Genomic DNA, 263,964 nt, shown 5'->3' on the forward strand with positions numbered 1-263,964 from the left:
TATAATAGAGAAATATTGACAAATGGCTGAAAGCATGAGAGCCCTAGCATCGAAGTGTGCCATCAAGAGACGGAATCTTCATGAAGGAGGCAGCATTTCAAGTGAAGCTTGTAAGATTTGTTGGAGTCCCAGAAAATAAATACTCCAGAAAAGGGCAATAGCATTGGAAGATTAATATAAGTAAATAAGCAGACATCAGATTCTGAAGAGTCTTGTATTTTTTGCGGAAGTGTTCAGAATTTATTTTATATACTCCATTTTGAAAATGCAAGCAGGAGAAAGATAAGCAGATGTTCATGCCATGAATGAAGTTACACATTAGCAGTACAGATGTTAGGTTGAAGTGATGTGGACCATGGGATGAAATTAGAAGCAGACAGGAAAATCAGTAAAGAGACACTTGTGATAGTTTAGGTGATAATTAATAGGTAACAGTGATTTGATTGGTTGGGTAGTATGTGTGTGCACACATGTGCACACATGACACATGTGTTTGATGGGTAGATGGCCAAAGGAGCAGAAATTACTTTTTTTCCCTTAAATGAGAGGATAATGGCGTTATTCACCATAATAGGAAATACATGATTAAGAGACTGATGAGAAACTATGATGAATTTAAGGTACATGTGGGATCTTCAAATGGAAAATTTTAGTAGGCAGATGTGTATATGAATATAGACCTCATGAAAGAGATAAAGAGGTAAAAAGTCAGTAAGATTCAATGATTGCTTATATGCAATTGGAGGGGATGGTTGTGAGATACTCAAATACAAGATAAAGAATGAGGAAAAGTTTCTTTCTCCCCCCACCCCCAAGAAAGAGGAAAAGTTTAAAAGAGGAGTGAAATACTGAGTTTGACCTTGGACATGTTATAAATTATTGTGTGATTATTCAAATGTAAACTCTCATGATGCTCCAGACTGTCTGGGTTCAAATCCCAGCTCTAGCACATGTTGAGCATCTCCCCACGAGCAAATTATATAACTTTCATGAGGCTCAGTTTCCTCATCTATATAATAGAATTAATATTAGTCTTAACCCATAGAATAATTGCAAGAATTAAATGAGATAGCTTGTGGAAGGCACGAGAAGTAATATCTGGAGCATAATAAGTGTTAGTTATTATTTGGATTACTTGGAAAAATGAAAGAATTTGGGTCTTAAGTGGTGAAAAATGTAGCTATGTGAAACTCTCCTTGTGTGAAGAAAATGTTCTTTGTTGTGTAGTTACCATAGAGAAGATAACCTCTCTATCTTTATTTTGGTCCACGTATCAAAATGGTGCAAAACAAGTAGTTTTCAATAGAAAGAATAACTGACAAGCAGTCAAGTTTTTGAAATTCAGTTTGCAGTTGTTCAGAAATAGATGATAAGAAAACAAACTTGTGATTGTTTCTCAAGACAGGACTTTGTTGTATCCATCATGACCATGAGGCTCTCTTGCTGTTTTCCAGGCATGGTAGATTATTTTGATCTCCGGGCAGGGTAGTTGGAAGACACCTTTTTCATTTAATGTCCTTAATCATCATTTCCTTTTTCTTACGAGTAAGTATTGCAGATCCAGAAGTGAGCCACCAAAGGGAAGAGAAAGCCTGGAATATGATGTTTAGTCATATCCTCTGAATTACTGAGTCATATTGTTATATCTTTTTGTTTCTTAGAAGAAACTGCAAAGAAATGAGTATTTAGGCTTTCAAGGTTTTCTTGATCTTCTTAAATGCAAAAAATAAGTGGATTTTAAGAGAGGTGGATAAATTTTGAAGGTTTTTTTTTCTGAAAGAATAAATGAATCATATGGTCTGATTATTTAAATATCTACCTCTGGTGATAATAAAATTACCAGCCTATTCACATATCTCTTCAGATCTTTATTCTTAGAAGAACTAATACTTGTGTCTATTACATCATTGTTCTAGGTACTCTGCATATTTTAATGAATTTAATGTGCACAACAGCTCTGAGGGTGAGGTAGGAGCTATTGTTACATACAATTTTAGAGATCAAGAAATTAATTTGCCCTAGTAAGTGGCAGTTTGACTCAAAAGTTTATGAGTTTAATCCTCATACTCTAATGTATATTATTTTAAAAGAATTGATGAAAAATCATGATGAGGGTTATAGATATGTATTTTGAGTTATAGATGTATTTTTAAAGAGTTTGAAAATATATATATAAATATATTAGGAGCCTCATTACATATCTTTAGTAAAGGTTGTACAAAATCATTACAATTTGTAAAAGTATTTTACATGTCTTTTGGTGTTCACAACAACTCTATGGGTAAAGCAGAAAATAATACTTTTGTCCCCATTTTCAAATAAGAAAATGAGATTCAACAAGTTTGCATGGCATATGGTAGAGTTGGGACAAGAATATAGATTTGTCCAGTGTCTTTCCCATCAGGCCATCTTCCTACTTTCATAAACAGTAATCCCATGCACCTTTGCAGAGTAGAGAAATCATAGGGCAAAATGTGACATTTTTTGAAATAGATGTTTTGCTGAACCATAGGGCAAAATGTGACATTTTTTGAAATACATGTTTTGCAGAACCACAAAATAAGGTAAACATTTACTATTGGTACTGAATTTAATACCAAATCTAAATTTCAAGTGAAGAGTAGCTAAATCATTTTATTCATTTACGTATATATCTATCATCTATCTATCTATTGGAACTATAAGATCCAATCTTATCAATTCAGTTTTAGAAATGACAGTTTTTCAAAAGGAACATTTTGGAAATTAGACTATCTTCATTGCCTGTTGCTCTTTTAAATATTTTTTCTTAAATAAATTTAAAGTGTTTCTAAGAAGAATCAAAAATTATATTTGATCTCATTTAAAGCCATTCTAAAAACCAATCTCTCCATGTTATTATTCACTGAGAGTAGTTTTGAAATAATTACTTATGATTGGATCATAGATTAGTACAGTTTATCCCTTTTTGTTCGTTTGTTTTTAAAATTCACGATACTCTTGGGAGGTTAATCACGTTGCTCTGCTACACATTGTGCATTAATAAAATAATAGTGTTTAGAACATTCTAGAGCTATCTTTTCCAAGTTGCTACTTCAATTCAGTAAACCAGGTTTCCTTCCAGTCATAGTGATTTTCTGGAACCTACTCTGAAAGCAAGAACAATAGATATCCCCTGAGTTTGTTACAAATCTGAGGCATAACTATTGGAGAAAATTGATAAATGAGATATATAGAAAGGCAAATAAATTAAGGAAATGGATGAGGGTGGAGAGGGAAGTGGTAGCAATGGCTAAAAAATTAGGACAACTTTTTTCTTGCTAGTTTACTCTTCCTGCAGAAAAAGTCTAATCAAAAGTCTAATCAGTCTATGCTCTCAAAGGACTTAAGAACCTGCCTTCTGGCTAGCAGCTTCATCCTTGAGTTAAATTTTTTCTACAGTGAAGCAGACCAGATAATGAAGGAAAGGCTAGCTAATGAAGTCACGTAAAGTTGATCTATTTATTTTTTGTTTGTTTTGTTTTTTTGTTTGTTCATTTGTTTTTTATTTTTATTTTTTTATTTTTTGTTTTAAGAATGTCAAAGTTATTCCAAGTTTATTGAGAATCCGAATGGTCTTATAGAAAATAAAGCCTTAGGCCCTGAGTTTGGAGCCACATTCAGTCAAGTAGACTGATGCAATGATAAGCATTGCACCACATAGAAATAAAAGGTGACAGTGGCTTTTTTTTTTAAGATTTTATTTATTTATTTGAGAAAGAATGTGCATGTGCACACACACTAGCCTAGTTTTTGAGGAGGTGGAGGACAGAGGGGGAGGGAGGGAAAGGGACAAGCAGACTTAAGCTGAATCCTATGAGGGTCCCATCTCAAGACCCTGAGATCAGGACCTGAACCTAAATTAAGAGTCGGACACTTAACCAACTGAGCCACCCAGGTGCCCTGTGTCAGTCGATTTTTAAGTTGGTGCTGTAGTGTCCATGTATATAATCACTCCATAAATTCCCTCACTCTGTATTATGCATGAGACAATCCTCTTTTTTACATATACTTCTCAGCATACAATCTTTCTTATTCTGACGGATATTTTTTAAATTTACCATATCTCCCATACCAAAATTATGGTGAAGGTGAAGTAGTATAGCTGAGGGTAATGGAGTATCCACCCTTCCTTGTCCATGTCCTCCTATAGACAGTCTTATATGTGTCTTCCTAAAAATCAAATAAATTCTCTGTTTGCCTATATTTTATTTAATTTTCTCTTTCTCCTCTATGTTCTTACAGCATTTAAGTCATGCTTCTGCTATGGAATCTGTTATCTAATATATATGCTTTATATTTGTCTCTACTGCTTGATAATAGCCATCATATTATATTCATCTTCATATTGTTCTCTTACACCCAGCAAAATTACTCCTTGTGCATAGTAGACATTTAATAATTGTGAGATTAATCCATGAGAACACTATTTCCCTATATTTTCTTTACCTCTATTTTTTTGTGAAGCATATTTTCTTCTATTTTCCTTTTTAAGAAACAAAATTAGATTTTGTTATTTGAAGAATGTGCTAAATCCTAGATCATTCCTTTCTTGATGATTAGTATAACAGTCCACCAACAGGAAGCCCCCAAGAGATTTTTATAACCATACCTGAAACAGATACCAGAAGCAGATATCAATGAGTCTAGATATATGTCAGAAAGAAAAGTCATCATTAGTTGATTATCACTTTCTGTGCAAAATTTGTCCTAGTCCTGTTCTTGTAAGGTCCTGCAAGTCCTGTTCTTGACTGGCATGTTGATTAGCCTTAATGCTGTGGCTAGAGAACAGGGATGGTTAGTGGTAGCTATGGACATACTAGGCACTGTACTTTCCACATGCATTATTTCATTTAATCCTATGTGGTAGGCACAAAGAATGTAAGTGATTATCCCAGTATCACACATTAGCACGTGAAGGAGCCTGGCATCCAAACCCACATAGTTTGCTTCTAGCCTTTACACTTAACCACAACATATTCTGTTCCTGTCAAGTTTCCCTTTCTGGAGAAAGAATGAATTGAAATGATAAAAGGCAAATTGAATTTTCTCATGGAAATAAAATTAGTATGGAGCGTTATTTGCTAGGTATGTTTAATGGCCCTTTTCCTTATATTTTTTTAAAAGATTTTATTGATTTATTCATGAGAGACACAGAGAGACAGGCAGAGACAGGCAGAGAGAGAAGCAGGTTCCATGCAGGGAGCCCGATGTGGGATTCCATTCTGAGACTCCAAGATCACGCCCTGGGCCAAAGGCAGACGCTCAACTGCTGAGCCACTCAGGCGTCCCCCTTTACCTAATTTTTAATAAAAGTGACTATGAATATATTTAACGTATTGAACATATTTAACCTATTGAGCGCATGACACGTACCAGTATGTGTATGTGAATTAGGGCAACTAAGTAATGAAACATCTTAAATTATAATAAATGTACACTATTTCATTATACTGTTTGGAAGGGTTCTTATCTTCTTAATCTGTGCCTTATTTTCTACAAAGCAGAAGAGGAACTAATAGTTTTTACTATAACTATGATATTCAGAAAGCCTTCTCTGATGGGATATTTATAGACATTCTCAAGGAGGATATTGTGAATACTGGGCCACTTCATAGATTTTTGCAGTTTTTCTTTTCATTCAACAAAGCTTCCCATAGAAAGAACAAATAGAGAAGATCAAATTTTTAATTATTATATTTTATACATCTTTCAAAATGAAGATCTATTCTTCTTTTATTACTTTTTTAGATCTTTCTATCCTTGACTTGTTATTTCATTGTCATTCATAACTTTATCTTAGCTTAATTTTTAACTATTTAATTTTTTACCACAATTTCACTATACAGTTGATCTTCAAATAACATGGGAGTTAGGGGTACCAATACCCAGCTGTTGAAAACTTCTGTATAATTTTTGTCTCCCCTGGAACTAAATCGTTAATAGCCTATTGTTGACCAGAAGCCTTACCAATAACATAAATAGCCAATACATATTTTTTATGTTACATGCATTAGATGCTTGTATTCTTAAAGTAAGCTAGAGAAAGGAGTTATTAGAAAATCATAAGGAGGGGATCCCTGGGTGGCTCAGTGGTTTAGTACCTGCCTTTGGCCTAGGGCATGGTCCTGGAGTCCCGGGATCGAGTCTCACATTGGGCTCCCTGCATGGAGCCTGCATCTCCCTCTGCCTGTGTCTCTGCCTCCCTCTCTTTCTGTGTCTCTCATGTATAAATAAATAAAATATTTTTTTTAAAAAAAAGAAAATTATAAGGAAAAGAAAATACATTTATACCACTGTACTATAAAAAAATCTGCATATAAGTAGACCAATGCAGTCCAAACCTTTGTTGTTCAAGGGTCAGCTGTACAATATATTTTAACCCTGAAAGCATTAATGGTGTTCAAACTGAAACATGACTCAGATTGATTCTGAATCCAGAAACATAAAACTTTTAATCTTGCTTTCGAATCCTGCATTTTGTTTTCTGATTGTGTATAATGCTAATTTTCAAATGGGTAATTTTGCCCCCTGGGGTCGGTCATTTGACAATGTCTGCAGATATTTAGGTGTCAGGACTTGGGGTATTACTGGCATTTAGTGAGTAGAGGTCAGAGATGCAGCTAATCATCCTTTACTCCACAGGAACTCCCCCACCCAACTCCCCCAGTTATCCCATCCAAAATATCAAGAGTGTTGAAGATAAAAATCTTTATTTATTCGCACCCTTATTGAGAACATTGCTTTGCTACCTCTTCAGCTACTCTGAAGGATTTTTAGACATTGTACAGAAAAGTTAATAGGTCTGATTTGTGAGGGAATTTTTACATTCAAACGAAAGTCATGCTTCAAAGTCAAAGAGACAGGGGATCCCTGGGTGGCTCAGCGGTTTGCACCTGCCTTTGGCTCAGGGTGTGATCCTGGAGTCCCGGGATCGAGTCCCACGTCAGGCTCCTGGCATGGAGCCTGCTTCTCCCTCCTCCTGTGTCTCTGCCTCTCTCTCTCTCTCTCTCTCTCTCTCTGCCTCTCTCTCTCTCTCTCTCTCTCTGTCTATCATAAATAAATAAATAAATCTTAAAAAAAAAAAAAAGTCAAAGAGACAGAAGGCAAGAATGAAAACTAGACCCTAGCTTGAGGAGCTTGGTTTTTTTCCCAGGAGAACCAAGTTTTTCCATAATGAAAGCAGGAAAAAAGGAAACAATGGGTGAAGGTGCAGATAATGTTGAAGATGTGCAGATATAAATTTCCAGATATTTGTATCAAATGTCTTCTGTTCACTCTTGGGATAGGAGGTTAGATTATCTGTTGGGAGACTGAAAGGTAGCAGTGGTAAACTAGGTTTAAGAATAATAGAAGTTGAGGGGATCCCTAGGTGGCGCAGCGGTTTGGCGCCTGCCTTTGGCCCAGGGCGCGATCCTGGAGACCCGGGATCGAATCCCACGTCGGGCTCCCGGTGCATGGAGCCTGCTTCTCCCTCTGCCTGTGTCTCTGCCTCTCTGTGTGTGTGTGTGTGTGACTATCATTAAAAAAATATATAAAAGAATAATAGAAGTTGAAATAGCTTCTGTAGAGAATGGGCAGTGGCTGGGTTTGAAGCTAAAGGGACAGGTGCATCTTGATTCAGAGAGCTCATAAACTTTGTGCTGGAAATAAACAAGGGCTCATTTCTTGCTGAGTAGACTAGAATGCAGGGCAGAGTTCTAGCTATAGCAAGGCACTTGGGAAACCAATAGAAAACTAAGGAGAAGCACAACTGGACAAAAACAATGATAGTTAAGGGAAGCAATTGTATCTTGATGGACACGGGAGGTCCCAGGTTTATGGTGCAAGATTGATTCTTAGTCCCAGCTGCAGATGGGAAGGGAGGTCTTACTCATGTTTCAAGCATTAGCTCCACACTTACTAGAATAAAGTGTAGCGTGTTGTTGTTGTGGATGCTCAATAAATATTTGTTGAAATGAATAAATGCCACATACTGTACTGGGCACTGAAGATATATACATTGCTAAAGAAAACAGTCTTTTCTTGTATAAGCTGGTTTGATTCATATTTTTGGCCTTTTGAGACTGAAAGAGAAATACATGATATAAGCAAGAAGCACAGTGTTCTCTAGCCAAAGGAGGGCCATTTGATCCAATCTCAAGAGTTCAGATACATATTCCCAGAGGAAGTGAGATTTGTACAGTATGTCAAAGATGGGGCAGTATCACTTTATTCTTGTAAGGATGGGTCCATGTGGGCTAAGGTAGGCAGAAATTCACCCCCTTCCCTGAATTCCTTTACCTTCCTCACCAGAGAAAAGTTGTTCAGGTCTGGAAAATCCAACAGAAGCTTCTAGTCTGGGTAAGCTTTACACACATTAATTGTGAGCCACCTCCCTATTTTAAATACTTTAGCAAGTACCATATGTAGAAATTCCAAAGTTAAATTGCACTAAATTAAGGACAGTTGATTGTAGATGAGATGAAAGTCCTGAATTTGGGGTGGGAGACAAGGATTTTATGTTAAGTATCATCACTTGAGTAATGTTACTAACCATTGCAGGAGAGCTGTTGGATATTCCTACTTCAGTTCCCTTTTAGGCAGCATGAAATTTGTAATTGTCTCTCATGTGATATTAATCAGTACCAAAAAAAGGACTCAGAATGCTTGGAGCAAGGAGTACTAAGAAAATTCATTTTCTTATTCAAGATACATGTTCAGGTACATTTACTGGAAAACACATTTCTCTGTACTAACCCATAATTTAGATATTAGATTATAGAGCAAAAATAGCTGTATTTTTCTAATGAAATAAAAATTTTTTTGCTCCTTCAGTCTTATGTTATAAATTGTTGGACTTAATTCTTGCTAATGTGTCTTTTTTACGTTAGATGTGGTATACATGCTATAAATAACCTGATAGTTATTAGAATATTTCCCAGGGAATCTGATTCATAAAATGAGGCTGAGGAAAAGACAGTCCTTTGTTTGTTTGTATCAGATTCAGAAATCTACTGGTTCTGAGGAAAAAGCTAAAAATGTATTTATTTGTAAGAATTTTATGTTTTTCAAGATACTTTTTAATCATATATTAATTTAATCATTCCTCATAATCATTCTGAGTTAAGTATTATAATTTTACCCATTTTTATACTTTAAGAAAGTAAGGGGGTTAAAGAGCTTGGCCAAAGACCCAGGAGTTACTGGGGTACAATCAAGTTACATGGGTTGCCTCACTCACAAGGATCAAGTCTGTGCTAGCTAGCCTCCTTCTTGTGGAAAACTGCTTCTCTACCTTCACCTCCCATGTATGTTCTGACTAGGAGCTGCCTCATCTTGTGACCTCAATTCCCTGGGCAACACTAACTGACCTTGGAGTGGCCACTTGACCTAAACTGGACTAATAATAACTCTGCTGGCCCAGCTCATAAATACATGAAGGGAGCCTAGACAATTAGAACCTTCCCTCACTTTTTTTTTTTTTTTCAACCTGGACAAAGAGAGGCATGGAGGTAGGTGAGGGAGGTGATGTGGAGAGAGGTTTCTCTTCTCTGTCTTGGATGCTGTCCTCTGGGAGCCAGAAGAAGCCACTGGAAGTTGACCCAGTAGGCTCATCGCGAGTGCTGGTCCAGGAGAAAGAAGCTGACAGAGAGGCACCTGGCAGCACTCATCTCTCTGATCCAGTTTTCCTTCCTGACAACTGTGTTTTTAACCTGCTGCCTGTCTGGTTTCCTGAACCAATAAATACCTCCTCTTCCTTCTGACTAAGCTAGTTCTAGCTGAGTTTTTGCAACTTCTCACAAGGTCCTGACTCACACAACTATGAAGAGGCAGAACCAGAATTCAAATGGATTCTCTTTCCCCCATTTCCATGCTGTTTCCACCAAACTACAATATCCATCGTGCCTCTGTTCTGGGGTTCTTAAGTCCTTCTGGAATTAATGTTCATTTACACTGGGCATAGTAGATGAGTTGTGCCAGGTGCAAGTTTCTGGCTTTCTGTCTTGGCTGTCATGATTTATGCTTCCTGAAAATTCCAGAGTGGTATTTCTGGTAAGAAAAGTTAAACAGCCAGGTGGACTCAGGATAAGCTAAGTTCTGGGCTGAAGGAAGTTGTTCAGATTTTGTACATTTAGAGCTGCCTGGAACTCTTTGTTGTTAGGTATCTGATCCCATTTTCCCCCTTTCAGTGAGAAAAGCCAAAAAAGTGGGAACATGAAGGTTTTTGTCTGTGTCTCTCTCTGCCTCTCTCTCTGTCATGAATAAATAAATAAATAATCTTTAAAAAAAGAACTATACCAGATCATTTGATGTAATTATACCCCTTGCTCATTGTATTCACTAGAGTCAAATGACTGATTCTTCCTGAATGACAGGAGGCAGTTCTTCACTCTTCTGAATTCATTATGTATGTTACCACTGCATATTCCAACACCTTTTATTTATTTATTTTAAAGATTTTATTTATTTATTCATGAGAGACATACAGACAAAGGCAAAGACACAAGCAGAGGGAAGCAGCTCCCTGCAGGGAGCCCGATGTGGGACTCGATTCCAGGACCCCAGGATAACGACCCGAGCCAAAGGCAGACGCTCAACTGCTGAGCCATCCAGGTGTCCCTCCAACATCTTTTAAAATCTTATCTCTAATCCATTCCACTTGTTTTAAGAAAAATCTTGGTTATTCAGATGTCATGGAATCCTTGACCCAGATTCTTATTCTCAAATAACATATAGATTTACACTAAAAAAGCATGTGCATTTATAGACATATAATGCATGCATTATATACATATAATTAATCTAGACTTTATCTTTAATAAATTACAAGATTTTTTGGCATAAAAGTAGGACACTCAATTAAATAATTTTTTTCAACCCTTATAGTTCTTACTATATTCTTCAAATAACTTTGTGATTGATAAATCTTTTTAAATTCATTTCAACTTAGAGGAAAATAAATTCATTTATAAGGACTACATCATGCTCTCTATAGTCACAAATTAATATATTCATAGGATATATCATTTATGACAAGAAAACATCTCTGCTTAGTTCTTGACCATTGGATAGGGCCATTTTCATTGAACTAATTGCATAATAGCAACGACAACAGTAACAGCAACAAATACTGATTCAATATAAAAATTTAATGAAGAATACTAAAGACAAAACCAACCTGAGTTCCATAATTCAATTAAGAGAGTGACCAAGATTACAGTGAAGATTTTTAGAAGGTCAAATCAAATTCTGCTTGTGTTCTCACTGACCTGCAATGCTGTGTGACAGGATTCAGTGCCAAGTCAGTTTTAGCTGTCTCTTTTTTCCTTACTATGCTCGCAGCTTCTACTGCCATAAGTAGAGACAATAAAAGGCAATACAAGTCAGAGGCAAAAACAATTAAAGGGAAGCAGACTCTTGCGTGAGTTTTCGAGTTTCTCTTCATCCTGGTTTATGTACTTTCTGTGAATATGTATGTGATTTCTTTTTCTTTGCCAAGTCACCTGATTTCTCAAGTCCTGGCTTAGGAAATGTGATTAGTAGGGAGGCGTGCCATTGGCTCACAGAAAACTGTGTTACAAGCGCCGTTTGTTTTATTTTTACTGAACTAACTTTAATGTGCCATGTAATTACAAAGCTTGATTATTTATATTCTGAGGTTAAAAAAGGTAAGGATTAGTCTATTTTTTTTAATTCCCATTTCTCCTAGAGCAGTTCTGCTTTGCTAACCTCTTACATTCCAAGATATCATTTGCCAGGACAATGATTGACATTTTGATATCCGATGCACAAATGATCTCTCCAGAATAACTGGAAATTTTAATATTTTGGGGATCTGAAATAATTCATAGAGGTAAGCTATAGAATTTGGTGTAGAATTTGTTTTTCCCCCAAGAGAGACAAAATGCTGGTATTTATCTAAATTTAGTGGATGATTTAGAAGAATTTAAGAAATCACTTCTTCCTAAAGAATTTGTTAAAGGCTCTGAGTAGCTGAAAAGTCAACAACAAAATTACTCTCAATATTACACACGTCCACACTTTCCTCACTTATAAAAACCAAATTTAATTACACATCAGATACTGCACTATTTGCTATATATACATTTATTTTTTATATATACATAATTTTTAGTTTATTTTATTAAAGATTTTATGTATTTATTCATGAGAGACACACAGAGAGAGGCAGAGACATAGGTAGAGGGAGAAGCAGGCTCCAGGCACAGAGCCCAGTGCGGTACTCAATCCCAGACCCCGGGATCACGCCCGAGCCAAAGGAAGACGCTCAACTGCTGAGCCACCCAGGAGTCCCTATATATATAATTTTTATACATATATTTCCTTTGCTTAAACTTCACAGCAATGTGCACGGATTAGGCATAACTACCCCTCTTTTGCAAATGAGAAGGCTGGGACTATGCAATTAAGTATCTTTCCCTCACTCACAGCTAATAAACAACCAGGACTACACACCTAACCCCTATGTTATACTCTTTCCTTTAGGGGGGCTTATTAAAAATAGCAATAAAACAAATTTAAAATTTGACATTCTGCAGTATTATGGGAAGGAGACCTGCCTGGAGCTCTATTTCTTCCTCATCACTAATCTGCATCCTAGTAAGTGAGGGCATTCTTCCTAAACTATAGCTCCAAACTGTTATATTTGGTGAGAATTCTTTAATTATACTAGCAGATTAGGACGTGAATTCATAAATATACTGTAACGGTTCAAAAACAGACACAGGCACACTTATTTCCACCTAGACAAAGAGTCACAGTTTGAAATCCTGTTTGTGTGGACATCATTGAACTCCATCTCTTGAATTAACTATCCCAGTGCCTGTGTTGGAATAGTTCAAAAAAGAACATTTCTGGAGAACATATTTGTAATGTAGTGGTAGAGATACTCTGATAAAGAGTGAATTACTTTTTCTTTACAGATATTTTCCTTTTTTCTTAGTTACCTATTACTGTTAGCTGCTGGTAATTATAAATAAGAAATTGTCTCATATTTTTAGGATTTCTTAGTATTAGATCATTGTTTCTAGATGGAAGGAAGTTGAATGTTTGGAACTTAAGTGACTTACTCAAGATTACAACAAAGTCTGTCAAAAGAGAACAAGAAACTTCCTGCTTGTGTCAGATGTCGGCAGCTCAATTTGCCTTCTTGCCATTGCTTTCCCTTCAAGCCCATGGGCTTTTTCATATGGGGTAAATGGGCTTGTTCTTGAGTATGACCACCACTGCTGCTCTCTGAAATGACATCAACTTGAATCAAAGTTTATTTCTTATGGTTGGCATATAAACCTCATTGTTTTATCATGAGATATCAAATCTAGAAGTGAAGATTCCTTGTCAGTTGCTAATTTCTTTGAACAAACCTAGCCTTAAGAGTTGATTGTTCCTGGCAAAGGTTTTGAACTTCAGGCAGTCTTGAGTCAACCATAAGTAAGCCTAAGGAATAAGACAGTGTGACCCATTGCCCTCTTATTTCAAAACATAGTTTGCACCCACTAGGTATCTACCTGGTATGACATAATATATCAGGTAGGGCACTGTTAGCTCTGACTCACACAGGTATCACTGTTGTCTGGGCATGAATGATTTCTATAATTCATTTATCGTGAAATAAGATTTAATTCAGAGTTCTTTAGAGCTTAGAAATTAATTCTGCATATGTTCTCATCATTCTTAATTATATAGCTTATTTTTTTTCTGTTGCCAATTCTATAATATCATGTCATTTATCCTGTATAGCAGTTTTCTCATGAGCTTTGATTATATAAAATTTGCTTTGTTGACTTAGACTTTATATCTTTTGCGGGGCAAGCCAGAGATGACACCAATTGAACTGGAAGGACAGGCCTCTTTGTTGGTTTCTCTGAGTACACCAGACATTGATAGACAGTTTCACTTTCCTTAAATATCACTTCTTACTTCCGCTTTCATAGAATCCTGTGGGGTCCCCATGGAATGACAATATTGTTGATTAAATAAAATTAAAACTTTGAATAATGTTTCTAAAACTCATCTGATTGCTTCCTAACTTATATATGTAATAACATTCACTGCACACCAGAATACATGTCCCCTTTGACCCCTGTGTCCAGGTCATACGGTGTTTCTTCTGCCATTGCACCATCCACACCAGTCATTCTTAAAGTGTATGCCCCCCTCCCTAATTTCTGCTCCTTTAAAAATGCTGTAAAATGTCCTTCTGTAGATTTATTATTTGCCCACAATACTTACTGAACTTGTCTTCAACAAGTTGAGCACAGAAATAAGAGGGTAAATGTGCTTACTGTGTGGCGCTACTCACCACTTTCCATCAGTGATCAGAAAAAACACGAATATTCCCCTAACCATATATACCAACTTACTGTTTCTGCAATGTTATATTTTATCTTCTATCCTATTATAAAAGATTTTTTGTCCACACTCTTATGTAAAGTCAAGCCCTCCACCTGTGCATGGGATCCCATCCTGACAGCCTCACTTAATTCAGGTTCTTTGCCTGTTGTCATTAGAAAGATTTTCTCTAACAGCCTAAAATAGCAGCTCCTCTGCACCATTGCCTTCTATCCTCTCAACCTGTTTTACTTTTCTTCAAGGCATTTATAATGACCTGAAATGATATTGTACATTTATCTGTCTCCTTCTACTTAGAACAGAGGTTGGCAAACTATGGCTGGAGGGCCAAATCAGCCTGCCATCTCTTTTAACAAATAAAATTTCATTGGAACACAGCCATGGCCACTTGCATGTCCTTCAATGACAGCTTTCCCACATACAATGACAGAGTTAAGTAGTTGTGACAGGGACTATGAGGCCCACAAAGCCTAAAATATTTATTATCTGGAACTTTATAGAAAATGTTGGCCAACCTGTGCTTGAGAATATAAACTCCACAAAGGAAAGTATTTTGTTTTGTTCCCTCCCTTAAGCCCAGTGCCTAGAAGAATAGCTGGCACTTAACAGAGGCTCAATAAATATTTGTTGAAGAGAGAATGAATGGACAGGTCCTCTATGGCACCATCTTATCCTTTACCCTCTCTGATTCAGTCTTCTGTTTTTATTATCCTTCCTCCATTTTCCATAAACTCTGGCCTCTGATTTGTTTCTTCTATTAACCTTTTTCTTCATATTCATCAGCTTTTCCATTTGGAGGAAAAGTCCTAAAAATAGCTCAACAAAATTTGGAAATAAAGGTTAGCTTAAAGGAATTTTTTTCTTTGGCAATAGTATTAAAAATGTGTCCACTGTTTCCATGCTAGCATCTGTATCATTGTGTTCATTCTGGAGCAGAAACTCTGTCAGGAAGAAATAGTATTTGTTTTAATAGTTATTCTTCACAAATAGTTACCTAGCATATTGCTCAATGCTTTTGGTAATGTTTGCTAACAATGTTGTCATTCTTTACCATTTTATTTACTCCATGTTTTGTGGAGTAAATTCTCTTTATATTTTGTTGACTGAGCATTTTACTTGTTATTATTAATGTGTTTAATGCTTACCCTATCTTCAGTTTTTGCTCATGAGACTTTATCCAAAAAGTAAACACTCCTGACACATGCAGTTCTTTTGATTTCACAACTTATCCATGCCGGAGATACTTTCCATACTAACTTTGATTTCTTGCAGATGTGGAATAAAACCAGTACTAAATAAATGAACTTTCTATGCCTATTCTTAAAACAAAAGAAAACAAACAAAAATTTCTGCTGGATCTGATTACTCCTAGGTGACTAAAAATTCTGTGAACCTGTGGAGACTGGAATGTACTGGCAGCAAAGAGCCTGGGTTATCTATTGGAATCTTAGATTGTGTTTTTGAAATAGGAAGTTAAATCGTTAATGTGTCCAAAAATAATCTCAAGTGTAAATTATTATTGCTCCCATAGAGGGAAGTTCACAATTGCATAACATCTTATAAAGGTAAAAATGTGACTCTCATTATACAATTATTCACGTGTTGTGAGTGAATGCATCAAATCTGATCCATCAGAGCTGTGGACATGATCATTTCTGTGATTTGGTTCTAATACCCAAGAGACTTTCATGATTCATCAGTCAAGGTGATTTGCTGCTGTCTTATCATGAGTGGTGATGAGATTACTTGATCCTTCTCTCTGTGTCAACCTCTGACCTCATTTATTTAATTGAGTTCTGAGGTTTACTCCTGGCAAGTCTCCAGATCATGTTCAATCTCCCCTAGTTTCTTAATTATAATTTATATGTGTCTTATAAATTGTGATAATGGCAGAGAAGCCTGATGAAAGATATTTACTTCTAAATATCTAAATACATTTCTAAGTTTATTTCAAAATTTAACATATGTAAGTAATAAAAGTTTGATTTTTAATAATAATAACATCTCTAAGTAACTTTGATATATTCTAGTTTTCTAATTACCAAGCTGGTAAGGACAACTAAAATACCAGAAAATAAAAAGATTAGCCTATGCCATGCAATGGAAAGGTTTTTTAAGCTGTTGTTTTTCATTTTGTTTTTGAGTTCCAGTGGATTGTTTTTGCTTATTTTTCACAAATCTCTGTTATTAGGTACTCAAACTAAAGTAATAAAATCTACTAAGTTTATTGCACACGTTTATCATTTTCTGGTGAACCAGAAACTACATAGTATATGACAGCATGGCAGAGCTGAATCAGTTCCTAGGAATCAGGAGACCCAGTCCCGGAATGGCTTCTATTGTGTGATGTTAAACAGGTCACATAACTTCTCTGGGATTTGGTTTCCTCATCAGTAATGAAAGAGGGTTGAATTAGGTGATCCTCTCTTCCCTTCCAGATTAGTAGTATCACACTCTATTTTAGGGCCTCTGGAAAGGCTTTATGTTGTGGGAAAAAAAAAATTCACAAGCTGGAATCCAGGTATACATTCTATTCATTTTTTATTACTTATTTCAAGATTTCCTTGAAAATGAGGATAAAAATTTAATTTATTTAGCTTATTCATCTTTTGTTATTCCAAAGGCACACCCAACCACGGGGTCAGTAAGAAAATGTTCAAACATTTGTAAACAATCAACTTTCCTAATGTGAAGGCCAACTCAGTGGAATCTTAAACAGGGCAAGGCAATGAAAACAGTCTAAGCCCTGGCTTGGACTCCTTTAAGGGGTCCAAAATTCAGATTCGTTGTTAATCATATCTTCTTCATCTCTGTTTCTTCTACAATAATATTTTATTGCTTAAGGCAAAAAGAGTAGAAAAAGACAATACAACTGACTCACCGAAGTATAATCTCAGCATAAAGATTTAAACACGGTGACTCTGTATTAGGCTGATCACCAAGCAGGATGATCAGGCAATCTGCCTCATATTAGACTGCACAAACTGTGAAGGGCCACCTGGTGTTTTAGGTGCCCAGACTGAGCCTGTTGCTAAAAACAATTTATAACGTTGGTTGCTAAAAATCTCGATTGTATTCACAAGCTGGAATACTCAGGCTGTGAATTATATGAAAGAGGGAATGAATCCAGAGAGGTAAGCAAAGGGCATCATTTGAGAGTTTTTCCTGACCTGGATGAACTTGAGGGTTAATTTTGTATCTTTGCAGTTTTATAGGGATGGGAAAGGAAGCCCAGGGTTTGCCTAACATGGGAAGCTTAGTAAGAGACACACCCCCTCCATAAAACTGGGACACACCAAAGGACTATACTCTAATTAAAAGGGTGAACCAGAAATAAACCTGCATGTACCACACACACTGCCCCTCCCTAGGTATTTCAAGAAAAACTGCCTGTATTCAACCTTGATAATAAGCTGAATTTTTAAAAATCTCCTGAGCATTTCTAACGATCAACTAACCCTCATATATGCTTGAATATATAACTCCTACTGCTAGAGGTGGCCTGAAAAATCTTAAGTCAAGTTACTTTCAAGTGATCCTAGACTGGTAATGCTAAGGCACTTGACAGAAACAAGTGGGAGTCTCTTTCAGACTAAGGGTCCCCATCAATAAAAGCCCAAGAAATAGGAACAACTCATTAAAAACAAAGCACATAAGGAAACAAAATACCAAGAGTGAGAGCCAACAGACAAGAGACAGAGAGGTCTGCAAACATTTTGGAGTTAATAGACACATATGTTAAAAGAAGTAAGAATTACAGATTTTAAGAAACAAAAAAAGAAGAGTTTTTAAATTATGAGTAAAGAGCAAGCACAATTAAAACAGAGCCTACAGAAATAAAACATAGTGAAATGAAGAACTAAATGTATGGGTTCAATAGTGGGTTTATTTTTTATTTTTTTAAAGATTTTATTTATTCATTTATGATAGACATAGAAAGAGAGAGAGAGAGGGGCAGAGACACAGGCGGAAGGAGAAGCAGACTCCATGCTGGGAGCCTGACGCAGGACTCAATCCCGGGGCCCCAGGATCACGCCTGGGCCAAAGGCAAGTGCTAAACAGCTGAGCCACCCAGGGATCCCCTCAATAGTGGGTTTAGACCAGTTCACAAGAGAATTAATACTCTAGACCTGAAGATGTTACCAGTTCAGTGAGTAAATGAGAAGGAAGATTAAAAAGCAGAGGATAAAAGAAAAGCAGCCTTAATCCAAAATAAATCTAGTCACCATCCCAGAAGGAGAAGACAGAGAATGTTCAACTGTCCCAACAGCAGTGTTTTCTGAAAATATAATGATTGAGACCTAATAAGAGATATCAGGAAAACTAAAGAAGCCCAAGTAAGATATATAAAATGATACCTATACCTAAATGTATCACAGTGAAATGCTAAGTTTAAAAAAAGTCTTACACACAGCTCTGGGGACAGGGGATGTTGGAGTGAGAGATGGGGCAGCAGAGAATCACAAATTGCAAATTGCAAAAGGCACAGAAAAATCAAGCGATGAGCATTTTGAGGCTTTTGAGTTTCTGGGGTAGAGTAATAATGGAGTTACCGAAAGCGGTGAATAGAGAGGTTTAATAGGTTTCATATTTACCAAAGCTCTGTCATGAATCAGGAGACCTTAGTTGTATGCCTTAATTCTCTGACAGTCTGACGATGTGGATATAGATATCTTCATCATATAGTAAGAAAAATGAAACTGAAAGACATTAATTTTTCAAGACCATAAAGCTAGTAAGTGGTCAAAGGAGGTTTCAAACCCATGTCCATTTGCCTCCAGAGCATGTAGATAGGGGAGTTTTGCTTTATGGCTAGAAGGGACAAGAGAAAGAAGAAAGTCAGTGAAAAAGGAAATAAATTCATATTGGCATCTTTTATGGATCCCTGTCAGAGTTACTGGGAAGAAGAGAGTTCTGAAGTTAACCATGACCTAAATGAACATTATAAAAGCACAGTTTTCCAACACTTGAGATTGATCACGAAGGCCATGACATGTATTACTTTATAACGAGGATCACTAATACTAAAGTCTATGTTGTTCATTCATTCCTTAATTCAACAAATACAAATTGAGCTCCTAGTTTGGGTCAAGAACTGTGTGGGGTACTGGGGATGCAACAGCCCCAATCCCTGCTTTCACAGAACTTATATTCTACTAGAGGACATGCAAAATAGGAAATTTAAATGAATTATGCTGAGTGATAAGTAAAATCAAGTTGGGGTGCTATTGTAGGAATGTAGGCAGCAGAGTTGTTTGGGCTGTGGAGTTGCAGGGTTGTTGGGGTTGCAGGGAGGTAAGAAAGAATGATCCCAAAAGTTTGAAACTTGAAGGACAATGGTGAAAATTAAGTGCACTTGGCACAACTTTGAGTTGCAAACAGTACGGTTGCTTGGAGGATAAGATGAGAAGAAAATACAACCTGTTATCCAGCATTTTATCTCCAGCAGAGTTATAGCTTGTTGGTGTTTTTAACCCCCACCGTTACCCCCCACCCTCTAAGGAGGGAGGGTACTGGCAATGGAAGGGTGGCGCAACGAGGCCGGTCCCTGTTGGAAGGGACACCTTTGCTAGTAACCTGGCAGGAAAGGGGAATCTGGAGAAGAAAAATAGAAAATTTCTATAAGGAATTTTCAAGTGGTCAGCTGTAGAGTATGTGCTATTAATGACCTCTTCCTTTTTTTTTAATTTTCCATAAAATCTTATAAAAAGTCCACAGTTCTCAGCAATAATTTTTATGAAGTAGATTCATTACTTTTTTTGGTGGAGGCGGAGGTTGGGGAACTCAAAGAGAAGGATGAGGGAACAGATGAAATCCAGGTTATATTACACATGATCTCCTAATTTAAGCCCCCAAGGATAGTTTTTCAACCAGAGCAGAGAGGGTGGGGAAGATAGAATAAGCCTTGAATAAAAACTAAAAAGGCTTTTCCTCTAAAAACTCCGAATGACATTAGGGTAATGTGGCTTAACCCAGATGCCAGAGTACACAAACTGGGGAGAGAATCTCCTTCCCACTTTGGCCAAAGTCTAGGCATGGGCTGTAGAGCAGGCTTGCAGCAGTCTCTCTGAGCCCACCATCTCTGCTCCTGAGCAGCTGCACAAGGTCTGTCATGAGAGTCATGCCAATGACCTAGATATTTCAGGAGATACATTGTGGGCATGTGGACTTGCTATTGTGAACCTGGTTTTAAAGATAGGAGATAGCAGGACAGAGAGGTTAAGAAACTTGCTCAAGGTCACCAAGCAAGAAAGTGACAGAACTGGGATTTGAGCCCAGGACATGTGACTGCAGTCATGTTCCTCACCACCGTTCTAGACTGTGATTAGGAGGTGGGTTCTGGAAACCAGACACCTGTGCTGATCCCGGGCTCCACTGCTATGGAAGTCAACTAAACAATGCAAGGAATTATCTACTTTGCTCATCACTGTACACTCAGCAGCTATTAAATGGTAGGTATCCAGTAAATATTTGTAGAATGAGTAAAATCAGATGTATCACTGCATACACAGGATGTCCTCTTTCATCCAGACCAGAATTCTCTACCCTGTACAAGTCACAAGCCAGAGCAGAAGTATTTTAAATTGTTTTGTCTTGAAAGATTTTAAGAATTCTAATAGATTCTGGAATTAAAGGAACATGACATACCAACCTTACAGATGGGTAACCAGACCCAGAGTGGTAAGGGACTCTCCCAAAGTCACACCATCGGTAGGGACCGGAATGGAGTTAGAATAGGCAAAACCAACACATATGGGGGCGGGGGAGGGAGAAAGTCTGGCTGGACTCAGCATGTCCAGTATGTAAAGATGACAAAATATAGAAAAACAGTTATCATAATTTCAGCATAAGCTATGTGTCATTTAAAAACACTTAAATGTTATATGAATTAAAGAATGAGAGCAGTGGTGACAGGATACTCTTCTCTGTGCTTGGGCCTCGGAATTTGAATCCTGCTCAAGCCACACCAGGAACGGGACTCAGATCCCCCACCCCAACTACCAGTCCATGTATTACTTTTTCTCTCTATTGCCACATGGAGCTATTGTGCCAGGGCCTGACTTGCTTCTGAAGGAAATGCTGAAGGAGGGGTGGGGTTGGGAGAAGGAATGTGTATGATGGGTCCCCGCCCATTATTCCTTTCTCCATGCTCAGGGAAGCCACAAGTGACACAAGGGAGAATGGAACGCATTAGTCATGTTCCTTGCCTTTGTCACATGTTCTTCTCTTTTTCTCTTGCCTCTAACTCCCTCTTCTCCTCACTTCCAACCGCAACAAACATGTTTTACTCTGAAACTGCAGCCATGGCACAGGATCCCTATGAACCTGGTGTCATTGAGTAAGCTGCAGTGATACATTTTCAGTTGGTAGCTCAGAACCATGATATTCTGCTATTCTTTTATTATTTATTTATTTATTCATGAGAGACACAGAGAGAAAGGCAGAGACACAGGCAGAGGGAGAAGCAGGCTCCATGCAGGGAGCCCGATGTGGGACTTGATTGATCACAGAATCCCAGATCACAACCTGAACCAAAGGGTGACGCTCAACCAGTGAGCAACCCAGGTGCCCCAGTATTCTGCTATTCTTGAAGTGTTATCTTTTTCTTTCCTTGTTTTCTAAGTCACTCCTTTTTTAGGGTTCTGGGTGACAGGAGAGGAGGGAGACTATAGGAGACTCTTTCAGAGGCTGATCACCCTCCTGCTTTACTCCAAGGGACTCCCAAGAGGAGGCTTTGAGTCACTCCCATTCAACACTCAGAGCCAGCCCAAGAGGAAACAAACCTGTGCCACCGCCCGTCAACCCTCCCCAATCACTATTGATTTTTCTTTAAGCTTTGTTTACAAAAATTCCTGACCACAGATAATGGTCCAAGTCCTGGAGCCAGGGATGGCCGCAGATTGTGTGGGGCCTGCAATGCATACGATGTGAAGACCCCCTTGAAGAACAAATGACCTGAAATTTAAAAAAATAAAATTAGCGCAGGACTTTAAAAGAGGCCTCTCTAAATCAGGTCCCTTAAACTACATTAAACTAGCTAAAATTCTATTAGCTTCAGGCTAAATTCGGGGAGAGCTTTCAATTCTGAAAGGTTTCATTTTATGACCACAAATAGATCGTGAAGGCAAAAGATTGTTTTATTTGCTTTTTCCACTTCTCTAGCATTTGGCCACAGCACTACTTAGGGTGGATAGTAAGTATTGGTCAAAGAATCGTGTTTGTGCCTAGGAAACCATCCGGCAGACCTTGTGCCGCGCCAATGGGATCACCACGACAAAAGTGCTGTTGAAATGGTCTGCCCTGGAAGCAGTGGGAACGTAAAGAAGGAGAAAGTCAGTTCTATCTGGGGCAGAGGCACAGCTATCACAAAAAGCTTCAGAGACAGGTCAGTCTGTGAATGGAGACTAGAAAGATGAGTAAAGGTGTGGGGATGGTGTTGAAAGGCATTTCAAGTGGAAAGCAGTGTGAGTCAGAGCGTGGAGGTTTGAAACCACATAAGGAGTCCAAGGAACTGTGAGTGGTTTGGTACAGGCGGAGGAGAGAGGGCAAGAAGGGCTGTTAGCAAGACGGAAGCTTTAAAGGCAAGAAAATGGGAAATACCAGAGGGATGCACAGGAGTTTGGACTTTAGCCTGTAAACCACAGGGGCCATTAATGGCTTGAAAGGCAATAACTCCATGTACGTTTTTGTACTATTATTTTGGCACTTGAATGAAAAACAGATTGAGGATGTAGGCAGCAAGACCTTAGGACCTCACTGCAGTCATCTTAGTATAAGGTCATAAGGTGCAAGTATAACCCTCTGAGCAGGCGCAGCAACAGGCCTGCAGGAGGGCGAGGCAGATAATGAGAAACACTACAAAGAGGGGACTCACAGTTTGATGATCTATATGTTGAATGAGGGTTCGGGTGAGGAGAAAAACCAGGGCAATGTGTCCAGTCCTGTCCTTAGCAGTCGGATGGGTGGCTGGTGGCACCAGGGAGTGTGGAGAGGAAGTGGGCACTGAGTGGGAAGAGGGTGAAGTCTCTTCTGCAAGCATTCCATCAGCGGTGTTCTGGAATCACTCAAGTGGTGAAATCTACTGAGTAAATAGACTCAAGGATGGAGCCAATGAGATCATTCAAGTTAGACTTGAATATGGATCATCCATCGCCACAGTGTATGTGGGAATGATTCAGGTGGTTGTCAACTGTATTACCAGGCGAGGACCCTAGAGAGAGAAGAGCAGGTGGCCTGGGACGGAGCACTGATGTTTACAGCAGGCAAAGGCCATTCCTGTATTTGCTGTGTTTGGAAGTTCTGGAAAACTCCTCCCTGTGTCGAATGGCACAAATGCTCCTATGTCATTTCCAAAGTGCTCTGCTAGCTTCTTCTCTTCTCTGGCTAAGAAATTTTGAGCTGCTTTCGGTTTAATCCTCCCTCCCTTTTCAGGTCTATGCTCAAATATAATTTCTCCAGAGGATTGGGTTCTCCTGCCCATATCACAGCTATTTCAATGGGTAGATTGACTGACCGATGAATTTTTTGTCTCCCTCTCTAGTCAGAAGCTCTGTGAAGTGAGTGTGTGTAGTTTAGCACATGCTTATTCCATGTCAGTTACATTATAGATGGTCAGTAAATGGTTTCAGTTGGTCTGACTCATTACAGATGGTCAGTAAACAGTTTCTCAAGCAATAACTGTGGATGTAAGTGGGTGTCTGCCCGCAATTGCCTCCAGGCAAGAGAGCTAGATGGGGAATCCAGTTAATCCCCCTGGGAGAAGTCATTGTTGATCCCTACTTGGTCCTTCTACATGATGCCATTTCTATAAGGGTGTCCACGATAAAAGTTATTTGGCCCCAGCAACAGGACTGTCATTTCTTAAAATCAGTGTTTAGTAAATCTTGCCATGTAGTATGTGGAGAGTTGTGTTTGCTTCCTGTTGGTTTTATTCAGAAATAAGTTGGTTTTATCCAGAAATAATTTATTCAGGAATCCTGGCACTGGGTTCATTAGTTTTTTGGATGCCAAGAATAAAAAGGCCAGGATCTGGAGTCAGACTGCCTGCATTTGAATCCTAATCTTCCACTGACAAATGTGAGATCTCGGGGAGGTAACTTGACCATTCCTCGTCTATAAAATGGAAGTCACAGTAGTAACTTCCTTATAGGGTGATTGTGGAGACTATATAACTTCATATGTAAACCAAATCTGGCACATGTTGGGCAATCCCAATGATTTGTAGCTATTATTATTGTTATCTGGTGGCTCTTTTACTTTATGAACAGTTTTCCACAGTAAAGCTTAAAATGTCCATACTTAATTCAGTAAGTCCAAATATGGACATATTTTTAATTTTCCCTCCTAAATTTCTCACTTGAGTCTTCTTCGTCTCAGTAAAACATAATGCCATCCATGTAATGGTTCAAACCATAAAATCTAAAAATAAACTGTAACACCTCCCTTTTTTTTACTGCCCACATTCAAGAAGTTTCCAAGACCTGGTGAGTCTATCTTCCAAATAGAATTATATTCTGTCTGTGTTTTTTTCCCATCTCTAGTGACTCCACTTTAACCACAGTTTGCCTGCACTTTGTAAGAGCTTGCTGGCTAGCTGGTCTTCCTGCTTTTATCCTTGACCTTCTTCAATCCCTGTCCCTCATTTTTAAATGCACTAGGTATTAGATGAAAAGGTGAAAAAGTCATCATCTCTAACTTTGAGTATAAGGGAAGTATTATGGAAATGCAAGGGAGAGAGAGTGAGTGGTAATTTGGAGAATTAAATGCTTAAGTGAGTGATATCTGAGCTAATTCTTAAAGAATGAACATGTCGATAGGGTAGGAAAGAAGGGTATTTTAGACAAAGGGAAGAACATGCTCAGATACATAAGGAAAAGAATATGAACAGAAGGATTGTGGGAATGAATTGTCTGTCGAGCAGCTGGAGCAGTGGTGGGAAGTGGAATGGAAGGATAGATTGGTGCTTGATAAGACAGGGGGCAGGCCTTCAGGAAGAAGGAAGAGAAAAACATTTTTTAAAAAGATTTTATTTATTCATGAGAGACATGGAGAAAGAAGCGGAGACATAGGCAGAGGGAGAAGCAGGCTCCTGCAGGACTCGACACCCGGACCTGGGATTATGCCCCAAGCTGAAGGCAGGTGCTCAACTGCTGAGCCACCCACATGCCCCGAGAAAAGCATTTTTTGAAGGGTTTAAGTAATTCAACATTAACAGATGTGATTTTTAGAAATATGATTGGGATAGAAAAAAAGATGGAACTGGAGACAGAGAGACATGGTCTGATGCTATTTTAATAGTTCAGGTGACAGGTGATGAGGACCTGGACTTGGTGAGTGGCACAGGAGCCAAGTACTTCCGTACTCCATTGGGTGACCTTGGCCATTTTGTTCTGGGTAGGTCTCAGTTTCCTTTCTATAAACTGAGAGTTTTGACTAGATAATCTCTACAATCCCTTTCAGCATTATGATCCCATATATGCCTTAGAATGTTTCTTTTGTCATAGGTTTATCTGCCTAGTTTCCCAAACATGGAGATACCATGCCATCTACATCTTTTTATCATGTGCATATATAGACAAGCATATACAGAATGGACTGAGGAGGGCTGCCCTGGTGGCTCAGCAATTTGGTGCCGCCTTCAGCCCAGGGCCTGATCCTGGAGACCCAGGATCGAGTCCCACGTCCGTCTCCCTGCGTGGAGCCTCCTTCTTCCTCTGCCTGTGTCTCTGCCTCTCTCTCTCTCTTTCTCTCTCTCTCTGTATCTCTCTCATAAATAAATAAATAAATCTTAAAAAAAAAAGAATGGACTATAGAACAATTCTTTTTTTTTAAAGATTTATTTATTTATTCACGAGAGATAGAGAGAGAGAGGCAGAGACACAGGCAGAGGAAGAAGCAGGCTCCTCACAGGGAGCCAGATGTGGGACAGGATCCCTAATCCCAGGATCACGCCCTGAGCCAAAGGCAGATGCTCAACCACTGAGCCACACAGTCATCCCTGGAATAATTCAATTCACATCCCTGATCTACTACTTTCTAGTGGTGTGACTGTCAGTTATTTATGCATTCTGTGTCTCTGTCTCTTCATCTGTAAAATGGGGATAATAACAATACCAACTGCCAAAAGATAAGATTAAATGAGACAATAAAGTCGAAGTATTTAGTATAGGTTTTGGTACATCGTGAGTGCCTATGAAAAGTGGCTGTCATCACCATCATCACCATCATCATCGTCATCATCATCGTCATCAGCATCATTCTTACGACTAGTAGAATGCTTAATACCAAAAAAGTACATAATACATTCCTGATGAGTGCTTGGATAAGTGCAGTAAATGAGAATAACAATTCAAGTAAATTATTTTAAATAAATCACTACTTAAGTTTTTCCTTGCTTATGTAAATAAGATTTGTGATGATTCTATGAAAGTAGATTAGCAACCATTAGGTCTCCCATGCGGATATTCAGCTTGCCATATTTAGGAAGCTTCATTTAGAGTGACAAATATGATGAAGTCACAGTAGGTGAGAAGATAATGTAGCAGAATTATCTGGTGTTTAATTTTAATTTTTTTAGAATTGTCTGGTTTTTATGACACTCTTAGATATTTTCTGATTTTGAAAATCAACAATCATGAAATTCTTACAAATTTCTGTGTCGTAACTTTTCACATATCATTCTGTTGAAAGATTTTCACATCTTGCTTGAGCTTGAACTATTTGTGTGGGTATAATAGCTTGGCAATTTCCAGATTACATAGCTGCTTTAGTTAGAATGGGTTACTATTGTAGACAACTCTGGCTTTTTCTGTTTTACTCTTTTAGAAGTACACATTATTATACATCTTCCACTACTGTGTTCTTCTTCACTCTATGTTTCTACATTTTGGAAGGATTTCAGAATGGAGATAATGACATAGTGCCACATAAAGCTGTTCCATCAATTCCCAATGACATCATCTCTGTCTGTAAAACAGGAAGGAGGGGGGATGTTGACATGGCCCATGTCTAGAACTACATAACATTTGCTCAGGTCTATAAACATTAAGTGCCTTAAGAGCTTAAAATGAAATTAATAATAGAGCAACATTAATGTTTGGAAATGGCATTATACCAAAAGTAGGTTAACAGTGTCATCTTAAATCTAGCCGATGTTGGGTTAAAAAAGCTCTGTAATCAGTTCTTTGAAGAAAGAACACAACATTGAAGGAAAGAGAACCTGAAGCTTATTTTGGTTTTTTAAAATCCTTCCTGTATTTTATTACACAATCACTAGGTCCTCTTCTAATTTTAATAGTCTGTGAATGACTGATGCCATGTTGGACAAATCTGCCATGATGACTACCTGATGACCTGAAGCCTTGAGCACAGTCCTCCTCTCCTACCAACACACACACCACACACACACACACACACACATTTTTGTTTAACCACACCCTTAAGTATATCCTTGAGGCATAACATCTTCAGTGTGCTCTGGAGATGTGATTATGATACACAATTCTTCTCAGATAACTCCTCCTACATGGTCCACCAGCACAGACTCCCCAGCCTCTGGGGCTCTAAAAGCAGATTTGATGCGAGGTGGGTTTGCTGAGCTCTACCAGGATTATGGAGATCTCTACTGGTCTTGCAGCCACCCAAGGCATACTTTCTCCATAAATGCCCTTCATAAACCATTTCCTGTCAAGTTGGATTTGCCAGTCTTTTTCTTTGGTCCTGTGACTCTTTTGACCTTTGGAGGTTGTTCTGCATATACCTCTCTTTCACAGAACAGTGAATTTTGAAAAACTCCCTAAATTATTCCCATTTTAGTTCTTAATCTCTTGAAAATAATCTTTTGCTTCAAAGCATTTTTGTGGCATGTTTAATTTGAAATGCTTTGAAATCCAGACTATTTAGCAAAAGACAAAGTCTTCAATCATGATACAGGAAAAGAAGCTAATTGGTTTAGTTTTATGATATGGCATCCCTACATCTGTCAAATGCAAAAAGAAAAAGAAAAGAAAAAAACTTATTTCTGTCAATAAGAAAACAACTGTTGCAAAGATTGTGACCACATCTGTAACACATATTGATGGCTTGCAGGAAGGTTGGGTCATTCTAGCACTCGCTCGGCCATCACCATCTTCCCAGAAGTTAGGGAAATGGATTGCTGGGAGTGATTCTTTTGATACAGTTCCCTGTTCTCTGCTCTGTTGGGACAATTTGAAAGAGGAAGCCAGCTGGCAATCACAATGTGTGCTTGGGTTGGGGATAGGAGGAGGCACAGTGACAAAGAGAGGAACAGGTAGTAATGAGGGAAGGAAGGGACACTTTGGGGTGATTTAGGGTTGATGATTTATTACACAGTGTCCTAGAAGGCAAACGGTGCCTGCCTTTTCACACAGGAAGAATGGACAGCTCTGTGTCCTCCTTTCCCCTTGTGCCACCCTCTCAAATCTATCTTCCCCAGTGCTGCCAGAATAAACTTCCTACAATAAGGCTAGATCATGCCAGTTCCTTGTTTAAAATCCTTTAATAGTGCCCCATTGTTGCCCTACAGAAGGAATCAGCAAACTACAGCCAAGGAGCTAAATTTGGCCTAGCACTTATTTTTGTACAGACAGTGAATTTACAAATAGCTTGTCCATTTTTAACTACTCGAAAAAAATATTTTAAGATTTCATGACTTGTGAAAATCATATGAAAGTCCAGTTACAATGTCCATAAATAACATTTTATTAAGCCATGTTCATTTGTTTCATACTGGCCATGGCTGCTTTTGCAGAGCAGAGTTGAAATCATATGGTTCTGTAAGCCTAAGGTATTTACTAAATGGCTTTTTACCAAAAAAAGTTGAACCTTCCCTGTAGGATAAAACTCACTGCTTTCTGATTCTCACCTTATTATCCAGGAATAACACAGAACTGCCTGGAGTACACTCCTCTGTCTGTAACGGCCTCGCTCTTGGCTGTACTCATCTCTACCAGTTACTCCTACTCAGCCTTAAGATTCAACTCTGCCATAAATTCTTCCAGAAAGCCTTTTGTGAGGACCCTCCACACTTAAGGTTGAATTATTTTTGTTCCCTGGCAACAGAGGCCATATTTTATTCATTAATATATCCTGCAGCAAACATTGGGTATGGCACAGTGATAAAAGGTAAAGGACTGCTGATCATTCGATAAATGAAAGAATCCATCTCCTCTTGACAGTAGTTTCTGGAGCTGCCAGTAGAAGGGCCTTGTGAGCCCCTGTCAAAAGTAGTACATTCTAGAAGAATTACTAAAGGTCTGCTGATTGAGACATACCAATATTCTCGGGCTTTATTCTTAAACTGCAGAGAGTCTATAACTATACACTGTGGTGACCCTATTTATATTAGCTTTCTACTTGGGGAGAGGATTTGAGTTTGCTGTCACTTTAAATCTAATTCTAAATATATTCATTGTGCCAAGAAAAAAAGTCCAGGGCAGGAACAGAAATACCATTTAATGTTAATTAAACCTACTGGCTGCTCATGCTGATAAAATTTAATGTTTCCCTTTGTCAGAGAAATTAAAAATCAGAACAAGTATTACATGGGATGCCAGGGTAGCTCAGTGGTTGAGTGTCTGCCTTTGGCTCAGGTCTTGATCCCAGAGTTCTGGGATCAAGTCCCACATCGTGCTCCCCTCAGGGAGCCTGATTCTCCCTCGTCTATGTCTCTGCCTCCTTCTCTGTGTCTCTCATGAATAAATAAATAAAATCTTAAAAAAAAAAAAAGAACAAGTATTACCTGCTAATTCTGATGTCTTCATGAAGGCCCCAATGTTGTCACTGATAACTTCAAATAATAATAACTAAGGGAAAATGGGTAATTTAATGCCTGAAGGGAGGTTTCTCTTAAAAAAAAAAAAGATTTTATTTATTTGAGAGAGAGAGAGAGTGTGAGAGTATGAACAGGTGGAGGGGCAGGGGGAGATGGACAAGCTGACTCCAGGCTGAGTGGGGAGCCAGATGCAGGGCTCAATACCAGGACCCAAAGACCATGACCTGAGCCAGAGTCAGATGATACTTAGCTGACTGACCCACCAGGCGCCCCCTAAAGGGACATTTCTTAAAATGAATGCAATGTACATGTTTTAAATATCAGTGTCTTCATGGTAGTAAAAATATTTATTTTATACTCACGGCTTAAATTCACACATATATCCTTTTTTTGATTTTGGAATGGACCTCTTCTAATGTGCTTTGTTTTAAGAATAATTTTATTTAAAAAAGAATGATTTTATAGCAGGGTACTAGAGAAATAAAAATGTGTAACAAATTCTTTTAAAAGTTCCTCAGGCAAAATATATATAGAATTTGTTCCTATTTCTGATTTTTTTCTACATGATAGCATTTTATTTTATTTTTTTAAAGATTTTATTTATTTTTTCATGATAGACACACACACACACACACACACACACACACACAGAGAGAGGCAGAGACACAGGCAGAGGGAGAAGCAGGCTCCAGGCAGGGAGCCCAACATGGGACTCGATCCTGGGTCTCCAGGATCATGCCCTGGGCTGAAGGTGGCACTAAACCACAGAGCCACCCAGGCTGTCCCATGATAGCATTTCAGACCTTGAACAGTAAATTCTTATTTCCTTTTTAATGTCTTCCTTTTTATGCAATATGAGAAACCCAGATACTTCGCTTATTCAAACATATTGTAGAAGAACCAGTTGAGTCTCCATGAGAAAGGATTTTCAGATAACACCACTGGAGAACACTACAAGACATGAAACATCTACCCTCTTTTTTGGTTATTTTCTTTTTCAAGTTCATGCTAGGGCTTAGCTGAACATTGAAGTTTAGCTGTTCTATCACAAAATCAGTGTTCTTTTTTCCTCTTCTCAGCCCTCTAGTAATTAGCATCTTCAATAAATAATAGGCATTTTGTATTGCTAATGATCAGGGCTGTAGTTATTGTAGACAGGAACCAGAGAGAGATCATCTAAATTCAAGGACAAAGAGGCATTTAACCTCGCATAAAAGCCCAAATAAGTTATGGGAATATATGCAACCCTCTCCCCTTTATTTATTTATTTTTAAAATAGTGTTCTTCTCTGTCCTGTGTACTAGTCTAGCAGATAGCTGTGGTATGAATAACATATAGATCAACAGGAAAAACAACCAAGGCAATCTTTTGAAATGAGCTTAGTCCTGATAGGTCAAGGATTAATCTGCAAAGTTTCTGCTGACTTCTGGTTTGATTTTCTAGACTGCTCTGAAAATGGTTGCTCCATAGAAATGGGAATAGGGGCAGTGCAATGTCCTTTCCTTAGTTTAAGGATGGCTTTTTACTTTCTAACACATGCACTGTATCTTGTGAAAAAATATCCCTGCAGAATACATCTATAGCTCAATTGTCTAAATAAATGATTTTTTCTAGAAAAGGTAGTGTTGAAGAAAGGCTAAGGAGAATCCTATCTCTACATCTGAATTTTCATAGTAATGGAGACAGAGTTCTTCAAGGGCAATGTGGGTTTAAAAACGATTTTGCCTTTATCTACATTATCAGGAGGGAAGAAATTTTCTCTGCCTTTCAAAGTCCTTCTAGTTGCGCTAAGACTCAAAATGACATGAAACATATTTGCAGAAGAAAATCAAATTTAATTCCATTCATATGAAATATCCACACAGGCCTGAAATTCTAAAGACAGGTTAAATGAAGGATTATGTCCTTCTGATTTTAGGAGATAGCCCCAGGGGTTGGGGGATTTTGAAAGGAAGGAATGAAATTCACAGGAAGATGAAAAAGAGTAAATGTTTGGTAAATAAATGTTCACTGGGCCACAAAGAAACAATGGGACATAGAGAGGAGTTTTAACAGATTTTGCTAAATTCCTCCTTGTTTACCACCCCTAGTTCATATTATAATGTAGTTACCTGTGGTGATCGATCTCTTCCTGGAGGGGGTCATCCATCTAAATTCTTTGTAGGCAATCGAGAGGGAAGGTAAATAGCTTTTTCTGAATCTGCTGGGGTTTGATTACTTTTAACTCAAAATAATCTTCATGCCAAAGTGGCCCATCATGGGGGGTGGCCTGCCCTTGGTCCCTACGGTATACTCTATTATAATTTATTTGGTAATTTGGGGGCAAACCTCACACATATTCAAATCATCTTGGTAAGATAGTCATTCTTTATAAAGCTCTTCCAGACTCTCAAGTAAGAAATGCCAATCTTGGGGTGGATGGATGGCTCAGTCGGTTAAGTATCTGCCTTTGGCTCAGGTCTGATGGCAGGGTTCTGGGATGGAGCCCTGCTTCAAGCTCCCTGCTCAGTGGGGAGTCTGCTTCTTTCTCTTCCTCTGTGCCCCCCTCCTCTCTGTCCTGCTCAGTCTCTTTCTCTCAAAGAAAAAAAGAAAAAATATATTTTAAAAAAAAACCCAGAAATATAGGGCAGCCCTGGTGGTGCAGCGGTTTAGCACTGCCTGTAGCCCGGGGTGTGATCCTGGAGATCCAGGATCGAGTCCCATGTCGGGCTCCCTGCATGGAGCCTGCTTCTCCCTCTGCCTGTGTCTCTGCCTCTCTCTTCGCTCTCTCTGAATGAATAAATAAATAAATCTTTTAAAAAAATTAAAAAAATAAAATAAAATAAAATAAAAAAGAAATATAAATGTTGATGTGATGAGTACTGGATGTTATATGCAAGTGACGAATCACTGAAGTCTACCTCTGAAACCACATATTAGCTAACTAGAATTTAAATAAAAACTTAACCAAAAAATATATATATATATAAATTTTGAAATCCTTGAAGAGTTAAATGAAGCTTTTTCCTCTTGGGCAAGATGGGAGCAGAGGACAGAATTCATGAAGACTGGAGATAGAAAAGTCAAGGAGAAAGAAGTTACAATATAGCAAATCTTCACAACTTCAGAGAGAAAAAAATACCACAGCAAGATTTACTGGAGGCATTTCCTCTTTAAATGCCCTTTTTGTAATTACTTGATTTTTGTAAAGAGATTGCCAGATCCTTCCTAGAAATATAAACTGTCACAATTTATTAGGCTGTAAATAATGAAATGCCCCTTCGTGGAAAATACTGTCCTATTACATTTGAGAAGTCACAAATTGTGTTGTTTTCCAGAACCACTGAGGAAAAGGGAGTAGTTGGTACTAAATACTTTTGGTAGTAAATAGACTGGGGAAACTGGCTAGTTTTGAAGCAGCTCAATAAAGAGCCAGGATACTGAACTGCCCTTGCCTCAGGCTGTCTGTTGGCTCTACGTGGAAATGACATTACCTACTTCCTAAGTATGTTTTGAAATTCATGATCTACTAAGCATTAGGCATTCTTCAGAGAAAAGGGGATTTTTCTATGGTATTAGCATCCTAAGACAATATAGTGTTACTACTCTTAGGTCATTTTAATCTTTAAAAGAGTCTTCATTTTTGAAGTATGTTTCCAGTGCTGGCCCTTTAAAAAAATTTTTTTAAGACTTTATTAATTTATTCATGAGACACAGAGAGAGAGAGGCAGAGACATAGGCAGAGCTCTGATCCCAGGACTCTGGGATCACGACATGAGCGGAAGGCAGACGCTCAACCACCCGGTGTCCCTAAAAAATATTTATCAGAATGCCAAAAACAGCCATTCTATTCAGAATTTACAAAAAAAAAAAAAAAAAAAAAAAAGTCAGTAAGCTGTGGTATGATATTGGTATGATACCAATTGACCAGGGAGCTCCTGTTCCAGTTGATAGTTTTAATCTCATCTAGGAAGAGCCAAAGTCATTTCTGGAATGACAAACATGATAGATTCTCTGAGTGAGTCCAGAGCAGCTTCAGAAACCCAACCAACATGTTATCAAGTCATATACCATTGGCTATTCTTATACTTAAGAGTAATCTTCAACATTCTATGAAGGAAAGAATTAATAAAAAATAATATTATGTTTGAACCCCAAACTTTTAACTTACATGTCAAATTGACCCATATTTTTAGGTAAGGTTTTCTAAAGTTTTTAAGTGTTACAGTTAAAATGTTGCAATCAGCATCAAATTCTTTTGATGTATCTCAAAGCTAATATAGAAACTAAAATTCAAAAATATGCAGTAGATAAGATTAACAATGCACTGTATATAAGTAAGAATATAATGTATATCATGATATATATCAACTTTCAGATTTGGAGTATGTCAAATCCCAGTTTTTTGGAGTGAAAATTAATTCAAAATCATGTTTTATAAGGAAAAATTAAAACACTCTTTAAATTTATTTTCAAGTCTTTTTTATTACTAATGTAGTTTTGATATTCAGTATGCATTTCAAATACAGTCTTTTGGGATAAACACAGTTGGAAATGTCAATCTAACTGGCAGGGGAACATAGTCATTTTTAATAGAAAAGTGTGGACAGTGTAGATACTTCTACTTTGAATGGAAATCAAATGTGAAAATCTACTTTCTCTGAAAAAATTAACATTTTTGTAATTCATCTCTAATTATAATAAGTGAGCCTATCTGCTACAATTTTTCATCCAAAGTTTCAATTCATTAATACATATATATGCTTGAGCCCTAATAGGGTGACTCTTTGCAATGTGAGTGATGGTGCCAAAACATAAGAGACATACTCAGAAATAAATGGCCTCAAATCTGTGCATCTATAAAACTAAAAATACTAAACAAAATTTAAATCATTTTAATAGCAGACAATTCATACACATGCAATGATGTGATATTTAAACTCCAGATGTAGGAAAGGTGACAAATTAGTGTCTCTATAATTGGCATACTGTAACATTTTAGGACATGCTTTTTAATCTGTGGTTAAAAAAAAAAAAAAAAGGACCTCTGTCTACCTATGTGATTGCTACGGTAGAAAAATGTCTTAACAAATGTGGTATAAAAAAAAAATGTGGTATATATATTTACAAGCAACAGCTCTTTTAAAAATGCTGTTTTTATCTTATAGATATAAGGTATTCTTACCCACAGGAATTGGATATCAGCGTGGCAGGTCTCCTGTCTCAAACACTAGCTTGAATCCAAGCAATCTAACTTTACTCGTTTTTAAATAAACTGGCGATTCAATTTCCACAATACATTCTGTGATGATTTGACATTGGCATTTCTGCTTCTTCAGAATTCTATCTTCAATATATGACTCCTTAAAATATCAGTTTCTAATAAAAATATCAGATGTTCATTTCTTTGTGAGTGAAACACGTACAACTTTCCTGTCATGTATTGTCTTTCCCTTGACATCTAGAATAAACTCAGATAGCTTCACACAAAGATAATTTTGATCTAGTACATCCGAAGATGGGGATGGCTATTTTATTATAATAATGTTTAAGTTTAAAATGTCTGCGTTTTCATTTTGGGTCCAGTGAAAGTTTTAGTGACTAATACAATAAATGTCAATTTCTGGAGTTGGAGAATATTAAGTCCTCGGAGTAATGGAAACCACTTCTAGCATTTATAAAAGAAAGCAACAAAATAGGATCTGATCCTGTCAGGCAGTCTTCTCTGCTAGATGATCCTTATTTTAAGATGCAGACATCTAGAATGATTCAGCCAATATCATCAAGTTTGAAGCAAATAAGACTTTTATGTAGGGGATTCCTGAGAATTTGCTGACTTACTGATAAATATACCAGGCATTATTTTTGAAGATTTCATAGAAAGTCTTAGGAGTCATCAATAATTATGTTTTATAATTTGAGAGAACTGACAGCATATAAGTTTAAGGGAATTAACAATATAGCTTTAGAAGTATGCATTTTTTTCTTTTCTTTTTAACTAAACAAATCAGTATCTGATTGGGTCCATCAATAATAGAACTTACTATCATCTCTTCAGATTTTTTATATTCTACTTCCAAGATAAGGGATCACTTTGACCGTGGAATTTTTTTCTTTTTAAGCTTTATCCTGTGAAAGACACCATTATAATGATAAATTCAAGAGTTAAAGAGCAAAACAAGGCAAAACAATCACATTTAAAAATCTAAGAAAGTTTTCAGTACCTAAAATTTTTTCTTATTTTAAAATGCTGTCAATTCTATGACAATTAGATGCTTTGAATTTCCTTGTACTGAATACTTTGTGGGTATGGCAGCAAGGAGCAGGTGTTTGATTGTCTCATGGTTGTGCTAACAAGGCATGGGTCATGAAATTGACCAAGCAGCTGTTCAGCTTCCTTTGAACATCCTAATGATGGCTTTGTTTTCTGTAACTAAATAAATGGTCATGACCTACGGTTGCATAATAACAGACACATCCATCTACCACTTCCTTAAATCCATGAAAAGTTTTTTTTTTTCTTCCCATCAACCCTCACTCCACATAACACATAGCACAAAACCTGTCCCCCAACAATTCCTTTTGGACCTTTAATTACATAGGTAGTGACACTGATGATCTAACCCACTCCTAAATTAATCCTATGTTTATATGATGAGCAACAAAAAATGAATAATACACCAAAGTCCATTCTACCAATGAGAGAATCTCAGAATATCAGGGTTATTAAGGATGTAAGAGATTAAATAATCTGATCTTCTCAATTGACAAATGAGAGTACCTGAACCCAGAATCTATTCCTGTCTCAGGCTGCTGGCTTTAAATGGATTAAAAATAAATTCTATACCTAAATCTTTCTATTCCCCATACATGACACAATTTGCCTCAAAAATCCTTCTGAACTGTATAATTATCTTCTGTCAAATATTTCTTTCATTCTGAGAACACCAATATTTCAGTTCTAAAAGACTGAATTTCATTGGTTTTTTGATACTGTTTCAGAGAAATGCTTAAAATAACACCAAGGAAATCCTTTTTTATGTAATTATCATTAATGGCTTGCTCCACTGAAAAATTCTCCAATGTTATATTCCTTGCTGTTACTGCTAATGACAATTAGTACATCATGTTTCATTAATTCCTTCCTGGACTAAGACACTTAGAAGAAAATACTTAATATCACTTTAAATGAGCAGTGTTTAGTTGCCTAGACTACCACATATTAATGGAATAAATGGAATTAATATTATGAATTAGATATAAGTGCCAGCACATCAATGTAGAAAATGAATTTGTTCTTCAAAGAAATTCTCTGTCATGAGCAGACAAGGAAGAGATCACTCACACATGCATATACACACACACACACAGAGAGAGAGAGAGAGAGAAACTCAAATAAATGACTTCTGAGAACAAGCCAAGACCAAAAGTGAATCAAAATCTACTGGAAAAGTGAAGCATTCTACAAAGGAACATTTCAAAAATTACTATTATAGATGGCACATGATCAGTTTTTCTAATATTCATGTCTGGCGTCTCCATCCCCTTGGGTGTGGGTTGTAGTTGCAATCAGCTATTGAAAGACAATAATCAGATCTAGTTTCCATGGACATTATTTCAGAATCATTTCTGGAAGGCTGCCTATAATATACATATGGCAACTGTGAACCATACTGGTAGTTGGTAGACATATTATTATTAAATGAGGATGCAACATTATACTCTTGCCTTGCAAATGAGCTCACATTGGCCTTCTGGGCTTGAGGAACATAGGACAGTCTCTCATTCCAATCCTCTGAGCGCCCTGGAAGTACCTTCCTCTTGGCTGCTGAGACCACATTTGCCACAATGGACTCCTGGATGTTTCTGGGCTTAAAGGCATCATCCACTAGACCAAGAGGAGACTTTGCTGCTGCTTCCCAAGGAGTTAGTCTTTTGTTTGCTTTCTCTAGCTCATCAGTTGATTTGCTGGAGTGGTTATAAGCAGGCTGGTATACCCAAGGAGATGCTGTGGAGATGGTGTGTGGAACTGGTCTTCCAGGAAGAGAAAGGGAGTGTCCAATCTGCTAGAAACAATGAAAATGTTAGTATAACTCATTCATTTTGGTTTGTGCTGATTTACTGTTATTCCAAAGTAATCTTGGCAACATTACTGAACACGAAATCAGACCCCCAAAATACCTAGCCCTAAAGCCAAGACAGGCTGCCTCTGCCTTGTGTATTATTAGCTCTGGCCTGGGACTTGGTTTCTTATTGCTCTCCATCTCTGAACCCATAGTTCTAATCGCTACCATCTCTCTTAAGCACAACCACCACTGCAGGGACTCTGTTATGACTGGGAGCCACCCTTACTTATCTGCCCTCCACATAATCATATCTATATACACAGCCTGTGCTCATTCAGGTCCTGTTTTCCTGGTACAAAATAAACAAAACATATTTGACTACCCCCAGAAACAGACCATGAGCTACTGGACTCTACCTTTCCCAAAAGACTTCCAATCTGTTATCTTATTTTGGTCCACCAAATAAATCAACCCCCACCCCCCACATACACACACAAAAACAAGAGCTACTTAGATGATGTATTTAATGTTACTGATCTGATGGAGTGGATGATTTTTTTTCTTCTCAAAATCTATTTATACTTTGCTGAAGATCCTGTGGTTTTCCATTTCCTAAGCATGGGATATTGCCTATGTCTCAGAGAAATACTGCTGCTACTTGTTTCATTTGTGTTTTGCTTCTTTCTATGTGGGTAACATTCCTTGCTTGAGAGTTTGTGTCCCTGCAACATTAACTTTCCCCTGTGTATGTTAAATGTTTGGTTTGTCAGTGTGCAGAAATATAATTTATTGAAAGCTCTTATATTCTCTCTCTTTTTGCCCCCCTGTGTTTCTAGGAACCCTAAAGACTAGTTATCTACGTTAAGTCCTCCACAGTCCCATCTGCATGAACTCTCTTGGACAAGCTTCTGGCAGAAAGTAGCAAATGTACACCTAAGGGAAATGAGTCAACTTTGAAAGTATTGTAACATTGTGTGTTTCTGGAATAGAAAGCATCCTCATGCTTAAAGATGCATCTAAATTTCATAAACGGTTTCCACAGCTTTTCTTTCTTAACTCAGTCCTTAATTTTTTTAAAGATTTTATTTATTTATTCATGAGAGACACACAGAGAGAGAGAGAGGCAGAGACACAGGCAGAGGGAGAAGTAGGCTCCATGCAGGGAGCCCGACATGGGACTCAATCCTGGGACTCCAGGATCACGCCCTGGACTGAAGGCAGGCGCTAAACCGCTGAGCCACTGGGGCTGCCCAGTCCTTATATTTAAAGTGAATACCAACACCTGAATTTGACAAAACTATATTACATTCAAATGGTATGGTTTGGTTTTTTTTCCATTAGACCTACAAAAAAGGTAGATGGTTCATTCTGGGTTTGCATATCAAAAATAAAGGGGTCAATATACTGAATCTTGCCTCTCTCTTTTTTATCATTAAAATTTCACTAATAATGGTTGGATCCTAACAAATCTTGTTTTCATTAATCTCTTTATCCTAATCTATATCTAATAATAAGTTCTCTGGCCTATATAATCAGGGAGGGGAGAAAAGCCTAATTTGAGTTACCATTTTGGACTTGATTTCCATTTCACATGATTCATGCATTGGTTAATTCATTCAACAAGAATTTTATTGAACACCTAATATTTCCCAGGATTATCTATGAGTCTGGAAATGCAAAGATGATTTAAATGAAGTCCTTGCCCTCCAGAAACATATAAGAGTACTGTTGTTGGCTTTGCAGTGGCAAGTTATTCAATCATGGAAGATCACTTTAGAGACTCTTTACGTATCTTGACAGGATCAATAGGGGATTTTCTAAACTGTGAGAAGTATTAACATTCAATATGATAAAGAAATATTCAGCTCTTGCCTCCCATAGTATATGTCTATGTCTCCCTTTTGTCCTTACTAATGGAAAAGAGAGGACACATTGGCCTATAGAGTCTTTGGACAGTTTTCAAATTCCAATAATATCTGTTTTATGATATCTCTTTGATCAGTTATAGCACCTCAAGGGCCTCTTTTAGTCAGGGCTTTAAAACATCAGAGACTTGAAGAGATGTTAATAAAGGCACCTAAGATTCTACAGAAATACAGGAAGTGATCCAGAATACACACACAGGTGATTAACATCACTGGCTCATAACTGGAAAAAGAAATAATTAGCAATATATTTGGAAGAATTAAGTAGAATGTGGACACATCCACTTCAGTGATAGGGCTTCCAAAACACTGGATGAAAGTGGAAATTTTATTTTCCAATTTTTTCCTCTCCTACTTCTTAGCTTGAAAATCTTTAGAAGAACGGAAACTTAACAGAAATTAGCCAAAAGCACTGTCGAATGATATTCTAATTACAGAGAGATCAGTGATTTTTTTCCACCAAGGCATCAATGTTAATCAGTTGAATATGGGAGCAAAAAAGTAGAACTTTGAAGTATGATATTGCAAGAGTGAGTGAAGGCTCTCTGAGGAACAATTTTAAATAGCATCAAAGTTAAAAAGCATCTCCTGGAGAATACAAATATACCAAATATAGCAGCAGGACTGGTTGTTGGAGGAAGAGAGCAATCACCTGAATGAACAAAATGACTGTTGCTGTCCTCAGACAGCCAAACATGCCTTCATATTCCTTTGAGAGCTAACAATAGAACATAAACTTAGAAACTGCCATAGATGAGAGCTGCAACTGTGGTCTAACTAAATAGTTCTTAGGTACGTTGTTGTTTCTTGTGCCCAAAATATTGCAGGTTTCTAGTCCCTGCCTCCTCCCAAACCCCTAATTTTAACGTATTTCCCCAAAGCAATTTTCTCATCTTGTTCTTTGGTGTGTTTCCTTCTGTTAGTCTCTGTCCCAAGGCTCATGCTGTTCTCTGCCTGGTGGGCTAACAGAAGCCATGTGATATACCCCAAGCCAGAAATGACAAAAGGGATCTGGAAATAACAGAGGTGTTTCTTCTATTTTGGAGCTTGAACGTCTGATGGAAGAACCCTAGCATAACATAGGTTAGATCCTTGGTTTTTGTTTCCACCGTGGGTTGTTATTATCTGAAGAATTTTAATTTTTGATATGTGAGCACTTAACTGTAGCTAGTATGTTAAATTAGCATTATATATGACGCATCATCAAATTGCTTCTTTCTTCTTGTCTCCTGTCACCCTTTAACTTTTTTTAATGAAAGAAGTTTTCCACTGTCACTAGATGAAAACCTAGCAGGTCCTGTGGTACTCTGCTTTCTTTCGGAATAGTCCTGTGGCCACTCTAAGTTACCCAAACTAGTTTATTCCAAAATAGAATATCCCATCCCTTGCAGTAACAAACTCTAATCTCAATTTAGAGTTAAATCTCTTCTCCCTGGGACCTGTTTCAGGAAGATCCTCTTCCTTCACAGAAGGCATTGTGATTGGCCTCTTCATGTTTTCTTTCCTCTCCTCCCTCAGCTTGCTAACTGGGATTTCTTGTTCCCTGGGCTCAGAGTATAAGGATGGAGAAGAGACAAAGAGCTGAAGGGAATTTTTACTTGCTGTGGTAACATTGTATTCCGGCTTTTCACTCTCAGAGCCAAGTAGGCCCAGGTAAAGACACTTTCATGGGATCTTTAAAGATTCCTGTCACAGGGGACATTTTGCTTATAGTCCTCAATTCATGCCAAGCCATCCCTATTCTAACAGGTAACTTGTGACTCGTTCTGCACCCCCTGGGAAGCTGAAGCTATGGGTCCTTTTGAAGAGGCCTTGAGACCTCCAACCCTCCTTTGCTCCTGGTCTGCTGTGGTCCATGGGGAACACACATCATTTGCCTTTGGGAGTACAGAAACAGATTTCCTGTTTTTTTTTTTTTTTGTCCAAACAATGTGTCAGTCCATGTCTCACCTTCCAGATCTCTTGGGAGTGTCAGTCCCCAATCCTCAATGCCCTCCTGTCCATCCTCATGCAGATATCTCATATCAGGCTCTCTAAGAAGTGACTGTTTAAAAATTTTTTTTTTATTTTTTAGAGGGAACAAATGGGGGGAGGGGCAGAAGGAGAGGGAGAGTTAAGCAGATTCTATGCCTAGCACAGAGCCGGACACAAGGCTCAGTCTCACAACCTTGAGATCACAGCCTGAGCCAGTATCAAGAGTTGGATGCTTAACCTACTGAGCCAACCAGGTGCCCCTCTAAAAAGCTACTTTGAAACTCTTCTCTCACAAGAGTGGAGGTGAGGCGGTAGGACTCCCTCTAATCCACCTACTTCAAGCCCACTCCCCATGATCTATGGCTACCAGAATTCTTCCTCAAGAAATCCTCTCTCCTGGGGATCCCCGGGTGGCTCAGTGGTTTAGCGCCTGCCTTCGGCCCAGGGCGTGATCCTAGGGTCCCGGGATCAAGTCCCACATTTGGCTCCCTGCACGGAGCCTGCTTCTCCCTCTGCCTGTGTCTCTGCCTCTCTCTCTCTCTGTGTGTGTCTCTCATGAATAAATAAATAAAATCTTTAAAAAAAGAAAGAAAGAAAGAAAGAAAGAAAGAAAGAAAGAAAGAAAGAAAAGAAAGAGAAGGAAAGAGAAAGAAGAAAGAAAGAAAGAAAGAAAGAAAGAAAGAAAGAAAGAAAGAAAGAAAGAAAGAAATTCTCTCTCCTTGTTGTACTCTGATCCCTTTTAATAATCTGGACCTGACTGAGGGGTTCCAACAGGAATGGCTCCCTGCTGTGTTCTTTGCTGAGGCTGTAGTTTCCCTCTGAAATCAGACTTTCCCATTTAATATCTCTGCTATCTGAGGGTCTCAGGGGAACTTTCACTTTAATATCCTGTCATATAACGTTACCATTTTCAGTAGAACACTAGAATCTTTTTCTTATTTTTCTTTTAAAAATGAAATATAGGTTAAAAATAAAATGAAAAAAAATGTTCTATTGATTAATTTCAAGAAATTGGAATCGTCTTAAGGGTTGAAACCTTACACCTCATTCAGTCCTTGCTCTCTAGAAGAGCCCCATTCTAGAGAAAGGGGTTCACTTATTTTCAGGGCACCTCGGCCAATCCTTGGGCTTTAATTGTTGAGAACTTCCTCTTTACATCGAACCAAATGTTGCCTCTCATAACTTTTACCCCAGTGATCCTAGTAACATAAAATACATCTGCTTCCACTTCCATACAGCCTTTTCTTCACATATTCCCAACTGCTTCTACCCTCTTTGGAAATCTTCACCATGCTGTTTCTATCCTTCATTTTCAAACTAAGGAGAAATAACATCTATGGTGGTCATTTTTTTCAAGGTTTCTGCATCCTTCTTCCTCCAGTTTGTTAGGTAAGGCTAATGCAGATATAGTATCTTTAACTTTGTGAGAGAGCGAGTGCACAAGCAGGCAGTGTGGCAGGCAGAAAGAGAGGGAAAAGCAGACTCCCCGCTGAGCAGGGAGCCCAATGTGGGGCTCAATCCCAGGATCCCAAGATCATGATCTGAGCCAAAGGCAGACACTCAACTGACTGAGCCACCCGCGTACCCCTATCTTGATCTTCTTAAGTAGATGTATATACATAAATATAAACACCAAAAGCAAACCAATGAAAACATCATTCAAACTGACTGAGAGGTCTTGTCATCTGGCAGATGGTATAGCTAATGTTGCATGTAGAACATTCAGTCTGTGTGTATTTAGAGTATGTGTCCCTTAAGTGCTCAATACAGGAAAGTGCAGGCTACTCTTTAGTCAATCAAATACAATGCCTACAGCAAAGGCTGCAAAGATTCCCACTGAACTCACAAATCACCTGGTGTGAAATATTCCCACTAAAGGCTAAACACAGAGGAGGCATTTTCCTACCTCTACCTTTAATTATAGCCAACACTAACAGCTCATACTGTGTGCCAAGAGGTGGCCTAATTGTCTTACATAGAGTATTTCATATAATCCTCAGAACAAACCCATGAAGTAGGCCTTATTATTATCTCTATTTTCAAGGACAAGGACAAGGACAAGGACAAGGACAAGGACAAGGACAAGGACGAGGAGACTTAAAGAAGGTAAGTAATGATAACTAACTAACTAACTTCCCCAAGGGTAGAAAGCTAGAAAGTGCTGGAGTGGGGAAACTAGACCCACGCAGTTTCAAACCAGAGTTCTTACTCAAATATTATACTATATTTGCAATGAAAGCATTTTGAGAAAACGTCTCTTTAAAAAAGATTTAGGGGATCCCTGGGTGGCTTAGCAGTTTAGTGCCTGCCTTTAGCCCAGGGCCTGATCCTGGAGTCCTGGGATCGAGTCCCGCGTCGGGCTCCCTACATGGAGCCTGCTTCTGCCTCTGCCTATGTCTCTGTCTCTGTCTCTCTCTCTCCCTGTATCTCTCAAGAATAAATAAAATCTTAAAAAATAAAAATAAATAAAAATTTAAAAAATTAAAAAGATTCAAATCCAAGCAAGCTAAATGAAATGAGATCTTAGAAATTTTGGAAAGAATCACTTAAATGTCGATCAAGTTTGGATTAATTACTGTAGCCATCTTACCATTTGTCACAGAATAAGTAGCTGGCATCTAGGGAATACCTCACATTAAATGCTCTCCCTTTATATGAAGGTGAGACACACACCGGTCAGCTGAAAAGCTTGGAGGAGCTGAAGGCCTTTCTCAGTTTACCATAACCAACTTTTCATGTCAGTTCAATGCTGATTTATCCACATAAAACAGTTAATGAAGCAGCTTAGTTTAGCTTCCTTATTAAGCCGTCTGATAACCAATTTAACTGGCAGGAAACACTTGACCTTTATAAAAGGAAGTGTTGTCTGAGGCTTACTTAGGACAATGAAGTGAATTCTAAAGCAATGCAAATAGCTCTAGAGGCCAAAGATGTTTAATAGGACATATTTTGATGTTTGAACTATTACTTTCTTTTTTTTTTAAGATTTTATTTATTTATTCATGACAGAGAGAGAGAGAGAGAGAGAGGCAGAGACACAGGCAGAGGGAGCCCTAAGCAGGCTCCATGCAGGGAGCCCGACGTGGGACTCAATCCCAGGTCTCCAGGATCATACCCCAGCTGCAGGCGGCGCTAAACTGCTAGGCCATCAGGGCTGCCCAGTTTGAACTATTTCATTCCATAAAGCTTGTAAGCTAAAAACCTTCTCTTACCTGAATTCCTACTTAACTATGCCATAGTAGAGGAAGTATCTGAAATAACTGACAAATGTTATTTCAATGCCTTCAACTTTCTCTCTTAAACACACAATCAGTAAATATTCATCACAAACATATACTTTATCATAAGCAGATTCCCAACAGAGGCAAACAGAAATAAATGACATTTCATTTGCCTTTTAAGTCATTCATAAGAATTTCTAAAAAGCAAGGAGCTGTGAAGAGGTGCATAGTGGAAGATAGCACCAGGGGGTCACCAGCTTCCCATCTGCTCAGGTCAAAATCCTGAGTCATTGTTTTTTTTTTTTTTTTTTTTTTTTTTAATATATTTTTTTAATTTTTATTTATTTATGATAGTCACACAGAATGAGAGAGAGAGAGGCAGAGACACAGGCAGAAGGAGAAGTAGGCTCCATGCACCGGGAGCCCGACGTGGGATTCGATCCCGGGTCTCCAGGATCGCGCCCTGGGCCAAAGACAGGCGCTAAACCGCTGCGCCACCCAGGGATCCCCTGAGTCATTGTTGATGGTACCTTGTCTCTTAAACTCTACATCTGATCTGTCAGCACTGATTTTAAAATACATCCAGTCTGCAACCATTTCTCATGCCTCTGCTGGTACCATCCTAAACTACAGCATCATAATTTTACCTGGATTATTGCTATGGTCCCCTAATTGGTTTCCCTGGTTCCACTCTTGCTTCTCTAGTCTATTATCAAATGGCAGCCAAAATTACCCTGTTAAAACTTAAGTCAGATTATGTCACTTAGTCCTCTGTTTAAAATTTTGTCATGGCTTCTCATTTCAAAAAAGGAAAATCAAAGTCCTTTCCTAAACTCCTACACCCACAGGGCCCTATAAAATCTGCCCACCCCACCTCTCCTTAATCTCTGATTTCATCTCTTCCTGCTCTCTCCCTCTCACTTGGATGTAGCCACACTGGCCTCTGATGTTTTTTGAACACACAGATAAATTTATGCCTCAGGACCTTCACACTTGCTAATCATTCTGCATGGAACACAGTACTCCAGATACCAGCATGACTCCTGTTTTGTTTCCTTCAGACCTTACTCAAATAGCATATGATCACTGGTTGACTATTGTCTGTCTGTCTCTCTGTCTCTCTTTCTCTTTCAAAATTCCCTATCCCCTTCCCTGTTTTATTTTTCCCTTTAGGCTTATGTCTACTTACACAATAAATGTTATATTTAATTATTTTGTTTATGTGCTTCTTACCACTAGAATTTAGCTCATGTAAGAGTTAAGCGTTACTGTTTCATCCTGTTTTATTTACTAAGACATACCTAGACCTAAAACAATTTACTAAATGCTTAATAAATGTTTGTTGGATGAATTAGTGATATCTATATCAGACTGCTATAACCAGAAAACTTGGTTAGCTTCACCAAAATGTTTGGTCATGCCTCAAGATATAGCCCTTCTCACAACAGTTACATGTGGTGAGGGACTCATTCAAATAGACCCATCCCCACCACCCAATATGCACAGCAAGCCATGTTTGTCAAAACAAAGAGGATGAATCAATATTCACAAACAAGTTTTTCTAAACAGGTAGAAGATTTTAACATGCAAGTAAAATCATTTGTATTTAGGTCAGTGCTAGTGTGAGGGTTTTAAGCTGTTTTGACTCCCCAGATGAGAGAAGTCCTAGAATTTCATACATGAATCCTAAAGAGAGCCTAAAATATACTTGTAACAGTTAAAAAAAAATAAGAAGACCTAACAAGTGGGATCCCTGGGTGGCACAGCGGTTTGGCGCCTGCCTTTGACCCAGGGTGTGATCCTGGAAACCCGGGATCAAATCCCACGTCGGGCTCCCGGTGCATGGAGCCTGCTTCTCCCTCTGCCTGTGTCTCTGCCTCTCTCTCTCTCTGTGTGTGTGACTATCATAAATAAATAAAAATTAAAAAAAAAAAGAAAGACCTAACAAGTAAAAGATAATGGACATTGGGATTAGTTAGAATTATGGAAAGGAAGGGTGCCTGGGTGCAGCCCATTAAGAGTCTGACTCTGGTTTTGACTCAGGTCTGATCTCAGGGTCCTGAGTCCCAGCACCACACTGGGCTCCACACTCAGTGTGGGATCTGCTTGGAATTCTTTCTCCCTCTTCCTCTGCCCCTCCTCACTGCTCACTCTCTCTCTCTCTCAAATAAATAAATAAAACTTAAAAAAAAAAAAGACAATTACAGAAGGAAAAGCTGAAAGTTGATTTACCATCTGTCATGAGACTGCTAGCAGGTGTAGGAAATGGCATTTTCTACCATCAATCTCTTAGGGGAACTCCCATTTTCATGAGTCTCGGATTAATTTTCCCTAAAGGGAAGCAGATTAACAGGAAAGATAGTTCTCCTGGGGATGTAGAATTCCTCTATCTAGAGATCTTTAAATGCAGGATAAATGCTCCTTTGAGGTGATCAACCATCAAGCTTGACGTCAAGAAATAGGGAATGGTTTTAAGGTCATTTTGTTGTAGTCTCTTATTAAAACAGTCTCTATCTCATATTTCCTGGAGTCTGCTTTCCTAAAGTCAATCTTATATTTTCTTCACCAGTGGAGTTTTCGGAAATTCCACTGTAGCCCTTTCTTATCTACAAAATGGAGGAGAAGGTCCATTTCTTTAGATGGAAATCCGCAGCATTATGCTGCTCATCAAGAATAGTGCAGGGGATAAGGACTAACAATAAGTCATATTATTGAACAGAAAAGTAGCCAAGTAATAATACATTGCTCAGATAGTTCCATAAATGAATTAAATATACTTAGACATCGGAAAAAGAGCTACCAACTTGTGGCTAGTGCTTCTCACCTTGGCTCTGCCACTGACTATTCATCTTTATTCACTTTAGGTGAACTTTTAGATTAAATTTGGGTTCTAAAACAATGCATGTTTTGAAAGTTTATGTTTGAAGGAAATTCTTTTATGAGAAAGGGTAAGGGTCACAAATGACAACGGAAGCAAGCATGATATTGGGAAGAATGGAAAGTTGGATATTTGGGTGTCACACTGACCTGGGAGCCCTGTGGTTGCCTCCTGTTACCCGTATGCTTCGATCTCACCAGCCATCCTTTCCTTGGTTGTAACATGGCAATAATCTGGCTAGAGTTTCAAGATTAGGGGTATAGGAGAGATCTTGTTTAGAAATCGAGTTCCACACAGCACAACAGATGGTGGTGATTCTTGTTTTTGTGAGAAGAGACTGTGAGGTCTTAGAAGGTGTCGGAGTCCTGGCAGAACCTTTTGTTCAAGAGGCAACTGCATGGGCAGGCTGCCCACTTGGGGTAAAAATAGCCGGGAGCCTTGCCTTTGAAGTGGCATTAGCACCACAGCCTCAGATACCGCCATGCCAGCCACTGCGTCCCCCCGGGCAGCAGAGCAGGCCACAAGCGTGCACTGACCTCACCTCTCCACTAACTCTGGGTGGGCCAAAATACAGACTTCTTGATCTTTCACGACCCTCTGTTATAAAACAAATAAATAGATAAAGATGACCACGTTCAATCTAAGGTCATGAAGACTCATGTTGAGGAGGATTCTGTGCTTATGCTGCTGTGGTCACTTTCATCTTAGAGCAATGATAGCAAGAACTAAAACGTATAGAATTTTTACTATGTACGAATCACAGGGCCAATCAAGGCTTTCTATTTACTCATCTAATCCTCTCAACAACCCGATAATCCCAATCTTGCAAATAAGGCAGCTGAGACATAAAAATTAGGTAATTTACCCTAGGTTGCATAGCTGGTATCCATCTGCATAGGGAGATTTAAAAAATAAAGTTATAGGGGATCCCTGGGTGGCGCAGCCGTTTGGCGCCTGCCTTTGGCCCAGGGCGCGATCCTGGAGACCCGGGATCGAGTCCCACGTCGGGCTCCCGGTGCATGGAGCCTGCTTCTCCCTCTGCCTGTGTCTCTGCCTCTCTCTCTCTCTCTCTCTCTCTCTCTCTCTCTGTGACTATCATTAAAAAATAATAATAATAAAAATAAAAAATAAAGTTATAGATAATAAAACTGTATCTAAATAATTCTTTTTTTTTAACTTTTTTATTTATTCATGAGAGACATACACAGAGAGCGAGAGAGAAAGAGGCAGAGACACAGGCAGAGGGAGAAGCAGGCTCCATTCCATGCAGGGAGCCTGATGTGGGACTCCATTCCGGGTCTCCAGGACCACACCAGGGACTGAAGGTGGTGCTAAGCCACTGAGACACCGGGCTGCCTGTATCTAAATAATTGTAAGGCATTGAATCTTTTTTTTTTAAATATTTTATTTATTTATTCATGAGAGACACAGAGAGAAAGGCAGAGACACAGGCAGAGAGAGGAGAAGCAGGCTCCCTGCAGGGAGCCCGATGTGGGACTCGATCCCAGGACCCTAGGATCATGCCCTGGGCCAAAGGCAGACGCTCAACCACTGAGCCACCCAGGCGTCCCTTTTTTTTTTTTTTTTTTTAAGATTTCATCCATTTATTCATGAGAGACACGGAGAGAGAGAGAGAGAGAGAGAGAGAGAGGCAGAGACACAGGCAGAGGGAGAAGCAGGCTCCTTGCAGGGAGCCCGATGCGGGACTTGATCTCAAGTCTCCAGGATCACACCCTAGGCTGAAGGCAGGCGCTAACCCGCTGAGCCACCCAGGCATCCCTAAGGTAATGAATCTATTAGTGAAAAGAAACTGCAAAGCAATGTTTTACCCTCTCATCTTCCTTTATCCTCAAAAAAGAAGTATACCATTCTAAAAATTAGAGTGAAAATACTCCTATTAGTATACTGTGTTCTATTTAAAAAGTTAGAATTGCCACTTTAATTTTTTGTTGAGGAAAAATCTCTGTTGAGAGACAGAGAATGAGAGATTCATCCATTTATTCATGAGAGACACGGAGAGAGAGAGAGAGAGAGAGAGAGAGAGGCAGAGACACAAGCAGAGGGAGAAGCAGGCTCCATGCAGGGAGCCCGATGTGGGACTGGATCCCAGGTCTCCAGGATCAGGCCCTGGGCTGAAGGCAGGTGCCAAACCGCTGAGCCACCCAGGGATCCCGGGGAAAAGTCTTAAATACGTTTTTGTAAAGCCTAATTTTAAGGCTTGAACATAAAAATAAAATCTTTTAAACACATTTCAAAATATTTTCTGAAGAGAAGTTCTCTCTTCCCAGAAGATTTAAACAGTAAAAGTAATATGCATTCCCACCATAGAAAAAAATGAATAATATATCAAATGTTCAAGTTTCATCGGTTCCTATAGAGAAAAAAAAAAACGGAATTTTCACAATAAACAAAGGCTGATGATCCTGTCTGAAATAAATGAATTGTTGATTTTGTGGAAGATTTTTCTAAAGAAAACTGTCAGTGTCTGTCATATAGTAAGCACTTAATAAAAGACAGTCATCATCATTATTAGTATAAAATTAATAGGCTATAAAGCCTACTTAAAATGTGTTTAATTATCTAAATACAGCTTTAGCTGTCCACTATACCCTGGATACTTTTCCTAAAACAAATCCAGGTAACCATCCTCTCCCTCCCTTATTCACAAAAAGGAAGTCACTCACCATGAATGTGTACTTTTCGCTGGGAAAAAAAAAGTGGGGTTAAGAGATGATTTTTTTAATATATTTTAGAGATTATGTGCTTGCTATTTGATAGAGCTGATATCCCTTAAGCAAACTCATTTCCCAAGTAGAATGGCTTTGACTTTCTCAGAGGAAAATTTTACGTTAATAGTTTAAGAAAAATTCTTAAGAAATGTGTGCATAGCTTGTGACAACCTTGATCAGGCCCTTTACATGGTGACATTCTCCAAGTTTCTCTAGGCATGGTTTTAAGCCATTATCCTACCACAACTCCTAATTACATTAAAAAACTGACAAACCAAAGCTGGTTAACGATAATGACAAAAACATAGCAACAACTATACAACCCGTGACAATATTATTTCACAAGGATGTGGAAAATTCAGTGTGAGAAAAATTACTTACTTGATCTTTGTAACTGTTTTTCTGTCCATTACGTTTCTAAGCTTATGAAATAGATCCTTTGATTCATTTCCTGGTCCCTGGGGAAAATGTTTAACCTACTGTTCCCGGGAAATTTAAGATTTACTGCCAAATCATATTTATGTTTCCTTCATCAAAAACATGGCTCCAAAGTGATGTTTAAAATTAGGAATTAAAAAATACAACTCTTCATCCAGGAAATAACCAACGACTTATTTTCGTAAGCACAGAATAGGAAAAATTTTGCTTCGTTGCCTTACCACATCTCTCTGGTGCAAGTGGTTAAGTTTTATTTCATGATATCTTTCTTGTCTGAGGGATTTATATAGCAATTTCGTGTATGTTATTTCATTTTATAGACACAGGAATGCCATAAAGTAAGCAGGGTTTTCAAATGAATGATTGTTTTTCTGGAATAGGTAAAAGGCCACTTATTAGCTGTTATTTGAGCTTTTCCTATTGCTATAGCTTTCTTTCTTTTTTTTCTTTAAATGAGAGAGGGTAAAAAAAAAAAAAATGAGAGAGGGTGTGAGAGAGTGCTTGAGTGGAGAGAGGGGGCAGAGGGAGAAGCAGACTTCCCGGCTGAGCAGGGAGCCCAACACGGGCCTGGATCTCAGGACCTGAGCTGAAGTCAGCCACCTAACTGTTTGAGGCACCCAGGTGCCCCTGCTGTAGCTTTCTTAATGTTCTCACAAAACTGTATTATGTAATTAGACATAATATTGAAAATACTATAGCAAATTTTACTATGTAGGCCACACATTTATTCAAAGGACCTCATTCTTTATCATACCCCTGACTACTCTTCATTCCAAGGTTCACCTTCATATTGATTTAATGTTAGGGAGTTTTGACTATCAATTGCCAAACAACTTTTTCCTCTTTCAGTATTGATTCATGCAGATACATAGGTGAATAAACAAAGCCTCATGGACTAGCTACAAACACTTCATCAGCCCTCTAAGCCACATTGGATGTATAGGCTTAGCCTGAGATAAAAAGTAAATTCTTCTGGTGGTATTAAAATATCTAGGCCCTAATAAATACACATTTGAGATTGAGAGAAGGGACCCTCCAGTAATATGTATGTCTGAAGTTCTTAAGCAACTAAAGCAACTAGCCATTAAAACAAACAAAAAATAAAAAATTGCTGGGGAAGGGATGGATAAAGGAATGTCTAGAGTTTATCTATTTGTAAAAAGATTCCTAAGTTACACCCATCAAAAAGTTCCTCTCAAATTTGTTTTGATTGATTTCTTAAATATTTTGAGACACTTTCTGATAGTGGTGTGCAGACTTTTCAGTTCCATCCTTGTTTTTAACCTTGCCCATCTCGGAATTGGTAAGTCTGAGATAGGACTTAAACAGGTAAGTTCCTTTTAAAGTATAATTAAGGATGCCTGGGTGGCTCAGCGGTTGAGCATCTGCCTTTGACTCAGGGCATGATCCTGGGGTCCCGGCATCAAGTCCCGCATCAGACTCCAGAGCCTGCTTCTCCCTCTGCCTGTGTCTCTCATGAATAAACAAATTAAATCTATATATTTTATATATATATAAAATTAGTAGAGTGATGCCCAGGTGGCTCAGTGGTTGAGTGTCTGCATTCGGCTCAGGGCATGATCCCGAAGGATCCTAACCTGCTTCTCCCTCTGCCTATGTCTCTGCCTCTATATGTCTCTCATGAATAAATAAATAAAATCTTAAAAAATATATATATAGTAGATCAGCAGTCATTGACCATCTGGAATCATACATGGGTATGACCTAGGGTAGGGCTTTTGTGTATGCTTTAGCTGGGAGAAAAGTTATTTCCAAATTCTTTCATTGAGAGGGCCTGAAGGAGGTAGGGGCAAAGGGGTGGGGGGCGATTGCCTACAATTTATCACTGTAGGTCAGTTATTCCCAGGTGAAATGTGACTTTGATGTTATGAGTTGCTAAATAAAGTTCAGTCTAGATCAGTACTTTTTTCTTTTTGCAAAAAATGAAGTCTACATGAGACCAGATGAATTCTGACAATGCAGTGCATCCCCAACATGATACAGTAATGATTAAACATTTATGCACCATTCATAAGACAGGGTTTTGAGTTTGACCATGGTTGGCAGCGCTAGGTAGAATGTTATAGAAAGTTAAAAAACAAAGCAAGAGGATAACAAAACAGAGGTTGAACAGTGAAAGCAAAGAAGATAAATACTAACTGGTTCTTTTTTATAAAAGATTGCTTTCTGTATGAATGTACAGTACAATTGACATAATTTTGTACAATGGAACATGTGTATTTTAACAGCAAAGGATAGAGATCTCATGATGCAGGTGAAACGATAAGCAAAGGGTACTGGAAATTCTGCTTGCCAGCATTGCCAGCTGTTTCTCACGTTACTTCAGGGTGCCTCATGGACCTCAGAGGTGGTCCCTCTGAGCTTCGCAGTGCTCCCCCTTCTCAGGAAGGATCTATGTATATTTCAAGAACAGTCAGGAGGAATTATAATTACACATTACAGACACTAGAACCGAAGCAAATCATTCTAGTCATGGCTCGAAGAAAAAAAAATTATTCTCGACTAAGCTTGCTTTTTCTCATTAGAAAAATGATGTATTTAATTTTAAGATGTGTTATCTTGGAATTAAAGGGATAAGGAAAACAAATTTTGTCTTGTCAGGTATTAAACTGACCTTGCTTTTTAAAAAGTATTGAATGACGTCAAAATACTCACAAAACCTAAAAACGTGCTATTTTAGAAGATATTTATATAGTAAATTATAAAATCTCAGAGGTGGAAGGGATTTGAGATCTACAATCAAGCTTCAGTGGGATTCAGGAGTTCCTTTTACAACACACCTGATAGGCATTGTAGTGGGACAAGCACAGGTTATGGAAACAGATAAACTTGGAATCAGCTGGTGGGTCTGCTGCCTTAAGACTGGCTGTGCGCCTTTGGGCAATTTTCTTAACCTCTCTGAGCTCCAGTTTTCTTATCAATTAAAAAATTATAATTTTCCTCCAAATAAGGTTGTTTTGAGAACTAAATTAAGTACGTGTATTAAAGTTCTTAACACATTTTATATGTCCAATACATATATGAATTCCTTACCCATCTCTTCCCCACAAGATTTTGAAGTTTTAAGTTAAACTGAAACTTACTTTCTTGTATTGTGTCCATTACTGTAACTTTTCTGTTTCATCAATAGACACATTTACTCTTTCCACACCATAAATTCCTCAACTATTCAGCTCTCCTACCTCTTGTTGGTCTCTTCTGCTCCCACTGGTAAATATACAAACATCCATCTCATATTACGGAACTTCCAGAGGTCACCATCCTTTTTTTGTTTTAGAAATAAACTGTAGTGCATCAAAGATCTGAAAACAATAGTCTTGTTGGGATCAAAGCTGCTACTCAGTGGGTCTACTTGTCCCTTTGTTCTGTACAATCTCCTAGTAGTTAAGCAGCCTCTGATTGATTTTGCATTTTGTCAAACAACCACACCATCTGATCATCAAAACGGAGAGGCTTAGCAAAAACATTGGGATCTTCCCCTGTGGTCTTTAAAGTACATGGATATATATATATTTTTTTGGTTTTGAAAATTTTACAATCATATTTGTTTTATTTTTAAAGGCTAATTAGCATTCAAAGTGCTCCAAAAATCTCCTTTAGCCTAGATCCCAAAATAAAAATGTTTTCATTACTGAAACAGAGAGATTTAAGTTAGTTATTAGTAAGAACATTTTTGATGGGAGATAACAGACTCTACTGCCCTACAGCCAAGGGAAGTCACACAATCAATCCCTTTCCCCAGAGATAAAAAAAAATAGCCAAGGAACTTTGTACAGTCCTTTCTCTAGATGATAAAATTGTATCATTCTATTCCTAGAAATATTTACTCTCAGCCTTGATTAGAAGCAGGGAGTCAGATAAAATCTCATCTGAAAGCCCTCTTTATTCTTCTATTTAAAAAAATAAAAAGCATGTTTAGAGCAAATTATTCGCAAGTTTTCCAAGGGCTGGCTGCAAAGCGCACCTTCCGAGAGGGAAGAGGGTTTGCTGCCACCTGCTGGACCTTTGAGATGAAGCCCGCAGGATCCTCGCTTCAATGCCTCCTCACTTGAGACAAAGCATCGACAGTTGAAAGCAGGCGCAGTCTACAAGTCTGGCTGTGTCTGACTGGATACACTGGAAAACTTTACGGGTTTTAAAGAATAAGGTTGACCTAAGTGCTTTGTGTGTTAGAAAAGTGTTTTTCAAAGTGTGGTTCACAACCATTAGCTTCAGAAAACCTGGAGTGTATGTTACAAGAACAAATTTCTGGGCCCCACCCAGACCTACTAAATCAGAATTTCCACAGTGGGGTTGGGGTGGGGAGAGAAGGCGGGAGGTCTTAATTTCCCTCTGGGAGCAAAAGTTGGAAAACTGTGTGTTAGAACACTCTGAAGGCAATGATTGGCTAAAACTAAAGTGCTGCATATAAAATAAATCTTACTAGTTGGTAAACTGAAGTGTAAAATTAAAATAAAAAATTCTAAGTGTTGTGTTTTGCTTTGTTTTTTTATTTCAATGATAGTGCCCACTCTGAGCTGTAACATTTCACTAGGTGTCTCATAATGTAGAATTCAAAATCCAGTTAGCTTATTTGCCTTTTATGAAGAATTATAATTGGCACCATCTGATAAACATTAACAAGGTGCCCAGTGGGCCAGACTATCAATATACTCTTGAGTGTGATATAAGGAAAAACAAAACCTAATTATGGAAGGATTGGCATGACACTTAGCATTTTATTTATATTAATCCAGCCTATTCTTTGGTGATCTTTGGCTCTAGAGGATGGTTTTGTGAATATTTCTTTACCCATCTGGGATATGTTAGGAGAAAACAGAAGTAAGGGGTATGTAATTCAAGAAAGTCATTTTTTACTTTCCAAGAAAAAAATGTAATTAAATGGCATAAAAGGAAAACAGAACTAAATCAATTTAAATGGGTATGAAACAAAAGTGATTTAGGATTCAGATAAAATTTTCAGCATCCCAGCTTGTTTTGATTTCTTCCCCCCTTCAAGCTTAGTACTGACTTCCACTTCTGACTCAGATTTTAGAGGCACACCAGAAAACCCACAAATATTCCCTGGGTTTGAAAGGCAGCTGGAATTCTAGGTTCCTCCCTCCAGCTGTCACTCAACTTCTGAGAATTGTTTTTCATCACTTGCTCTGTGAACTGGGAGTTTGCTCTGTTCAGAGAAAGGGTTCACTCTGTTTTTGGAAACTGCTCATGCTTCTCAGGCAAGGGGATCAATTACTCTAAAAAGGCCAGGTTGCTGACCCTTTGTCCTGGGACAGTGTTGGGGAGGAGGGATAAGAACAGCTGTCTGCAGCGCCTTCCAAGGTCAGCCAGGTTATGTCAGAGCCCCAAATGTTGCAGGCCTGAATTGGGGTGGCCTTGGCAATCGGCTGGCCAGCTGTTCCACTTTCCGTAAGACAGGCCTACTTAAGCTTCAACGATCCTACCAGAACCTTTCTCAGGAGACCCAGAGACCCGAATTTGAAAATATATATTTAATTTACAAGCATCCTCCCCCTTAAGAATTCTCTTTATATTGCTAAGTGCACCACACTGGCTTTTTATCCAACATGGATACTTTGAATTGAATGAAGTCCCTTATAGTGGAGTCTCAAAGCTGATGTTAAGGTTTCTTTAAAAAAAAAAAAAAATTGTCCCATCTTGTTGAATCCTGGTCTCATTTTATATACCATTTTAACAATGCTAGGACAATAGATGAAGACAAAGAAGAAAAAAAATTTCCAACAGGCTGAATAGAGAGGAACATCGAGGGATCCCTGGGTGGCGCAGCGGTTTGGCGCCTGCCTTTGGCCCAGGGCGCGATCCTGGAGACCCGGGATCGACTCCCACATCGGGCTCCCGGTGCATGGAGCCTGCTTCTCCCTCTGCCTGTGTGTCTGCCTCTCTCTCTCTCTCTCTCTGTGTGACTATCATAAATAAATAAAAAAAATTAAAAAAAAAAAGAGAGGAACATCGACATATAAAAGCTCAGTAAGAAGAAAATAGAAGAGAAAAATGACTTCTCAGGATAAGCCTCTTGAGAAGAGATTGCTTGTGTCATGGGAGATTTATACAGACACTGCTTCTGCTTTTTTAATTTTAGTTGTGTTAGATCCCTAAAACTGGGATTCACATTAACACAAAAAACAAAAACTAAAAGAACACTCTAATGGTTGTGTGTGTGTGTGCATGTTTTCCTCCTTGGAAGATTTTGAAATAGTAGCTGTTGTTTGTTAAGTGGCCTTTGCACTAACACGAGTAGCTAACACATGTTGAATGCTTTCACTGTGCCAGGTACCGGTCTATACGCCTAACACTATGGATTCATTTAATCTGCACAACCTACGTTATGCACCCATTATTGTCTCCATGTCAGAGTGAGGGGCACTGAGGCTCAAAAAGGCAGAAGCATCTGCCTAGAGTCTCCCAAGGAGTCAGAGGCCGGCCTGAGATGCAGCTGTAGGCAACTGGTCCTGTATCCACACTTACCCACTTCAAAATGTGCCTTTGTACGCCTGGGGCCGTCGTGCCTTGTCTCACCCAATCATAGGTGAATTTCATTTAAGAAATGGTTACCTTTCGCAACGCCTAAATCAAACCACGACTTTTTAAATTTAAAAACTAGGCAGGGAGGGGGCATCTTTTTCTGCATTATTGTTTTTAAATTTTGAGAAATTTCTCATTACTATTCTTTTTTTCCTCTTAATTTACCTGTAAATTAGCACAGCTCTAGCAATAATATGCGATCCTAGTTGGCCCGAAGGGGGTGCTTGAGGAGTTTGGTTTAGTGCAAATCTGTTCAATGGTAACTAGCAAAATGTTGGGCTCCCCACTTCCGTGTATTGAGTTATAAGCAAATAGGCTGACAGAAATACAACTACAGCTTTTCTTCTCCCCTTGTACCTGCTTAAAAGTGTCTATCATTTGGGGCTATCAAACTCTTAAGAAGATTTTTTAATATTTCTTACTTTGATTTAGAAGACTTAAAGTAACTTTTGAGTTATTTCTGAGACAGGTAAAGCTTATTCCTCTGATGGACACTTCCTTTCATCTGTGATCTTTGTCTTGTGATCAAGAGGGCTAATATAGCCTTGTGGTCAGTGAATCGCTCTGGTGCTTGACTGTCAGACCTTGAGCTTTATCCCCCCCCCTCCTTAGACAAGTTCCTTAACTTTGCTTCACCTCAGTTTCTCATCTATAAAATGGGATGATCATAATATCTACTTTATAGTCATTTTGTGATGACTAAAAGAGTCAACATTTGTTAAGTATCTAGAGTGGCATCTAGCACATAGTAAGCCCTCATAATTATCACATTAGTGGCTCTATGATTTTTAAAATTAAGGCAGCGAAGCCCTGCAAATATAATGAGGGGGTTTTTGCAATTAACTTAGAAGTTCACATCTTCTCTCCTTGAAATTAGTGATGGGAATGTTCGAACCCATGTTTAGAATCCATCACACTAGTTCCTTGGGAGATGTTTTCAAAATAACAATGAGACATAGCTGAAGAAAAAAAAACTGGAAAAAACAAAGGTGTAGAAAATGTCTTTGCTGGGAAGACTTTGCGGAAATAACTGTTGAAAAATCCTCCACTGAGGACACTGTGGCAGGAAAGTTTTGCTGCCCCATGCGTGTCCAGGAGAGACATGCCAGGAGGACCTCATGGAATTCTAAGATTCCAGTGACAACTATTTTTTAGATTCTAGTTGGAAACACAGAAAGCTTGTGACTCTCTCATCATTATTCTATTTAAAATTTTTCTTGTTGAAATGTCTCAAGCTATTATTGGTTTAGTAGCAAGCCAAGCTGGGTGCTGTTTCACTATTTAATAAGAACGTTCCCTGAATTACATTTAGTCAGAATGGCACAAAGCCTAGGGTGACACTTCCTTTTATGTAGAGACTTTAATTTTGCTTTATTTTAAGTTACATTCCTCCCTAGTCTCAGCCCACAGATATCACCCATTCATCCTGAAATAAGAAAATAAGAGAATCTGGGTAACTAGTACAAAAACACTGTCAAATCCACCTTTTTTTTACTTATCAAACAGATGCTTCTTTCTCAGAGACTGTTTTTCACTTCCAACATACTAACAAAGCATCTGATTTTATGACCAATATTATGAAAGTAAGGGGGTCCTTTTTTTTTTTTAAGATTTTATTTATTTATTCATGAGAGACACGGAGACAGAGAGAGAGAGAGGCAGAGACACAGGCAGAGGGAGAAGCAGGCTCCATGTAGGAAGCCGGACGTGGGACTCGATCCAGGCTCCAGGATCATACCCCGGGCTGAAGGCGGCACTTAACCGCTAAGCCACAGGGGCTGCCCAAGGGGGTCCTTTCTAATGTCATTCAGCATGGTCAAAGTCACCTACAAAGCCTATACAGAGTAGGGTCTTGCTAAATAGTTTTGGGAACACACAATTAACAGATCTCGGGAGTGGTATTCTGGTGCCACATGAGACTGTGGAAACCATGTGGTATTGAAGAGAGGGTCCAGGCTTGGATGTCAGACAAATGTCCAGTTCTAAACCTAGTCAACTACTTATAAGCTTATTGATTGCCCAATAAGTTGTTTAGCCTCTCTTGAACCTCAGACACCTCAGCTGTAAATTGGGAGTAATATTTTCCTTTCAGCATCATTCTGAGAAGTAAATGAAATGATAGTATAATTGGTTAGGAGTCCAAGTCCACGTTGAATCCAGAGTCCACTAATTAACACTGTGTGATCTTGGGCAAGTTATTTTGCTCTTTGTGCCTCTGAATCCAAACTATCATCTATAAACTGGGGATAATGATAGTAGCTATTTCATAAGGACTACTGATTAAAGAGATAATCAGTGGTGATCACCAGTGGGAATGGAGGGGGTGTGGTTGAAATGGGTGAAGGTAGTCAAAAGGTACAAACTTCCAGTTTTAAGAGTCTTGAGAATATGATGGTCAGCATGGTGACTATAGTTAATAATGGTATACTGTATATTTGAAAGTTTCTAGGAGTGGATCTTAAAAATTCTCACCACAAGAAAAAATGTGTAACTGTGTGGTGATAGATGTGAACTACGCTTATCGTGGTTATCATTTCACAATAGATACAAGTATCAAATCCTTATGTTGTACACCTGAAACTAACATAATGTTATGTGTCGATTACCTCTCAATAAAAGAAAAAAAGATACTCTATGAAAGATACTTGGCATAAATCAGGGCCCAAAATTTGTGCTCAGTTAATATTAGCTATTATTATAACTTATGGAAGGATTTTAACACAGTTCTTGGCACACGGTAGAAATGTGATACATGAACCCCCCGCCCACCTCCTGTCTTTTCCTCGGGTCTCACAAGGTTGTTTGAAAAGCTGCCACAGCTTCCATCCCATCCATGTAATCCTATTTGGGGCTGTAATACTTGACTCAGGGCCTTTGGGTGGTCTTAAAAACAGATTAATCCACCAAGGAAAGATACCAAAGATTCCCTGACTTCTAAAATGTCTTCTGAAGAACAAAACACTCTGCTGTTTGATATTTCCTCCCAAGAAAAAAAAACTTTCTCCGTTTATTCCTTGATTGTACCCTTCTTTTCAACTTAGAGCTAGTTGCAGTCCCTTGTTTTTTGTTTTGTTTTGTTGTTCCATAAACAGACCATTAACAGTTATCAAGTTGCTCAAGAAGTAGAGGCTGTGAAAGCAGGATTCCTCTGTGGCACATATAAATGTTATTAGTATTTTGAGTATTATTATCATTATCAGGTAGAGGAAGAAAGGTAGGCTGGAAAGTAGGTCCTCAGGACTATTTTTATTAGGGACCCTGAATGTATATTTCACGAGTCATAAAGCATACATAATTTAGATAAACATGTCAAGAATGAGGTAAATAGGTAAAATAAATTCTCTGTATCAATAACAAAAAATTGTTTAGACTATAGGACCCTGTATAAACCTAGCTTCCTTTGTACTTGAGATACACTTAATTAGCTATCAAACTTGGTATAAAATCAGGAATCTGAGAAATGTCTGACAGGATTTGAAGGTTTCAAAATAAATTTTTTCTTCATCCAATTGTCTCTGAGTAGTGAGCTCTCTGATTTCCAAGTGCCAAATGGTAATTTAGTGTACACACACACCATAGAAATCCATTAACTTTTTAAAAATCTAAGAAACTGACCGTACCTGATAATGTTAAGGAAAGAATAGGTCTGGTGTGGGGGCTCTTCCAGAAGACTGATTTTTATTGGTCTGTTGCTCCATAGGATAGACTACAATTTTTGTACTTTTTTTTTTTCTTCTTAAACCATAGAGGGAGAAACGGAGACTGGCCTCTTTTGTGATTTTGTCTGGTGTCTGGGTCCTATGGGAATTTGCTAGTTTGCTTTATGGCCTTTGGCCAACCCTGGTGGGAAGTCTAGAGAAGAATTCAATTCTGCTTTTTCCCAGAATACTTGTTGACGAACTTGGTAGCACTGAAGTGTTACATGAATCTTTGTGTCCCCCAGAGTCCAGTGATAAGGGACATGAGACCAGTGAGGGTCAGTGTGCCTGGGAATATAATGTTGGTTCTTAGAATTTATATATTTTTCTCATGAGCTTTAGGCAATCTTTAAAACAAACTCAACACCACTGATTTTAGGAGGGAAGGAGCGCGCTGCCCCCTGCTTCCCTCTGGAAGCATTTTAAGCATTTAGCTTTTCAGAAAACAATCACTTCTTTTTGATAACTATGACTTCAAATACCCTTCCTGCCAGGCCGGTTGTGACTCATAAAACAGCAGCGGATTTCAGGAACTCACCCTTAGAATACGGGTGCTTGCAGCTTCTCAACTTTAAAACTGGATAAAAGGATACATGGCGAGGGCTTTTGTCTGAAAGGTTAATTCCACCCACCCTCGGACACTACTAGCCATGTCTTCCTCGGCTCTTAAGAGGCTTGCCTGTGAAAGTGCCACGGAGTTCCAGGGTTTGATATGCCTGTCAGCAGCAAAACGACCTTCAAAGTTCTTTAACCTACGACCTGTAAATAGGACAATGGTCCCATGTTTGCCTTTAAATGCAGATCATTTGTTTTTGACACCTCAGATGTGACTCTTGCTGTCAGGCTAGAATTTAGGCTGTGTGATAATATGCAGCTGCCCTATGAAGAAACCCATTTCTTGAAAGAGTTAAAGTCCATTTCCATCTAGAATTAAAGAACCCCAGCTTTCTTGAAAGAACTCTTTGAAACTTGGATTGGGGTTCCTGTAGTTAAATGAGTTGCTTCTAGTGCAGATTAAGTGAGATACATGTTATCATTAACAATCGTGCTACATATATTTTGAAGTACAAACATTTACATGCTCCCGAATGACAACCCAAATGTGTCTTATAAAAACACATTCCTAAAAGCTTATGCTTTGTACTGTCAAGGAATAGTCAAAATGCAGAAGCAGTGTGATTCTTCCTCTCTCTCTAAACAGAATGTGTTTCTTATTGAAATACTAGAAATAAAATCGTAAACGTTTTAAGACTCAGGTGGCAATGCTCAGATTCCCAATCTTGCCAGTTCTGTGAGTCAATCTACTCTCCTACAAGACCGAGAGGAATATGCTGTATATAGATTTACATATGCCTCCCTTTCTAGGATATCTAGTGTTGTGCGTACTCATTACGGCACAACGGTCCAGGAAGAGAGGTTTGAGACACTGTGAAGGGGAAATTCATGGGAAAAAAATTGCATGAGATCCCCCAGCAAGTCAGTGATGACTGTGACTACATTTTATTTTATAGTCCAGTGCCCATGAACCATGCAGTGGATTCCTTGGGATAAGGTCCATAAGGCACCAAACAGAACATAGGCACTCAGTAAATGGTCATTGCTATGGTGTTGATGACGAAAACCTGACTTCACAGGTGCTCTGCCTAGAAATTAAGCTCACAAAGGACAGAGGAAATGGCAAGATGCTAAAAACTAAACAAAATCTGCCTCCTCCTACCCCACAACCAACCAAACATCTGCTACCACAACAAAGCCAAACAACACCCAGATTGCAAAGGGTGCCCAGTGGGCAGGAAGCTGAGCTCATGGGTTCTAAGGCTCGCACCTCCCACACTGACATCATTCCCATAACTCCAACCTGAAACATGGTACATATAGCTTATTCTGCATGCAAGTTCCCAGGAGGCTCTCTGGTTGAGGAGAAGAGGCAAAGGGAATCCCTCTTACTCCAGGGGGCCAGCTCAGTTCTTTTTCCTCCCACTCCCCTATCCTCATAAGTGGTCACACTCTGTCACAGATAATAGTTTGGGAGGATTCCCACCCCTCCTCCATAACGTAGGACCGTATAATTCAAGATGAGACCTATGCTTCCAGTTCCCAAAGTTGTGGAAACTTTGATTGCATGCCTAGCATGTTTCTTAGAAGCTTTTTGGGAACCCTATGACACTCCCAGTTATGCTAGTGGGGTGTTTAGTCATCAACTCCAAATAGTGGCTCTGCTAAGATTGCCACCTGTCCTACAGGAAATGGACTGAAAACACTTCTCATTCCTACATACCACAAACCAGTGGACAACTGGGAATACTTGTGGGTCATTACCATCCCCGGCTACATTTGAACTGGTGATCTCAAATTAACTGCTTTGTGTTCCATTATCTTTCCTCTCCTTCATACTATTCTTTAAATGCTATGTCAAGAATGCAAAGTTATAAAAATGATCTCCTTTCCTGCTTCACCTTAAGAAGCCTTTTTTGGTTGTCCTATTAGAAAAGAATGCACAATGCACAGCATTTAACAGACTGCCTTTGCAAGGGAACAAGTAATACAAACAATAGTGTTAAATAATGGATAGATTGCTTTTTCCTTCACCCTGTATTAATCTTCCTAATTGATTTCCCAAAAAGGCAAATGGAAGACTGAGCTACATCCTGTGGTTATAACCTCTAGGTAAACTGCCACCAGAGGCAGTGGAAGATTTTCCATAAAAAAAAAAAAAAAAAAAAAGGCAGAAGAAACAGCCCCATTGTCCTGTAGCTGGCTTAATTATTTTTGTGTGATCTGTCTTGGAGTTTTACAACGTAGAGCTTGAATTTTTACAATATACAGAGAAATGAATACTCTCACAAGAGGAAACTCAGATATTTCGGGGGCAATAGAAGAGAAATTCAGAGTATTGGCTTAGGTCAGAGTAGCCCATACAGAGAAGATTATTTTAAAACATATGTACATTAAACAGATAAAGAAGAAAGTGATATTTTAATAGGATAATGAAAAATATAGCAGGTTGACAGTGACAGCAGTAAAAGAACAGGAATACAGACATTTTCAGAGGATAAAAATGGTACCATGTACCCTCAGAGCAGGCAAGTTTTTGTAAGAGGTCTCTAAACATATCTCCTATATTGAGTAGGTGGTTTTCCTTGGAGCTGTCAAAAATGCTCTGTGGTTCTCTACATTAATTCATGTTGAATATTTTCCGTGGTTGGTCAGACTTGGACTTAAAAATAGATTTGAGAAAGGTCTTCAGGTTTACTGTCAGTAACATTATTAACTTCATAGCCAGCTGGATGACGGCATGGTGTGTGACCAATCCAAATTTACAAGGTAACCTTGCCTGAATCCTCCTGGTCCATCAAATATAAATTACAAAGTGAAGATGCGAGAATAGAATTGCAAGGAACAGTGGGAGAAGCAGTAGTCAGAAAGCAAAACAAACACAAGGAAAAAAATCTGTGAGGTCACTCAGAAATGATGCTAAGAATTGTGTGTTCTCACCCTACGGCCTCCACACACATGGGGTTCCTCGTGCTTCACAATCAGCCCCTGTAGCCAGCAACCCTTCATGCCTCAACCGCGTGCTTTCCCAAGGGAACAGAACAGTCATATGTACCTTTATCTGCAGCCTGCTCACCCTTCTTTGTGTTATTCCTTTATCCGCCCTCTACCACTTGTCTCAGCTGAGGAACAGAAGCTTACACTTTCATGGGCAATTGGAGATACACTCCCTTAGTTTCTTAAGTAACTGGGAAGAGAAGACGGAAATCGTTTTCTATAGTGATCCTTCTTGTCCTCTCTCATTTACTTGAGAGAAGTCTTCCGAAATGAGCTAATACACAGGAAATACCTGGCAAAGAACCTGACACATAATAAGTGCTCAGTAATTACTGACACCCTCTTCCTTACCCTTCTTACTAAACTATGAACATTTCAACAATCCCCAGAGTACCTCGTCTGCAATATCAAACAGGTGGCTGAGGTTGACAGACCAGAGCTGATCCCTGTCCTCAATAAAGTTCTTATCCCTTAACACTAGGAATAGAGATAAAGCACTACCTAAAAAGGAAATCTCAGTCAATACAGGTTATATTTTCACTACATTTGAACCTTTTCGCCAGAGGAACACAGCGATTACGCTGCATCAAGGCTGTGTGCAGTGTTTGATAACACCGATCACTGTCTTTCTCGTGACTAAAGCGTAAATCCTAAGTATCCTGCTTACTTAACATAGTGGCACATGTCTATTTTGGGGTGCTCCCATATTTCTTAAGTGTGCAAAGAAGATAAATATGTTTTAAGTCAATCTGAGTTCTATAGATGTTTGACTCATTAAAAATACTATGCTCCTTGGACCCAGATTGGGAAGTGACATTTGAAATTAAGTAAGTTGAGGACTTTGCTAGGCATTCTCGGGGACTCAAGTAACACTGCAAACAATCTGTTTCAAGCAAAGCAGACTCTCAGCTTCGGCTACAAGATTACTCTTCCGCAATAGATGGTTTCCACACCTGAACTGGGACACCACTTTTCTTGGCGGAGAACTTCGGCCTCGGTGCCACAAAATACGATGTAGAGGCTGACTCTTGCTTTGGAGAGGTGGGAATGCCCACGGGCACTGGGGATGCCCTGACTGGTGAGGTGGCCTCTGCAAAGTAGGAAGGCTGGGAGCTATACGCTGGTACCGAGTACACAGAGGAGGCCTGCGCCGTAGTGGGCGAGCCAGCATTCACGGGCCGCGGAGGGAGCGCTTGCTTCATGGCTGGCACCGAACCGACCTTGGCAGAGGACTTTTGCAGGAGGCCGTCCTTTGCATCTGGGGGCTGGAAAGTGAACAAGGATGCATTGAGCTGATACGGCTGGTGTTTCATGACGTCCAGAGCATTGAGGGGTTTCTTGCCCTTCTTCTTGCTTGTCTTGGAGGCCTGTGGGGCTGATGGCTGAGACTTGAGGGCGGCCAGGGGATAGGAGGGGGAGTGGATAGGATTGTAGGCCACGGGAGGAGGCGCTCGGACGTTGGAGGAGTACTTCCAACCGGCCGGCAAAGACGGGGTGGGAGACTGGGCACGAGCGGCGTGGGCCTGCACCGTGTCTGAGTCCACCACGTACTTCTCCATCCTGGACTGCCTTTTAGCGAAGAGCTGGGCTCCTTTGCCACTCATTGCTGGAAGCTCGCCGGCCGCCCCCGCCGCAGCAGCGTGCGCAGCGTTCACTGTGGGGGCGGGGGCCGTGGCCTTAGGTGTGTAGCCGGGCCCGGCCACTGCGGCGTGCGGCCCCCTGAAGGGACCAGCCAGGGTGAGGGCGCTCGCGGGCCGGCCAGGGGCCGAGGAAGGCTGGGCTATCTTGATGGAGGAGACGACGGTGCCCTGGGCCGGGCCGGACGCGGGGAAGGCAGGAGGGACGGTCGGGGCCACTCCCGGGGACCAGACTGCAGAAGCCGGAGTTACTGGCTGGGAGGAGGGCGAGGACCTGACCGCAGGCTTGGGAGCCACAGGCGGTGGAGTCTTTTGCTTGGCGGAGGAGCTCTGCATGAAATTGCAAGCCTCTGCCCCTAAACTGAGGTAGTCTTCTTCGGGCCCCGAATCGCCCCCAGCCCCAGTTCCCTTCTTGCCTTCCGAGTTCTGAAGAAGTGACAGGAGTTCAGGGTTGGGGCTCACTTTGGGCTCCTTAAAGGTGAACATGGGTTTTGTGGTGCTTCGCCTTTTGGCCTCCTGCAGTATCCCGGTCCTCTTGGCCGGCACGGCGATCCTCTCGTCCCGCGAAGCGATGCGCTCCGAGGAGTCGTAGAAGGCCGCCTGGGACCACGCGGCGGGCTGCGGCCACGGGGGCGGCTGGGGCGCGCCGGCGGTCGGGCTGGACGCGGCCCCGCAGAAGCCTTCGGGCGGGGGTGTGACTGCGGAGTAGGGCGGCGGCGCAGGGAAGTCGGCGACGGGGCTGCTCACGTTCCGCGTGGGGGAGAAGGGGGTTGCGGGCTGGCTCCCCGGCTGGCTCCCCGGCCCCGGGAAGGGCTGGGCTGTTCTGTTCCGAGGGCCCGTCCTCTGCGCCTCTGCCGCCTCGGGCCCCGCCCTGAAGCCGTTCTGCTGGGGCAGGTGGCCCGGGCCGCGGCTCACCTCGATGTAGCTTCTGCTCACCGAGCTCTGCGTTCTTACAGACGCTTCCTCCTTCCTCTGGTAAGAAGCCGCGGCCCTCAGGCCGTCCGTGCGCGCAGCACCTGGCTCCCGGCCTGGCATCGCACCCACCCTCTCCTCCTCCTTCTGGGCCGCGATCTGATCCATTCGCTCCCTCCTCTTGGCGAACATGAGGGCGCCCTTGCCCGAGGTGTCCGGCAGCATCTCCATCGCGTCCCCTCTGTTCAGCTTCTTTTCGAAGTCCGCTAGTCCCGAATCCCAGTCAAAGCTCACAACCTGCGCTCTGTCGTCGATGTCGGACGCTAACTCTTCCTCCACCTCCGATTCACTCGTGCCCAGAAGTGCTGTGTCGCAAGGCTCCTCTTTGTCACCCTCCTCCTCCTCCTCCTCCTCCTCGCCGGCCTGGCGCTCAAGCTCACCGGTGCCGTAGCTGACCAGGGTGTACTTCTTGGCCCGCCTGCGGCGCTTCTTAAACATCAACACCCCCTTGGAGTTGGGGTTGGGGGCGTCTGTAAGAAGGAGGGCAATGCTTTTGCATTTAGACTTCGCTTCTTTCACCTGCTTTTCTGATAGGCTTTCACTCCTCCTGAGCCCTAGGGAAAGCACAAAAATCATAGTGAGTTGATGAATTCCGAGAAGACCTCCTAGGAACCCAGAAATCAACACGCTTACACGTGGCCACTGAATTTTAAAGCAATCCGTCTCCTTTCTCTTTCTTATTTCTTTTAAAATGTATACTTCCATGATGATAGACAGTGACATATATAACTCTACCCAATGGTCTGTTTCGCTTGCTTATATAAATAAAATACATCTTTACCTATCGTGATTAGGATATAGGTAGCATATGGATCTTTATATTTTAAATATATTGATATTGAGTCATGTAACTGCTCATTTAGTAGCCAGTAAACACTGGCTACTAAATGTCAGTCGATAGGATGTAATCAGAACTAAAAAGGAAACAATTTAAGGACACAGTATTTTCTGAAAAACTACTTAAGAAATACCTTGTACTTCCATATCTAAAAAATAAAATGGCAATATAAAACTGTTTCCAAGCATTTTTAAACAGTGGAGGTGGGGGGCAGGGGAGCAAGAAACTTATTTACTTAAGTGTTTCAATGTAATGAATTTAAATATTTAAGCTTTCTTCTCCTTTTTTTTTTTTTTAATTTCACGTCTCCCTAAAGTCCTTGCACTCATGGTGACTGGATTAGTATAAATTTAAAAACCTGAATGAATAACAATTGAAGGCACTGAATCAATAATTGCTAATAATTCAGGACATGGGATCATTGTCAATACACGCAAGAAATTTAAGCTACAAAGTTGTCACGATAAACTTGTTTGAAATGAATTGCTCTTTGGAAATATAACATTATTTTAGTTGCAGCAAGAATGTGTCAATCTTGGGGGAAATTTAAAAATTATGTGACTAGTGACCCTCTTAACTGTGGGTAAAAGCTGATGCAGAAATTAAGTCATTTAAAATGAGAGTTTGACAGTTTCAAAGTAACACACATTTATATTTAGATTCCTAATTTTATCATGATTGGTATAAACAACGAATTGGTGGCAAACTGGTTTATGGCATCATTTAATTGTCACCATGTATTTAATGACTATGAGCATGATTCACCAGCAAGTTTTGAGTTCTTCAAAATAGTTAAATGGAAATTTCAGAAAAACTTGCTGAATATTTCATGATTGAAAATTAGTTTTTTTTGTCACTGGAACAAAGTCAGACTTCGTGATTTTTAAAAAAAAATAAAACAGAATCAGAGTGAATTAGTTTTATAACAAAGTTACAGATATTCCCTGGCAATCCAATTTTATTTCAAGAAAATAGTAAAAAGTGTGATCATTACTAAGTGTAACTCCTTTTTTTTGACCAGGGTTATACAACTTAGTATTAAATTGACAGTCACAGTTGTTGCTAACTTCACTGCCAACATGTAAAGTATGTGAATGCTGCCTTAATACACTTGTTTAATATTCTATAAATGTGAAGATGCATACAGATGCTTCAAGTATAAGGATGATTAACAGCACTTGCCAATAAAGCTACAAATGGTTATGCTAAAAATATGCTTTGAAGGGAATAATGAGAGGATAGAAGATTTAGTACAGCACTCTGAATAACTGACTTCATTACCGTTGTGTATCATTCATACGTTCAAGTGCCTTTGCCAGTCAGCCTTTATCTCCTCGAATGAAATTCTAAAATTTGTTTTAAAAAAGGAAAAAAAAAAAGAGAGAAAAGAAAAGAAAAATCATAAACCTAACTGACATTCTTATCTTCATTCTCCTTTCTGTAATCACTCCCCTGGGTAAAACAAAACACTGCAAACGGCCTTGAATTTAAATATATTTTATGTTTGGGGACATTTAAATGCCTCCACAGGGCCCAGGAGACTGACTTGTGTGTCTAGAAGGTAGAAGAAATGCTTTGCAGTCGAGTGAAGACATCTAAAACGGAGAGGATCATGTAACTGCTCAGTATTCCACATGTCCTTGTCTGTCAAACTCACTTCTGCAAGCATCATCAAGCTGCACAATGATATTTTTTCAAAATGAGGATCTGCTTTTAATATTAGTGGTGGAGCCTGTATTTTCAGGACACCTCTCTCAGCAGACTCAACAGTTTTTGACATTTAGACGCGGAGTCCACATGACTTCAAAGACTCCCCTCTGCTATTTTACCTGCAATATTACAACATTCTGAGACAAGTCAAAGAGACACATTAATAATATGATTTTTCTTTAACAGCTCCTGTGCCTTTGGGGATACAAGAAAATGCCTTAAATATATTTACATCTCTACAACAAGCTGCAAACTTACTGCCTTCATTTCAGAAATGGGTGTTCTCCACGATTTCACATTTGTTATTCTGTTCATTAATTTAAAAAAAAATTTTTTTTAAACCACAGAGATACACCAAAGAAATCTTTAAAAAGAAAAAAGTCCGTGTGAGTGCAGCAGCAGCAAAACGCCCTGAGATCCCAGGCCCCTTCCAATAGCCCGGCAGCGGCCCAGGCAGGACTTACGTGCGTGGCGTGCTCTGTGCTTGTGAGGTCTGCTGTGATCCCTTTCCGAGCGTGGATCCTCTCCCTGCTCTGTGCCTTCTGATGAGACTGCAAAGGATACCAGAGAAGGAGGTGCTTCGGACTGCCCTCCTTCCCCCGGGGAATCCACACACCCCTTTCCTGCCTGAAGCCTGCACCCTCCCGTCGGCTGCCTCTCCAAGCAGTCGAGTATCACTTCCACTCGGGGCAGCCCCGTGTCTCCCGCTTCACTTCCCTGGATCACTTTTAACTCTTTGCCACTGGAGATCTGGATTATCTTGCTGGACCTCAGAGAAGGCTCCCCTTTCTCAGCAGTGGGGACTGAATTTATGTGGACAATCCCGTCGTGTTGTACATGAGGATCTGGCTCAGGAGACTTGGATTTTTCAGACCCCAGGAGAGCCACCACGGGGACATTCGTGACCTTGTGTCTCTCTTGTGAAAGGGACAGTTGTAGCTCAACCACAGGGCCTGGCTGCCCAACTTCTGCTTTCTCCCTTAAGATAATCTCCTCTGCTAAGCATCCTCTTTGGGAGTCAGGCATTTGGGGGGCCACATGGTAGCTCAGGCCTGTTGCTTCTTTTATGCTCCCAGAAAAACCAGGACCACTCCCTTGGTCCTCAGCTCGGGGAGCCCCACTCCTGACCGAGGCAACGTAGACTTCTCTGTGCTGGCTCTTTGCCGCCGGCCGAATCTGCAGGGTGGTACTTTCCACATGCCCTTCATGGGTGAGATGCCCAGGGGTTTTGTTTTCAGTTTCAGAGACGGAAGTCTCACTTACTCCACTGGATGGTCTGCACACAGAAGAATCAGTCCAGATGGTTAAATCAGAGCATTACACCTGCCAAAGAACTTCCTGACACTTTTATGATACATGATACAGTCAAAATATTTCCTCCTTAAATGTCAACTGCAACATATTTGAAAGCAGAAGTTGGCAACATGTTTATATTATTATTTAAATATCTTCCAAATAAACTTTTCTTTAAATCAAAGCAAAAATCCTTAACAAAGGATTGTGGAACCTACATCCATCTAAATTCAGCTTTTATTTTTCAAAAGCACAGGTTAGAGCTACACAGATGTCCTTTATCTGAAATTACTTGGGTGCTTTCAAATAACCATGTTTGTTCTAATATGACAAAGCATTTCAATGTCTTACTAAGTTTATGTCTGAACATTATAATGTCACGTAAACATATTCAGCAGCTTCAGAGAAATATTAATATACAGATAATTCAAGTAATCCTTTTAGAAGCTGTGCTTTCTTGAAAGGAATGAAATAGAAGCTGTTTTTCAAGCTCCAGTGAGCATGTGTTTTGTAATAAGTGGACCCCAGCCCAGTACTCTTGTGTAAAGAGAAATCCTTTCCATGCTGCAATGAATCATTGAGTCATGGAGTATTTATAATCAGGGATGTCTCCCCTTCTCCTATTTGAACCTGTCTGTCGGAGCACTTCCTTACAGGATCTCTGAAGTCCAACTGTTCTTTTTCTTTCAGCTAAGAAGCCCAGCTCTGCTCACCACCACCATCCTTTGCTTTTGACCTTAACCATTCCCAGCTGGTTTTGCAAATCTGGGTTTGCAAGAAGCAATGTCAGTTTAAGAGTCAAACGACTTCTTGCTAAAACTCTGATTTAAACTCGAACTGCTTTTCGAAGAGAGGCATCACTCACAGAACAGCTGTAGGAGATGCCATCATGTCTCACATTTGTAAGTTTTTTTTTTAAAAAGCAGCAGTGTCTATCTCTGCCCTTTTCCTCCTTCCTCAAAATGCACCTGATTTTTTTTTTTAAGATTTTATTTATTTATTCATGACAGACACAGAAAGAGAAAGAGGCAGAGACACAGGCAGAGGGAGAAGCAGGCTCCGTGCAGGGAGCCCAAGGTGGGACTCGATTCAGGGTCTCCAGGATCACACCCTGGGCTGAAGGCGTCGCTAAACCGCTGAGCCACTGGGGCTGCCCACACACCCCGATTAATGCCAGATCATCATTTGAAGGAAGAGGACTCCTACTCAAGGGGCTACCCAAAGGAATATACTTTAGAATCTATCTGATATAATTTCTGACTAAAGTTCAAAATCATTGCTAACTTTGCTTTTGATGGCATTTAATAAAGCAAAACTAAGCAAAACAATAAAAAATTAATAGTCAAATGAAATGTAACTTTCTCTAAGGAAATGATCTGTAAAGCTTCCTGGTAATTAAAAAATTATAATAAAGCATTTTAAAAACAAGATGATAGCAAATTAGATCTTTCTTATATAGGAAATGATTAATATACTCTATGCAACTAAATTTGATGGTACCAAAAGGTCAGAGAGTTTTAATTTAAGAAGGCCTCGGATGGAAGTAGATTAAATCACTTTGAATTATGTTAGCAATCAATTTTGGAGCTGAGAAGAGAGTCATTTGAATTTATTCCAGTCTTACAGAGTATAATACAGATAATTGGGTCAGAAAAATGTTAACATTTACTAGTAGTAGAAGTAGAATGAATATACACGAATAAAAACCATAAAAGCACTAAAGGTTAAAGATTTGTACCTTACAATGCTCATTTTCTCTCAGTCTACATAAGTACAATGTTCAGATACTCAGAATGGTCATGATGATGATGATGATGATTGCCTTTGGGCTGATTTTAATTTGAGATTGCATTTGAATCTCATCAATTAATTATTTTTCAGAAGTCAAAATACTTAAGAGAAAATAATATTAATCAAAATTCCAGTTATTAAAAGTAGCAGAGAACTAGTTCATTTATTTCTGAAAGTAAATATGTACCTAAGGCTCTGCTTTAAATCACTAAGGATTTTCCCAGTGATAGTCATTGTAATCAAAACAAGAACTAGCAGGGAATGTCCCAGACCACAAATATGTTCCAAAGAAATTGGCCTCATTAAAAGAGTGAAGACACTAAAAAGGGAATAAATTAGAAAAAAAGTTTTCCCCTATTTGGGATGTGTTTAAGCCTTTACAAAGATGGAGGTCCTCAAATACCTCAGAGATGTATGCCTGATAATGGCAAACACTGTGTCCACGCTTGGCAAGACCCCTGTTAGTTTTCTTTTAAAAGCAAATGGCAGCTTTATAATTAAATAGGATCCTAAAGGCTTAAGCATTGGCTTGATGGGTAAATATTTAGAGGGGAGATTCTAAGAATAGTGCTACATTTCTTTTATTTTCATAAGATTATGTCCATACCATAGTATGTTATATGTGTATAGAAATGGAACCAATAGTGAATGATTATCAGAGGGGTGATGCTGCACGTCGGGTTTCTGCAGAGTTAAGACAAAATTGGAGGGCTTTCAATCCTGTGTGAGATTGTCCTCTGGCATCTCCCTGAAGGCTACTCTCCAGGAAGCCAAAACTTTCCTTTCTGGATTCATTACAATGTCATGATCAGAGCCTCACTTGCAAAGTCAGTATGGATCTGTGTACAGTACTGTGATTTGCACACCATGATGATGCTGTAGTTTTGGGTTTTTTTTTTTTTTTGTGATTGCCCTTATTGTTTTTTTGTTTGTTTGTTTTGGATGTTTAAAGTTTACCACTCCATTTTTAAGCAATTAGGTGGAGAGGGTGGTATTTGGGGAGAGCAAATTAACAAGTGATTTCCATTAATAGTCCAAAACTTAAAAAAAAAAAAATAGTTCAAAACTTTTTTCTAACCATCTGCTCTTGTCCACTCCCAAATGGTTTTACTGGAGGTACTGAGAAGCAGAAATTGAGCTGTTTCTGGGTTTTGTTGTTCTTTTCCTTCTCCTCGGCATTCTCTTTCTATAAAAAATTATTGTACAGTGTAACAGTTTAAGACCTAAACATTTTTTTATGGAATTGACTGCTGTTATTTTTTTAATTTTAATTCCAGTAGAGTTCACATACAGTGTAATATTAGTTTCAGGTGTACAAAATAGTGATTCAACATTTCCATACAATACCTGGTGCTCATCATGACAAGTACACTTCTTAATCTCCATCACCTATCTCCCCCTTTCTTACCACCACCACCCTTCTGGTAACCATCAGTTTGTTCTCTAAAGCTAAGTTAAACATTTTTAATTCATCAGTGAATCTGGAATTATAATTTAATGATCCTGACCCACCACAAAATCTTGACCTAGAAGTATTAAATTATGTACAACATACAAGCTTTCTAAGGAAAATACTACTCTAAAATACCTAAGATTTTCGACAACGTTCATGACACAAAGATTTTCAAGTTAATTCCTAATTAACCAGAAAATTAATTGCCTGTTTTCAAACATGGTGGTTTTTCTGTTTAACTATACTTATCTACTACAAAGCACCCCAATTTCCCCAAAAATGACAAATTATATATTTAATAAAAGCTATAGTCATTCCCATCTAACTTTAAGAGAAAATATATATTCCAACAAATCTTTTGTACCTTTTGATAAGCATTTGGAGAGAGTCTGTTATGCTCTCCATGAGCTTGATGACTTGGGGGTAGGTGAGGTCCGCACAAGGGTTGCCATTGATAGAAACCACTTCATCCCCCTCACAGAGGCCAGACCCAGAAGCTTTGCTCTGGCTTCGAATCTGAATAGAGTGAAAAAGAAAGCTATAGTTAGAATCATATAACTTGTAAAGAAAACAAAAACAAAACAAAACTCTTGCCACCATCTCTGAGAAACGTTTATTTGGGAGGTACATAGATCTGCAAACTATAAAATCAGCCCTGGTTTTTAATCCATCTGTTGACCTAGAAGACCACCTCAAACACAATGTATTATGTACCATCATGTCAACATTTAATTCATAGTGCTGCACGTAAATGTAAAAGGAAAGAAAATCTATAGTAAAGGAACTGGAATAAAAGAAATAGAGAATAGAGAAGAATGAAGGCAGACATGTTAAAATAATTGAGTTTACATTAAAAATAACTCACATTTCAAGATCTGACCCCAGTCAGAGTGACCTCTCACATTCAAAAAAATTTTAAAAGCCTTTCCCATTGCTGAGCTGAGTGGAATACTGACTATAAGCAGGAGGTGGAGGGCAGGACAGTTAAGGAGAGAGCCGTACAGCTAAATCAACTAATGAAAGCCATCCCTGCATAATGGGGAAATTAGGCAGCCAGGATATTAAGAATTATGTCAAAGAGAAAAATCCTTTATTGAAATCAACTATTCAAATCTTAGTACTAAGCAATGTTTAGCAAAAAAGAAAGAAAAAAAAGATGATTTTGCAAATAATAAAAAAATCCTTGCTATATCGATTGCATTGTATTCTTGTACAGAATGACACCAGCAAAAAACTGAATAAAAACCTCAAAGAGGGCACCCCTGATGGCTCAGCGGTTTAGTGCTGCCCTCGGCCCAGGGCATGATCCTGGAGACCCTGGATCGAGTCCCATGTCAGGCTCCCTGCATGGAGCCTGCTTTCCCACCCACCCCCCACCTCTGTGTCTTTCATGATTAAATAAATAAAATCTTAAAAAACAAAACAAAACAAAAAAACTCAAAGAGAACTTTCAGAACCCAGAAAAGAGAAATTCAGAGAAGTAGAATAATGGTAGCGAGCTCCCACCAGCTCCTTAGTGAGGAATAATTGGAGGTTTATATCCCATATGATTCTGTTATGATAAAATGTCATGCTAATTATTCTCCCTCTGTCCTTCCAGGTTCATTCTCCACCTTCCTCTGTGCTGCGCTGCGCCAGTGGGGACTGGCCTCTAGAGACTACTGGCTGAGCTCCCCTGCAGGCTGCCCCTGGTTGGATCAGGTCAACAGAAAGCCTCAACTAGAGATCAAAGAGCAAGAGCAATGAGGGATAGGGTACATAGATGTTCTCCTTACTGAATGTGTTGGGTCCCAGTGTGGCAATGGCTCTGTTTCTCCATCTAGAGAATCACAGCTCCTGTCTGTCGGCCCCTCTCCCCTGCCTTAGCTTTTGTTCTATTTCAATAACATGTACCATCTTCTTGCATCTTCAGGCCTAACAGTAATAATAGCTTCCTGCTTTTTATCTCCGGGTGCTTCATTATCATTTGTTGGTTCACTTAAACCTGACTTCAATCCCTGCATTACATTATCTTTAATTACTCCTTTGAGCATGCCACCTATTTCCTGCTGGGAACCCAAGTGATACCGTTGTGTTTAGATTTCATTTTACAATGTCAGTTTAATAGTTCTCAACGAACATGTAACATGTCATACAATCTGAACTTAACACTTTTTTTAAAGATTATTTATTTATTTATTTATTCATGATAGACATAGAGAGAAAGTGAGAGAGAGAGGCAGAGACACAGGCAGAGGGAGAAGCAGGCTCCATGCCGGGAGCCCAGCACGGGACTGATCCCAGGACTCCAGGATTGCGCCCTGGGCTGAAGGCAGACGCCAAACCACTGAGCCACCCAAGGATCCCCTTAACAACACTTTAAATACTATTCTAGATATTTTCCACCAAGATGACCCCTTTCTGACTATTAAAATCAAGATTCTGAGTCCAGAGAGATCAAAGCCTGGTAAGCAATACTTCCTGAAGAATGTTTTCATAGCCAAGCTCATTTCTGATTGGGCATGAAACCTAGGTCAGCTTATCGTCAATAGCTGCCCCCTAATCAATAACTGACATGTTGACTAATACAGGTTTAAGTTTGTACCTCCAGGTGCATTTACATTTTAAGTGGCACTCTTGAAAGTAAAAGAATACCTTTAAGTGCCAAAAGGATGACACACTATTGAAGTTTGAAGTGATTCAGTTAGTTTTGTTCTGGGAGGGTCTGTCCTTTGTCATAAATTATAATCTACAGTGGTTTACCCTTTTCTGACAGAACTATCTCACTTTTATTTGTTTTGGAAGAACCCACTAGTTCATTGCAAAACATTTCCAAGGCTGTAAGGAAGCAACAAAAGCAACAAGAAAGAGAATATGCCCCCAATTTTGAGACATATCTATTTAACTGCCAAATGTATTTATTTTGTTTTGTCTTGCATGAAATAGTTAAAATTAAAAAAATCTCGAGAATCGCTAATAAATCAAGGATAAAACAATATCCAACAAAAAGCTGTTTGTTCACACTTCAATCATTTCAATTTATTTATTTATTTTTTATAAAATAAGATGAGGTGGATAATAGAGCATTTTTTGAAGCATAGGCCCATTCATTCAATTGAGTCAGATATACTGGAACATAGACAGGAAATTCATCCTTTGGAGGACCAAAGAGATTTTATGTTTGTTAAGACAGATGTATCATTATACCCTGAACCACTCAAGGCTCAATCTCAGGGATGGAAAGAGAGGGTTTCCCTTTATCAGCAATAAGTTATGTGAATTTTAAGCAACTTCATGGATTTGCAGAGCAAGATGAAAAATTGGACCTTGGAAGAAAAATAAATCCCCAACTTAACAGAGCTGTCTATCATGCAAACATGTATTGCTTGACAGGAAAAGTGCAGTCCATCATTATGCTTGTCAAGTGGAGCCTTTAATGGTATCCAAATAAGCAAAGCATTATTGGAGGAGTAGTTAGCATTCCTTCGGAGCATGCATCCTGAGGTCAACATTTAGAATCAACTCCTGCGATTCTGTTTCACTGACCTATTACATTTGTCTGAACAGCAAGAAATATTTTCCTGAAGAACCATGTTAAATATGGTGATACTTTCCTTGCCACACATATTTTTCTGAAGGACTACTCATTCTCCATTTTTAATAGGACTACCCAAACAGAGATGGTATGACAGTGTCTATTATGCCCAAACATATCCTTTGCAATCACCAATTTCACCAATATTACACCATTACACCATTTATTAGTGTACAAAAGATCCTTACCTTACATTGTGTGTAATCAGGTATTTTGGAATGCATATACTTGTCTATTATTATGTATGTGAGCAAAACTTCTAACTCCTGAAAATATTCTTATTTGTGAACATGAAATACACTGCCAGTAGTAAGTTTGGATATGCAGATCATTAGCACTGACAATGCTGAAGATCAGTGAATTTATCAAGCAGTCTTCTTATGCCATTAGTCCTAGAATCATAAAATACATTGTGGGAGAGAGCACCAACTCTAAAGGAAGAAGGGTTTCAATTTTGTGGCTCCAATGGTTACTAAATGACTGAACTTAGATAAATCATATTGCACTTTTGGGCTTTAGTTTTCTAAAGTGTAAAATAGAGCTAATGAATTTTATTTCTCTAGATTATTAAAGAAATTAGAAGTAACATGTATTAGGTTCCATGTCACACATATAGCTCCTAGAGGTGGGCAAGAAGGGGCAAATGGATAAAAATGACTTGGCTTCCCATATATCTACACCCACGAAATGAATATGTCAAATAAAAAGAAAAGCTATAAAATGGTACTTTGTCTATAAGATGTTTGAAAACATCTAAATTTATTTTCAGTTTTTATGCCTATATTTGGCATTAACCCGTTATCATCTAAAGGTAAATGTTGTATCTGTCTTTTCCTAAGTACACATTTCATAAATGAAAGGTGGAAGAAGAAATCAAGCCTATTTGTTGTTTTCTAGCAGAAATAACAACCCAAATATTTAAATACTGGTGGCTTATCTTCATTGAGCACTTCCATGCTAAGCCCTCTACATGCTTACACCATTTATCCCTACAAAATCTCATTGAAAAGTATAAACACACTTCCACTTGTGAATGTTCAGAAGGACTGCCATTACTTTCATTTTATGGATAAGAAAACAGTGACTCAGAAAATTAGGTACTTTGCCTAAAATCACACAGCGAGAAAAAGAATTTGAACTCAGGGAATCTGACTTCAGAGCATGTGTTTTTAACCATTATACACATTACCTCTGTAGTTAACAGTTTGAAGTCTCTACAATAAATCTTTTTTTAAAAAAAAGATTTTATTTATTTGAGACAGGGAAGGGGCAGAGGGAGAGGGAGAGAGAAACCCAAGCAGACTCCGAGGTGAGTGCGGAGCCCCACACAGGGTTTAATCCCACAACCCTGAGATCAGACCTGAGCTGAAAACAAGAGTTGGATGCTTAATCGACTGTGCTACCCAGGCACCTCTACCATGAATCTTAATTTTTTTTAAATTTTATTTATGATAGTCAGAGAGAGAGAGAGAGAGAGAGAGAGAGAGGCAGGCTCCATGCACCGGGAGCCCGACATGGGAATCGATCCCGGGTCTCCAGGATCGCGCCCTGGGCCATAGGCAGGCGCCAAACCGCTGCGCCACCCAGGGATCCCCTCTACCACGAATCTTAAGGAGAGAAAGGAGTGTAGCAACAATTAGCATAGGCCATAAAGAAAGTCAGGGAGGAAATAAAAACCTGCCCCGCCAGTCCATGAGCTGGGAAAGGCTTTCATTTGGTTTTCTTTTTTTCTTTTTATTTTAAGAGCTATATATAAGGTGTTCTTTAAAGATTGGAAAATAATCAATATTGTGACCCAATATGTCAAAAATTCACACTTGACTATAATTATCTTTTGCAAACTGTGATTTGACCCAACATACCTACCTATATCAGCATGCAATGTATGCTTTTTTTTTCGAGAACATTCCCCTAGAGACTTCATTCTACATCTAATACATTATACAGATAAGGAGTTTCTATCCATAAAATACTGCATTTCCCATTAGTGTCTCTCAGTTTAATCAAACCACAGAACTAAAAGATACTGATAATGTAAATATTTACCAAATACTGTATTTTTTGCTTACTGCTTCTTGATCCATGCCAGGAAAGATTTATTTTACTACAATCAAGTGAAAATGGCAAGTTAGAGCTTCTCTGGGAAATTCAACAACATTATTTTCATTTCAAAGAATAAATCTGAGACGAGTTTCAGCTCTGCTAATTTGGTTTTAGGAGTTAATAATTCCCCGGCAAGATGCAAAAAGCTTCTTTTTCTATTCTTTTATTATTACTTCATTTCCAAGTCTTCCAGAACTGACTAGAGAGTGGGTATCAGATCTGAATTCTCATAGAACCTTGTAGTTAAACTATTTTGTGTTGTGTAAATGGTCAGCTTGCTGTCCATGAGACTAAATCTTACCTCATGGGTTGCATTTTCATGTATAACTCATTGACAATCCCTCTTGGAACATGTCACCGTAAGTGGCAGAACCAAGACCATCTCTTCCTTAGATTCCACTACTCTATCTATTAAAATATATGGAACAGAAAGAGAAAATTAGCATAAATCTAACATATCATATGTGGGCTCTATTCTCAGTCCATAACCATGAAGTCTCAGGGACCTGGAGAGAACTAAAAGAGGATGAGCGACATGATCTCAGATAAGTAAAATTTTAGAAATTAGAACATTTTGGGCCACCTGGGTGGCTCAGTGGTTGAACATCTGCCTTTGGCTCAGGGCATGATCCCGGGGTCCTGGGATGGAGCACCACATCAGGCTCCTCGCAGGGAGCCTGCTGTTTTCCCCCTGCCTGTGTTTCTGCCTCTTTCTCTGTGTCTCTTGTGAATAAATAGATTAAATTTTTTTAAAAAATTTTTAAACAAAATTCAAACATTTTTACAGAAATTGGAAAGTAGTCTATGATCTAACAGCTCTTTCTGAAGCTCCAGCCTTTCCTCAGTTTTCCACCATACGCCTTCAACAAAACTTCCCTCAAACCTCTAAGACTAGACTTACTAAGCATCCCCTCATCCCAGCTGGCTCTCACACTGAAGCCGTAGGTGGGTCTGTATTCCTCACTTGACCAGAGAAATGGTCAGCATGGTCATTAGGAGACACAGCAAGAGGAGTGATGATGGTAGATGAAGTTTTAGAAATAAGGAAATCATCTTACTTTCAAAGGGATTCTTTTGTTTAAGATTTTATTTATTTATTTATTTATTTATTTATTTATTTATTTATTGAGAGAGAGAGAGAGAGAGAGAGAAGCAGAGACACAGGCAGAGGGAGAAGCAAGCTCAATGCAGGGAGCCCCATGCAGGACTCGATCCCGGATCTCCAGGATCACACCCCAGGCTGCATGCAGCGCTAAACCGCTGCACCACCAGGGCTGCTCATCAAAGGGATTCTTTAAAAGAATCCAGATTCTGAACTCCAACCTCCATCTTTGGTGTCCTAGTACCAAAGATGAGTTCACAAGTTGTTGGTAATTCATGTTTGCAGTGGTACAATATTTCTGGAAATCAATAGCAAATAGCAATATAGTTTCAGTATGACAGGGCAAAAGAAAACAAGAACCAGGGGTACCTGGGTGGCTCAGTGATTGAGTGTCTGTCTTTGGCTCAAGTGATGATCTCAAGCTCCTGGGATCGAGTCCCACATCAGACTCCCCATGGGGCTCCTGCTTCTCCCTCTGCCTATGTTTCTGCCTCTTTGTGTCTCTCATAAATAAATAAAATCTAAAAAAAAAAAAAAAAAAACCAAGGACCAGAATACAATGGAATAAAAGTAATAAGAACCCCCAGGAGAATCTTTTTTTTTTTTTTTCAGGAAAATCTTTATTGTGGGAAGCGAAAGGCATCCTGGAACTTAGTGCAAAAATTCAAACAGTAAAATGGAAAAAAAAAAAAAAACTTAAGGAAAGTACCTAAAATATGGTAAATAAATAAGAAATATAACTAATAACTGAGTAAATCAAAAGTCGATGGAGAAGACAGTGGTAGCATTGGATGGATGGCTCAACCTGTGTCCCAAGCTCATTTGTGTGTGCCTTGAACGTCACAGAGGCTGAGAAGATAACAATATTTCCCAGACTCTCCTTCAGCCAGGGCTTTGGGGGTGATGTAGTTCTAACCCAACAAGTGTAGCTGCAAGAACACTTGCATTTGAGTTCAGAGGAGAGAGATGCCTGACTGAGGCATCCATTTTCCTGGTGTAGATATGGGAAATGATTTTACTCTGGATACAACAGTTCTGCTGGCTGCTTCTTAATCCCAGATCATAGCTAAGGTGTGTAAACTGAGACCCAGTGCTGGGCCCCATGGCTCCCGACTCCCCTGCTTCCCTATTGTGGCAAATGTTGCCAATCCCTTGGGAAGTCAGTTCCTCAGAGTTGTTCAAAGTCATTCCTGGAGGCCTTGCTGAAAGCCTGCCTTTCCAGACCTTTCGACAATTCTACAAGTACTCACTGAATTCCTTTCTAAGTAAAATAACTAGAGAGGTTTCTATTTTCTGCAAATGAACCCAGAACTGATACAGAATGATAAAATTAAGGGCAAACACAGAAGAAGGTAAGAGGGGAGGGGTGACTAGTCAAATACAGATACGAAGAAAAAAAGATGGATACAGAGTCCGATAGGACAGGAAAGACAATGCAGAAACATGTACTAGATAAATTGTATGAGGTCACCATCTGCTAAGAATAAAGGAGGAAGAACAGGCAGGGGGCATGAAAACTTGAGGGCAATGAAGGAGGCTCAGAAAAGCCATTATAGAGTACATCCTAGGAAATCAGTATAAGAGAAATAAGAGTTTTGTGAAGAATTTGTAAGGAAAAAAGGGAGATGATTATTACCATGCACAGTTATCTTAGACAAATGTTCCAAAAGGACAATAGTTGATTCCTAAAAAGATATGAAGCTTTTCTCCATTAAAGAATTGGCAAAAGAATGGTATAAGGCATTCAAGTTACAAAATGTCTAAATAGTGAAAATTTCAAACTGTATATTCTGATCAGGTCAAGAGTGCAAATACAAAGAGACTCTAGGATTTTTCAGTTATTCTATACTCACTACCTCAATTCAAGTTCAATAGCCTTTTCTTATGTTGAGTTTGGGTTTGAAGGCTATGAACTTTGCTAATCTGGTCATGAATATATGTACAGATACTGGGTAAAAAGTTTTCCTTTTGGACTACTGTCTTTACCCTTAGGGACCAAGTCTCCATAAAAGTAAAAAGCATTCCTGGTAGCAACCTTGGAAAGATTCCCAGAGTAAATAAATGTCTTTGACAGGAATGAGAGCCCTAATCCATGGGGCTGCATAGTTCAGAATCTGCATACCAATGTGATTTCACAGGCAGAAATGATGCTGCAATATAACTGCTTTGGGCTGTTATTAAACAGCCACCATGATGCTAGAAAACCAACAAGTACAAATATGGAATGGTATTCTCTGCTCTTCTTTTCTTCCTAAGAATGTAAACATCCTAGCTCTTTCAGGAAAACACTGATGGACCAGAGCCTAAGTGGACATATCCCTGTCCACTTTTTTATTGGATTAAATGTGAAAGACTGCATAAAGACCTTTGACCTATATGGAACATTTTTCCTATAAGCCTTTATACAGAATATTTTTTAAAAATAGTTTTTAAAGCACTCATTAAAAAAGCATATGTGAAATCTAAGACTAAATAAATATGCAATCAGTAGAATCAGAATTACTCAGAAAAGACAGCAGAACTAGAATTTACTATTTTCAAATATCTTTTTATGTTTATTATCTTTTAAACTGTTCACACAACTATTAACAAATTATGTTGCAATACCTCACACAATACGAATTTAGTCAGTCATCTAAAGAACCTATAAGTAAGCTCAACAGTCTTTTGAGTGGTCAAATACAGTTTAAATAAAGCTCACTAAGACCTATGTGCATGTGTAAGTGTCTGGGGCCGTTTCTCATCCTATTTGCTCAATTTTATACAATTCTAGTAAGTTTTTTTTTAATTGGGGTCTACAGAAAATTAGAAATGGAGAGATGAACATGCATCCTGTATAAAGACATTATAGTTAATATAGTGCAAAAGCCAGAAGGTAAAAGCCAAAATTTAAAAACACATGAAAGTCTAAAAAAAAAAAAAAAAAAAAGACTCAGAATATGGAATCATTTAATGAAGGGGTAAAAAAAATCTCACATGCTCAATGGGACTTGATGCCTCTCTTGTGTTTGAGTAGAAGAATGGGCATTAATAATAATGATCTCAAGTCATTTAAAATGTTCAAATCTTATTTATTAGATTGATTAGATGCAGAAAAACATGTAATACCTTTTAGACAGTACCATCCCAAATAGGTAAAACAAAAAGTTTGCTATTTAAAGGTATAATTGGCTCTAATTCATTGCCACATTAGGTACTGGATTAGAGTTCATAACTGGAGGTCCTAAAAACTTTTTTTGTATTGATGTGTTTACTGAAATGGTTTAGCTTTAGACACTGACTATGTCTCACATATCCAGATAATCCACCTGTCTGGAATGTTATGTTTTTGCACAGCTCTATAGCCATCTGAAGTTTTACTATAGTCGACTAAACTAGACAAAACAGCTTTTTCTTCAGGTTGCTCACACATAAAACTATAGATAAAGAAGGTATACGTAATATGAAAAATGTCCTCTACACGATAAGGGTACAGATTTTTTTTAATATATAAATTCTATTATTTTGCTCTAGTAGCAAACTGGAGATCATACCTTAATTAAGCAACTAAATCATGTGACAAAGCACTTAAGATGTCAGGAAATCATTTTCCTTACATGAGATTGAAGAAATCCCCTGCATATTGCTAATTTGAGGCTCTGTTGAACTGCAGTACACACATACGTGCATATACACATACATACATATAAGATACATCATGGTGCTTCCGCTTTGGAAAGAATCATGCAAAATTTTTGAAGAGATTTTAACTAAAGAGCTGTCAATAGTACAAATTTATAAATGTTTTGTATAGTTTTAATCCAGGAAAGTTGAATTCATTGCACCGAACATTTCCTTTAGTAAGAAAATGGGTAAAAGACAATGCCAATACTGTCTTCGCATAAGTGGAATACTTGTCACCACCCCAGCCACAGGAGATGCTGAGCCGTCTGGTTGCAAAAAGGAGCAAACTAACTGATGCAGAGGCCAGGTGAAGTTAACTGAGGACTGTGCCCTTTCAAAGGAAGGGTCAGCTTAAATGATCACCTCCAGAGCTTTGGTTAACTGGAGTTTCATTTAGCCCATTATCAGTGTTTAAAAGTGTGTGGCCTAGAGCAACAATTCTCAAACCTGTGGTCTTAGGACCCATTTACAATCTTATAAATGATGGCAAACTTTAAAAATATTTTGTTCTTAGGGGTTCTATTGATACTTGCCATGTTAGAAATAAAGAGTGAGACATTTATAAATTTTGTTCATTGATCATAAAATACAGTAACTGGTATGTAAACATACACCATATGTTTTTACGAAAAATAAGCATTTTTTTGACGGTAGGATAATTTAATGAGAATAGTGACATTGTTTTCCATTTCTGTAAATCTTTTTATTCTCTGAGCTTAATAGAAGACAGCTGGATTCGCATATGTGCTTCTGCAATCATTCTGCTGTATTATGTTGTGTTGATTGAAGTGTATGAAGATCTAGCCTCACACCTATATATATATATATATATATATATATGTATAAATGTATGTAAGTATGTATAGTTGGAAAAAGAAAGTATGTTAATAGCTTTTTGGATAATTTTGGATATTTTTCTTTGATACTACATCAAACTCAAGTGGTAGTTTCTAAAGTTGCAATGTGAAATTTAAAACCATAGCAACAAACTTTCCATACTTGGTTACATTAAAACCCATTGGTGTATTTTGCACTTTGAATGGGCCTTTTAACCAGGCATGATTCTATTATACCACACATTGTCATTTGAAAAATACTGATTCACCAAGTTATAAAGATCTTCCAAATGTTGACACACTTCATTATATAAAATATACAAAATCACCCTCCTTAATATCATCAATGATCTCATCAGAGAAGTTTTTAAGTACTGAGAAGCTGTGAAATTCACAGTGGCAGGTGAAACTTAATTTTCCCTTGAAAGTTAAAATACTGGCAGTGTTTTCCTTGAAGTGACAGGTTCATATTGCTCATTTTTTGGAAGGTGTCTACTGAATACTCAGTCTGATTAACCACAGTGTGTCTATCAGTCATTCTTTAAAGTAAAAATGGTATTCCGTGAAAAAAAAAAATGGCTAGTAGAGCATGCAGTGGAAAGGACTGCCAAAATGCCTCCTTAAGACAAATGTTCTTCAGTATTCAAAGTACTTTATGTATATTTTCATTTTGTCTCTCAGAATATTTTTTAAAAATGTGGGCTCCAGATTTAATAAAATGCAAGCTTTGGGGCATCTGGGTGGCTCATTCCATGAAGGGTCTGACTCCTGATTTCAGCTCGGGTCATGATCTCAGGGTCTTGAGATTCAGCCCCATGTCCGGCTCTGCTCTCAGTATGGAGTCTGCTGGGGTTCTCTCTACCTCTCCCTCTTCCTCTCCCCCAACTCACTCTAAATAAATAAATAAATAAATAAATAAATAAATAAATAAATAAAATAAAATATTTTATTTTAATTTTTTTAAAGATTTTATTTATTTGTTCATGAGTAACACAGAGAGGAGAGAGAGAGACAGAGACACAGGCAGAGGAAGAAGCAGGCTCCATGCAGAGAGCCTGACGTGGGACTCGATCCTGGGTCTCTAGGATCATGCCCTGGGCTGAAGGCGGCGCTAAACTGCTGAGCCACCCAGGCTGCCCCCTTTTTTTTAAAAAAAATGCAAGCTTTTACTGCCTTATCAAGAATATCCTCGTATGAAGCCAGAATCTTGTTTCTTAAAACACATGGTGACAGTGAGGAATACAATGATGCCTAGTACAGGTAGGAGTCACTAATGCTAAGGTGCAAGTGACTTCATCCAGCCTTGCTTTTGTCATCTGTGCAAATGTCAACACACTGAAAAAGACAAGCAACAATCTTGGTATTATTATGCAAATCATTTGAACTCATGGATCCCCTGAAAGCATCTCAGAGACAGGCCCTGGAGGTCTGCAGACCACACTTTGAGAACTACTGATCCAAAGGGACAGACGTATGTGATGAGCATTCTGGATATCTGAGCTGGACAGAAGGAAACTCCATCAAAGGCAATGCATGGGCAAACAGCCCAGGGAAGAAAAGGTTGACATAAACTAGGGAGGGATGCCTTTTGAAAACCTTGCACTGAGAGAGCACACCTGAAACCATCAATTCCCACTAAAGGCAACTCCGATGACCTAGGGAAATGAAGAAGCTCATTGTTCCGCCCAGTTCTGGAGATTAAAAGTCTACTGCCTGGGAGTAGACAATGAGAAGGAGAAAATCTTCACTGGGCTGGAATGTCAAGATTGCAATGCAAACAGCCCCCATCCAGTTTCCAAACTAGTGGCTGATTCAAATTCAGTGAGCGCTGTGATTGCAATACAAAGATCTCTGTGTTGTTTACCACCCAAAATACGTCTTGCACACAGTAAGGAAGCAGAATAAGTGACAACGTGAGAAAACTGAATTTCCAAAGTCTGTCTCATTTCCCTTCAGTTCTAGGGCCAATAGCCACTCCCAAACCTACTTTGTATTTATTTTCTTTACAGTCTCTTTCAGATAGGAGATTACAACAAGGGTCTCATGGGATGAGTAGGGAATTCTCAGTGTGTTTGTGGAATGAACTGATCCCATTGAACACTGCACATCAGAGAGAGCGAAGTTTTCTGCAGCAGAGGCAATGGTCACATCACAACTCCCCAAAGCAGTTCTGCAGCTGCTCCTGCCAATCACTCCATTTCGCCATCATCCCTCTGGCCCCAGAAGAGGTAAAGTCACAAGGCAATCAGTAAAACCTAAACCTTTCCAAAGTCTGGGCTTGGTTGCAATTCGTGGAGATAAGCACCTGAGCAGAGGCGGCACGAGGTGCCTGAGCTGAGGCAATGCTGCAGGTGGCAGGTGCCCGGGCAGTTCAGATCCGCTGCGTCAGCCCTGGCAGGTCCGCGGGAGCCCAGCGGGGCTGGGGGAGTGCCTTCCAAATCGCGTACTTCAAGAAGGGAAATCAGGGTCATGCCAAGTGCCCTGTGGGTCCACGTAAGGTTCTGTTGGTGCATTTTAATACCAGTCATGCCCCCTGCTGTGATTGACTAATACCTCTCCTATTTATTTCTGATTGAGGAGAGCCCACATGAATGTCATCATCTTGCCAAAAACTCTTGGGCCAGAGCCAGCCAAGGAGAGCCTTGCAGGGAAGGGCAAGAGCCCTCAGCTATCCTCTCTTCACCTAGTCAGAGGTCTTTCTTGAGTTTCTGTAAGAAAATCGATTTAGAACTTGAAGTTTTGCTTCTGTTACCTCATTTGATTAATTAGTTAAGTAGGTAATTATGCTACATATTTACTGATTGTCTTTTATGTGGCTGACAGCGTCCTGGGTTCTGAAGCACAGTAATGAGTACTGCCCTCGACAGCTTTATGTTCTATGGGTGCCTGGGTGGCTCAGTCGGTTAAGTGTCTGGCTCTTGGTTTCAGCTCAGGTCAGGAACTCATGGGTAGTGGGATGGGGCCCTGCTTCAGCTCTGCGCTCGGTGGGGAGTCTGCCTGAAGATTCTCTCCCTCTGCCTCTCAGCCCTCTCTTCACACTCCCTCTCTAAAGGAAATACATATTTTAAAAAAATCTTTATGTGCTAAGATAAATAAATTAGTAGATAAGTGTAACTGCTATCATTCAAGTCCACACAGTATGCAACGGGAGCACATAGCAGGGCAGCACCAGCAAGGATTCTTGGAGGAGGTAGGGTTTCCTAAAGGACAAATAAATGTTAGCCTCTTGAGGAGGCTGCAAGGGAGGCCTGAGATGCACAGACACAGAACCTAGTACACAGTGAGTACTTGGTGAGTGCTGTTGTAGGACTATCCTTCCACAGTATGATACAGTCTCTAATTAATACTACAGTATCTTGCAGAGTACTTCAAATCAAATGCCTGTTAGCTCCAGCCTACAAAAGGGCCATAAAGATTCCATCTTTGCTATTCAAAGCCTTGGAATCACCCTAGAACTTGTAAGAACCATAGAATCCTTGCCCCCACCCCAGATGGATCAACTGCATTTAACAAGATCCTCCATGATTCATATATTCATTAGGGTTTGTGACATGCTAAAGGCCCATCAACCAGTGATGGCCTTCTAGGATAGTGGTTTATAACCTTTGGTGAACATCAGATCTCTGGGCAGGACTTTCAAAATGCAAAAACCCAGTTTTTATTCCCTATCCTCCAAGGAAACCAAATCTCAGAGGTTGGGATGTGTACCTACATTTTTAACAAGCTTCCCAGGGGCCCCTGAAGCTGGTGTTATTTTCTTTCTTTCTTTTTTTTTTTAAAAAAAGATTTATTCATTTATTCATGAAAGACACACACAGAGAGAGAAGCAGAGACAAAGGCAGAGGAAGAAGCAAGCTCCTCGCAGGGAGCCCAATGTGGGACTCGATCCCGGATCCCGGGATCACACCCTGAGCCGAAGGCGGATGCTCAACCACTGAGCCACCCAGGCGTCCCTGGTGTTATTTTCTATAAAATGCTGTAGAGAGATATTTTGGGGCCAATCATTTCTCTGTGTGCATGTGTTTATGTGTGTGTGTGTGTGTGTGTGTGTGTGTGTGCGACAAATAGACAGTTCTGTACTGAGTAACTTTCTTTCAAGGACTATCTCATTGACTCTATTAAACTTCAAATAACCATACTTTTCAAGAAGACTAGAAGATGAGTTTATGATCACTATTTTCAGATATTTTTGGCATATTCTTTTATTTTAATTATACAACTTTTATTACTCTGAAAACAAAGATGTTCCAAAACAAGATTGTCTGGGTTAGAAGTGGTAAATATAATGTGAGCCAGAGCACTGCTAAAGACTGCTTATATGGAAGCACTATTACCTAAATTTTATCTCTATGGAGATCATGCAGGCAAATAACTAGTTCTTCAAAAAGCCTGTGTAGCCTACAGCCATACAAAAATAAAGGCCCAAGTACTGTTTGACAATACTTGGGCTAAAGGTACAATGCAAATATGACAACACGTTCAAATTCTTATTTACCTTACCTATAATGTTTGTTTTTTAACTGGTCACAAAATCTAACATGCTAAAGACAATGAATTTCCATTTATTGTTGATTTTCATTTGAAACTAAATATGATGAAATTTCAATTTCCTCTCTATTATTACATCAATCTGAAGCAAAGAAATGGAATTACCAAGTGCTTGTTTTATAGGAAAAATTGTCTCCACATTAATTAAATTAGTTGTGCATGATATTTGGAGGAAATGGAATAGTCAAATGGCAGATAAATATATTAAAGTAATTTAATGAATTAAAGTTTGGTATAGAAACATTTGAGACGATTTAAGCAAGCTGTATCACAGCCTATATGAATTACAATTTAAAGGAAAAAATAAACCATACTAATTTTTTGAGACAAAGACTTTCTTAATTTACAAGTTGCAAAACAAAATTTATGAAATACTGAGTTTTCTCCTCTTCCTATGAATCAATTTAGATTTCCAAGAAAATATCAAATCTTTTCAATTTTTTTCCAAATGAATGGTTTGGTACCTATCATTCACAATACCACAGCATAATCTCTGTCAGTGTTTAATCTCATTTATATTTGTTAAGACATAGTTTCTTTCATTTATAGTTTGCTGTTTTACAGAGAAATTAAAAAATCGGTGAAAATTAGACCAATATGCTTACAAGTTTCCACAGCTCACTTCACGTCACTCCAGAAGGCATTCGTTCATCTACCAACTACTGAGTGTCTCCAGCAGCATGTATGTTCCAGGATTGCTTTCCAGGCTAGTCCCGGAGATCAGGAAAAACTTGATGATTGTACTTCCATCATAAAAGGCTGGTTTTATGACATTCCTGATAACCACAGAAAATTACCAGGATTCACAGTGAGAGGGGCACCTAACCCCATAAGAACTGATGTAATCCAACAACAAATATGTGTTAAGCATCTCTATGTACTTTGTTTTATTTATTTGCTTGTCCTTCCCTGTCGTCTCTCTCTCTAATAATGATGTCTTACAAATTCTTTATGGGACTATAATTATAGTTGATGGACTCATTTCACTTGTTATTTTCAAGGGTGTAAAGAATGGTTTCTTGTCTCTGGTTCTATATCTCACAGATTCCTTTATTAGCACACTTATATTTGACATGTTAATATTCCTTGAAACAAAAGCCAAAGTATGAGATGATGTTACCATTTAAGTGTATAAACCAGGTGTTCTGTTTCCCAACATCAGTGTTAAAAAATTTGAAATCCATATCAAAATGGGAAAGAGTATGATTAGGAGAAATATAGATTGACACTCCTACATTGAGAAGTTTCTTTGATGTTTGAATTAATTATTGCAAATTACTGCAAATTTACTGGATAATTTGTATTCTAGCATAAGATCTTCTGTTCTTTTTTTTTCTTTAAGATTTTATTTATTCATGAGAGACACACACAGAAAGAGAGAGAGAGAGGCAGAGACATAGGCAGAGGGAGAAGCAGGTTCCATGCAGGGAGCCCAATGCGGGACTGGATCCCGGGTCTCCAGGATCAGGCCCTGGGCCGAAGGCAGGCGCTAAACCACTGAGCCACCCAGGGATCCCCAGATCTTCTGTTCCTAAGAGTGTTAGCTGTGCTTCCATTTCGATGAACACTCTATCTTGAATTAAGTTCTTCATCAAAATCTCCTTTTGCCTTCATATATTGTAAAGTATAAGAAAGGCAATGATTAGGACACCAACTTCCATACTGTCAAGTTCAGGCTTATCTTTGGGAAGTTTTGTATTGTTTATTGCTGATGATGTGAGAGTGAGTGTGGCCTGGGTGGGTTGTTGCTACCCCTTTCTCTTGCTCACGGCTTCTTCTTGCTTAGGAATTCGACATCTTTGCCTTTCTGGTACCCCAGTGCCTCTGGCTAAAACTCAGAGGACACCCTAACTTCTCTCCATGGACATACCTTGGGCCAATGCACTTTCTTTTTACTATCAAACCATTTATTTTCTTTGCAGAATATAGTTGTCATAGTTGCTGAATGGTCCAATTTAGATATGTGCTCCTAAGACTCTTGGTGTTAATGATCTTTTTTTTTTAAGATTTTATTTATTTATTCATGAGAGACACAGATAGAGAGAGAGGCAGAGACACAGGCAGAGGGAGAAAGAGGCTCCATGCAGGGAGCCTGATGTGGGACTTGATCCCGGGGTCTCCAGGATCACACCCTGGGCTGAAGGCGGTGCTAAACCGCTGAGCCACCCGGGCAGCCCATTAATGCTCTTTTGAAGCAATTATTTAGTTGTTCTCAGCAATGCTTTTTGCCCAATAGTTTTCTAAAGGTAGATATTTATTTGCCATTTTAAAACTTTCCTCAGTTATCAAAAAAAAAAAAAAAAAACAGGTAATTTTTAGCAGTTTCTACAAACAAGCAGACCTGAGAATGCTGACTCTTAGGTCAGGAAGGGAGAAAGCTAAGAAGCAACACAATTTACTCTGTAGAATTCCCGAAAGACTCAGGAATTTGTGGGAATAATAGCTCCTTCTTGAAGTAAGGATGAGGGTAGGATGAAAACAGGAAGATGAAGAAGACATTAGAACACCCCTCCCCCATACTATTTCTTAATTCCCCCCATCCACGCAAATGTCCTTTATTAATCCTACAGGACAACAGGCACAGTTGAAGGTGCCATATGGAAAAGGACTTAAGTGAAAGAGTAACTACTGGATAGTGAGAAGGCCCCCCAACCCTGCCGCAAAGCCCTCTTCTGTCTGGGCTCCCAGAACTCTGGCATCTGGACTTTATACCTTTTGGGAAGGAGATTGAAAGATTCTGATTAGCTAATCAATAAAAATAGATATATTAGGACGTCACCAGAAATGTCCCAGTTTGATCACTCTACAGTAATCAGATACCCAAGGGAATTTCTTTTAATATAAAGGAAAGCTTCTATTATAAAAGTCAGACCAAAATAAGCAAAGAGCAAACATAAAGACTGCCAGGAAAGGAAAACACCAAAAAAAAAAAATAATAATGATCACTAATATCTTCAGAGTGATATGAAATTCATGAAACAGAAATGGAAGGATATAGAAAAGAATGAGAAAGACTCTCAGAGATTAAAAATATCTCAGCAGGAGTGAATAGCTCAACAGAGAATTTGGAAGATAATGTTGAAGAATTTTTTTAGAATCTCCTAGAACCTAATAGGTTTAAATATCAAGACAAAGAGATGAGAATAAAAGGAAAAAGCTTAAAAAATTCGAGAATGGATGCAAATAGGCTAGTGTCTGAATAACAGAAATTTCAGGGTGAGGAAACAAACAAAAATTATCAAATAAATAATTCAAGAAAACTTCCCCAAATTAAAGGACCCATACACTAGAATAAAATACACACAAACCAAGGCACATCACCATGAATTTTGCAAAAAAAAAAAAAATCTTATAAGTTTCCAGGAGAAAAAGTTATATACATAAAGGATCAAAAATCAGAACTGCTTTGGTTTTGTTGGTTTGGTTTGGTTTGGTTTTAGAATTGCTTTGGACTTCTTACTAGCAATACTGAGGCTCAAGCACAGACTATAGTACCTTGAGAATTCTGAGAAGGTCTTTCCAGCTTAGAATGTTTATTCCTAGAGAAATTATGAATTAAGTATAAGAACAGAATAAAAATGCTATCAAATATTCTAGATCTCACAAAATTTAGCTCTTATCACCCTTTTTAAGAAGCAATTGGAGGAAGGGTGCCATATAAATGAGGAAGAAAACCAACAAAGGAGACGTGGGATCTAGGAAGTAGGGATCAGCTCAGGAGAGAGAAAGAGGACTCCCTAGGAAAAATCAGAGAGGGAGACAAACCATGAGAGACTCCTAACTCCAATCAAAGGGTTGCGGAAGGAGAGATGGGTGGGGGGGATGGAGTAACTGGGTGATGGGCATTAAGAAGGACACTTGATGGGATGAGCACTGGGTGCTACATTATATGTTGGCAAATTGAATTTAAATTTAAAAAATTTAAAAAAAAAAAAAGAGGACTCCCTAAGATGATCACAAAGAGAGATTCCAGGAAACAGACATGCACCTCGCAAAGAGAGTTACTGGTCCAAATTAGAGCAGGTCAGAAGACTCTAGCATCCAAAACAGATGATATTGATAGAGTTCCTGATGTGATTTAAAAGAGGAGAAGGATTATTTAAACAGATGGGCAGAGTTTGGGGACAAATTAATGACAAATAGTTAGAATACTAAAAAAGAAAGACAGCTGTTAATTCTAACAAGAAAAAATTGGGGCAAGAAAGGAAAAAGTACTCATAGCATATTATAAGGCTTAGCTTTATAATCTAAGCATTGAATATTGATTCAAACAAAATATGATATGATTATAATGGAAGGGTAGACTAGGAGCAAAGAGGAATTATGTGAGCTTGAGGCCAGGAATAGAGAGGGGTGGCAGCACTATATAGATCTTCACCTTCCATTTTGATAAACCAATGGGTAATGTTTACAACAAAAAGAAAGAAAGAAAGAAAGAAAGAAAGAAAGAAAGAAAGAAAGAAAGAAAGAGAGGAAGAAAGAAAGAGAGGAAGAAAGAAAGGAGAGAGGGAGGGAGGGAAGGAGAAGGGACAGAGGAAAGAAAGAAGGAAGGAAGAAGGAAGAAAGGAAGGAAGAGAGAAAGAGAGAGAAGGAAAGAACACAAATAAGTGTGTAGTTTCAAATAAGAAGAAAAACGGCCAAACGTAAAAAAGTCGCTTTTGGGAAATCCAGAGCTGCGTGGTTTTCCATCACAAGTTTTCTTTTCTAGAGCTATTTTGTTCTTCAGGTGCATGCAACTTTGATAAAGAATAAAAACTAAATTTAAAAAACATCATTATTTTCTTCACCAAAGTTTTGAATTTTTAGTATTCTGGTTACCAGGTATACTGGATTTGAGTACCTGGGAATCTAACTTTGTATATATAAAAGCTGTTTTGATTTATTCAAGATTCTACAATAGAATATTAAATAATTTGGGTTTTAAAACCATGAAAATTAGCCTGATTCTTGTCTAATTCGTCAGTGAACACCGCATATGTAGTTAAGGAAAATATTAAAGTGCTGTTTTTATTCCAATATCTTTTTTTAAATTTAATTTCAATTTGCAAACATATAGTATAATACCTAGTGCTCACCTCATCTTGTGCCCTCCTCCAATATCTGTTCTTAACCTATAAGCCAGTAGTAAAATAGGAGTGTACATGTAAATGTATAAATGTGTGTGTGTTATATAAAAGACTATGCTCTATATAAGATATTGAAGTGAAAAACAGCTTTCCTTTTTTTCTGGTCAATTGATTCATTCTTCCTTTAGCTGTGCGTTGAAGGCCTGGAGGCCCAGGATGCTTTACAACTTTAAGGGATGCCATAGTATACCTGTTAGTGACACCCCCTGTTGGGCACAGGGTCAAGGAGAAAACAAATAGTAGATGCAGAATTAGATTGATTTTTGACCTCTTGAGAGGAAAGTGTGAGGGTAGAAAGAAAACCAGTGTGTGATACAAATTCTATAATGGAGAGCTCAAATAACATTCCACTTCGCTCCACTCATATGAAACCCTAGACCTAAAAGACTTGTCCCCAGTAAATGATTTAAGAAATTTGGCACTGAGATTTTTTTGACTTATGTCTGAGCAGAAGATGAAAAAGAAGGAAGGAAGGAGGGAAGGTTGGAAGGACAAAGAACAACACACAGACCCTCTGTGCAAATGGTAGAACCGAATTCCAAAAAGTGGAATTAAATGTTTTAATTCCTTCAACCTGCCTATCTTTGCTTCCTGTCCCTCCTGTCTACCTCCCTTCCCCTTTCTCCTGGAATCCAGCCCTGGCAACTCTGATGGTGATGAAGTCATAGGCTCCAAAATATGGCCATGGTATGAAGGCAGCAGCACAAATTTTTAAACAGCATTTCAGCAGCACACCACAGTGCCGAGAAAGGAACCTTGTGTAATGTGAACAACTATGAGCTCATGCTATTTTATTAATCCAGGGTGGTGATCCCTGGGTGTTGCATTACCTGTGTGTGTGCGTGTGTGTATGTGTGTGTGTCTTCTGCAGTCTCCTATTTTATACAGCAGTCATCAAGAAGTCTTCCTCTTCTTGAACATGGCAGAGGCAGAATGGAGATTACTCAGTATTAACCCTAACTCTGGGGTTCTCCCCAGAGATGTCTTTGACATTAAAAGCAAAGAAAGGTTCAAATGAGAATGACCTTCTCTGACATCCCTTTCTAGACTCCGCCTATGCATGTGTCAGTTTCTTTCTCCTTATCACCTCATTAAGTCACCAAACATTGCAACCTGGAAGGAAAGATTGATGGAGTGATAACTGGCAGCTCTCTTGTGACCTGCAGCCAGTGCATTTCCATTTGCTTATTAAAAGAGTCTTGCTTTTCCCCAAACAGACCCATATTCTGAAATTCCTATTTAACTTGCCATTCTCCAAAGCTCTTTAACTTTTCCTTTGCCAAATCCTCCAGAGGAAAAATAACTTCTTGGGCCAGAACATGTTGGTATTTAACATCTTTACTTCAAAACCTTTTATAAATGTCAGACAACAGTGCAAACCTTGAAGAGAATAGTAGATTAAAAGAAAAGTCTTCTCTGTGTTTGAAATCACCCTGTATTTCCCAGCATATCCATCCTGTCTTGAAATCTGATTTCCCCTTCAGAGTCCAGATCAAATAGCTGCTCTACCTGAAAGTTCTTCCCTTGATTCTCCTCTTTGCCCTCCAGACAGAAATATTTGCAGTCTATGAACTCATTAGAAACCACTTTGAATTTCTTTTGTGGCAGTTTGTAACTTATATTTTAATTATCAGAAAACATAGCATCTGCACTCCTAAATTACATCTTCATGAAAACAGGAACCTTGTGTTAATCTCCTATCATTTGACATGGTCAATTAGTAATAACAAGAACCACAGCTAAACCGTTTGCTATGCACACACCATCTCTAATCCTCACGACAACCCTGAGAGGCAAGGAGTATTAATTAATTCCATTTTGCAGAAGAGAAAACGAAGTCCCTGAAATGTGAAGTGGCTTGCCTAAGATCACACCTTCAGGGAATGGCTGGTATTTCAAGAACCAGGTCATTTCAACCAGGATCTGTCCTCTTCATACCCTGCTATAAGACAGAAAGAAAAGGCGGGAAGGATGGATGGAGGAAAGAAAAAGTTTAAAATCTCCGGCTTTCACTCACTTGTTGGAGTAATACTTCACAAACTCTCAGAGTTGTAGAGTTGTGAGAGATTGAAGAAATTAATACAACCTGGCTTCTGCTTCCTACACAGAGAACAATGAAGACCAGAGAGGTTAGAAGTCTTCTGGAGACTAAGAAGGAAGAATTACAATTTCTAAAAATCTTCTTGAACAGTTTTCTCATTTGCAAATACATAGGATAATGTCTAAATATACAAGATAACATCATTCTCCTTTGTTGGTTCACAAGAAAGGAACTATTTTGCCTTTAAAAGGTGCTTTGCTACTTAGTAGTCATTACAGTACAGTTAATGCTTCATGTGTCAGCAACCTACCTCCTCCATACTTTTGGACAGTATGAAGGCAGCAGAGTTTAGAATATGACCAAGCCAGTGAAGCAAATATGTATATTCAGGGCCAAGTTCAAGGGCTTGTAATTTTCCCCAATTAACTGCTATATACATTCAGAAAAATGTGATTAGCAAGCAAGGACAATTATTAACCAAGTCCTACATGACTCTCAATCCAGAACTCTGGGCTTTCCTAGCTCCATGCCAATGCCCCTTCCACACTGGTCTCCAGAATCCTAACACCATCTCCTCCAGGAAGCTTTCTTTCCTCTTCTTCCTCAGTGCCACCCACCCCCACCCCCCACCCGCAATCCCCAGCAAATGCACTGTGGCAGGAATCAGGGAGGTCTAAGATCTTGGAAATAAGGAAAGGGGGCTGGTTGTATATGAAAGTTAATGCTGAGGTCAACAGTAACAGATGAGAACAGGAATTTTCAAAGTAACTTTAGATAAATGGACTTAGCATAGTCCAGAGCAGCCTAATGGAAGGTATTACCATATCAAAGGAAAGAATGTGTCTTTCTGAATGAGTTGTCCAGAAATAGAAATGAGAATGGGTAGGGACAAAGCAGTGCCCATAAAAGTACTGCCCAGAAGAGAAAGTATCCAGACACGGGCTTGCTGTGTGCAATACCAGGTGCTTTCCAACCGTGGAGACAGCAGGCACCCACCATCTAATCGTTCATCTTACACACTTTGTTCTCATTCCACACTCACAAATTCCAGATTTACACAATCATTTGGTTTCTAAGGGAAGACAGGCACTGGCCAGAAGATGCAAATATTCAGTCTTCTGGTCATTATGTTCTTTCCCTCTCTTTAAAGGAAGAAATCAGAATCCTAGCTTATCCTGAGTCTCCTTTGTCTTAGGTAGCATGAATTAGTACCCCACATTGGGTTACTGCCTCAACAATGAAGAGATTGCTATAGAATCTGTATAACTGAGGGTCAGGTCCTGGACTGGGCCACCTTGCAGAGATTTTTCCTCAGCCAGTCAATCAAACTGCCCTACCTCATCATAGCTTCTTTCCAATTTCAGTCACAATGAATGGACTTCTCCTCATCTCACAAATAGATATTTATTGATCTCTGTCTTAGGGCACAGTTTATGTCTTGTGTTATTTTTATCTTACAAAAGTGTATGTTGGGGCGCCGGGGTGGCTCAGTTGGTTAAGCATCTGCCTTGGACTCAGGTCATGATCTTGGGGCCCTGGGATCAAGCCCCACATTGGGCTCCCTGCTCCCCAGCAGGGAGCCTGCTTCTCCCTCTCCCTCTCCTCCCTGGCTCATGCTCTTTGTTGCTATCTCTGTCTCTTTCTCAAATAAATAAGTAAAATCTTTTTAAAAAGTGTATCTCTCCTTTTGATAGTAGGTTGTTTTATTTTATTTATGTATTTACTTATTTATTTAATTCAGTCACTGTTTTTTTAATGACAAAACAGAAATGAGTAAAATACTGTCATGTCCTCTATAGACTCAGGTTGGTAGGAAATGACAGATATAAAAACAAGTTATATATGTGGAAAGGTGATAATAAAAATATTTATAAAGAACAAGAGTATTGCAAAAGAGGGAACAAGAGTTCCCACAAAAGAGTATTGCAAAAGAGTATTGTTGGGTGGCCCCCCAGAGAAGGTGTTGTCTGAGATAGATTTTGGAAAATAAATAAAACTTCACCAAGAAAACCAGAAAGAAAAACCAAGGGGAAAACATATGCAAAGGCAAAAAATTATGAAATGACCTGGGAACCAAAACACAGTTCAGCATTGCCAAAATGTGAAGTGCAAAGAAGAGAGTTATATAAGATGTGTGGCTGACCGGGTGGAGAGAGGATAAAAAGTTGGTGTATGCCCCAGATGAGTTTTGATTTTCCACTGGAGGTGATCACCAAAGCTAGCAAAGGCTTTTAAATACAACAAGAGACTGGATCAGATTTGTGTTCAGGAAGATATATTTAATACTACTATGGACAAGGGAATAGAGAGAGGTAAGACAAAAAAACGTATGATTAAATATATAGATGACTAGATAGATAGACAGAAAATGAAGGAATTTGGAAACATCCAGACTAGCAGTAGTCAGTACAAACATAATGTGAACAACAAATGTAAGCTATATGTATAATTTTAAATTTTCTAGTAGCCATATTAAAAACATAAAAAGAAACACGCAAAATTAATTTAAATATATATATTTAGGGTGCCTGGGTGGCTCAGTTGGTTAAACATCTGTCTTTGGCTTTGGTTGTGATCCTACGGTTCTGGGATCAAGCCCAGCGCAGCAGGGAGTTGCTTCTTCCTCTCCCTCTGCCCCTACTCCCCCACTTCCACTTGGGCTCACTCACTGGAGCTCTCTCTCTCAAATAAACAAAATCTATATATCCAAAATACTTATTCCAATATATCCAAAATATTTTTCTTTCAATATGTAAGCAATATAAAAAGTCGTTAATGAGATAGTTTACATTATTTTTTCATTCTAAGACTTTGAAATCTCTTGTGTATTTTATACTTGTAGGGCATCACAAATCAAATTAGCCGTGATGCAAGTGTTAAATAGCCACGTGTAGCTGGGGGCTACCACATTGGACAGCAAAGGTCTAGACAATAAATAATGAGGCAGTGACTCATACAGAAATGGGAAGGATGGGATATACTTACAATGTATTCACAAGATGGATTTTTTTAAGGTTTTATTTATTTATTCATGAGAGACACAGAGAGAGAGAGAGAGAGAGAGAGAGAGAGAGAGACAGAGGGAGAGGGAGAGGGAGAGGGAGAGGGAGAGGGAGAGGGAGAGGGAGAGGGAGAGGGAGAGGGAGAAGCACGCTCCATGCAGGGAGCCCAACCTGGGACTTGATCCTGGGTCTCCAGGATCAGGCCCTGGGCTGAAGGCCACGCTAAACTGCCAAGCCACCCAGGCTGCCCCACAAGATGGATTTGATAGAAATTAGGAACTGATTTATATCAGTAATGAAATACTAGTTGACTATAAAGTTTTCTAGCTTGGAAACCTGTGGATGATAGTTGCTCAGCCAAACCAGGGAAGCAAGTTTAAGGGAAATGATATGATGAATGTGTTTGGGTCTTATTGAATTTGAGGTGTGTGGAGGCCATCATGACTACAGGTACAGTAATGCGTACACTAGATGTGAACAGCGTACACTATATAATGCTTCTGTGTTTCAAGTTCTGTTCTGTTTTTGGTATACGAACACATTTAACCCTCAAAACAACACTGTGAGATGGGTATTACTATCATCCTCACTTTACAAATGAGAAAACTGAGGTTCAGGGAGAATCAGTTATTTGGCCCAGGACTCAGAGTCAGCAGTTACCAAGTGGCAGAGCAAAGACTGAAACCTAGTCTGGCTTCAGAGTCAGAGGTTCTGGTCACACATTCTACTGTCACTCAAAAGCAGGGCCTATGGAAGCACCCAAACGTGGGTTCAAGTAACTCCTCCTTCACTTACTAATTGCAAGTGACTTTGAGCAAGTTATTTAATTATTGAACTTCAGTTTTCTCACCCTTAAAATGGGAACAATTTGCCTGTCGTAGCCATGATTGTTGAGATGACTGACATACATAATAATATAAAAAGTTCATCACAGTACTAGGTATACAACAAACAGTCAATAGTAGCTGCTGGGATTATTACATATGTTGGGTTTGGAGCTCAATGTAGAATTCCAAATTGGGATATATATTTTTCTTCAAATACCTAACACACTAACTGGTCTGAGTTTTATCTTTTGAAGAAATGGCTTTGGCTCATTACTAAGACATATAATTAAGAACTCCACAGATAGAGCTATCGGCTGGGGCCATCCTGCATCAAAAGCTAAGACAATCAAGGGCATTTGGATCATGAGATAGCAGAGATGAGTGTTTATGGCACTGAGACACTGGAAACAATTGCACTGGAAGTAAAATCTTGCTCTTACCTTTAAGGACTCTAAAAGAAGAGACCGAATACATCATGAGGACACATTCATTTGTGTGCACTTTTATTAATTAGTGATAAAAAATGGCAAATAAAAAATATTTAGCAAACAGAGATCTAGAGTTATTTGGTTAAAGTCCAAGAAAATTTAATCATAAGGTCTAGGTTTATCACATTTCCCCACCAGATAATCTCATTCTTGTACGAGCAGGCTTTTGGATACAAAAACAAAAGACAAATTAAATAAGATAAATTACCAAAAACCATAAACAGAGGACATCTTGCTCTGCAATCCCTGGCATTTGTAACTTTAGATTTCCAACATGTTAATGTTAATTACATGCCATTTCCTGCCAAGCTTATGGTCATGTGATCTAAATTTGCATTGTAATTAGCTTTGCCTTTCATAAAACACTGCCTTTTTTCTAGATGAGAAGATGCTGGATGCAGAACCTCTTAAATAGCCTTCAAGAAGCCCTGGGAAACCAGCTAACACTCAAACTCTTCTAATCCCCCAGTCCATATCTTGAATCAACATTGAACCATCCAATCCCAATTGTCATTCCTTCCCTCAATGCTTTAAATTCCATTTAGGTGGTAGGTCTTCTCTTTCAAATTAGAGCTAAACTAATGACCCACTTAATGCTCTGAATGCCAAGCTCATTTGATTCTTCTCATCTCAGATTCCATCATGAGGACTGCCTAGGAAAGCTCTCCTCTACAAGATGTTCAAGTGGGCCACATACCTGGCTTGCCCAACAGGCACAGCAGATGAGTAACAAGTATGTTTATAGATTTTGTGGTGCTCCAGCTGTCACTGATGTCAGTGTTTTCTGCTAAAATTGGTGTATTTTTTGCTATATGCCTCATCCCCTGGGCAGTTCAAACATCACCAGCAGGGCAGAGTGGTCTGAGGACACCCAGCTCCAGAGAAAGTAGATTCTCTGTAGGAATAAGACTACTTGTCAGAATGTTGCCTAATATAATGGCAGTGACTGAGCCAGAGGCCTCCTAGAAGAACCAAATGTTCAACAAGAATAACAAAGACCATTAATTAGTACAAGGACAATGCACAGATCTACAGATCAGCCAGTCAGGCTATGGCCCAAGTCTCTCCCAAATTGATGGGTTTTAAGACTAAACAAAGCATTAAATCACTCTATGCTTCCAACACTGTAACTCCAGGGGTTAAATTAGTTAATGGAATACATTTTCAACCCATCTGAATATAATCAAACATTCATTTGAAACTCTTACATTGGAAAATCTAGAATAATATTTCAAATGCAAAAATATATACATAAAAAAAAATATATATATATATATACATAATGAAGGAAAAGTGTGGGAAGAGAGAAAAGAATCTCAGAATAGTTAAACAGATTCTCAAATACACTTCTAGAAGCACCTTACTAAGCTGTAGGTTATGCAAGGAAAAACCTGTGTCATGAGGGTCTATAAGCTAAGAGTTTTGTATGCTAAGAGAATTGTGCTTGTAGAGCAAAATGGAGGAGGGAGGGAGTTTGCTGGCTCATGCACAAGTATTCAGCAAGAGGATGGATCCAAGAATTGAGTGGTGAGTTGTTAAAAGAACTTAGAAATTCATGCAGACATGTTAACAAGCTGCATTTGACAATTTGATCCAATGGAATAGGTTTTTTCTCTGAATTTTAAACCAGACAAAATCAAGGAAGGGTCATAAAACAAGGTAATTTTGTCTAAAGGAAAAGATTTCCAAATAAATGTCAATCCACTAAAATTCCATTTCTCTACCATGGCAAATCCCACACACTATCAGGTTTGCTATTTCAATTCCACATTATAAAGTACTTTTTCCTTTAAAAAAAGAGCACACACACACACACCCCACATTTGGCTTCCTGTTTTAGTCTCTTCCTCTTTTAATGAATTCTTCAAATCAGTGTCAAATGGGTTAATAAATATTTCTCTTTTGTTGCTTTCCTATTCAAGGTCTAACATGGGCTTCCCATTAACTCTCAGCTTTCCTCTGCTTTCAGTTGCGTTCTTAAGAAGATGAACCTAGCCTTGTCTGACCACCTGCCCAGGGTCCAGAGCAGAAAATGCTCTTTCTATTGTCAGAATGAGAGCTCCTTCTCAACAACAGATGATGCCTCATATCTGAGCAACAAGAAAAGCTAAGGTCATCCCATGTAGAGAAGTAGGGATCCAAAACTTGGAAGATAGTCAAGAAGGCACCATGAGTGGGAGGACTTCAAGACAGGCTTGGAAGTTTAGGCAAGGGTTGTTTCCCGAGGCCCGGAGTTCCAAACTGGAAAGGTCAGAGCAACCCCAAGTGCAAATAACTGCAGATCACATGCATTTATGAGGTTGTTGGTGGTGGGTAGGTCATGAAGAGAGCTCAGGGATGGGGTAAGGAGTCCCAAGGAACTGCATAAAATAGCAGGTCTCAAAGTATGGTTCAAGGACCCTGAGGGGTCCCTGATACCCTTTCAGAGGTTCTATGAGTCAAGACTATCTCATAGTGATAAGGCATTTTTTGCCCTTTTCATTCTCATGAACATACAAGGGAGTTTTCCAGAAGCTACATGGTATGTGTGACACTGTCACTCAGATGGCTAATAGAATGTGTGCCTCCCAAACTGGAAACCTCATTGTTATCCCAACTCTTCTGTGCCCTCACTCCGTATCTCATCATATGCTGTTGCTTCTACCTCAGGATTGTCTCTTAAATCTGTCCTCCCCACCACTGCCTAACTTCAGGCCTGCCTCAGACTGTTTTAGCAGCCTGCCATCTGACTGCTGCCTTTCTAATCTCTTTGCTTTGAATCCCTTCTCCACAATCAAGTCCTGCATCCACTGTCCCTCATAAAAATATGTGCAGTCTTGCTTATGAGCAGAACTAGATCTGAGTATCTTTACATCACACAAGCAAGATCCTGTACAATTGCTCCCATCTACCTTCCTACTCCACCCCCTGCCACCTTTTTCTCTCCCTCCCTTCCTTTCTCCAGCCTGGAGCACAGCCACAACAAAGTTCACCAGATTGTTACAACATGCCAGATTCTTTCATGACTCTATGTCTTTTTACGTGTGAGCTCTCCTGAATCTTTCGTGAAATCTCCTGAATGCTATCATTTCCCTTTTTCATTCTATTCTTCTTTCACTTGCTCATCCCAGCCCTTCCCTGCTTTAGAGCAATGAAACATGCTATTTCTGCTTAGAATGTTCTTCCTTTCACTCTTTACATGGCTTGGTCCTTCTCATCCTTTGGTTCTTGGCTGGTATCAGGCGAGATGTCCTACCATCCCTTTTCCTAATAAGCACAGATGTTAAAGTTCCATGAGCTTCACATGTGGCTCTGCCCAAGCACCATCTGGTCAACGCAAATGTCAATGGCTAAGAAGTCTCAATACGCAACGTGCATTTCTCTCTCTCTTTCTCTCTCCCTCTCTCTACTCCCTTTCTTTTTGTTTTTAAGATTTTATTTATTTATTTATTTATGAGAAACACAGAGAAAGAGGCAGAGACATAGGCAGAGAGAGAAGCAGGCTCCTCGCAGGGAGCCCGACTTGATCCCAGACCCCGGGATCACGCCCTGAGCCAAAGGAGATGCTCAACCCTTGAGCCACCCAGGTGTCCCTCGACTCCCTTTCTTTTCTATTTTTTGTCTCCCTCCTAAAGTCTAAGCACATCAGTCTTAAGGGTCTCCACGCTCTGACAGAAGGCTCAAGTTTAAGACTTCTCTAGAAGAACACTTAGTGGCATTGATGATGAATAGCAGGTCATGCAGTCTCCATCTTTGATTAAAAAATAATAATAATAAGGTTTTCACCCAAAAAAGGAGTCACTGAATCAGCCAGATGTGGATGTTGGATATGAAATTTAGAGCCTGGAACCAGTGATCTTACCTGCATGATTTCACGTTTAATACACAAAAGAGTTGATTAGGAAAGGCATCTCAGCCTGGTCTGGGCTGAACTGTAGGCTATGATAGCTTGGTGCTCTTGCCAGAAGACCAAATACATTTGAGAGTCACAGTTCCCAATCTCCACTGCCATGTTTATTCTTGGCATGTCCATTTGTTTGGTTTTGTTCTGTCTCCTCCTCCACCAGGTAAGCAATACGAGGTCCAGCATCATGTCTGTTTTGTGCACCACTGTGCTCCCAACATCAGGCATAATATTTGGCACATAATAATGCTCTATAAACATGTGCTGATTAAATGATTGAACTAGGGATTACTTACTCTTCAGGATCAAACAAAACGTGTTATTTCCTAGATGGAGTCTCCACTCCCTTTTTCAAGCAGCCATTGGCTCCTGCCTCTGAGCCTCCATCATACTGCATATTCTGCTGTTACATAGCATGGAATCAAATGTTTTCTGATAGTCTGCCATATGCGTTGTGCTGCTGTTATTTATGTGTTTCTCATTTTATTCTTTGAACAATCCTAAGAGATAGTACTTTCCAAATTATAGATGAGGAAATAGGCTCAAAATATCCAAGTCATACAGTGAATAATAGGTGGCAAAGCCTGTATCCCAAGCTAGCTCCATTTCCTTATTTTATAAAATTCGTTTTCATTAAATCAAACTGTCATATGGTATTAAGCTTAGGTCATAATGTATCAGTTTATAGTTAGTCTCACCTCTGGACACAGGAACCACATACATTCATTGATCTTTGTGTTCCTAGCACTGAGCATGATGCCTGCCACACAATATTTAACATCAGAATTAAAGAATATATGAATGAATGATGTGGGCCTATCCATTGATGGACAGTGACTTTGGAGCCTCAAGGCCTCAAGGCTTGCTCTCGAGGACTGTTGGTATTGACCATGCACTCCCTGGAGAGCTTCGGCTAGGGTGCTCAGGTCCCTGCCTGAAAAAAGTCAGGTGCCCTCCAAATACGTAACCCTTAACCCAACCACCTGCTTCTTCTGTCTCTGCCACAAGATTCCCAGATACTTAGTACCATTTACCTATTTCTGCCTCATAGGGTATTTCCATCTTGGTGATCAACCCACTACCACAGAGGCATGAATACATGACACATTCTGCTATCAATTGGAACATAACTGTTTTTCTTTATTTGCAGCTGAAGTCACTGCTACCAGTGACTGTCAATCAACAAGGTGAGCCCATGACTCTGGAAGAATCTTGTGGGAAATCAAAAATAGCAATGTCTCTGTCTTCTGATGCTTTCAGGCTTGTGAGGGACATATGAGCACCCATAAAACAATTAGAGAATGATACAAACAAGTTTAGAGTCATATGCCAATTTAAGTCACAGTTTGAGGACCTGGCTCTCGGTCTTAAGCTTGCCAAAGTCTTAGCTACTCTCAGTTGCACTCCAGAAATCTCTACAATGCTGTTCACTCCCCTAGAGGCTGACAATCTCCTCCCCAGCCACGGGCATAATCATGACCCAGGATCTGATGTTCTCAAGTATTTTCAGAGGCTTCTGGTGAGAACACCAAGCTAACACAGCCAGTGATTCAGCCGAGACCAGGCTGAAATGCTTTTCCTAATCCATTCCTCTGTGTGTAAACATAAAATTATGCAGGTAAGATCACTGGTTCTGGGACTTCACAGGCATTTCCAAAGTCTAGTTCTGGCTAATTCAATGACTGCCTTTTTGTGGGACCATCTTATTCTTATTCTATTTATTTATTTATTTATTTATTTATTTATTTATTTGAGAGAGAGAGCACAAGTAGGAGCAACAGAGGGAGAGAGATTCTGAAGCAGACTCAGTACTGAGCACAGAGCTAGACATTGGGCTCCATTTCACCACCCTGAAATCAGACCTGAGCCAAAACCAAAAGTTGGCCACCTAGCTTATTGCGCCACCCATGCACCCCCCCCTTTTTTTTTCTCTCTCTCTCTCTTTTTAAAGATTCATTTATTCATGAGAGACACAGAGAGAGAGAGAGAGAGGCAGAGACATAGGCAGAGGGAGAAGCAGGCTCCATGCAGGGAACCCAATGGGGATTCGATCCTGGGACTCCAGGATCATACCCTGAGCCGAAAGCAGATGCTTAGCTACTGAGCCACCCAGGGATCCCAACCTCCCCCCACTTTTTTTTTAATCAAGAAAGGGAACTAACTGCAAGACCTGCTGCTCATCAGCAACACCATTTGCGTGCTCTTCTAGAGAATTCTTAATCCAAGTTGAGCCTTCTGTCAAAGTTCGGAGACTTAGGACTAAAGAGATCAGACTTTGAGAAAGAAAGATCTTTAAAAAATAGAAGAGAAAGGGGAAAGTGAGGGGGGGAGAAAGAAAGAGAGAGAAGGGGTGTATGTTGCCTATTGAGGCTCCTTAGCTATTGACTTTTGCAGAGAAGCCTGACCAGAGCCCGGGCAGAGCCAGATGTGAGGTTCCTGTAGCTCTAATATCTGTGCTTGCAGGGAAAGAGGCTGGAGGTCTGATCTGGAACTCTTCATTATAATGTAAATCGAAATCCTTTTCTTCTCTCAAAATGAAAGCTATGGCCACTTATTAATTTATAAATACAAGTCCAAATTCTTATAGACTTTCTTCAGAATAACTCATAGAATAACTATCACTGGAGTTCTTCTAAAAGAAATGTGGGATGTCCTTTCTAAAATGTCAGTTCGAAATAAAACAGAATCCAAGTGTCCCACCTCATAGTGTCCAAGCAAGCCCTATTTTTAGAATGAGGTGTCACTCAACCTGCTGTATAAGGCTGTGCTAGGAACCTCTGCTTTTAGGGAAGTTCCCTGCTCTCCCTTGGAGCAGGACTGTTTCATTTCACATTTATATGCCTCTTGATTAATACCTTCTTCCCATTCCCGGGGGGAGGGGGGGAAGCTTCACTCTTAAGTCTAAAAGTTTCCTTAAATGCATGACAGTGTGCAATACAGCATAAAAACCTAAACACAAAACCAAAACAGAATAAGACAAGAAGACATTCAGGTGTACATGCACATAAATTAAAGTTAGAGATATTGACAGATAAATATAGTTTATGCAATATTTGCTCTAGCTGGTCAAGTATATAAGAGTAACTTATAACTTTTTTCATAAAATCAACTATGAAAATTGAGACAGTGTGTGGATAGTGGCAAAAGCATTCTGTTATATTTGATTTTGAACTCACATTCTTCCACGTAGTAGCTGCGTGACCTTAGGAAAAATACTAATATTGACTGAGAAATTGTTACAAGTCAGGCACTGAGCTCATTAATTCAAATTACATAACTTTTGTGCAGTCATTTTCCTTTTCTGTAGAGTCACAATGATACTATGTACTTAGGGATCCCTGGGTGGCGCAGCGGTTTAGTGCCTGCCTTTGGCTCAGGGCACGATCCTGGAGACCCGGGATCGAATCCCACGTCGGGCTCCCGGTGCATGGAGCCTGCTTCTCCCTCTGCCTGTGTCTCTGCCTCTCTCTCTGTGACTATCGTATATAAATAAAAATTAAAAAAAAAAGATATGTACTTAATACATCATTGTGAAGAATATAGAAAAATCATGTAAAACACCCAGATGTGGAGTGAGGAACTTAAAATGGGTATTTTAAAAATAAAAATTAAACACAGTGATAGCACTCCTTGGATATTTAAACCACAATATAATTATTTTCTACTCTTAGATGCATCAGGATTAAATAAAGGAAGCAGCAAGACTGGTGCATATTAGATATTTTAATAAGTGAAGGAAGTAAAATTAAAAATAATTAAAGCCACATTAACTTTAAATCAAAGTGAAATCCCAAAGGATGAAAATTATTCAATTTTTCTTTGATATTATTTGTGTGAGGCAGTCTATGTTACAAGAGAAAATATATTTTATTAAGGTCCTATAAGAAAATTATTAGGCCTTTGTTCTTGGTCTGTCCTATGTTTATTAACTTGTTCTGTGAACTTGATCCATCCAATCAACTTTTCCCCCCGTGTCCATTTGGATATCTATGATCAACTCATTATAGGTATTATTTATTTGTAATTTCACCTAGAACAATGATAAGGATAACAAGATACCTAAAGAAGACTTTGTCTTGGTATATACATAATTCAGCAAAACTGTAGTAACTTTATTGAGTGAGACATACAACACATTTGTAATACACATGAATGGGTAAAAGCAATCCACTGGAATTTTCTGGCCCTGTCAGAGATGTTGATAGGGGAAGTTGTTGGAAGCTTTAGGGGGCAATATCAATAGCTCACTGAGTAACATTCTATTTCCTGGTTCCTCTCATCCAGCCAGGGCATTTATTTAATGGCTACATGAGATGGAAAAAGGAAGAACATGTTACAACATTAAGCCTGAAATAGAATGTCAAACAATGTGGAGGTAAAATTACTGGCCCGAATCCCTCTCAGCAAAGGACCATGCTCCCTGCCACCCAAGGTGATTTGGATTAGTTCTAAATCCAGCCCACTTACAAACTAGAGATAGCAGAAAGAGCCACAGGTGCCCATTATCACCTCTCAAACCTGGGATGGACCAGCAATGCTCCCCATAGATACCTTTGGTGCTATCAATGCTAACTGAAATCAGGGTCAAGTTTTGGGGCTACTTTTAAAACCATATGAAATCTAAGAAAGATAGAAAGCCAAAAATGTTCAGATCTTGTCCATGGGAGTTTGTTTCAGATACTGGTTCCCTCCAAGTAGTCTGTGATAGTTGAATTTTGATTTGCAGCACCCAGAATGACCTAGCAGAATGTGTGCTAACCTAGGGGACCCTGGGCATAGATATCCTACTTTGAGTTGGCATTTTCAAACACATAGCAGAACTTACTTTGCTATCTTCGGTTTGTAAAAAACAGTAAGCTGGCCAAAAAGAGCAAAGTGGGTTTGTACACACACAGTTATGGTTTCTATTGTGACTGTTAGAAAATTAATGAAAATGCTTGTGTTAGTAAATGTAGCCTGTAGCATAACGTATTCTTTCTGCATATTGGTTTTAGGAAGAGATATAGAATTGGGGGCCGTGGGGGTGGATAATTTTCACATATAAAAGGATTTCAGATTGTGAAAATGAAGGCTATCGATGCTGAGGATGGAGGTTTTTGAGTGTATGTGGATTAGAAGGAGAAAGGAAAAAGATTTCTTTCACAGAGTCACATGCTTGTCTGCAGAATTTCTACTTTTAAATCAATGGAAATCCAAGGAAAACCAAATGTTGTCAGAGGTATAACATCAAGCTGAGATTGCCAAGTAGTTGGTCACGTTGGAGGAGCTGGCCTACCTTACTCTACTTAACTTCATTAAGGACTACAGAATTATGTAATAAATGGTGGTACTGATGTGAAATATAGCTCAGCAACCTGGCATGATCATAAAGGCAGCAAACCGTGGACAGCACAGTACACAGGGATAATATAAGGTCACTGAACCAGGTTCTGTACCAGCCAGCAGTTGTTAAACAAGACACTTCTGGATGTCTATTTGGCATTTAGCAAATACTTGTTGATTAACTGATTGACTTACTGATTGACAAAATGGCCACTGGGAATGCCAAGTTGGATGACAGGGCTTTTGACATTAACTCTATTAATATGTCAGAGGCTTAGGCAAGTCTCAACATTTTCCTGCCTCAGGATCCCCATGTCTACAACACAGAGATAATCACTTGCCCACAGCAGTTACAGGAAAAAAGAGAAGAGTGAAAAAGACGAGATTATTGTTGAAGTCTGAGGCACTCAATCGTGAGGTGCCAGCACCAGGTTCTGCAAGGAATCAGAGCTTGACAGCTCAGCTGACAGCCTCTTGAAAGGAGAGACCGAGAGGGCAAGCCTTGATCCAGGAGCAAGAGGCACAGCCAGGTACGCGGAGCAGGGTGGGCCACAGTTTGAAGAGCTGGCAGAGACCGAGGAAACTGAGCATTCAAGCAGAATGGTGCTGAAGAAACCTCAGCGGTTCTCTCTGCTCAAACCTTCCCCCTAAATCCTGCTCTATCCAATGACAACAAACGCTCTCAAAACCGGGAGTATGTGAGGATCAACTGAGAGGCTTGCTTTGATTACAGATTGTTAAGCCCTAATCCCAGAGACTCAGAACCAGCAGGCCTCAGTTGGAGCCTGGGAATTTATATTTTGGTGAGCACTCCAGGTGCTCCCGTGGCAGGTGGTCTAGGACCAGAACTGCAGAAGCACCAACCTGAGAGGGAATCATCTACCTCTGTACTTCCTGATGGCAATGCCAAACATCAGTGGAGATACAAAGAGCCCCCTATCCAAACAGTTCTAATTTTGGATTTCTCAGTGTCCTGGGGCCAATGACATTCAGAAGCCATTTACTGAGAACTCATCATGTGAACAGCCTTGAACTAGGGGTGTAGAAACAGACAAAGATACCAACAGTCACAGGCATAGGGTGACTCGGATAGAACCAATTGTTCCGGGAAATCTACAGAAGAGAAGGAATGGTTTTAAATGCAAGAGTCTGGAAAAACACTTCGGAATTGGTGACATGTGAGGTGAAGCTGGAAGGAAGGTAGGACTGCACCTGGTATGAAGCAGGGCATCTCAGGCAGAGGGGATGGCTTAAACAAAAGAATGGAAGCCTTAAAATCCAGAGTAATGGCACATGGCTGGCCTGTGCAGTAGAGACAGCAAAGAGGAAGAGCAGATTAGAAGGATGGGTGTGGTCAAATCTAAGGAAGCTTTTAACGATGGCCTGAAGTTTGACTTTGTTTTGAAGTCAACCCATGTAGGATTTTGAACAGAAGAGTAACTGAAACAAAACGTTTTGTTTATTTTTCTAAACTTAATTGGCAATACTTAATGTTTAACTTATTTTTGCTTAATTTTTTTTTAAGTAGGCTCCATGCTTGGCATAGATCCCAACTCGGAGTTTAATTCACAACCCTGAGATCAAGACCTAAACTGAGACCAAAAGTCAGTGGCCTAACTGACTGAGCCACCCAGGTGCCCCTAAACGTTATTTTTAATAGCTAATATATTCAGAGCACAGAATTTTAAAGGAACAAGATGATGGTATGTAAGTGTGAATTTCCCATCCGTTCCACACTTGTCCCTCAGCCGTTTGTTTTGGAAGCAACTAATATTACTAGTTTCTTTTGTATTGGGGAGACTTGGAAACTAGCTAATGGCCAAATATTGATTGGGCTGGAATAAGGATGAGAGAGATTAATGACAGAGGCACCAACTTGGTGATCGTTTCTGAAGCCCAGGTCATGAAGTCTTGAAATGAAGCACTCTCATGGTGAATACAAGGGAGAGTCTGAAAAAAGCATTTCACAATCCTTTATGCCCCATGTCTAATCAATTTACAAATGGCACAGAAGTGGAGGATGACCGAAATTTTGTCTTGAGACATGATTGGACAGTAAGGTGGGAAAATTAGTTTGGGACAGACAGATGGGGAGGCTGTGAGCAAAGTGAGATACAGGACATAAAAGTGGACATTGCAAATATTCTTTTGGAAGGTGAGACATATAGCTTAGAAGAGAAATGCCTGCTGGGAAGTCAAGGGCAAAGAAGGGGTAGTTAGAGCTGTAGGAGTAGATGAGCTCAGGAAGAGGGCACAGAAGAGGGCAGCCCGGGTGGCTCAGCAGTTTCATGCTGCCTTCAGCCCAGGGCGTGATCCTGGAGACCCAGGATCGAGTCCCATGTCAGGCTCCCTGTATGGAGCCTGCTTCTCCCTCTGCCTGTGTCTCTGCCTCTCTTTTTCTCTGTGTCTCTCATGAACAAATACATAAAATCTTAAAAAAAAAAAAAAAAAGAGGGCACTGAAGATAGAGGGGATGAGTACTGAAAATCCCTACCTGTAAGGGGAAAGGAGAAGTGAGGCCAACAGGGATTGAAGAGAAGTACCCAGATAATTAGTATGGGTGTTCCTGAATCCAAGGGAAGAAAGAATTTCAAGGAGAGAAGCGGGGGTAGAATTTGTCAATGCCACCACCATGGTGCTACACCTGTGATGTCATAAAGAGAAGAGCTGAGGAGAAATCACTGACCACGTGGCAATGAGAAGATTACTAGTAAGCTTTAAAGGATGGTTTGTGAAGAGTGGGAGCAGGGTGGAATAATGCAAGGGAGAATGTAAAGGGAGGCGAGAATGTGGTGGCCCTGTCTAGACCTTTCTTTCAAGAAACCTGCCTCGGATGGAGGGAGGATGGATGGGAGCTGGAAAGGTGAATCAGATGGAGAAAGAACTTTTTCCTCAAGTGTGGGAGAAAAAAGTGGAATTAGGGAGATACCCAATTGAACAAGATCCTGGAAGAGCTTGAAAGAGAAAAACTGAAGTGAAGGGAGGGAAACAAGCGAGTTTACACCTAATCACCTTGGCCATCTCAGCAAAGTAGCTGAGGTCACCTCCATACTTGAGGGAGAATGAGTTTGGTTTTGGATGTTTGCCAAAAAAATACAGACAGAAATATGATAGTATATGGACTTAAGATGAAAGAAAGGATTTTCAAGGGCACTGAAGGTCCAACTGACATTGGGCTAAAGATGCCTCTCATATGAGTCGCTTCCCTTATCTTCCAGATCTTTCCTCTAGTTCTTCACCACAATCATGATCTTAAAAAATGAACAAACCCATACACCATGTGAAGAATTTGGCTTCCTCTGATAATCTGGGAAATGTATTCAAGAACTGTCATGTTCTTTCTATGGCTCATAAAGAGAAGCAGAGGGAGGGATGTAGAGTGACTTCCAGATAGGTTTCTGGGAGTCAGTTATCTGTCTCTGTTATTTAGGTTGCCTATGTAGTGATACCTGGAAAGAAAACAAAAATATCTCAGGCTGATCAAGTGCAAGTTGTTAATTAACATCATGTGAAAACTACCAAAAGGTATTTACAAACAACATATTGGACAGGGGTCAGAGATGAGGGGCACACCTCCCTGTGATTTGGGTTAATGTAGGCCTTTCCCTACAGATCACTACCCGTGATTCTCCAAGGACAGAGTGCAATGCCTACATCTCTTTTCCCCTAAACCTCCTGTGTTTATCTTCTCTTGCCCATCCTGGACTGACTCCCAAAATACAGAATAAAGACAGAGAGGTAGCTCTCCTGTTTAGGTTAAAAGAAGTAGTAATAGGAACATGTTAGTTGTGAAAAACCATGTCTCCAAGAGGAACATAAGGACCTGTAAACAGATTTTGTTCCCAGGTCAACTGTGCAGTATATTTTAGCTTAGCCTTTTTTTTTTTTTTTTAACTGTTTGGGACCCTTTTTTGAAAGCACTCAGTTTCATTTCATTTTATTTTTTAATTATATTTTTTAAAGTTTATCTTAAATGTGGTTAACATGCAGTGTTATATTAGTTTCAGGTGTACAATATAGTGATTCAACACTTCCATTCATCACCCATGCTCTTCACAAGGGCATTCCTTAATCCCCATCGCTTATTTAACCCATTCCGCTGCCCACCTCCCCTCTGGTAACCATCAATCTGTTTTCTATAATTAAGAGTCTGTTTCCTGATTTGCTTCTCTCTCTTATTTTTTCACCTTTGCTTGTGTTTCTTAAATTCCACATATGCGTGAAACCATATTGTATTTGTCTTTCTCTGACTCATTTATTTCACTTAGCATTATACTTTGTAGCTCTAGCCATGTAGCTGCAAATGGCAAGATTTCATTCTTTTTTATGGCTGGATAATATTCCAATATATAGACACCACTTCTTCTTTAGCCATTCAACAACTGATAGACATTTGGGGTGCTTCCGCATCTTGGCTATTGTAAATATTGCTTCTATCAACATAGGGGTGCATGTATCCCCTTGAATTAGTGTTCTTGTATTCTTGGGGTAAATACCCAGTAATGCATTTGCTGGATCTGAAAGTAATTCAATTTTTAACTTTTTGAGGAACCTCCATGCTGTTTTCCACAGTGGCTGCAACAGTTTGCATTCCCACCAACAGGAGAACCCTCCGTTTCAAATCTCTTTTTCACATGAATGGTTTATATAGTGTCTGCCTCAAGCAATTATGTTATATAAGAAAACAATATAAGTACGTTTAAAATTAGACATGTATTCCTTCATCCTTAAATTTAGTATGACTTCCAAGAAGTATTTTCTCATTATTTATGGTTTAATCCCTGAATGACAGTAATGTGTATATGAAAGTCACAATACATATTTCCTCTTTACATAGTAGTTGGTCAAAAAATATGCTCCTAAGGCTATGCTGCCCTCAAGTGGTCTAGCTAGAGAATAATCAACAATTTTTTTTCTGGATGGAAATTCCAATCTGACCTGTTTTGACTAAAGCATTAACTCCTGACAAAGAAAGAAGAGAAAAGAAAAAAATGATTATTATGCACCAAGTCTGGGAGACATGAAAGAAAAGGAAGGTTTTGTGTCTCCCTAGTCCTCTAAATGTTATAGGAGTAAAAAGTACAATACAACAGCCACAAGCTTGTTTTTGTTAATCATAGAGTAACTGGTTGCATGCATGTGGCCGTGGGGACGTGGCTGTGGGATCTAAACTGAATTGACTCCTTTACGCCTTTGGGGCCAATCCTCAGCTGCTCTAGAGAAACCCCCTCATCAGAACTCCTGACATCATCTTCCACAACTAAGGACTTACAGTTGTTTGGAAACAATGTACTCAGAGAAAACTCTTGCTCTTGTGGCCAAGACCTCAAAAGGGAGACCAGTAATTACTGTGATTACATTAATCACAAGGAAGGCTGTGGAGGATGGTCTTGATGTGGATGGCCTATAATGATAGCTCCGAGGGGGCCCTGCCCTAATTAGCCACCATCAAGGCCCTCTAATGCATAGGGTTAGCTTCCCAGATTGCTGATGGAGAAAGGAGACCACCCATCAATGTGACCAGTTGACTCAGGGTTTGCTGGGCTGTTCTGAGCTGAGCTTATGAAGCAGGTCGGTTGCAGGGCTTTAGGCTACTCAGCTAGAAAGCCCATCATGGAACAGGTGGGCCAGCTAAAAATGTACAATGTGCTGTCCCTTCGGGTTTGTCACACTGTTTCTGGTACTTTGGGTGATTTCAGTGAATAGTGAATCTCTTTCAATAAGAAAGGATTTGTAACAAGGAAAACACTAGTTCTCATAAGTTGCTCTTGGGCATAGAGATGAACTATGCTAGTCCATTGAGCAGAAATGAACTCTTTATTTAGCAGTTATCTGTGGGAAAAGCCCTGGAAAGGACTTTGTGCTCAGTAAGTTGGGATCTAGAATCAACTCTGCAACAAACTTGTTACAGGACCATGACTGAGTCACTTAACCTTTCTGGGCTCAGTTTCTTCATCTGCAAGCTGTGACATTTAGTTCAAATTAGTGGTTTACAGACTGGTATGTGGAGAATGTATGCCTCACGGGCTATCACCAGGCACAGGGCCGGCCCCTTCTTCCCTCCCTCTTTACCCAACAAGGCTCACTATGATCCATTTTATAAATCAGACTTTGAAAACCAATGGATTAGGTGGTCTATACATCTTTCCGTTCCAGCTACACTATATTGTGATAGGGAAAGATACTCAAAATGGTCATGGTGACACTTGCTGATAAAGTTCTTTTTCTTCCTTAGTGAATCTTTTAAAAAAATATATTGAAATATAATTTACATAGTGTTGTATTAGCTTCAGGTGTAATATAAAGATTCAACATTTCTTTATTTTTTTAAAAGCTTTTATTTGGGACACCTGGGTGGCTCAGCGGTTGAGCATCTGCCTTCAGCTCAGGGTATGATAGATACCGGGATCTGGGATTGAGTCCCATATTGGGCTCCTTGCGGGAAGCCTGCTTCTCCCTCTGCCTGTGTCTCTGCCTCTCTCTTTGTGCCTCTCATGAATAAATAAATAAAATTTTAAAAAAAATAAAGGCTTTTATTTATATATTTGAGAGAGAGAGAGTGATAGAGCACAAGGAGGGGAGGAGGGTCAGAGAGAGAAGCAGAAGCAGACTCCCTGCTGAGCAGGGATCCTGACATGGGGCTCCATCCCAGGACACTGGGATCATGACCTGAGCTGAAGGCAGACACTTAACTGACTGAGCCAACCAGTTACCCCATGATTCAACACTTCTATACATTTCTCAGTGCTCATCATGGTACGCGTACTCTTTTTTTAATTAATTAATTTTTTTAGTAATCTCTACAACCATTGTAGGGTTGGAACTCATGACCCTAAGATCGAGTCCCATGTTCTTCTGACTGGGCCAGTCAGATGCCCCAAGGTAAGTACTCTTAATCCCGCTTATCTATTTCACTCATCTCCTCACCTCACCTCTGGCAACCACCAGTTTGTTCTCTATATTTGTCTGTTTTTTTATTTTTTTTTTGTATTTGTTTTGTTTCCTAAATTTCGCATATGAGTGAAATCATATGGTATTTGTCCTTCTGACTTTTTCTTTTTTTAAGATTTTATTTATTTATTCATGAGAGGCAGAGACATAGGCAGAGGGAGGAGAAGCAGGCTCCCTGCAAGGAGCCTGGTATGGGATTCAAGTCCGTGAATCTGGGATCACGCCCTGAGCCACAGGCAGGTGCTCAACTGCTGAACCACTCAGGTGTCCCTCGAACTGACTTATTTCACTTAGCATTATACCCTCCAGTCCATCTCTTTTTTTGCAGATGGCAAGATTTTATTCTTTCTACGGCTGAGTAATTTTCCCTTGTATCTCTACATCTTCTTTATTCATCTATCAACGGACACCTGGGTCACCACCATGTCTTGGCTATTGTAAATAATGCTGCAATAGACACAAGGGTGCTTATATCTTTCCAAGTTAGTGTTTTATTTTCTCTGGGTAAATACCCAGCAGTGGAATTACTGGATCACATAGTAATTCTATTTTTAATTTTTTGAGGAAACTCCATACTGTTTTCCACAGTGGTTGCATCCATCCGCATTCTGCCAACAGCTCACAACAGTTCCTTTTTCTCCACATCCTTACCAACACTTGTTATTTCTTGTGTCTTTTTTTAAATCTTAAGTGAAATCACATACGGCGCTGAATCCAAACACTTTCCGATAAAATGAGTCCAATCTGACTCTGAAATGATTCACGTGTATATGTTGGAAGAGGAGAGAAGGAAGGAGTGTGAACCACTGTGGTCCCACAGCTCCTTGGAGGATGCTCGCCAAGGAAGGAACTAGGTAGAAGTTACCAAGCAAACACCAGACAGTTCTAGGAGTGGGGGTCTGTGTAATTAGGCCTAGACCCTGCCAGGGAGGCCAGCCAGAAAATGGTCATGGCTCAGGAATAGTCTGGGAAAAGTAGAATGTGTGCCTCAAGAATATATATTACAAAGAAAAATATGTAATAATAAAAAGTTGACAAATCAAGATTTCTAGAAAATAGAGGAAGTTTCAACTACATTGTACAAGAGGATATGTATCATTATTAGTAGCAGCCATCATTAATAAAATTATATAATTCACTTCCATCTAGGAAATTCTCCTAAGTCACTTAAAAACAAGATACAATATAAAACGTGTACAACTTTATTTCTCAAACACAAAGAGCGTTTTTTCCTCTATAGTGTTTAAGTCAGGATGATACGAGTGCAGATGAGTGAGAACCGGGCTCTAGTCCCTTCTCTCCATAACATGGGATACAGACAAGGAATTAGAATCATGGGATATACAATGTTGTAGTTCAAGTATGCTGAATGACTGCAGAAGAAAAAAAGTCTTTCCTGTTGATGGTTTCATATTTCTTGGTATATTTATCAAGAGATTGTAATTTATGAAAGTAACTGCCGAAACTATAGTTTGTAGTTGTATGAATTTCAGAGGTCTGATTTGTAATCCCCTCCATTGATGCCTCTGTTGACACCTCATTATTGTGCTACAAACGTGGTATTGATATAGTGAAAGAATATTCATCCAGTGAACAAATATTATAGGAAAGGCATTGAACTAAATAATATGGAAATACAAAGATGGACCAGGCATAGTCCTTGCATATAGCCTAGTAAAAAGTTGTGTGTGTGCAACTACAAAATAAGGCAGTATATAGTCACTACTAGGAATATAGGGTAGTAATATGTGCTTCTGATATAAAGTTGAGGGTAGGATTTTAGGTAATTTGCTTGGGAAAGGGTTTATGAAGTAGATTGCATTTGATCTGAGCCTTGAAGCACACATAATATTTTGTAGGTAGTGGGATGCTTCTGCCCCCCATAATAAATAAACGGTTGAGCGTCTGCCTTTGGCTCAGGGCATGATCTCTGGGTTCTGGGATCGAGTCCCACATCCGGCTTCCTGCATGGAAGCCTGCTTCTTCCTCTGCCTGTGTCTCTGCCTCTCTCTCTCTCTCTCTCTCTCTCTCTGTGTCTTTCATGAATAAATAGATAAAATCTTTAAAATAAAATTTGTAGGTAGAGATGGGAAAAGAACATGGCAGGCAGGAAGGGCATGAGCAAAGATCTGGCAGTAGGAAAGCCTAGTCAATGTTCAAGGTATACTGGGAGCATGGAAGGGTGCAGATAGAGTGGGAGGGAAGGGGAGAAATAGAAAGCAAGTCTAGCTAGGAAGGTCGGGATTATATTATAGAGGTATTTGTATCTTGTGCTAAGGGGATGAGAGATGTTATTGGGTTGTAAGCATGGAAACAATGTACAGAATGTTTTTTTTAATTTATTATTATTTTTAAAGATTTTATTTATTTATTCATGAGAGACACAGAGAGAGAAGCAAAGACATAGAGGGAGAAGCAGGCTCCTTGCAGGGAATCTGATGTGGGACTTGATCCCAGGACCCTGAGATCACAACCTGAGTCAAAGGCAGAAATTCACACACTGAGCCACCCAGGTGCCCTATACAGAATGATTGAAAAGGGAAAGTGACAATCCAAGAATGCCTCTAGAAGACTATCAGGTTAGTCCAGCTGTAAAATGATAAAGGTATGAGCTAGAGTGATGGCATTATAAATGGTGGGTCAGTGGGGCGGCGGGGGTGAGGGGTAATTGAAAAATGGAATTCAATTCAAGGCCACTACAGAGGTTAAATAAAATATATTGGACAAAAGGGAAAAGGTTAGAGTCCTACACATAAAAAGGTTATAGCCACTTTCCAACAAATACATGTGTGTGTGATGTTAGAAGTAATTTGTGTGACACACGCAGGTATATTTGTACCTACAATTGGCCAGAAAGTCCTGGCATGGTATTCCAAAGTAAAGAACAGTTTAAAAAAATGAAAACAAAAAAGAAGTAATAATAAAAAACTGGAAGCAGGGAGATGTTATTGGATACTACTAATCATTACTATGTAAATGAAGCGGAGTATTTTTCCATTTCATTTTCCAAATGGAAAATCCACTGGAAGACAGATATCTAGTACACAGACAGAAAAAGATAATATAAATTACCCTGATTCCTGGTGATAAGAAATATGGGTAGCCAAAATCTCCCTGCAAATGGCTTGTCATGCTTTTCTTACCAAAAACTTGAGTATTAGACTCAACTACTTTGTGTTCTACTTCTCTATTATGCAAGTGAAAATGTTATATTTTATCTTAGATGAAACTACACAATTGAAGTAAATGACTATCTATTATTCCAAAAATTAAACAGAATGATAATAAGATGTAGTCATTGAATTAATCACCAACTGCAGGTTGAGTGCTCACTATGAAAACAACTTTAGGCTACATTAAGGGATAACCAAGAGAAAGAAGAGACTTGCCTCAATCACAGAGAGGCTTGAAATTTGGTTAAAGAAATCTGGCTAAAGAACAAGAGGCAATTAAATCAATAAATCATAATATTGTAGGCCATTGATATTATCAAGGAATTCATCCAGAGAACTTAGAAGATTCTCAATCCTCAAGTTCCAAAATAGGATATAATTCCCTCACAAAACATTCATGCAATAACAAATTGGTATCATCAAAATTATGTTGGACTATGATGGAGGCCAATTTGTGGGGTTCACTCACTCGGCTGGTTTTGCAGAACTTCTGTGGAAGTTGTATCTTTGCAACATTACAAATGACAATGCTATGAACTTTAAGGATTACTTGAAAGAAGTCAAAACTTGGATTGCTAATATTATACATGGTCAAGTAATTAGCAAAATTCCAGTTCAAAAGGGGTCAAAAGAATGGAGAGATTCCTAGAACAGACTTGGTGCTTCACAGAAGAGGTGCAGTTTTTTTGAGAGTGACTCATGTTCAGGATTGGTAGAGATTAAGAGGATGGAGGCATGAGGAGGGAAGAAAGAAGAGGGATGAAAGAAGAGAGTCAGGCCATGCGTGATTTCTTGCCTCTGGACTCTCCTCTGCCATCAGTGGAATGGCTGGTTCCCACCCACAGGCTTAGCACCACCTCAGCCACGAGGTCAATCTTTTTCTCAGGCAGGAGAGGTTTCAGAAGTCTGGCAGAGAGCACCAAGGCTATTATTAAATGACACTGCCATAGCCGGCACTTTATTTAATCATCACACCAAATCTATAAAATATTTATGAGTTTCCTCATTATTATACATGAAGAAATCAGGGTTCACAAAAATTAAAGACCTTGGACAAAAGCATACAGTGTCAGGAGGATACAATGCAAGTCCAAAGGCTTTTAGTATGGTAATTTCCCAGCCTCTGGAATGCAAACTTTTAGCCCAGTGTTTTTTGGGGTATGGGACTGGGTCACGTGATGATGACTGGCGCTGATTGGGTGACCCAGTTTTCACAAGCTTCTATATTATTCTAGGGAACAAACCCTGTCACTGCATTTCTGCTTGTCTTACTCTTTGTGATTTAATCCTACCCTTGATAAATTGTATGATAACCCAGCTCTTCTAGGATGGGAGTCTTTTCTTGCTCTTGTCATATCTCCTTGTCCTCCCAGGGATGAAAGTCATACTCCTGAGTTTCATCAAGAATTATTGGACTCCACTGCCACTTGTAAGGGGATATTCCAGATGCTGTTTGTCTGTATGTCTAGATTTCTCAGAATGGCTGGGCTGAATCCTTCATCTCTGTCATCCATATACTAGCCCATTCCTACTCTTGAAGTTTGGCTTTTTCTCAGAGGAACTACTCGCCCAGACTGCCCCAAATTTTCTGTTCCTATACTTGTCCCTATTCTATTTGTTAGACTTGTCCTCCCTCTAGTGCTAGTACTAGCCAGATTTGGTAATCTGACTCCGAAATGGTTTATCATTCCATGTGCAAGTCTTTGTCCAGCTCTGTTAGCCACGTAAATGGGCTGCGTGTGAGCCATAACGTAAGCAGAGCAGAGCAGGGGTGGGAAAAAGCAGTGTGTTCTGGTGAGGTGCAGAGCTGACCTAACTAGGATAGGAAGGTGTGTGTGACAGGTCATTGACAGTAAAGAGGGATTAGTAGGGTGGAGCCATGTTAAAAACAGTTTACATGCCAGGATGAGACACTGGATATGATCCAGTAGCGATGAGACATTATTATTGATTCTCAAGCCTCCTCAGAGAGATTAGTCCATGTGCAGGATGGACTAGAGAGGAGAAGACTGAAGATAGAAGAGGAAACCATTAAAGTCATGCAAACAGGAAGTGATGAGAGCCTGGATTAGACTTTATCTGTCACAGCCCACAGGAAAGAGATAAGAGACATAATTGGAAGCAGAAACTATAGACTAGGAAAGAGACCAGATTTACAGGGAAGTGAAGATTAAGAATGACTGCAAATTGGTAATTATGGTGATGTTATTGGTAGAAGCAAGGGAATCTAGGAGGGGGCATCAAATATTGGGAAATAAAAATAAAGCCCAAGCTCTCTTTCCAAGACATTTCATTAATAACACTGATGATATATGAGAGTATTGCTAGCAAGTATCCAAGCAGAGGGATGTGCTAAAATCAGTTGAATCATTAAAATGAAACTAGAGGCAGCCCCGGTGGCGCAGTGGTTTAGCACCACCTGCAGCCTGGGGTGTGATCCTGGAGACCCAGGATCGAGTCCCACGTCGGGCTCCCTGCATGGAGCCTGTGTCTCTGCCTCTCTCTGCCTCTGTGTCTCTACAAATAAACAAATAAAAAATCTTTAAAAAAATAAATTAAAAAAATAAAATGAAACTAGAAGGTAAATGAGAGATCAGGGCTAAGCACATCAATTTAGGAGTGGAAGTCATAAATGTGGATGAAGGAACCGTAAGGGAATTAAAACCTAATTTTTCAAAAATCCCACAGTTTTACACAATATTCTGGGTCTGGGCCTCTTCTAGGCTGGTGGCCAAGAACAGGCAAGGGAGTTACAGATGGACTAAATATGCATAAATAAGAAAATCTGTTGTATAACTTATCTCTAAAAAAAAAAAAATCCACCTCTCTACCTACACATGGTATTTCTAGTGCATGAGAACTCATGATATTATGCCTGTGTGAGCACTTCTTATCTCTTCCCACTGAGAAAAACTGCACCTGCCACTCAAGTACTGATTCCCTCCGGGTGTTAAAATGTACTCTCCCATGAGAGGTGCCCACATGCCTCTTTTCTTAAATCAAATGCAATAATTTAACCCTCAGTTGTGTTTCTTATTCTTAATTCTCCTTTCCAAATTTCTATCATCTGACCATGATAAGCAAGTCATTGCCTGTTAGTGTCCTCACCTATAAAATGGAAACATTAAGAACCAGTTTCCTCTTTGGTGAAAAAAAGAATCCTAAAACAAGTCAATACGGAATTTACACTTTTAACAAGATGTTCTGAGGCACTGCAGATTGCTCATTTCGATGTGGTTCTTTTTAGCATGTGCGTTCAGAGACTGCTGACTGGTATAGCCCATATAGCTTTTATGTAACTTCAAACCAAACTAGGCTTCTTTTAGTTATGATCCTGATTAAAACAAAAAGTAAAAGGAAGAAAAAAAAATGTGAATCTTTATGGTGGATTTTTTTGTGGGGAGGGAACTTTTGGATATGAACTGGCATTTGCCCAATTGTATTCTGAGTTCAGTAAATAACTCAGCCCACATGGGTTGAATTTCCAATGAAAAACATGAGGCTTACAAAATAAATGGAAAGTACTTGGCAGGACACATATTTACATTTGATGAAGGGAAATTTGGGGAGTAGTTGGCCAAACCTGACAGGCACAGGGATTAACCCATCCTCACTCATCACCATAATAGAAATTGCCAGTTATCACCAGCACTGGGCTGTGGCTTTCTCAAGGAAATCGACACCACTCTGAAGGGAAGATGACTTCTGTGTGAGCTTATGTGTGTGTGTGCTCGTGTACAAATTTAGTGCACAGGTATTCCTTACAAGTGAACCAGTCACTGAAGAGATAAAGACCCCATATAATATATAAACCACTTTCTAGAGTACAGGGAAAAAAGCTGATATTTGATGTGTGTACTATCATTCTCTGCTTTAAGATGGGAGTCTGAATATAGGTCTCTTTCCTCATCATGATTAACATTTTTAGCACAGTAAGAAAATGAGAACCTTTAGTTGATTTATCCACAGTCACACAGCTAATAAATGATATAACAGAAATCCAAGCCCATGGCTGTTTCATTCCAACGTTCAGATTTTTCCACATTTGCTGCCTGCAAAGAAATGGTGTGAGTGGGGAGACAGAGCAGGAGGCCAGTGGGTATGGACAGCTTATAAAATATATATTCTGATTCTGTCTCTAATTCTTTGCTAATACTCAAAGGAAAGGCACTAAAATTAGCAAGCACTCACCCTGTGATGAAAAATCAACTCCGCCTCAGACAGATTGTAGTGGCTTGCCCAAGGTCACAGAGCTAGTTCAGGGGAGAGCCAGGATTCAAACCCAGAGACATGTAACTTTAACTGTTAGGTAATAGGCAAAATGTTTTCACTTATGACACCCTTTAAAACTAACAACAATCGTAGGAGAAGACTGTTAGAAATTACAAAAAGAAATTGGAGTCAGCTCATACGCGACAGATTTGCTAGGCTTCCTTGTGGGTTACTTTGGGCAAATAAGCTCCTACATTTTGGAAGGCAGGGGAGGAAGAAAGAAAAAAATATATGAAATATTCTATTTTCCCAAATGGGAACCATAAGGGTACAGATTTTGCTTACAGGCTCAGATTTCTTTTTGTATTGTATGGTAAATATTATTCTATCTTCTTTCTTTCAGGTTTGGATGAGGGTCTCCATCAGAAGAAGCCAGGATAACTCCTGCTCAGAGTTTCTACAGAGATGAAATAGAGTTCTACATGTAACCTGAAGTAGTGTTTAGGATAATTTGCAGAGCACTATGAAGATCACCAGGATTGCACTGTGAGGGTACACCTGTAGAGTAATTCAGTGTTGGTGGAGACCATCATTTCCCTTTTCGTACTGTCTCCACAATGGGGAAATTCCATTCCTCTCACAGATGGGACAATATACTTCTAGAGGTCTCCTGTCACTTCTCCCATGGGAGAAATAACTAATTTGAGTAGTGGAGAGCTGAACACCATTGAGCCATGATTCTTCCAAATACTGTGGTTGTTGAATGGAAAAGTTCGTGACAACCAATCCTTTCTCTTACTGTCTTACACTGGCTGTGCTCATGGGCAGTGGGCTCACTTGTGCTTCTAAACCTAGGAAGCAGTTAAACTTTACCCAGGTAGGCCCAGTGAGGGCCTGTTCTTGCCAGCTTTCTTGTCTGTGAATGGGTGAGTCAGGTTGGCTTGTCACCAGAAGCCAAACAACCTTAATAAATGTTAATTCCCTAAAAGGAAGTGCTAGCCTCAAGTCCAAGTCACATTGTCCAGTCCACCTTTACCGTGAGTAAAATTAATAATTTGAAGTTAAAACCTGAGGAAGGTGGGATGTGTGACTGTTACTCTGAGCCTAGCACATTTGGGACCTTTGAGGTAGGCATATCACTCCTCTGCTGTCTTAAAAACATTGGCATCGCATAACCATCAGCAGGATCTGGCTCCCCATTCTTAAGAGTCATGGATTTGTTCTACTTTTTTCTTTGCTTTCTGCATAAAAGGCACATAATAAAGATCTGTTGATTGACTAGAATAAGTTGTTAAACAGCAACTGGTCTTTAAGTTAATCCTACTTGAGCCCGAACAGCTGGCCTAAGGCACTGAGCAAATCTCTGAAATCAAACATATTCATCCTCACGTCAGAGAACAACATGTTGTATTTTAAGATGAAGGGGGAAGAGAAAGAGGAAAAAGTGCTGATGGGACCTTTCACTGGCAACAGAAAGTGCTCAGTCTGAAAGCTACTCCCACTTTTGGTCACCTCTGAGAGCAGCTGGGCAGGTCCAAAGAGGCAAATGGTCACGGGGGTCAAACAAATGAAAAGATTTCCTGTACTCTAGGATTTATATGATATTCCTCTGAGAAAAGAGCAGAAGTAACATTTGTGATTGATTGGTTTATTCATTCATGTATTAACAAGGAGTTACAAAGCATCTACAATTCTAGGTAAAGGTGTTCTCTGCACAGGCAAATGCTTCCATGAAGAAGGGAACATGTACGAAGACAGATGTGGTCACAGGTCACACCATCCTCTCCAAGTCAAGTCTACCAATAATAAAGCTGATTTTTTTAGCTCCATGTTTCTCACTCCAGTTTAGTTTTTAATTGGTTCTGCAGTTAAAAGAGGAAGAGGAGGATGATTGTTGCCTCCTAAAGTTTCACAACATGCTTATTAAATAATAAACAATTTATGTGGAACTTTTTCTTGGTGTGGACAGGTTCTCATCAACCACGTTTTTGGTAAATATTGATGGACAGTAATTGGACATTACACTCCCTGTGTTCTTGTGATACAACTAGTTGAAGAACCATATTGACCATAGGATGGAGGAGATTAAAAGAAGTTGTCCCAAGAAGCTTAAGGTTTTCATTCAAGGCTCGTATATATGGAAAGATGATAAAGGTCCCAGTGGCACACATACAGTATGATTTCAACAACTTAATCCTAGAAAAATTTTGAAGCAAGTATAACTAAATGCCTACCTTAACCATAGCAAAATGAAAAGCTTTATCAAAGCATTTAACTTTGAGCAGTCATTTCCCATGCATTCCTTATGTGGTATTTGAGGACTTAAGCAAAGCCCTTTGTGTATTCTTTATGTTTTCAAAACATACTCTTGGGAACCAAATAAACTAACTTGCTAAAGAGGATTATTAACTCCTAGCCAGTTAAATGTCAGAATTATCCAAAAAAAAAAAAAAAAAAAAAAACACTTTGGTTCTGGAGTGTTGGGTTAATAGCTCTCCGTTTTGGCAGTAATTGGATATAGCAGAACCAGGTTTCTATTACAATCCTTTCAGAGTTATCAAAATAAAATAAAGGTTATCTGAACTTGGAAGCATATTTATCTTTCTGTTGTTTACAAACACATTTGTGATTGGAGAGGAAATGGGATGTTTAGGGTAGATACATTTTGTCCAAGGAAGGTATCAAGTTATTAAAAGGTATATAGTAAAAAAAAAAAAAAAAAGCGAGAAAGAGAGAGAGAGAGAAAAAGAGAGAGAAAGATTTGTAAAACCCATTTCGCTTTTTCTTAGTGAGTACTGAGTATTACAAGTAGAATTAGTCACTAGTGACTGTGTCTTAGATCCTGATCAAAAACAATCAGACTTCTGGGGCTCTTGATTGGCACAAATGGGAAGATGACCTTTGAAAATTTCTGTTTTTTCCCCCTCCCCCTCACCTCTGGAAATTTCTCCATAAGACCCATTTATTTATATTTTGTACCCACTCAATTATGAGCATCTTAGATCAGAAATGCAGTTTACATTCATCTATAAGTTTGTGCCTGATACATAATAGGCATTTGACACGTTGTTAAAGTGAATAAAATCTGTTTCTAGCTTATACTTCAGGACTAAAATAGATTTCAGGTAAAGATTTTGCTAGGTCAATAATGAATAGAAATAACAAGCATATCTCCAGGAATGCTCATGAGTATGTTATTACTTTTCACTATTATTATTAAACAGAAGCCCTAGAGCATAGACAGACATGGCACTTAATGTTAATTACAATTAGATGAAGCTATAATTCAAACTATGAAAGCATTAAATCTTTTCCTTATGCTAAGCAACCAGTATTTAAATGCAAACATTAGAATATTCTCACAAAGCAATTCTATTAAGCTTCATTTCACTTTTTTTTTAATTTTTTAAAGATTTTATTTTTTTTAATTTTTATTTATTTTATGATAGTCACGCACAGAGAGAGAGAGAAAGAGGCAGAGACATAGGCAGAGGGAGAAGCAGGCTCCATGCACAGGGAGCCCGACGTGGGATTCGATCCGGGGTCTCCAGAATCACGCCCTGGGCCAAAGGCAGGCGCCAAACCGCTGCGCCACCCAGGGATCCCCATTTCACTTTTTTTTTTAAAGATTTTTATTTATGCATGAGAGACCCACAGAGAGATGCAGAGACAAGGCAGAGAGAAAAGCAGGCTCCCTGCAGGGAGCCCAATGTGGGACTTGATCCTAGGACTTTGGGATCACGACCTGAGCCAAAGGCAGACACTCAACCACTGAGCCACCCAGGCGTCCCTTCATTCCACTTTTTAAAGAAGCAAGGTTCTCATCTCAGATCAGTGTTGTTGCCATTTCTATTAATTTTTCATGTTTTAAAAAATAATAGGTACTGTGGTACCTGGCTGGCTCAGTCGGTGGAGCATGTGATGCTTCATCTCCAGGTTGTGGGTTCGACACTTACATTGGATGTAGAGATTACTTAAAAATAAATATCTTAAAAAAATAACATGTATTAAAGAAAACCTTTGTAATCAACTTTTAAATAAATAGCTATTTCCATATATATTAATGATATTGTAGAAAGAACACTCATAACTTAAAACCACAGAAAATCCTGACTCACAAGAACACGGTGCTTATATGGTTTTGGGTCATTGGTCACTTCATTGTTGAGTTTTTTCAAGTCAGATAGTGTTAGACTTGGAATATACTAGTGAGCTTTAATAACAATGACCATAAACGAAAAGTTGGCCTTCCCCAATCAAATGTAAGACTAAGCTTTCCAAATCCTCTGTTCTCTTTAAAGGCAGCAGAGGGCAGTGAAAGCACTGCTAATTGATCATATAAACCTTTTATTACAATCTGGAGAGAAATATTGTATTTCCTTATAACTGCATTTTCCATTTTAAACACCCTACATGTAAGTCGTTAGAAAGACAATACATTTTTAGCCTCAGATGTGTTACTGAAGCCATAGAAAACATTTACATGTACAATGAAATACCTACCTACCATTTCAGGGACTCAGAGTTCACTTGAATATAACAGAAAAATGTTTTAGAGGATAATACAACATTGTGACCTTGGTCTAAAATCTGCCTACATGGTGTAGGAGGCAATAAAACCGCAGTAACCTATCAGACAGGGTGCTGTGCTTATATTAGCAGAGACTTTAAGAGCTTCAAGGGGCCCTGAAAGTCAACTGACGATCATGGAAATGTTATCAGAGTCTCTCAACTGGATGAGGCTAAGGTATCAGAAGAGAGGTCTTCTTGCTCCTCTCACTTTAAAGTTTATTTATTTTGCCACATGTATTTCATTATATTGTATAGTTTGACTTAGGACGTCTGAGGCATTTCTCGGGGTGCAAAGGTCTATCCCAAAGAGTGTTCACCATCACTCTTGTCTCTGCAAAAGTTCTTGTTTCTGCAAAAGTTCTCAAGAGGTGAGGAGAAAATGAACCCAGTCAGTTACCTATTTAAATTAATATGTATTTCATGATTTTCAAAAATAAGACCCTGTCACTCCCTGAGCCCAGCCCCAAGTGAGAAGACACTATTCTTTGAACCTCAGCCAGTGCATGCATATCTGTCCCCCTACTTGGCATGCCCCAGCACCGTATCACGGTTCGAAATTCTACTCAATGTGACTGGAATTGGCTATGGATGCTTTCTTAGCTGTAACCTTCCAAAGCCTGGGCTTCAGTCTGGAAGATCTGCCACTTGCTTTCCCTGCTGAGTTGGGTATGTCAACATCAGGGGAAATGGTTAAATGGCTAATGGTAAAATAACTCTGGGAGAGAAGACATCTCAGCGAAGCCAGGACGCTGCTGTAACAGTCACAGTGAAACATTTTGCCTCCGGATTTTGCTGATCTGTCTGGAGCACATGATGTCTGATTGGCGTTAGCAAGTTCCAGGGCTGCCAGTGACATTCCCGTGACCCTGCAAGAGTTCTTCCTTCTTTAAAGAACACACACTAAGCCTCTGGCCCAGGACCTCTTACTTTCATTTTCAAGCTACTTGGCTTCTCAGCCTGCTTACTCTAAGTCTGTAGTCCTTCAGCAAGTCAAGGGCCAAGCTGAAATCCCAGAGCAAATTCCTCCAAAGCCAAACAAGGAAATGTTCGACAAATCTTTGGAAACCATTAACCAAGAGCACTAGGTTATCTTATTTGGAAGTTTATATATTGGATATTGTCCAGTTTTCACCAAAATTAGACATTTTCTGGATTAGCTATGTATCTTCATTATTGTCACAATTTTTAACAAAGCTTAAAGGTACATGAATAAGTCTATATTTCAAGTAGATGCTACATTTTTTTAGATGATAAAGGTTTTTCAGAACCAAGTCAAGGGGAGTATCACTATTGTGGCTCCGGTTTTAACTACAAACCATTAAAATGGTTGTGTATCTTCACGGTTACACCATGGTTAAAAGGGTTGTGTATCTTCTGATATTTTTGAGGAGATGGCCAATACCTAAGGGAATTATCCCAAGGTGTGCCACAAACAAGGAAAACATGAAGCCTCTTTGTAGAGAAACTATCAGGTACTCTTCTGTATCTCTTTTCCCCAGACGGCATATTCTAGAAATGACCATGGATAGGGGCTTCTCCATTGTGCCTTCAGCTGGGCTGGCTAGAAAAGCCACAGATTGTCTTGTCAAGGGCCAAGTGGAGCTTGTTTTCTTGCGTACTGACACATGTTACCAGCCAGCAAGGATTAGGCTCTCGGCTTGACCTGCTAGTTTGAAAACCTGAAGCCAAGATTTTCAGAGTCCAGGGCTCTTAGGCATACCCCAAACAACAAAGGAAAACTATTTGCTAGGAAAGCCCTGTCTCAGGGACTGTCAGAACTAAGATCAGTTGTAGAAATATCAGGAAGCTCAATGAATACCTTATTTACATGGCTCCTCTGCAAGGTTTCTTTCCCATTGGGCAAGAGAGAGAGGGAGGAGAGAGAAAAGAGGAAAGCAGAGGGGGGAAAGATAACAGGTAGTATAGAGTGAGAGTTAAAATGGGTTCTAAGTTAAAACCCACTTACTAGCTGAGTTCAACCACCTAAGCCTCTGTGTTCTCAAATATTAAGTGGGAATAATGATACGTAAATTATAGAGTTGTTGTAAGAATTCACTGAGTTATCTTCTATAAACTACTTAGTGCAGTGCCTGGAACACGTCAAGTACACTCAATAAAGGTTAACCATTATAGGGCACCTAGGTGGCTCAGTGATTGAGCGTCTGCTTTTGGCTCAGGTCGTGATCCCGGGGTCCTGAACTGAGGTCCCATATTGAGCTCCCTACCTGCTTCTCTCTCTGCCTTTGTCTCTGCCTCGCTCTCTGTCTCTCATGAATAATAAAATCCTTAAAAATTTTTTCTTTTAATTAAAAACAAAGGTTAACAATTATTACCATTATTTTTAAATACTTGGATAAGAAGGGAAAAAATGTACCTATTGTGATGTACATACAGTTCCTTAAACACTGCCATTTAAGTAGCCAATCACTCAGAGCCTTGTGAGGAAAGACCTGCAACCTGAGGCCATCAGTGGATTCAGGTACTATGAGAACCTCATCCATCTATTCAAACTACATTTATACAATCTGTACATCCCGGGACAAAGGGGATCACCCTTTGTTCAGGCTGCACCCTCAACAAGGGAACCTGGTGGAGGGGACCCTCCCCTTCTCTAGGCCTGCACCTGGCTGTGGGTGTCATCCTCCCATGAGAAGTGGCACAGTCCTTTTGTTTTCCTTTGTTCTTTGGTTTTGTATGAATGCTCCATAAGAACTGACAACAGCCCGGGGACCCAATCCCAAATCCTGAGGCTCTCTATGAGCATGACCACACCCTCCAGCCATACCCTGACTCCCATTCTCCAGGACAAGATTGCTGAGAAGCTGCTTCCCTGGGATCGACCTGAGGGAGGAGAGAGTTGTGCTCCAGGGCTCAGACTCTGGGAAAGAAAAAACAATTCATATTAGACCCTCATACCTTTGACTCTAAACTGAAAAGGGTGGGAGACTGTGCCTTGTCTTCCTCTCTAGAGAGCTCATATCTCAACTCTGCCCAAAAACTACTGCTTGAGTATTGAGGTGTGGGAGCTGGAGGGAGAGATGATGGAAATAAACCACAAATTCTGTTTCCCTTTTCATTCCAGTAGCTCGAATGAACAATGGAGAACTTCATAGCCAACTTTTGTCATTGAGTCCCTCTGTCTGAAATGCTATCCTCTGAGTGACCTAGACCAATCCTGCTTGTCCTGGCAGACTCAGCTCTCCATGATGTGCAATCCCATCCCAGAATGAGGATGGGGCCTTGTTATTTCTTCCTAGTACCCTGTACATTCTTCCTGGAATGTAAATCCATGAGGACAGGATCTGTGTCCATCTCGTATACAGTCTTATTCTCGGCACCCAGAGTGGTACCCGATACACAGTGGCTATCCAGCAAATATTGTTGAATGCATGTGTAAGTGATTTGATACAGATAAAGGAGAAACAGTATGCAGCCACAAATGCCTTCTATGTGGAGAATAGAAAGTAGATTCTAGAACATGAAAGGCTCATTGCCTGAGCATTACCAAGAAGGATTTTGGTATGAGTAAGATGAGTCCACACTTGAGTTTTGGAGTGCATGACAAGGAAAGGCTTACTCTGGACAATGGAGAGCAAAAACATCCCAGACATGAAGTTTGGGGAGAGGCAGACTACAATGCAGGAGGGATGGCATGATGAAGAGATCAGGAGGCAGAAGAGAAGACAGGAGAACAGCTGAGTGCTCTGTGAAGTGAAGCAGACCCTGAGAAAGCCCTGGTGACGGGTACCAGATAGACCCATAACGGGATAACGGGAATGTGCTCTGTGTTGTTTGAAGTTTATTGCTGTGCTCTCTCATGACCCCAAAACTCTCAGTTCAAGTTCTGAAACATAGTGTCAGTATAGTAACCTTGTTTTCATGATTGCTTTGTGTGGGAGGAGGAGAGGCCCACCCGGGCGTGGGAGGGAACAGAAGAGAAGGGACTTGAGTTCCAACCTTGGGTTAATGTCAGAAGGGAAATAAAAGAACAGCTGCAAGATGCAGAGAACATCAGAAAGCAGGAAATCAGAGCAAAGCTGACTGCAAATGCAACAGGAATCTTAGGGACATGCTTTGGCCTTCAAAGAGACATGAAATGAGAGTTTTGTGTGGCTCATCGTTGCCAAGTCTCAAGTGGCCAAGAGGGCCCAGCTAATACGTGGGACACATTATACATCATGCCATAAAGGTTATTTTTCTTCTCTGTGATGCCATTTGTTGAATGAATAGATGAATGGCTTTACCACAGATTTTCATTAAGAACTACCTACGATTGATGAAAGAATCCAATGGGAAAGAAGAAGGAAGGCAGACAGGAATAGAAGAGACAGAGAATACAACCCTAATATATAAAACTTGAAGTGTTCCTCAGGCCATGTTTTTTTTTTTTTTTTCCTTTATCTCTGATTATCTCTTACCCTCTAAAAACTCCCTTGGCATCTGCTCCATGTTTTAGAATTAGGCTGAGTGGCGCCAAAAGCCTGGTGGCTGGTCTTCATAAGATAATCCTCCTCTTTTGCAAAGGCCATGCACCTTCTACTAGGCTGCAATCCCATCTCAGTGAAAGCCAAGTATTGTCTGGCCAGTACTTGATTAGAAATATTCACATTGTAAGAACAGGATGTACCTAGGACAGCTCTGGCCTCTGAGCTCCCGGGTTTGCCTACAGCCAATACTTAACTGATGACAACAGGTTTCCCAGGACTTTATGCAAAAAACTTAATTCAAGTAGTGAGGTCAGAAGATTAGGAGAGACACGCTTACAATGAAGGTTTTACACAATGAAATGAATCTTAACATTTAATAATACTAATTTTTAAAAGCCAGTTGATCCTCATTTCTCTGTTTTTGATAAATCGACAGAAGTAAAATCTAATGTTCTTTTAAAAAGTTAAAGATAAAAAACTTAAAAATAATTGTTGGGACCAGGTCTAAATACATGAGAATCTCAATGTCTCAAGTTTCTCTTATTGTTAAAGATACGTTAAACGTTTAAATAGCGGTTATGATAATATAGATCAGCAAGTCAGGCAAAATGATTTCTGAGTCTGTTGGCCTGGATTAATATGCCCTCAAACTGAACTAATCCTCCTCTGAAACTGAAGACAGGATTAAAGTTTAGTTTTTCCTAGATGAAAACATGCTGAAGTAGGATAGAAAGTACTATCTGTAAACTCACTGTAATGATCGAAGGGGATAGATATCTGCCCAGGATGCCTCCTGCAAGTATCAGACAAGTTTTTCTTTCTTAGAATAAAATGTAGTAATTGAGTTCATTCTCAGATATGTTTACCTCTCATTCTCCACCCGTGTTTCAAATATGTCCTCTCCTTCACTTCTCTCTTCATGTGATAGGACAAAATACACCTCTATAAGGCACTCTTTGATGTGTGGCTGCAGTGCAGTTAGTTCTTACACGATGGCTGCACCCACAATTTCAGTTGGTCCTTGGTTTATTTGCCCTCAGATTCTGGACATGAGAGATGGTTTGCATTCCCCAAGGCCAGGATCATGGCTAGTGGGTGGTAGAAAGAAAAGTGCCTGTCATCCTGCAAAGATTTGACCTGCCAACAAAGTGTGGCTCAAGAAACCATTTCCAAACATGGAAACAGGACAGGATTAGTTTGGGGCAGATGGGAGCTTTTGCCAATTCTTAATTTTGCCAATCTCCCTCTATGATTTCTCAACCACTCAACACAGGGTGAAAGGGAACAGAATAAGTTCCATTTCCCAACACTTTGAAGCTATTAGAAGTTATCAGGCTTTTCCCTAATAAGTAAAATAGATAACAGAAAAATTAGTGGTCTCAGGACTACCCCTAAACCCTTTGGGATTACAGGAAATTCATTGCAGGGTTAACATTTTTGCAAAGTAAGAACTGAATATTTTCATTACCTTCTCTGTTTGTAGGCACTTCTTTATAAGCTAAATTTATTTTTGCTTTGCCAAAATTTTTTTAGCTATTAGCTGATTAGTGGAAGGAACATGTACCCCAGCACAAAGGCACAAAGTCCAAAAACGCATTAGCAATGCTTCTTTCATTTATTTTTTTATTAGTGTGTGGGTGGGAGAAATTGGCTGAGCCATCTAAAGCTTTATTTGGGAAAAGACACTTGAATTGGCTTTTAGTTGGGGGCATCAGCAAGAGGGGGTATCAAGGGCAGTAGACTCCCCAGAAGGTAGGCTGAGGACCTGGACCAAACCTTAGGTGGGTCTCCTGTTCCCGATGCTCCCTGGCACAGCTCCTTCCCTCAAGGCTCTATGGTAGCGACAGGATGGGGGAGGCTGCGAGGGACCACAGCAGTTGTTCGCTTGGACAGGACATCAGACCACTCAGACACCAGCTTCCCATCACAGTCTCGATGTTCTTCACAACCACAGCCTTGTTAGAGTTGACACAGATGAAGGAACTGGAGCCCCTGGCCAGCTAAAACTGGTCTGGAAGGAGCTCAGGCCATAGCTAGGGCCAGGACTGGTGAGGCTTCGTTAGGCCCAGCTCAGCCCCCCTGAGTAGCCACTGGTCTTAATATGGTCCTCATGTTCTGCATCCCAGACTCTAGCAGGCTCTTCTCACCCTCCAAAAGCTTTCAATAGGTGGCAATCTCAATGTCCACAGCCAGCTTGACGTTCATAAGCTCCTGGTATTTTTTTTTTACATATTTTTTTAAAAAAATTATTCATGAGAGACACAGAGAGGGAGAGAGAGAGAGAGGCAGAGACACAGACAGAGGGAGAAGCAGGCTCCATGCAGGGAGCCCGACGTGGGACTCGATCCCGGGTCCCCAGGATCACACCCTGGGCTGAGGGGGGCGCTAAACCGCTGAGCCACCCAGGCTGCCCTAAGCTCCTAGTACTTGTACAGCTGCTGCACCATACCTTGCTTGGCTCACTGCAGGGTGGCCTCCAGCTTGGCCAATTTGCATTGGCATCCTTAACTGCCAGCTCCCCACCCTGCTCAGCATCAGCTATGGCAGCCTCCAAGGAAGCCCTCTGGCCTTTGAGGCCCCCCTGATCTCAGCCTGGAGGGGGCTGAGGTTCCAGTTCATCTCAGAAATCTCTCTTCATGCAATGGAAGTCCTCCCTGAGCTTCCTAGCCAATATCTGCAGCTCCCCGTTCTTGATCTGGTACATGTACCAGACTGGTGCAGCTGCCCACCTGAAAGGGAGTGGAGGAGCTGATGTGGGCACCAGGTGTGCTTATGTAGGACCACTGCTGAATGCCCTGGGGGCCAAAGGAGAATAACCTGTAGGACCTCTGGGCCACCCTGATGGTGAAGGCTGGAAAAGAGGCTGAAACTGATGGTGAAAGCTGGAAACAGGCTGAAGCTGAGAGAGGTCCAAGAAGGAGCTGAGAATCTTCTTCTAGGTAGGTTAGCAATGCTTCTTTTCTAAACTGGCTGTCCTCTATCACTCCATGACTTGGGGCTTCAGAGACTTTGTGTTGTCTTACTTTCCTATTACTTTTCTAACAAGTTTTCTCTATTTCCTTTGACAGCTCTTCTTTCTTCTCTGTTCCTAACAGTAGATTCTTTCAGAGCAAATTCTTGTTTCTTCTCTCCAAAAGCAATCCCTCAGGGGACTTCTCTGCTCACAGGGATTCATCTGTTACCTCTACGCAGATGCTTCAAAATCCACAACCATATTAACAACTGGTTATCAGTCATCTACTACCTGACAGCCTGTTTTCATCTTCAGAACAACAGAGTCAAAGGTAAAATTACATCTTTTCTACAAACAAGGTAGGCTTAACATCCCAACCACTCAGCCTGTCATCGGAGTTAAGTCTTTAATGGAGGTAACACCCAGAGCCATATACTAGAAACTAACTAGGGCTAGAAATAAACCCGCCTTCCTGGTGATTCACTGCATCACTTTTGGCACCAAACATCGTATGAGTTATTTAATTATCCTCAATTACATAATTTGTATGATTTGACAATTATGCACTGAGCTCTTATTCTGTGCCATGTACTGCTGTAGGTGCAGATAGCAAAGAGCTTGGAAGACCTTTAAAGGACCTTAAATCTTAGTGCAAAGAAGCCAACAGGAGACCAACACCAATGTAATTAAGTTAAAGTACCAATAAGAGCAATACAGAAGGTAAAAATAGGTTAATGTGACAGAGCAACTGGGGGTAGGATGATGGAGGCCACTTAAGATGGGGAATGCTTCTCTGAGGAGGTAATATTTGAGTTCACATCTGAATAATGAAGATACAGAGATGCAAAGAACTAGGAAAACATGTTCCAACCCAAAGTATATGCGAAGGCTCTGAAATGTGGACAAGCTTGGCATGTTTGTGGAAGAGTTGAAGGAAATGAGACAACAGAAAGCATGTATCAATCAGCTCATGTGGCCCTGTAGGCTAGGATTTCTCAATCTGGGCAGCATTGACATTTAGGACCAGAAACTTCTTTACTATGGGGAGCTGTTCTGTGTAGTACAGGATGTTTAGCAGCATTCCTGGGCTCTACCCACTAAGTGCCAGTAGGCTCTTCCTAGTAACAACCAAAAATATCTCTGGAAATTACCAAATTGGAAGCAAAAAAGCTTCCAGTTGAGAACCATTGCTGTGGACCAAGAGAAGAAATTTGGATATTACTTTAACTGTAACAGAAAGCTATTAAAACATCGTAGGTAGAGAGTAATAAGACCTGAGTTACACTGCAGGAAGTTTATGCCTGCCTTAATGGAAGAGACAAGAGTAGAGGCAGAGAGAATTGGAAGGCTATGACAGAAATTTGAGTCAGAGATTATGGACTAAGGTAGTAGCCAAGAATAATTCATCTAGGAATTAAGTGGCAAATATTGAGAAGAAGAAAAGAATCAAGCATGATGCTTAGGTTCTTTGCTAGAGCCATGAAGTACTTGGAACTAGCCCTAAACCTGAGACAGCGGTGCCAATTATTGAGGGGAAAACTTGGAAGTAGATTTGGAGTGAAAAGGTTAGAAATCAATAATTTCCCTTAGCCATGTTAAGTTTGAGATATCTCTTGATATACCCAGTGCAGACATCCAGTAAGTAGGCAGAGGTATGTTGGGTGTGGCACTCTGAGGAGAAGTCAGGTTTGAAAATTTAAATCTATAGATGGAATATGAAGATGAGAGAATAGATGGGATCACCTAGTGTATTAGTTTCCTGTGGCTGCTGTAACAAATGACTACAAACTGGTGCCTTAATACAATAGAAATTTATTCTCTCACAGTCTGGAGACCAGAAGCTCAAAATCAAGGTGTCTGTAGAGGCTGCACTCCCTCTGGAGACTCTAGGAGAGAATGCATTTTTTGCTCTTCTAGCTTCTGGCAGCTGTCAGCAATCCTAGACTTGTGACCTTGTGTGAACATATCAGTCCAAGCTCTACCTCTTTGGTCACAATTGCCTCCTCCTCTTTTTGTCGGTCAAATCTCCCCTGTGTGTCTTTTTTTTTTTTTTATTTAAAGATATTATTTATTTATCTGAGAGAGAGAGAGAGTGAGCCAAGCAGTGGAGAAGGCCAGAGAAGCAGACTCCCTCCTGAGCAGGAAATACGACATGGGGCTCGATCCCAGGACCCTGAGATCATGACCTAAGCTGAAGGTAGATGCTTAACGGGCTGAGCCACCCAGACACCCATCCCCTGTGTGTCTCTTACAGGGACAGTTATCATTAGATTTAAGTTCTACTTGAATGATTCAGCATGATCTCTTCATTTCAAATTCCTTACCATAATTACATCTGCAAAGACCTCTTTTCCCAAATAAGGTAACATTCACTAAGTTCTGGAAATTAGAGAGTGAACATATCTCTTCGGGGACCACCATTCAGCCCACTACATAGAGGGAAAGAGTGGAGACAAAGAAGACAAAAGATTTCTTCAAGGAGGACACTCCCAAGTATAGAGCCTTAGAGACCCCCCACATATGAGAAGTTGGTAGAGGAGGAGAAGCTAGGAAAGAATGGCTAGGGCAGCAGAGCAGTCAAACCAGGGAGGGCCTGTGGGTCATGTTTCTTCTACACCTCATATCTTTCTTTGTACCAGATTTGTCCCAGAGTAAGTTTAAAAGATGCTCCTTGAATTGAAATGAATGTTTATAGTGATCTTCTCAAAAAGCCCATTGTCCATGCCATTAAACTGCCTTGAGATTATTGGAAAAACTCAGGAGTAATCATCCACACATTTATTGCTTTAGATGAGCACATGGAGAGAGAGATAAAGAGAGACAGAGAGACAGGCAGAGAGAGAGACAGACAGAGAGAGAGAGAGAGAGAGAGAGAGAGAGATAAAACCTGTTTCATTGTGTGACAAATTTTTATTTTAACTATAATTATCATTCTTCCTTTAATTCTTCATTCCCAAGCCCACAAAGCACTAATATTGAAACCTATTTAGGAAATTCTTTGGAATTTGCAACAAACTTCCAAGGTTAAATTTAGGATTCAAATCTCCATGATTGGTCCATGAAGTGAAAAGGATGGAGAGTGATGATTTGAGGGAGCTGCTTTCCTTTGATGCCTTGATGTGGGTGGGGATGGGATATACAACTCAATGCTGCAATTAATTCCTCATTCTCAGGGAAAATATATTCCTTGTCTTTTCATAAAAACAAGAGATTCTGTGTTACCAATAACCTTATAGTCAATACATCTCAGCATTACTTACTGATGAACATACATATCCTAAAATCCTTTGAATAGATATATATTGTGTAGGATCAAAAGGTCATCTGTCCTGTAATGTAAAAATTGGTGCCTTGGGGAAACATGTCTTTTAAATCAAAATTGAATGTAATCTGATCTTGGAATGCAGAAACACTGGTCATTTTTCCCCCGTATGGAAAACCCTTGGCAGCTGGTAGAGCATTCTAGGATTTAACCCTCAAAAATTCAAGGGGGAGCAATTTGAGGGAGAATTTCAACTTTTCTTCTCACAGAGTCGTCTTGCTTGTAGAAGAGAAATGATGACTGAAGCAGTCTATCTGAGATGGTTGAAGACTGCCAGACCAGGTGTGAAGAATTTTCTATAGTTTCCCTCCACTTGTGCAACTGTGGGCAAGTTGCAGAGCAGAGCTGTTTGGGATCCTGATCTCACAGTCTTATACTTTTTGACCCTCTCTCCTCCATTTCCCACCCCCTCTCCTACCTGCCACAAGGTCCTAAGAGGTAAACAAAGTTACCTAAGATCGCAACTTATTGTCTAGGACCTTATGCCTCCCAAGCAAGTATAAAATTTTATTAAATAACGGACCCATCAATTAATTAACTTGGTGTACAAAGTCAAAGAAAGGCATATTTTCTATTTAAAATCAGAGGATTCAAAGAAATATGACATATCTCAAAATCCTGGAGATGAATTTCGCTTGCACTTTCCTCATGTTAACTAACATGCATCCCCCACCCCTTACACACACCACATGTTTTCAAACCAACATTCTGATTTGACTATTTGGATGGGTAATGTGGACTAATGGGAATATACCACACACTCTTCTGAGACATGAAAAAAATAAAAAACAATGCCTACTATTCAAGAATGCTAAGAGTAAATTTCAAAGTGCCTTGAAAACTAAAAGTTAAAGCAGAATGAATGTCAAAGAACTGCTGAGGCTAAGAAATGATGCAGGACTTGCCAAAAGTCCAAAGTTCAACAAGCAGCTCTTTGATGTGACTAGAGAATTAGCTCATTTCTGCATTGTGTTCACTACGTAAGTGGAAGGGTTTTTCCACAAGAAAAGAGGCAGCAGGCTTTTTCCCATCAGGCTCTGACAGGAGTGAACAGCCTTGGGTTCCAGTTCAGGCTCTGTGACCTCGTTTGTGATTGAAACAAGTCTTTGCCCGTTTCTGGGGGTCCTTCCCATCTGCAAAATAGGAGCAATAACAAACTCACTGACTCATTCACAGGTCTGTTGTGAAAATAACATGGCTTAATGGGTATGGAAGGGCTTTAAAAAGATTCAAAGATGCAAGCCATTTTATTACGTAGTAAAAGAATCTGGATTGAGACTTTCTGACACTCCTTAGGCCTCATCATCAAATATGATAAGCACCATTCTTTCCATTAGACGTCCTTAATTAATAGAATAGCTATCATGTATTTAGTGTGTCACATGGGGGCGCCTGTGTGGCTCAGCCGGTTAAGCATCCAGTCTTGATTTTGGCTCAGGTCATGATCAAAGGCTGGTGAGATCAAGCTGTGTGTGGAGCCTGCTTAGGATTCTTTCTGCCTCTCTCCCTCTGCTCCTCCCCTTCGTGCTCTCTCTAAAATAAAATAAAATAAAATAAAATAAAATAAAATAAAATAAAATAAAATAATAAAATTAAATTAAATTAAATTAATAAAATAAATAAAATAATATAATATAATATAATATAAATAAAATAAAATAATATAATATAAAATAATATAATATAAAATAAAATAAATAAAACAAAATAAATAAAATAGTGTGTCACATGAACAGAGCATTTAACAACAATCTTTGATATAGGGTTATTACTTCAGTCTCTACAGATGATGAAAAGAATTAAATGGCTTTCCAAACCATAATTCTGATAGATGGAGGAGCTGGGGTTTGAATGCAGATCTGATCCCCAAGCACACACTCTTACATACTTGGTCATACAGACCAAAGGCCAGAGAGATGTGAAACCTGTCCCGATTTCATGGGAGGGGTGTGTTGATGGACACTAGCCTACTTTCTCCTTCTCTTCACTAACTCTCAAGAGCCTTTTAAATCAGAAGCATCCTGGGTGCCTTGGTGGCTCAGTGGTTGAGTGTCTGCCTTTGGCTCGGGTTGTGATCCTGGGTCCTGGGGATCAAGTCTGGCGTCGGGCTCCTGCAGGGAGCCTGCTTCTCCCTCTGTTTATGTCTCTGCCTCTCTGTGTCTCTCATGAGTATATAAATAAAAGCTTAAGAACAACAACAAAAACATATCTATTGAATTACAGATCCTCACCTTTAAAAAATATACAAATTTCCAAGTAAGGCCCTGCTTCCCTTTTGTTATCCTATCTATTCTTCTTCCACATGGTTGCCAGATTAATATTTCCCAAACCGTTTTTTTTTTCACTTTTCCATTCTTGATCTTGACCTCTTAAGATTACTTTATCTATGAAATGAAGCTCAAATGCTTTGCATGATAGTCACATCTTTGTAACATCTGGATTTAAGCAGCCTTTCTAAATACATCTCCTATCTTTGTCTACTTGACCCTGTTGGGCAGACTGGTCTTCCTACTGCTCCTTTGTCTACTTGACCCTGTTTGGGCAGACTGGTCTTCCTACTGCTCCTCTATAAATAACGCTTTGTAGATTTTTATCTCTGAACTGGGCTCAAGTCCTTTCTCCCCCTTAGAATGCTTTCATGTTCTCTGCTTCTCTCATCCAATTCCTCCACTGAAGGCGGCCCAATTCAATTCTTGCCTTCCTAAGAAGCTTCCCTGATTATCTCAGTTCACAGTAAGATAGATGGGGAACAGACACTGTCAATCTGCAGCTACCACTGCCTCAGGACTCATGCACCATCTAAATGCACATGGTTGTGGGACGCTCTGTATGGTGGAATTGAGGCATTTAACATTTCATATGTGAATACCTAAATTTCCCATTATGTTATACCTTCTCTGAAGATGGAAGCAGTTTGACCTGATGATAAGAACATGAGGACTAGGGCCAGACTGTTTGGGTTCAAGTCATCACTTCCACCTGTGTGATCTTGGGCAACGTATTTGCCTACGCATCAGTTTCCTCATCTGTAAAACTGAGAACAATATCATACTTCTTTCGTAGACTTATTGTGAGGGTTAAATATATGTAATATATTTTACATATTAATACATGTAAGGTGCTTAGACAATGCCTGGCACATAGTATGTACTTTGGAATTGTTATTTCTCCTTGCATATGTCCCAGTATATAGAAATAGATATATAGAGAGATATACATAGATAAAGATATATCCATACACAATATTGATATATATACACATATATCTATGTGTGTGTATATATATATAATATATACACATATATAATATATATATAAAAGGACAGTTGATCAACTAACCAATTAATCTGGGGAATATAGAAATATAGATATATTCTATTTCAAGAATATAGATATGTTCCCCTCTAGCTCAGATTTATGCCTAGGTTTGCTTCAGGTGCTCATTCTTCTCTTCCTGACTACACATAAGTTTTCTTCTGGGACAGAGAGATGGGCTACACACTTAGTTTCAGACAAGACTTTCATTAGCATAGTAATGCCCATTTTTAGTTGAATATACTTTCACGTTTGAGACATACACATTCCCTACATGGCAATGATGAGTCTATATAAAATTATAATACAAATTGTATTATAATTTGTGTTTAGTTTGGAAATAAGGCCTAGGACTTTCCTCATGAATAATGTTTAAGTTTAAAGTCTAAAGTTAAAAAAAAAAAAGAGGAAAAAAAACTGGGGAAAAGGCTTCACTGTTGAATAATGAAGACATTTAAGGCGTCTGTAGGCAAAATATCAGTTTTTAAAACATCTTTTTTTTTCTTTTAAAGATATGTATAGACTATAAGATACAATTATGTGGAAATCCATATATTTACATATTTTTAAAAACGGAAATAAAACTGTGATTTTATTAGCAAGTGAAACCTGTGTGAAAAGAGCATATGTAGTTGGTAGGTAACGCTAAAGAGAAGGTAGGTACAGGATCTGAAGAGAGATGAGCAGTCACTGTGTAGACAGATGTGGGCTACATTTCAGGAGGGATGAGCACCTGGTAGGAATCCTGCATTCTGGGAAGACTGAGGGGGAAAGGAGGCCAGTGACAGGGATTCTGCTCTATCTTTTTACACTCTGATCCATTCCTCACCGAGTCCAGAGGGGTCCAGCTTTGTTAGAGGAAGATTCACTGGAGAGGACCAAAGGAGATAAGCTTCCCTGATCCTCTATGAACCTCATCAGCACTCAGTCTCATGCTTGCTTATGATCTTCACTTTGGTGATCCTTGGCAGTATATATTTAATTCCTAGGAATCTATAATAAGTACAGTGGTTTTGCAGTTACACATACAAATTATGAAACTAACAACATATTCTATATGGTACAAAGTGTTAAAGCCTCATGATGTGTACAATTACGACCAATTTTTAATTTTCAAGAAGAATGCTGTAGTTAGAGAAAGGCTGGGTCCTGCAGTGTCTCTCCTTTTCCTACCTGAAGTTGATACTTCTACCAATCATTTCGAAGAACCTTCTGCCTTTGTTAGCACATTCAAATGGCCTGTGAATGTTTAATGAGCACCTATCCTGCCCCAAGTGTGATGAAGCCGTAAGAGGGAAGTACAAGATATTACAGAACCTTAAACCAATGGTGTGCCCATTTAAAGCTTCAAATTAGAATGAAAAAAAAAAAAAAAAAACCTGCTTCATATTACCCTAAACTCTCAACAGTTTGGATAATAAACCAAACATTTTCGCGGAGAATGAATAATCTGTTTATTTTTTATTTATTTATTATTATTTTTGAATAATCTGTTTAAAATAATATGTGAGGGTTAAAAAAGGCTGTCTTCCTATCTCTCATTACTCTTCCACTAAGTAAAGTTCGAAGGTCACTTCTGCTGGTAATGCTAATGGAACCACAACATTGTTTTCTTTCTTTTCACATGAGATTCTTCCCAGGGGACATATTTAAAGAGAAGAATGTGGGCTTTGCTGAATTCTGAGTTAGAATTCTGACTTTACAACCTTCAATCTGTATAATTTCGGGAAGATTATTCAATCTCTCTGAACTTCAGTTTTCTCCGTTATCGAATTGGGATAATAATAATTCCTGCTACAGTTGGTAAACAATTAGGAATAAAGCTTTATAAAGCATCTGGCACAATGCCTGATAGATAAAGCACTAATAGTGTATTTTAGTATCATCGTTGAAAAATACCAAGTTCTCATTTGCTGATGACTGGTATATATATTATTCATGAAGAATGTGCTAATGTGGAAAGATGAATTAAATATCTATCATCCAATGTGATCAATTAAAATACCAACAAGAACAACTGAATGGTATGATTTAAAACTCATGTTTACAGATTGCTATTACATTTTTTCTGACATTTTCACCAATCTGCAGTCTTACTGGAATGGAATTCATATATAAAATCAATGAGGTAATTCAGAATACATAATTACAGGTAAAGTGGATTCAGACAGTACATCCCCTTTTTTCATAAATTAAAATATTTACTCTTGGAAATTGTATAAGAAAAAAAATAAAGACACAAAGGACAGCCATTTCACTGAATTTCACTATCAGGAGAAGGAATCATACATACGTGTGGTAAGTGAAGTCTTGATGAATTTATCTACCTCTTTCCATTTAAAATGTTTACTTTCTGGCTAGGCATCTTGTATATTTAATCTGTTGTCTATCTTAATAATCCTTGAAATACTGAAGGGGGATTTCCAGTTCCTACTTGTACTTTTTCCAGGGCAGGGAGGTGGGGACCTACGATTTCCTCTTTCATCCCTCTTCACTTGCTCTTGGATCAGGGGGATGAGCGCCCTTCCTATTTGTTGAGACTGGGAAGAGGAGGTAGGAGCAAGTCTAGATGAAGTCAGCCCCCTCTGGTTCTTCCTACCCTCAAGATCCCTTACTCAGGATGCATTCTCAGCTAATCCTTGTGAGAAGTTTGAAAAAATGGGCTCTCTCCAGCTTTGCCTGAGACTGGGCAAGGAAGTTTAATTCTGGGGTGAAATATTAAAGGAGCTCGTTATGGCTATACATCCTCAAATTCACTTTAGTTTAGTTTGTTTTTTTAAGTTTATATTTGAATCTTCATCTGTTTCCTATTTTTTGTTTCTCGGTTGTTTCCAATCTCAAGAATAGATACAATTTGCATTTTGTAAGGAAAAAACCCTAAGTCCTAGAAGTAACATCTGTAGCTCAAGGTTATGCAGCTAGTGAAGAGCTGACTTAGAATTTCAGCCCTCGTCTACTTTATCACATAGCAGAGTTTCTTTTCAGGTCATACTGCTGCTTTCTTTCTGTTGAGCAATAAAGGTAATCATTACAGCAATAATGAAAGTCCTGGCCCTATTCTGAAGCCACAGATTTTCACAATTGGGTCCCAGCAAACTTGCTGTCTCTTCACGTATTCCTACGTCTGGTAACAGAGAGTATCTGCTCTGAACCTCCCTCAGTACACACTGTGTCTGCACGAGCTAAACACACAGAGAATAAAATGGGCCACAGGATTATCCAGGCCATAATGTCAATCAACTCCTCCGGCCAACAGTCTCATTGGTCAGGACAAATGGTTCTTTATTTATGTATACAATATCAGAAAAGCTTCGAATGTCTTTATACTTGGTTAAAACTTTCTCCTGTACAGAAATAGACCAGAAGACTTAATAGTGTCTGGTTATATTCCTTTTACAATATTCAAGTATCTTCCTCCTTTTTCACAACCAAGCTAGTTTACAGCCCTGACTTTTGGGGACACAACTTTGTATTAACTATACTTAACTACATTAACTATATTTTTAAATGTTCTGTATTCTTGATGCTCTGATATCTGAGGTTTTACCACTAGCAGAGGCTGCCTTCCCCAGGTTAGCTAATTCCCAGAGATAGTAAACAACTTGCTTTGCCTTTGAGCACACCTTTGCTGTCCAAACCAACCAATCTAGAGTCCAAAACCCCTTTTCCTCCTCTGTCTGGCACTCCAGGAAGAAATATCCCTTTGCTCTAATTATCTCAAGGCTGAGCACCAGACAATAGGGACTATTCCTCCTTCCCCCATCACCATAGCCCACAGCACACATATTATTCAAACTATCCAACTCTGAAACTGTTCACCTTCCCATGCCCATTCCTTACCTGGAAAACCACACTAAAGGCTTTTGCCCACGCCCTCCCCTCTCTCCTTCTGCCTCCTAACCAACCCTGGTTCTTCCACTGTGGCCCTTCATGGCTTGGTGTGCCCCCTCCTCTTAGGAACTGTAACAAACTATCTTTTTAATGGTGATTGTCTCCTGATTAGTTGGCCACACTAATCCTGGGTACCTTTTAAAACAATCTTGTATAAGGAAATCCTGGGCCTTTTAAAACAAACTTGTACCCTTGCAAATAGCAAAAGAGCATTGCAACCATAATTTTAATACATTTGCCTATTTTATAGCGAGTTATACTCTGAAAACTGTAGTATTACAAATTAATGAAATGATAATTTTCTAGACTTCTTTAGAAAAATAATACTATTGAAACAAGGGTTTGAAGGTTGTTTGCTTTTGCAATTTCTTTTAATGGAATGCTATGTTTCCCAAAATTGATTAAATGCATTTGATAACGGTTTAGAGTGAAAACAATCTGAAGCCACCTGGTTGCCTCACAGCTTCAGATGGAACTTTTCAGTAAGCCTCACACGAAGGCAATAATTATTTTCATTATAAAATATTTTGAAAATGGAATGAAAAAAAAAGAAAATGGAATGAAACCAGAATCAAGCAAACTTAATATAATGTTGATGTATATTCTAAAGGAAAAATACAAGGTAATGAGGATTAACTCAATAATACATGTAAAAGTATCTCACTAGATGGCCAACATGTAATAGTATTTAAAATAATTTTTTCCCTACCACTGTGTCTGCAAGAGCACTCAACTAGATTCATGTTGCATTTTACTGTTTTTTTTTTTTTTAAGATTTTTATTTATTTATTTGAGAGAGAACAAGCAGAGAGATGGAGAAGCAGAACCTTGGGATCATGACCTGAGACAAAAGCAGCCACTTAACCGACTGAGCTACCCAGGCACCCTTCGTGTTGCTTTTCTTAAATTTATTTATTCCTGAGAGACACAGAAAGGCAGAGGCATCTGCAGAGGGAGAGGCAGGCTCCCGTGGGGAGCCCGATGAGGGACTCCATCCCAGGACCTGGGACCATGACCTGAGCCGAAGGCAGATGTTCAACCACTGAGTCCCTTAGTTCAACCACTGAGCCCCTCAGGTGTCCCTCGTGTTGCATTTTAGAAGGAAGACACATTACCAAAAACTTACAGCAGTCTTTCAGGGTTAGGGCAGTATTTCTCAACCTTTTCTCATAGTCACTTCCTAAAGAATCTTTTTTTCCTATTTTGCCCCCATTCCCATGAAATGCTAGTATTACAGATCTACTACTATATGCCTGTGTTGTACTATGACCCTTTGGGGGTCCATAAATCATTATAATACCTAAGGTATATTTTAGCCCCACCCCAAGAACTAATTTTCTCCCCTGTGAGGGGGATATCACCCCACTGATAACCAGTGAGGATATATGTTCAGGGTTGCCACTGGTTCTGAACCCTGGCTGCACATGAGAACCATCCCAAAGGCTTTTAGTTACCAAGTCCCCACTGAGCGATTTTTATGTCATTTGTCTGAGATGGGACCCAGGGGTTGTTATTTAAAACTTTCCAGGGGGTTGGATAAAAAAAGATCCTCAAAAAGAGGACAAGTCTAAGTGCTTACTCCATGCGTTGAGCTGGAGTAATGACAAACCAATTGACATAGTATGTTTACAATTTAACTTGATTATAAATTTCCATACGAGAACGCCTGGTGGCTCAGCAGTTCAGAGTGTGCCTTCAGCCCAGGGCATGATCCTGGAGTCCTAGGATCGAGTCCGACGACATCAGACTCCCTGCATGGAGCCTGCTTCTCCTTCTGCCTGTGTCTCTGACTCTCTCTTTCTCTGTCTCTCATGAATAAATAAATAAAATCTTTATAAATAAGTAAATAAATAAATAAATAAATAAATAAATAAATAAATAAATTTCCATACATCAAGTCCTTCACGCTGTAATAAAAAGAAAACTTGTATATTTGTATGGATTCCCCATGTACAGTCAAGAGATGGGTGTAGTGGAGAAAATACTTCTAGAATAAGAAGAGAAAGTGAGCAATGATCACAATTCCATGAACATGGCATTGAAAGAAGAAAACCCCCTTTTTTCATTTTGGGGTCAGCATAGGGATGTTACCTGGGCCTAAGAATACTGGCAGGAGAGCACTGTTTGCCCTCTGATCCCAGGAGGGCCTATTTTGGTAGAACAGTAGTTTTCAAAGTGTAGACCTTAGAATTCATTAGAAATGCCAATTATCAGACCTTACCCCATACCTCCTGAGTTAGAAATTTGGGGGGTGTGGGGACAGTGTGGTTTAACAAGCCTACCAGGTCACTGTAACACACTCTGGAGTTTGAGAATCACTGTGGTAAAACCTGGCTATCAAGTACTTTATGACCCAATCATTTCTTTTTTTTTTTTTTTTTAAGATTTATTTATTTATTTGAGAGAGAGAGACAGCAAGCTGGGGAGTGGGAGAGGAGGCACAGAGGGAGAGGGACAAGTAGACTTCCTACTGAGTACAGAGCCAGACTTGAGGCTGGACTTCTGGACCCTGAGATCATGACCACAGCCTAAATCAAGAGTTGGATGCTTAACCAACTGTGCCACCCAGGGACCGCCCTAACCACTTCTTTTCTTCTCAAGAGAATTTACTTTTCATTCCTATTATTAATTTTTATTCTATACTTGATTAATTTGTTATTAATTCTTATAAATAAGAATCTTAACAACCTGGATAGATTAGTGCAATCAGCTGACTTCAAAAGTTCCATTTTCATAAACCACAGTTGGTTACATTAAACCAGACAGAGGTCTAAACTGACCACTCTGAACCTCTCTTTAAACAAACTCTACAGAGAGGGAGGGGGGAAATTGAGGTGTTTTTTTTGTTTGTTTGTTTTTGTTTTTTTGCTTAAAGGGTTAACTAGTCAAACAACTTTCCTTTTGGACCATTACAGATATGTAAAATTCTTTATGTTTTGCTGAAAATACCAAACATTAATCAGATCCCTAAAGCTAGAGTGACATTAAACAAAAAGCAGTTTAGACTATGATGATAATGGCATCCCATCTCTTGGTATTATTTAAATCATGCCAATTCCACCACCTACACTGTTCTTCTAAAGTTATATAAATACACAATAATATGGAAGTACTTCCTACTAGAACTTAAAACATCCCACATGCTAGAATTAAACTGTTCCATCCCCTTGTTTTCATTGTTGTTTTAATTTCATACATAGTTCAAAACTTCCCTGTAACACAAGAATAAATCCTAAAGCAAAAGTGTGATGATTATTTCTTTGGGGCTGGGACTTAAAAGAACACAGATTCCATTCTCACAGGGCAGAGAGAGCAGAAGGCCACAGAGGATAAAAAGCAGAATGTGAGACAATAAACTTATTTCAGGTGGCTTTAATCAAACTGAGGAGGACTGGAATGGAAAGCCACCTTCCTCCTCTATACTTCAAGAGGAAATGCTGCTTTAAATAAGGCTCAGGTTGTTGACGTGAACGTGCTTAGAAACGAAGATCGTATGGGACTCCAGGCATAAAAACAAAGTGCTGTGTCAGATTTGCTATGTAGCTTAAAAGAGAAGGCTGCAACACATTACATGTCTCATTGCCCATAAAAGGTAATATAACTCGGCTTGTGACCTTATTGTTCAAATATACGTTATGCCTGAGCGCCTGATGTAAACCATTTCCCCCTCTGGCTGTAAAAGAGATAATACAGAGATGATGGAGAAGTTTATCACCAGAGACTCTGAAGTTAGTAGAATTAAGTCAGTCTGCTTAAAGATTAATTAAACCAACTGGAAGCCTAGTAAAAATGTGATTTTTTAAAAACCTGAAACCCCAGGTTTTAGATAGAAAAAAAATTCATCCTCATAGAACAGAGAGATGAAGAAGGGTATTTGTTCGGGATTTTTAGCTATGCAAGAGCTAGACAATCAACTCAGTACAAAATTGATCAACTCAAATTACTTGACCCAAAAGTCCTAGCCTAAGTGGATTTCTGATTTTTACAGAAAGATAAAAGCATTTTATTGATTTTATTCTTGAAATACTAATAGAATTTTCTTTATACTTTATATAAGTGATTTAGAAAAGGGAACGTGCTAAATTATTTCATAATGGATTTGCAACATTAGAGAGAAATTATGACACCAACACACTTTAGTATAACTTTCTAGAATTTTACAATCTTCAACAACATAAATGAAGGCATAAAATGTATTGTAGAAATTTGAATAAAATTTAAAGAACATAAAAGGAATAACTGATTATACTTTAATTTTGTAGTTAGAATGCAACGGAGAGTGAGCAATGATATATATGGTTCATATAGGAAGGCAGAGCCTAAGTCAGGATCTGATTGCCAGACTGTAACATCCTTTGACAGCTATTCTCTTCTTTTTGGCTGGCAATTTTCTAACACTGGATCACAAAAAGAATGAGAAACTCAGTGACCTCTCCTAATCATCTGTCAGCTGTTTTCCAAATAGCATTGGAGTTTACCGAACAGCACATCTTGTATCCTCATTTGGCAAGAAAGTGTTGTCTTTGCCTGATGTATTATCTTTCTTTCTAATGTCAGATCTCGCACAGAAAATAAAACCCATATACACAACAGCAGAACACATATTTTTAGGGTTATACATCTGTATCTACTTACAGTATTTTATGTGGGGAACTTTCTGCATGGAAGCTGCTTTGTGTGCCTAGCCTTCCCTTTTCCTTTTCTTTCAGTCTCTGCCTCTGATTATCTTGGTAGATGACCACATGATCTCAACCTGCCTTTATCTACAATGACTGACAACAGACACATCTTGCTTTCTCCAGATATCTTCTGATCAGTGTTTTTTAAGAAAGTGTTATGCTCTTCAGTCAAATAGCTGCTTTCAAACCAGCTATAAGAAACTTGCAAGAGAGAAATTGTTGACTATTTTGATTCCATTTTATGTAACACTAATTCTCAATTCAGTCTATCATGGCATTTTGGAAGATAGCTAACTAGGAGAATTTGGGGCATATCATCTTGCTTTTTAAAACCTGTGTAGTGGGGTGCCTGGGTGGCTCAGTCAGTTAAATGCCTGCCTTCAGCTCAGGTCATGATCCCAGGGTCCTGGAATCGAGCCCAGAGTTGGGGCTCCCTGCTCAGTGGGGAGTCTGCTTATCTCTCTCCTTCTGCCCCTTCCCTCTGTCCTCTCTCTCTTTCGCTCTCCCTCTCCCTCTCTCAAAACGAAACAAAAACAAAAACAAACCTGTGTAGCAACTACCTTGGAATATCATGTCTTAGTTTCTAGTATCTTTAGCTAATAGATATGAATAACACATCTTACTTTCTTGTCCCAAGTAACATATGTTTCTATGTATACTACTTTGCAAGAGAAGCTAAAGATATATATATAAAGTCATTGCAAGGTATATTTGAGAGTAGTTCAAATCTGTTTCCAATGTTATTAATTCAAGTCTTTTTTTTTTTTTAATTGTGCAGTTTTAGTTTTAGAATTTCTTTTTTTCTTTAACCCATCTTGTTTTGGGGACAATTGCAAAGACTTTTATGTTGTGGATGATTTGTTTCTATCAATATTCTCCTATAGTAACACTACACTGATTTTGGAACCTAGATTGATACATACTAAAACATCTTGTGTCAGAATTCTCTGTGCTCTTTGTATATTTTAAAAACATGATCCTTCTGCAAAAGAGAAATGGAGAGGAAATAAGAAATTAAAGAGACAATGTGGCTTTAAAATATAGTCAGAATACACTACTATCAAAACTTCTGGTAGGGGCAAATAATAATGGCTTATATTTCTTGAATCCTTACTCTGTGCTGGACAGAGCATTAAGTATTATATATTCATTATCATTTAATAAATAGCAATTCCAGGAGACTGGTACCTAAATTGTGTCTATTGTTTGTTTTATGAAGAAGCTGAGGTTTAGGGGTGCCTGGGCTGGGCATCTACCTTCTGCTCAGGTCATGATCTCGGGGTCCTGGGATCAAGCCCCACATCGGGCTCCTTGCTCAGCAAGGAGTCTGCTTCTCCCTTTCCTGCTCCCTTTGCTTGTGCTCTCTCTCTCTCTCTCTCTCTCTCTCTCTCTCTCACTCTCTCTCTCTCTGTTAAATAAATAAAATCTTAAAAATAAAGAAGAAGCTGAGATTTAAAGCAATTAATCAAATTTATACACCAGTAAATGGTAAAGGCAGGACTCAAACACAGTTCCTCCTGACTTCAGTGCTCTCTCTCTTATCTGTAGTGCCCTAAATCCCTCCTCGATGATGTACAGTTTTTGATGTTAACTCAAACTCCCTCATAATTTATTTTTCAGGCATCATAAATAGCTATTTGGTCTACTTACAAAGGTTTCAAAGGCCTAAAAGGCCTAAATAAGCCAATTATTTCCTTGTCCAAGGACATAAGTTGTCAAAATTTCTCTACTCAAGAATAATAATATGGGGACCCCTGGGTGGCGCAACGGTTTGGCGCCTGCCTTTGGTCCAGGGAGCGATCCTGGAGACCTGGGATTGAATCCCACATCGGGCTCCCGGTGCATGGAGCCTGCTTCTCCCTCTGCCTGTGTCTCTGCCTCTCTCTCTCTCTCTCTCTGTGTGACTATCATAAATTAAAAAAAAAAAAAAAGAAATGTAAAAAAAAAAAAAGAATAATAATATGGTAAGCAGGATGGATAAAACTTACACAATTGTATTACTATCCTTGTAATTGTTATTATTACTGGTTGGTAAAACATGGCCTTAGCTATCACTATAAAGTAGGACTTAACTATTGTCAAGTTTGAATCAGCATAAAAGTTAGTGACTAACCCAACCTACTTTCAGCTAAGATATGTTGCTGTTTGAGTCAAGTTGCTATGCTACTCCCAAGATGTATGTGTCCTGTCCTGTCCTTTGTTTACAATGAAGGGTCAATGTTTCTTTTTCACTGTAAATAGCCCAAAAAGAATGGAGGCGTTAGCTAAAAAGCTGGGAGTGGGTAACTGTCTTGATTTGCCCAGGACTTATGGGTTTCCCAGGAAGCAGGACCTTCGGTTTAAAATTGGGATAGTCTGAGGCAACTGGAACACATCAGTACTAGGAGATGACTTGTAATTTCAATAGTTCTTCCATGACAACACCAATCTATCCTCAAGTACCCTAAACATGCCCTTGATTTGACACGGAAAAGCTGTTCTAAATCAGGCGTAGATGGTCAAAGTAAAGCGAACATCGGAGGAAAAAAGCTTAAAGATAAATACTTCCTTGCCTGTAGTAGGAATTCCAATATTGAAATGTGGTGTCACAGTTTAAACTTTAACATATTAAAAAGTACAATAAGATCTGTCCTAAGCATCATTACTCCATCAGAAATTAGGTTGTACACAAACTTGGTGCTACTTCCACACGTTTATGGCACTGCCAACTACATGACTCCCAAGTAATGCTTTGCTAACACTCACATCTCAATGTTGGGCATTTCTCCTGCAAACGTAACTCCGGCAATGTTGACTTGGCTCAAGACATTTCTAAACTCCTTTCAAAATTGCCTTTAGAGTCAGATTTATTTAATTTACTGCCCATCCTCAATTTTTATGAACATGGCATTAGGAACATGGATTATTTCCCTTATTTGCCATATACAATTCCGAATAACTTCATTTTTCCCCCTAAAACCAAACTCCTGCCTTAGAGGGCAATGTATTCAACTCCTGATGTTGACATGAGCTCTGACAGCATTGCTTCAATCAATGGCAGCACATTGTGTTGAGAAGACGACTCCAATTTTAAAAGAGAGCAATTTTGGAGTTATAAGCTCCGTGTGATTGTTCCTTCTCCACCAAGTCACTCAGGTTAACTTAAAGTCATACCTTTCGACATCAGCTAAAAAGCCTGCGACTTTAGCGCTCATCTTTAGCCCAGACCTCAATGTTGTCGTGTTACATCTCGATCTAGGTAGGTTTCCTTTCATGGTATCCGCTCAAAAAATGAGCCCCTCACTGGAATCTTGCTATGTGTCCTCCTCTAAAAATTACTCTTCCCCTCAGGGCTGCTGTATTTACCTCTAAGATTTAGGCAACTAACTTGCAATTGCTTCATGGGAGAATCAGGGGACAGGATTGGTTGTGTGAAGTCTCTTTAGGTAGACTTGTCAAACGCATCATCCTCTAACAGAAGGAGGTTTTTCAACATTAGCACTACTGACGATTTAGATTGGATCATTGTGGTGGGGGCCATCCTGTTTATTGTAGTAGGTTTAGCAGTATCTGTGGCCTCCATCGACTAGATGCTAGTTGTGACAACCAAAAACATCTCCATTCGGGATGCCTGGGTGGCTCAGTGGTTGATAGTCTGCCTTTGGCCCAGGGCGTGATCCTGGAGTGCAGGGATCGAGTCCCATGTTGGGCTCCCTGCATGGAGCCTGCTTCTCCCTCTGCCTGTGTGTCTCCCTCCCGTGATTAAATAAATAAATAATCTTAAAAAAAAATCTCCACACATTGTCAAATGTCCCCCTCTAGGGCAAAATCACCCCTAGTGGGAAGCCATCAGCTTTATGCTCCACAAGGAACATAAAAATATATTGTTTCCTTTTTTTAAGAATTTATGTATTTATTCATGAGATACACAGAGAGAAGCAGAGACAGAGACATAGGCAGAGGGACAAGCAGGCTCCCTGTGGGGAGCCTGATGTAAGACTTGATCCCAAGACCCGGGGATCACACCCTGAGCCAAAGGCAGGCACTCAACCACTGAGGCACCCAGGCGTCCCTGATGTATTATTGTTTCTATGGAATTTTAAGTAATACACTTTATGCTGAGCCAGATTAAACCTTACTTAGTTTGTAAGGAAAAAGACCTTCACGTTTAAACCCAATGAAAATATATTTTACTCAATTAATTAATATAACAACATCTGTACTTAGAAAAACAAATGCTGTGCTTTCCCAGTGAAACACTAACCACATACACCAGGCAGAAAGGTGTCCATTCATTTTTTCATTTCACTAATATTTACTGAACATCTACCAAGTGAGACACAACACTGGGCACTAGGGTTGTTACAGGGGTGAACAAGTCAGACAGGACACCTGCTCTCAAAAAAGCTACAATAAGCGAGTAAGGGAGATGTAAACAATATTGTGAAATACGTACTATGCCACAACAGGTGATAGGGTAGTGTATTAGCCATGTTTTTATTTTCTATATTTTATAATGTTTTGATATTTTGGTGGGGGAAGGGGTTTGCTGGCTGGAGACAAGACTGCCCCTCCGAGAGCTAGTTAAATCCTAAAATGACCAACAGCATGCCTGAGAGCATTCCTTTCATATGCAAGCCAACCTACCCTGAGTTGGAAACGACCTCCTTTAACTAACCCACACCCTACAAGCCAAGATTTCTCCCGCCCTAAATCAATCAGACAATGAGGACAACCCCTGTGCCCCAAAACCCACTGGAATAATTCAAACTAACCAATCCTAAACTATTTGGTCTGCTGGCCTAATCTTGCTATCTTGCAATCCTAAACCTTTTGCATGTTTTTTCCGCGCAAAACACAAAGAAGGCTGTGACCTATGCCTGCTCCTCAGTGTTTTTTGCATCCTGACCAATACGAGTGCTTCCCCATGTGGCTATGCATGTTGTGGCATGTCCCTTCCTCCCTGGAAATGTAAGAAATAAGAATCTTCTTTTAATGGCATTAGCCTCTCCATGGTGCCACTCAGTCACCTCTAAAAATTAAAACCCCACAGGTACAATAACTGAGACAGCACAGAGAAAGGGTACCCTACTCCAGTCAAGGGGACCAGAAAAACTTCCCTGAAGAAGGATTAGACTTAGGTGAATACAAGGGGAATACATTTCATGAGAAGAGAAAAGAATGTATAAAGGGCCACGAGTGACAAAGTATAGCAGGAGAGTAGAAAGGCAGATCCACTCAGTGGTTCATCTTCAAGGCACTAGAAATCAATAAATACTTAAATCACATGAATAACAGGATTTTATCTGTTTTATTAGGGAGATCCATTTAGCTGCATTGTGGGGGAACAGGTCTTAGTGGGGAAAGTTAGTAGGTTTTTAAAGCAATGTAGGAAAATATTGATAGTGTCCTCAATGAAATTGGTGACTGGGAATGAACAGGAGTTTATAAAAAGATGTTCAAGATGAAGAACTGAGCAGCGCTGCTGAACTGAAAGAAAGGAAGAGGAGGAAGTCAAGGTTTCTGGCTAAGGAACTGTCTAGTAGTTCCTTTCACTGAGATAAAGAACCCAAGGGGAGAATCAGATTTGGGGGAGGTTAAACTTGAGATGTCTGTCAGACACCCAGCATTCAGTGGGATATGATGGTCTGGAAAGATAGGAGAGATGATGCTCTAGAACATTTAAAAATCATATCTGAACAATTGAAAGTCATCTCTAAGAAATAGAAGTGGCAGCTATGAATGATGCAGGAAGCGTGAGCTGAAAGAAAGAAGAGTTCAGTTGGAAGCCAGAAAAATTTCCATATTAACCAACAGGAAGAAGAAGAACCATCACGGGAGATTGAGATAGAATGATCGGAGAAGCAAGAGAGCAAACTTTTGCCTGGAATTCTCAATCTTCCATCTTCACCCCACAATCACTAACTTATTCATCTGAAAAACTATTCTGTCAAGATTCTTCATTGAAAACTCACCTTCAAGCATTGCCTCTTTTGTGGTGCTTCCTCTGACTCAACCCAGGTAGGCATAGGGTCCCTCCTCAGTTACAGTGTGGGTCTCGGCAGATGCACGTCTCCCTGATGGCAGAGACCGTTCTCACCATTGTGTCCCCAGGCCAATAATGAGCACAGAGTAGGCATTCAATTTGCCTTTGTTGAATAAAAGAAGAAAACTAGGTTCTCATGCTTGATGCATGGGATCGTCCTTACGTAATTACTTGAAGCCAATTTACTCTTATTTTGGAAATAATTCTAATACATTTTCTAACCTATAGGTGATTAAAAACGGAGAGGAGATGGAACTAGAAGCATACATACTCGCATACACTGACAGAGCACTTCAAAGTGGCAGACTGGCAGGGTGTCCGGGTGGCTCAGTGGTTGAGCATTTGCCTTTGGCTCAGGGTGTGATCCCGGGGTCCTGGGATCAAGGACCTGGGGAGCCTGCTTCTCCTTCTTCCTATGTTTCTGCCTCTCTCTGTGTGTCTCTCATGAATAAAGAAATAAAATCTTTTTTTAAAAAGTGGCAGAGTGGAGCACCTGTGTGACTCAGGTGGGTCAAGTGTCAGCCCTTCAGCTCAGGTTGTGTCACACTCCAGGGGTAGCCTGCTTCCTCCTCTCCACTGCTTGTGCTCTCTCTCTCTTTCTCAAATAAATAAATAAATAAATAAATAAATAAATAAATAAATAAATAAAATCTTTAAAAAATAAAAGTGACAGCTTAAAAGTGAGAGAAAAGCTAAAAAGCTTTGTATGTGGCAGTCTAGTGCCCTTCGGTATAAGTGCCAACACGTTCACAAATTTTAACACAATATAAATCAGAAAGTTATGCCCGTGTGAGAACATCGAGTCTCCAAGGAGGTTGAATTATGACAGGTAAAACTGAGTAAGTCAAGAGCAGAGGTGTACATTTTTGATAGATTCATAATACAATGGAAATTATTTTTAGTTTTTTGCTTTTAAGGCAAAGGTTATATAAATGTTAGAAAGAGTCAAGAAGTAAAGTGATTACGCATTTTAGCTGAGCTTCCAGTTATCTGGAATATGCACATTATGTGGAGCAGCTCGTTCTCTAACAATGGGACTGCCCTATAAACAAGTTGCTGCCATATGTGGGTATGCATTACTCAGAATTACAGAATGGAATTTCTTGTCTTTCTCATTTATAAACTCATGAAGACAATGTTTATTACAAAAGCATATTAAGCATAATACAACATTTCCAAGTGGCTGTCCCATTGTTACCAACGTCTTCTATGTCAGGATATACAAGAATTTAAGATTTCTATAACATGAGTTTTCTCTCTATTCTTTTTTTTTTTAATTTTTATTTATTTATGATAGTCACACAGAGAGAGAGAGAGAGAGAGAGGCAGAGACATAGGCAGAGGGAGAAGCAGGCTCCATGCACCGGGAGCCCGACGTGGGATTCGATCCGGGGTCTCCAGGATCACGCCCTGGGCCAAAGGCAGGCGCCAAACCGCTGCGCCACCCAGGGATCCCCTCTCTCTATTCTTCATGGAAGAACACAGAAGTGTATTCTGTTGCCTTTTGCAAGGCTGAGCTTCCCCACCACCAACTATGACTGTATTCTCGGACATTAAAATAAAGCTCACTCAAAAAATATTCCTAAATAGGGCACAATGGTTAAACTGGCAATGCTATAAATATTACAGGACCAAAGTATATTTTTGTCTTTATTTCTCTATGCCAGACACTGTTAAACCACTGCTAATACACAAACTTTTTTGTTGTTGTTGTTGTCAAGGAGAGTATGCAGCTTCCTTAGAGCTATTTTAAATTCTGTGCCTCATTTCATATAAATATTTACCCAAAGGAAGGTGTCTGACAGTGAATATCTATACACTGTCATAATCCTTTTACACAAAGCAGTATTTTTACTCTACACATCTTACCAAAGGTATAAAAGGCTCCTCCATGAAAATCCCATTATGAAGAGAAAGAAAGAACAAAGAAATAACTACCATTATTCTCCAAAAGTTGAAGTTTATAAAAACAAAGCATCTATGTCAAGAAGCCTAACCAGTTTGCCCTGTGTTTGAAACCTGCTAAACTGGGGTCCCTGGGTCTCTCAGGTGGTTAAGTGTCTAACTCTTAATTTTGGCTCAGGTCATGATCTCAGGTCATGATCTCAGAGTCGTGAGACTGAGCCCTGCTTTGGGCTCTGAACTCAGCACAGAGTCTGGTTGACATTTTGCACTATAAATAAATAAATAAATAAATAAATAAATAAATAAATAAATAAATAAATTCATTCTTTTTAAAAAATCTGCTAAACTAAGAAATCTCAATGGAAAAATAAAACATAACAGTGGATTACTTTTTCAAAGCATCTGAAAATATTTATACTATAATCTGCACATTAAAAAACTCAACATATTTTAAGACAACCTCTGAAACAAGTCACATTATGTATTAGCTTTGCTAAGTTGAAATATTTGACAATTATAAAAAGCAGAACAGTGAAGCTACTGGTTAAAGACATTTTTTAGTGCTATTCTAACTGGTATAACAATAGCTTTTCTAGAGACTTTTTAGAATTATTCACGGAACTGAAATAATTTCCCCATGGCTTTTGTCTACAATAAGTAAACATATCCTCAAAGCAATAACATACTAATAACCAATATAGATTGAACTCCTATTATATGCCAGGCACTCCATACAGCATTTTACATGGAATTTGTAATTTGATTCTTGCAGTAATCCTGTAAAAAATATTACTATATTTTCTATCATACAGGTGAAGAAACTGATGTAGAGTATTTAAGATATAGCTGCCAAGTGAGGGCACAAGGATTCAAATTCATGTACCTCAATGACACTCTGGAGATCCAGTGGTGAGCCAACCCACTCCTCCTGCAAGGAGTGGTCTACTAACTGAGGTGGACTTCAAACACTCAACAGTACACACATAAGGGCTCTGAAGGAAAGGCAGAGGATACAGTTAGAAAATAAAACACAGGGTCTGACTTTGGGCTGTCAGGAAAAAAATGGAGAGTTAAGGAAAACCAGGGTGAGAGTCAATGATTAGTAGGAGGTAGCCAGGCAATGAAATGGGGAGTGTTTCAAGCAGCAATGAGGACATATGCAAAGGCCCTGAGGCAGAAAAGAGTTTATTTTAGTAATGGAACTAAAAGAAAATGAGTATATCTGGACTGTATTGAACACCCAAGAGAATAAAGAGAAATGGGCTTGGACAAGTCGGCAGAGCCTCACGGGCCTGAGAGGGATTTTCTATCATCCTAAGTACAATGAAAAGCAATTGAAGACTTTTCTATGAATAAAGAGAGGCATGATCCTATCTGCATTTTAAATTTCTCTGGCTACAGTGTGGACAACAGACTGGAGGATGGGAAGAGACCAGACTGGAGGCCATTGCAGGAGTCCCAAGTGGCTGGAAAGATGCTTGGGCTAGCGGTGGCAGGGAGGCTGGAAGAGAGAGAATCTGCCTACCGTGTACTGTACAAGTAGATTACAGGAGCTGGTGGCAGACTAGATGAAGGGGGAGGCATGACAACACTTCATCAGAGGCTTTCCTCAAATCAATGCTTAACCCCCTCCCACTTCTCCTGGGTCTGATGGAGACTAGTCCTTTTCAGAGTTAATATCAGTGTATATTTTTCATAATACTCAAGTGCTTCATGTTGTGGATCCCGGGAGGTTGTCACTCTGCTGGAGAACATATACATTAAGAAGAGAACTGAGAGTTCTCTCTTGACAAACAGAATCTGACCAAGCATCTTGATATAATACTTTCTCGTTCATTTTTATAAGACAAAATAAAAAGAATTATTTTAAAAAACAAAATAGTGTATGTATTATATTGTAGATATTATATACTAAATATATTAGACACTTATTAAAATACTAATAATTCATAATGTTTTACAAATTAAATACCAAGCCTCCAACCAAAAAAAAAATCAGTAAGTAAGCCCAACGTTTTAATGGTTAGAGATTTGAGAAATCATGTTCCCAAACATATATTCTACACATATTCTAGCTGCAGATAATTTATTTTAGCTAATCAGTCTGAGACTGGCTTCTTCTATAGACTGCTGTTAAAGTCATTCTTTATGAGATTTAGCCTCCTTAGGGCACCTGGGTGGCTCAGTCAGTTAAGTGTCAGCGTTTGACTCAAGTCATGTTCCCAGGGTCCTGGGATCAACCCAGTATGGTATCAGGTGTCCTGTTCAGCGTGGAGTCTGCTACTCCCTCTGCCCTTCCCCCAAGCTCATGATCTCTCTCTCTCTCTCTTTCTCTCTCTCTCATAAATAAATAAAATAAATAAAATAATTTTTTAAAAAATCGTTTAAAGAGATTTAGTCTCCTTTTCAGTAATGAAACACTTTCCAACGGCCACACTGGGAGTCTTTATGTCAGTACGTGGAACTGCGTGTCTGAGTTTTGAACTCAAACAAAGAAGAGAGGCCAAAAGAGTGAGAGTGCTTTAAAGCTTTCAATATCAATAACAGATGAGAGAATGGGGATGTTGAGCCTGGAGCAGAAAGAATAAGGATGACTATCTTAACTTTTTAATACATACTAGAAAGCTTGCATTGTGGAAGAAGAATTTACTTTTTGTGGCCACAGATGGCAAAACAAGGGTCCACAAAAAGAAGGACAAGGGAAAGCAACTTTTTGCTCAATGTAAAGAAAGTCTTTCCCAATACAACTGTTCAAAAATCAAACAGGCTATGGTGGCTCACTGTCATAAGTGGTACCCACAGAGACTAAGTGACCATTTTATATTAATGTTTTGTAAGGTTTGATCAGTCAAAAAGGCACTTGGCTGAAGATTCTAAAGTCTCCTTCTAGTTACAAAATTCACCATGTAATGATTGCCCCTAGCATCCATTCTTCTTAAAGATAATTCTAACAGTCATACATCTCCATTTGATGATTTGTGCAGTTCACTGGCATCACGTTGGAAATTGTAGGGGAAGAGGGTTTGAAACTAGACTAAGTAATTAGTACATTCCATTTCTCTGACCATAATGATTGGGTAAGGGGTGACCATGTGACTTCATCCAATCTGATTTCTTCATCCATCCAGGAATGCTGGGACAGATATGCTTTATTACCACTATACGGAATAAAGATAGGGAAGCCTATAATAACTGGTAGATACCTCAGGATCACATAGGAATGAGGTGAACAAAGACACCAAGCAAAGACCTGGACCTGTCATGTCATGGACACCAGCCTATCACAAGCCATGCCTAAAGCCAGTTCTCCCAAAGGACTTTTCAATTACGTGAACCAAAGAAGTCCCCTAAGCAGTTTGAGAGTGTTTTCCACACACGTAAACAGAGGATTCCTAACTTCTCATTCTTATCCAAATATGCATAAAGTAACTTGTTCTCAGAAAGAAAGTGAAAAAGAACCCAGCTACATTTTACATCCAGAGACCCACTTAGCAACCAAGAGGTTTCTCTAATACTGATCCCTGAGAATCATAAAAATCTCCATTTGGGTCTCAGTACCATTAGTAACTCTTTCAGAACAAAGCATATTAACATTTCAACTACAAAATTACTAAGCATTTAAAACAGGTTTGGGCAGCCAGAGTGGCTCAGCGGTTTAGCGCCTGCCTTCAGCACAGGGCCTGATCCTGGAGACCCGGGATCAAGTCCCACATCAGGCTCCCTGCATGAAGCCTGCTTCTCCCTCTGCCTGTGTCTCTGCCTCTCTCTCTCTGTCTCATGAATAAATGGGTAAAATCTTTTAAAAAAATAAAATAAAACAGGTTTAAGCAGTTTTAAGAAAACTTCTCACTCCACGTGTGTAAACTTAATTCTTCTTCCCCCATACAGGTCAATGAAAAAAAAAAAGAAAAAAAAAGCAGTTACAATCAATTTATAAATCTTACAGTGTTAATGATTTTGTGAGTTGACTATGTTAAATGCTTAAATGATTTCTTAATTTGCTTAAAGTTTTGTTAACTTCTCAACCCTAAAACTGTGAAAACCATCAACTATTTTGCATGCTGTTTCTCCGTATTTCCTATTTTGATTCTATAGAATGACTTTTGACCCACATCAGCAGATTATCTCCAACTAGGTTCAAACCCTCAGTCTTTGCTTATCTATGCCTGGATGTAAATTTCAAAATAAAAAGTGAAAATCACAGACTTCCACTGAAGCCAAATACTAGCATCAATTTTGCCTGCTGGCTTGTGGCCTATTAGTGTGTTGAGATATTGATTTTTTTTTTTTTCCAGTCCTCAGGAGAGTTAGGTAAGTCTCCGGGTGGACCGAGATCACACATCAGTAGTCTCTGGCCAGGAACAGCTTATCTGTTCACCCAAAATCCAATCAAAACATTTTCATTTCCTCTGTGAAGCATTGCAACAAAAATTCTAGGATGTGCTACCCTAAGTAACACTATTTGAAGGTTCTACCTTGTTCTTCTTTTATTGAATCTCACAGATTCCAGCTTTGGGAACCTCTGAAACATTGCTTTCCCAGCATATTACTAACGGCAAGTAGGACTTTCTTTTCAGTTAAATTCAAAGAACGCAAGAAAATTCAAAACTTATTTTTTTTTCCAGTGCCGAGATAAAACATTTAATCCGGTTTCTTTTCCCTAAAAATTATTTTTATGTCCTTTTACTCAGTTCTCCTCTTAGAAAAAAGGATTTTAGCAAGTTGCTCTTAGAAAAAGGGATTTTAGCAAGTTCTGGCTTAAAAATAAAATTGTGGATTTTCAGGATGGAACATGTTACAGTACATTTCTTCACATTATTGCTGTTCATGGACAAGACTCCTACAGCCAGATGAAATGTGAAATGTTGCAGAGACCACCCAACAGAATTCTTGGAAAATCTGAAAGAAACACTCCAGAAAGATGGGTTCTTGTTCTGATATGATGATCCCTATGAACTGTCAAGCACTTGTCTATTAACAAGGGTCATTTAACATTTCTGGTTCTAAATTGCAGAAAAGAAGTTCTTACCTCTCAACCTAAGATTCACACAGAAAACTCTATTTTGTGACAAATAATAACCTTAAATAGGTGCCCAGTTCCCACGAAGGTTTCTTATTTAACCAGGATAAAATAATTGATTATCTATAGTGCTTGAAATCTAGGTATTGTTGGCTATAGTAAGCAAGAATCATCTAAAGGAATTTAAATTTTACAATCAGTAAGAGATAAATTACTTAAAAATTCTCACTGTCATAGGAAAAAATATTTTATTTTATTAACAATAACCCATCACATATAAACAAGTATATTTACAAGCTCAAAACTCTTGGCTCTATATTTTTGACAGCAAGAATGAGAAGCTTTTCAGAGCATTTCTTCTCCGAAACCAGGACCTTCTTTGAATCCCACTCTAAATGCTCCCTTATCCCCTGTGGGGTCATGCTGCCTCTATCTGAAAATACAGGTATGACAAAGAAAACATTCTCATCTATTTTTGAACATTCTGAGATCTTTGAAGTGAAAACTCTTATAAGTAGTTGGAAGCATATTATTAGATGTCCGCTTAGAAACCATTTTGGTCAGAAAAAAAGATAACCTGCAGGGGGAAAAGATTGCAAGGCTGTGGATAACCACAAAATCAAATGATTTATAGCCCCTGGCACATACTTCTGCTTCACTGTGCTAGATTGACCTTCCAAAATGAGTAATAGAAACAGAATGGTTTTCAAACCTGTAGACGTGTGGAGCAGTGATGTGTTGAATTCAAGGGGGGAAAAAACGCCCCTGTAACCCAATAAATTCAAATTAATGACTGATGTAGTAAGGAGTTCTCACCCAAAAAATAAACAAAGATTTGCTGAGTTTTTAAATGATGTGTAAGACTGGCCCTATATTAGGCATTCCATAAAAGCCCGAGGCATGCATACACTAGCAATCTCAACCAAAGATTCACTAAGCCACAGGAATGGAAAGAGATTCACTGTATACCAGTAGGCAGTAATAGATTCAGCATAGAGCTAGTTCTGGAGAATCTGCCATCCCACTAATTTGCTTACATAATTTTCTTGTGCCTCGCTTACTCTGGGCTATTTCTGGATCTGTGCAGCAGAGCACAGATCTTTGTCCAGTTTAGATCACAGAGAAAAGAAGTGGTATGGATTCACTTCATATAGAATTGCTTTTTTTCTTTTCTCCTTTTACGGGGAGTCAAACTTCTTCAGAATATAAGATGGATGTATAAAATTTTTCACAATGGAGGCTACCATTTTGTAATGTTCAATAAATAGTAAAAAATAAGAATAGCCTAATGACCCTGGATAAGGGGGGGTATTAAGTGTGCTCATAAATTGAAATGTCAGCTGTGAAATATTTTAATATCATGGCAAGGAGTCAAATTAGTGCTCAGAAGACCTATATTTTCATCCCAGCTCTGCCATTTACAGCTCTGTAAATGCAGAAAGACAAACTCTTTGATGGTCAATTTTCCTCACTTATGAGTTTCTAATTTCTCAAGTTTATTCCAAGAATACAACAACGTTCTTTCTATATTGGAAGGCCCTATAAAGTGTTATATCTACCCTTATGAAAATCTGCAAAAGATGTGATAGTTTTCTCATATCTTAGTTAATACAAATTATTTTGCACTCATTTTAACCCTTAATTTAACTCAGTAAATATTCATTTGAGTCATCACCATGGGCAAGGAATTTATAAGTCAGCTACTTCTTTATCCTTGAGGTAGTCATAATCTAATGAAGGTGATAAACCCAAATACAACCACTCATTTCTTGGCAAATATTTATTAAATTCTTATTTGATGGCAGGCACTATACTAGGCCCTTTGCTATCAATATGCAAAAGCCCTATACCATGACTTCAAGTAACTTGTGTCCTAATGAGAAAGACAAAGATTTAAAGCTGCAAACTGTGCCTACACAATACATAATAAATGTGGTAACAGGGCACCTGAATGGCTCAGTTGGTTGAGCCTCCAACTCTTGATTTTGGCTCAGGTTGTGATCTTGGGGTCCTGGGATCTAGCCCTGTGTCAGGCCCTGGGCTCAGTGGGGAGTCTGCTTGGAATTCTCTCTCCCCCTCTGCTCCTCCGCTTCATGTGCTCTCTCTCTCTCTCTCAAATAAATAAATAAATCTATCTTTAAAAAAACAAACAAATAAATGTGATAAGAGAAGTATGCACAACATAGCTTAAGACTGGGGGTGGGGGATGCCTGGATGGCTCAGCGGTTGAGCACCTGCCTTCAGCTCAGGGTGTGATCCCGGAGTTCCGGGATCGAGTCCCACATCGGGCTCCCTGCGTGGAGCCTGCTTCTCCCTCTGCCTATAGGTCTCTGCCTCTCTCTCTCTCTCTGTCATGAATAAATAAATAAAATCTTTAAAAAAAAAAAGACTGGGGGTGGGAAGGAAGTAATGGGGAAGTTGGTAAGAAGGTTCTAAAATAAGATAACCAGAACAGATGAAAAATCCAGGATCAAATCTGTGTTAAAATTCTAGCTGTGCAATCTTTTCCAAGTTACTTGCTTTATTACTTTCTGAATGTGTAAAATTGAGAAAAAAATAAAAGAATATTATTTTCCTCATAGGACACTTGTGTGGATTAAATGAATCAATAGAGACAAAGCTTTAGCATTGTACCTGCTACATAACACATGCTTAACAAATGTTAGGTTGTTCACACATATATACTTCTGGTTGAGTACCTAATGAATGTTATACATATAACAGGTTCTCTGTAAATTCTTAGTTACAATCTGATAGGGTGACTATGAATGCTAATCTAAAGGATTATCATCATAAATATCTATTCCAACAATATAATATTGAAGATTTAGTTTTTCTTTACTAAATTAATACTATCCACTTGTTTTTCTTAGTTCTTTGCCTTTTATTTTATTTTATTTTTTTTTGTATTTATTTATGATAGTCACAGAGAGAGAGAGAGGCAGAGACATAGGCAGAGGGAGAGGGAGAAGCAGGCTCCATGCACTGGGAGCCCGATGTGGGATTCGACCCCGGGTCTCCAGGATCGCGCCCTGGGCCAAAGGCAGGCGCCAAACCGCTGCGCCACCCAGGGATCCCCCTGCCTTTTATTTTAAATGCAGAATGTAGAAAATAAATAAATCAGAAACAAAATATATGTATCCATGATAAATCATTTGGTTGAGGGTTCCAATTAATGGAATTTGACTTACTCCCTATCAATCTAGCTACCAGTTACAATAATCACCACATTATTTTTATTATACAAAGTATACATGTACTTTTAGGACCTTTCCATCATAGTTAACCTAGTGAAAGTTATTTCAATATTGTAGGTTCTTGAGAGATCACTGAAGGACTCTGTGTAAATAACAACAACAACAAAAAATGAGGATTAGAAGATATTATTTGGCTAAAGTGAGGGGTAGGATTTAACTGAAGAAGAAACAAAGTACAAATTATTTTATTAAAAATTAAAAGCCAGCTCTCCACTACTTGGGAAAACACAACCAATGTATTTCTTTTTTTGTCTGTATAACTAGCAAAAACAAGATTAGAAATCCCTTGGTTTTTAAAACTTTTAGAGGATACCTGATTTTCTCAAAGGACGTACTGAATTCTTTATGTTGATATAAATTAGAGATATAAACTACTCAGTTTCCATTGCAAACCTGAAAACATTCATCTGAATTTTGTAAAGGTCCAAAGAACTAGCCGGTTCCTTGTTTTTATTGTGAATAGTAAATAGCCACTCAGCTAGCTTTATTTTTTTAAGATTGATTGATTGATTGATTTGGTAGGGGCAGAGGAGCAGAGGGAGAGGGATAAACAGACTTGATGCTCCATCCCAGGACTCTGAGATCATGACCTGAGCCAAATTCAAGAATCAGTTACTTAATCAACTGAACCACCCAAAAGCCCCTCAGTTAACTTTGTTTCTGCTCTCCCTTCCTCTTCTTTTCCTTTCTCCTTCTTCTTCTCCTTCCATCCTTCACTCTTTCTTTCTCTCTTCCTTCTTGGCGTCCTTTCTTCCTTCCTTCCTTCCCAAAGTTCTGGCAAAGAGACAATGAATAAAACAGACATGGTTCTTCCCTCACAGAGCTTACAATCTTCTATGGAAAACTGTTAATTACCCAGGTGTGTTTACGACATGTTAAGGGCTATTATCAGGTAAGGGCCTCAGGTATAGTGTAGGAGAAGAGCACATTTCTGTGGAATGCGGCTTAGTTCACGAACAAGAAACAATTCATTACCCAGCATTTTAAAAGTTGCTTTACATCTTACTATGTATTTATATGTATGTATATAAATATAAAAATACAACATGTCAAACTTTGTCTTACGGTATTCCAGGGTAATTAAGTTTAAGCATTTCGTTTCGCCCTAATAAATGGGCTAATCCCCTCCATCAGACATTTATTAATATAAAGGAACAAATAAAGGAGATTTTTTAGAAAACCTATTTTTGTAATGATCAGAGACTTTTTGAGTAATGTGTGATCTTTCTAAAGAAATGTCACTGCAAACATTTGGATGTTGTTGGAACTGGTCTGGATTTTCAAGTCTCAGAGTATCAGTTATGACCTAATAAGACCTATGCCATCTGTTTTTTTCTTGCTTGGAGAAGCTTTTTTAAGTTTACTATAGAAGGACATATTTTAAATGTATTTCTTCCCACACAAATTTATATGCAGGTTGGCAAGCCTTCTCAAAGATCAACACTTCTGACTTCATCATAAGGGTTTTTTCCTACAGTGTAATCACAGAGGACTGTTTTCCAAATGCTTTTTATAAGTTTTGATCCTGACCAATTAGCTACTAAACCCCTACATGGACTGATTAGTTTTGCACAAACAAACCTCTTGCCATAAAATACCAACACTTCTTAAAGGGTAACACGTCAGCCATTATGGTCAGTTCTAATTTACGGCGCCTACTTGCCTTTCTAGAGGGTGGCAGTGGGCCAGGCAGGAATATCTAAGCTGGTTTGAAAGCTCGCTCTGGTTGCCTAGCAAACCTCCCGTCATGGGAGCCAGGCAGCCCGGCCTCTCAGATCTCAAGCATCCTGCAGACACCCTCCTCCCAGGAGGTAGTGCAAGAAGTATTCACAAATGCTTTTTTTTTTTTATTTTTATTTTTAATTTTTATTTATTTATGATAGTCACACAGAGAGAGAGAGAGAGAGAGAGAGGCAGAGACACAGGCAGAGGGAGAAGCAGGCAGAGGGAGAAGCAGGCTCCATGCACCAGGAGCCTGATGTGGGATTCGATCCCGGGTCTCCAGGATCGGGCCCTGGGCCAAAGGCAGGCGCCAAACCGCTGCGCCACCCAGGGATCCCACAAATGCTTTTTTAAAGAGAATACTTTATTCATGTCTGCAATCAACCCGTGTATATATTTAATACAGAATATTATAAAGGTGAAAATGTGGGAGAAGTTTAATATTTCTAGATTGACAGTCTCTTGACCAATTTATATGCAATACCAGTACAGCATATACAAGCAGAATGCTTTTTTTCCCCCAAGAATGATAGCACAGGTAGTTTCCAAAAACTCAAATTATACCAATAGAATATATACATAAAGCCAATAATAACTACTAAGTACCAAGAGCAGCAACAGCCTTCACAAACTCTGCATTCAGCTATAGGACAATAAACATCCATCATTTCCAAAAGTTTTGTTATAGTTGTAACTCCTCAATCATTTTTAGGAAGAGAGCTAGCTCTAGAATAGCATTATTAAAAGCAATTCTGGTTCAACATGGTCACCAGAACATATCATAAAGCAGGTACAAGTTCCTACATTCACAAGAGGCATAATATAATACTATCTTAAAGCAACACTACTAGAGTATACAATTAAAATTCTACTTTTCAAAGCAGAACTTGAAAATTCTACTTTTCCAGCCTAGCAGAGATGGCCAATGTTTTAAACCTAAGAGACACACATCTTTCCCTTCCCTTCTTCCCTCTCACTTGTTCTTTCCTTTCCCCCTCTTTCACTCTCCCTCTCCCTCTCTTTCTCACCCAATGCAATTTCAAAAAAGTTCTTGGAAACAGCGTGGAAATGTCTGAGAGGAGTGTGCTTGAGTCTAGACTTGGTCCAGACACTACCTGGTTGTACAGCTAAGTATAGCTCACAATTCACTTTCCTTTCATGTGCCTTATTTTCTTCATCTGCAAAAGGATAGCGCTGGTCAGGGTACTCTTCATGGACCTTCGTGATTCCAACGTTTTATGTCCCTTTTTTTTTTAAGATTTTATTTATTTGACAGAGAGAGGGAGAGAGAGCATGAACAGGGGGAGAGATAGGCAGAGGGAGAGGGAGAAGCAGGCTCATCTTTGAGCAGGGATCCCAAAGCAGGGCTCCATCCCAGGACCCTGGGGATCATGACCTGAGCCGAAGGCAGACACTTAACCGACTGAGCCACCCAGGTGCCTCGCAACATTTTATGTCTTGTTAATTATATAAAATCAAGAGAATCTCTTAGTCACTATGAGTTAGGAAAATGAGAGCAAATATCTGAATAATGTCCAATTTCAGTTTTTTTTTTTAAAGCAGAAAATGTCCATGGCAGAATTTCATCTAGCTTCTGCACCCAGCAGGTGCTAAGGTCCAAGCACGATTAGGAATGTCAGGCAAACTAATGAGACAGGACCAAGAGGAGTTCATTTGCATGTGAGAACACAGGTTTTGGTTTTTGCTGAAGGGAAAAGACTCCAGAGAGCAAATGTGATGGAGGACTGATAGTGTACCCCTAAGGATGCCTCCACCCATGAACAGGGATAGTCCCCGGCGGGGGTGGAAAGAGAGCCCAGTGCTATTCAGCATCTGCTAGCTGAGCCAGGACCTGGGGAAGCAGGGAGCACCTCACTCTGTGGAGTCACAGGGCTCTCTGCCACACTTAGGAGAGCTGAGAGAGAATCCTAACTCCTCCACAGCCAAAAGCATATTTACTTACAATAGTAATAATTTACATTTATTACACTTTAGACCTTAAAGCACTCTACTGTTTTTGTCTTATTACACCTTTTGCTATTGTGGCTCTTTGACTGTGTCTCTTTGCTTTGACTGCTAGAGACTTTGGAGACCAAACCGCAGGCTGGCCGTCAGGATTGCCTACGTCGTTGCACAGGCTTGGCAGCACCATTTAATCAAGGCAGAAAGAAATATTCCTTTAATCACCCTTATTATTCTTTCCTCCTTCTTCCAACTGATCATCAAAACCTTTCCCCTGCATTACCTAAACATTTCTTAACCAGGTCCCATTCTCCTTAACGCACCGCAGCTGACACAGTTCACGTTCTCAACATATTCCATAGCTGCAATAGCATCCCGGCAGCTCCAGACATGTATCAAAAAGGAAAAGACTTTTCCTCTTCCTGAGAATCCAAGAATTACGTGAGTAAATGTCACTCTTGCTAATAGCTCCCTGTTAACACGTTCACAGGACCAAACCCGAGATCCATATAACAGCTTACAAAAGCTTTCCTAATCTGGCCCCTGCCTACCTCTCCAGTTCACCTCTTATAATCCCCAGCTCTGTTTTCCATTCACACGGTTGGAAACACAGCACACCGTGCCATGCCTCCTTGCCACTGAAAATATTGTTCCATCTGCTCCAATTGCATTTTTCCTCACCTGCCTGGTAAAAATCTACTGGCTTCTCCCTTGCTGGACTGTCTACATTTTGCAGGCAGGATCTGTGCCTAATTTATCTTTCTTTTCCCAGTACCTAGCAAAAAGCTTGGCACTTCTTAGACATTTTTTTTAAATGTCTTGGAATTTTGTAACATCAAAGTTGGAAAATTGTCACATGAGCTTTCAGGGGACCAGTTCCCTATGCCCCTACCTGGGCAGAGGAATATAATCACACATCCCAACCCTATTTTTCCTCTCTTAATGATCAATTCAGAATGTTCATGGCTTTGTTCCATACTAAATGATAGCACCAAAAAGCAGTGCCAAATTAAAAGATTTTATATTTCTCATTAGTCATGCCACAAGATCCTCCTCTGCCAATTCTCAATCAAGAAGAATGGGCCAAAAAAGGAGGAGGAGAAGGAAGAAGAAAAGGAGGAGGACGAGGGGGGAGGAGGAGGAGGAGGAGAAGAGGAAGAAGAAGAATGAGCAAAGACTTCCTGCAGCCCTGCATCATCCTGGAGTACAGGTATACCTGTACCAAAAGGGATTGGTTTTGATATGTCTCTAGTTTTGCATGATCCGTTGGTCCTTAATCCACTGGGGAATGCTACACACCCACACAAAGCCCCTGGGTACTACCTCTCACATTTAACTCGCTGATTTACTGACAGATGTGTAAAATCTGATGTATCTAGACAGCTTCTGTCAACTACATGTGTATTCAAACACAAACAACATAAAAGTGCAGATTATTCCAGCTGAGATCAGCATTAATTGAAACTTAGTATAAAAATCCCCTTAAGACTTTCTGGAAAAACTTGTTGCCACAGGAACTCAGTTTTGTTGTCATTGTTATTTTAGGCAGCCTGTTGAGGAGTCTACCCTTCTTCATGCAAGGATTTTTCCATTAGGAGATGTTCAAGAAGCTAAGAAGAAGCAACTGCGTTACAGAGGAGCACAAAGTTGACAGTGATGTTAAGAGGCAGCATTCTCTCCAACAGGATGCCATCTGCAGGCATTTCCTGGGGAGCACACAACAGTCTGCACCTGTGTTCTGGAAGGGGCAATATAGTTCAGCTAGGCTTCCTGTCTGTACTTAGAGCTAGGAAGCAACCTCCGAGGTCAATATTTGGGTTCTCAAACTATGACATGTTAAATTTAGCTAAAACACCAATATTCTAAAGCAGCCACCACACTGCAAGTATGGCAGAGAAAAATTTTTCCCCAAAATATATACAAGGAACCCAGACACCACAGTTCCTTTATTATATATCCAGGGAATTTCTTGTTTTATTTAAAAGATTAACTTTGTGCTATTATTAGCACAGGTGTATAACTAAAGATATATCCATGGATAAGACCAGCCAGTCCAACTATGGCTAAACTACACTAAATGGATGATAGTTCTGGTAAAAAAAATATATATATATATTTCTAGCTGTCTGAGATCCCTAAAAATACTGTGACTCCTACAGGACACCTTTCCCTGAAATTTAAAATGTAACACAGCAATATGGGTTTCTATCCTATTAAAACAGCAGTCTTATATTCACAACTGACAGAAATTTTTAAATTCCAGGAGTTAATGTACAGGGAAATGGCTGTTAACCGTCTTTGGTTTCATAAATGGATAAATACGGTTTGTGTCTCTATGTATGAACATGTAGGTTCCAAGAGAAAATCCAGTTAGAAAATATGTGTGTCCCATAAATCTGTACATCAAAAAGAGTTAAGAGCAAAATCTACTGACCATCCTGTCAGTAAGGTTTGGAGTTTCTTCAGGGAATTCTTTAGAAGATAAAGTAAGGAGCACCACAAATATAGCATGTTTTTACTTCCAGAAGGTGTCATGTACGTATAGGCCTTGGAACAGGAAGCCAATCTTTCTTCTCTAACACTAAAAGATTTCGTGAGAGAATGAAACAACCTCACCCATGAGACAGAGGTATGTGTACTTCAGGCAATGTCGAATTAGGATCCAATTATTAGAACTGGGGACAAAAACCATTTGACAGTAAACACATCTATTAGTTAACTGGAATTAGTTAGTGGCTAAGAAATTACACTGAAATACAAAGATACATCTTCCATGTGAATTTGACTTTGACCTTCACTCCTTCCTCATTTATTTAACCATTCCAAAAGCATATGGTAAAGACCAAGCATATGAGATGAGTAGGATACAGTCCCTACCCTCTAGGTGCTCTCAGGGTAGTAAGGGAAAAAGCCATAGAAACAGATAGTTTTGAAACACTATGTTAAGTGTCAAAGATATATGGACAGAGTATTATGAAAACACTGAGATGAGGTAATTAGTTCAGGGCCAAGACAGGCTATGTTCGGAAGGTGACAGAAGTTAGCCAGGAGGAGGGCAGAGAAATGCATATTTAGGGAGAAGCAAGAATGAAGACAAGGGATGCCTGGGTGGCTCAGCAGTTGAGTATCTGCCTTTGGCTCAGGGCATGATCCCGGAGTCCTGGGATCAAGTCCCACATTGGGCTTCTTGCATGGAGCCTACTTCTCCCTCTACCTATGTCTCTGCCTCTCTCTCTCTCTGTGTCTCTCATGAATAAATAAACAAAATCTTAAAAAAAAAAAAAAGAATGAAGACAAGATGGCAAAAGAAGTATATTATAAATCAATCAATAAATCAATCATATGAAAAATAATTATAAGCAACTCTAGCAATCTAGAGTTTAAAGCTCAAGTAGTTAAAAAAAAAAAAAAAGATAAGGCTAGAGCATTAGAGCATCATTAACAAAGAATCTATCTTCCCAAATTGAAGAGCTTTGGCTTTAGCCTGGAAGGGAAGAGTTTCCATCTGAAAAAAGTGGCATGGGCCATATGTGTTTAATACATCAGCCTGGCAGCTGTGTAGAGGACAGATATGAAGGTAAGATCTGGGCTAGAGACAAAGATGTGGGCATCAGAAACATGACGACGAAAGCAGAACCGCAGAACCCCCGGAATGGCATAATATGCAAGGGCTAGTGCACAGAGTGGGAAGCAGGGGGCTGACCATGAAGCCTTACAGAAACCCAACATTTAAAGTTGCAGTAAGGAACTGAGGTGGTTCTTAATAACAATCTTCTCTGGCTAGAAGAGGTTATTCTTGATCAGGCCAATTTGCCCACACTCTGCCTGGTTATTTCATGATTAGACTGGTGTCCAAAAAAGAAATGGTTTCATATGTGTATTATGAAAATGCTCATTTAAGATTTATTTCACCCTCAGCAAAATTGTTCCAGTATGCAATCTGAATGAAGTTGGAATATGAAACACATATTTCTTACTATATGACACTAATACTACAAGGAAGTTTTTTCTTTTTTTTTGATACTTAAATTACTTCCCAGTTTTGAGAGAGAATGCCTAAGGAAGTGATTGCTTTGTTCCATGGTGGATTATTTTGTTTTTTAGGGCCCATGGTCCAAGACAGAATAAGTACCTGGTGATGTGCCCACTGTAGGTGCCAAGTATTGCTGTATCTACTTTAATATGTGTGAAGCTGGATCACTTAGATAAAAGTTGTTTTTCATGACATGGGTGATCTCACCCACTCCAATGACTTCAACCATCAACTGTACACAGATGAATTCCAAATCCTTCTCTTTCTCCTGAGCTCCGGATCCTTATAGACAATTGCTGACAAGGCACGGTGGGTGGCTTCCAGGAACCTCACATTTCAAATGCATAAAAGTAAACTCATTATCTTTCTTGTATACCTGTTCCTTCTCCTATAGTTAGTGTCTCCAAGGATTCTGCTAACATTTGCTCAATCACCCAAGTCATCTCAAATTCCTTTCTTCTTCACTGTTTTCCACATCCCTTCAATCACCTTATCTGACGGAATCAAATTATTTTGATCTGTGATATGCATCCCCTCTTTTCTCTCTCCCTCATCTTCCATCTTGCCCCTTACTAGGACAATAATCTTCTAACTGCTCCACCGGCCTTCAGTCTCTCATCCAACCTCTCTCCATGGGTTGATCATATTATTTCTTAAATGTGTAAGATGTTTTTAATGGGATTCCAATTGCCTTTCTGGGCCACAAGCCCCTCCATGTTGTGCCTCCTGCCTAATTTCCCAACTATATCTTTTGTCTGCTGATCTCTGCCCTCAGCCTGCCCCACAGAATTGGTTACATCCCAAAGCCCTGGTTGTAATCGGCTCCTGCACTCAGAGGCTCTTAACAGGACATGCTGGTTTATGACTCAAGGCTGTTCTTAGAACACTTTGTGTGACCCTCTGCTCCATCCTGGTACATCCCATCTTATATTTCAAGCCGAAGCTTGTATATTCCATCTTCTAAAGTTTTGATCATCTCTATCCCCCTTCCTTGGGGACAGCTTCCACTGTTCCCTATACCGCCTTCAACAACAATGCTTACAAATCCTATCACTGATTGCATCACATATTTGACTGTCACTACTATAGTGCAAGCCTTCTGAAGAAATGAACCTTATAATATACATCTTTGTGTTCCTAGGACCTAGTCTGATTGATGGTAAGCCCTTAATTAATGTTTACTGACATGGATAAATGTATCAAAACAGCTTTAAAAATTGGCATTTAGATTAATACATTTTCCTGTCCTCCTCCCTTTTTTTTTTTTTTTAAATAGTCTCCATACCCAGCATAGAGCCCAGCATGAGATCTGAACTCATGACCCTGAGATCAAGACCTGAGCTGAGATCCAGATTCAGGTGCTTAACTGACTGAGCCACCCAGGTGCCCCACATTCTTCTCTTTTAATTGAATCAACTTTGGTACATAAAAATAGCCAAAATAAGAGGGGGAAAGGGCCAAGTATGGTTATTGCAAAGAGGTTTTGGCTCACAGTCCAACTCTAATCAACTGCAAATGGCTGGTAAGGCACAAGCTTGAGGGACAGAGAGATCCAGTTGAGGCCCTGAGAAATGAGTATAATGATAGCTCTTCCTGTAATGTTTGTGCCTTATATTTGCTCTCCTTCATTTAGTGCAAGTGTTCAATAGCAGATCTTTTTTTCATAAATATTGAGTATTTTTAAAGATCTCACTTTGTGCAATGAGTAAGGTAGTATCTCTGCATTTTAAGAGTATATTACATTGGAAACACTACTAAAACTGGCTGCTGCTGTTTGATACTGCTATAGAATTCTTAAATGTATATTTAATTTTATAACAGCCATAATCTTGGCCTGGGCAGTCTGGTTGGTACAATTATTTTTTTTTATGTAATTTGATGGGTTTGGAAATCTAAAATAGTCTTGCATTATCTCTGAAATACTTAAGAATTATTACTACCTAATATTGTGTCGTGTCTTTTGTCAAACACAAAAACTAGATATACTGAGTTAAAAAGGCAAATGAAAATTTTATTCCTATGTTTAGATTAAGTAACTAAAAAAAAAAAAGGAACACCATATATTATCTACAAAGTAGATTTAAGAAAATGCAATTCCTAAGATTTCCTTTTGAAAATTACTCTCTTGTTCTGCACAATCTAATTAGGGTCTGTTTCATTATAATTTTATCTGAACTCTATATGCTGTAGCACTGCTCTGCAAATGAGTCATAGGGTAACTATTCCCAGTTTGTGGCCAATTCTCCAGAGAAGCAAAGGAAAAAAGAAACAACTGCCTTTTAAGGAAATCAAACCTGTTTCTAGAGATAAACCTCTTTCTGTTTCTATTTGAACATAGTCTCAACAACTGAAAATGAGAATACTATAAAATACATTACCTATTGGAGGAGCCACCCAGCCAAATATATCTGTAGGTTTGTTTAATGCTTTTCCTATACCATAATGTATTATATAAACACATTATATAAATATATGCACCTGGACATACATGAAATGGTAAAATAAAAGGACAGTTTTGCTTCTGCAAACATTAAGACACCTGGTCACAGTTTGGAATTATATTTTGGCTATTTTGTTAAAGAAATTTGTTTTTAAGAGTGAAAAAAGAGAACCTGCAGTTTCTAGGAAATTTACAAAGGAATTTGTATTGTGAGGAGTTTGCATAGAAAGCTAATCCGGAAAGATGTTTAAAGAAGGTTTATAGGGGCACATGGGTGGCTCAGTCAGTTAAGGGTCTGCCTTTGGGTCAAGCCATGATGCGGGTCCTGGGAGCCAGCCCCATATCGGGCTCCCTGCTGAGCGGGGAATCTGCTTCTCCCTCTCCCTCTGTCTCTGCCCCCTCAACACCACCACTCATGCTCTCTCTCTCAAATAAATGAATAATTTAAAAAAAAAAAAAAAGGCTTCATGTAGCAGGCACCATTCAACTAATTTCCTCTTTAACAAACAATTTGAGGGGAAAACTGTCGCTTCAGTTTGGACTTCTCTGTAACTCTTCTCACTCTGAATTTGAAGTGAGAGAATTTAAACTTTAGTATATGGTGGCTGGGTATTTAGCTATTTTTCCAAAATCTTGCAATTGTTTTATCCTCCTTACATTATACCAAAATATTTCTAACACTAATCTTTTTTTGTCTGTGTCTTAGAATGGACTAGAAATAACTCCCGGCATAATGAAATTCTTCTTTTAAAAGCACAAGTAATTAATGTTTATCCAGTAGCACAAAATTATTCCTACAGATTGAAATATTAGTGTTATTCCTGGAAGTCATACATAATAAGGGACTTATAACATCTACATGTAGATACACATATCTACATAGTATAAAACTGGGATTTTTTTTTTTTTTTTTACTAAATTCTTTCTACCCTTAGCTGATCAACAGAGTTACAGCTGAAAAGAATTCAAAAACTAAAACCCGGGATCCCTGGGAGGCGCAGCAGTTTAGCGCCTGCCTTTGGCCCAGGGCATGATCCTGGAGACCCAGGATCGAATCCCACGTCGGGCTCCCGGTGCATGGAGCCTGCTTCTCCCTCTGCCTATGTCTCTGCCTCTCTCTCTCTCTCTCTCTCTCTCTCTCTCTGTGACTATCATAAATTAATTAATTAATTAATTAATTAATTAAAACAAAAAAAAACAAAAATTAAAACCCTTGATTCCCATCTACTAAGTCACAAAATCCTGATACCATTATTCAGTTGGGGAATTACAATGGTTGAATTCTCTGAATCTAAGGGAGTTTTTTTGTTTTTAACCAAATTACTTTTAATCTCCAAAATGATTAAAATCAAATTTGTAAAATCAACAAAAATGATCTGTAATGTAAAGGACAGCATTATCTAAGAAAAAGTTTATTTAAAAAACATACTTGGCGGGGCACCTGAAACACCTTGGCGGGGTGGTTCAGTTGATTAAGGTGAGGCATCTGACTCTTGACTTTGGCTCAAGTCACGATTGCAGGGTCAGGTGATCAAGCCCCATATCAGGCTCCATGCTGGGCATGGAGCGGGCTTAAGATTCTCTTTTGCCCTCTCCCTCTGTCCCTCCCCATGCCCCCACCCACCCCTGTGCTTGTGCTCTCTCTCAAATTAACTAAATAATTAAACAATTACTTGATGAAATTATTAATTATTTAATAATTTTAATTAATTAATTGGTTAATTAAAATATCAAGTAAAACACCTTGAAAAAAATATTCTAAAATAATAGTTTAAAAACCTAGGGATCCCTGGGTGGCGCAGCGGTTTGGCGCCTGCCTTTGGCCCAGGGCACAATCCTGGAGACCCGGGATCGAGTCCCACGTCGGGCTCCCGGTGCATGGAGCCTGCTTCTCCCTCTGCCTGTGTCTCTGCCTCTCTCTCTCTCTCTCTCTCTGTGACTATCATAAATAAATAAAAAAAATAATAAAAATTAAAAAAAAAAAAACCTAAGGTCTGGGGCACTTGGGTGGCTCAGTGGTTTAGCATCTGCCTTGGCTCAGGTGATGATCCTGGGGTCCTGATATGGAGTTCCACATCAGGCTCCCTGTAGGGAGCCTGCTTCTCCATCTGCCAATGTCTCTGCCTCTCTCTCTATATCTCTCATGAATAAATAAATAAAAATCTTTAAATAAATAAATAAAATAAAAACCTAAGATCTTATAGAAAATGAGTGTATATTTCTTTTTTTAAATTTTTTTTAATTTTTATTTATTTATGATAGTCACAGAGAGAGAAAGAGAGAGAGGCAGAGACATAGGCAGATGGAGAAGCAGGCTCCATGCACCGGGAGCCCGACGTGGCATTCGATCCCGGGTCTCCAGGATCGCGCCCTGGGCCAAAGGCAGGCGCCAAACCGCTGCGCCACCCAGGGATCCGAAAATGAGTGTATGTTTCTTAGACCATGGCATAGGTAAAAGGTTTCTCTAACAAGACCCAAAAAACATTAAGTATAAAAGAAAAAAAATATGTTTGATTACATTAAAATTTTTATTCATCAGAAGAAAGCTTAAATAACATGAAAAGACAGGTTATCAAATTGGAGGTCACTCACTATACATACAACTGACAAGGTTTGATATGTAGAAAACGTAAAGTACCTGTACTAGTCAATATGAAGAACACAAATAACCTAATAAAAAATATTCTAAAGATATGAACAGGCAATTTGCATAAGAGAAAACACATATAGACAATAAACATAAACTCAATTTGCCCGATGATCAAAGCAATACAAATCTAGACCACAATAAGATACCATTTTACAACCAGAACAACGAAGTTAGAAACTCTGATCATATCAAGGGTTAGAGAAGATGTGTAGCCACAGGATGCCTTATACATTGCTGATGAAATTGTAAAATCATGCATCATTTGAAAAAGAGTTTGGCATTTCCTAAACCTGATCATTCATAAATACAACCCAGCAATTCCACCACCCCCCCCCCATGGATAACAAAAGAAAGGCCTTGCCCATATGCAACAGGAGATGTGTTCTATTAGCAATACTCACAATAGCAAAACCTTGGGGCAATCTACATGCCCATGGACAAAAAAATGGTGAGTGAACTATGGGGTTAGTCACACAATGAAATTATACATCAGACAAAACAAATGAGCCAGAATTGTAGCTATATGAGTATATCCTAGCGACAGAATCTTAAGTGAAAAAAAAAGTCTCCAAAGACTACATAAAACATGATATCCTTTTATTAGAGTTAAAACAATTAAAGTAAAAATACTTCTTAAGTACGCATAAATATTCAGTAAAACCATATAAAAAGAAAGATATGTAATGATGAATACGGGATTCAGGATGACAGTGACTTCAAGCAGGGAGAGGCAGAGTGATTTGTGGGGGAACATAATGGTAGCTGTTAAGGTATTGTTTTAGTTTTTGTTTAGAGAGTGGGGGGGGATTACATGTGCTTATGATATTATTAAAAATAACTTAATGGGCAGCCTGGGTGGCTCAGCGGTTTAGCGCCGCCTTCAGCACAGGGCCTGATCCTGGAGACCCGGGATTGAGTCCCATGTCAGGCTCCCTGCATGGAGCCTGCTTCTCCCTCTGCCTGTGTCTCTGCCTCTCTCTCTCTCAATCCTCTCTGTGTGTTCTCATGAATAAATAAATAAAATCTTTTTTTTAAAAAAAAGAAGTATGCTATGAACCAAGGGGCATAATTATTACAATTATGGATTCATGTTGTCCAAAGTATAAAAAGAAGTTTAATTTTAATTAATTAATTCACAGTCCATGACTCAGATGCTTTGGAAAGCTTTCAGATAATGACCTTGCTTGTTTTTATTTTTTTTTCTCATTAAACTTTTGTTTTAATGGGTCTCAAAATTTTGTGACAGATTTTTGGTCAAAGTTGTTTCCATTAAAAAGTACTGATTTTAAAAACTAATAACTTAAAACTGCCACACACGCACAAAAAAACAAATGGTCCACAAAACCTTCACCTTTCCGAAAATATGAGTGGGAAATATCAGAAAGGGAGAAAGAACATGAGAGACTCCTAACTCTGGGGAATGAACTAGGGGTGGTGGAAGGGGAGGTGGGCGGGGGGTGGGGGTGACTGGGTGACGGACACTGAGGGGGGCATTGATGGGATAAGCACTGGGTGTTATTCTGTATGTTGGCAAATTGAACACCAATAAAAATAAATTTATTAAAAAAAAAGAAGAAATTAAAAAAAAAAAAAAAACTTCCCTTTTCCTTCTGAAGGTTTTACGACGCATTGTTATCATTAACCAGTCTTTTACTATTAAACTTCAAAGGCCAATTGACACAAACAGACCATTCTTCCACCACTGATTAAGATAGGGGGTGGCTGCGCAGCCCAGGTGGCTCAGGGGTTTAGCGCCTGCTTTTGGCCCAGAGCGTGATCCTGGAGTCCCGGGATCGAGTCCCACATCAGGCTCCCTGCATGGAGTCTGCTTCTCCCTGTGCCTGTGTCTCTGCCTCTCTCTCTCTGTGTCTCTCATGAATAAATAAAATCTTAAAAAAAAAAAAAAGACTGGGTGGCAGGTATTGGGGATAATGTTCATTTAGCCCTCTGAGCTTTCTGGGTATACTTGGTGACTTTGCCAGCTCCAGAGGCCTTCTTGTCCACTGCTTTGATGATACCCACAGCAACCGTCTATCTCATGTCACAAACAGCAAATGGCCCAGAGGAGGACAGTCAGAGAAGCTCTCAACACACATAGGTTTGCCAGGAACCAATCAACAACGGCAGCATCCCCAGATTTCAAGGACTTGGGACCATCTTCCAGCTTTTTTCCAGAACGACGATCTGTCTTCTCCTTCAGCTCAGCAAACTTGCAAGCCATGTGAGCTGTGTGACAATCCAGCCCAGGTACATATCCAGCACTGATTTGGCCTGGATGGTTCAGGATAATCACCTGAGCCATGAAGCCAGCTGCTTCTATTGGTGGGTCATTTTTGCTGTCACCAGCCACATTGCCACAACAAACAACTTTGACAGGTAGGTTCTTGACACTGAAGCCCACACTGTCCCCAGGAAGAGCCTCACTCAAAGCTTTATGGTGCATTTCAACAGACTTTACTTCTTTGTAACACTGACTGGAGCAAAGGTGACCCCCATGCCAGGCTTACAAGCTCCAGTCTCCCCTCGGCCCACTGGGACAGTACCAATACCATCAATTTTGTAGGCGTCCTGGAGAGGCAGACACAAGGCTTATCAGCTGGACGAGTTGGTGGCAGACTGCAATCCAGAGCTCCAAGCAGTGTGGTTCCACTGGCTTTCCCATCTTTACAGGTGACTTCCCATCCCTTGAACTAAGGCATGTTAGCTCTTGGCTCCAGCATGTTGTCACCATTTCAACCAGAAATTGGCACAAATGCTACTGTGTCGGGGTTGTAGTCAATCTTCTTAATGTAGGTGCTGACTTCCTTAATGATTCCCTCGTATCTCTTCTGGCTGTAGGGTGGCTCAGTGAAATCCAATTTGTTAACACCATCATTTAGTTGTTTTACACCCAGTGTGTAAGCCAGAAGGGCATGCTCACGGGTCTGCTCGTTCTTGGAGATAACCTGCTTCAAATTCACCAACACCAGCAGCAACAGTCAGGACAGCACAGTCAGCCTGAGATGTTCCTGTAATCATGTTTTTGATAAAGTCTCTGTGTCCTGGGGCATCAGTGATGGTCACATAATACTTGCTGGTCTCGAATTTCACAGGGAGATTATCAACGGTGATACCACGTTCACATTCAGCTTTCAGTTTATCCAAGACCCAGGCATACTTGAAGGAGCCTTTTCCCATCTCAGCAGCCTCCTTCTCAAATTTTTCGATAGTTCTTTTGTTGATCCCACCACATTTGTAGATCAGATGGCCAGTAGTGGTCTCCTTGCCCGAATCTACGTGTCCAACGTCGACGATGTTGAGGTGAGTCTTTTCCATTCCCATTTTGGTTTAGGTTTAGTGTGGTTTTCAAGACACCTGTGTTCTGGCGGCAAACCCGTTGTGAAAAAAAAATTTGTTTTTCTTTTTTTAATAGTACTTTTTAACATTTAATATTTCTGGGCAGCCCGGGTGGCTCAGCGGTTTAGCACCGCCTTCAGTCGAGTCCCACATCGGCCTCCCTGCATGGAGCCTGCTTCTCCCTCTGCCTGTGTCTCTGCCTCTCTCTCTCTCATGAATAAATAAATAAATAATCTTTAAAAAACAATTAAAAACATTTAATATTTCTCATTACATAAAAAACAATTCCAACTGTCAAAATGAAATATATAAAACATCAACAGCACTAAGTTCAATGGATTTACTCCTTCCCAGCCCCTCTGATTTTGCTATAAGAGTAACTACTTTGTCTTACTTGCACTCTTTTTCTCCTTTTCTCCTTCCAGTGTTCTGAAAAACACTTTTCTGGACCATCTTTTCCCTGGAAGAGATGGCATCTTCACTCCTCCTATTTTCTCACCACTCACATCCTATTTGCTATCTTTCCTTCACTGCCAAACTTTACATTGTCTATGCTCCTATCTGCATGTGCTCTAATTCCCATTCACACCCCAGCCAACCTCAGGTCAGTGTGGCTTCCATCCCCACCATTCTAGTGAGAGGCTATCACCAAAACCTCACAGGGTCAAAGGTATGCATGGTCTTACAGTCCTCTTCCTTGAGCTCTGAAATACTTGTCACTGATAACTCATTCCTTGAAATATCCTCCCTTCTTATCTCTATCTCTCCAGAGACCTCTTTTAACTTCTCTTATTGTCTCCTCTTTCTTTGTCCACACTTTATATATTAGTCTTTCCATGTTTTTTTCCTCTGCTTCTTGCTTCATCTGGTTCAACAATTAACCCCAGATTTCTTCTGGCATTGGCCACTCTCCTGAGCCCAGACCGATACTCTTAGCTCTTCATTATACAGATCCTTCTGTGTGTCCCATAGAGAACTCAAATTCAATTTATTTAAAATTCAATTAGTTTTTTTCCCCATAACTGTTCCTCCTACACATTTCAATAAATATCTCATCCATCCTCCAAACTGTTGTCCACTCTTCCCCTATTCTTGCCATCGACATCTGAATCTTTCTAATTTGCTGCTTCTTTTCCATCCCAGTGCTTTAGCCCAACCTAGTCTCATTATCCATCACTGGAGTATTGTAATCCCGCCTCACTGTTCTCCCTCCTTCCAGCTCCTTTGTCAATAACCACCTCCACACTGCCATTGGGTCATCTTGCTGAGCACACACCAGAGCTTACCGTGCCCCTGTTTAAAAATCTTTAATGAGAATTTGAGTGTTTGTAAGAAATAAGATCATGAGTTGAAAGGAAGACAGTGACTTAATCCTTGGTTCTTCTCAACTTCTGAGATAACAAATTTAAGAGATTCTAAATTTAGTATCTTTTAACTCTTTCCATGATGGTGAGGTGGCAAGATTTTCATTACAGGCTTCCTCACGAAGAGTTTTCTGTTGATGGTGACACAAGGACTTCAGGCATACTATGTTAAATGGGTATAGACTTTTCGAATGTTATCAGAGGAATGTGCCAATGAGCCTTTACACATGGGCAAAGAAAACAAAGTAATAAAAAAAGGCTTGGGCATCGAAAAGGAACATTTCAAATCCTATCTGATTGCATTGTGTATTATACAATTCACGAAGATTTATCCTACACTCATAAAAAAGATCACTGCAGTACCAAAACTGAACAATATCTCAGTTCTGGTGTCGCAGCTCCTTGGTTCACTGAACACGCCTTGCTCTTAATGGCTCTTGTGTCCTGGTTGAACCAACGCCAGGCTCCCTAGGCCTGGAATGTCTTTGTCCAATACAGGGTCCAGTTTGAACTGTGACTCCTCTGTAGTGCTCCCTGATGCTACCATACAGAATTAGGTAATTCATGATTTTTATTTTATATATTTCTCTTGAAAGCCTTGTCATGTTGTATAATAATCGTAAATCTGCCTCTCCCGTGGAAGTTTACGTTTCTTGAGAGCAGGGACAATGTCTTATTCACCTCAGAATCGAGCATAGTTGTGGTACAATCAGAAATATAGTTAGTCTTTGTCCTTGCTACCTGGCATGCAGCTCCTAAACACTTGGAATTTCCTGAGTGATAGGAATGTTTTTAGTTACTCATAAGGAGCCTTTGTGAGCACACCTGAGTTTATTTAATGAAGTGACTTAGGGTGGCATCCCTGGATAGCCTCAGGATAGGGTGGTCACCAGAAAGACCAAGTGATTTGAGAGTTGCAGCTTTCAACCTCATCCATCAACTTCTAGGAATAAGAAGAGGGCACTGCAGATTAAGCTTTACAAAAACACATGAACAACAAGGTCTGATAAGCTTCCAGGTTGGTGAATGCATCCACTTGCCAAGTGGTGCACCCCAGTTTGGTGCATGGGGACAGAAGCTCCTGCACTGAGGACCTTTCTTGACTTCATCTTATGAACCTCTTCATCTCGCTGTTCATCTCTATCCTTTATAATATGTTTTATAACAAACTGTCAAGTATAAGGTAAATGTTTCTCTGAGTTCTGTAAGCTTCCCTGCAAATTAATCCAACCCAAGGAGGGGGTCTTGGGAGGCTCCAATTTACAGCCAGTTAGTCAGAAGCACAGAAAATAATCTGGAGGGACACCTGGGTGGCTCAGTAGTTGAGCATCTGCCTTCAGCCCAGGGCATGATCCTGGAGTCCTGGGATCAAGTCCCACATCGGGTTCCCTGCATGGAGCCTGCTTCTCCCTCTGCCTATGTCTCTGCCTCTCTCTCTCTGTGTCTCTCATGAATAAATAAAATCTTAAAAAAAAAAAGAAAACTTTATAAAAAAAAAGAAAAAAGAAAAGAATCTGGATATGTGACTGGAGCCTGAAGAGGTGGCAGTCTTGTAGGAATTAACCCCCAGCCTGTGGGATCAAATGCCATCTCCAGCTAGATAGAATCAGAATTGACTCAAATCCGTAGGACAATCCAGTGTCTGCTGAGATATGGAGAAATGCTTCTTGGTATTGGATAAACACATCAGAATAAAACTTTTAATAAAGCCAGTGGTGAAAATGCTTGTTAAATTAAAATGAATAGCAGAAGCTAAAAATTAGATGGAATCCATAAATCTGGGAAGTATGGTTGATTTTACCCTGAAATAGCCAACCCTAATAATGATTATGCATGCAATAATAAATAAAATTACATGAAAAAATCCTTACTATGAAGTTGAAGCTATCAACATAAATAATAACCATTCACTTAGCTCAACATTTTCTTTAGTAATGATGTCTGAGATTATTTTATAACTGCTGAATGTTGGTGTTAATTAATAGTGGGCTAGCCAACTAAATAAAACCGTGGTACAGCTAAAGCTTTGAGGTAGATGTCTTCCATTACAAGGATAAATTACAGGGAAGGAATAATTGACATTTCTGGAAGCCTTTATTTGAACAGCTGTCATAGGAAGGAGTGGACTCATTTTATATTGCATGTAAGACAGAGTGTGAATCAATGAACAAGAGTTAAAAGGAAGAAGATTTCATCTAAATATAAAGAAAAATTGTCTTTGAGTAATGGTGACCAACAATAATTTAGATTTCACTGGGTCCCAATATCAGAACTATTTTATAAAAGGTTGGTTTTTTTAAAGATTTATTTATAATAGACATAGAGAAAGAGAGAGAGAGAGGCAGAGACACAGGAGGAGGGAGAAGCAGGCTCCATGCCGGGAGCCTGACGTGGGACTCGATCCCGGGACTTGATCCCGGGACTCCAGGATCGCGCCCTGGGCCAAAGGCAGGCGCTAAACTGCTGAGGCTGGTTTTTATATACCAGTGGTGTTGTAAAAAAGAAGTCCTCCATCTAGAGGCAAGTTGTACCAAAAGAGAGGTCTCTTTCAACTCTAAGGTTTTATGATCCCATTAATACTTTCCATATTTTTCAGTTGTTGTCATTCTGCAATCAATCTTATTTTGCACATAAGCGTAATCTCATCAGTTGGTAACCTGTTAATTCATGTCTGTGCCTCAAGGGAAATTTCTCTTTATAAAATAAGTCTGTGTTCTCATTGTATATACATCTATTATAAAGGGAGATAAAAGAACTCTGGATAAAAATGAGACTTGTAAACAAAATGATTTTTAGTACATGTCTCATCTCAACTCTCAGAATTAACGATCTAAAGAGCTTCTAAATGTTAGTATTTCTTAACTCTTCTCATGATAGTGAAATGGCAAGACCTTTGTTATGACCTCTCATGCAAAAAGTTCTCCTTTGGCTTTGACACAGAAATTTCATGCAAACTATAAAGAGTGTAGAGTTTTTAATGTTATCAGAGGAGCATGCCAAAAAACTTTTATGCATGCATGAAGAAAATAAAACAATAAAAGAAAGAACAAAGGATTAAGCATCCGAGAACATGTTGATATTTCCACTCCAGCTGCTTGAAAGGTGACTACATTCAACAGAAAAACAAATGGTGAAGGGGAAGAAACAAAGATTGAATTAATCTCAGACATACATCTGGAGTCTATAAGAGAGGAGAAGAGAAGTCTATGTGACTGATCCATATTAATGGATATCCAAGAAAGTTCATGCCGGTATAACACATGCAATTACCAATTATCCATGATGCTGGAACCCAGGATAGCATAAAATGATTTGAATCTCAATAATTCAAAGATAAATTTGCTTAAAAATCTCACCCACATAACCATTAGTTTCTTTTTTCTAAGATTTTATTTATTTATGAGAAACACACACACACACACACACAGAGAGGCACGGACACAGGCAGAGGGAGAAGCAGGCTCCATGCAGGGAGTCCGACATGGGACTGAATCCCAGGTCTCCAGGATCACACCCCGGGCTGAAGGTGGCACTAAACCGCGGAGTCACCGAGGCTGCCTTAACCATTGGTTTCTTAAATTAAAATATTTTCTTATCTTTACTTTATTCATATGACAGTAAAAGTGCTACCCAGCAATAAAGGAATGAAGGGACAGAAGATGGATAGAAAAATCCAGACTAGACATTTTGTATATTTATTGAGGGTTTTTTATATGTAAGGAACTACGAGGGAAAAGAAATGTAAAATACACTCTCTGCCTTTAAGAGACTTAGCATTTGCAGGGGGCAGGGGGAGGAGGCGGGTGGAAATCACATACTTGTGAAAAATCAAATAAATTAACGGTACATATTCAAACACCAAATGTACAGACATTGACAATATAAGACACCCACAGTCTTAGAAAACAAAGTACTCATATTTTATTTGGAAGGATGCACTAAAACAACTGGACTGAACTAAACTTTAAAAGATTATTAGGGGGGAAATGGCTGCATAAAATTAGAAAGATTTGTTCTGGTGCTGTGTTCATCTTAAAATAAACTATTGGACAGGAGTCTCCCCCAACCCCAAGCATCCACCCACACACTAAGCTTTAAAGAATGTAGCTGTTTTATGAAATGTTTACAGGTAGTTGGTTAAAGTCCCCTAAAGCCACTTAGTCCCTGAAGGCACTCTGCCCTTTTTTGGAGACTGGTGCCTCAGTTTTCCTCTCTATCTTCTCGATTAGTTGAACCTGGCAATTCATAAAAACACCGTATTTCCCATAAACCCATGAACATACACAAAATTCTACAAGTCATTTCTAAGCGTCTGTGTTCATGAAGATTGATTTTGAATGCTGTGAGACTGGAAATCCCCAGTGCAATGCTCCTCTTTTAGATACCAGTATAGGCATGTTCTGCAAGGTCAAGAGCAAATGAAGGGACAGAGGGCAAAACAAAGTCCCAGCACAGAAAAGGAAAAGTTGAGTGATCCAGTCTGCTTTCTTCACTGACATCCTTTTTCATAGCGCCATCCCATCCCAAGGAGGAATGGGTTCAAAGGAAGCCAAGTGGTTGAGGTTACAATGTCAGGGTTTCTCTCTGTACCTGGAGCCACCTTCAGAGCTAAAACAAGAGTGAGAAACAGCAACATGTGTTGCTGCAAAGACAGAATCTAAGATTAAAAGCAGCAACACAGAAGGGACTGGTGAACCTTCAATCCTTTAGCTAGATTAATGATTTGGGGGTCACTGCAGAACACAGACTCTGAAAATGGAAAAAATACGGGGGAATCATGTTCAGTTCATCTGTTTTCAACACATGGAAGAGACCAAGAACACACTGTGAGTGATCTATAAATGCCATTGTGCAATTGCTGTGTCATCTCATTTGTAATTATTTTAGTTTACAGATAGCTTTTGGTATGTGGATGCTAACTTCTGGAAAGAGTCAGAGATGTGAGTCCAGGCTGTCCATATTCTGTCCGTAAGTGTAATCACAATGCCCCTGGGGACACTAATAATCGGAAGTTTACTAGCTTCAGCTCCATGCTTAGGTAGAGTTCACTCACATCCTTCTGCTCCCGCCTTCCCACAGATGGGTATGGCCCTCAATCCATCCATAGCCACCCCTATCAACCACTCTTTCCGGAAGTCTCCATGACAAGGCTGCCTTTCTGCTAGAAGAGTTGTGGTTCCTGTGCACAAAGCTGCAAAGCTCTCAAGGAAATAAACTACAATGTCTTCAGCCCTTGTCATCCCCTCCTTCTACCCCAACCTCACCACACATGAGAAAAAATGCCAGAACATCCCCCTCCACAGGGCTGTGTCACACATCATCATCTGGACTCTGGCACAGCCAAGGCCCTCAGTTTCTATCGCTTGCATCTAATCTCTCTCTGTTGGAATGAAAGGTTGTCCTCCAGCAAGGCTGAGGAACAAGCTTCGCCATTTCCCACAAACTCCCCTCCCTTCCCACACACCCAAACATGTCAACTCCTATAGGTCAAGCCCCCCACCAGCATATTTTTATCTTGGGCTGCCTCAGAACCACTCTGTTACCACCACAAAATTAAGCTAAGGGCCAAAAAAGAAAGAAAGAAATTAAACTAAACATGTAGAAGGAATAGATGGTCCACATGTATATAAGTTCCTGTTCTTTCAATGTTTCCATGAAAGGAGATTTATCTTCCATATTATGTTTCCCTCAGAGTGAATTTACAATCATTGGTACTTTTTTGTTAAGATCTAAAGAATGTTTGAGAGTACACCGGAGCCACACACTCATCTCTCAGCACCCAGTCATTTGGACCTGTACTCCTAGCCAGGTTGCTGGGCCTGCCTAGGGGATCCTCTGCTAAGCCAGAAAATTTAACAGAGGACCAGAGATGGTCATTGCTCCATGCTTTATATTACACAGGCTTGATCTTCTACAAAATAAATCAACTTTTTCTAAGAACCACCCATATTAGAAACCTTTAAATTGTATTAAGATGAAATTATATAAGCTATATTAAAAACCAAACAGAAGTTTTGCAATACTTTTGTAAATTAAAACAAACAAACAAACAAAAAAAAACAATTCTAGGGGCACCTGAATGGCTCAGTCAGTTAAGCATCTGCCTTCAGCTCAGGTCATGATCCCAGAGTCCTGGGATGGAGCCCTCCATTGGGCTCCCTGCTCAGTGGGGAGACTGCTTTTCCCACACATTCTCTGTGCTCTCCCTCCCTCTCTCAAAATAAATAGATAAATTCTTTTGTTAAAAAAATAATTGTAAGATCTAAATTTCGATGATGGTGTTTCCCGTAAGGAAATCTTTCTCTTGAAACTGACACTGTAACTTTAGGAAAACAATACAATGACATTTTTTGCAATACTTTTATATGTGGCCTTATCATGAATACAACTTATTTTCATCTCTCAAAAGAGAAATATCATCCTTTTAGAACTTCTCTTATCTTTAATTCTCCCAACTCCAAGGTACATAATTACTTGCTCCTCATAATCCCAGAGCAGCAGGAAGCAGCAGGCAGCAATAGCCACAGCTCTTTCTGTCCACAGGTCCAGTCCCTGTGCTTTAATAAGGAGCAATAGAGTTTAGTTATTTCTTTAGGACAGGTTGGGAGAGAGGGGAGAGGCGGGGCAGAGGTGGGGGGGGGGGAGACAGAGAATCTTAAATGGGCTCCATGCCCTGTGCGGAGCCAATAATGGGCTCAAACTCATGACCCTGAGATCATGACCTGAACTGAGATCAAGAGTGACATGCTTAACCTACTGAGCCACCCAGGTGCCCCTAGAATAGTTGTGGTTTTTTTTAATCTGATTTATCTGATTATCTTCTCTTGATAATACCATGAAAAGCTGTAAACCCTGATTCCCTGGGCATTAATATTGCGGGTTTTTTAAGTGTATAACTACTTTATTTCTATACATTCTTTCAAAATGTATGCTGGTTTGCTTTGTTTTGTGTTTTTTTGTCAATTATGAGAAATATTCTTTCTTTCTCATTCCCACACTTCATGGATGAATTTACTTTTGTCCTTCTGGAAGCATGTAAGCATGTAGAATATTCTCTTTATTTTCAAGAGACTGTACAGGCATGGGATCTTGGTGCGCCTGCAGGTAGACAATTTCGATCTGAAACTCAAGCCGCCCTCCAGCTCTACGAGAGTGTCTTCCAGTATTTATTTGATAATTTCTCCCATCTAGTTTCTCTGTTCTCTTCTTTTGGGGCTTCTATTAGATACTGCATCTTCTGGATGGTTTCTATATATGTTTTTGTCTTTTTAATTGTATTCTGGAAACTTATCTCAACTTTGCTTTCCATATTTTCTATTCCTTCATGTTATTTGTATTTAATTTACCAATTTAAATCATCCTTCTTGGGAGAAGAAATGTGTGGGAAATATCAGAAAGGGAGACAGAACATAAAGACTCCTAACTCTGGGAAACGAACTAGGGGTGGTGGAAGGGGAGGAGGGCGGGGGGTGAGGGTGAATGGGTGACGGGCACTGTGGGGGACACTTGACGGGATGAGCACTGGGTGTTATTCTGTATGTTGGTAAATTGAACACCAATAAAAATTAATTTATTAAAAAAAATAAATCATCCTTCTTGTTTTATGGTCATAAATCTTGTTGAATCTTGTTGATTATATTAGGCATCTTGCCTTTTTTTTTTTTTTTAAGTTTCTATTCCCTAAATTGTTTCCTCTAGAGTCATATTTTCCATTTGTATATTTTGGTCTTTCCCTTCCATCTTGCCGATGCTCTCCATATTCTTGGTGATCCTTGGGTGGCCTCTTATTTGTACGGTTTTTTACTAGGAGCTCTGTGTGGTGTGGGGAAGAGTATGGTATCAGACTTCAGACCACAACCCATTTCTCCCTGTGCCAGAATGAGAAGGGCTTCATTCTGGGGTACTATTATCCACACAAAATTCCTTCATGTTCTCCACACATTCTTTCAGTGTCTTTAGAGAAAAGCCACCTTGGGCTTTGCCTAGAAGAATACTGTATTACTAAGTGCCCTTCAATGAGAATGGTGAGTGAGGGTGGTGGCTACTGGTATAGTGGTATGTGTTTCCAATAAGTTCTTTTGTTTTCAATCCCTTCTCCCCCCAGCCCTTCTTCTTTACATATGTTATTTATTTATCATGAGAGACACAGAGAGAGAGAGAGGCAGAGACATAGGCAGAGGGAGAAGAGGGCTCCCTGCGGGAGCCTGATGTAATACTGAATCCCACAATCTGAGCCAAAGGCCTACGCTCAACCACTGAGCCACCCAGGTGCCCCTTGTTCTTATTCTTCTTTTTTATGTGTGTCTTTTAAATAGCCTTACTGAGGTATCATTGATACAGGAATTAATACCTTTTGCCCATTACTTTTAAGACACTAAACGTTTTGCAAAATTTTCATCCTGAAACAATCTGGAAATTTAACAGAACTGAAAAAAGTTGAAATTTTTTTTCCTCTCAACAATTCTTCTTCCAAGACATTTTTTTAAAGTTACAAATAGGGCAGCCTGGGTGGCTCAGCGGTTTAGCGCCGCCTTCAGCCCAGTGCCTTATCCTGGAGACTGGGGATCCAGTCCCACATCGGGCTCCCTGCATGGAGTCAGCTTCTCCCTCTGCTTCTGTCTCTGCCTCTCTCTCTCTCTCTCTCTCTGTGTGTGTGTGTCTCATGAATAAATAAATTAAAATATTTATATAAATAAAGTTACAAATCAGTACCAATGTTTTTAAATGTTTAGAGATCAAAGTATGTTACATAGATTATTTGACTTTTTATATTTACTTATTTTATCAGCTAAAAACAATTATACTCGCCAGTGTAATAATGAGTAACATACGCATGATAAGAAAACTTCTCTTTATATCTTTATTCAGATAGTCTTCATTTTCACCAAAGAATATAGCATGCCCTCAGACATGTGATTTTACTTTTAGGGATTTATTCTGCAGAAATGATCACACCAGTACACAAATATATTTTATAAAGACCAAAGTATTCATCTCAGTACTAATTTTAATGTTGAAAATTTAGAAAAAACTTACATGTTCAAGAGGGGATGGGTTATATAAACAGTGGTGAGTCCATACAATGCAACAGCATGCAGCCATTAAAAATTATGATATACATCAGTATTCACTGACACAACATGGTATTTGTGCAGCGTTACTGGACAAGGAAGTACATTTAGTACCATTCATTTCACATAGAATTGACTGTGTGACTGTAAGTTATCACATGTGCTGGAAGAGGGGTCTAAATAATTCTTTACTGAAATGTTAATATTGTGGGGTGCCTGGGTGGCTTAGTCAATTAAGTGTCTGCCTTTTCTCTCCCTCTGCCTTCTGCTCCCACTGCTTGTCCTCTCTCTTTCAAATAAATAAATAAAATGTTTTAAAAAAAGAAATGTTAATAATGTATCATTTCTGGGCTGTTTGATTTTTACTTTATTTTTATCCTTTTCTGTAATGTTTGAATCTTTTTTACAAGAACAATGTGTCATCTTTCATAATCCAAAAATAAAAACCGTTTTCAATTCTAGCTATTTTCCTTTTTTTAAAAAAAGCCATAAACTCTGAGCAATCCACTTGTGGGATAGAGACATGATCTGATTAAGAATCTAGCACTTTAGGGGGATCCCTGGGTGGCTCAGCGGTTTGGTGCCTACCTTTGGCCCAGGGCACGATCCTGGAGTTTCGGGATCAAGTCCCGCATCGGGCTCCCTGCATGGAGCCCACTTCTCCCTCTGCCTGTGTTTCTGTCTCTCTCTCTCTCTCTCTCTCTCTCTCTCTCTATGTCTATCATGAACGAATAAATAAAATCTTAAAAAAAAAAGAATCTAGCACTTTAAGATGGGGAACTAAACTAATCAAGGTCAATATGCTAAAAACTCTCTCCTTTTTCTTTTTTGAGACATTTTTTCCTAGTGAGAGAGGTTTAAGGAATAGATGAGGAATATCAAATACATTCCCCCTTCTCCATCTAACTAGAATACCTCACAGAAGTGAACAGCTAGATCAGAACGAGTGGTTTTACTGGATGAGATGGTCCACACCCACTGTCTCTTTGGAATTTCTAGTAAGGTAAGGAGAACAAAACTTAAAAGTTATAAATTATGTCATATTCAGAGTCTGAGTAGAGAAGTTAGATTTTTAAAAACATCAACTGTGTTTAAATCCACAAATTCTTAATGGTATTTTTAAAATATATTGGTTACATTAGCATATGCTAGGGAACTCTCTCATTATTTAGAAAAATATAAAGAAAAAGAATCGAGTGTCTACTGAAAAAAGAAGCATAAGAAAATGCAGTGGAAATTCACTCAATACAATTTTAAGCATAGAAAAAGAAAATCTTGTGAAAATACATTAAATTGATACCTTTTTGATAATTTTTGTGGTTTTTTTAAACAAATATGTTTATTAGAAGTTGGAGAAAGGCAGATCAAATTACCATAGAATGCTGCATAAAGATTTTCCCTTTCAGAGAGCCTGGGTGGCTCAGTAGGTTAAGCATGAGACTCTTGACTTTGCCTCAGGTTATGATCTCAGGGTCCTGGGATCAAGACCTGCATCGGGCTCCTTGCTCACTGGGAAGCCTGCTGGAGATTCTCTCTCTTCCTCTTTTGCAGCCCCTCCCCCCACTCTCTCTCTCAAATAAATAAATCTTAAAAAAAAGAAAGAATTGCTCTCCCCAAAAATTACTACTTTATTTTTCAAGCTAACAGAGAAAATGCGACTATTTATGGACATTTTCTTTCACCTATTATCTTCTTGATTTAAAATAGATGCTAGCTAATGGGTGCCTGGGTGGCTCAGTCCGTTAGATGTCTGCCTTTGGCTCAGGTCATGATCCCAGGGTCCTGGGATCAAGCCCCCACCTCAGGCTCCCCACCTAGTAGGGAATCTGTTTCTTCCTCTCCTGGTTCCCCCTGCTTATGCACTCACTCTGTCAAATAAATAAAATCTTAAAAAATAATAATAATAATAATAATAAAATAAAATAGACCCTAGCTGAAAGCAACCTTAAAATCATCTATTCTAAATCTTTCCTTTTATAAATAGAGAAATTGAGAGTCAGATAATTTTAATGACACCACACTTAAAGGTCACAGAGAAAAGTTACATCAGAACCATGCATAGAATTCAGGCTTCCCAGTTCTCAGTTCAGTTCAGGCTTTTCACTGCACCCTTTGGATTGGTGTCTTGTTACTACATAATATCAAATAAAAATATGATCGCACACATATAAAACATATATATTATTATTCTAATTACCCTTTAAATAAATTGTGCATTTAAAAAAGCATCAGGTAAAGTTTCAGTGAGATCGGGCTTTATAGTGGTTGCCATTCTCCCACTAAAGAATAAGATGTACATCCAGTCATTCATTTATTTATTCAACAACCCTTCAATAAATATATAAGTGTGCCCTAAGTATCTAATGACACATATGTATAATATACATGTATATCATCCACCTTGAAGAGCACTATTTTATTTATTTTTTAAAGATTTTATTTATTCATGAGAGACAGACAGGCAGAGACATAGGAAGAGGGAGAAGCAGGCTCCCCGCCAGGAGCCCAATGTGGGACTCCATCCCAGGACCCCAGGATCACACCCTGAGCCAAAGGCAGATGCTCAAAGAGCACTATTTTAGAAGATCCCAATAGCTATGGTCTTGCTTTCAAAGAGCAAGGTGCCAATAGAAGTATGGAAAAATGCAAACCTTTTAACTAGAAATGCTAATTAGAAATGTCCATACCAAAATTAATATTTTCTTGTTTAAGTGCAAAATATGAAGGTATATCACACACTGACAACACTCTTCGCCACCTTGGCTCCGGGACACCTAGGGCCTGAGTAAGAGTTCCAGTCTAGAAGTATTGTAAATACCTAAAGCAAATATCTCCTTGTTTCCTGCTGTGCTACAGACCCTAATCCCTGCCACCCCAGTCCCTGCTGTCCTCTGTCCCCATCTCTGTCCCAGCCCTCCAACCTTATCTTCAATCCCAAAGCATAACTGTCTTCAGGTTCCCACTTGGCTTTGATGCAGATTGTGAACTTCAACTCATGTTTTCATCCTTAAAGGTTCTGATGAAGTTATAAAATTCTCCAAACAAATATGTATTTATTTTTGACTGAATGCAATGTTATCACTTGGTAAATTACAAAGAGGAGTCAGTATTAACCAATCAGCTAAAAAGTAACAGTCTTTATTGTATACCTACTAGGTGCCTGGGAGAAACAAATAGAAGAACATTCTATTTCAGGAAAGGTCATGGGCAAAGTTACAGAGGACTGGGGGAAGAACAAATATGTCATGTTGGGAGAAAATGAGAACAGCCTCACAGGAAGAAGCAAGCAGCTTAGAACAGAAATAGTGAAAGGTGAAAAGCCTTTAAAAAACTTAAAAGGGTGTTTCTAGGAGTGAAGTGCTGAACCACTGAAAACACACTCCCGGAAAATGCTTATAAAGACCAAATAATCCTCCATTGCTGTTCATCTCATGCCTGAATCAGAAAATCCAGTATGGGGGAATCCCTGGGTGGCGCAGCGGTTTGGCGCCTGCCTTTGGCCCAGGGCGCGATCCTGGAGACCCGGGATCGAGTCCCACGTCGGGCTCCCGGTGCATGAAGCCTGCTTCTCCCTCTGCCTGTGTCTCTGCCTCTCTCTCTCTCTCTCTGTGTGACTATCATAAATAAATAATGATTTTAAAAAATCCAGTATGTTATTACCTTCCATGAAAATCAGTTAAGAGAGACTTAGCAGAATTTCCTGTATTTTCTCTGTCTTTCTCTCATACACACACACACACACACACACACACACAGGGTATCTCCTCTTTCTTCTGCAGATAAAGCAACATCAGATTTGATGTCTTAATTTGCTTAGAAAACTCTGTGGGGTAAGAGACGCATAAAAAGAACTAGATAAAGAGTGAGAATTAAGAGAATGGAGGCAGTGAAGATAGAGAAGAAGGAATTTACTTTCTCAAATAAGAAAGAAGCAGAGGCTCAGACTAGTGAAGGTAATAAAGAACAAAATGGAATAAATATCATAATGGGATCTTTAATTGAATTTGTGTCTCCTCTCAGCCCTGAAGGAACCCTGGTAACTCACTCAGCATGAAGCTCCAGGGTGATCTGGGCACAGAGGAAGCACACAATGATGCGCTTCCTTTCCTGATAGCAGCTCTGCCTCAGGATGAAATCTCTTCTGATCAACATTTCCCCATCTGGCAGGCAGGCAGCCAGGAGACTGGAGACCCAAAATGGGTCACTGCATTTGGACTCCCTGCAGCAGCCAATAAACGTAATATAATATTTACACAATTCAACCTAATATCAGTCATGCTAAGCGCCATCCAATGGAAAATGTTGTGCTTCTCACAAAAGAAATAAAATGAAGGTGAGTTCCAGGGTAATATCAGACTCCCAAGGCCTGAGCCTTTCACAAATTTTGTTTTTCATTTTCGTTTGATCTTGACTGATGAAAATAACTCATCACTGTTTGGAAAGCTAAAAACACCAAGAGCTTAATGTATTATCATTTACTTAGAAAAAGCAGCCTTATATAGTAATAACTTCTAATTTGGAAGAGAAGAGTGCGGGGGTGTCGTTGGGGGAGGGAACAAAGTACTCATTAGCCTTCGCCAAAGGCCCTGGCACTGAGTTCTCCTAACTACTCAGAGATCAGTGTCCTATATTTACTTACCAGGGACAATTTATTTTCTTTTATATTTTCAAAGCACTTGAAATGATTCCTTTTCTTTGTGATGATTTCCATATGCTGTTTTCAAGGAAAGGGGCATGGCTTCTTACTCAGGGAGTGTGAGGCCACATTCTGAAACCATTAAATGCCATCCCACAGGGAGGGATCCCAAGGACTGCAGGGGCCCTTCCAATGACATTGAGATCCAGATTTTAAAAGGTATTGTGTAGAAGACAGCAAATATTCCTTCAATTTCACAAAAGTTGGTTAAATACATTAAATAACCACAAGAGGTGATACTAGTAATTTTTTTTAAACCACTGAATGTTTCCTCTTGTTAAGTGACTTATATTTATAATTTCTAACCCTGAAAATAATCCTTAGAGATAGGTCCTAACACAATCCTCACTTCACAAATGGGGAAACTGAGGCACAGAGATTAATATGCCTGAAAGAGTCAGAGTCCACTCACTCTAAACAGAGCTCAACACAATTATATGCAATTAATTCTTTATAGCTTCAGGTACTTTCCTTAAAAAAAATATCTGGGCACATCTGGGTGGCTCAGTCATTTGGGTGACCAACTTTTGGTTTAGGCTCAGGTCATGATAATAATAATGAATAATAATGATGATGATGATTTTAATTATAGTGCTTGATTAATAAAGGTTGTGAGTTCGAGTCCTACCTTAGGCTCTGTGCTCAGCAGGGAGTCTGCTTAAAGACTCTCTAACTCTGCTCCTTCCCCCACCCATGTTATTTATCTAAAATAAATAAATAAAATCTTTTAAAAATATCTGTACTATATTTAAGCAAGACAATCATTTTATTTGGCCTTGTATAATGTATAATTTTAGGATCCATTTGCCTTAAACTAATTAAACTGCGTAACAAAGAAATTGTGGTTAATCATTGATACTGCAAACATTTTGCAAACTGTTGCATTTTATCAAAAATAAATATTGACACTGGGTGAAAGAAGTATCACATCTTGTTCTATTTGCCTTTCATGCTCTTCACTTCCATTTGATTAAACCAAAGGTTTGGTTTAGTGCTTTCTTAACTTCTGAAGAAAAAATAAACTTGTGTAGAAGACCATTACTTCTTCCTCTAGTTAGAACAATGATGATGATGAGAGACTCCTTTACTGCATGATTACTATGTGATATCTGAATACACAATATCTACAGTTTGGTAAGGTACATTATTTTTTTTTTTTAATTTTTTATTAATTTTTTATTTATTTATGATAGTCACACAGAGAGAGAGAGAGAGAGGCAGAGACACAGGCAGAGGGAGAAGCAGGCTCCATGCACCGGGAGCCCGACGTGGGATTCGATCCCGGGTCTCCAGGATCGCGCCCTGGGCCAAAGGCAGGCGCCAAACCGCTGCGCCACCCAGGGATCCCAGGTAAGGTACATTATTAACCAGTTCTTTGGGTCTCAGATTCACCTGTCAAACTGGTGACACCTTTTATCTACAAAAACAGAAATTTCATTACATAGCACCCCATTTTACAAATAAGGAAAATGAGGCTCAAAAAATGTGTTTAAAGTTACACAGAAATGGCAGCATTAAAATGCTTTTGTCCGTTCAAGGGTCAGTTCCCAAACAATATCTAAATAAGACTATCTCTTTTTTGAAGGAGAAATGAAATTAAGACACACTAGAAAATACAAAACTTTTCTTTATCCTAGGTCTGACATCGAGGTCAAAATAAACAGGCTCCATGTATCAAATTCTCCTTAACACTCCTTAAATTCTTCTTCTCTCCCTGGGAGGATCAATTTCAGAGGAAGAGAAAGATTCGTTTCATATAATTTCTAACTAAACTTCCACATGAGAGGCAGTGGCAATTTATTCATTTAAATAAAGTGTTCTAGACACTGGTCAGTAGGCTGTTGCATTATGAAAAGCTGAAATAGATGAGGAGGAAATATGAAGAGGACAGTTCAAAGTTGTACCTAGTAGGACCAGTATGTTAATCATTTAATGATGGGAAAATAACCACATGCCCAGGGTTCCCAGGAGAGAGGGTTTTTCACTTTTATCACTGTTAAGACAGGAGGCCTTCTATAGCAATTTCTAATGGAAATATGTGCCAGCTATACTGGCATCTTTAAGGTTCCATGAACTTGCCAAGGATGTTCCAGGGCCCTTTTTCATACTTGTAGGGCACAGTGCCTGGACATAACTGCACGTAGCTGCCAAGGCAGCTGAAACATCTATGGACATTTATTTTCATCTCAGAAATGAGAAGGAAATGAGTACCAACTAATGTTTAATCTACATTAGCATAACAGCTAACATAGGTGCCCTGGTCCAGTCTAGTCCAAGCAGTTATGAGTTTCATACAATATTTGAGATGACCCCACCGAACGGGGGACCTCCCAACGTGGCAGAAAGGAATGATGGTTCCTTACATGTTTGTTCTCTCTCAGCATATTATAATATATAATGTTTTACAGTGCTTAAGTTAATTTCCGTGGTATTACCCAATTTTAACTCCCACAAAATGACACAAGTTTTAAAATATTCCTGAAAGGAAGCTATTAAATAAAGATAAGACTTACATTTCAAGTACAAGAGAACAAGAATATGGCAGAGTTAACCCTTCTCTATAATCCTACAGAAACTCTTCATCAGCCATTTTGTGAGATTAAAAATCATTATTGCCTAATCATATGACAGGTAGATAAAATATCCCAAATTACCAAGAAGACTATTTGGAATATTAATTTATATTCACTGTTGTTAGAAAGGAGCTTTACTATATTGTGCAGATCATATTGAGGTAGGAACGAGTTAGGGGCAGGCAGGGCTAAGCAGGGAAAGATAAGGGAAAGGCCCCAGAGTCAGGCTCCTACCCATCCCAAGAAAACCGAAATGTCTTATCCACACACCTAACTAGAAAAAAAAAGAATTTCCTTTTTTTTAAGATTTTATTTATTTGACAGAGTACATGTATGTGCAAGCCCAAGCAGGGGAATGGCAGGCAGAGGGAGAGGGAGAAGCTGGTTTAATCCCGGGGCCCTGGGATCATGACCCGAGCCAAAGGCAGATGCTTAACTGGACTGAGCCACTGAGATGCCCTGAAAAAAAGAATTTCTAACAGGTTTTCAATCTTTCAAGTAAAAAGTATCAGTGAGATTTTAACACTAAAATATTAAAATGTAGCCTATTTTTATTAGTTTGTAAGGACAAAATGTGGTTATTAAGGAAGATAGAAATCTACTCCTCAAATTACAACAAAACATTTGCATTATCAGTTGAAAATGAAAAATAATTTCTAGTTTGTGTTTTATTTCTTCAATATGGATCTACCTATGTTAAGAGGTTATCTTTTTCATCCATGACAGTCTTTAGATTCAAGTATTGAAATGAATTAAAATTTCACTAGACCTCTGTATTATATATACCACATGGGGTCAAACTCGGATTTTCGGAATCATAGGGTCTGTTAATCACATAAGTCTCACTGAAAAAAGAAATTTCTGGTCAGTGAGAATGAGAAGCCTTTTTGTGCTGTCAAAGTAAAAAAAAAAATTAGTTTAAAAAATATTGCTTATTTTATCTTTGTTTTATTCTTAAAATTTTTTTGATATATTGTATTTAGTACACAAAATATTAGCGCAGTATTACATATATGTATATGTATCTCATTTATATATCCCCTATATATATATACACACACACCATTCAAATGTATATGATGTATATATAAATGGACTACACTTAAAACTGTTTTACTTAAGGAGGCCCAATCAAAACATTTTGGATATGACTGGTGTAATGGAAGAAATAAACATGTCTACAAAAATTACAGCCAGAGGCAGCATAGTGTACAAGGGCATGCAGTGAAACCTGTGTGTGATAAAGGGAACACAGCTGAGCAAATGGTTACTTCCCTCTGACCAGAAAATTGACTCAGATCTCCCAGAGAACGGATTCTGAACACAGTTGTCCAGAGTGAGTAAAATTTCTCCCAAGTGTGTTACGGTAGGTGCCAGAGGAAGGGGGGCACGCACAGCAGGAATTAATCTTAATAGCTAGAAAGGCAGAGTGTTTTGAGAAAACTGCCCTAGCTCATTTAAGAGAGTTCCAGGTGATGGGGCTGGACAGTATGGCAGGGACCAGATCATGGAGGGTTATGGGTGCCACAGTGGAGTCATAAGCCAGTGAACAAGCCCTGGTTGCGGGGAGCAGCTCAGAGCATGGGCTTTGGCATCAAACTGGCCTTGGTCCTGGACCTACTACCATTTAGCAGCTGTGTGTTCTTTTTATTTATTTAGTTAGTTAACTTCTCTAACTCTCAGTTCCCTCATTTGCAGAAAAAAAAAAAAGAGGTAAAGCTACTGTGTACAATATAATTCATAAAGTGCTCAATTGTCTGTAGGTAATAAGATTTCTTCAATGTTAATGGTTCTTTTGATGACTATGATGGGGGAGACTTTGAAGTATTTTAAGCAGTGATATAACAGGTGATTTAGAAAAATCTCTCTGGCAGCTCTCTGTAGCACAAATCTGAGGAATGTGAAACCCAAAGCAGGGAGACAGTTAAAAGGCTTATAGTTATCTGAAAGACAAAGCGAAAGGGCCTGGGCTGAAGTCCTAAGTGAAGGCATACAGAACAGGAAACAGACCAAGAGCCATGCAGGAGGTAGAAAGTCAGTACCCAGTTACCATCTAAATTCACTGACTTTATACCCCTTTGTGAAAATGAATAAAATACACCAGACCCACAAGAGTTGTGTGTGTAGAGTACAAATCCTGGAGCCAAATCCAGGTCTAACCCTAACTACCTCTGTGACCTGGGGAAGTCATTTAACCTCTTTCTGACTGTAATGGGGATCTCAAACAATGATAACCTCACAGAATTTTCACATCGTATTTAAAAAGTTGTTAAAGAAGTGCTTGCATTCAGGAAACATTATATAGGAATTTCTTAAAGAAAATTATCTCCAGGGAGATCCCTGGGTGGCTCAGCAGTTTAGCGCCTGCCTTTGGCCCAGGGCATGATCCTGGAGACCCAGGATGGAGTCTCAAGTCGGGCTCCTTGCATGGAGCCTGCTTCTCCCTCTGCCTGTGTCTCTGCCTCTCTCTCTCTTTCTGTGTCTCTCATGAATAATAAAATAAAAATCTTTAAAAAAAAAGAAAAGAAAATTATCTCCAGAAAATATTATTTCATCAGTAAGATGTTTGGGGAAAATAACACTCATTGGCTGTTATTATACTTTTCTTAGGGGGCGCCTGGGTGGCTCAGTGGTTGAGCATCTGCCTTAATTAAGCTCAGGGCATGATCTCGGGGTCCTGGGATGGAGTCCCACATTAGGCTCCCCATGGGGGGCCTGCTTCTCTCCCTACTTCTGTTTCTGCCTCTCTGTGTCTCTCATGAATAAATAAATCTTTTAAAAAATTTCTTAGGGAAAAAATCATCTGTATCCTAAAATGGTGAAATTCAAGCCAGGAAAATTTTGGTAAAGGGAATGAAGGAAGAGTAGTAAAGGAAGGAGCATTGCCTAGGCATAATTAGAGAATAAACCTGTAATTCTTTTCAGGAAAACTCATCCACTCCATCGTTTTACCAATCCAGGACCCACACTGCTTCCAAATAAAAGCAGAAAAGCTAAACATGGATGAGCAGGATTATAAAAGCCCAAAATCAAGGTTAAGAAAACTATTTGTTGGATAATCAAGAGACAAGCACTTTTGCACAATGTTTCAAATGCCAAATCCAGAGTATTTTTCAATATATTTATCTGAAACACACCACATTTAAAAGCAAGTTAAGAAAACTACAAACAGACCATCATAACACCAAACTGGACCTACTATTGCCAGTGATCTGTCACATACCAATGGATTTCACAAAGACATTGAAGACAATTTGCTGAGAACCTGGCCAACTCTACTTTTTAATAATAAAAAAGAATTTAAAAAAATAAAATGCCTAAGTTCATTCAATACTATAAATATGTTCTCACTGAGGTGGTCAAACAATGAAATAACTAATATTTTGTTCTCATATAAGGCTTTTAACATCATGATGTTCTTTACTCTTAAGGACTGGGTTTTTAAATTTTTTTTAAAGGTTTTATTTATTTATTCATGAGAGACACACAGAGAGAGGCAGAGACACAGGCAGAGGGAGAAGCAGGCTTCCCTGTGGGGAGCCCAATGTGGGACTCGATCCCGGGACCCCAGGACCACGTCCTGAGCCAAAGGCAGATGGTCAACCACTGAGCCACCCAGGTATGCTGGTTTTTGTTTGTTTTTTAAGATTTATTTATTTATTTACTCAAAAGACAAAGAAAGAGTGTGTTTGTGAGCACACAAGCATGCAAAAGAATGGTGGGGAGAGGCAGAGGGAGAGAATCTTCAAGCAGATTCCCCACTGGGTGCAGAGCCAGACGCTGGGCTCCACCCCACGACCCATGAGCTCATGACCTCAACAGAAACCGAGAGTCAGAGGCCCAACCAACAGAGCCACCTAGATTCCCCACTCTTAAGGATTGTTTAATGAAGCTATGTAGGCATTCTCCATTTCCTTTCATAAAAGTCTCATGTCATTCATCATGAATCTAGTAGAATAGACACAACACAAATCTTGGAATCCATGTATTTTTTAGGTTTACCTACAAGTAAATTGGTTCACTTTCCAATCTTGTCTCTGATTGCACATGACCTTGGAGATTCATTTCCCATAATCCTTTTCCTCAAGCCCATTAAAAGAAGAAATTGTTACAAATGTTTTTAAGAGGGGATCCCTGAGTGGTTCAGTGGTTTAGCGCCTGCCTCCAGCCCAGGGCGTGATCCTGGAGTCCGGGTATCAAGTCCCACGTCAGGCTCCCTGCATGGAGTCTGCTTCTCCCTCTGCCTATGTCTCTGCCTCTCTCTCTGTGTGTGTGTGTCTCATGAATAAATAAATAAAATCTTAAAAAAAATAAAAAATAAATGTTTTTAAGAGTTAAATCTTAGATGGTAACATGCTATTTCACACAAACTCTAAATCACAGTTATGGCAGTTTTCAGCATTACTATATGATAGCCTGTTCTCTTTATCCAAACTGAAGCAGAGAGTAGTATGATGCCCCTGCCACAGGAGAAAGAAGTATATTTGATTTTGGATTCCCTTACATAAATTTTTGCAAATAATTTTTTTTCAGAATCATTTTTTTTCATCAATAAACTAAGAGTAATTAATTAAACTGTCTACTCAACTGGTATTAAATGAGATAACATATGTTAATATACTACGATTATAAGATATACACATGTAAAGTATTTTTAGCTAAATATATAAATTAGCTGATATTCTTGGACACTTATTAACTGATGGAGGGAGATTAAATTATTTTGGAAACCACTACTATTAGAAATATACAAATATTATTCAATTAGGTATAATATGTAGGTCACAATGATATTACATACCTTTTGGAATTTGCAATAGGACTTTCTTTTTTTTTTAATTTTTTTAATTTTTTATTTATTTATGATAGTCATACACAGAGAGAGAGAGAGGCAGAGACATAGGCAGAGGGAGAAGCAGGCTCCATGCACCGGGAGCCTGACGTGGGATTCGATCCCGGGTCTCCAGGATCGCGCCCTGGGCCAAAGGCAGGCGCCAAACCGCTGCGCCACCCAGGGATCCCCTGCAATAGGACTTTCTTTAAAAAACAACAGTCACCCTAGATTAATATCCAGTAAAAGTTCAGAATATTTATATTTAAATTGAGAGCTCTGGACCCTGACAGTAATGTTCAAGAAACACTTTTTTAGACTAACTGAAAGTATGTACCTACCTAATAGCAAAACGCACACCAGATTATTAAAGTGCTGATTCACATTCCACAAAAGAGAAAGAAAAGAAAAAAGAAGTAGCTTACATTTCTTCTTTTTCCCAAAGTCAGATTTTCATTCATTCAACCTAGATAAAATAGCTTCGACGTGATCATCTCTGGAAGTTATATGAGTTGGTGGCAAGTTTTCAAGCTAACATATATCAAATACGTGTGCTTGATAATACGAACCTGATGGAACTGGTGTTTTTTAGGAGTGTCAACTCATTCAGTTATAAACATGAATTTTTCATTTCTTCCAGCAACTGTTTTCAAGTATGATAAAGCCTAATCCCTCCCTTAATAATACTTTGGTCAGACCCCATGCATTTCTGTTGGCTTTTGGGTATTAAAATAGTCTAGTCCAATTATGGCTTCAATCTAATGTCTGTCTCTGGGCTCTCTCCCTAAGCGGCCCGAGAGGCTCCAGGGCTTGGCACCGAGAGGTGGGTGTTGTCTGGTCTTTCCCTACCTCCCTCTAGCTTCTCTCAGGTGGAAGGCAGGAAGACTGAAGAAGGAGTGGGCTGGTAGATATAGTCACAACTGAATGAAGTGACATTTCTCTCTTTCTGGTTGTCGCACTTCTTTGGTTAACATTGAGTGGTCATCTCTGTCCTCTCTGGGGCTAGCGTCCAGATGCTAGGGCGCTTGTGTGGTTTCTTCAAGGAGCCCTGGAGAGCTTTACCACAGCACAGTTTTCTACCATGGGACACAGGACTCCTGCCCAGCTCCCTTCCAAGCTCCCCAATAGTTCCTTAGGAGGCCAGCTGGCACCTTCTGGTCCCTAGCTAAGATTTGCCTATCTGGGTCAGGTACTGGCAAGGTAGTTCGAATCCCACCACTTTCTGTGACAGTCATTCACCCCTGGGAGACGCAAGGATCCTTGCCTTACCAAACAGTTAAGTTCCTACTCGTTCTCTCTCATTCTTTCTATCCATCTCATCTCTGTCTTTTTCTCTCCCTCCTCTTGTACCTTTGTTCAATTTTATTCCCCACACCCACTCTTCCTTACTCTCATCCCACCATTCACATAGGTACTAGGTAGGCCACAATTTTTTTTAAATTTTATTTATTTATTCACAAGGGACACAGAAAGAGAGGCAGAGACACAGGCAGAGGGAGAAACAGGCTCCATGCAGAGAGCCTGATGTGGGACTCAATCCCAAGTCTCCAGGATCACGCCCTGGGCTGAAGGCGGTGCTAAACCACTGAGCCAGCCAGGCTGCCTGGTAGGCCAGAATTCTACTAACAAAGAAGACATCCTGCTAGGGACTATATTGCCAGATGCCCCTCTTTCAGGCACCTTCAATCTTTACAATGATCATTTTTAAGCTTCCCAGCACCTCTTTGCCTCCTGGCATTCCATAGACCACGGCTTTAGAAAGGGAAAACTCTCCCATTACTAATGATGACTTTATCACAATGCTAAAGACTCAGACAGTTTATGCGTCTCTCTGGTCCTCCTCTTATATCAGCTGGGAAAAGGACAGTGAGGAAGTGTTAGACCATATCATGTCACCCTTTAGGAATCCCTGTGGTGACATATCTGGCCTCAACTTTCTATAGCACTGGTTCTGAATCTTAACCACACATTAAAATTGCCTTCAGAGTGTTTATAAATCTTGATACCGGGGGGATGCCTTGGCTAAATAAATCACATTTGGATGAAGAGCACACTATTTTTTTATAAGGTTTGTTTTTTATAAGCCTACCTTTATTCTCTCAGGCACCTGTTTCTACCAATTCAGAAGTAGAAGTCAAATTTGCAATCAAATCCCACCATTTCTTACAGGGTTAACATTTGGCAAGTAACTCAGCCTTTCTGGGCCTGAATTTCTTCATCTCTAAAATGAAGATATTTTTCAAACTACTTCTTAAGTTTTGGGGGTCATTTGGAAAGAAAAATACCTGCAAAGAAAATACTGCAAAAAAAATTTTTTCCTGAAAAGAGCTTGATAAATACCCACTACATACATGTCATGTTCCAATAATGGTAAAGTTTATGGCATAGTCATTATCTCAGCTGATTGTCTTTCAACAAACAGTGATCTGTCTTAAAACACACAATTTCAAAACAAAGATTTTAAACAACATATGCTTAATAGATTTACACAGTGTGCACTGGACTTGTATAAGCATATTTGTTTTTAGAATTTCTAGAAAGCACTCAAAAACTCAATAAAAAATGATCAGTCATGTTGTCTAACAAAGATGTTACTAACTTTCCATATGTAGTAAGGAGCACTTATCCTCAAATACACATATCCAAATGCATTAAAGTATTTATTTTCTTTTTAGAAATAGCTATGTTTCCAGAATTATTTTATTTGAAACATTTCAGAGACCTCACTGATGGCACTAATGGATAAGATTATGTTATTTGATTGTACTTTACCTAAATAACATACCTTTATTTAAAGTTTTAAACAAAGGGCATAAAGAATCATTAAATCCTCTTCTGCCTCATAAAATAGATGATTACAATTTGTTACCTCAATTTTAATAAAAGTTCATTGAAACCTTGAATTGAAATCAGGGGCACCTGGGTAGCTCAATAGGTTAAATGACCAACTCTTGATTTAGGCTCAGGTTATGATCTCAGGGTAGTGAGATCGAGCCCTGCATCAGGTTCCACACTGGGCATGGAGCCTGCTTGAGATTCTCTCTCCCTCTGCCCCTTCTCCACCCTACCTCTTCCTCTTTCCCTCTCTAAAAAAGAAAAAAGAAGAGAAGTTTAATAAGAGAATAATAAATACCATAGTGATCTATATGTTTTGAAGAAAGCTTAAAGTTCTAAACATTCAAACATATAAAGGATACAATGGAAATATTTCTTTATTCATTATTTTCAAAATGTGAGTTATTTCTGAATTGTTCATAGTATTTGTAAAACAAAAATTTCTCCTCACTTCTTTATAGGAAGATTTTCCAAAGTGATCTGTCAAAAGCATGTCCAGAGACATGGCCATGTAAGTGTATGTTCCAAAAAAGAGTTTTGTTGGAAATCCCTGGGTGGCTCAGCAGTTTAGCGCCTGCCTTTTGCCCAGGGCATGATCCTAGAGTCCTGGGATCGAGTCCCACATCGGGCTCCCTGCGTGGAGTCTGCTTCTCCCTCTGCCTATGTCTCTGCCTCTCTGTATCTCTCATGAATTAAAAAAAAAAAAAAATCTTTTTTTTTTTTTTAAAAAAAAGAGTTTTGTAAAGTAAAATGCTAATAGTTTTTCTAAGAATATCTGTATACATACAATGAAGTTTCATGTTGAAAATGTGTCTCAGGGGATCCCTGGGTGGCACAGCGGTTTGGCGCCTGCCTTTGGCTCAGGGCGCGATCCTGGAGACCCGGGATCGAATCCCACGTCGGGCTCCCGGTGCATGGAGCCTGCTTCTCCCTCTGCCTGTGTCTCTGCCTCTCTCTCTCTCTCTCTGTGACTATCATAAATAAATAATAATAATAATAATAATAATAATAAAAGAAAATGTGTCTCAGTAAATGTTTCTATGAATGATCTCCTGAAAATATACTTTACAGAATGTTGTCCTATAACTGTATTAGAATGCTTGCTTTCTATCACATGTATTTAGAGCATAAATTAAAAGATATATAAACACTTAAAAACCAGGCAACTGTTATTATTTGAGCCTCTTAAAAATTCAATTTAATCTTGAAAACAAAGCTGAATTTTATGTCCTTGAGCTTCAATGTCAATGAAAAGCTTGATTATTAATGCTTCTATTAGTGATCCTTAAAAGTTTGAGTTTGCCTACAGTTCAATCAGCCAGCCAAATACTAAAAATGTGTGAACATCTCTCAAAATTGATGAATGTGTCACTAGAAGGCTATTTACTGGGAATTATAAAGCTACTCAACTTCTAATCATTGTTTATAACATTAGACTAGGGTTTGTTTTTTTTTTTCACTAATTCAGCTTGATCAATTTTCATTCGATACAGAACCATGAAAAATCTGAACATCAAAAAAAAATCTGAACATCAGATACTTTATAACAAGTCAAACTGTTGTTATCTATAGAACTGCTTTGTACCCTTCCCATTTTAAGAGGCCTGTCAAGCACTGTCTGATATTTCCTTTTCTTTGCTAATATATTTTTTCTTTAATTCCCAAATTTATCGTCTGCATGTTCTTCAAAACTGCGAGCACTGTGTGCTAGCAACCATCTTTGCCCAGCCTTCCTGCCCTGTTCCTCTCCCATCCTGCTTCTTGGAGGCAACTTAGCCCTCATAAGTATCACCATGGAAAAGGAGGAAATCTATGCCATGCAACGTTCACTTCATTGAGCTGAGCGACCATTACTGGAATCGAGTTGACTTGAAGGTTTAAATGAAAAACAGTGATCCCACTGAGGACATGGCCTTGATAACATAGAAAGTGACAAGCACTTTGTTCCAAGGGTTTTCTAGAACAAATAATGCTAGTCTAAGAAATTAAGTGTAAGTTTGAATTAAGGAGAAAAAATAGACCAGCAAAAGTAGGCATAGCCATGCTAACTCAGAAATTTTATCTTCTTTAGAAGGCTCTCTAGTCACCTTTAACACAAAGGAAAAAACTAGACTGCACACTGCAGTCTCTCTCTCTCTCTCTCTCTCTCTCTCTCTCACACACACACACACACACACACACACACGGATTAAGGCAAACATCCAGATGCTTTCATAATGATATTTTAGAATAAACAATTACTCATACTATCACAAACTAGAAAATTAAAACAAACATCCAAATACTTTAATAATTTTTTTAAAAAATCACAAATATGTTTCCAGGGCATTTTAGGAAAGTTGACTTGGTGGAAGAGCAAGATTGAATTTTTGACACACACACATCATAAGCCTCTCTGAATCCTGTTGATAGAGATGTCATCAGCAGAGAAATGGTCCCAAGCACCCTTCACTAGCAATTTGCCTTAGTTCTTCAAAAAGAATCACCGTATAATAGTTCTGCTTTGCAATAAACACATTGAGGACGTTGGAGAAACCCAATACCCACCCTACTCTTAAGATCTGGCCACAGAAGAACTAATAGGAAAAAACAGCACCCAGCCACCTTTGTCTCTACAATTTAACTGGTAGGCAAGAGATTCTAAGTTGTACTATTAGAACAGTAAAATACTAGAGCAATAGAGAATCTCACTGAGGGAAGAGTACAACTTCCTCTTTACTTCCTCTTTTCCTACCTCACTCAAAAATTTTTCCTTTCTCCCTCTACACACACACACACACACACACACACACACACACCACCTCACAACAGATGACTCAGGAAGGGTGAGAGATTTGTCTCCCGCCCGGCTACAAGTTAGATCAGAGCTGGAATTAGAACCCAAATCTCAGTAACTGTAGCCAGCCAACTGCTATTCCAGACCCAGAACAAATCCAGTTCAGTCTCATGAATTCTGCACACTCCAAATTAGGTATCCCTGTTTCATCTGATGTTTCCTGCCATCGACTCCCACAGCAACACAATGAAACCATCTTTCCAGATTCTTCAATTAATGCTAGTTGGAAGCAGAGGAAAGTTACTTAAACTCTCTGGGCTCTTTCCTTATCTAAAATCCGCAAGTTGAACTGGAGGTCTCTGAGAAACTTTCCAGTTCTAAAAATTCTGCTTTTCACCTTGTGTTTTATGCTTCATTCTTGATGTTTGAAGTTTTCACTAGGTGGCAGGATTCCACCATTGCATTGTGAAAGGATTTTGCGATGGAAGCCCAGGAGCAGAAAATTTCATAGAAATTCCTTTCCTCACAGTGAACATTAAAAAAAAAAAAAAAAAAAAAAAAAAAGGCCAAGAGAAAGAATAACTACAAAGGCCAGTAGTCCACATATTTCCTAAGAATCTATATATATAGTTGAAATTAATCAAACATGTTCTTTTCTACAATACTACAATTTAGTACTCAAATTAGGTAAAATGCTACTTAAATTTCATGCATTTTAACATTTATTTTAGCTGACTTCCAATTTAGACAATATCATATCCCCTCCAGAAAACTGGTAGCAAGAAACAAGCAATAGGATGGGAACATCTAAAACATTTAAAATTGTTATTAGATGCCCCTCCAGAAAACTGGTAGCAAGAAACAAGCAATAGGATGGGAACATCTAAAACATTTAAAATTGTTATTAGATGCATTTCAAAGTTTCCTATAAGTTACTTACATTATATTTCTAGTGTCTTTGAATTTTATTTTGAGCACTTAGCTAGATGAGTACGCATGATGGAATGGAATAGATTTTTGCAATTATTTGTCAAATCCTTGAAAGAATATTCTTTCAAATAGATTTTCTGACATCTTCATAGAGTATTTAAAAGTATCGTCCAAAACTGGCCTTTCAATAAATGTTGCACTGTAAATATCACTACCAACGCTTTCTACAAGTCCCCAAAAGCCAAGTCAATAGGTTAGGCTGTGAGCATTTTTCTCCCAGAACCAAGTAAAGTAACACGAAACAATAACTCAACTGCAAATCCTAAAACTGCCTAGAAGAAACTTCCCAAGTGTCTTGCTGGGTGTCAGAGGAGCTGAATTAACTAGGCTTTTTTTTTTTTTTCTTCAGCTGATAAATACTGCACTCTTCCCCCTCCCCCCCCCCCCACTTTCAATTACTGGTTAATTACACAGATGCTATATGCTACTCCAAAGTTTTTTCGAAACACGAACAAACCCGCATCCTAGGAAAATTTAACATCAGCGCCAAACTCAAACTAATATTTAAACTCCTGAATCAGAACTTGAAAAAAACCATCAACAGGTTGCTCTCACTCCTTCGCAGCACGGAGCGGCGACAGCACCTCTTGGGTGGTGGTGGTCCTACCTTAGCCACTTGTAAGGGCTGCTGCTGCTCCTTGCCACCTTGCAATCTGAACCCCCAGGGCGCCCCTCCGGTCATGGAAATGCAGATAAAATCCCCCGTGCCCATTTTCTCTCTTAGTTGGGTGGCATGAAGAGCTTGAAAAGACAGACGAGGCTTGGCTTGGGGCGCAGTTGAGATGTGTCCTGAGCTGCAGGCGCCTGGCCAGGAGCAGCACCGCGGCGCAGGGAGCCCGAGCCGCCGCTGCGGCCGCCGCTGGCCGGGCCCGGGGAGGCAGGGGCGCTGCGAGCACCGCGGGCACAGCCCACTGGCGCGTCACGCGCCTTCGCTCGGCCCACTGCAGGCGAGGGAGGGAGCCTCGCTGCGGGAAGGTCCTCTTTGGGGGCGAGATGGGGGCGGGGAAATCAGAGTTCTCCAGCGCTCACTGATTTCCTGCCCGCTCTTAAGGGAAAGAACGATTGCAAAACTTCCGTTTAATAATCCTATGAATAGGGGATCCCTGGGTAGCTCAGCGGTTTAGCGCCTGCCTTTGGCCCGGGGTGTGATCCTGGAGTCCTGGGATCCCGGAGATCCGGGATCCTGGAGACCCGGGATCGAGACCCGGGACAGAGCTCCAGGATAGAGACCAGGGATGGAGACCCGCATCGGGCTCCCTGCATGGAGCCTGCTTCTCCCTCTGCCTGTGTCTCTGTCTCTCTGTCTCTGTCTCTGTCTCTCTCTCTCTCTCTCTCTCCCTCTCTCTTTCGTGTCTCTCATGAATAAATAAATAAAATCATTTTAAAAATCCTATGAATAGGGCAGCCCTGGTGGCTCAGCGGTTTAGCGCCGCCTTCAGCCCAGGGCGTGATCCTGGAGACCGGGGATCGAGTCCCACGTCAGGCTCCCTGCATGGGGCCTGCTTCTCCCTCTGCTTGTGTCTCTGCCTCTATCTCTCTCTGTGTGTCTCTCGTGAATAAATAAATAAAATCTTTTAAAAAAAATCCTATGAATAGTAGAGACCACAAGAAGGTTTTAATCTCTAGGCTGCCAGAGTGAGTGACATCCTAGAATATGAGCTCTGACAACTCCACTACCGGACAATTTGATTTTCTCAAATAAATATTTTGAGAGTGACCCCATTGGTGATTGAAACAGACAAAAGTCCAAGAGGGCGAAATTATTTTTCTCCGCCTTTACTGTCTAATCCCATAAGAAGAGGAAATAAAAGAAAGCAAAACGTTTGTTTTTGTTTTTAAAAAATCTCCTACTCTAAAAAGTACTTTTTTGAACTATGAGATACGTCTATATATTTTAGAGTTGGAGGGAGGGAGGAGGAAATGGAGAAGAAAAGAATTTCCACCTGGAAATTCTTTTAACTATGTCTCTTGCATGGTTTGGAGTATTTATTTTATTTTCTTTAAAGATTTTATTTATTTATGAGAGAGAGAGAGAGAGAGAGAGAGAGAGAGAGAGAGAGAAGCAGGCTCCATGCAGGGAACCTGATGTGAGACTCAATCCTGGAACTCCAAGATCACACCCTGGGCAAAAGGCAGGTGCTAAACCGCTGAGCCACCCAGAGATCCTGATTTGGAGTATTTTAAATTTAAACAAATGTTTCATTTTCTTCCTCCCTCAGCAGGAAAAAAACTTCTTAAACCAAAATAGCCAACTACATACAATATCACCTACACGTTTCTTATTTTTGTAGTCCTTCATCACAGTGTTCCAAGTCTGGGTGGTCCAAAATACAAGTTGATTTTACATGTGGTCCAAAGCATTTTAATGTTTTAAATCTGAATACGATCTACCAAAAATTGTACAAATGGAACATTTGTATTTTCCCATATTTTTATTTTCCAAGACATTCATCCACATTAAAACATACTAAATAAAGAAAAGCTTGGGAAAGTTAGCTTGTGTTACATGTGGTACCAGACAAAACTGTCTTCCAGACAGTTTCAGTACTAGGACGTGCTCTGCAGCAAACCTTCCTTTATACAATCTTGCTCCCCAGAAGTCAAATGTGTCGAGTGGTTTTGTTTGTGCCTTCTCCCTGGAGTAAGGAAGACGACATAATGAGAGTAGTCGGTGCTCAAAGGGACTCTTTGAAAGGCATGAGACAAGACACACATCTCTAGCTTAATTCTCTCCAAAAAGGTGAATTGACAATACCCAAATCTTTTTTTGAAAAACAAAAAAATTTTATAAGTAACATCCTAAAATATGAACTCTGAGAATAGAAGAAAAAGAACTATTGACATGTGTTCTTTCTCCTTCCACTTGTCTTTGTATTTCTCAACCCAGTCCAGGCTAGCTTTTATCCTCACAATAGGAAAAGCTCTAAGCAAGGTCACTTACTACCTCCTTGCCTTTATGAGCACTTGAGATTATTGACCGTGTCCTCCTTAGATTGTCTGCTGTCTTAGGCTTCTATTCTAGGATACCAAACATGACATCTCTTGCCTCTCTAGCCACTCTTTGGTCACCTTTGGCAGCCCTCAGCTTCTACACATTCATTAAATGTGTGTGTTCTCTTCCAGGGGTATGCCCTGGTCTACTTTTCTCACCTTACATCCTTTAAATGGGTTCTCATATTCACCCCACAGAATTTAACCTGCCCCCTCAAGCTCAGATGTCACTCTAGGCCAATATATTCAACTGCCCATTATACCTGTTTTTAGGTAGCTATATTACAGAAACCTAACACTCTGTATATTCAAAATCAAGTTCATTATTTTTCCTCCAAATTCTGCTTCTTTTCCTGTGTTTCCCATCTCAGGATAATTGACAAACTTATCCCCCCTTTATTTTATGCCTGGTTCCCCTCAATCCTGACTTAAATGTGAATATAATGCTGGAGGCTAGAACTGGGCAAGGCAGCCATATTGTGACCATGAGATAAAGCTGAAGATAGCTACAAAGACTCCAGTTCTGGTTGAATTAATGCAATAGCTCCATCTCCAGTCTCCATATTGTGAAAAAAAAAAAACATATTGATTAAACTATTGTAGGTCCAGTTTATTGTTTCTTGCAGCAGCACACTCCCATCTGCTGTACTTCAGGAACAGCTGCTCCATCCAACCAGTTCCTCCAGAGAACCAAGGACTCAAATATTGCTCAATTTACTGAAGATTTACTCTGTGTCAGGAACTTGACATATAGTATTTTATTCATCCACAAGTAACCATGCTATGTACTTAGTCATAGTGTCTCCCTTTTACTGGTAATTAATTCAGCCTTAGATTCTAAGCTGTAGAGATCTGAACTTTTGCCTGCCTGAATTCAATATGCTGGTTCTTATCATTGCTATCCTGTTTCCAAGACTGATGGACTTCCTAATGCACATCTCCTGTGTCCAGTTACTCATTAAGAAGTATGGATCCAACTTTTAAATAGACTGTAGATCTGCCCCTTTCACTCCATTCCCACTAGTATAATTCCTTCTATCTCTGGCCTTGATTTCAACGGTTTTCTAATTCGTCTGTCTCAGCTTTGTTTCCACCCTCAATTCATTTTTGACTTCACAGCCAAGGTGAAATTTCTAAAATGAAATATTTATTTCTCCCCTTTGTTTAAAGTCTTCAAGGGCTTTCAGGATAGTCAAAACTCTTTAATATAGAGAATATGTTCTGCCCCTACTCCTCACTTCTTCTCTGACCTCATCTCTCACCTTGAATTTTATGATTCAGACACATGGAACTACTTTTAGTTTCTTTAACCTGCTTTGCTGTTCCATCGCCTAGGTCATGCTTCTGACCAATCCCGTCCTTTCCACACACAGATCACCTGATAATTCCTACCATCCTTCTGGCCTCAGATTACATATCACATTCTCCAGAAAGCTTTTCCTAACCATCCTCCTCTGCCCCCATGTCCAGGTCAGGTGTTCCTTCCATGTGCTGCCATCACCCTGCACTTTCTCTCATTTGAATGGTCTCTTAAATTGTCTGAATCCACACCAGATGATTAACCCTGTGAGGTTAGCTGATGTTTCCAATTTATTCAAAACTGTACCCCCAGGTCTAATACAATTCTTGACTGCTAATTGGTGCTCAATTAATATGAGTAGAATAAAAAACTAGATAAAGTTTCTCAGAGTAAAGGTATAAAAAAGAGAGCCAAAGAATTCTCATTTATTTTCTTTTTCTCACCTCATTTGACTTGGAAAAATCTGAAATACAGCAAGATTCTTGAATCATACCACTTAAGGTCTATGTAGACTATTTAGTGACTGCCTCCCTAACATTTTCCCCCTCCCCCCCATTGGGCAGTAACTACTGGGTTAAGTAAAATTGATGTTCCCACCCCAGCAACATGGTTACCTTGATCTAAGGCAATCAGAGTAATCTTTCCCCCTTAACACAGAGATTTGTTCAGGAATGGATACAAAAGCTAGGCCTAAATCAAGAACATTACCCCAGCCCCAGTGATTAAGTCATATATGGTCCAACCACAGGGAAGCTTAAGGCTCTTCCAGGTAGCTGTCAGGGACAATACTGTTCCCCTCCGTGTATAATGATAACGGCCAATGGGGAAAGCCAATGTGAAGGTGAAACCACCACAAGGTATATTGGGAGAGTCTTCCATGGGGCTTTAGTGCTCCTAGATGTCTTTCCGAATGTGTCAGAATTCAAGGTCCTAATGCTTCTTTTCCTGAGCTATTTTCTCAGTGTTGTGTTTGTAGCAAGAAACCTTGATGGATATGGTAATATCTCCATGTGAGACAAAAAGCAAGTTTGCTAGCTGATTGCAAAAAAAATAAACTAAAATAAAAACAATGGTTCACTAGGCTTAGTGTACCTTAGCTGTTATGGAAATCCACTATGTAAGTAGCATCCATCTGGGTAATATTTTGTAAACCCTATGGAGTTTGAGGCAAGATAAACTTGTAAATATGCTGATATTCATGCTGCTTACCGTACCTTGTGTAAGAAAGTTCTTTGTCATTGACCAAAGAATCTCATACCTTCTTCCAGCATCCATGAAACTTAGTAGCTTGCAAGGAAGGTGAATTCAAGTCCCAGACCCAACAAAGTGTAACTGAGACACAAGTGGAGAAACGAAGCAGAGCTCTGGTCAAATAGCACACAGCCTGCTCTTTATTTTATTAGGGATTTAAGAATTAAGGAAAGAGTAAAAATTCACTTTCTTAAGGGAAAAAAAGTAACTATAGTGGTTTTGAAATTGACTTTCTTTAGGGGTGCCTGGGTGGCTTAGTTGGTTTAATGTCTGCCTTCAGCTCAGGTCATGATCCTGGGGTCCTGGATGGAGCCCCACGTCCACGCCGCTGCCTAACTGGAAGTCTGCTTCTCTCTCTGCCCCTCCCAAGCTCCTGCTCACTATTTCTCTCTCTGTCTCTCAGATGAATAAATAAAGATATTTTTATAAAATTTTTTTTAAAAAAGAGAAGAACTTTGATGGTGGTACATTTGTGGTGAGCATAGCATAACATACATACTTTCAAATCATTATGGGGATCCCTGGGTGGCGCAGCGGTTTAGCGCCTGCCTTTGGCCCAGGGCGCGATCCTGGAGACCCGGGATCGAATCCCACGTCGGGCTCCTGGTGCATGGAGCCTGCTTCTCCCTCTACCTGTGTCTCTGCCTCTCTCTCTCATTCTGTGTGACTATCATAAATAAATAAAAAAAAATTTTCAAATCATTATGTTGTACACCTGCAACTAATGTAATATTGTGTGCCAACTATACTTCAATAAAAAATTATCTTCTTAGACTAACTCTACTTCTATGCCATTTAAAGGATTTAGCAATGTATTAGACGTTCTGTTTTATACTACCATCCATTCATTCCCTTGATTATTCATTGCACAAATAATATCCATACTATCCTTCCCAATTCTGACAGCACAGTAAGATTTCTGAGCCTAACATGAATTGAGAAACCACATTATAAAACAAAAATATTCCTGTAGGAATGACTTATTTTGTAATAATTTCACATTGGCCACCTATGCTGGCTCATGTCCCTTTATTATTTTTCTAACTCAATCTTTTACTAAAAAATATGTGGAGGTGGGAGTGAGAGTGGAGAGTGAACCTCACACCACCAACAGGAATTCTCAGAACACTGGCAGGATATCCAAGAATTCAACGCAATTTTGATACTATCTACCTGGAGATAGTATCAGATCCTATAGGTAAGGGCTTAGTCCCATAAGACTTGTCTCCCTCCCCACCCCCCAACAACACACACAATACATTTCAGAAACCAGTGGCAAGTCCAGGTTATCACCTATGCTTCTGATCAAACGGCTATAGATCAGAGGTTCCCAAAGATCCCCTTCTTAAATTTGATTAATATGCTAGAGTGTCTCACAGAACTTAAGGAAATACTTACATTTAACTGTAATTTTAATGTTCATTAAAAGATATAGATGAACAACCAGATGGAAGGTAAGGCAAGGTATACGGGAAAGAATGAAGAATTTCCATGCCCTCTCCAGACATACCACTTTCCCAGCACCTCCAAGTGTTCACCAATACAGAAGCTCTCCAAGCCCTGTACTTGGAAGTTTTATAGAGGCTTCATCATGTAAGTATGATGGCTCATTAGCTCTTCTCAAGAAAATGGATGACTGAGCTAAAAATTCCTAGCTTCTAATCATGGCTTGGTCTTTCCAATGGGCAGCCCTCATCCAGAAGCCCACCCAGAATCACCTCATAAGAGCAAAAGACAATCCCACCACCCAGGAAATTACAAGGACTTCAGGAGTTATATATCAGGAACAAAGGTCAAAGACAAACATTACAAGAGATGCTCCTAATATGCCAGGAACTAGGGGCAGAGACTAATATATACTTTCTATTATCTCACAACATTATTGTAAAGTTATCTGAAATTTAGAAAAACCAAAACTGTAATAATATACCATGATTTGGAGGCACCTGGGTAACTCAGTGGGTTAAGCATCTGCCTTCAGCTCAGATCATGATCTCAGGGTCCTAGGATCAAACCCAGCATTAGGCTTCCTGTTCAGCAAGGACACTGCTTCTCCCTCTCCCTAACCCCTGCTCATCCTCTCTCTTGCTCTCTCTCTTTTAAATAAATAAATGAAATCTTAAAAAAATACCTTATGATTTCAATATCTATACGAGACCTAACTCTTCCTTCCTTTTGGGTCACCAAAACTTAGTGCTTATCAAAGACCTTTAAAAACAACAACAACAACAACAACAAACCCAGAAACCTAGCAGGCATCTTAAATGTTAGCTAATATATTTATGAGAGTTAAATTTAAATGAATCACCAGATGAAACCACATTGATTAAGTCCCCATAAGATTCATACACATTAAAAGTTTCAGTTTCAAAAATGTATTTTATAAAAGTGCAATGTGTGTGTGTGTGTGTGTGTGTGTGTGTGTGTGTGTGTGTGTGCATACATTTTAGGACAATCAAGATGGAGTAAAATAAACATATTAGAAAAAAACAGGCTTAAACATCTGTTTTCTTAAAAAAAGAAAACAAACCTGGAGGGCATTTGTCTGCAATGTCAAAAAATGAACTGAGAAAAAAAAATGAACTGAAAATATGAATTATGATATCTACTGACAATATCATTATGCTACTTTGTTTTTGCTAGTAAAATTGCAGGTTTTATATTTCAAGTACTATTGTTTGAAACATCAGAAAGAGTAAAGATGATTTTAAGGAAAAATGTAAGGTAATGTCAATGAATTATTGAAGATAAGATTTAAATGATAGCATGTATATTTTTAAACAAACAAAACCATTTTTTTCCCCGTGGATTACAATCATTATTTGGTACCATCACTAAATTGTACCTTCCAAAATCAGGGTAAAAATTTAGAGCTTTGAGACAATATATTTCATTATTGTTTTGTTTTAGTTTTTCCTTCTGCAGAAAGGGACTGACAACAATTAGACAAAAAATTGTGCATGTGGAAAGAAATTAATATCCCAGACAAAGGCAACAAGATATTTTCAAATGTTCACTTAACATTTGGAGCAAACATGCTGGTTGGAATCAATTACAGATAACAGAACTTTATCCTAAGTGGTAAAAAATACATATACAGATAATCAACATGATGGATAAAATCTGTGAAGTCTTATTAACCAGTTATACAACTCTCTGACTATTGGAGAATCACTAATTCATTGTCAGCTGACCCCACCTAGGCCTGTCATGACTCGAGTATTTGTGCTGTTTCCTGGAATGCACGTGCATGAAATGCCATCTGAGCAGGTGGTGATGGTGCACTGCAGCATTCCAGGGCAAGAAAGAAGGGGCAGTGTGAAAGAAGACACTCTCAAAGCGTCCTAACAGGATTTTCCCTGCTCATCAACGTGCTCTCTCTTGCTCTAAGGCTGAATGTGGTTTGGTGAGAAACTATCACTGCTGCTGCTGGCTTTAAGTCCCATCATCCAGGCTTGCAGAGCTAAGGAGACCCACACCAGCAATGCTTACTTCTACTCAAAGCCCAGGGGCCCTGCCTTGCCCAACCTCAGGGCCTCACCGCATGAGGGAGTATATTAGTTTGCTAGGTGTCTGTTACAAAGTATCACAGACAGGGCATCCTTAAAAAGAGAAATTTAGGGCAGTCCAGGTTGCTCAGTGGTTTAGCACCGCCTTGAGCCCAGGGCCTGATCCTGGAGACCTGGGAACGAGTCCGTGTGGGGCTCCCTGCATGGAGCCTGCTTCTCCCTCTGCCTGTGTCTCTGCCTCTGTCTGTGTGTCTGTCATGCATAAATAAATAAAATCTTTAAAAAAGAGAGAAATTTATTGTCTCACAATTCTGAAGGCTACAGGTCTGAGGTCAAAGGGTCAGCAGAATTTTTTGAGGCCTATTTTTTTGGCCTGTCTTCTCCGAGTGCCTTCACACCATCTTTTCTCTATCCTGTCTTTCCTAACCTCCTTTTTAGAAGGACACCAGTGATAATGGATTAAGGCCCACTCTAATGACCTCACTCTCACTTAACTGCCTTTAAAGACCTTATCTCCAGAAACCATCACATTCCGAGATATTGCAGAGTAGGACGTCAACATATAAATTTGGAGGGTAAATTTCAATCCATAACAGGGAGGCAAAGCATACAGACAGCCAGAGTACCAGTTGGTTTCCTTCTCAATACGCAAAAATATTTATTTATTTATTTATTTATTTATTTATTTATTTATTTATTTTTCACAAAAATATTTAAAAGGTATGTGACAGGATAATTTTTGAGACTTTGATAATTTTGTTCATTCTTCAATTTTTTTTAAATTTTTTATTTATTTATGATAGTCACAGAGAGAGAGAGGCAGAGGGAGAAGCAGGCTCCATGCACCGGGAGCCTGATGTGGGATTCAATCCCGGGTCTCCAGGATCGTGCCCTGGGCCAAAGGCAGGCGCCAAACCACTGCGCCACCCAGGAATTCCCTGTTCATTCTTCAAATTTCCCCCTTCTTCTTCTTCCAAGGAAGTAGTCAGATCTTTACAACTTCCTGAACTCGGGTTTTTGCTGCGCAGGAACAGAAGATAGTACCAGCAATTCCCAGTTTTATAAGGCCTAAACTCCGTGAAATGATTTTGCAAGGTGCCGCCAGGGGAGAGAAAAGCAAGCAAAGTCCCCTTGAGAAAAGCAAGGGAGGGATTTAGTCCAAACTAGGAGTGTCTGGCAGTCTGGGGGTCTCTCAAGTAATGCTGACCACCATGATGCTGCCAGAGAAATAAGGGCAAGTTGGAAACAGACAGCTACAGGGTCATGGCTCTCAACCTTTGCCAACACTCTCCAGCCACATGCATATCACAGAAGCTGCAGTTAGGTACCTGACTTCTGGCCAAGACTGTGGCAGCTCAGTGACCAGTGAAGGCAAATGAGTGATGACCTACTGCTCTGCTGAATCCCAACAACTTTGCAAGCCCTGGGGAGGAAGTGGCTTTAACAATACTTGAGATTGGTTTTTCTGTCAATCCAGGGAGATGGGGGATTAGAGTTGGGATAAATTTATTAAAACTGTAAAATAATACTCTTGAGCTAATTAAAAAGATACATTTAAGCTTATAGTTCATTGATTAATTGATTAGTTGATTCATTCATTCAAATGATTTTTTGTGAGCATCTAAGCAATATTCTTGCTCTCATAGAGCCCACATTTTACCAGAAAAGGCAGACAATAATATGCACATAAAATAGAGAGAGAGAGATGGGGGCTAAAAAGAGAGAGGAACAGGGGTGTATGGCAAAGAGTAATGGGAGCGATACACACAGGAGATCAGAAAAAACCCTCTGAACTGCAACACAAATTATAAGGATTTGATTTGAAAGGCAAGAAGAACAGCAAAAATATGCTTTGTCAATATGAACAAGAGATGAAAGTTAGCGGAGCTGAAGTGTGGGAGATGTGTACCCATCACTGGAGAATCTAATATGAAGTTAGTGAAACTAAGGTTCAGGACCCTCCCTTCTGGGATCCCTTCCAAGGCTCTGGAAGGAACACCAACAATGTGTTTACACGTTCATACGCCATTGTAAAATTTGCCAAAGTAAAATACCTCAACCGAATTTGGTTAAGATTATTGTCTTTTTCACTCCAACTTCCCCTGCAAGTGATGGTGGAGTACCAATGAGCCTTTTTGGAATCCAGCGAAGGGGAAGATGAGGTGAGGATTTGTTCAGCTTGGGTTTCATGAAATCTGTTTACGTGGTTCACAATCACATTCACGAAAAGTTATTGCCAGCTGCCCAGCATAGGAATGAAGAGCTTCCAGGCATACTCTTACCATGTGTTGTATCCATTTGCCTGGTGTGAGAACATTAAAGGGCAGGCCAGAGGTCCTTTCATAGTATCATCCCATTCTAAGATGCTGACACAGTGCATATTTGTGTAGTAGGGGAAAACATAGGCTGAAATGTACAGTATCACAAACTAGTCTGTGGAATACTATTCTAAAAGCTAAATATAAAAATTGCTGGTGAAGAATTAGTTTTCTTATTGGTGTCTAGTCAAATGCAAAGGTGCCTCCTTTTGGAAATATGCCAGATAATGCAGTACATACAATTACAAATGCACTGTACATTCTTTATGGTTATTATAAAAATAAAATTTATTAGAATTAGTATGTTTATGGGCACATACCTGTAGCCACATGACACTGAAATCTCATGTTGTATGTAATACTATTATAACTTATAAAAACTACTATTGAGTGTTGCCCTGGCGGAGTGGAGATAGGCCCTCTGGTTGGAGAGATGTGTAACACACTGACTTACTGAGACCTAGGAAAGGCCGCCAAGGATTTCTTCAATAAAGGACATGGATTCGGCATGGTCAAAATAGATCTGAGAACCAAGTCTTGTAGTAGGAGTGGAATTTTCTACTTCTGGTCATGCTTACACTGATACAGGGAAAGCATCAGGCAACCTAGAGACCAAATATAAGGTCTGTAACTATGGACTTACTTTCACCCAGAAATGGAACACAGACAATACTCTTGGAACAGAAATCTCTTTGGAGAATAAGGTAGCTGAAGGGTTGAAACTGACTCTTGATACCATATTTGTACCAAACACAGGAAAGAAGAGTGGAAAATTGAAGGCCTCCTATAAACGAGGTTGTTTCGTATTGGCAGTAATGTTGATATAGATTTTTTTGGACCAATCATCTATGGCTGGGCTGTGTTATCCTTTGAAGGTTGGCTTGTTGGCTATCAGATGAATTTTGACACAACCAAATCCAAACTGTCACAGGATAATTTTGCCCTGGGTTACAAGGTTGCAGACTTCCAGCTGCACACTCATGTGAATGATGGCGCTGAATTTGGAGGGTCTATCTACCAGAAGGTTAATGAGAAGATTGAAACATCAATAAACCTTGCTTGGACAGCCAGCAGTAACAATACCCGTTTTGGCATGGCTGCTAAATACAAGCTGGATTGTAGAACTTCTCTAACTGCTAAAGTCAATAATGCCAGCCTAATTGGACTGGGTTATACTCAGACCCTTCAACCAGGAATCAAACTGACCCTATCAGCTTTAATTGACAGAAAGAACTTCAATGCAGGAGGTCACAAAGTTGGGTTGGGATTTGAACTAGAAGCTTAATGTGGTTTTGAGAAAAGCATCCGATTTGTCCCTGGAGGTGAAGAGAAGCCACTATGTTTTGGCTTTAAAATTCTTCTGTGAAATTTCAAAAGTGTGAACTTTTTACTCTTCCAAAGAATTGTAATCCTCCCCACACTGAAGTCTAGAGATCGCAAGTCCATCCTGCGGGAGGTACTTGAAGGCATGCCTGGAAGTTGTCATGTTTGTGCCACATTTCAGTTGAGTTCCGCAGTGTTATTTTAAACGTGTTCCTCTGCGACAATGTAGTGTCACATTACAAAGGAAATGACCCAACCCTCCAGTTTGTACATCACGTCCTGCATGTCCCACACCACTTTTCCATGACCTTTTAATAATATATTCGTCTCTGTGCTGTAGTGGAAATCTTTGGTTTTGCATCAGAGTAAAATAAAATAAACCCATCACATTTGGAACATAAAAAAAAAAAACAACTATTGATTAACTATGATAGATGTTAATGGAAAAAATGAGATCATGAAATTTCTGTCATGTAAAGAAGAAATGAAAGAGCATTCAAGCAGGAAATGTAGGGGAAAAAAGAAGGGTGTCAGTTAATTAATAAAAATATTGCTACTTATCTGAATTTTGAAATATTTGTGGGAGTTGACTACTCTATCTGGGGCTTTTTTAATCAATAAAACTAACACTTTCTAGATTTTCATAACTTAGTTGTCCCTCTTTTGATCTTTTCATTTTTCATTGGTCTTTCCACCTCTTTTACTTCAAAGCTTTGTAAAGTGAATTAAAATGTCTGTGCCCTCAGGCTTCTGGAAGTTAATAATATTAAAAATAGATACATATATACCTAGAATGTCAGAATGCCTAAAAGTTGCAATGGTAGTGTTAAAAATGCCTAATAAATAAAATAAATAATGCTCATGGGGTCCCTGAGTGAAACTTTATATCAGAGCCAAATTCTAGATACGGGTAGTGCATTTAAGTTAGGAATCACTTTTAACCTATTAAGCAAAAATATGATTCAAATTGCTGCATTTTCTTGTATCAAAGTAATGTTTTCCAGACTAAAACATACTCTGTTATCAACTTGCCATGTGCTTGCTGTCCACCCTGGCTTTAAAAACATGCATGAATCTATTCATTCATGTAACAAATGTTTATTATTTATTTCAGTCACTGTTTTAGGCATGAGGGACATGGAAATTAACAAGACAAGGCCTATGCCTTCTAGAAGCTCATATTCCAGTAGGCAGGGCAGATAATGAAGACAAATAACCCTATGTTTTGTCAGATGGTGGCAAGTGCTATGATGAGCAATGAAGTGCGGGAGTGGATAGAGGTAGGCTGACTACTTCAGAGGAAAGCTTCTCCTCAGGAGGAGGTGATATTTGAACAGAGCCCTTTTCCATGTAGTTGCAGTGCTGGTAGTTGCCACTGTAGTTTTACATCATAAAATCATAAAAATATTTTAACCAAACAAGATACACTGCAAGCGTATCCTTTTCAGAGGCAGCACAGGTTGCGGGAAGAAGCAGGGGCTTGATGTGAATTCAAACCTCTCACTTTGCTATTTTCTGCACAGCCTTGGGTGCATCATTCGTCTTCTCTGAACCCTGGTATTCTCTTTCAAAGTTGCTCTAAGCAATAAGTGAAGTGTTTTTAAACACCTATTTTTTAAACAAGTGCCTGGTATATAGTAACTGCTTCGGAATCTTCCCTTTAACTTCTCCCTTTGCTATCTAAGACGGATCTTTCTGGATGGGAACACAGAGGCATTAACTGAGAATTTTTGGAAGGAGATACTTTTCATTGCAGATCAGTGCAACAGGCTTCCCACAAGAGGAATTTCCTGGAAAATTGCTAATCACTTGCAAGGCAGCCAGCAATAACCGAGCAAACAGAAAGTAAAGTTGGCCACTACTGCATCTGAGGAGCATATGTAGCTGACTGGAATTCGTTACTCTTCATACCTCTTTCGAATTAGACAGGCCTGGGTTTGTGTCCTGGCTCTACCCTCCCACACCCCCTCTCCCACTTCACTAGCTGGTTACTGTAGCTCCTATGCCTCAGTTTCTTCATGTGAGGAAAAAGGCTATTGTAAAGAATTGATGAGGTAAATTGGTATTCCGCACTGTGCTAAAATATAGGAGGAGGCACTTGGGTTTTTTTGTTATTATTGTAATTAGTAGTGATTTATTAATTTTTTGACTCAGGACACTTTGCCAATTCACTGTCTTTCATGTTTCTCAGAAAACCCTGAAGTAGTAGAAATAGCATTACTCCCTTCAACAAAATTGTGAAATGAGCCCCTGAGAGAGCAACTCGTTTCATCCATGACTGGGATTCCTTTGCTGTTCTCCTAATTCCCCAGCAATCTCAAATAGTATATATTTGCTGATGGGTTGACTATGCTATCTTCCACTGTGCATCAAATCCAGATCTAATGACATTGCAAACCAGATAGGGCCTTGGGAGGTAGACCAGATGAAGAATGGTGGGCAGCAAAGCAAAGTGTATTGATCCATAGCAAAATGATAATACAAAGCTCCCGAAAAGGGAGGGGACCCAAGAGGGTTGCCACCAGAGTTTCTAAGTCTAGGAGTTTTTATGGGGCTTTGATGGGCTGTCTTAATCTGATTAACCCCTCCTGCGCCCATCATCCAGTCAGGTTTTTGTCATCTATCACGTGGGGAAAGGGTGGTGTAAAATCCTTGTAATGGTGGTTTCTTCTGGGGGTGAGGGTGGGGGACTTGTGTCTGCCTGACTTTCTTCCAACTATCCTTCATCAATGATACTTTTCCCATCATGAAAATATTCTCTTTGGAATTTTGAAGTGGATACAAACATTAAGCCCCACCTAGTAAGTGTCATTTTCAAAACTCTCTGGAGAGAGGGAACACTGGCAGTCATATCAAGTACATTGCCTAAGGTCATCCTGGAATCAGTAAGAGTGCAAACCAAGCTCCAGGGCCCTCTTCCCACATCAATGGAACACAGAAAGAGTTACATGGATATCACTTAGGCCATTGCCCTGACAACATATTCTGGGGATTTTCCTGAATTTTGTATTTTAGCACTTGACCAGATCTGGCCTTAAATATTTTAAGAATAGTATTTCCTTCCATTTTCCATTTTTTCAACCTGGATAATTAGGCCAGCATCCAAGAGCTCTGACTTCCAGGAGGAGTTTTTCGGTCATTTGAAATATGACTTCCAGGTCTTTTAAAAATATTTCTAGTTCTATTCTTCCTATTACTACCTTTTTCTTCCCTTTTAGTGCTAATACTAGTAATGATTAGGATTACTGGGAATAGGACCATCATATATGAAAAATTCCTTCTCTGCAATAATTTTAAATTTCTTTCGTAAATCTTTCTTTCCATCTTTAATTAAAAATAGTTTTTAGGGACACCAGAGTGGCTCAGTCAGTTAAGCATCTGACTCTTGGTTTCAGCTCAGGTCATGATCTTATGGGCCGTGAGATCAAGCCCCATGTCAGACTCTGTATTCAGTGGAGAGTCTACTTGAAGATTCTCTCCCTCTGCTCTTCCCCAGATTTGTATGTGTGTGTGCTCTAGTGCATTCTCTCTCTCTCTCTCTCTCTCTCTCTCTCTCTCTCTCTCTCCTCAAATAAATAAATAAATCTTTAAATGTGTTGAAGACCTTAAAATCTAAGCTTAATATCTTCAATATAAGAGCAACTGAGAAAGAACTTAAAATTAAAACTTTTGTCATGTTTGAGAAAGTCATCTGCCAAATATTTATAGAATTTCAAGAAATTCTATAAGGAAAGATTTTTGAAAGACACAAACATGCATGAACATGTGCATAGATTGACAATTAAACTTATGTTATCATTATATGAAAATTTAATGTGCACATTAGATAGTTCAAACATTCTTTCTGATGTATCTCTTTTATGAATGAATTTTGAAAATCCAAAAATCTAACTCAAATTTAGGTAATTAATTTGAAAAGCTGTAAAATACAGAGTAAGTGTATTGTACTTTTGGAGGAATAAAGCTTTTTAACAACTGCAGGCAATTAAAATAAATATATATGTGAACATTAACAGAGCCATTGCACAGAAATTGCAGGTAAGGTTATCTCTTATTCCAAAATTTTTCATTAAGAAGTTTTTTAAAGTCAGAGAGAGAATAGGAGTGGATTAGGTCACCGCAACTTTTATTCCTGTGAAGTGCACATTCAAAGTTAGACATGGAAGAGCCTGACTTGCAGGGAAATTTTCAGTCTAAAATTAAGATAATGATCATTAAAACTGATTTCACTTCATTCTTTCCAAATCCATCTTATCCTGCTTTAGCAATAAATGAAATCCAGATGTTGGAATGACGCAAGATACTTTGTTTGCAGCCCTGTAAAAGAGGCATGCTTTCTAGTTAGTATAACCATTCATTTAAAAAACAAACCCTTTAGTTTCTTTACAAAATTGTTTTGGCTGAGGAAACTCCGGGATATAAATCATTAAGGGTTACCGATAGCCCTCAAGAGATGAGTAGAAAAGTCATAGATACTACCCAGGTACACCCAAAGTCATAAAATAACTATGTCTCAGTTTTAAGTTACTTTTGTTCAAGACTGGTAAGACTTATTGTATGGTAAATACACTTTCGTCATAGAATTAACGGAATGACAGATATCTAGATTTTAATATTCAAGATGCTAAATTAATTCAGGATAACAACCGACTAACAGTATTCATCATTAAAAATTAGTGGAACAGGGATCCCTGGGTGGCGCAGCGGTTTGGCGCCTGCCTTCAGCCCAGGGTGCGATCCTGGAGACCCGGGATCGAGTCCCACGTCGGGCTCCCGGCATGGAGCCTGCTCCTCCCTCTGCCTGTGTCTCTGCCTCTCTCTCTGTCTGTGATAAATAAATAAATAAATCTTTAAAAAAAAATTAGTGGAACAAATAATTAATAAGTATTATAAGATTTTAAAGTGGAAGCCTAGGGGGTGCCTGGGGGGCTCAGTGGTTGAGCATCTGCCTTTGGTTCAGGTCATGATCCTGTGATCCTAGGATCCAGTTCCGCATCAGGCTCCCCACTGGGAGCCTGCTTCTCCCTCTGCCAATGTCTCTGCCTCTCTTTTTGTCTTTTATGAATATATAAATTTTAAAAATCTTTAAATAAAAATAATAAAGTGTAAGCCTACAGGTAACAACTGTCTGTATAACAACACTAATATTATTTTGGTCCAAGGACAACTAATAACAGTGGTGAGCTGGTAAATAATTTCCTTTCTTTGGCTTATGAGTCTGTGAGCTATTTACTGCTACTTTATTTGTCTGTCACAGAAGAGAAAAAGGTAACTGTTTCAAAGACTATTTGCTCCTGAGGGAAACTACATAGAAGGCATTTTTATTGAATAATACATTATAACATAAATGAAATATAAATTATTATTGTCTTCAGATGAATTTCAAGGAAAGCATGTACCATGAATTATTTACAGATCCATGTGGATCTATCAACAGAAAGATAAAGTAAATGTCCAGTAAAACAGTAAATACACTATTTTTAAAAGATCTGTAGCATTGCCTGCTGGCTCAGTTGGTTAAGAGATGGACTCTTGGGGATCCCTGGGTGCCGCAGTGGTTTGGCGCCTGTCTTTGGCCCGGGGCGCGATCCTGGAGACCCGGGATCGAGTCCCACGTCGGGCTCCCGGTGCATGGAGCCTGCTTCTCCCTCTGCCTGTGTCTCTGCCTCTCTCTCTCTCTGTGACTGTCATAAAAAAAAAAAAAAAAAAAAAAAAAAAAGAGATGGACTCTTGGTTTTGGCTCAGGTCATGATCTCAGGGTCCTGGGATGGAGCCTCTGGATCTGTGCTCACTGTGGAGTCCGTTTGAGGATTTCTCTCTCTCCCTCTGCCTCTTGCCCACTTACTCCTGCTTTGTCTCCTTCTAAAAAATAAATAAATAAACCTTGAAAAAAAATCTGTAGGAATGACTGATTTATACTGAAGCATTTACTTTGTCTTATTCCCTTTGTAACAAATAATACAATTTTTTTTTTTTTTTGCAACACAGGTAGTGAAACGGACAGTCTATCACTGAAAAAACTAAAAAAATAGGTACAATTAGGAATCTTCTCTCTACTCTTAAACCTTTTGGTGGTGCATGTGGGTGGCTCAGTTGGTTAAGCAGTGGACTCTTAATTTCAGCTCAGGTCATGATCTCATGGTTGTGAGATGGAGCCAGCCTCAGGCTCTGCACTGGATGTGGAGTCTGCTTAAGATTCTTTCTCCCTTGCTCTCTGCTCCTCCCAGCCAAAATAAATAAATAAACCTTTTGGCATTATTCTTTAACTAACCATGCCATTTGACCTAAATAATACATAATAATGTATCAAATACACTAACATCTTTCATTGCCTTTAGGCATTTAAAAGAAAGTGATTGGGGATCCCTGGGTGGCTCAGCGGTTTAGCGCCTGCCTTTGGCCCAGGGAGCGTGTCCCACGTTGGGCTCCTGGCATGGAGCCTGCTTCTCCTTCCTCCTGTGTCTCTGCCTGTCTCTCTCTTTCTGTGTCTATCATAAATAAATACATATTTTTAAAAATATATAAATAAATAAAAGAAAGTGTGTTCAATATATATTTTTGGATGCATTTAAGAAAATTTTAATATGCAGTCATTTGTCTACAATATATTAAACACTAGAGCTACAAACTCTTGGTTCTTGCCTTCACCAAGGTTTTCAAGATCTAGAGCAGGGTTTGGCAAACTGTGAAGTCAAGGCCTTACCTTTCTGTGGCAACCACTCAGCAGTCTTAGTGCAACCACAGATAATCTGTAAATGACGGTGTAACTGTGCTGTAATAAAATTTTACTTCCAGAACAGGCAAGAACAGATTTGGCCTCTGAGCTGAAACTTGTTGATCAGTGGTTAGAATAAAGGAAAAATAATATAATCAACTAGCAAAATAATAACGTTAAAAGATAGTTCCTTGGACTTGTATTTCTGAATATTAGGTGATATCTTTCAGCAGAACAAAATGGCCATGGAGACTATTAGAAAAGTCAAACAAATTTTTAAAAATATCCATTTAAACATACCAAAAGTGCGGTGCCTGGGTGGCTCAGGTAGTTGAATGTGGAACTCGATTTTGGTTCAGGTTCATGATCTCGGGGTCATGAGACCAAGCCCTGCATCAGGCTCAGTGCTCAGTGCAGAGTTTGCTGCAGATCTCTCCCTCACCTTCTACCCTCCCCGCCTTGTGTGTGAGTGTGTGTGTGTGTGTGTGTGTGCACATGCGCAGTCTCTCTCTCTCTCTCTCTCTCTCTCACACACACACACACACACACACACACACACACACACACTAGATAAATTAATTTAAAAAAGGCAAAGACAGGACACCTGGGTGGCTCAGTGGTTGAGAGTCTCTGACTTTGGCTCAGGGTGTGATCTGGGGATCTGGGATTGAGTTCCACAGTGGGCTCTTTGTAGGGAGCCTGCTTCTCCCTCTGTTTATGTCTCTGCCTCTCTCTGTGTGTGTCTCTCACAAATAAATAAATACATCTTAAAAAAAAAAAAAAAAGAAAAAGACATCAGAAGTGCTAAATGAACCAGGATAAGGAGGTGCCAAGATTCCAGATGGAGAAGCTGAGAATATAGATTTTGCCAAATGGGCATTGTAACCAGGAGCCAACAAGTTAGCAGAGCCTTTGTTGATCTCTTGGAGCAGGGCAGTGGTTCTCAGTTGGCGATAATTTGCCTCCAGGGGTCATCTGACAATGTCTGAAGACATTTTTTGATCATCATCATGTGGGGAAGGGATAATTTGCTTTGGGCATCAAGTGTGTAGCAGCCCGGGACACCCTACGAAGTATAGCAGCTATACACCCTACAAAGCATAGGACAGTGCCACTCCCAGCGAAAATTACCTGGCTCCAAATGTCAGTACTATCTAATTTGAAAAACCCTCAGCTGCAGAAACAAAACTGGAGGCTTAGAATCTTACATGCACATTCGCCCCAGATGTACAGAATTCTTAATCCTGATTTGGGTTAGAGATTTTCTAGAAATCACTGTCAGATTCTTACAGTCTCAGATCTGGAATAACCTGCCTCTACCAAGTTCCACCATGAAGTGCTCTGAATCATCTTCATTCCCCCAGGTCCCAATCCCACTATAGCTACATTCATTCTCAGTAAAACACCTTACTTACCACTTACCTTAATGATTCAGTTAAAATTATCCTACAAAGGGCACACTACTTCCTTTCTTTCCACATAATATTTTTTTCTATAACTTCACTCATTTCCCCCCCCCCATCTTTACTAAAGTATTTCTTCTTTTTAGGTTACTCCATCTCCTTCCTTTTGTAGTTCTTGAAAAAGGAGTCAGCATATACCATGTCCACTTTATTATAATGCAGTGCCTGTTTCAATGACTCCACAAATGCCTTCCTAGCCAAATCTCAATTGTGAAACCAATGGTCTTCCTTCAGCCACAATACTTAACACTGCTAAAAACCTCCTATGTCCTACTCTGACATTTACCAAGCTGATTCTCCTTCTGTAATCTCCTCCCTCCCACCTCCCACCCCCCCACCCCCGCCTTTTCACATTCCACCAACTAAATACATTCCCCAGGGTTCTATGTTCAGTATGTCAGTTATCACACTGGGCCTTTCCGCTTCAAATCCACCCTTCCACAGTCTGGTGTGACTCCAACGGGAGTAGGACTCTCAAAATTGCATTTCGGGGATCCCTGGGTGGCGCAGCGGTTTAGCGCCTGCCTTCGGCCCAGGGCGCGATCTTGGAGTCCCGGGATCGAGTCCCACGTCGGGCTCCTGCGTGGAGCCTGCTTCTCCCTCTGCTTGTGTCTCTGCCTCTCTCTCTCTCTATGTCTATCACGAATAAATAAATAAAATCTTAAATAAAAAAAATTGCATTTCGGCTTTGCCTGCGGCTACTTATTCAGTCTGCCAATAGGGGGCGCTGGAGGGAGCGTGCAAAGCCAGAGAAGCGAGAAGCGGCTCGTTCCCACCTGGTTGGTTCCTCTTCACACAGCAGTTGAGTTCCAATAGCAGCCTTTGACTGCGGTTTGTTAGCTCTTCCAACATTTGCAAAACTGGTCTTAGGACTCCCTTCAGAGACATCAGCACCAGACAAGCTGGAAGCCCTCCTCAGAGGTCTGGGCCAGCCCCATGAAGACCCACCTTCAAACTTCCATGTTTTAATAATTCCAATTTCTTCCTTTTGTTCTCCTCTCTGGCTGGCCGGGGCAGAGTCACTTCATGCAGTTGCTACCTCCAAAATGCCCTGGTGTTCTTACTTGCCTTTTCAATTACTTAATAATAGAGCCAGCAATCCATAGAATAGACATTATTATAGCCATCATCATGTTGTTTCTTTGACAGAATAGTTTTGTAACTTGCTTTTATCTTAGAACATTTTTTAAAAGATTTTTAAAAATTTATTTATTCATTAAAGACACACACACACACACACACACACACCAAGAGAGAGCAGAGACACAGGCAGAGGGAGAAGCAGGGTCCATGCAGGGAGCCTGACGTGGGATTCGATCCCAGGTCTCCAGGATCACGCCCTGGGCCAAAGGCAGGCGCTAAACTGCTGAGCCCCCCAGGGTTCCCTATCTTAGAACATTTTTAATTTACTTTTCCCCTACCTGCCATGAAGGATATATAAAAATTTGGTGTTCATTGAAATTGATATTAATCACAGGAAAAGGTTTGGCCTCTAAGGCTTAACTCACAGCCAACTTCACTGTTTCATAGACCCTCCAGATAAGACCTCTATTACTTGATATGGGATGATGGTGGTTATAGTATTGGCAGAGGGTGGACCTAAAACTGGAAGTTTGAACCACTGAATGAGAGGGGGGTGCTTTTTTTGGTGACTATATATAGCCTTGGTGAAATGAGCACCTTTGGGCTAAACTAAGGACATTTGTAACAATGCCTCATGACACATCAGGCATTATGCATTAATAAAACTGAAGATTCACTCATTCAGGCTTATTTATTGTATCATTCCCCAGATACCCAGGAATCATGACTCTTCAAAGGAAGGTTGTAGAAGTGGTAATCACCTTAGGAGAGCATCCTGTATGTTGACTTGTGAGGCCACTGAGAAGGGAGTCAAGACTGGAAGGCCCTGAAACATGTACCCCAAAAGAAACTTGGACATATACCTATTGTTTTGCATCTGTAGACCTGTGTAACTGGGAATGCAGGCCTTTATAGAGAAAAGGATCTTTGGGCCTGGAAATAGGAAGGCTGGAAATTATGAGAAATCTGCCACCAAAAATAATAGAGCAGAGCAGTGGTCCTGAGAGTTTCCAGGCCTTCCTGTATCAGGAAGTTGTGAGGAGATGATATGCATTAAAATGTTGGGGATCCCTGGGTGGCTCAGCGGTTTGGCGCCTGCCTTTGGCCTAGGGCGTGGTTTTGGAGTCCCATGATCCAGTCGCGCATCGGGCTCCCTGCATGGAGCCTGCTTCTCTCTCTGCTTGTGTCTCTGCCTCTCTGCCTCTCTCTCTCTCTCTGTCTCATGAATAAGTAAATAAAATCTTAAAAAAAATGTTATAAGGATGGAGACAGCACTTATATTGGAACCCTGCACCTTCTCTCATGAAACAACTCTAAAACAGTCATTTAAAAAAATGTAAGTTTTCTTAAACATTGTGATTTTTAGTCTGATTATTTTTATCAAGACTCTCTGTTCCATAGTAAGTAACAGTAAAATTCTTACATAAAAAGTGTCTCCTATGTTTTTAGGGAAGTAGGAGCTGGAGAGATGATACCCTGCTCGTTATAGAACCAGCGAATACTAGAGAACATGCTAACGATGTTAAAGAGAATGGTGGATACGACTGAAGCTCTTGGGGCTGGATAGCAGGGAAGAAATGAACGCAGAGAAAATCAGCCTAGCATCGAGAACTGACCCCTGAGAAATTAATGATCTGGAACCCCTGTGGTTTTCAATTACGCTGAAGTATAAACTCAGAAGAAAGCAAAAGAAATGCAAGCTAAACAAGAAATGACCACCACTTCTTAATTCCTACACAGTCTTGCATTACTATTCTCCCAAAATTAGTCAAGTATAAGTCAAGGTAGCTAAGACTCCCTCTTTTTAATAAATAAAAATACTCTACTTGTATCTTAGTTATGATGTAATGATCAATATTATTCAAATAAATGGCTCTAGAAGAATCCATATGACTGCTAGTGTAAAGGCATTCTACTGAACTGGATATTAAATGCAAGCTTAAGCTTTACACTGAGTTTTCAGAGATTTTTTTTTTTTTAAGATTTTATCTATTTATTCATGAGAGACACACACAGAGAGAGGCTGAGACATAAGCAGAGGGAAAAGCAGTTTCCCTGCAGGAAGCCTGATACAGAACTCAGTCCCAGGACCCTGGGATAACGACCTGAGCCAAAGGCAGATGCTCAACCACTGAACCACCAGGTGCCCCTTTCAGAGATTTTTTCAAACTAATTTTCATGTTCTGTTGATCTGCAAAGAAATTTAAAATTTTAGTAATTTCACAGATTACTTAAAACATTTGATTTAAAAAAAAAGGCTCCTATTTCAATGAACCATATGCTCTGTGTAGTTTTTTATTGGCAAAACCAGAAATTTTTCCATCAAAGTTTTTCTACTGACAAATGCAATCCAATATACTATTAATTTATTGTATTTTGGCTGGCCTTTGGGGTTATCATTTCCTTATTTATTATACACTGTGCACACCTATCATAGTTCATGCTGGCCTCTGCTTGATATGGTTACCATTTGATGAAGTTTCCTGGGGAATTGGGTTGCCTTATCTAGCTGTTACTTATGCCCTCCTATAAATAATTGCTTGAAATGAAATATTTTCTCACATTTAGTGTTTCTTTTGCACTGCTTTGTTAAATTACCTCAGTGCCCTCTTTAAAGCAAAAACTCAAAGAAGAAATGCTTATTTGGGGATCTCTGGGAGGTGCAGCGGTTTAGCGCCTGCCTTTGGCCCAGGACGCAGTCCTGAAGACCCGGGATCGGGTCCCACGTCGGGCTCCCTGCATGGAGCCTGCTTTTCCCTCTGCCTGTGTCTCTGCCTCTCTCTCTCTCTCTCTCTCTCTCTCTCTGTGTGTGTGACTATCATGAATGAATAAATAAAATCTTTAAAAAAAAAAAAGAAATGCTTATTTGCTTTTTGTTCCATTAATGTTTAAAAAAGAATGAAAACAAGTTCTATAAAGATTGCCACAAATTTAATACAATATAATTATATAAATAACTTAATTATGCATTAATTAATTAATTATTTGCAGTCTTGCAAATGCAAGACACCATTTTTTATAGATACATTATATATATATATTTGAAATACTCTATGCATCTCAGTATAAACAGTGACTTAATATGAATCTTTGCTAGTGAGGAGGCCTTAATTATCCTGTGGTAGGTTTTATAATACTCCCAAATTAATCCATAGGCATCTAGGAATTAGATCTATACTAACTTCAAAGAACAAGAAGATACAAGGTTACTCATTTCAAAAAATACTTATGGAGAGTCATCAATGTGTTTGACCCTATTAGATGGCCCCCCAAATAAAGAAATCCTTTCACAGGACATTTTTTGAACACTTACTGTGTACCTTGCACAAAGTGGTAGATGCTGAGGATAAAGGTGAATAAAACATGGCCCCTAAAACAACTCATTAGTTAGCTGGGGAACTAACTAGAAATGCAAATCACAATAATATATAACATGATACATGCTAAAGTACAGGTTTACTATGTTATGGCATCTCAGAAGAAAATAGAATTTTGCTGGTAATGAAAGGGGTGCATATGGGACACTGCCAAGAAAAAAAGTGAGCTGGACTTTTGCCGACACAAGGAGATGGGAAGGGATAGGGAGTGGGGAGAAAGGGAGTGAGTAGAAGGGAGGTAGAAGGTAAAGAGGTAGGGGATGAGGGAAAGAGAGAGCAAGAGAGAGGGAAAAAAAGAGAGAGAGAGAGAGAGAGAGGGAGGGAGGAGAAGACCGAAAGATACTGCTGGCAAAGAGAGAAATCCTAACAAGGACATGGAGACACAAGTAGGTATGAACATTTAAGGACTCGCTGAGAGGGGCAGCCTGAGAATAAAGGCTGGAACAGTGAACGGTGCGGGTACTGGGAGCTAGGTTAAGGAGTTGATTGGCATCAGATTAAAAAGGTCTTTGTGCCATGGAAGACTGTATCTTAAAGCAAGGAAAGCTGACAAACGTTTTAAACAAATTAAATCAGCAATCAAGGGATATTATGTGGTTATTGTACTTTGTTTCTGTTTTGTTATGTTTTGGCTGCTGCTGCTGCGTAGATGAGTGTTTTAGAAAGTTACTTTGCAATATGGGAGGTAGAGTATATTCTATAGTGCCTTGGCTACTAACAGCAATGAGTCAGATATTGAAAAATATCCGGAGAGGAGAGGATTAAACTGCATCAGTGACGATAGAAATGGAAAATAATTATCAGCTATTGCCTCGTAGGTGATGTAGTGTGGTAGCAGGCTCTAGAACAAGCAGCTCAGATTGGATTCCTTGATTTCCAGTTATTGATTGCATAAAATTTTACTAGTTACTTAAGTTCTCTATAACTCAGTTTCTTTATCTATAAAAGAGTAGTACAAATAATATGTAGCTCAGAAGGTTGTTAGGAGGATTAAATGAGTTACTATATTTAAAGTAGTTAGAGGGATCCCTGGGTGGCGCAGTGGTTTAGCGCCTGCCTTTGGCCCGGGGCGCGATCCTGGAGACCCGGGATCGAATCCCACGTCGGGCTCCCGGTGCATGGAGCCTGCTTCTCCCTCTGCCTGTGTCTCTGCCTCTCTCTCTCATTCTGTGTGACTATCATAAATAAATTAAAATATATATATATATATTTAAAAAAAACATTAAAAAAAAAAATAAAGTAGTTAGAAAATAGTCCCTGACATATAGTGATGGTCGTATAAGTGTGTGCGATTATTAATATCATCTATTCAGAGGAGAAATAAATCTCACGCTTTGGGAATGGAAGAAGAGAGCACTTAATTTGAAATGTAAGATGTAGGAAAAATGCCAAAAGGCAAAGATTGCAAGAATTCAGAGGGTATTCTAGATGGAGGGAAATGCAAGAGCAGAGGCTCAGAAAGGATATATGATCAGGTTCCAAAAAAGGTTCAGAAGGCCATGCTTCAACAGAAAAAAATTATTTTCATCTGAGGGCCTAAAAGCAAGGAAGAACCAACTTTGCCATTAACAGTTTCCCTACATTAATAAAGGGCCACTAAAATTTATCATCCATCCGTGACACTTTTAAGCCCTAAAAGAGCAGCAAAAAATGTTGAAAATTAAATAAATTCATATTTATTTTAATGTATTTTCAATACTTAAAATATTTATGTATTGACTAAAAAATGTTTTATTCAAAAATTATTTTCAAATATGTCTTCCTAAAATAAAACTACATATATCCATATATTAAAGGAAATTTAAAATTTTTTATATTGATTACCTGAACATTTAAAAATGACTTAAGTGCAATTACAACAAAAGAAAATTGTAGATTAATATCTCCATGAGCATAGATGTAAAAATCCCATATAAGATATGACCAGATTCAATACAGGACTTAAAGAAAGAGTAATACATCAAGACCAAGTGAGGTTTATTCCAGAAATGCAAGACCTGTTTAACATGTAAAATTCATCAGTGTAACTAATTGGAAAAGAATATATAGTTATTTCAATAGATGCAGAAAAAGTATGATCAAGAAAAAAAAAATCTCTCGACAAACTACAGTTGACTTTTGAACAATGCAAAGGTTAGAGGACTCAACCTCCTATGCATTCAAAAATCCTCATATGACTTTTGGCTCCCCATAAACTTAACTACTAATAGCCTACTGTTAACCAGAAGCCTAACCAATAACATACAGATGATTAATGCATATTATGCAAATTACGTGTTATATACGCTATTCTTACAATAAAGTAAGCTAGAGAAAAGAAAATGTTATTAAGAAAATAACAAGAGGAAATACATTTATAGTACTGTATTGTAGTTATAAAAAAAAATCTGGGGCAGCCCCGGTGGCCAGCAGTTTAGTGCTGCCTGCAGCCTGGGGTGCGATCCTGGAGACCTGGGATCGAGTCCCGCGTCAGGCTTCCTGTATGGAGCTTGCTTCTCTCTCTGCCTGTGTCTCTGCCTGTGTTTCTGCCTCCATCTCTGTGTGTGTCTCTATGAATAAATAAACTAAATCTTAAAAAAAAAAAATCTGTGTATAAGTAGATTCATGCAGTTGAAATTCATGTTAGTAAAGGGTCTACTGTAGGAAAAGAACTACTAATTTCATCAAGAGGATCTCTTTTTAAAAATCAGCAACTATGTTTTACTTAATAGTGGATTTTGAACATTTGCTTCATGAGTTGGAATTAAAACAGGAATGATCACTATCACTTCTGTTCTATGTTGTACTGGAGGTACTAGTCAGTGCTATAAGGCAAGAAGAATAAAAGAAACAAAAGGTAGAAGAAAAAGTAAAAATACTTTTTTTGGAAAAGAAAAAGTAAAGTTGTCATTATTCTCAGATAACATGATTATGTATGGAAAAAATCCAAATGAATACACAAACTATTAGGATTAATAAGCACAATTACTGGAAACAATCTCAGTATCTTTTTACCTCCTTTCAGAATAAATTTTTTCAATAAATGTTTTACATTCAAACAAAATTCATCAAATTATCTCTCTCTGTGATTCTTTTGAATGTTTTGCCAAATTTAAATTCTTTTAAATTTCATTTTATTTTAGCAGAGAGAATTATTTTCTCCAAATGAAAGCTAGGAGCACAATCAAAAGACATTCACAATATTCCAAAGATCTATTATCTAATCTGAAAATCAAATCTTTTACAGTATTTTGAGCTTTCATTTAATATATTTAAGTCTTCTTTTCAGTAAAAATAAATTGCAAAGTCATCTGCTTGCAAGTATAGCTGACCATTGAACAATGCAGGGGTTTAGTGTCCCAACATCCCTGTACAGTAAAAAAATCTGTATCTTTTGACTCCTTCCCAAATTAACTAATTGCCTACTGTTGATCAGAAGCCTTACTGATAACATAGTCAATTAACCCATATTTTGTATGTTTTAGATTATATACTATATTCTTAAAATATAGTAAACTAGAGAAAAGAAAATGTTATTAAGAAAATGAGGAAGGCAGCCCGGGTGGCTTAGCAGTTTAGCACCACCTTCAGCCAAGGGTGTGATCCTGGACACCTGGGATCAAGTCCCACATCGGGCTCCCTGCCTGCTTCTCCCTCTGCCTGTGTCTCTGCCTCTCTCTCTCTCTGTGTGACTATCATAAATAAATAAAAATTTAAAAAATGTATATTTTATTTATTTATTCACGAGAGACACAGAGAGTGGCAGAGACACAGGCAGAGGGAGAAGCAGGCTCCATGCACCAGGAGCCCGACATGGGATTCGATCCCGGGTCTCCAGGATCGTGCCCTGGGCCAAAGGCAGGCGCCAAACCGCTGTGCCACCCAGGGATCCCAATAAATAAAATCTTTAAAAGAAAAAAAAAAAAGAAAATCATGAGGAAAAGATAATGCATTCACATTGCTGTCTGTAATAACTGGAAAAAAAATCTATGTGTAAGTGGGCCCATGCAGTTCAAATCCATGTTGTTCAAGCCTCAATTTGTTGTTTTTAGTAACTGCAACTTGCTAAACACTTCAAAAGCTGAACTTCTGGGGACTCTATTCATTGATTACTTTGTTTTTATATTTACAAGTACTTTCAACCCTTATAAGTGAGTTCAGTATTCTTGTATTCCACTTTGATTTACAAAGAACTTAAGGGTTCAAATATTTCTAAACTTTGATGAGTGGCAAAGAGAAACAGTACCTACCTCTACATGGAATCTGAATTATTTTTTGTTTCAACATCAAGCTTATAAATATATATACGTGTATATATGTATATATATCCAGCTCCCTTCGGGGAGCCTGCTTCTCTCTCTGCCTATGTCTCTGCCTCTCTGTGTGTCTTCCATGAATAAATAAATAAATTTAAAAAAATAAGATGCATTTATGAATTTTGTAAGTACCACAATAATTGGTGCAATAATTCTTGTGCAATACAAGAAGCACATTTATTCAAGGTATATTCCTTAATTTAGTGGAACATTATTTTTACCGTATTTTTACAAGGTTCTCCATCACAATTTGAATTCATTTTATTACTATATAAAGCAAATAATTTTATCTCAGTGTTGAACTTTTATTTTTTTATTTTTTTTAATTTATTTATTTATGATAGTCACACACACAGAGAGAGAGAGAAGCAGAGACACAGGCAGAGGGAGAAGCAGGCTCCATGCACCGGGAGCCCGATATGGGATTCGATCCCGCGTCTCCAAGATCGCGCCCTGAGTCAAAGGCAGGCGCCAAACCGCTGCGCCACCCAGGGATCCCAGTGTTGAACTTTTAAACTAAATTTATAATGGCTTTAACAATAGTGTCAGATGTTTTACCTTGACAAAATAAACTCTATATAATTCTACTTTTTTTTTTTAAAGATTTTATATATTTATTCATGAGAGACAGAGAGAGAGAGAGAGAGAGAGAGAGAGAGTCAGAGACACAGGCAGAGGGAGAAGCAGGCTCCATGCAGGGAGCCTGATGTGGGACTGGATCTCAGGACTCCAGGATCACACCCTGGGCCGAAGGCAGGCGTAAACTGCTCTATAACTACTTTTATTCCATGATTTGTATGGGGGGGGGGGGGGCGCGGAGCAACCATTTTTGACTGGCTGATGTTCTATTTTTAACACCTGATATGTTGTTCTAAAATTCTCATCACTTAACTATTTGTGAAGTTATTCTGTTAAAGGAACCAATAAAGTAATAATTATTGTTTCAATTTTTATATGGTCATAAGAAAAATTGGAATCTAAAATTAAGTCATTTGATACAAATGGAACGTTGTGATTTCACAGAGTGACATGTAAATGCACTTTCTGCAGCTGCGCATTAATTAAATCATGATCTCCAGGCGCAATTACCTTTAAAAGAACAGTAACTTTTGAACTGGGTATTTTTAGTTTTCAGGTGGACAGCCACTATGGCCCTCTTATTGGATGGGACATTTTAACATTTTTGCAAGTTACACCTTCATTGTTAGCTTTCTTGAGAAGCAGAAACTCAATACTGGGATGCCTGGGTGGCTCAGTGGTTCAGCATCTGCGTTGGTTCAGGGCATGATCCCCATCCCTGGGTGGGGGATCCAGTCCTGCCTCAAGCTCCCCACAGGGAGCCTGTTTCTCCCTCTGCCTATGTCTCTGCCTCTCTCTGTATGTCTCTCATAAATAAATAAAATCTCTCTACCGTCCTGAACATCAATTGTTATTTTGCATCTTAAAAGATTCTGGGGAGTGCTCAGTCTGTTAAGCATCTGCCTTCTGCTTCTGCCATGATCTTGGGGTCCTGGGATGGCACCCCAAAGTCTAGCTCCCTGTTCTGTGGGGAGCCTGCTTTTTCCTCTCCCTCTTCCTCTGCTCTTCCCTCCCTGCTCATGCTCTCTCTCTCTCTGAACTCTCTCCAATAAATAAATAAAAATTAAAAAAAAAATTCGGAAATAGGTTATCTCTGGTTGTTTTTATATGTGTTTAGGTGAGAATCTTTTAAATAAATATTGTATTTATTGGAGTGAGAGGAAGCATGAAAGAGAGAGAAAGCTACCATGAGGTTGGGGGGGAAGGAGCTAGCACGTGGAGTGTAGCAGAGGGAGGTGGTGAAGCAGGCTCCCCGCTGAGCAGAGAGCCTGAGGGGCTTGACCCAGGAATCTAGACCTGAGCCAAACAAAGGCAGACAATTAACGACTGAGCCACCCAAGTACCTCAAGGTGAGCATTCTTTTCCTGCATACTGGTCTCACACTTCTAAATGAAACTAGAAGTAGTAGAAATTGCAAGTACAAAATAAAGGCCCATCATATTGATACTCACTTATTTTAATACAATGCTTAATACTACTTGTTTAAATCAGGGAAAAAAAAACTGGTTAGTGCACTGAGGAATAGGCACAAATGGAGATTGCCTCAGGCAAACTGGTACACATGGAAGCCATACATGTTTAAATTCATGGAGAAAATAAATTCAATTCAAAGCCACAGGTACTTGTTGAGGACCCACTAAGCCCAAGAAGCTTTGTTATGAGCTGAAAGGAAATACAAACAGGAATTAAGCCAATTCCTTCCTCTTACCTTTAGAGAGGACACATATACAAAAAATTCACATTCAGAGTAGAATGGTATGACATTTTCTGGAAAATTAAGGAAATGAGCCTCCCACATTGAAGAAAATGATACGGTATTTGTTTCCTACGATAAAACTTGAGGTTTTAGGGAAAAATGGGAATTTGGAAAAAATGTATTCACTACTCTGTTAGCTTGACAGTTTCCCAATATTTAAAGGCTTCCCTGAGGAGATTGATGGTAATAATAACAAATGTGATCATGAACTATGTCAACATTTCAAAGATCTCCATAACTCAGTGAATCATTAATTTCTAAATGACAAATGTGAAAGTAATTTACAAAATCATATATGGTCATTCAAATAGCAAAACAAACCAATGGATTTTAATATAATAGTTTGAACATTTTATTGATATGGTTTCCAATACTGCATGCAACTAACTTTTAATGAACAACACCTTGCTAAGTTTTGATTTAGTATACAAAAAAAATAAAGAATATTCAATTTTCTGAAAAGACTATCACAACAGGCCCTGCTTTTCCCAACTACACATCTGTGTAAGGCTGAATTTTCTTCCTGTGTTTTAACCAAAATAGCTAATCACAACAGACTGAACACAAAAGAGGTTATGATAATCCAGCTGTCTTCTCTTAAATCAGGCATTAAAGAGATTTACAAAAATGTGAGACCATGTCACTTTTCTCACAAATTGTCTATTTTTAGAAATTTTTTCATTAAAATGTTATTTACATTGACATACATTATTTCTATTTTTAAAGGAATTAATAAGTAAAGATTGCCCTAAATAATACAATTGGATCCAATTTCATAACTCTAGAGCTTTTGAGAAAACAGGGGAAAAATTATAGCGGTAATGAGCAGGAAAATTTTTCTCAAAAGATATGGTATTCCAGTTAGACTTTGAAAAGTGGCCAGGATTTTAATAGGAACTATTTTTAAAAGAATGAAAAATCACAAGTAAAGGCCTAGAAAGAGAAAAGCACCTGAAAGTGTAGGTAATAATGACTGATGAGTTCAGTTTGCTAAAATGTAAGGAAGACACCATTCCTTCCTGCTTCTCTTCTTACCTCTCTAATCATTGCTTTTGTCTCTTTTTTTGCCTTTTCTTCCTTCTCATTCCATAAATATTGGTGCTTCCAATGGTCTTGTCCTTGGATCTGTCTTCTCACTCTATCTACCAGTGTCCCTCGCTAATCACATCCATCCTCAAGACTGGAACTTCACTTCTTGGTTTCAAATACCAGATATTCATCTCATTTTTCCTCCTGAGTAAAGTCAACAGAACTCATATGATATAAATGTCTTCCTTGAAACCACTGTCTCTCCTACATCCCCTTTCTTGGCACATTCCATTAGGAGTACCTCAGGTCAAAACAGCAGAACACCCCCCACACCCAGTCTCCACTCTCACCTTCCTCCCCCATATTCATTCAATTCCATCCCACTGTTTCACTTTTTTCTTTTTATACTATGGCAGTATTTTTCTTCCCCTTTTTATATTAAGACATAGTTGACATAACATTATATTAATTCAGGTGTGCAACATAATGATTTGATATTTGCATATATTGTGAAGTGCTCCCCACAGTAAATCTAATTAACATCTTTTACCACACATAATTGCAAATCTTTTTTTTAGTGATGAGAATTTTTAAGATCTACTCTTTTAGCAACTTTCAAATACAGTATTTTTAACTATAGTCACCATGCTGTACATTACACCTGTGACTTATTTATTTTATAACTAAAAGTTTGTCCCTTTTGACAATTTTCTTAGCTCTTTCTGCCACTAGTCTTACAATCTTTCATTCCATCGTCCATATTGCTGCTAGAGTCAATAGTACAAAAGCAACACTTATAAACATGTTGTTTCCCTGTTTTGAAACCCTTCTGTGGCCCCCTCCAGGAATTCTTAGCACCTTAGTGGAACATAATAGGCCAACCATTATCTGGCCCTTGATTACTTTTCCATCCTTAATGCTTGGCAAGGACACTTCTCAACTCATAACATATTTCTTGCTTCTGCCCATATCAAAGAGCTTTCAGTTCTCCAAATGTCTCCAGGTTGTTTTACTTTGCCATGTACTAGATCAGGTAATTTCTCTTCTAGGAATGCCTTCTCTGCTCCATCAACAAAGACTACCAATTCACCTTTTATGATTGTTCTCATGATTTCTTTTAAGAATCATTCTCTTTACATTGGGTTAAATAATATTATTTATTCTCTCTTTTAATAGTAATATTTTATTTTATTTTTTTTAATTTTTATTTATTTATGATAGTCACAGAGGGAGAGAGAGAGAGGCAGAGACACAGGCAGAGGGAGAAGCAGGCTCCATGTACCGGGAGCCCGACGTGGGATTCGATCCCGGGTCTCCAGGATTGCGCCCTGGGCCAAAGGCAGGCGCCAAACCGCTGCGCCACCCAGGGATCCCCAATAGTAATATTTTAAAAGGGATTATTAGAATGTTTCTGAAACTATTCTTAATTGATTCCCCTCTCTACAGCACAGAATACTACTGTGTGAAGCACTTTGTGTAAGCTCATGTTGTTTTAAATAAGATGCAAAGAAAATTTCAATGTCTAGTGGAAATAGGTTTTTCTTCTAACTTTCTACTGTATAAACTGGCAAACAAAGAGCTAAGATTTTTTTTTTAAGATTTTACTTATTTATTCATAGAGACAGAGAGAGAGAGAGAGGCAGAGGGAGAAGCAGGCACCATACAGAGAGCCTGACATGGGACTAGATTCCGGGTCTCCAGGATCACACCCTGGGCTGAAGGCCGCGCTAAACCACTGCACCACCAGGGCTGCCACAAAGAGCTAAATTTTTTTTTTAATCTTTTTTAAAAGATTTATTTATTTATTTATGATAGACATAGAGAGTGGCAGAGACAAAGGAGGAGGGAGAAGCAGGCTCCCTGCCGGGAGGCTGACGTGGGACTTGATCCCGGGACTCCAGGATCACGCCCTGGGCCAAAGGCAGGTGCCAAACCGCTGAGCCACCCAGGGATCCCCAAAGAGCTAAAATTTAAAAAACACACATCCAATATCCAAATATGTATTGTGTCCCTTAAAAACTTCTTTCACAAATAATTTTATATTGCTGGAATTCCTTGAATACACAAATTTAATTTTCAATAGATTTGAAATTCTTTTATATCCCAGACAATATTTTGTTTTGAGAGGGTTTTTTTTTCCTCAAGTGGAGCTGAATTTCTAGTCTTTCATATTAGCATAGCTATTAATTCACAGCTCACTTAAAAAAGGATTAAAATTGTTAAGCAGCAACGTCATAGCTGTATTTGCCACCCCCTGCATTCAAGTGATAACAGAGGTTCAGATAAGCCTGCCAGAGACTTGCTTTATCATTGGGCTCAAAGTCCCCCAAATCAGTGAGCCCTTGAAGCTTTCTGTGAAAAAAGAAAAACTTGAAAGGGTGTTTTATGAAGCCAATTTGAAAAAAATGAAACATACTTAGTTTTATACAGCATCTTCAGTTAAATGGTTCACCTACATCTAACATTGTTTCTTAACTCAATAATCTGAACTTTAGAACTTCATTAAGACATTTCCAATTCTACCACTAAAAAATAATCTAATAGGAAGAATTTTGTCAAAGGAAATTGATAATAAGTGATACCAGCAAGGATGTTGTTCTCATATCCTTGTTGTACTTTGCTTTTTTGGTCTTGAAGGCAGAATGCTGGCACAATACTCCTAATAAGATGCCTAGAGATTATGTAAATTTAAAAATTGCCTAAACACAGAGCTAGAAATAACTCACTTAGATTTTAAAAAACAAAATTCAACAGAGTAGATATTAAAGACCTTACTGCCTTTATTCAGCAATTCATGAGTTAGGCAGCATCCAATCTAGCAGGTAGAAAAGAGCTCCAAAGAGCTGAACAAAATGAAAGACTTTTATAGGCAGAAAAGAGCAGAAACAAGGAAGTTATGCTAAGCCAAAAGTGGATTGGTTAGTGCAAGTTTATTTTCCTCTAGGAGATGGTAAGGATCTATCAGCCAGATTACCTAACTAATGCTAATCAGACAACTTCTGGCTGGTTGGTTGAATATTCTGTTTTGGGGAACCCTAAAACTAAATTATGTCTGTTTGGTAACATGGAGGTTAGCATGAGCGATTCCATTTTGAGCCTGTTGTCTTGTTTTTGTTTTAAGATTTATTTATTTATTCATGATAGATATATAGAGAGAAAGAGAGAGGCAGAGATACAGGAGGAGGGAGAAGCAGGCTCCATGCTGGGAGCCCGAAATGGGACTTGATCCCGGGACCCCAGGATCGTGCCCTGGGCCATAGGCAGGCGCCAAACCACTGAGCCACCCAGGAATCCTGTTGTCTTGTTTTTAATAAAACAAATGTGGATGGAAATATTTCTGTAATTTACTGAGGAGATGCAGAATGTACACAAGAAGACATTATTAGCCCAGTTACAGAAATGACAGGTCTCACATTTATTTACCAGTATAGATGCCAGGGTCTATCACTTTTTCTTTCTTTCTTTCTTTCTTTCTTTCTTTCTTTCTTTCTTTCTTTCTTTCTTTCTTTCTTTCTTCTTTCTTTTTTCTTCTTTCCTTTTTACTTTTAAAAGATTCTATTTATTTATTCATGAGAGACACACAGAGAGAGGCAGAGACCTAGGCAGAGGGAGAAGCAGGCTCCATGCAGGGAGCCTAATGTCAGACTCAATCCTGGGACTCCAGGATCACACCCTGAGCTGAAGGTAGATGCTTAACCGCTGAGCCACCCAGGCGTCCCTATTACATTCATTTTGAGAGCAGAAGTAAACATGTAATGGCAGCAGAAGCATCACTTATTTGCTATTCAGGTGATTTACTGACATGAGGTTTTCCATAGGTTTATAATGATGGTTATGTTTTTCAGTGCCTTGTAAGCACCTTATGCACGAAAGCAGGGTGGCGGTTTCCTTTAAAGGGCTTATAGAGGGAAGCAAGAAATAAGTAATGGAGTCAAGATAGCTAAGAATTAGAAAAGAATAAAAGAGATCTGAAAACCACCTGAGAAATTAGCCAGCATTTGTGGAAAGAATATAGGATTATAGAAGTAAGAGTCCCTAATGTTGAGAATGAGAATAACCAAGATGTAATGAAGCAAAAGTTTTATGACATAGTGATGGGATCTCTGACAAATCAGATATTTCTCCGTTTATTTTTCTATTTAGAAGATTCTGTCTCATTGAAGCTGTGTGGTCAGTTTAGTAAGGTAACACATTTTGAAACTATGGTAGGGATGAGAGAGCAAATGGTAATGGTAATACAGTAGTCCTCCCTTATCCACGGAGGACATGTTCCAAGACCCCCAGTGGATGCCTGAAACTGCAGAGTATTGAACCCTATATAAACTATGTTTTTTTCCTATACATACCTACCTATGATAAATTTTAATCTATAAATTGAGTACAGCAAGAGATTAACAACAATAACTCATAATAAAATAGAACACCTGTAACAATACACTGTAATAAAAGTTGTGTGAATGTGATTTCTCTTTCATAATATCTTATTGAACTGTACTCACCCTTCTTCCTATGATGCGAGATGATAAAATGCCTATGTGATGAGATGCAGTGAGGTGAACGATGCAGACACTGTATTAGGCTGCTAGTGACTTTCTGACCGTATGTCAGAGGAGGATCATATGCTTTGGAACTGTGGTTGACTATGGGTAACTGAAACCACGGAAAGCTAAACGTACATAAGAGGGGACCACTGTACTTTTTAAAAAAAATATTTATGTGTTTACTTATGATAGACACAGAGAGAGGCAGAGACACAGGAGTAGGGAGAAGCAGGCTCCATGCTGGGAACCCGATGCGGGACTCGATCCCGGGACCCCAGGATCTCACCCTGGGCCAAAGGCAGGCACCAAACCGCTGAGCTACCCAGGGATCCCCGACCACTGCACTTTTAAACAGTACAGAAATATCCTAGCCTCAGAAATAAAAGGGAGGAGGCTGTCCCATCTATCTGAGAGTAGAAGCAAGACTATCCCGAGGAGATCTTGATTTTCTACCTTCTGTTCCGCACTTAGAGACACTTCGTGCCTGCTTTATGTAAAGATGACATCTTAAAGCTGAAATTTGGAAGCGGAAGAATTGGCTTTTATAGTTAAAGCATCATGCTACAAAAGTAGATTTACACCTTCTTTTGGATGGCTTGGAAACTGTCAATGTAAGCCACGGGAAGAAGGCATAGCGCCTAGAAAGACAGAAGCTGAGAGCCAAATTCCAAGAAATCAAGGACTGTGTATGGCGTTGGGTTAAAGTGAGCCATAAATGGAAGACTTTCCTCTCCGTCCCTCCTCCTCCCCTCCTTCCTCTCTCTGATTTGTGTGTGGAGGTGGGGACGGGGGGCATGTGTCTGCATGCACACATATATCTTAATGTACATATATTTTAGGAGTTGATTCCTTTTTTAAAAAGTTTGCTTCATAGTGTCCTCTTGAAATGTAGTTATAATTCAGTTTGCTTAACTCTTAAAATAGGCTTCATAATGAAAGTATAGAATATGTGGAGAGTTTGTAATCATGGAAAAGGCACTGGACTGCAGGTCAAAAGATCTGGGTTCTAGTTTCAGCTTTTCAAAATCCATGTGACTGTTAGCTTGACTATCTGAACCTCAGGTTAAACATCTGGGGAATGAAAGTATTGGACTGGAATGATCTCTAATGTTTCTTCCAAATCTGACATTTGATTATTTTGTGCAGTCTGGGTTAAGCAGAGGAGCATCTTTTGTATAGCATGCGAACATCTTGTAGAGGCATATCCAAAGTGGAAGAGCAGGAAGGGGCAAAATCAACTTTTGACATATTGAAATTGCCCCCTCAACAAATGAGTAGCTTGCTTTGTAAAAAGCAGAAACAAAAAGGATCAAATTAATAGCCACATGTAGTATTGTATTTTTTTTTTATAAGTGAACAGGGCTAAAAGTAACAAAGCCAAAGAACAAATACCTAAGATCACCAAAAGACAAAGACCGACATGTGTGCGAGGCTGCCCTTATTAAATCTTTCAGATGAAATAGATAATGCAAATAAAATTTAAGTATTAAATAATGCAATTTAAAAAATAAATAAAAATTAAAAAATAATGCAATTATAACACAGTAATCTAGTGATCAGCAAACACCTGATAGAACAGTATTTTGATAGATTTACTTGTGTATATTTACTTGGCTTGATCACTTACTGGCAATGTGTACTTGAGGAAGTTAATTATGTGTTTATTGTGGAAAACTTGGAAAATACCAGAAAATGTCAAAGAATCATTAAAAAGTTTTAATGCATGGAATTCTGGAAAATGTAGTTTAGTTTTCCAACCTCTGTAGTAAAGAAAAAATAAGCCAAAACAGGTGTATCTGTATTTGCCATGCTTATCACCTTTACCTAAAATATCATCCTAAACATATATGCTAAAGACATTTCCTTTAAGAGCACAAACAGAAACATTCACCATCAGGCTTATGATCTTGATTTAAAAGTTTTGAGTTTTTCATTTAGGTATATGTTGTATCTTGGATTAATTCTTTTACATGATATGAGGTAAGAGGTAGGAACCAGAGGGATCCCTGGGCGGCACAGCGGTTTAGCGCCTGCCTTTGGCCCAGGGCGGGATCCTGGAGACCTGGGATCGAATCCCACATCGGGCTCCTGGTGTATGGAGCCTGCTTCTCCCTCTGCCTATGTCTCTGCCTCTCTCTCTCTCTCTCTGTGTGTGACTATCATTAAAAAAAAAAAAGAGTTAGGAACTGGAGTTCGTTTTTTTTTTTTTTTTTTTTTTTTTTTTTGCGTGTGGATATCAAATTGTTCCAGCACCATTTGTTGAAACGACAAGAAAAGTCAGTCCTCTTTTGTACATGTGTTAAAAATCAATTGACTATATATTTTTAAATTTATTTCTAAAATCCCCAATCTGTTTCCTTAATGTTTTTGTTTCTTTTGATGCTAATACCATACTGATCTGATTATTGTAACTTTGCAATAAGTCTCAAAGTCAGGTAGTATAAGACTCTCAGCTTTGGGGGATCCCTAGGTGGCTCAGTGGTTTGGCGCCTGCCTTTGGCCCAGGGCGTGATCCTGGAGTCCCGGAATTGAGTCCCGTGTCCAGCTCCCAGCATGGAGCCTGCTTCTCCCTCTGCCTGTATCTCTGCCTCTCTCTCTCTGTCTGTGTCTGTCATGAATAAATAAATAAAATCTTAAAAAAAAAAAAAAGACTCAGCTTTGTCCTTTTTCAAAACTGTTTTGACTAGATTTTTTTATTTTCCATGTTTATTTCTGAATAGCTAGTCATTGTGTAAAAAAAACTTGCTGGTATTTTGACTGGAGTTGCATGGAATTTATAAATCAATTTGGAAAGAAGTGAAAATACTAAACCTTCCAATTTATCAATATAGCATATCTCATTTATTTAAATTATTAAGAAATTTTGAATCTTCTACTATTTCTCTCAGCAATGTTTTGAGCTTTTCTGGGTATAGGATTTGCACATCTTTTGTCAGACTTATCCCTAATATTTCATATTTTGATTCTAATATAAATGGCATTGCTTTATTAAAATTTATTACGATTTCAATTTCTAATTGTTTGTTGCTGTTACATAGAAATACTGTTGATTTTTGGGACGCCTGAGTGGCTCAGCAGTTGAGCACCTGCCTTTGGCTCAGGGCATGATCCTGGAGTCCCAGGATCGAGTCCCATATCGGGCTCCTTGCATGGAGCCTGCTTCCCCCTCTGATTGTGTCTCTGCCTCTCTCTCTGGGTCTTTCACGAATAAGTAAATAAAAATCTTAAGAAAAAAAAAAGGAAATACTGTTGATTTTCAAATATTGATCATGTATTCTTCAACTGGCTAATATATTATTAGTTCTAGTAGTTTTTTTAAATGGAATCCATTGAATATTTTACATAAACTATTATGTTGTGTGCCAAAAAGAGTTTTTATTTCTTTCTTCCAAACAAGATGACTTTTTTACACCTTGCCTTACTGCACTGACTGGAACCTCTAGTATAATGTTGAGTACAGGCTGTATTGTTTCTCATCTTTGGAGAAATTAATTCAAATTTTCACCATTAAATATGATGTTAGCTGCAGATTTTTTGAAAATGTCCATTATCTCTATTATCACAGTGAAGGAATTCATTTTTATTCCTAGTTCACTGAGAATTTTAATCATTATGAATGTTGGATTTTGTCACAGGCCTTTTTCTGAGTTTACTTAGGTAATCATATGATTTTTTCTTTTAATCTCTAACAATTATCTTATCATTCAAATATTCCATCCACCCCCGAATTCCCCCCATATTCAACCCCCCCCATACCTATCAATCTTTATACCCTTATAATCCTAGCTATGCAACCATATTTAACATTTTTACCACAAACCAACCCTCCCTCTATCATATACTACTTTCTACATTTATTCTCTCCTATGGATGCCACTTCCAACTTCCGGTCAATAACCATTAGTCCTGTGTCCCCTTCCCCATTTAACATTCTATCAAAACATATATAATAACAAACAAATATAAATAATCCAGCCACCCCACCCCAACACCCCCTACACTAAATACACAAAAACAAACACCAAACAAATCAAAAAACAACACACACCAAACCCCCAAACCTAACCAAAAACAATCCAATCCAAACCCCCCACCCCCCCACCCCCCCCCCCCCATATTAACCCCCCCCCCCCCCCCCCCCCCCCCCCCCCCCCCCCCACCCAACCCCCACCCCTCACCCCCCCCCCCCCCCCCCCCCCCCCCCCCCCCCCCCCTGGTTTTTTTCTTCCTTAAATGTTTGGTAGAATTACTAATGAGGATATTTGAGCTTAGAATATATCTGAATATACAATTTCAATTTACTAGATGTAGGACTATTCAGGTTATCCATTTCCTCTTCAGTGAACTTTGCTTTTTAAGTTGTAAAATTCATTGGCATAAGTCATTCACAATATTCTCTCTCCTTTTTTTTTTTTTTTTATTCATGAGAGACACAGAGAGAGAGAGGCAGAGACACAGGCAGTGAGAAGCAGGCTTCATGCAGGGAGCCTGGCGCGGGACTCGATCCCGGGTCTCCAGGATCATGCCCTGGGCTGAAGGCAGCGTTAAACGGCTGAGCCCAATATTCTCTCATTTTTTAATATTGGTAGAATTTGTAGTAATTTACCTTTTGGTCCTGATATTTGTGTTCTCTTGCTCTCTCCCTCTCCCTCTGTGTCTCCATTTCTATCTCCTCCCTGATCTATCTGGCTAGAAGATTATCAGTTTTACTGTCTCAAAGAACTGTCTTTTGATTTTTCACTGATTTTATCTATTTTTTTCCTGTTTTTTTATCTGACTGGTTTCTCTATTCTGATCTTTATTATTTCCTTTTTACAGTTTACTTTGGGTCTCATTTGTTCTTTTTATCTAGTACCTTATGATGCAAAAACTGGTGTCACTACTGTGATGACTTTTCTTCTTTTCTAATATAGCATTTTAGTGCTATATGTAGCATTTTGCTACATCCCACAAAGTTCAACATGCCACATTTTCATTTAGCTGGAAATAATTTTTCATTTCTTTTTGGTTTCTTACTGACCCATGGGTATGTAGAAATATAATATTTAGTTTTCAAATATCTGGGATTGTTCCAGGTCACTGTTATTGATTTCTAATTTAATTCAATTAAGGTCAGAGAATAAATTTTGTATGACTTAAATCCTTTTTGTTGTTGTTGTTTTTAAATCCTTTAAATTTATTGGGATTTGTTTCATGGCCCAGAATAATCTATTTTCATAAATTAATTCTAAATGGATCATCGATACAAATGAAAAACCTAAAATTATTAAACTTCTAGAATAAAACATAGGAGATGTCTTGGCAATCTTGAGTTAGATAAAGATTTCTTAGATACAATGCCAAAAGCTTGATTTATAAAAGAAAAATTAGTAAATTGAATTTCATCAAAATGAAGAATTTCTCTTCAAAATATAATTAAAGAATGAAAAGCCAAGCCACAGTCTGAGCAAAAATATTTGCAAATAGCATATCTGCTAAAGGACTTGTGAAGAAATATGTGAAGAAATCAGACTTGATAATAAAAAATAAAACAATCCAATAAAGATGAGCAAAATATTTGAACATTTTATCAAATACAATGTACAGATAGATGACAAATATATGAAAAGATGCTTAAAAAGAAAAGAAAAGAAAAGAAAAAGAAAAGAAAAGAAAAGAAAGAAAAGAAGCTTGACAACCTTAGCTATTGGGGAAATACAAATTAAAACTACCTTGAGAGGGCAGCCCAGGTGGCTCAGTGGTTTAGCACCGCCTTCAGCCCAGGGCCTGAACCTGGAGACCCAGGATGGAGTCCCAGGTCAGACGGCTCCCTGCATGGAGCCTGCTTCTCCCTCTGCCTGTGTCTCTGCCTCTCTCTCTCTCTGTGTCTCTCATGAATAAATAAATAAAATCTTAAAAAAGAAACAACAAAAACTACCTTGAGATACTTCTACAGGACAATGAGAATTTCTAAAATCAAAAACACTCACTATATCAAGTACTTGAGAGGATATGGAGCAACTATAATTCTCATTGTTGGTGGTAATGTGAAATGACACACCACTCCGGTAAAGAATCTGTCAGTATCTTAAAAAATTAAATAAACATCAACTATGTGACCCAACTATTCCACTCCTAGGTATTTGTCTGAAACAAGATGGATATGTCCATGCAAAGATGTATACATAAGTGGTTATATCAGCTTTATTTGTTTTTTTTTTTTTAAGATTTTATTTATTTATTCACTAGAGACACAGAGAAAGAGAGATAGAGGGGCAGAGACACAGGCAGAGGGAGAAGCAGGCTCCATGCAGGGAGCCTAACATGGGACTCAATCCTGGGACTCCAGGGTCACGACCCAGGCTGAAGACAGGTGCTAAACCGCTGAGCCACCCAGGGATCCCTATCAGCTTTATTTGTTAAACCCCCAAGCCGGATAATCCAAAGTCCATCAGCTGATGATGATAAACAAATTGCGATATATCCATTCAATGGAAAACTACTTGATAAGAAAGAAGAGTAAACTACCAGTGCACACACACAAAATAGATGACTCTTAAAATATCTAAGAATGCCAAACCCCTCCCCCAAATACAGTACATACAATATGATTCTACTTATATAAAATTCTAGAAAGTGCAAACTAATCTTTGACAGAAAGCAAATTAGTGGTTTCTCAGGTGTGGAAGCTTAGGGAGAGGGAGGAAGAAGTAATTACAAAGGAGCACAAGGAAACTTAGGGATTGTGGATTTGTTATTTTAACTATGATTATTTCATGGGTGAATATATATATCAAAAACATCAAACCGAACCCTTGAAGTATGTGCAGCTTGCTGTATGTCAATTAAATGTCAATAAAGATGTTAAAAATTAATATAGGTGCTACAACTAAAGTTCAATACTAGCAGCATGAAATAATATTATTTCATAAATTATCCTTTCAATGTTTCAATTCTAGAGAACATATTAGTTTAATAAAATTTTATTCTCTGAAAAATGGCATTTTATATGAAAGCATTCACTAAAATTGATTTTCTAATCTGAAGTAATAGACATAAAATATAAAAAATAAAAAATTTGTTTCATCACTAATATTTACATAATATATCGAAAATTATAGCCAGTGGGCAGCCCCAGTGGCGTAGAGGTTTAGCTCCGCCTGCGGCCTGGGGTGTGATCCTGGAGACCGGAGATCAAGTCCCACATCAGGCTCCCTGCATGGAGCCTGCTTCTACCTCTGCCTGTGTCTCTGCTTCTCTCTCTCTGTCTGTGTCTCTATGAATAAATAAATAAAATCTTAAAATAAAATAAAATTATAGCCAGTTAAAAAATGAACAATTGAATGAATTATTTCAATCTAGAAAAGTTCATTCATTTCCTATGTACTTGACTCTGAATTGAAGCCTAAACCTTTACTCAATCTAAACTAAGATGTATGCATTTTATTTCACCTTGAAATACTGTTCAAATAATGTCATTTTTAATTAACCAAATATTAATATTAATTAGTAATACAAATTAAAGTGTATTTTAAAAGCCAAGAAGTAAAAAAAAAAAAAATGGGAAAAGGCAAAGCAAATTTAATTTGTTGCCTTCAGAAAACAGCTTTTGCTTTTGTTGTACTGAAATGATATTGTCTTAGAATATCTTTTATACATCAGTTCAGCTGGCTCTTCTTTGACATCACTTTTAAATGTTGGTGTACCTAGGGCTGCATTCTTTGCCTACTACTTAATTCTTTCCCGAACTCCAGATCTGTTTATCTAGTCACTTAAATGTTAAATAAAACTAGATATTCCACGAATCTAAACCAGATTTGTTAAATATTATAGTCAGAACTTCTTATTCAAGATGATTATTTCTACATTTGGTATTTTTGGACCAGACTTCCCCTCTAACCTCAGATTGAGATATTCCAATTCATACCTAATATTAACATTTGATGTCTCATATATATCTCAAATATAACTTGTCCCAACCCAGTTCCCTACCCTCATCCCCTCCCATATAGTTTTCCCCACCTCAGTAAAGTGTACTATTGCTCAAACTGGTTGCCTATATATCCTTACCAGATAGAAGTTCCAAAGAAAGATTTATAGGTAATTATTATGCTCCTTTTTGATTCCTGTTAAAAATAATGAACATAAATTTATATTGACATCATATTAGTTCTTCAACAAAGACATTCATTCATATCTTTAACCATTTAAAATCAATTCCACTTTTCCCAATTTCTGAGGCAATTCACCAGCCCCATTTCATTTTCTTTTTAGTAGTTAGAACAAAGATTGAACCCACAGTTGTACCAGATGAGAAAACTCTCAAGTTATAAACAAGTCTTGAAAATCTAAGTCTAAAAAGAAGGTGTTGGAGCGCCTAGGTGGCCCAGTGGTTGAGCGCCTGCTTTGGGCTCAGGTTGTGATCCCGAGGTCCTGGAATCGAGTCCTGCATCAGGCTCCCTGCATGGAGCCTGCTTCTCCTCTGTCTAGGTCTCTGCCTCCCTCTCTGTATCTCTCATGGATAAATAAATAAAATCTTCAAAAAAATAAAAAGAAGGTGTTTTTCTTAGGAGGCAATATCACTTGTTAGTGAAATAAACACCTAAGTTGTTGGTTCATAAACTGATGGAAAACAGAGGGCAAGGAGAGACTGAAGAAAGAGCAGCCACTCCATGTTGAAAGGTGGCAGGTTCAATAAGCAAGGGAAGACTTGTCTTCAGAGGCTGCTAGATGAGTAGATCTCCACTGAGATCTCCACTGGTTGACAGAATCTTAAAAGTTTATATAGAGATCTCTTTTTAAAAAATTATTTATTTATTCATGAGAGACACAGAGAGAGGCAGAGGCATAGACAGAGAGAGAAGCAGGCTCCATGCGCAAGGATCCTGATGTGGGACTCAATCCTGTGATTCCAGGATCACACCCTGGGCCAAGGCAGACGCTCAACGACTGAGCCACCCAGGTATCCCTATATAGAGATCTTAATGGAGTTTAGTCACATATACCATCCAGAGAGCTCAACAGCAGCCTCTCTGAAGGCCACATCCTTGAAAATTGGTCCCATTGTGGTAATGGTGGGCAGAACATACATGTGAGGAGCGGGGTGGGGATGGGGAGCCTCCCATGGCCCAGATCCAGCTGCAGGGTCAACTGGAGGTCATGTCCTCTGGATGACCTTCTCCAATATAATCGTATATGTATATGTAAACATCTTAGAAGCCTGTGATTAGGGGATCCCTGGGTGGCGCAGCGGTTTGGCGCCTGCCTTTGGCCCAGGGTGTGATCCTGGAGACCTGGGATCGAATCCCACATCGGGCTCCCAGTGCATGGAGCCTGCTTCTCCCTCTGCCTGTGTCTCTGCCTCTCTCTCTCTCTCTGTGACTATCATAAATAAATAAATTTAAAAAAAAGAAGAAGCCTGTGATTACAATATAAAGTTACTCTTTAAAAAATAACCCAAATTATTATGGGAAAAGCCACAGGTTCTCTAAATTCAGTCTCTATTCAGGGTGATGGAGATGTTTCCAAAGTCTTTTCAGGGTGATGAATTCCATGCGCTTCTGAACTCAGTCCTTAGGTTCTTCTACTCTGACTGGGTATTGCCACCACACTCGGCCACTTATGACTGACTCCTCCACTCTTCAGATCTAAAGTGAGAAAGAATCCTGCTCTCCGCACCTTTAAACAATAGTTCTTGGCTCGTGTTTGTGAAGAAGTGCTCCTGGGAGGCTGAAGGGTGCTCCAGAGGAAACAGACTCCCACTCTCACTGTTGCCACCTACATAGAACCTTTATGAAGTCAGGATGAGCTCTCCAGACCTACTCCTGATCAATCAGCATAGGGTTCTCTGTGTCTCAAAGTTTAGAAACAACTCTTAGATCTAGCAGGAAGGACAAAGTCCAAAAAGTCACCTTAGTTCTTGGCCAGTGAAACACTATTCATTTTGGTGAACAATAGAAACATCAGCTCTTTTCAAAACTCCACCCTTACTCATCAGGGTATGTTTTTAATGTGAGGTTGCATTAAAAAAAGGAATCACCAAACTGTTTATCCATTTACTCCTCTGTGGTTAAATTATTCTTATCTATAGTCTATATACTGTTCTGTTCATTGGTTTATAGTAGATTTACTCTGAAAAGTAAAATTTACAGGTATCTTATTTTTTTAAATATACTAATTTTAAGAATATGATTATTTGTCTAAGAGGTCCCTCCTCCCACCCAAAATCAGTGGTTCAAACTACAAACAATTATTTTTCTCTCACATAACAGCTCAGAAGTAGACATGGGGTTCAAGATGAGTAGGTGGCTCTGGTTCATGAAGATATTCAGGCACCAGAGTTTCTTTCATATTTTTGTTTTTTTTTTAAAGGGAATTTTTTTTTAATTTTTATTTATTTATGATAGTCACAGAGAGAGAGAGAGGCAGAGACACAGGCAGAGGGAGAAGCAGGCTCCATGCACCGGAAGCCCGATGTGGGATTTGATCCAGGGTCTCCAGGATCGCGCCCCGGGCCAAAGGCAGGCGCCAAACCGCTGCGCCACTCAGGGATCCCTCTTTCATATTTTTGCCACCAATCACAGAGGACTGTCCTCATTATGGTTAGTTTGGGCTAACCCCTACCATCTTCATTCCAGCCTACAGAAAGGTGAGAGAATCAGGCCGAAAATATAAAGATAGACTAAGAAGTTGCGTACATAATTACCATTCTGATCAGTGAATCACAGAACTACAACCAGCTATAAAGGCTGGAGCTGCAGTCTCTGGCTGAGTAAGCCCACATCGGCAATAACACAGAAGGATGCATATTCCAGAAATATTAGCTGTCTTTGCCACAATGCAATATTCCAGAATCTAAATTTCTGATATTTTTATTTATAATAACAACATAGAATTGCATTATTTTTCTAGATAATAAAGTAAGAGGATTTGAGGAAGGAATCAAAGGAAAATGATTTCTTCTTGTTAATAAGCATATATTCAAGCACTAACTTCAATTAGATAGTACCATTGTTACCTCTTCTCACCACTATTTTAGTGAGTTATTTGGTACTATTTTATTTATATTTATATTTAGTACTTTTTAAATTTTATTTTTAATTAATTAATTAATTAATTAATTTTTTATTTGGTACTTTTAATTCTCAATTCAATCCTGATAGCAAAAAGGGAAATATTTGTGATAGACTATCACATTATAAGCTTTCAAATCTGTAGACAGGGCACTTAGATCGTCTCTTTCCCTCTGTCTCTCCCTCTCTACGTCTTTATTAAGTAGGCTCCATGTCCAATGTGGGGCTTGAACTCATGACCCTGAGATCAAGAGTTGCACCCTCTACCAAGTGAGCCAGCCAGGTGCCCCCAGCTTTCATTATTGTGACGGTGAGAGTGTCTTTCTTATAAGCATTTTGTTAAATAAAAATTGGGTTTCATTCACCTCTTAAGTGCCTATTCTCCTGCCTTCTTACCTTGGTCAAGAAAATCAGTGCAATGAAATCATTGAGACATATCTCATTGACTTCATCAAGTGGACAATCTTTGGAGTCAAAACTGTAGTATGAGTAATGGGTGAGCTACAAATCTAGAAGTATGGCTGTGCAGTTGTCATGACTCAGTTTCCCACAGCTTTTATTTATTTATTTATTTATTTATTTATTTATTTATTTATTTATTTATTTATTTATTTATAAAGATTTATTTATGATAGACATAGAGAGAGAGAGAGAGAGGCAGAGACACAGGAGGAGGGAGAAGCAGGCTCGCGCCCTGGGCCAAAGGCAGGTGCTAAACCGCTGAGCCCCTCAGGGATCCCCTCCCACAGCTTTTAAAGTAGGTTATAAAACTGCATTTTCTATTCCTCCTCAAATCTTAGACACCACCAAGAAAACCTATGAGAAACTGAATGTGCACTCATTGCAGAATTCCCTGGGGTTTCATCCTTAGACTTTATCTCCTTAATTCCATTGTCACAGATATACTGTTAATAATGATAATTATGTTGGTGGTATCATAACAACATTATTGAGCATTTATTATGTGCCCAAAACTGTACCAAGTACTTTACTTGCATTATTT

The 263,964-nt window shown here is 39.2% G+C and overlaps 1 protein-coding gene and 1 pseudogene across 2 annotated transcripts; one reads left to right on the forward strand and one right to left on the reverse strand.

The window, feature by feature from the left end:
- Window positions 1-34,616: 34,616 nt before the first annotated feature.
- On the reverse strand, window positions 34,617-215,254 carry SYNPO2 (synaptopodin 2). 2 transcript variants are annotated; one of them, XM_055342450.1, is made up of 6 exons: window positions 214,988-215,254; window positions 75,249-75,400; window positions 70,812-71,623; window positions 66,142-68,353; window positions 63,364-63,377; window positions 59,608-61,198 (listed from the first exon to the last, which is right to left on the reverse strand). In XM_055342450.1, the coding sequence occupies exons 1-6, from the start codon at window positions 215,090-215,092 to the stop codon at window positions 61,137-61,139; spliced, it is 3,357 nt and encodes a 1,118-aa protein (XP_055198425.1). In that variant the 5' UTR covers window positions 215,093-215,254; the 3' UTR covers window positions 59,608-61,136. The 2 variants fall into 2 exon arrangements, with proteins under 2 accessions (XP_055198424.1, XP_055198425.1); XM_055342449.1 differs by lacking the exons at window positions 59,608-61,198; window positions 63,364-63,377 and adding an exon at window positions 34,617-38,208 and having other exon boundaries at window positions 66,144-68,353.
- Window positions 215,255-226,182: 10,928 nt separating this feature from the next.
- On the forward strand, window positions 226,183-227,034 carry LOC129521221 (voltage-dependent anion-selective channel protein 3-like; annotated as a pseudogene).
- The last annotated feature ends 36,930 nt before the right edge of the window (window positions 227,035-263,964 follow it).

Source organism: Nyctereutes procyonoides, unplaced genomic scaffold, assembly GCF_905146905.1.
Source record: "Nyctereutes procyonoides isolate TBG_1078 unplaced genomic scaffold, NYPRO_anot_genome, whole genome shotgun sequence".
NCBI lineage: Eukaryota > Metazoa > Chordata > Mammalia > Carnivora > Canidae > Nyctereutes > Nyctereutes procyonoides.

What these genes read in the sequence shown, in the direction of transcription:
- SYNPO2 (XM_055342449.1), bottom strand. Translation starts at nt 215,092, where the DNA reads ATGGGCACGGGGGATTTTATCTGCATTTCCATGACCGGAGGGGCGCCC. An exon ending in CTCCAAATGCTTATCAAAAG is followed by an intron (nt 71,624 to 75,248) that starts GTACAAAAGATT and finishes TTCTGTGTGCAG; the next exon opens with ACCATCCAGTGGAGTAAGTG. An exon ending in GCACAGAGCACGCCACGCAC is followed by an intron (nt 68,354 to 70,811) that starts GTAAGTCCTGCC and finishes TGCTTTCCCTAG; the next exon opens with GGCTCAGGAGGAGTGAAAGC.